We start from the raw sequence: 286519 nt of genomic DNA, 5'->3' as shown, positions 1-286519 counted from the left end.
TTCAACTTCCACAGTTAAACTGATGTGTGTTTGCAGCAGTTCAGAAACCCTTTCTTTGGAGAATGCAGAAACAGTCTTTTCCCGCACTAGAGACGCTTATAAGAGTTAGCAGTAAGAATGCGTTTAAAACACAGAAGACCCGCTTCTTACGAACTCATCTGCTGTGTGTTTGTTCCTTTTAGGAAGTTGCATCTATATTTAGATTCAGCGAGGAAGAAACACGTTTCTTCTAAAAGCTGCGTTTGGACATTCCAGAGTGGATGGGAGAACAGGCTGTAAAGAGAAATACCTTGCTCTAAAACCTAAACGGAGCTATCTAGCAGAATGGTTGTCAGTGTGTGTATTCAACTTCCAGAGTTAAACTGATGTGTGTTTGCAGCAGTTCAGAAACCCTTTCTTTGGAGAATGCAGAAACCGTCATTTCCAGCCCTAAAGACGCATATAAGAGTTAGCAGTAAGAATGCGTTTAAAACACAGAAGACCCGCTTCTTACGAACTCATCTGTTGTCTGTTGGTTCCTTTTAGGAAGTTGCATCTATGTTTAGATTCAGCGAGGTAGAAACACGTTTCTTCTAAAAGCTGCGTTTGGACATTTCAGAGTGGATGGGAGAACAGGCTGTAAAGAGAAATACCTTGCTCTAAAAGCAAAACGGAGCTATCTAGCAGAATGGTTGTCAGTGTGTGTATTCAACTTCCAGAGTTAAACTGATGTGTGTTTGCAGCAGTTCAGAAACCCTTTCTTTGGAGAATGCAGAAACAGTCTTTTCCCGCCCTAGAGACGCTTATAAGAGTTAACAGTAAGAATGCGTTTAAAACACAGAAGACCCGCTTCTTACGAACTCATCTGCTGTGTGTTTGTTGCTTTTAGGAAGTTGCATCTATGTTTAGATTCAGCGAGGTAGAAACACGTTTCTTCTAAAAGCTGCGTTTGGACATTCCAGAGTGGATGGGAGAACAGGCTGTAAAGAGAAATGCCTTGCTCTAAAACCAAAACGGAGCTATCTAGCAGAATGGTTGTCAATGTGTGTATTCAACTTCCAGAGTTAAACTGATGTGTGTTTGCAGCAGTTCAGAAACCCTTTCTTTGGAGAATGCAGAAACAGTCATTTCCAGCCCAAGAGACGCATATAAGAGTTAGCAGTCAGAATCCGTTTAAAACACAGAAGACCCGCTTCTTACGAACTCATCTGCTGTGTGTCGGTTCCTTTTAAAAAATTGCATCTATGTTTAGATTCAGCGAGTTAGAAACACGTTTCTTCTAAAAGCTGCCTTTGGACATTCCAGAGTGGATGGGAGAACAGGCTGTAAAGAGAAATACCTTGCTCTAAAACCAAAACGGTGCTATCTAGCAGAATGGTTGTCAATGTGTGTATTCAACTTCCAGAGTTAAACTGATGTGTGTTTGCAGCAGTTCAGAAACCCCTTCTTTGGAGAATTCAGAAACAGTCTTTTCCCGCCCTAGAGACGCTTATAAGAGTTAGCAGTAAGAATGCGTTTAAAACACTGAAGACCCGCTTCTTACGAACTCATCTGTTGTGTGTTGGTTCCTTTTAGGAAGTTGCATCTATGTTTAGATTCAGCGAGGTAGAAACACGTTTCTTCTAAAAGCTGCGTTTGGACATTCCAGAGTGGATGGCAGAACAGGTTGTAAAGAGAAATACCTTGCTCTAAAACCAAAACGGAGCTATCTAGCAGAATGGTTGTCAGTGTGTGTATTCAACTTCCAGAGTTAAACTGATGTGTGTTTGCAGCAGTTCAGAAACCCTTTCTTTGGAGAATGCAGAAACAGTCATTTCCAGCCCAAGAGACGCATATAAGAGTTAGTAGTAAGAATGCGTTTAAAACACACAAGACCTGCTTCTTACGAACTCATCTGCTGTGTGTTGGTTCCTTTTAGGAAGTTGCATCTATGTTTAGATTCAGCGCGGTAGAAACACGTTTCTTCTAAAAGCTGCGTTTGGACATTCCAGAGTGGATGGGAGAACAGGCTGTAAAGAGAAATACCTTGCTCTAAAACCAAAACGGAGCTATCTAGCAGAATGGTTGTCAATGTGTGTATTCAACTTCCAGAGGTAAACTTATGTGTGTTTACAGCAGTTCAGAAACCCTTTCTTTGGAGAATGCAGAAACAGTCTTTTCCCGCCCTAAAGCCGCTTATAAGATTTAGCAGTAAGAATGCGTTTAAAACACAGAAGACCCGCTTCTTACGAACTCATCTGTTGTGTGTTGGTTCCTTTTAGGAAGTTGCATCTATGTTTAGATTCAGCGAGGTAGAAACACGTTTCTTCTAAAAGCTGCGTTTGGACATTCCAGAGTGGATGGGAGAACAGGCTGTAAAGGGAAATACCTTGCTCTAAAACCAAAACGGAGCTATCTAGCAGAATGGTTGTCAGTGTGTGTATTCAACTTCCAGAGTTAAACTGATGTGTGTTTGCAGCAGTTCAGAAACCCTTTCTTTGGAGAATGCAGAAACCCTCATTTCAAGCCCTAGAGACGCATATAAGGGTTAGCAATAAGAAAGCGTTTAAAACACAGAAGACCCGCTTCTTACGAACTCATCTGCTGTGCGTTAGTTCCTTTTAGGAAGTTGCATCAATGTTTAGATTCAGCGAGGTAGGAACACGTTTCTTCTGAATGCTGCGTTTGGACATTCCAGAGTGGATGGGAGAACAGGCTGTAAAGAGAAATACCTTGCTCTAAAACCAAAACGGAGCTATCTAGCAGAATGGTTGTCAATGTGTGTATTCAACTTCCAGAGCTAAACTGATGTGTGTTTACAGCAGTTCAGAAACCCTTTCTTTGGAGAATGCAGAAACCGTCATTTCCAGCCGTAGAGACGCATATAAGAGTTAGCAGTAAGAATGCGTTTAAAACACAGAAGACCCGCTTCTTACGGACTCATCTGCTGTGCTTTGGTTCCTTTTAGGAAGTTTCATCTATGTTTAGATTCAGCGAGGAAGAAACACGTTTCTTCTAAAAGCTGTGTTTGGACATTCCAGAGTGGATGGGAGAACAGGCTGTAAAGAGAAATACTTTGCTCTAAAACCAAAACGGAGCTATCTAGCAGAATGGTTGTCAATGTGTGTATTCAACTTCCAGAGTTAAACTGATGTGTGTTTGCAGCAGTTCAGAAACCCTTTCTTTGGAGAATGCAGAAACAGTCTTTTCCCGCCCTAGAGACGCATATAAGAGTTAGCAGTAAGAATGCGTTTAAAACACAGAAGACCCGCTTCATACGAACTCATCTGCTGTGCTTTGGTTCCTTTTAGGAAGCTGCATCTATGTTTAGATTCAGCGAAGTAGAAACACGTTTCTTCTAAAAGCTGCGTTTGGACATTCCAGAGTGGATGGGAGAACAGGCTGTAAAGAGAAATACCTTGCTCTAAAACCAAAACGGAGCTATCTAGCAGAATGGTTGTCAGTGTGTGTATTCAACTTCCAGAGTTAAACTGATGTGTGTTTGCAGCAGTTCAGAAACCCTTTCTTTGGAGAATGCAGAAACCCTCATTTCAAGCCCTAGAGACGCATATAAGAGTTAGCAGTAAGAATGCGTTTAAAACACAGAAGACCCGCTTCTTACGAACTCATCTGCTGTGTGTTGGTTCCTTTTAGGAAGTTGCATCTATGTTTAGATTCAGCGAGGTAGAAACACGTTTCTTCTGAAAGCTGCGTTTGGACATTCCAGAGTGGATGGGAGAACAGGCTGTAAAGAGAAATACCTGGCTCTAAAACAAAAACGGTGCTATCTAGCAGAATGGTTGTCAATGTGGGTATTCAACTTCCAGAGGTAAACTGATGTGTGTTTGCAGCAGTTCAGAAACCCTTTCTTTGGAGAATGCAGAAACAGTCTTTTCCCGCCCTAGAGACGCTTATAAGAGTTAGCAGTAAGAATGCGTTTAAAACACAGAAGACCCGATTCTTACGAACTCATCTGTTGTGTGTTGGTTCCTTTTAGGAAGTTGCATCTATGTTTAGATTCAGCGAGGTAGAAACACGTTTCTTCTAAAAGCTGCGTTTGGACATTCCAGAGTGCATGGGAGAACAGGCTGTAAAGAGAAATACCTTGCTCTAAAACCAAAACGGAGCTATCTAGCAGAATGGTTGTCAATGTGTGTATTCAACTTCCAGAGTTAAACTGATGTGTGTTTGCAGCAGTTCAGAAACCCTTTCTTTGGAGAATGCAGAAACAGTCTTTCCAGCCCTAGAGACGCTTATAAGAGTTAGCAGTAAGAATGCGTTTAAAACACAGAAGACCCGAATCTTACGAACTCATCTGTTGTGTGTTGGTTCCTTTTAGGAAGTTGCAACTATGATTAGATTCAGCGAGGTAGAAACACGTTTCTTCTAAAAGCTGCGTTTGGACATTCCAGAGTGGATGGGAGAACAGGCTGTAAAGAGAAATACCTTGCTCTAAAACCAAAACGCAGCTATCTAGCGGAATGGTTGTCAGTGTGTGTATTCAACTTCCAGAGTTAAACTGATGTGTGTTTGCAGTAGTTCAGAAACCCTTTCTTTGGAGAATGCAGAAACAGTCATTTCCAGCCCAAGAGACGCATATAAGAGTTACCAGTAAGAATGCGTTTAAAACATAGAAGACCCGTTTCTTACGAACTCATCTGCTGTGTGTTGGTTCCTTTTAGGAAGTTGCATCTATGTTAAGATTCAGCGACGTAGAAACACGTTTCTTCTAAAAGTTGCGTTTGGACATTCCAGAGTGGATGGGAGAACAGGCTGTAAAGAGAAATACCTTGCTCTAAAACCAAAACGGAGCTATCTAGCAGAATGGTTGTCAATGTGTGTATTCAACTTCCAGAGTTAAACTGATGTGTGTTTGCAGCAGTTCAGAAACCCTTTCTTTGGAGAATGCAGAAACAGTCTTTTCCCGCCTTAGAGAGGCTTAAAAAGTTAGCAGTAAGAATGCGTTTAAAACACAGAAGACCCGCTTCTTACGAACTCATTTGCTGTGTGTTGGTTCCTTTTAGGAAGTTGCATCTATGTTTAGATTCAGCGCGGTAGAAACAAGTTTCTTCTAAAAGCTGCGTTTGGACATTCCAGAGTGGATGGGAGAACAGGCTGTAAAGAGAAATACCTTGCTCTAAAACCAAAACGGAGCTATCTAGCAGAATGGTTGTCAATGTGTGTATTCAACTTCCAGAGGTAAACTGATGTGTGTTTGCAGCAGTTCAGAAACCCTTTCTTTGGAGAATGCAGAAACAGTCTTTTCCCGCCCTAGAGACGCTTATAAGAGTTAGCAGTAAGAATGCGTTTAAAACACAGAAGACCCGCTTCATACGAACTCATCTGTTGTGTGTTGGTTCCTTTTAGGAAGCTGCATCTATGTTTAGATTCAGCGAGGTAGAAACACGTTTCTTCTAAAAGCTGCCTTTGGACATTCCAGAGTGCATGGGAGAACAGGCTGTAAAGAGAAATACCTTGCTCTAAAACCAAAACGGAGCTATCTAGCAGAATGGTTGTCAGTGTGTGTATTCAACTTCCAGAGTTAAACTGATGTGTGTTTGCAGCAGTTCAGAAACCCTTTCTTTGGAGAATGCAGAAACCCTCATTTCAAGCCCTAGAGACGCATATAAGGGTTAGCAGTAAGAATGCATTTAAAACACAGAAGACCCGCTTCTTACGAACTCATCTGCTGTGTGTTGGTTCCTTTTAGGAAGTTGCATCTATGTTTAGATTCAGCGAGGTAGAAACACGTTTCTTCTGAAAGCTGCGTTTGGACATTCCAGAGTGGATGGGAGAACAGGCTGTAAAGAGAAATACCTTGCTCTAAAACCAAAACAGTGCTATCTAGCAGAATGGTTGTCAATGTGGGTATTCAACTTCCAGAGTTAAACTGATGTGTGTTTGCAGCAGTTCAGAAACCCTTTCTTTGGAGAATGCAGAAACAGTCTTTTCCCGCCCTGGAGACGCTTATAAGAGTTAGCAGTAAGAATGCGTTTAAAACACAGAAGACCCGCTTCTTACGAACTCCTCTGCTGTGTGTTGGTTCCTTTTAGGAAGTTGCATCTATATTTAGATTCAGCGAGGCAGAAACACGTTTCTTCTAAAAGCTGCGTTTGGACATTCCAGAGTGGATGGGAGAACAGGCTGTAAAGAGAAATACCTTGCTCTAAAACCAAAACGGAGCTATCTAGCAGAATGGTTGTCAATGTGTGTATTCATCACCCAGAGTTAAACTGATGTGTGTTTGCAGCAGTTCAGAAACCCTTTCTTTCGAGAATGCAGAAACAGTCATTTTCAGCCCTAGGGACACATATAAGAGTTAGCAGTAAGAATGCGTTTAAGACACAGAAAACCCGCTTATTACGAACTCATCTGCTGTGCGTTAGTTCCTTTTAGGAAGTTGCATCTATGTTTAGATTCAGCAAGGTAGAAAAACGTTTCTTCTAAAAGCTGCGTTTGGATATTCCAGAGTGGATGGGAGAACAGGCTGTAAAGAGAAATACCTTGCTCTAAAACCAAAACGGAGCTATGTAGCAGAATGGTTGTCAATGTGTGTATTCATCATCCAGAGTTAAACTGATGTGTGTTTGCAGCAGTTCAGAAACCCTTTCTTTGGAGAATGCAGAAACAGTCTTTTCCCGCCCTAGAGACGCTTATAAGAGTTAGCAGTAAGAATGTGTTTAAAACACAAAAGACCCGCTTCTTACGAACTCATCTGTTGTGTGTTGGTTCCTTTTAGGAAGTTGCATCTATGTTTAGATTCAGCGAGGTAGAAACACGTTTCTTCAAAAAGCTGCGTTTAGACATTCCAGAGTGGATGGGAGAACAGGCTGTAAAGGGAAATACCTTGCTCTAAAACCAAAACGGAGCTATCTAGTAGAATGGTTGTCAATGTGTGTATTCAACTTCTAGAGTTAAACTGATGTGTGTTTGCAGCAGTTCAGAAACCCTTTCTTTGGAGAAAGCAGAAACCGTCATTTCCAGCCGTAGAGACGCATATAAGAGTTAGCAGTAAGAATGCGTTTAAAACACAGAAGACCCGCTTCTTACGAACTCATCTGCTGTGCTTTGGTTCCTTTTAGGAAGTTTCATCTATTTTTAGATTCAGCGAGGAAGAAACACGTTTCTTCTAAAAGCTGTGTTTGGACATTCCAGAGTGGATGGGAGAACAGGCTGTAAAGAGAAATACTTTGCTCTAAAACCAAAACGGAGCTATCTAGCAGAATGGTTGTCAATGTGTGTATTCAACTTCCAGAGTTAAACTGATGTGTGTTTGCAGCAGTTCAGAAACCCTTTCTTTGGAGAATGCAGAAACAGTCTTTTCCCGCCCTAGAGACGCATATAAGAGTTAGCAGTAAGAATGCGTTTAAAACACAGAAGACCCGCTTCATACGAACTCATCTGTTGTGTGTTGGTTCCTTTTAGGAAGCTGCATCTATGTTTAGATTCAGCGAGGTAGAAACACGTTTCTTCTAAAAGCTGCGTTTGGACATTCCAGAGTGGATGGGAGAACAGGCTGTAAAGAGAAATACCTTGCTCTAAAACCAAAACGGAGCTATCTAGCAGAATGGTTGTCAATGTGTGTATTCAACTTCCAGAGTTAAACTGATGTGTGTTTGCAGCAGTTCAGAAACCCTTTCTTTGGAGAATGCAGAAACAGTCTTTTCCCGCCCTAGAGACGCATATAAGTGTTAGCAGTAAGAATGCGTTTAAAACACAGAAGACCCGCTTCATACGAACTCATCTGTTGTGGGTTGGTTCCTTTAAGGAAGCTGCATCTATGTTTAGATTCAGCGAGGTAGAAACTCGTTTCTTCTAAAAGCTGCGTTTGGACATTCCAGAGTGGATGGGATAACAGGCTGTAAAGAGAAATACCTTGCTCTAAAACCAAAACGGAGCTATCTAGCAGAATGGTTGTCAGTGTGTGTATTCAACTTCCAGAGTTAAACTGATGTGTGTTTGCAGCAGTTCAGAAACCCTTTCTTTGGAGAATGCAGAAACAGTCTTTTCCCGCCTTAGAGAGGCTTAAAAAGTTAGCAGTAAGAATGCGTTTAAAACACAGAAGACCCGCTTCTTACGAACTCATTTGCTGTGTGTTGGTTCCTTTTAGGAAGTTGCATCTATGTTTAGATTCAGCGCGGTAGAAACAAGTTTCTTCTAAAAGCTGCGTTTGGACATTCCAGAGTGGATGGGAGAACAGGCTGTAAAGAGAAATACCTTGATCTAAAACAAAAACGGAGCTATCTAGCAGAATGGTTGTCAATGTGTGTATTCAACTTCCAGAGGTAAACTGATGTGTGTTTGCAGCAGTTCAGAAACCCTTTCTCTGGAGAATGCAGAAACAGTCTTTTCCCGCCCTAGAGACGCTTATAAGAGTTAGCAGTAAGAATGCGTTTAAAACACAGAAGACCCGCTTCATACGAACTCATCTGTTGTGTGTTGGTTCCTTTTAGGAAGCTGCATCTATGTTTAGATTCAGCGAGGTAGAAACACGTTTCTTCTAAAAGCTGCCTTTGGACATTCCAGAGTGCATGGGAGAACAGGCTGTAAAGAGAAATACCTTGCTCTAAAACCAAAACGGAGCTATCTAGCAGAATGGTTGTCAGTGTGTGTATTCAACTTCCAGAGTTAAACTGATGTGTGTTTGCAGCAGTTCAGAAACCCTTTCTTTGGAGAATGCAGAAACCCTCATTTCAAGCCCTAGAGACGCATATAAGGGTTAGCAGTAAGAATGCATTTAAAACACAGAAGACCCGCTTCTTACGAACTCATCTGCTGTGTGTTGGTTCCTTTTAGGAAGTTGCATCTATGTTTAGATTCAGCGAGGTAGAAACACGTTTCTTCTGAAAGCTGCGTTTGGACATTCCAGAGTGGATGGGAGAACAGGCTGTAAAGAGAAATACCTTGCTCTAAAACCAAAACGGTGCTATCTAGCAGAATGGTTGTCAATGTGGGTATTCAAATTCCAGAGTTAAACTGATGTGTGTTTGCAGCAGTTCAGAAACCCTTTCTTTGGAGAATGCAGAAACAGTCTTTTCCCGCTCTAGAGACGCTTATAAGAGTTAGCAGTAAGAATGCGTTTAAAACACAGAAGACCCGCTTCCTACGAACTCATCTGCTGTGTGTTTGTTCCTTTTAGGAAGTTGCATCTATGTTTAGATTCAGCGAGGAAGAAACACGTTTCTTCTAAAAGCTGTGTTTGGACATTCCAGAGTGGATGGGAGAACAGGCTGTAAAGAGAAATACCTTGCTCTAAAACCAAAACGGAGCTATCTAGCAGAATGGTTGTCAATGTGTGTATTCAACTTCCAGAGTTAAACTGATGTGTGTTTGCAGCAGTTCAGAAACCCTTTCTTTGGAGAATGCAGAAACAGTCTTTTCCCGCCCTGGAGACGCTTATAAGAGTTAGCAGTAAGAATGCGTTTAAAACACAGAAGACCCGCTTCTTACGAACTCCTCTGCTGTGTGTTGGTTCCTTTTAGGAAGTTGCATCTATGTTTAGATTCAGCGAGGCAGAAACACGTTTCTTCTAAAAGCTGCGTTTGGACATTCCAGAGTGGATGGGAGAACAGGCTGTAAAGAGAAATACCTTGCTCTAAAACCAAAACGGAGCTATCTAGCAGAATGGTTGTCAATGTGTGTATTCATCACCCAGAGTTAAACTGATGTGTGTTTGCAGCAGTTCAGAAACCCTTTCTTTCGAGAATGCAGAAACAGTCATTTTCAGCCCTAGGGACACATATAAGAGTTAGCAGTAAGAATGCGTTTAAGACACAGAAAACCCGCTTATTACGAACTCATCTGCTGTGCGTTAGTTCCTTTTAGGAAGTTGCATCTATATTTAGATTCAGCAAGGTAGAAAAACGTTTCTTCTAAAAGCTGCGTTTGGATATTCCAGAGTGGATGGGAGAACAGGCTGTAAAGAGAAATACCTTGCTCTAAAACCAAAACGGAGCTATGTTACAGAATGGTTGTCAATGTGTGTATTCATCATCCATAGTTAAACTGATGTGTGTTTGCAGCAGTTCGGAAACCATTTCTTTGGAGAATGCAGAAACAGTCTTTTCCCGCCCTAGAGACGCTTATAAGAGTTAGCAGTAAGAATGTGTTTAAAACACAAAAGACCCGCTTCTTACGAACTCATCTGTTGTGTGTTGGTTCCTTTTAGGAAGTTGCATCTATGTTTAGATTCAGCGAGGTAGAAACACGTTTCTTCAAAAAGCTGCGTTTAGACATTCCAGAGTGGATGGGAGAACCGGCTGTAAAGGGAAATACCTTGCTCTAAAACAAAAACGGAGCTATCTAGTAGAATGGTTGTCAATGTGTGTATTCAACTTCTAGAGTTAAACTGATGTGTGTTTGCAGCAGTTCAGAAACCCTTTCTTTGGAGAATGCAGAAACCGTCATTTCCAGCCGTAGAGACGCATATAAGAGTTAGCAGTAAGAATGCGTTTAAAACACAGAAGACCCGCTTCTTACGAACTCATCTGCTGTGCTTTGGTTCCCTTTAGGAAGTTTCATCTATGTTTAGATTCAGCGAGGAAGAAACACGTTTCTTCTAAAAGCTGTGTTTGGACATTCCAGAGTGGATGGGAGAACAGGCTGTAAAGAGAAATACTTTGCTCTAAAACCAAAACGGAGCTATCTAGCAGAATGGTTGTCAATGTGTGTATTCAACTTCCAGAGTTAAACTGATGTGTGTTTGCAGCAGTTCAGAAACCCTTTCTTTATAATGCAGAAACAGTCTTTTCCCGCCCTAGAGACGCATATAAGAGTTAGCAGTAAGAATGCGTTTAAAACACAGAAGACCCGCTTCATACGAACTCATCTGTTGTGTGTTGGTTCCTTTTAGGAAGCTGCATCTATGTTTAGATTCAGCGAGGTAGAAACTCGTTTCTTCTAAAAGCTGCGTTTGGACATTCCAGAGTGGATGGGATAACAGGCTGTAAAGAGAAATACCTTGCTCTAAAACCAAAACGGAGCTATCTAGCAGAATGGTTGTCAGTGTGTGTATTCAACTTCCAGAGTTAAACTGATGTGTGTTTGCAGCAGTTCAGAAACCCTTTCTTTGGAGAATGCAGAAACCCTCATTTCAAGCCCTAGAGACGCATATAAGGGTTAGCAGTAAGAATGCGTTTAAAACACAGAAGACCCGCTTCTTACGAACTCATCTGATGTGTGTTGGTTCCTTTTAGGAAGTTGCATCTATGTTTAGATTCAGCGAGGAAGAAACACGTTTCTTCTAAAAGCTGCGTTTGGACATTCCAGAGTGGATGGGAGAACAGGCTGTAAAGAGAAATACCTTGCTCTAAAACCAAAACGGAGCTATCTAGCAGAATGGTTGTCAGTGTGTGTATTCAACTTCCAGAGTTAAACTGATGTGTGTTTGCAGCTGTTCAGAAACCCTTTCTTTGGAGAATGCAGAAACAGTCTTTTCCCGCACTAGAGACGCTTATAAGAGTTAGCAGTAAGAATGCGTTTAAAACACAGAAGACCCGCTTCATACGAACTCATCTGCTGTGCTTTGGTTTCTTTTAGGAAGCTGCATCTATGTTTAGATTCAGCGAAGTAGAAACACGTTTCTTCTAAAAGCTGCGTTTGGACATTCCAGAGTGGATGGGAGAACAGGCTGTAAAGAGAAATACCTTGCTCTAAAACCAAAACGGAGCTATCTAGCAGAATGGTTGTCAGTGTGTGTATTCAACTTCCAGAGTTAAACTGATGTGTGTTTGCAGCAGTTCAGAAACCCTTTCTTTGGAGAATGCAGAAACCCTCATTTCAAGCCCTAGAGACGCATATAAGAGTTAGCAGTAAGAATGCGTTTAAAACACAGAAGACCCGCTTCTTACGAACTCATCTGCTGTGTGTTGGTTCCTTTTAGGAAGTTGCATCTATGTTTAGATTCAGCGAGGTAGAAACACGTTTCTTCTGAAAGCTGCGTTTGGACATTCCAGAGTGGATGGGAGAACAGGCTGTAAAGAGAAATACCTGGCTCTAAAACAAAAACGGTGCTATCTAGCAGAATGGTTGTCAATGTGGGTATTCAACTTCCAGAGGTAAACTGATGTGTGTTTGCAGCAGTTCAGAAACCCTTTCTTTGGAGAATGCAGAAACAGTCTTTTCCCGCCCTAGAGACGCTTATAAGAGTTAGCAGTAAGAATGCGTTTAAAACACAGAAGACCCGCTTCTTACGAACTCATCTGTTGTGTGTTGGTTCCTTTTAGGAAGTTGCATCTATGTTTAGATTCAGCGAGGTAGAAACACGTTTCTTCTAAAAGCTGCGTTTGGACATTCCAGAGTGCATGGGAGAACAGGCTGTAAAGAGAAATACCTTGCTCTAAAACCAAAACGGAGCTATCTAGCAGAATGGTTGTCAATGTGTGTATTCAACTTCCAGAGTTAAACTGATGTGTGTTTGCAGCAGTTCAGAAACCCTTTCTTTGGATAATGCAGAAACAGTCTTTCCAGCCCTAGAGACGCTTATAAGAGTTAGCAGTAAGAATGCGTTTAAAACACAGAAGACCCGAATCTTACGAACTCATCTGTTGTGTGTTGGTTCCTTTTAGGAAGTTGCAACTATGATTAGATTCAGCGAGGTAGAAACACGTTTCTTCTAAAAGCTGCGTTTGGACATTCCAGAGTGGATGGGAGAACAGGCTGTAAAGAGAAATACCTTGCTCTAAAACCAAAACGCAGCTATCTAGCGGAATGGTTGTCAGTGTGTGTATTCAACTTCCAGAGTTAAACTGATGTGTGTTTGCAGTAGTTCAGAAACCCTTTCTTTGGAGAATGCAGAAACAGTCATTTCCAGCCCAAGAGACGCATATAAGAGTTACCAGTAAGAATGCGTTTAAAACATAGAAGACCCGTTTCTTACGAACTCATCTGCTGTGTGTTGGTTCCTTTTAGGAAGTTGCATCTATGTTAAGATTCATCGACGTAGAAACACGTTTCTTCTAAAAGTTGCGTTTGGACATTCCAGAGTGGATGGGAGAACAGGCTGTAAAGAGAAATACCTTGCTCTAAAACCAAAACGGAGCTATCTAGCAGAATGGTTGTCAATGTGTGTATTCAACTTCCAGAGTTAAACTGATGTGTGTTTGCAGCAGTTCAGAAACCCTTTCTTTGGAGAATGCAGAAACAGTCTTTTCCCGCCTTAGAGAGGCTTAAAAAGTTAGCAGTAAGAATGCGTTTAAAACACAGAAGACCCGCTTCTTACGAACTCATTTGCTGTGTGTTGGTTCCTTTTAGGAAGTTGCATCTATGTTTAGATTCAGCGCGGTAGAAACAAGTTTCTTCTAAAAGCTGCGTTTGGACATTCCAGAGTGGATGGGAGAACAGGCTGTAAAGAGAAATACCTTGCTCTAAAACCAAAACGGAGCTATCTAGCAGAATGGTTGTCAGTGTGTGTATTCAACTTCCAGAGGTAAACTGATGTGTGTTTGCAGCAGTTCAGAAACCCTTTCTTTGGAGAATGCAGAAACAGTCTTTTCCCGCCCTAGAGACGCTTATAAGAGTTAGCAGTAAGAATGCGTTTAAAACACAGAAGACCCGCTTCATACGAACTCATCTGTTGTGTGTTGGTTCCTTTTAGGAAGCTGCATCTATGTTTAGATTCAGCGAGGTAGAAACACGTTTCTTCTAAAAGCTGCCTTTGGACATTCCAGAGTGCATGGGAGAACAGGCTGTAAAGAGAAATACCTTGCTCTAAAACCAAAACGGAGCTATCTAGCAGAATGGTTGTCAGTGTGTGTATTCAACTTCCAGAGTTAAACTGATGTGTGTTTGCAGCAGTTCAGAAACCCTTTCTTTGGAGAATGCAGAAACCCTCATTTCAAGCCCTAGAGACGCATATAAGGGTTAGCAGTAAGAATGCATTTAAAACACAGAAGACCCGCTTCTTACGAACTCATCTGCTGTGTGTTGGTTCCTTTTAGGAAGTTGCATCTATGTTTAGATTCAGCGAGGTAGAAACACGTTTCTTCTGAAAGCTGCGTTTGGACATTCCAGAGTGGATGGGAGAACAGGCTGTAAAGAGAAATACCTTGCTCTAAAACCAAAACGGTGCTATCTAGCAGAATGGTTGTCAATGTGGGTATTCAAATTCCAGAGTTAAACTGATGTGTGTTTGCAGCAGTTCAGAAACCCTTTCTTTGGAGAATGCAGAAACAGTCTTTTCCCGCTCTAGAGACGCTTATAAGAGTTAGCAGTAAGAATGCGTTTAAAACACAGAAGACCCGCTTCCTACGAACTCATCTGCTGTGTGTTTGTTCCTTTTAGGAAGTTGCATCTATGTTTAGATTCAGCGAGGAAGAAACACGTTTCTTCTAAAAGCTGTGTTTGGACATTCCAGAGTGGATGGGAGAACAGGCTGTAAAGAGAAATACCTTGCTCTAAAACCAAAACGGAGCTATCTAGCAGAATGGTTGTCAATGTGTGTATTCAACTTCCAGAGTTAAACTGATGTGTGTTTGCAGCAGTTCAGAAACCCTTTCTTTGGAGAATGCAGAAACAGTCTTTTCCCGCCCTGGAGACGCTTATAAGAGTTAGCAGTAAGAATGCGTTTAAAACACAGAAGACCCGATTCTTACGAACTCCTCTGCTGTGTGTTGGTTCCTTTTAGGAAGTTGCATCTATGTTTAGATTCAGCGAGGCAGAAACACGTTTCTTCTAAAAGCTGCGTTTGGACATTCCAGAGTGGATGGGAGAACAGGCTGTAAAGAGAAATACCTTGCTCTAAAACCAAAACGGAGCTATCTAGCAGAATGGTTGTCAATGTGTGTATTCATCACCCAGAGTTAAACTGATGTGTGTTTGCAGCAGTTCAGAAACCCTTTCTTTCGAGAATGCAGAAACAGTCATTTTCAGCCCTAGGGACACATATAAGAGTTAGCAGTAAGAATGCGTTTAAGACACAGAAAACCCGCTTATTACGAACTCATCTGCTGTGCGTTAGTTCCTTTTAGGAAGTTGCATCTATATTTAGATTCAGCAAGGTAGAAAAACGTTTCTTCTAAAAGCTGCGTTTGGATATTCCAGAGTGGATGGGAGAACAGGCTGTAAAGAGAAATACCTTGCTCTAAAACCAAAACGGAGCTATGTTACAGAATGGTTGTCAATGTGTGTATTCATCATCCATAGTTAAACTGATGTGTGTTTGCAGCAGTTCGGAAACCCTTTCTTTGGAGAATGCAGAAACAGTCTTTTCCCGCCCTAGAGACGCTTATAAGAGTTAGCAGTAAGAATGTGTTTAAAACACAAAAGACCCGCTTCTTACGAACTCATCTGTTGTGTGTTGGTTCCTTTTAGGAAGTTGCATCTATGTTTAGATTCAGCGAGGTAGAAACACGTTTCTTCAAAAAGCTGCGTTTAGACATTCCAGAGTGGATGGGAGAACCGGCTGTAAAGGGAAATACCTTGCTCTAAAACAAAAACGGAGCTATCTAGTAGAATGGTTGTCAATGTGTGTATTCAACTTCTAGAGTTAAACTGATGTGTGTTTGCAGCAGTTCAGAAACCCTTTCTTTGGAGAATGCAGAAACCGTCATTTCCAGCCGTAGAGACACATATAAGAGTTAGCAGTAAGAATGCGTTTAAAACACAGAAGACCCGCTTCTTACGAACTCATCTGCTGTGCTTTGGTTCCCTTTAGGAAGTTTCATCTATGTTTAGATTCAGCGAGGAAGAAACACGTTTCTTCTAAAAGCTGTGTTTGGACATTCCAGAGTGGATGGGAGAACAGGCTGTAAAGAGAAATACTTTGCTCTAAAACCAAAACGGAGCTATCTAGCAGAATGGTTGTCAATGTGTGTATTCAACTTCCAGAGTTAAACTGATGTGTGTTTGCAGCAGTTCAGAAACCCTTTCTTTGGAGAATGCAGAAACAGTCTTTTCCCGCCCTAGAGACGCATATAAGAGTTAGCAGTAAGAATGCGTTTAAAACACAGAAGACCCGCTTCATACGAACTCATCTGTTGTGTGTTGGTTCCTTTTAGGAAGCTGCATCTATGTTTAGATTCAGCGAGGTAGAAACTCGTTTCTTCTAAAAGCTGCGTTTGGACATTCCAGAGTGGATGGGATAACAGGCTGTAAAGAGAAATACCTTGCTCTAAAACCAAAACGGAGCTATCTAGCAGAATGGTTGTCAGTGTGTGTATTCAACTTCCAGAGTTAAACTGATGTGTGTTTGCAGCAGTTCAGAAACCCTTTCTTTGGAGAATGCAGAAACCCTCATTTCAAGCCCTAGAGACGCATATAAGGGTTAGCAGTAAGAATGCGTTTAAAACACAGAAGACCCGCTTCTTACGAACTCATCTGATGTGTGTTGGTTCCTTTTAGGAAGTTGCATCTATGTTTAGATTCAGCGAGGAAGAAACACGTTTCTTCTAAAAGCTGCGTTTGGACATTCCAGAGTGGATGGGAGAACAGGCTGTAAAGAGAAATACCTTGCTCTAAAACCAAAACGGAGCTATCTAGCAGAATGGTTGTCAGTGTGTGTATTCAACTTCCAGAGTTAAACTGATGTGTGTTTGCAGCTGTTCAGAAACCCTTTCTTTGGAGAATGCAGAAACAGTCTTTTCCCGCACTAGAGACGCTTATAAGAGTTAGCAGTAAGAATGCGTTTAAAACACAGAAGACACGCTTCATACGAACTCATCTGCTGTGCTTTGGTTTCTTTTAGGAAGCTGCATCTATGTTTAGATTCAGCGAAGTAGAAACACGTTTCTTCTAAAAGCTGCGTTTGGACATTCCAGAGTGGATGGGAGAACAGGCTGTAAAGAGAAATACCTTGCTCTAAAACCAAAACGGAGCTATCTAGCAGAATGGTTGTCAGTGTGTGTATTCAACTTCCAGAGTTAAACTGATGTGTGTTTGCAGCAGTTCAGAAACCCTTTCTTTGGAGAATGCAGAAACCCTCATTTCAAGCCCTAGAGACGCATATAAGAGTTAGCAGTAAGAATGCGTTTAAAACACAGAAGACCCGCTTCTTACGAACTCATCTGCTGTGTGTTGGTTCCTTTTAGGAAGTTGCATCTATGTTTAGATTCAGCGAGGTAGAAACACGTTTCTTCTGAAAGCTGCGTTTGGACATTCCAGAGTGGATGGGAGAACAGGCTGTAAAGAGAAATACCTGGCTCTAAAACAAAAACGGTGCTATCTAGCAGAATGGTTGTCAATGTGGGTATTCAACTTCCAGAGGTAAACTGATGTGTGTTTGCAGCAGTTCAGAAACCCTTTCTTTGGAGAATGCAGAAACAGTCTTTTCCCGCCCTAGAGACGCTTATAAGAGTTAGCAGTAAGAATGCGTTTAAAACACAGAAGACCCGCTTCTTACGAACTCATCTGTTGTGTGTTGGTTCCTTTTAGGAAGTTGCATCTATGTTTAGATTCAGCGAGGTAGAAACACGTTTCTTCTAAAAGCTGCGTTTGGACATTCCAGAGTGCATGGGAGAACAGGCTGTAAAGAGAAATACCTTGCTCTAAAACCAAAACGGAGCTATCTAGCAGAATGGTTGTCAATGTGTGTATTCAACTTCCAGAGTTAAACTGATGTGTGTTTGCAGCAGTTCAGAAACCCTTTCTTTGGATAATGCAGAAACAGTCTTTCCAGCCCTAGAGACGCTTATAAGAGTTAGCAGTAAGAATGCGTTTAAAACACAGAAGACCCGAATCTTACGAACTCATCTGTTGTGTGTTGGTTCCTTTTAGGAAGTTGCAACTATGATTAGATTCAGCGAGGTAGAAACACGTTTCTTCTAAAAGCTGCGTTTGGACATTCCAGAGTGGATGGGAGAACAGGCTGTAAAGAGAAATACCTTGCTCTAAAACCAAAACGCAGCTATCTAGCGGAATGGTTGTCAGTGTGTGTATTCAACTTCCAGAGTTAAACTGATGTGTGTTTGCAGTAGTTCAGAAACCCTTTCTTTGGAGAATGCAGAAACAGTCATTTCCAGCCCAAGAGACGCATATAAGAGTTACCAGTAAGAATGCGTTTAAAACATAGAAGACCCGTTTCTTACGAACTCATCTGCTGTGTGTTGGTTCCTTTTAGGAAGTTGCATCTATGTTAAGATTCAGCGACGTAGAAACACGTTTCTTCTAAAAGTTGCGTTTGGACATTCCAGAGTGGATGGGAGAACAGGCTGTAAAGAGAAATACCTTGCTCTAAAACCAAAACGGAGCTATCTAGCAGAATGGTTGTCAATGTGTGTATTCAACTTCCAGAGTTAAACTGATGTGTGTTTGCAGCAGTTCAGAAACCCTTTCTTTGGAGAATGCAGAAACAGTCTTTTCCCGCCTTAGAGAGGCTTAAAAAGTTAGCAGTAAGAATGCGTTTAAAACACAGAAGACCCGCTTCTTACGAACTCATTTGCTGTGTGTTGGTTCCTTTTAGGAAGTTGCATCTATGTTTAGATTCAGCGCGGTAGAAACAAGTTTCTTCTAAAAGCTGCGTTTGGACATTCCAGAGTGGATGGGAGAACAGGCTGTAAAGAGAAATACCTTGCTCTAAAACCAAAACGGAGCTATCTAGCAGAATGGTTGTCAGTGTGTGTATTCAACTTCCAGAGGTAAACTGATGTGTGTTTGCAGCAGTTCAGAAACCCTTTCTTTGGAGAATGCAGAAACAGTCTTTTCCCGCCCTAGAGACGCTTATAAGAGTTAGCAGTAAGAATGCGTTTAAAACACAGAAGACCCGCTTCATACGAACTCATCTGTTGTGTGTTGGTTCCTTTTAGGAAGCTGCATCTATGTTTAGATTCAGCGAGGTAGAAACACGTTTCTTCTAAAAGCTGCCTTTGGACATTCCAGAGTGCATGGGAGAACAGGCTGTAAAGAGAAATACCTTGCTCTAAAACCAAAACGGAGCTATCTAGCAGAATGGTTGTCAGTGTGTGTATTCAACTTCCAGAGTTAAACTGATGTATGTTTGCAGCAGTTCAGAAACCCTTTCTTTGGAGAATGCAGAAACCCTCATTTCAAGCCCTAGAGACGCATATAAGGGTTAGCAGTAAGAATGCATTTAAAACACAGAAGACCCGCTTCTTACGAACTCATCTGCTGTGTGTTGGTTCCTTTTAGGAAGTTGCATCTATGTTTAGATTCAGCGAGGTAGAAACACGTTTCTTCTGAAAGCTGCGTTTGGACATTCCAGAGTGGATGGGAGAACAGGCTGTAAAGAGAAATACCTTGCTCTAAAACCAAAACAGTGCTATCTAGCAGAATGGTTGTCAATGTGGGTATTCAACTTCCAGAGTTAAACTGATGTGTGTTTGCAGCAGTTCAGAAACCCTTTCTTTGGAGAATGCAGAAACAGTCTTTTCCCGCTCTAGAGACGCTTATAAGAGTTAGCAGTAAGAATGCGTTTAAAACACAGAAGACCCGCTTCTTACGAACTCATCTGCTGTGTGTTTGTTCCTTTTAGGAAGTTGCATCTATGTTTAGATTCAGCGAGGAAGAAACACGTTTCTTCTAAAAGCTGTGCTTGGACATTCCAGAGTGGATGGGAGAACAGGCTGTAAAGAGAAATACCTTGCTCTAAAACCAAAACGGAGCTATCTAGCAGAATGGTTGTCAATGTGTGTATTCAACTTCCAGAGTTAAACTGATGTTTGTTTGCAGCAGTTCAGAAACCCTTTCTTTGGAGAATGCAGAAACAGTCTTTTCCCGCCCTGGAGACGCTTATAAGAGTTAGCAGTAAGAATGCGTTTAAAACACAGAAGACCCGCTTCTTACGAACTCCTCTGCTGTGTGTTGGTTCCTTTTAGGAAGTTGCATCTATATTTAGATTCAGCGAGGCAGAAACACGTTTCTTCTAAAAGCTGCGTTTGGACATTCCAGAGTGGATGGGAGAACAGGCTGTAAAGAGAAATACCTTGCTCTAAAACCAAAACGGAGCTATCTAGCAGAATGGTTGTCAATGTGTGTATTCATCACCCAGAGTTAAACTGATGTGTGTTTGCAGCAGTTCAGAAACCCTTTCTTTCGAGAATGCAGAAACAGTCATTTTCAGCCCTAGGGACACATATAAGAGTTAGCAGTAAGAATGCGTTTAAGACACAGAAAACCCGCTTATTACGAACTCATCTGCTGTGCGTTAGTTCCTTTTAGGAAGTTGCATCTATGTTTAGATTCAGCAAGGTAGAAAAACGGTTCTTCTAAAAGCTGCGTTTGGATATTCCAGAGTGGATGGGAGAACAGGCTGTAAAGAGAAATACCTTGCTCTAAAACCAAAACGGAGCTATGTAGCAGAATGGTTGTCAATGTGTGTATTCATCATCCAGAGTTAAACTGATGTGTGTTTGCAGCAGTTCAGAAACCCTTTCTTTGGAGAATGCAGAAACAGTCTTTTCCCGCCCTAGAGACGCTTATAAGAGTTAGCAGTAAGAATGTGTTTAAAACACAAAAGACCCGCTTCTTACGAACTCATCTGTTGTGTGTTGGTTCCTTTTAGGAAGTTGCATCTATGTTTAGATTCAGCGAGGTAGAAACACGTTTCTTCAAAAAGCTGCGTTTAGACATTCCAGAGTGGATGGGAGAACAGGCTGTAAAGGGAAATACCTTGCTCTAAAACCAAAACGGAGCTATCTAGTAGAATGGTTGTCAATGTGTGTATTCAACTTCTAGAGTTAAACTGATGTGTGTTTGCAGCAGTTCAGAAACCCTTTCTTTGGAGAAAGCAGAAACCGTCATTTCCAGCCGTAGAGACGCATATAAGAGTTAGCAGTAAGAATGCGTTTAAAACACAGAAGACCCGCTTCTTACGAACTCATCTGCTGTGCTTTGGTTCCTTTTAGGAAGTTTCATCTATTTTTAGATTCAGCGAGGAAGAAACACGTTTCTTCTAAAAGCTGTGTTTGGACATTCCAGAGTGGATGGGAGAACAGGCTGTAAAGAGAAATACTTTGCTCTAAAACCAAAACGGAGCTATCTAGCAGAATGGTTGTCAATGTGTGTATTCAACTTCCAGAGTTAAACTGATGTGTGTTTGCAGCAGTTCAGAAACCCTTTCTTTGGAGAATGCAGAAACAGTCTTTTCCCGCCCTAGAGACGCATATAAGAGTTAGCAGTAAGAATGCGTTTAAAACACAGAAGACCCGCTTCATACGAACTCATCTGTTGTGTGTTGGTTCCTTTTAGGAAGCTGCATCTATGTTTAGATTCAGCGAGGTAGAAACTCGTTTCTTCTAAAAGCTGCGTTTGGACATTCCAGAGTGGATGGGATAACAGGCTGTAAAGAGAAATACCTTGCTCTAAAACCAAAACGGAGCTATCTAGCAGAATGGTTGTCAGTGTGTGTATTCAACTTCCAGAGTTAAACTGATGTGTGTTTGCAGCAGTTCAGCAACCCTTTCTTTGGAGAATGCAGAAACCCTCATTTCAAGCCCTAGAGACGCATATAAGAGTTAGCAGTAAGAATGCGTTTAAAACACAGAAGGCCCGCTTCTTACGAACTCATCTGCTGTGTGTTGGTTCCTTTTAGGAAGTTGCATCTATGTTTAGATTCAGCGAGGTAGAAACACGTTTCTTCTGAAAGCTGCGTTTGGACATTCCAGAGTGGATGGGAGAACAGGCTGTAAAGAGAAATACCTGGCTCTAAAACAAAAACGGTGCTATCTAGCAGAATGGTTGTCAATGTGGGTATTCAACTTCCAGAGGTAAACTGATGTGTGTTTGCAGCAGTTCAGAAACCCTTTCTTTGGAGAATGCAGAAACAGTCTTTTCCCGCCCTAGAGACGCTTATAAGAGTTAGCAGTAAGAATGCGTTTAAAACACAGAAGACCCGCTTCTTACGAACTCATCTGTTGTGTGTTGGTTCCTTTTAGGAAGTTGCATCTATGTTTAGATTCAGCGAGGTAGAAACACGTTTCTTCTAAAAGCTGCGTTTGGACATTCCAGAGTGCATGGGAGAACAGGCTGTAAAGAGAAATACCTTGCTCTAAAACCAAAACGGAGCTATCTAGCAGAATGGTTGTCAATGTGTGTATTCAACTTCCAGAGTTAAACTGATGTGTGTTTGCAGCAGTTCAGAAACCCTTTCTTTGGATAATGCAGAAACAGTCTTTCCAGCCCTAGAGACGCTTATAAGAGTTAGCAGTAAGAATGCGTTTAAAACACAGAAGACCCGAATCTTACGAACTCATCTGTTGTGTGTTGGTTCCTTTTAGGAAGTTGCAACTATGATTAGATTCAGCGAGGTAGAAACACGTTTCTTCTAAAAGCTGCATTTGGACATTCCAGAGTGGATGGGAGAACAGGCTGTAAAGAGAAATACCTTGCTCTAAAACCAAAACGCAGCTATCTAGCGGAATGGTTGTCAGTGTGTGTATTCAACTTCCAGAGTTAAACTGATGTGTGTTTGCAGTAGTTCAGAAACCCTTTCTTTGGAGAATGCAGAAACAGTCATTTCCAGCCCAAGAGACGCATATAAGAGTTACCAGTAAGAATGCGTTTAAAACATAGAAGACCCGTTTCTTACGAACTCATCTGCTGTGTGTTGGTTCCTTTTAGGAAGTTGCATCTATGTTAAGATTCAGAGACGTAGAAACACGTTTCTTCTAAAAGTTGCGTTTGGACATTCCAGAGTGGATGGGAGAACAGGCTGTAAAGAGAAATACCTTGCTCTAAAACCAAAACGGAGCTATCTAGCAGAATGGTTGTCAATGTGTGTATTCAACTTCCAGAGTTAAACTGATGTGTGTTTGCAGCAGTTCAGAAACCCTTTCTTTGGAGAATGCAGAAACAGTCTTTTCCCGCCTTAGAGAGGCTTAAAAAGTTAGCAGTAAGAATGCGTTTAAAACACAGAAGACCCGCTTCTTACGAACTTATTTGCTGTGTGTTGGTTCCTTTTAGGAAGTTGCATCTATGTTTAGATTCAGCGCGGTAGAAACAAGTTTCTTCTAAAAGCTGCGTTTGGACATTCCAGAGTGGATGGGAGAACAGGCTGTAAAGAGAAATACCTTGCTCTAAAACCAAAACGGAGCTATCTAGCAGAATGGTTGTCAATGTGTGTATTCAACTTCCAGAGGTAAACTGATGTGTGTTTGCAGCAGTTCAGAAACCCTTTCTTTGGAGAATGCAGAAACAGTCTTTTCCCGCCCTAGAGACGCTTATAAGAGTTAGCAGTAAGAATGCGTTTAAAACACAGAAGACCCGCTTCATACGAACTCATCTGTTGTGTGTTGGTTCCTTTTAGGAAGCTGCATCTATGTTTAGATTCAGCGAGGTAGAAACACGTTTCTTCTAAAAGCTGCCTTTGGACATTCCAGAGTGCTTGGGAGAACAGGCTGTAAAGAGAAATACCTTGCTCTAAAACCAAAACGGAGCTATCTAGCAGAATGGTTGTCAGTGTGTGTATTCAACTTCCAGAGGTAAACTGATGTGTGTTTGCAGCAGTTCAGAAACCCTTTCTTTGGAGAATGCAGAAACCCTCATTTCAAGCCCTAGAGACGCATATAAGGGTTAGCAGTAAGAATGCATTTAAAACACAGAAGACCCGCTTCTTACGAACTCATCTGCTGTGTGTTGGTTCCTTTTAGGAAGTTGCATCTATGTTTAGATTCAGCGAGGTAGAAACACGTTTCTTCTGAAAGCTGCGTTTGGACATTCCAGAGTGGATGGGAGAACAGGCTGTAAAGAGAAATACCTTGCTCTAAAACCAAAACAGTGCTATCTAGCAGAATGGTTGTCAATGTGGGTATTCAACTTCCAGAGTTAAACTGATGTGTGTTTGCAGCAGTTCAGAAACCCTTTCTTTGGAGAATGCAGAAACAGTCTTTTCCCGCTCTAGAGACGCTTATAAGAGTTAGCAGTAAGAATGCGTTTAAAACACAGAAGACCCGCTTCCTACGAACTCATCTGCTGTGTGTTTGTTCCTTTTAGGAAGTTGCATCTATGTTTAGATTCAGCGAGGAAGAAACACGTTTCTTCTAAAAGCTGTGTTTGGACATTCCAGAGTGGATGGGAGAACAGGCTGTAAAGAGAAATACCTTGCTCTAAAACCAAAACGGAGCTATCTAGCAGAATGGTTGTCAATGTGTGTATTCAACTTCCAGAGTTAAACTGATGTGTGTTTGCAGCAGTTCAGAAACCCTTTCTTTGGAGAATGCAGAAACAGTCTTTTCCCGCCCTGGAGACGCTTATAAGAGTTAGCAGTAAGAATGTGTTTAAAACACAGAAGACCCGCTTCTTACGAACTCCTCTGCTGTGTGTTGGTTCCTTTTAGGAAGTTGCATCTATATTTAGATTCAGCGAGGCAGAAACACGTTTCTTCTAAAAGCTGCGTTTGGACATTCCAGAGTGGATGGCAGAACAGGCTGTAAAGAGAAATACCTTGCTCTAAAACCAAAACGGAGCTATCTAGCAGAATGGTTGTCAATGTGTGTATTCATCACCCAGAGTTAAACTGATGTGTGTTTGCAGCAGTTCAGAAACCCTTTCTTTCTATAATGCAGAAACAGTCATTTTCAGCCCGAGGCACATATATAAGAGTTAGCAGTAAGAATGCGTTTAAGACACAGAAAACCCGCTTATTACGAACTCATCTGCTGTGCGTTAGTTCCTTTTAGGAAGTTGCATCTATGTTTAGATTCAGCAAGGTAGAAAAACGTTTCTTCTAAAAGCTGCGTTTGGATATTCCAGAGTGGATGGGAGAACAGGCTGTAAAGAGAAATACCTTGCTCTAAAACCTAAACGGAGCTATGTAGCAGAATGGTTGTCAATGTGTGTATTCATCATCCAGAGTTAAACTGATGTGTGTTTGCAGCAGTTCAGAAACCCTTTCTTTGGAGAATGCAGAAACAGTCTTTTCCCGCCCTAGAGACGCTTATAAGAGTTAGCAGTAAGAATGTGTTTAAAACACAAAAGACCCGCTTCTTACGAACTCATCTGTTGTGTGTTGGTTCCTTTTAGGAAGTTGCATCTATGTTTAGATTCAGCGAGGTAGAAACACGTTTCTTCAAAAAGCTGCGTTTAGACATTCCAGAGTGGATGGGAGAACAGGCTGTAAAGGGAAATACCTTGCTCTAAAACCAAAACGGAGCTATCTAGTAGAATGGTTGTCAATGTGTGTATTCAACTTCTAGAGTTAAACTGATGTGTGTTTGCAGCAGTTCAGAAACCCTTTCTTTGGAGAAAGCAGAAACCGTCATTTCCAGCCGTAGAGACGCATATAAGAGTTAGCAGTAAGAATGCATTTAAAACACAGAAGACCCGCTTCTTACGAACTCATCTGCTGTGCTTTGGTTCCTTTTAGGAAGTTTCATCTATGTTTAGATTCAGCGAGGAAGAAACACGTTTCTTCTAAAAGCTGTGTTTGGACATTCCAGAGTGGATGGGAGAACAGGCTGTAAAGTGAAATACTTTGCTCTAAAACCAAAACGGAGCTATCTAGCAGAATGGTTGTCAATGTGTGTATTCAACTTCCAGAGTTAAACTGATGTGTGTTTGCAGCAGTTCAGAAACTCTTTCTTTGGAAAATGCAGAAACAGTCTTTTCCCGTCCTAGAGAGGCTTAAAAAAGTTAGCAGTAAGAATGCGTTTAAAACACAGAAGACCGGCTTATTACGAACTCATCTGCTGTGCGTTAGTTCCTTTTAGGAAGTTGCATCTATGTTTAGATTCAGCAAGGTAGTAAAACGTTTCTTCTAAAAGCTGCGTTTGGATATTCCAGAGTGGATGGGAGAACAGGCTGTAAAGAGAAATACCTTGCTCTAAAACCAAAACGGAGCTATCTAGCACAACGGTTGTCAATGTGTGTATTCATCATCCAGAGGTAAACTGATGTGTGTTTGAAGCAGTTCAGAAACCCTTTCTTTGGAGAATGCAGAAACCCTCATTTCAAGCCCTAGAGACGCATATAAGGGTTAGCAGTAAGAATGCATTTAAAACACAGAAGACCCGCTTCTTACGAACTCATCTGCTGTGTGTTGGTTCCTTTTAGGAAGTTGCATCTATGTTTAGATTCAGCGAGGTAGAAACACGTTTCTTCTGAAAGCTGCGTTTGGACATTCCAGAGTGGATGGGAGAACAGGCTGTAAAGAGAAATACCTTGCTCTAAAACCAAAACAGTGCTATCTAGCAGAATGGTTGTCAATGTGGGTATTCAACTTCCAGAGTTAAACTGATGTGTGTTTGCAGCAGTTCAGAAACCCTTTCTTTGGAGAATGCAGAAACAGTCTTTTCCCGCTCTAGAGACGCTTATAAGAGTTAGCAGTAAGAATGCGTTTAAAACACAGAAGACCCGCTTCCTACGAACTCATCTGCTGTGTGTTTGTTCCTTTTAGGAAGTTGCATCTATGTTTAGATTCAGCGAGGAAGAAACACGTTTCTTCTAAAAGCTGTGTTTGGACATTCCAGAGTGGATGGGAGAACAGGCTCTAAAGAGAAATACCTTGCTCTAAAACCAAAACGGAGCTATCTAGCAGAATGGTTGTCAATGTGTGTATTCAACTTCCAGAGTTAAACTGATGTGTGTTTGCAGCAGTTCAGAAACCCTTTCTTTGGAGAATGCAGAAACAGTCTTTTCCCGCCCTGGAGACGCTTATAAGAGTTAGCAGTAAGAATGTGTTTAAAACACAGAAGACCCGCTTCTTACGAACTCCTCTGCTGTGTGTTGGTTCCTTTTAGGAAGTTGCATCTATATTTAGATTCAGCGAGGCAGAAACACGTTTCTTCTAAAAGCTGCGTTTGGACATTCCAGAGTGGATGGGAGAACAGGCTGTAAAGAGAAATACCTTGCTCTAAAACCAAAACGGAGCTATCTAGCAGAATGGTTGTCAATGTGTGTATTCATCACCCAGAGTTAAACTGATGTGTGTTTGCAGCAGTTCAGAAACCCTTTCTTTCTAGAATGCAGAAACAGTCATTTTCAGCCCTAGGGACACATATAAGAGTTAGCAGTAAGAATGCGTTTAAGACACAGAAAACCCGCTTATTACGAACTCATCTGCTGTGCGTTAGTTCCTTTTAGGAAGTTGCATCTATGTTTAGATTCAGCAAGGTAGAAAAACGTTTCTTCTAAAAGCTGCGTTTGGATATTCCAGAGTGGATGGGAGAACAGGCTGTAAAGAGAAATACCTTGCTCTAAAACCAAAACGGAGCTATGTAGCAGAATGGTTGTCAATGTGTGTATTCATCATCCAGAGTAAAACTGATGTGTGTTTGCAGCAGTTCAGAAACCCTTTCTTTGGAGAATGCAGAAACAGTCTTTTCCCGCCCTAGAGACGCTTATAAGAGTTAGCAGTAAGAATGTGTTTAAAACACAAAAGACCCGCTTCTTACGAACTCATCTGTTGTGTGTTGGTTCCTTTTAGGAAGTTGCATCTATGTTTAGATTCAGCGAGGTAGAAACACGTTTCTTCAAAAAGCTGCGTTTAGACATTCCAGAGTGGATGGGAGAACAGGCTGTAAAGGGAAATACCTTGCTCTAAAACCAAAACGGAGCTATCTAGTAGAATGGTTGTCAATGTGTGTATTCAACTTCTAGAGTTAAACTGATGTGTGTTTGCAGCAGTTCAGAAACCCTTTCTTTGGAGAAAGCAGAAACCGTCATTTCCAGCCGTAGAGACGCATATAAGAGTTAGCAGTAAGAATGCGTTTAAAACACAGAAGACCCGCTTCTTACGAACTCATCTGCTGTGCTTTGGTTCCTTTTAGGAAGTTTCATCTATGTTTAGATTCAGCGAGGAAGAAACACGTTTCTTCTAAAAGCTGTGTTTGGACATTCCAGAGTGGATGGGAGAACAGGCTGTAAAGTGAAATACTTTGCTCTAAAACCAAAACGGAGCTATCTAGCAGAATGGTTGTCAATGTGTGTATTCAACTTCCAGAGTTAAACTGATGTGTGTTTGCAGCAGTTCAGAAACTCTTTCTTTGGAGAATGCAGAAACAGTCTTTTCCCGTCCTAGAGAGGCTTAAAAAAGTTAGCAGTAAGAATGCGTTTAAAACACAGAAGACCGGCTTATTACGAACTCATCTGCTGTGCGTTAGTTCCTTATAGGAAGTTGCATCTATGTTTAGATTCAGCAAGGTAGTAAAACGTTTCTTCTAAAAGCTGCGTTTGGATATTCCAGAGTGGATGGGAGAACAGGCTGTAAAGAGAAATATCTTGCTCTAAAACCAAAACGGAGCTATCTAGCACAACGGTTGTCAATGTGTGTATTCATCATCCAGAGGTAAACTGATGTGTGTTTGAAGCAGTTCAGAAACCCTTTCTTTGGAGAATGCAGAAACCCTCATTTCAAGCCCTAGAGACGCATATAAGTGTTAGCAGTAAGAATGCGTTTAAAACACAGAAGACCCGCTTCTTACGAACTCATCTGCTGTGTGTTGGTTCCTTTTAGGAAGTTGCATCTATGTTTAGATTCAGCGAGGTAGAAACACGTTTCTTCTGAAAGCTGCGTTTGGACATTCCAGAGTGGATGGGAGAACAGGCTGTAAAGAGAAATACCTTGCTCTAAAACCAAAACGCAGCTATCTAGCGGAATGGTTGTCAGTGTGTGTATTCAACTTCCAGAGTTAAACTGATGTGTGTTTGCAGTAGTTCAGAAACCCTTTCTTTGGAGAATGCAGAAACAGTCATTTCCAGCCCAAGAGACGCATATAAGAGTTACCAGTAAGAATGCGTTTAAAACATAGAAGACCCGTTTCTTATGAACTCATCTGCTGTGTGTTGGTTCCTTTTAGGAAGTTGCAACTATGTTAAGATTCAGCGACGTAGAAACACGTTTCTTCTAAAAGTTGCGTTTGGACATTCCAGAGTGGATGGGAGAACAGGCTGTAAAGAGAAATACCTTGCTCTAAAACCAAAACGGAGCTATCTAGCAGAATGGTTGTCAATGTGTGTATTCAACTTCCAGAGTTAAACTGATGTGTGTTTGCAGCAGTTCAGAAACCCTTTCTTTGGAGAATGCAGAAACAGTCTTTTCCCGCCTTAGAGAGGCTTAAAAAGTTAGCAGTAAGAATGCGTTTAAAACACAGAAGACCCGCTTCTTACGAACTCATTTGCTGTGTGTTGGTTCCTTTTAGGAAGTTGCATCTATGTTTAGATTCAGCGCGGTAGAAACAAGTTTCTTCTAAAAGCTGCGTTTGGACATTCCAGAGTGGATGGGAGAACAGGCTGTAAAGAGAAATACCTTGCTCTAAAACCAAAACGGAGCTATCTAGCAGAATGGTTGTCAATGTGTGTATTCAACTTCCAGAGGTAAACTGATGTGTGTTTGCAGCAGTTCAGAAACCCTTTCTTTGGAGAATGCAGAAACAGTCTTTTCGCGCCCTAGAGACGCTTATAAGAGTTAGCAGTAAGAATGCGTTTAAAACACAGAAGACCCGCTTCATACGAACTCATCTGTTGTGTGTTGGTTCCTTTTAGGAAGCTGCATCTATGTTTAGATTCAGCGAGGTAGAAACACGTTTCTTCTAAAAGCTGCCTTTGGACATTCCAGAGTGCATTGGAGAACAGGCTGTAAAGAGAAATACCTTGCTCTAAAACCAAAACGGAGCTATCTAGCAGAATGGTTGTCAATGTGTGTATTCAACTTCCAGAGTTAAACTGATGTGTGTTTGCAGCAGTTCAGAAACCCTTTCTTTGGAGAATGCAGAAACCCTCATTTCAAGCCCTAGAGACGCATATAAGGGTTAGCAGTAAGAATGCATTTAAAACACAGAAGACCCGCTTCTTACGAACTCCTCTGCTGTGTGTTGGTTCCTTTTAGGAAGTTGCATCTATATTTAGATTCAGCGAGGCAGAAACACGTTTCTTCTAAAAGCTGCGTTTGGACATTCCAGAGTGGATGGGAGAACAGGCTGTAAAGAGAAATACCTTGCTCTAAAACCAAAACGGAGCTATCTAGCAGAATGGTTGTCAATGTGTGTATTCATCACCCAGAGTTAAACTGATGTGTGTTTGCAGCAGTTCAGAAACCCTTTCTTTCGAGAATGCAGAAACAGTCATTTTCAGCCCTAGGGACACATATAAGAGTTAGCAGTAAGAATGCGTTTAAGACACAGAAAACCCGCTTATTACGAACTCATCTGCTGTGCGTTAGTTCCTTTTAGGAAGTTGCATCTATGTTTAGATTCAGCAAGGTAGAAAAACGTTTCTTCTAAAAGCTGCGTTTGGATATTCCAGAGTGGATGGGAGAACAGGCTGTAAAGAGAAATACCTTGCTCTAAAACCAAAACGGAGCTATGTAGCAGAATGGTTGTCAATGTGTGTATTCATCATCCAGAGTTAAACTGATGTGTGTTTGCAGCAGTTCAGAAACCCTTTCTTTGGAGAATGCAGAAACAGTCTTTTCCCGCCCTAGAGACGCTTATAAGAGTTAGCAGTAAGAATGTGTTTAAAACACAAAAGACCCGCTTCTTACGAACTCATCTGTTGTGTGTTGGTTCCTTTTAGGAAGTTGCATCTATGTTTAGATTCAGCGAGGTAGAAACACGTTTCTTCAAAAAGCTGCGTTTAGACATTCCAGAGTGGATGGGAGAACAGGCTGTAAAGGGAAATACCTTGCTCTAAAACCAAAACGGAGCTATCTAGTAGAATGGTTGTCAATGTGTGTATTCAACTTCTAGAGTTAAACTGATGTGTGTTTGCAGCAGTTCAGAAACCCTTTCTTTGGAGAAAGCAGAAACCGTCATTTCCAGCCGTAGAGACGCATATAAGAGTTAGCAGTAAGAATGCGTTTAAAACACAGAAGACCCGCTTCTTACGAACTCATCTGCTGTGCTTTGGTTCCTTTTAGGAAGTTTCATCTATGTTTAGATTCAGCGAGGAAGAAACACGTTTCTTCTAAAAGCTGTGTTTGGACATTCCAGAGTGGATGGGAGAACAGGCTGTAAAGAGAAATACTTTGCTCTAAAACCAAAACGGAGCTATCTAGCAGAATGGTTGTCAATGTGTGTATTCAACTTCCAGAGTTAAACTGATGTGTGTTTGCAGCAGTTCAGAAACCCTTTCTTTGGAGAATGCAGAAACAGTCTTTTCCCGTCCTAGAGAGGCTTAAAAAAGTTAGCAGTAAGAATGCGTTTAAAACACAGAAGACCCGCTTATTACGAACTCATCTGCTGTGCGTTAGTTCCTTTTAGGAAGTTGCATCTATGTTTAGATTCAGCAAGGTAGTAAAACGTTTCTTCTAAAAGCTGCGTTTGGATATTCCAGAGAGGATGGGAGAACAGGCTGTAAAGAGAAATACCTTGCTCTAAAACCAAAACGGAGCTATCTAGCACAACGGTTGTCAATGTGTGTATTCATCATCCAGAGGTAAACTGATGTGTGTTTGAAGCAGTTCCGAAACCCTTTCTTTGGAGAATGCAGAAACAGTCTTTTACCGCCCTAGAGACGCTTATAAGAGTTAGCAGTAAGAATGTGTTTAAAACACAAAAGACCCGCTTCTTACGAACTCATCTGTTGTGTCTTGGTTCCTTTTAGGAAGTTGCATCTATGTTTAGATTCAGCGAGGTAGAAACACGTTTCTTCTAAAAGCTGCGTTTAGACATTCCAGAGTGGATGGAAGAACAGGCTGTAAAGGGAAAAACCTTGCTCTAAAACCAAAACGGAGCTATCTAGCGGAATGGTTGTCAATGTGTGTATTCATCATCCAGAGTTAAACTGATGTGTGTTTGCAGCAGTTCAGAAACCCTTTCTTTGGAGAATGCAGAAACAGTCATTTTCAGCCCTAGAGACGCATATAAGAGTTAGCAGTAAGAATGCGTTTAAAACACAGAAGACCCGCTTATTACGAACTCATCTGCTGTGCGTTAGTTCCTTTTAGGAAGTTGCATCTCTGTTTAGATTCAGCAAGGTAGAAAAAGGTTTCTTCTAAAAGCTGCGTTTGGATATTCCAGAGTGGATGGGAGAACAGGCTGTAAAGAGAAATACCTTGCTCTAAAACCAAAACGGAGCTATCTAGCAGAATGGTTGTCAATGTGTGTATTCAACTTCCAGAGTTAAACTGATGTGTGTTTGCAGCAGTTCAGAAACCCTTTCTTTGGAGAATGCAGAAACAGTCTTTTCCCGCCCTAGAGACGCTTATAAGAGTTATCAGTAAGAGTGTGTTTAAAACACAAAAGACCCGCTTCTTACGAAGTCATCTGTTGTGTGTTGGTTCCTTATAGGAAGTTGCATCTATGTTTAGATTCAGCGAGGTAGAAACACGTTTCTTCTGAAAGCTGCGTTTGGACATTCCAGAGTGGATGGGAGAACAGGCTGTAAAGAGAAATACCTTGCTCTAAAACCAAAACGGAGCTATCTAGCAGAATGGTTGTCAATGTGTGTATTCAACTTCCAGAGTTAAACTGATGTGTGTTTGCAGCAGTTCACGAACCCTTTCTTTGGAGAATGCAGAAACAGCCTTTTCACGCCCTAGAGACGCTTATAAGAGTTAGCAGTAAGAATGCGTTTAAAACACAGAAGACCCGCTTCTTAGGAACTCATCTGCTGTGTGTTGGTTCCTTTTAGGAAGTTGCATCTATGTTTAGATTCAGCGAGGTAGAAACACGTTTCTTCTAAAAGCTGCGTTTGGACATTCCAGAGTGGATGGGAGAACAGGCTGTAAAGAGAAATACCTTGCTCTAAAACCAAAACGGAGCTATCTAGCAGAATGGTTGTCAATGTGTGTATTCAACTTCCAGAGTTAAACTGATGTGTGTTTGCAGCAGTTCAGAAACCCTTTCTTTGGAGAATGCAGAAACAGCCTTTTCCCGTCCTAGAGAGGCTTAAAAAAGTTAGCAGTAAGAATGCGTTTAAAACACAGAAGACCCGCTTCTTACGAACTCATCTGCTGTGTGTTGGTTCCTTTTAGGAAGTTGCATCTATGTTTAGATTCAGCGCGGTAGAAACACGTTTCTTCTAAAAGCTGCGTTTGGACATTCCAGAATGGATGGGAGAACAGGCTGTAAAGAGAAATACCTTGCTCTAAAACCAAAACGGAGCTATCTAGCAGAATGGTTGTCAATGTGTGTATTCAACTTCCAGAGATAAACTGATGTGTGTTTACAGCAGTTCAGAAACCCTTTCTCTGGAGAATGCAGAAACAGTCTTCTCCCGCTCTAGAGACGCTTATAAGAGTTAGCAGTAAGAAAGCGTTTAAAACACAGAAGACCCGCTTCTTACGAACTCATCTGTTGTGTGTTGGTTCCTTTTAGGAAGTTGCATCTATGTTTAGATTTAGTGAGGTAGAAACACGTTTCTTCTAAAAGCTGCGTTTGGACATTCCAGAGTGGATGGGAGAACAGGGTGTAAAGAGAAATACCTTGCTCTAAAACCAAAACGGAGCTATCTAGCAGAATGGTTGTCAGTGTGTGTATTCAACTTCCAGAGTTAAACTGATGTGTGTTTGCAGCAGTTCAGAAATCCTTTCTTTGGAGAATGCAGAAACAGTCTTTTCCCGCCCTAGAGACTCTTATAAGAGTTAGCAGTAAGAATGCGTTTAAAACACAGAAGACCCGCTTCTTACGAACTCATCTGTTGTGTGTTGGTTCCTTTTAGGAAGCTGCATCTATGTTTAGATTCAGCGAGGTAGAAACACGTTTCTTCTAAAAGCTGCGTTTGGACATTCCAGAGTGGATGGGAGAACAGGCTGTAAAGAGAAATACCTTGCTCTGAAACCAAAACGGAGCTATCTAGCAGAATGGTTGTCAGTGTGTATATTCAACTTCCAGAGTTATACTGATGTGTGTTTGCAGCAGTTCAGAAACCCTTTCTTTGGAGAATGCAGAAACCCTCATTTCAAGCCCTAGAGACGCATATAAGTGTTAGCAGTAAGAATGCGTTTAAAACACAGAAGACCCGCTTCTTACGAACTCATCTGCTGTGTGTTGGTTCCTTTTAGGAAGTTGCATCTATGTTTAGATTCAGTGAGGTAGAAACACGTTTCTTCTAAAAGCTGCATTTGGACATTCCAGAGTGGATGGGAGAACAGGCTGTAAAGAGAAATACCTTGCTCTAAAACCAAAACGGAGCTATCTAGCAGAATGGTTGTCAGTGTGTGTATTCAACTTCCAGAGGTAAACTGTTTTGTGTTTGCAGCAGTTCAGAAACCCTTTCTTTGGAGAATGCAGAAACAGTCTTTTCCCGCCCTAGAGACGCTTATAAGAGTTAGCAGTAAGAATGCGTTTAAAACACAGAAGACCCGCTTCATACGAACTCATCTTTTGTATGTTGGTTCCTTTTAGAAAGCTGCATCTATGTTTAGATTCAGCGAGGTAAAAACACGTTTCTTCTAAAAGCTGCGTTTGGACATTCCAGAGTGGATGGGATAACAGGCTGTAAAGAGAAATACCTTGCTCTAAAACCAGAACGGAGCTATCTAGCAGAATGGTTGTCAGTGTGTGTATTCAACTTCCAGAGTTAAACTGATGTGTGTTTGCAGCAGATCAGAAACCCTTTCTTTGGAGAATGCAGAAGCCCTCATTTCAAGCCCTAGGGACACATATAAGGGTTAGCAGTAAGAATTCGTTTAAAACACAGAAGACCCGCTTCTTACGCACTCATCTGCTGTGTGTTGGTTCCTTTTAGGAAGTTGCATCTATGTTTAGATTCAGCGAGGTAGAAACACGTTTCTACTGAAAGCTGCGTTTGGACATTCCAGAGTGGATGGGAGAACAGGCTGTAAAGAGAAATACCTTGCTCTAAAACCAAAACGGTGCTATCTAGCAGAATGGTTGTCAATGTGGGTATTCAACTTCCAGAGGTAAACTGATGTCTGTTTGCAGCAGTTCAGAAACCCTTTCTTTGGAGAATGCAGAAACAGTCTTTTCCCGCCCTAGAGACGCTTATAAGAGTTAGCAGTAAGAATGCGTTTAAAACACAGAAGACCCGCTTCTTACGAACTCATCTGCCGTGTGTTTGTTCCTTTTAGGAAGTTGCATCTATGTTTAGATTCAGCGAGGAAGAAACACGTTTCTTCTGAAAGCTGCGTTTGGACAATCCAGAGTGGATGGGAGTACAGGCTGTAAAGAGAAATACCTTGCTCTAAAACCAAAACGGAGCTATCTAGCAGAATGGTTGTCAATGTGTGTATTCAACTTCCAGAGTTAAACTGATGTGTGTTTGCAGCAGTTCAGAAACCCTTTCTTTGGATAATGCAGAAACAGTCTTTTCCCGCCCTGGAGACGCTTATAAGAGTTAGCAGTAAGAATGCGTTTAAAACACAGAAGACCCGAATCTTACGAACTCATCTGTTGTGTGTTGGTTCCTCTTAGGAAGTTGCATCTATGTTTAGATTCAGCGAGGTAGAAACACGTTTCTTCTGAAAGCTGCGTTTGGACATTCCAGAGTGGATGGGAGAACAGGCTGTAAAGAGAAATACCTTGCTCTAAAACCAAAACGGAGCTATCTAGCAGAATGGTTGTCAGTGTGTGTATTCAACTTCCAGAGTTAAACTGATGTGTGTTTGCAGCAGTTCAGAAACCCTTTCTTTGGAGAATGCAGAAACAGTCATTTCCAGTCCAAGAGACGCATATAAGAGTTAGCAGTAAGAATGCGTTTAAAACACAGAAGACCCTTTTCTTACGAACTCATCTGCTGTGTGTTGGTTCCTTTTAGGAAGTTGCATCTATGTTTAGATTCAGCGACGTAGAAACACGTTTCTTCTAAAAGTTGCGTTTGGACATTCCAGAGTGGATGGGAGAACAGGCTGTAAAGAGAAATACCTTGCTCTAAAACCAAAACGGAGCTATCTAGCAGAATGGTTGTCAATGTGTGTATTCAACTTCCAGAGTTAAACTGACGTGTGTTTGCAGCAGTTCAGAAACCCTTTCTTTGGAGAATGCAGAAACGGTCATTTGCAGCCCAAGAGACGCATATAAGAGTTAGCAGTAAGAATGCGTTTAAAACACAGAAGACCCGCTTCTTACGAACTCATCTGCTGTGTGTTGGTTCCTGTTAGGAAGTTGCATCTATGTTTCGATTCAGCGCGGTAGAAACAAGTTTCTTCTAAAAGCTGCGTTTGGACATTCCAGAGTGGATGGGAGAACAGGCTGTAAAGAGAAATACCTTGCTCTAAAACCAAAACGGAGCTATCTAGCAGAATGGTTGTCAGTGTGTGTATTCATCTTCCAGAGTTAAACTGATGTGTGTTTGCAGCAGTTCAGAAACCCTTTCTTTGGAGAATGCAGAAACAGTCATTTCCAGCCCAAGAGACGCATATAAGAGTTAGCAGTAAGAATGCGTTTAAAACACACAAGACCCGCTTCTTACGAACTCATCTGCTGTGTGTTGGTTCCTTTTAGGAAGTTGCATCTATGTTTAGATTCAGCGAGGTAGAACCACGTTTCTTCTAAAAGCTGCGTTTGGACATTCCAGATTGGATGGGAGAACAGGCTGTAAAGAGAAATACCTTGCTCTAAAACCAAAATGGAGCTATCTAGCAGAATGGTTGTCAGTGTGTGTATTCAACTTCCCGAGTTTAACTGATGTGTGTTTGCAGCAGTTCAGTAACCCTTTCTTTGGAGAATGCAGAAACAGCCTTTTCCCGCCCTAGAGACGCTTATAAGTGTTAGCAGTAAGAATGCGTTTAAAACACAGAAGACCCGCTTCTTACGAACTCATCTGCTGTGTATTGGTTCCTTTTAGGAAGTTGCATCTATGTTTAGATTCAGCAAGGTAGTAAAACGTTTCTTCTAAAAGCTGCGTTTGGACATTCCAGAGTGGATGGGAGAACAGGCTGTAAAGAGAAATACCTTGCTCTAAAACCAAAACGGAGCTATCTGGCAGAATGGTTGTCAATGTGTGTATTCAACTTCCCGAGTTAAACTGATGAGTGTTTGCAGCAGTTCAGAAACCCTTTCTTTGGAGAATGCAGAAACAGTCTTTTCCCGTCCTAGAGAGGCTTAAAAAAGTTAGCAGTAAGAATGCGTTTAAAACACAGAAGACCCGCTTATTACGAACTCATCTGCTGTGCGTTAGTTCCTTTTAGGAAGTTGCATCTATGTTTAGATTCAGCAAGGTAGTAAAACGTTTCTTCTAAAAGCTGCGTTTGGATATTCCAGAGTGGATGGGAGAACAGGCTGTAAAGAGAAATACCTTGCTCTAAAACCAAAACGGAGCTATCTAGCACAACGGTTGTCAATGTGTGTATTCATCATCCAGAGGTAAACTGATGTGTGTTTGAAGCAGTTCCGAAACCCTTTCTTTGGAGAATGCAGAAACAGTCTTTTACCGCCCTAGAGACGCCTATAAGAGTTAGCAGTAAGAATGTGTTTAAAACACAAAAGACCCGCTTCTTACGAACTCATCTGTTGTGTGTTGGTTCCTTTTAGGAAGTTGCATCTATGTTTAGATTCAGCGAGGTAGAAACACGTTTCTTCTAAAAGCTGCGTTTAGACATTCCAGAGTGGATGGAAGAAAAGGCTGTAAAGGGAAATACATTGCTCTAAAACCAAAACGGAGCTATCTAGCGGAATGGTTGTCAATGTGTGTATTCAACTTCTAGAGTTAAACTGATGTGTGTTTGCAGCAGTTCAGAAACCCTTTCTTTGGAGAATGCATAAACCGTCATTTCCAGCCCTAGAGACGCATATAAGAGTTAGCAGTAAGAATGCGTTTAAAACACAGAAGACCCGCTTCTTACGAACTCATCTGCTGTGCTTTGGTTCCTTTTAGGAAGTTTCATCTATGTTTAGATTCAGCGAGGAAGAAACACGTTTCTTTTAAAAACTGTGTTTTGACATTCCAGAGTGGATGGGAGAACAGGCTGTAAAGAGAAATGCTTTGCTCTAAAACCAAAACGGAGCTGTCTAGCAGAATGGTTGTCAATGTATGTATTCACCTTCCAGAGGTAAACTGATGTGTGTTTGCAGCAGTTCAGAAACCCTTTTTTTGGAGAATGCAGAAACAGTCTTTTTCCGTCCTAGAGACGCTTATAAGAGTTAGCAGTAAGAATGTGTTTAAAACACAGAAGACCCGCTTCTTACGAACTCCTCTGCTGTGTGTTGGTTCCTTTTAGGAAGTTGCATCTATGTTTAGATTCAGCGAGGCAGAAACACGTTTCTTCTAAAAGCTGCGTTTGGACATTCCAGAGTGGATGGGAGAACAGGCTGTAAAGAGAAATACCTTGCTCTAAAACCAAAACGGAGCTCTCTAGCAGAATGGTTGTTAATGTGTGTATTCATCATCCAGAGTTAAACTGATGTGTGTTTGCAGCAGTTCAGAAACCCTTTCTTTGGAGAATGCAGAAACAGTCATTTTCAGCCCTAGAGACGCATATAAGAGTTAGCAGTAAGAATGCGTTTAAAACACAGAAGACCCGCTTATTACGAACTCATCTGCTGTGCGTTAGTTCCTTTTAGGAAGTTGCATCTCTGTTTAGATTCAGCAAGGTAGAAAAACGTTTCTTCTAAAAGCTGCGTTTGGATATTCCAGAGTGGATGGGAGAACAGGCTGTAAAGAGAAATACCTTGCTCTAAAACCAAAACGGAGCTATCTAGCAGAATGGTTGTCAATGTGTGTATTCAACTTCCAGAGTTAAACTGATGTGTGTTTGCAGCAGTTCAGAAACCCTTTCTTTGGAGAATGCAGAAACAGTCTTTTCCCGCCCTAGAGACGCTTATAAGAGTTAGCAGTAAGAGTGTGTTTAAAACACAAAAGACCCGCTTCTTACGAAGTCATCTGTTGTGTGTTGGTTCCTTATAGGAAGTTGCATCTATGTTTAGATTCAGCGAGGTAGAAACACGTTTCTTCTGAAAGCTGCGTTTGGACATTCCAGAGTGGATGGGAGAACAGGCTGTAAAGAGAAATACCTTGCTCTAAAACCAAAACGGAGCTATCTAGCAGAATGGTTGTCAGTGTGTGTATTCAACTTCCAGAGTTAAACTGATGTGTGTTTGCAGCAGTTCAGAAATCCTTTCTTTGGAGAATGCAGAAACAGTCTTTTCCCGCCCTAGAGACTCTTATAAGAGTTAGCAGTAAGAATGCGTTTAAAACACAGAAGACCCGCTTCTTAGGAACTCATCTGCTGTGTGTTGGTTCCTTTTAGGAAGTTGCATCTATGTTTAGATTCAGCGAGGTAGACACGTTTCTTCTAAAAGCTGCGTTTGGACATTCCAGAGTGGATGGGAGAACAGGCTGTAAAGAGAAATACCTTGCTCTAAAACCAAAACGGAGCTATCTAGCAGAATGGTTGTCAATGTGTGTATTCAACTTCCAGAGTTAAACTGATGTGTGTTTGCAGCAGTTCAGGAACCCTTTCTTTGGAGAATGCAGAAACAGCCTTTTCCGCCCTAGAGACGCTTATAAGAGTTAGCAGTAAGAATGCGTTTAAAACACAGAAGACCCGCTTCTTAGGAACTCATCTGCTGTGTGTTGGTTCCTTTTAGGAAGTTGCATCTATGTTTAGATTCAGCGAGGTAGACACGTTTCTTCTAAAAGCTGCGTTTGGACATTCCAGAGTGGATGGGAGAACAGGCTGTAAAGAGAAATACCTTGCTCTAAAACCAAAACGGAGCTATCTAGCAGAATGGTTGTCAATGTGTGTATTCAACTTCCAGAGTTAAACTGATGTGTGTTTGCAGCAGTTCAGAAACCCTTTCTTTGGAGAATGCAGAAACACTCTTTTCCCGTCCTAGAGAGGCTTAAAAAAGTTAGCAGTAAGAATGCGTTTAAAACACAGAAGACCCGCTTCTTACGAACTCATCTGTTGTGCGTTGGTTCCTTTTAGGAAGTTGCATCTATGTTTAGATTCAGCGAGGTAGAAACACGTTTCTTCTAAAAGCTGCGTTTGGACATTCTAGAGTGGATGGGAGTACAGGTTGTAAAGAGAAATACCTTGCTCTAAAACCAAAACGGAGCTATCTAGCAGAATGGTTGTCAGTGTGTGTATTCAACTTCCAGAGTTAAACTGATGTGTGTTTGCAGCAGTTCAGAAACCCTTTCTTTGGAGAATGCAGAAACAGTCTTTTCCCGCCCTAGAGACGCTTATAAGAGTTAGCAGTAAGAATGCGTTTAAAACACAGAAGACCCGCTTCTTACGAACTCATCTACTGTGTGTTGGTTCCTGTTAGGAAGTTGCATCTATGTTTAGATTCAGCGAGGTAGAACCACGTTTCTTCTAAAAGCTGCGTTTGGACATTCCAGAGTGGATGGGAGAACAGGCTGTAAAGAGAAATACCTTGCTCTAAAACCAAAACGGAGCTATCTAGCACAACGGTTGTCAATGTGTGTATTCATCATCCAGAGGTAAACTGATGTGTGTTTGAAGCAGTTCCGAAACCCTTTCTTTGGAGAATGCAGAAACAGTCTTTTACCGCCCTAGAGACGCTTATAAGAGTTAGCAGTAAGAATGTGTTTAAAACACAAAAGACCCGCTTCTTACGAACTCATCTGTTGTGTGTTGGTTCCTTTTAGGAAGTTGCATCTATGTTTAGATTCAGCGAGGTAGAAACACGTTTCTTCTAAAAGCTGCGTTTAGACATTCCAGAGTGGATGGAAGAAAAGGCTGTAAAGGGAAATACATTGCTCTAAAACCAAAACGGAGCTATCTAGCGGAATGGTTGTCAATGTGTGTATTCAACTTCTAGAGTTAAACTGATGTGTGTTTGCAGCAGTTCAGAAACCCTTTCTTTGGAGAATGCATAAACCGTCATTTCCAGCCCTAGAGACGCATATAAGAGTTAGCAGTAAGAATGCGTTTAAAACACAGAAGACCCGCTTCTTACGAACTCATCTGCTGTGCTTTGGTTCCTTTTAGGAAGTTTCATCTATGTTTAGATTCAGCGAGGAAGAAACACGTTTCTTTTAAAAACTGTGTTTGGACATTCCAGAGTGGATGGGAGAACAGGCTGTAAAGAGAAATGCTTTGCTCTAAAACCAAAACGGAGCTGTCTAGCAGAATGGTTGTCAATGTATGTATTCACCTTCCAGAGGTAAACTGATGTGTGTTTGCAGCAGTTCAGAAACCCTTTTTTTGGAGAATGCAGAAACAGTCTTTTTTCGTCCTAGAGACGCTTATAAGAGTTAGCAGTAAGAATGTGTTTAAAACACAGAAGACCCGCTTCTTACGAACTCCTCTGCTGTGTGTTGGTTCCTTTTAGGAAGTTGCATCTATGTTTAGATTCAGCGAGGCAGAAACACGTTTCTTCTAAAAGCTGCGTTTGGACATTCCAGAGTGGATGGGAGAACAGGCTGTAAAGAGAAATACCTTGCTCTAAAACCAAAACGGAGCTCTCTAGCAGAATGGTTGTTAATGTGTGTATTCATCATCCAGAGTTAAACTGATGTGTGTTTGCAGCAGTTCAGAAACCCTTTCTTTGGAGAATGCAGAAACAGTCTTTTCCCGCCCTAGAGACGCTTATAAGAGTTAGCAGTAAGAGTGTGTTTAAAACACAAAAGACCCGCTTCTTACGAAGTCATCTGTTGTGTGTTGGTTCCTTATAGGAAGTTGCATCTATGTTTAGATTCAGCGAGGTAGAAACACGTTTCTTCTGAAAGCTGCGTTTGGACATTCCAGAGTGGATGGGAGAACAGGCTGTAAAGAGAAATACCTTGCTCTAAAACCAAAACGGAGCTATCTAGCAGAATGGTTGTCAGTGTGTGTATTCAACTTCCAGAGTTAAACTGATGTGTGTTTGCAGCAGTTCAGAAATCCTTTCTTTGGAGAATGCAGAAACAGTCTTTTCCCGCCCTAGAGACTCTTATAAGAGTTAGCAGTAAGAATGCGTTTAAAACACAGAAGACCCGCTTCTTACGAACTCATCTGTTGTGTGTTGGTTCCTTTTAGGAAGCTGCATCTATGTTTAGATTCAGCGAGGTAGAAACACGTTTCTTCTAAAAGCTGCGTTTGGACATTCCAGAGTGGATGGGAGAACAGGCTGTAAAGAGAAATACCTTGCTCTGAAACCAAAACGGAGCTATCTAGCAGAATGGTTGTCAGTGTGTATATTCAACTTCCAGAGTTATACTGATGTGTGTTTGCAGCAGTTCAGAAACCCTTTCTTTGGAGAATGCAGAAACCCTCATTTCAAGCCCTAGAGACGCATATAAGTGTTAGCAGTAAGAATGCGTTTAAAACACAGAAGACCCGCTTCTTACGAACTCATCTGCTGTGTGTTGGTTCCTTTTAGGAAGTTGCATCTATGTTTAGATTCAGCGAGGTAGAAACACGTTTCTTCTGAAAGCTGCGTTTGGACATTCCAGAGTGGATGGGAGAACAGGCTGTAAAGAGAAATACCTTGCTCTAAAACCAAAACGGAGCTATCTAGCAGAATGGTTGTCAATGTGTGTATTCAACTTCCAGAGTTAAACTGATGTGTGTTTGCAGCAGTTCAGGAACCCTTTCTTTGGAGAATGCAGAAACAGCCTTTTCCGCCCTAGAGACGCTTATAAGAGTTAGCAGTAAGAATGCGTTTAAAACACAGAAGACCCGCTTCTTAGGAACTCATCTGCTGTGTGTTGGTTCCTTTTAGGAAGTTGCATCTATGTTTAGATTCAGCGAGGTAGACACGTTTCTTCTAAAAGCTGCGTTTGGACATTCCAGAGTGGATGGGAGAACAGGCTGTAAAGAGAAATACCTTGCTCTAAAACCAAAACGGAGCTATCTAGCAGAATGGTTGTCAATGTGTGTATTCAACTTCCAGAGTTAAACTGATGTGTGTTTGCAGCAGTTCAGAAACCCTTTCTTTGGAGAATGCAGAAACACTCTTTTCCCGTCCTAGAGAGGCTTAAAAAAGTTAGCAGTAAGAATGCGTTTAAAACACAGAAGACCCGCTTCTTACGAACTCATCTGTTGTGCGTTGGTTCCTTTTAGGAAGTTGCATCTATGTTTAGATTCAGCGAGGTAGAAACACGTTTCTTCTAAAAGCTGCGTTTGGACATTCTAGAGTGGATGGGAGTACAGGTTGTAAAGAGAAATACCTTGCTCTAAAACCAAAACGGAGCTATCTAGCAGAATGGTTGTCAGTGTGTGTATTCAACTTCCAGAGTTAAACTGATGTGTGTTTGCAGCAGTTCAGAAACCCTTTCTTTGGAGAATGCAGAAACAGTCTTTTCCCGCCCTAGAGACGCTTATAAGAGTTAGCAGTAAGAATGCGTTTAAAACACAGAAGACCCGCTTCTTACGAACTCATCTACTGTGTGTTGGTTCCTGTTAGGAAGTTGCATCTATGTTTAGATTCAGCGAGGTAGAACCACGTTTCTTCTAAAAGCTGCGTTTGGACATTCCAGAGTGGATGGGAGAACAGGCTGTAAAGAGAAATACCTTGCTCTAAAACAAAAACGGAGCTATCTAGCAGAATGGTTGTCAATGTGTGTATTCAACTTCCAGAGTTAAACTGATGTGTGTTTGCAGCAGTTCAGAAACCCATTCTTTGGAGAATGCAGAAACAGCCTTTTCCCGTCCTAGAGACGCTTATAAGAGTTAGCAGTAAGAATGCGTTTAAAACACAGAAGACCCGCTTCTTACGAACTCATCTGCTGTGTGTTGGTTCCTTTTAGGAAGTTGCATCTATGTTTAGATTCAGCGAGGTAGAAACACGTTTCTTCTGAAAGCTGCGTTTGGACATTCCAGAGTGGATGGGAGAACAGGCTGTAAAGAGAAATACCTTGCTCTAAAACCAAAACGGAGCTATCTAGCAGAATGGTTGTCAATGTGTTTATTCAACTTCCAGAGTTAAACTGATGTGTGTTTGCAGCAGTTCAGGAACCCTTTCTTTGGAGAATGCAGAAACAGCCTTTTCCGCCCTAGAGACGCTTATAAGAGTTAGCAGTAAGAATGCGTTTAAAACACAGAAGACCCGCTTCTTAGGAACTCATCTGCTGTGTGTTGGTTCCTTTTAGGAAGTTGCATCTATGTTTAGATTCAGCGAGGTAGAAACACGTTTCTTCTAAAAGCTGTGTTTGGACATTCCAGAGTGGATGGGAGAACAGGCTGTAAAGAGAAATACCTTGCTCTAAAACCAAAACGGAGCTATCTAGCAGAATAGTTGTCAATGTGTGTATTCAACTTCCAGAGTTAAACTGATGTGTGTTTGCAGCAGTTCAGAAACCCTTTCTTTGGAGAATGCAGAAACACTCTTTTCCCGTCCTAGAGAGGCTTAAAAAAGTTAGCAGTAAGAATGCGTTTAAAACACAGAAGACCCGCTTCTTACGAACTCATCTGTTGTGCGTTGGTTCCTTTTAGGAAGTTGCATCTATGTTTAGATTCAGCGAGGTAGAAACACGTTTCTTCTAAAAGCTGCGTTTGGACATTCCAGAGTGGATGGGAGAACAGGTTGTAAAGAGAAATACCTTGCTCTAAAACCAAAACGGAGCTATCTAGCAGAATGGTTGTCAGTGTGTGTATTCAACTTCCAGAGTTAAACTGATGTGTGTTTGCAGCAGTTCAGAAACCCTTTCTTTGGAGAATGCAGAAACAGTCTTTTCCCGCCCTAGAGACGCTTATAAGAGTTAGCAGTAAGAATGCGTTTAAAACACAGAAGACCCGCTTCTTACAAACTCATCTGCTGTGTGTTGGTTCCTTTTAGGAAGTTGCATCTATGTTTAGATTCAGCGAGGTAGAACCACGTTTCTTCTAAAAGCTGCGTTTGGACATTCCAGAGTGGATGGGAGAACAGTCTGTAAAGAGAAATACCTTGCTCTAAAACCAAAACGGAGCTATCTAGCAGAATGGTTGTCAATGTGTGTATTCAACTTCCAGAGTTAAACTGATGTGTGTTTGCAGCAGTTCAGAAACCCATTCTTTGGAGAATGCAGAAACAGCCTTTTCCCGTCCTAGAGACGCTTATAAGAGTTAGCAGTAAGAATGCGTTTAAAACACAGAAGACCCGCTTCTTACGAACTCATCTGCTGTGTGTTGGTTCCTTTTAGGAAGTTGCATCTATGTTTAGATTCAGCGAGGTAGAAACACGTTTCTTCTAAAAGCTGCGTTTGGACATTCCAGAGTGGATGGGAGAACAGGCTGTAAAGAGAAATACCTTGCTCTAAAACCAAAACGGAGCTATCTAGCAGAATGGTTGTCAATGTTTGTATTCAACTTCCAGAGTTAAACTGATGTGTGTTTGCAGCAGTTCAGAAACCCTTACTTTGGAGAATGCAGAAACCGTCATTTCCAGCCCTAAAGACGCATATAAGAGTTAGCAGTAAGAATGCGTTTAAAACACAGAAGACCCGCTTCTTACGAACTCATCTGCTGTGTGTTGGTTCCTTTTAGGAAGTTGCATCTATGTTTAGATTCAGCGATGTAGAAACACGTTTCTTCTAAAAGCTGCGTTTGGACATTCCAGAGTGGATTGGAGAACAGGCTGTAAAGAGAAATACCTTGCTCTAAAACCAAAACGGAGCTATCTAGCAGAATGGTTGTCAATGTGTGTATTCAACTTCCAGAGCTAAACTGATGTGTGTTTGCAGCAGTTCAGAAACCCTTTCTTTGGAGAATGCAGAAACAGCCTTTTCCCGCCCTAGACACGCTTATAAGAGTTAGCAGTAAGAATGCGTTTAAAACACAGAAGACCCGCTTCTTACGAACTCATCTGCTGTGTGTTGGTTCCTGTTAGGAAGTTGCATCTATGTTTAGATTCAGCGCGGTAGAAACAAGTTTCTTCTAAAAGCTGCGTTTGGACATTCCAGAGTGGATGGGAGAACAGGCTGTAAAGAGAAATACCTTGCTCTAAAACCATAACGGAGCTATCTAGCAGAATGGTTGTCAGTGTGTGTATTCATCTTCCAGAGTTAAACTGATGTGTGTTTGCAGCAGTTCAGAAACCCTTTCTTTGGAGAATGCTGAAACAGTCATTTCCAGCCCAAGAGACGCATATAAGAGTTAGCAGTAAGAATGCGTTTAAAACACACAAGACCCGCTTCTTACGAACTCATCTGCTGTGTGTTGGTTCCTTTTAGGAAGTTGAATCTATGTTTAGATTCAGCGAGGTAGAACCACGTTTCTTCTAAAAGCTGCGTTTGGACATTCCAGAGTGGATGGGAGAACAGGCTGTAAAGAGAAATACCTTGCTCTAAAACCAAAACGGAGCTATCTAGCAGAATGGTTGTCAATGTGTGTATTCAACTTACAGAGTTAAACTGATGTGTGTTTACAGCAGTTCAGTAACCCTTTCTTTGGAGAATGCAGAAACAGCCTTTTCCCGCCCTAGAGACGCTTATAAGAGTTAGCAGTAAGAATGCGTTTAAAACACAGAAGACCCGCTTCTTACGAACTCATCTGCTGTGTGTTGGTTCCTTTTAGGAAGTTGCATCTGTGTTTAGATTCAGCGACGTAGAAACACGTTTCTTCTAAAAGCTGCGTTTGGACATTCCAGAGTGGATGGGAGAACAGGCTGTAAAGAGAAATACCTTGCTCTAAAACCAAAACGGAGCTATCTAGCAGAATGGTTGTCAATGTGTGTATTCAACTTCCAGAGCTAAACTGATGTGTGTTTGCAGCAGTTCAGAAACCCTTTCTTTGGAGAATGCAGAAACAGCCTTTTCCCGCCCTAGAGACGCTCTAAGTGTTAGCAGTAAGAATGCGTTTAAAACACAGAAGACCCGCTTCTTACGAACTCATCTGCTGTGTGTTGGTTCCTTTTAGGAAGTTGCATCTATGTTTAGATTCAGCGAGGTAGAAACACGTTTTTTCTGAAAGCTGCGTTTGGACATTCCAGAGTGGATGGGAGAACAGGCTGTAAAGAGAAATACCTTGCTCTAAAACCAAAACGGAGCTATCTAGCAGAATGTTTGTCAATGTGTGTATTCAACTTCCAGAGTTAAACTGATGTGTGTTTGCAGCAGTTCAGAAACCCTTATTTTGGAGAATGCAGAAACCGTCATTTCCAGCCCTAAATACGCATATAAGAATTAGCAGTAAGAATGCGTTTAAAACACAGAAGACCCGCTTCTTACGAACTCATCTGCTGTGTGTTGGTTCCTTTTAGGAAGTTGCATCTATGTTTAGATTCAGCGACGTAGAAACACGTTTCTTCTAAAAGCTGCGTTTGGACATTCCAGAGTGGATGGGAGAACAGGCTGTAAAGAGAAATACCTGGCTCTAAAACCAAAGCGGAGCTATCTAGCAGAATGGTTGTCAATGTGTGTATTCAACTTCCAGAGTTAAACTGACGTGTGTTTGCAGCAGTTCAGAAACCCTTTCTTTGGAGAATGCAGAAACAGTCTTTTCCCGCCCTAGAGAGGCTTAAAAAAGTTAGCAGTAAGAATGCGTTTAAAACACAGAAGATCCGCTTCTTACGAACTCATTTGCAGTGTGTTGGTTCCTTTTAGGAAGTTGCATCTATGTTTAGATTCAGCGCGGTAGAAACACGTTTCTTCTAAATCTGCGTTTGGTCATTCCAGAGTGGATGGGAGAACAGGCTGTAAAGAGAAATACCTTGCTCTAAAACCAAAACGGAGCTATCTAGCAGAATGGTTGTCAATGTGTGTATTCAACTTCCAGAGATAAACTGATGTGTGTTTACAGCAGTTCAGAAACCCTTTCTTTGGAGAATGCAGAAACAGTCTTTTCCCGCCCTAGAGACGCTTATAAGAGTTAGCAGTAAGAATGCGTTTAAAACACAGAAGACCCGCTTCTTACGAACTCATCTGTTGTGTGTTGGTTCCTTTTAGGAAGTTGCATCTATGTTTAGATTCAGTGAGGTAGAAACACGTTTCTTCTAAAAGCTGCATTTGGACATTCCAGAGTGGATGGGAGAACAGGCTGTAAAGAGAAATACCTTGCTCTAAAACCAAAACGGAGCTATCTAGCAGAATGGCTGTCAGTGTGTGTATTCAACTTCCAGAGTTAAACTGTTTTGTGTTTGCAGCAGTTCAGAAACCCTTTCTTTGGTGAATGCAGAAACAGTCTTTTCCCGCCCTAGAGACGCTTATAAGAGTTAGCGGTAAGAATGCGTTTAAAACACAGAAGACCCGCTTCATACGAACTCATCTTTTGTATGTTGGTTCCTTTTAGGAAGCTGCATCTATGTTTAGATTCAGCGAGGTAAAAACACGTTTCTTCTAAAAGCTGCGTTTGGACATTCCAGAGTGGATGGGATAACAGGCTGTAAAGAGAAATACCTTGCTCTAAAACCAGAACGGAGCTATCTAGCAGAATGGTTGTCAGTGTGTGTATTCAACTTCCAGAGTTAAACTGATGTGTGTTTGCAGCAGTTCAGAAACCCTTTCTTTGGAGAATGCAGAAGCCCTCATTTCAAGCCCTAGGGACACATACAAGGGTTAGCAGTAAGAATTCGTTTAAAACACAGAAGACCCGCTTCTTACGAACTCATCTGCTGTGTGTTGGTTCCTTTTAGGAAGTTGCATCTATGTTTAGATTCAGCGAGGTAGAAACACGTTTCTTCTGAAAGCTGCGTTTGGACATTCCAGAGTGGATGGGAGAACAGGCTGTAAAGAGAAATACCTTGCTCTAAAACCAAAACGGAGCTATCTAGCAGAATGTTTGTCAATGTGTGTATTCAACTTCCAGAGTTAAGCGGATGTGTGTTTGCAGCAGTTCAGAAACCCTTTCTTTGGAGAATGCAGAAACCGTCATTTCCAGCCCTAAATACGCATATAAGAATTAGCAGTAAGAATGCGTTTAAAACACAGAAGACCCGCTTCTTACGAACTCATCTGCTGTGTGTTGGTTCCTTTTAGGAAGTTGCATCTATGTTTAGATTCAGCGACGTAGAAACACGTTTCTTCTAAAAGCTGCGTTTGGACATTCCAGAGTGGATGGGAGAACAGGCTGTAAAGAGAAATACCTGGCTCTAAAACCAAAGCGGAGCTATCTAGCAGAATGGTTGTCAATGTGTGTATTCAACTTCCAGAGTTAAACTGATGTGTGTTTGCAGCAGTTCAGAAACCCTTTCTTTGGAGAATGCAGAAACAGTCTTTTCCCGCCCTAGAGAGGCTTAAAAAAGTTAGCAGTAAGAATGCGTTTAAAACACAGAAGACCCGCTTCTTACGAACTCATTTGCAGTGTGTTGGTTCCTTTTAGGAAGTTGCATCTATGTTTAGATTCAGCGCGGTAGAAACACGTTTCTTCTAAATCTGCGTTTGGTCATTCCAGAGTGGATGGGAGAACAGGCTGTAAAGAGAAATACCTTGCTCTAAAACCAAAACGGAGCTATCTAGCAGAATGGTTGTCAATGTGTGTATTCAACTTCCAGAGATAAACTGATGTGTGTTTACAGCAGTTCAGAAACCCTTTCTTTGGAGAATGCAGAAACAGTCTTTTCCCGCCCTAGAGACGCTTATAAGAGTTAGCAGTAAGAATGCGTTTAAAACACAGAAGACCCGCTTCTTACGAACTCATCTGTTGTGTGTTGGTTCCTTTTAGGAAGTTGCATCTATGTTTAGATTCAGTGAGGTAGAAACACGTTTCTTCTAAAAGCTGCATTTGGACATTCCAGAGTGGATGGGAGAACAGGCTGTAAAGAGAAATACCTTGCTCTAAAACCAAAACGGAGCTATCTAGCAGAATGGTTGTCAGTGTGTGTATTCAACTTCCAGAGTTAAACTGATGTGTGTTTGCAGCAGTTCAGAAACCCTTTCTTTGGAGAATGCAGAAGCCCTCATTTCAAGCCCTAGGGACACATATAAGGGTTAGCAGTAAGAATTCGTTTAAAACACAGAAGACCCGCTTCTTACGAACTCATCTGCTGTGTGTTGGTTCCTTTTAGGAAGTTGCATCTATGTTTAGATTCAGCGAGGTAGAAACACGTTTCTACTGAAAGCTGCGTTTGGACATTCCAGAGTGGATGGGAGAACAGGCTGTAAAGAGAAATACCTTGCTCTAAAACCAAAACGGTGCTATCTAGCAGAATGGTTGTGAATGTGGGTATTCAACTTCCAGAGGTAAACTGATGTCTGTTTGCAGCAGTTCAGAAACCCTTTCTTTGGAGAATGCAGAAACAGTCTTTTCCCGCCCTAGAGAAGCTTATAAGAGTTAGCAGTAAGAATGCGTTTAAAACACAGAAGACCCGCTTCTTACGAACTCATCTGCCGTGTGTTTGTTCCTTTTAGGAAGTTGCATCTATGTTTAGATTCAGCTAGGTAGAAACACGTTTCTTCTGAAAGCTGCGTTTGGACAATCCAGAGTGGATGGGAGAACAGGCTGTAAAGAGAAATACCTTGCTCTAAAACCAAAACGGAGCTATCTAGCAGAATGGTTGTCAATGTGTGTATTCAACTTCCAGAGTTAAACTGATGTGTGTTTGCAGCAGTTCAGAAACCCTTTCTTTGGATAATGCAGAAACAGTCTTTTCCCGCCCTGGAGACGCTTATAAGAGTTAGCAGTAAGAATGCGTTTAAAACACAGAAGACCCGAATCTTACGAACTCATCTGTTGTGTGTTGGTTCCTCTTAGGAAGTTGCATCTATGTTTAGATTCAGCGAGGTAGAAACACGTTTCTTCTGAAAGCTGCGTTTGGACATTCCAGAGTGGATGGGAGAACAGGCTGTAAAGAGAAATACCTTGCTCTAAAACCAAAACGGAGCTATCTAGCAGAATGGTTGTCAGTGTGTGTATTCAACTTCCAGAGTTAAACTGATGTGTGTTTGCAGCAGTTCAGAAACCCTTTCTTTGGAGAATGCAGAAACAGTCATTTCCAGCCCAAGAGACGCATATAAGAGTTAGCAGTAAGAATGCGTTTAAAACACAGAAGACCCGTTTCTTACGAACTCATCTGCTGCGTGTTGGTTCCTTTTAGGAAGTTGCATCTATGTTTAGATTCAGCGACGTAGAAACACGTTTCTTCTAAAAGTTGCGTTTGGACATTCCAGAGTGGATGGGAGAACAGGCTGTAAAGAGAAATACCTTGCTCTAAAACCAAAACGGAGCTATCTAGCAGAATGGTTGTCAATGTGTGTATTCAACTTCCAGAGTTAAACTGATGTGTGTTTGCAGCAGTTCAGAAACCCTTTCTTTGGAGAATGCAGAAACGGTCATTTCCAGCCCAAGAGACGCATATAAGAGTTAGCAGTAAGAATGCGTTTAAAACACAGAAGACCCGCTTCTTACGAACTCATCTGCTGTGTGTTGGTTCCTGTTAGGAAGTTGCATCTATGTTTAGATTCAGCACGGTAGAAACAAGTTTCTTCTAAAAGCTGCGTTTGGACATTCCAGAGTGGATGGGAGAACAGGCTGTAAAGAGAAATACCTTGCTCTAAAACCAAAATGGAGCTATCTAGCAGAATGGTTGTCAGTGTGTGTATTCATCTTCCAGAGTTAAACTGATGTGTGTTTGCAGCAGTTCAGAAACCCTTTCTTTGGAGAATGCAGAAACAGTCATTTCCAGCCCAAGAGACGCATATAAGAGTTAGCAGTAAGAATGCGTTTAAAACACACAAGACCCGCTTCTTACGAACTCATCTGCTGTGTGTTGGTTCCTTTTAGGAAGTTGCATCTATGTTTAGATTCAGCGAGGTAGAACCACGTTTCTTCTAAAAGCTGCGTTTGGACATTCCAGAGTGGATGGGAGAACAGGCTGTAAAGAGAAATACCTTGCTCTAAAACCAAAACGGAGCTATCTAGCAGAATGGTTGTCAGTGTGTGTATTCAACTTCCAGAGTTAAACTGATGTGTGTTTGCAGCAGTTCAGAAACCCTTTCTTTGGAGAATGCAGAAACCCTCATTTCAAGCCCTAGAGACGCATATAAGGGTTAGCAGTAAGAATGCGTTTAAAACACAGAAGACCCGCTTCTTACGAACTCATCTGCTGTGTGTTGGTTCCTTTTAGGAAGTTGCATCTATGTTTAGATTCAGCGAGGTAGAAACACGTTTCTTCTGAAAGCTGCGTTTGGACATTCCAGAGTGGATGGGAGTACAGGCTGTAAAGAGAAATACCTGGCTCTAAAACCAAAACGGAGCTATCTAGCAGAATGGTTGTCAATGTGTGTATTCAACTTCCAGAGTTAAACTGATGTGTGTTTGCAGCAGTTCAGAAACCCTTTCTTTGGAGAATGCAGAAACCGTCATTTCCAGCCCTAAAGACGCATATAAGAGTTAGCAGTAAGAATGCGTTTAAAACACAGAAGACCCGCTTCTTACGAAATCATCTGCTGTGTGTTGGTTCCTTTTAGGAAGTTGCATCTGTGTTTAGATTCAGCGACGTAGAAACACGTTTCTTCTAAAAGCTGCGTTTGGACATTCCAGAGTGGATGGGAGAACAGGCTGTAAAGAGAAATACCTTGCTCTAAAACCAAAATGGAGCTATCTAGCAGAATGGTTGTCAATGTGTGTATTCAACTTCCAGAGCTAAACTGATGTGTGTTTGCAGCAGTTCAGAAACCCTTTCTTTGGAGAATGCAGAAACAGCCTTTTCCCGCCCTAGAGACGCTTATAAGAGTTAGCAGTAAGAATGCGTTTAAAACACAGAAGACCCGCTTCTTACGAACTCATCTGCTGTGTGTTTGTTCCTTTTAGGAAGTTGCATCTATGTTTAGATTCAGCGAGGAAGAAACACGTTTCTTCTAAAAGCTGCGTTTGGACATTCCAGAGTGGATGGGAGAACAGGCTGTAAAGAGAAATACCTTGCTCTAAAACCAAAACGGAGCTATCTAGCAGAATTGTTGTCAATGTGTGTATTCAACTTCCAGAGTTAAACTGATGTGTGTTTGCAGCAGTTCAGAAACCCTTTCTTTGGATAATGCAGAAACAGTCTTTTCCCGCCCTGGAGACGCTCATAAGAGTTAGCAGTAAGAATGCCTTTAAAACAGAGAAGACCCGAATCTTACGAACTCATCTGTTGTGTGTTGGTTCCTTTTAGGAAGTTGCATCTATGCTTAGATTCAGCGAGGTAGAAACACATTTCTTCTAAAAGCTGCGTTTGTGCATTCCAGAGTGGATGGCAGAACAGGCTGTAAAGAGAAATACCTTGCTCTAAAACCAAAACGGAGCTATCTATTAGAATGGTTGTCAGTGTGTGTATTCAACTTCCAGAGTTAAACTGATGTGTGTTTGCAGCAGTTCAGAAACCCTTTCTTTGGAGAATGCAGAAACAGTCTTTTCCCGCCCTAGAGAGGCTTATAAAATTTAGCACTCAGAATGCGTTTAAAACACAGAAGACCCGCTTCTTACGAACTCATCTGCTGTGTGTTGGTTCCTTTTAGGAAGTTGCATCTATGTTTAGATTCAGCGAGGTAGAAACACGTTTCTTCTAAAAGCTGCGTTTGGACATTCCAGAGTGGATGGGAGAACAGGCTGTAAAGAGAAATACCTTGCTCTAAAACCAAAACGGAGCTATCTAGCAGAATGGTTGTCAGTGTGTGTATTCAACTTCCAGAGTTAAACTGATGTGTGTTTGCAGCAGTTCAGAAACCCTTTCTTTGGAGAATGCAGAAACAGTCTTTTCCCGCCCTAGAGACGCTTATAAGAGTTAGCAGTAAGAATGCGTTTAAAACACAGAAGACCCGCTTCTTAAGAACTCATCTGTTGTGTGTTGGTTCCTTTTAGGAAGCTGCATCTATGTTTAGATTCAGCGAGGTAGAAACTCGTTTCTTCTAAAAGCTGCGTTTGGACATTCCAGAGTGGGTGGGATAATAGGCTGTAAAGAGAAATACCTTGCTCTAAAACCAAAACGGAGCTATTTAGCAGAATGGTTGTCAGTGTGTGTATTCAACTTCCAGAGTTAAACTGATGTGTGTTTGCAGCAGTTCAGAAACCCTTTCTTTGGAGAATGCAGAAACCCTCATTTCAAGCCCTAGAAACGCATATAAGTGTTAGCAGTAAGAATGCGTTTAAAACACAGAAGACCCGCTTCTTACGAACTCATCTGCTGTGTGTTTGTTCCTTTTAGGAAGTTGTATCTATGTTTAGATTCAGCGAGGAAGAAACACGTTTCCTCTAAAAGCTGCATTTCGACATTCCAGAGTGGATGGGAGAACAGGCTGTAAAGAGAAATACCTTGCTCTGAAACCAAAACGGAGCTATCTAGCAGAATGGTTGTCAATGTGTGTATTCAACTTCCAGAGTTAAACTGATGTGTGTTTGCAGCAGTTCAGAAACCCTTTCTTTGGAGAATGCAGAAACGGTCATTTCCAGCCCAAGAGACGCATATAAGAGTTAGCAGTAAGAATGCGTTTAAAACACAGAAGACCCGCTTCTTACGAACTCATCTGCTGTGTGTTGGTTCCTGTTAGGAAGTTGCATCTATGTTTAGATTCAGCACGGTAGAAACAAGTTTCTTCTAAAAGCTGCGTTTGGACATTCCAGAGTGGATGGGAGAACAGGCTGTAAAGAGAAATACCTTGCTCTAAAACCAAAATGGAGCTATCTAGCAGAATGGTTGTCAGTGTGTGTATTCATCTTCCAGAGTTAAACTGATGTGTGTTTGCAGCAGTTCAGAAACCCTTTCTTTGGAGAATGCAGAAACAGTCATTTCCAGCCCAAGAGACGCATATAAGAGTTAGCAGTAAGAATGCGTTTAAAACACACAAGACCCGCTTCTTACGAACTCATCTGCTGTGTGTTGGTTCCTTTTAGGAAGTTGCATCTATGTTTAGATTCAGCGAGGTAGAACCACGTTTCTTCTAAAAGCTGCGTTTGGACATTCCAGAGTGGATGGGAGAACAGGCTGTAAAGAGAAATACCTTGCTCTAAAACCAAAACGGAGCTATCTAGCAGAATGGTTGTCAATGTGTGTATTCAACTTCCCGAGTTAAACTGATGTGTGTTTGCAGCAGTTCAGTAACCCTTTCTTTGGAGAATGCAGAAACAGCCTTTTCCCGCCCTAGAGACGCTTATAAGAGTTAGCAGTAAGAATGCGTTTAAAACACAGAAGACCCGCTTCTTACGAACTCATCTGCTGTGTGTTGGTTCCTTTTAGGAAGTTGCATCTATGTTTAGATTCAGCGAGGTAGAAACACGTTTCTTCTGAAAGCTGCGTTTGGACATTCCAGAGTGGATGGGAGAACAGGCTGTAAAGAGAAATACCTTGCTCTAAAACCAAAACGGAGCTATCTAGCAGAATGGTTGTCAATGTGTGTATTCAACTTCCAGAGATAAACTGATGTGTGTTTACAGCAGTTCAGAAACCCTTTCTTTGGAGAATGTAGAAACAGTCTTTTCCCGCCCTAGAGACGCTTATAAGAGTTAGCAGTAAGAATGCGTTTAAAACACAGAAGACCCGCTTCTTACGAACTCATCTGCTGTGTGTTGGTTCCTTTTAGGAAGTTGCATCTATGTTTAGATTCAGTGAGGTAGAAACACGTTTCTTCTAAAAGCTGCGTTTGGACATTCCAGAGTGGATGGGAGAACAGGCTGTAAAGAGAAATACTTTGCTCTAAAACCAAAACGGAGGATCTAGCAGAATGGTTGTCAGAGTGTGTTTTCAACTTCCAGAGTTAAACTGATGTGTGTTTGCAGCAGTTCAGAAACCCTTTCTTTGGAGAATGCAGAAACAGTCTTTTCCCGCCCTAGAGACGCTTATAAGAGTTAGCAGTAAGAATGCGTTTAAAACGCAGAAGACCCGCTTCATACGAACTCATCTGTTGTGTGTTGGTTCCTTTTAGGAAGCTGCATCTATGTTTAGATTCAGCGAGGTAGAAACACGTTTCTTCTAAAAGCTGCGTTTGGACATTCCAGAGTGGATGGGAGAACAGGCTGTAAAGAGAAATACCTTGCTCTAAAACCAAAACGGAGCTATCTAGCAGAATGGTTGTCAGTGTGTGTATTCAACTTCCAGAGTTAAACTGATGTGTGTTTGCAGCAGTTCAGAAACCCTTTCTTTGGAGAATGCAGAAACCCTCATTTCAAGCCCTAGAGACGCATATAAGGGTTAGCAGTAAGAATGCGTTTAAAACACAGAAGACCCGCTTCTTACGAACTCATCTGCTGTGTGTTGGTTCCTTTTAGGAAGTTGCATCTATGTTTAGATTCAGCGAGGTAGAAACACGTTTCTTCTGAAAGCTGCGTTTGGACATTCCAGAGTGGATGGGAGTACAGGCTGTAAAGAGAAATACCTGGCTCTAAAACCAAAACGGAGCTATCTAGCAGAATGGTTGTCAATGCGTGTATTCAACTTCCAGAGTTAAACTGATGTGTGTTTGCAGCAGTTCAGAAACCCTTTCTTTGGAGAATGCAGAAACCGTCATTTCCAGCCCTAAAGACGCATATAAGAGTTAGCAGTAAGAATGCGTTTAAAACACAGAAGACCCGCTTCTTACGAAATCATCTGCTGTGTGTTGGTTCCTTTTAGGAAGTTGCATCTGTGTTTAGATTCAGCGACGTAGAAACACGTTTCTTCTAAAAGCTGCGTTTGGACATTCCAGAGTGGATGGGAGAACAGGCTGTAAAGAGAAATACCTTGCTCTAAAACCAAAATGGAGCTATCTAGCAGAATGGTTGTCAATGTGTGTATTCAACTTCCAGAGCTAAACTGATGTGTGTTTGCAGCAGTTCAGAAACCCTTTCTTTGGAGAATGCAGAAACAGCCTTTTCCCGCCCTAGAGACGCTCTAAGTGTTAGCAGTAAGAATGCGTTTAAAACACAGAAGACCCGCTTCTTACGAACTCATCTGCTGTGTGTTGGTTCCTTTTAGGAAGTTGCATCTATGTTTAGATTCAGCGAGGTAGAAACACGTTTCTTCTGAAATCTGCGTTTGGACATTCCAGAGTGGATGGGAGAACAGGCTGTAAAGAGAAATACCTTGCTCTAAAACCAAAACGGAGCTATCTAGCAGAATGTTTGTCAATGTGTGTATTCAACTTCCAGAGTTAAACTGATGTGTGTTTGCAGCAGTTCAGAAACCCTTTCTTTGGAGAATGCAGAAACCGTCATTTCTAGCCCTAAATACGCATATAAGAGTTAGCAGTAAGAATGCGTTTAAAACACAGAAGACCCGCTTCTTACGAACTCATCTGTTGTGTGTTGGTTCCTTTTAGGAAGTTGCATCTATGTTTAGATTCAGCGAAGTAGAAACACGTTTCTTCTAAAAGCTGCGTTTAGACATTCCAGAGTGGATGGGAGAACAGGCTGTAAAGGGAAATACCTTGCTCTAAAACCAAAACGGAGCTATCTAGCTGAATGTTTGTCAATGTGTGTATTCAACTTCTAGAGTTAAACTGATGTGTGTTTGCAGCAGTTCAGAAACCCTTTCTTTGGAGAATGCAGAAACAGCCTTTTCCCGCCCTAGAGACGCTTATAAGAGTTAGCAGTAAGAATGCGTTTAAAACACAGAAGACCCGCTTCTTACGAACTCATCTGCTGTGTGTTTGTTCCTTTTAGGAAGTTGCATCTATGTTTAGATTCAGCGAGGAAGAAACACGTTTCTTCTAAAAGCTGCGTTTGGACATTCCAGAGTGGATGGGAGAACAGGCTGTAAAGAGAAATACCTTGCTCTAAAACCAAAACGGAGCTATCTAGCAGAATTGTTGTCAATGTGTGTATTCAACTTCCAGAGTTAAACTGATGTGTGTTTGCAGCAGTTCAGAAACCCTTTCTTTGGATAATGCAGAAACAGTCTTTTCCCGCCCTGGAGACGCTCATAAGAGTTAGCAGTAAGAATGCCTTTAAAACAGAGAAGACCCGAATCTTACGAACTCATCTGTTGTGTGTTGGTTCCTTTTAGGAAGTTGCATCTATGCTTAGATTCAGCGAGGTAGAAACACATTTCTTCTAAAAGCTGCGTTTGTGCATTCCAGAGTGGATGGCAGAACAGGCTGTAAAGAGAAATACCTTGCTCTAAAACCAAAACGGAGCTATCTATTAGAATGGTTGTCAGTGTGTGTATTCAACTTCCAGAGTTAAACTGATGTGTGTTTGCAGCAGTTCAGAAACCCTTTCTTTGGAGAATGCAGAAACAGTCTTTTCCCGCCCTAGAGAGGCTTATAAAATTTAGCACTCAGAATGCGTTTAAAACACAGAAGACCCGCTTCTTACGAACTCATCTGCTGTGTGTTGGTTCCTTTTAGGAAGTTGCATCTATGTTTAGATTCAGCGCGGTAGAAACACGTTTCTTCTAAAAGCTGCGTTTGGACATTCCAGAGTTGATGGGAGAACAGGCTGTAAAGAGAAATACCTTGCTCTAAAACCAAAACGGAGCTATCTAGCAGAATGGTTGTCAGTGTGTGTATTCAACTTCCAGAGTTAAACTGATGTGTGTTTGCAGCAGTTCAGAAACCCTTTCTTTGGAGAATGCAGAAACAGTCATTTTCAGCCCAAGAGACGCATACAAGAGTTAGCAGTAAGAATGCGTTTAAAACACAGAAGACCCGCTTCTTACGAACTCATCTGCTGTGTGTTGGTTCCTTTTAGGAAGTTGCATCTATGTTTAGATTCAGCGAGGTAGAACCACGTTTCTTCTAAAAGCTGCGTTTGGACATTCCAGAGTGGAGAGGAGAACAGGCTGTAAAGAGAAATACCTTGCTCTAAAAGCAAAACGGAGCTATCTAGCAGAATGGTTGCCAATGTGTGTATTCAACTTCCAGATTTAAACTGATGTGTGTTTGCAGCAGTTCAGAAACCCTTTCTTTGGAGAATGCAGAAACAGCCTTTTCCCGCCCTAGAGACGCTTATAAGAGTTAGCAGTAAGAATGCGTTTAAAACACAGAAGACCCGCTTCTTACGAACTCATCTGCTGTGTGTTGGTTCCTTTTAGGAAGTTACATCTATGTTTAGATTCAACGAGGTAGAAACACGTTTCTTCTGAAAGCTGCGTTTGGACATTCCAGAGTGGATGGGATAACAGGCTGTAAAGAGAAATACCTTGCTCTAAAACCAAAACGGAGCTATCTAGCAGAATGGTTGTCAATGTGTGTATTCAACTTCCAGAGTTAAACTGATGTGTGTTTGCAGCAGTTCAGAAACCCTTTCTTTGGATAATGCAGAAAAAGTCTTTTCCCGCCCTAGAGACGCTTATAAGAGTTAGCAGTAAGAATGCGTTTAAAACACAGAAGACCCGCTTCTTACGAACTCATCTGTTGTGTGTTGGTTCCTTTTAGGAAGCTGCATCTATGTTTAGATTCAGCGAGGTAGAAACTCGTTTCTTCTAAAAGCTGCGTTTGGACATTCCAGAGTGGGTGGGATAACAGGCTGTAAAGAGAAATACCTTGCTCTAAAACCAAAACGGAGCTATTTAGCAGAATGGTTGTCAGTGTGTGTATTCAACTTCCAGAGTTAAACTGATGTGTGTTTGCAGCAGTTCAGAAACCCTTTCTTTGGAGAATGCAGAAACCCTCATTTCAAGCCCTAGAAACGCATATAAGTGTTAGCAGTAAGAATGCGTTTAAAACACAGAAGACCCGCTTCTTACGAACTCATCTGCTGTGTGTTTGTTCCTTTTAGGAAGTTGTATCTATGTTTAGATTCAGCGAGGAAGAAACACGTTTCCTCTAAAAGCTGCATTTCGACATTCCAGAGTGGATGGGAGAACAGGCTGTAAAGAGAAATACCTTGCTCTGAAACCAAAACGGAGCTATCTAGCAGAATGGTTGTCAATGTGTGTATTCAACTTCCAGAGTTAAACTGATGTGTGTTTGCAGCAGTTCAGAAACCCTTTCTTTGGAGAATGCAGAAACGGTCATTTCCAGCCCAGGAGACGCATATAAGGGTTAGCAGTAAGAATGCGTTTAAAACACACAAGACCCGCTTCTTACGAACTCATCTGCTGTGTGTTGGTTCCTTTTAGGAAGTTGCATCTATGTTTAGATTCAGCGAGGTAGAACCACGTTTCTTCTAAAAGCTGCGTTTGGACATTCCAGAGTGGATGGGAGAACAGGCTGTAAAGAGAAATACCTTGCTCTAAAACCAAAACGGAGCTATCTAGCAGAATGGTTGTCAATGTGTGTATTCAACTTCCCGAGTTAAACTGATGTGTGTTTGCAGCAGTTCAGAAACCCTTTCTTTGGAGAATGCAGAAACAGTCATTTCCAGCCCAAGAGACGCATATAAGAGTTACCAGTAAGAATGCGTTTAAAACACAGAAGACCCGTTTCTTACGAACTCATCTGCTGTGTGTTGGTTCCTTTTAGGAAGTTGCATCTGTGTTTAGATTCAGCGACGTAGAAACACGTTTCTTCTAAAAGTTGCGTTTGGACAATCCAGAGTGGATGGGAGAACAGGCTGTAAAGAGAAATACCTTGCTCTAAAACCAAAACGGAGCTATCTAGCAGAATGGTTGTCAATGTGTGTATTCAACTTCCAGAGTTAAACTGATGTGTGTTTGCAGCAGTTCAGAAACCCTTTCTTTGGAGAATGCAGAAACGGTCATTTCCAGCCCAAGAGACGCATATAAGAGTTACCAGTAAGAATGCGTTTAAAACACAGAAGACCCGCTTCTTACGAACTCATCTACTGTGTGTTGGTTCCTTTTAGGAAGTTGCATCTATGTTTAGATTCAGCGAGGTAGAAACACGTTTCTTCTAAAAGCTGCGTTTGGACATTCCAGAGTGGATGGGAGAACAGGCTGTAAAGAGAAATGCCTTGCTCTAAAACCAAAACGGAGCTATCTAGCAGAATGGTTGTCAATGCGTGTATTCAACTTCCAGAGTTAAACTGATGTGTGTTTGCTGCAGTTCAGAAACCCTTTCTTTGGAGAATGCAGAAACAGTCTTTTCCCGCCCTAGAGACGCTTATAAGAGTTAGCAGTAAGAATGTGTTTAAAACACAGAAGACCCGCTTCCTAGAAATCATCTGTTGTGTGTTGGTTCCTTTTAGGAAGTTGCATCTGTGTTTAGATTCACCGAGGTAGAAACACGTTTCTTCTAAAAGCTGCGTTTGGACATTCCAGAGTGGATGGGAGAACAGGTTGTAAAGAGAAATACCTTGCTCTAAAACCAAAATGGAGCTATCTAGCAGAATGGATGTCAGTGTGTCTATTCAACTTCCAGAGTTAAACTGATGTGTGTTTGCAGTAGTTCAGAAACCCTTTCTTTGGAGAATGCAGAAACACTCATTTCCAGCCCAAGAGATGCATATAAGAGTTAGCAGTAAGAATGCGTTTAAAACACAGAAGACCCGCTTCTTACGAACTCATCTGCTGTGTGTTGGTTCCTTTTAGGAAGTTGCATCTATGTTTAGATTCAGCGAGGTAGAAACACGTTTCTTCTAAAAGCTGCATTTGGACATTCCAGAGTGGATGGGAGAACAGGCTCTAAAGAGAAATACCTTGCTCTAAAACCAAAACGGAGCTATCTAGCAGAATGGTTGTCAATGTGTGTATTCAACTTCCAGAGTTAAACTGATGTGTGTTTGCAGCAGTTCAGAAACCCTTTCTTTGGAGAATGCAGAAACCGTCATTTCCAGCCCTAAAGACGCATATAAGAGTTAGCAGTAAGTATGCGTTTAAAACACAGGAGACCCGCTTCTTACGAACTCATCTGCTGTGTGTTGGTTCCTTTTAGGAAGTTGCATCTATGTTTAGATTCAGCGAGGTAGAAACACGTTTCTTCTAAAAGCTGCGTTTGGACATTCCAGAGTGGATGGGAGAACAGGCTGTAAAGAGAAATACCTTGCTCTAAAACAAAAACGGAGCTATCTAGCAGAATGGTTGTCAATGTGTGTATTCAACTTCCAGAGTTAAACTGATGTGTGTTTGCAGTAGTTCAGAAACCCTTTCTTTGGAGAATGCAGAAACAGTCTTTTCCCGCCTTAGAGAGACTTAAAAAGTTAGCAGTAAGAATGCGTTTAAAACACAGAAGACCCGCTTCTTACGAACTCATTTGCTGTGTGTTGGTTCCTTTTAGGAAGTTGCATCTATGTTTAGATTCAGCGCGGTAGAAACAAGTTTCTTCTAAAAGCTGCGTTTGGACATTCCGGAGTGGATGGGAGAACAGGCTGTAAAGAGAAATACCTTGCTCTAAAACCAAAGCGGAGCTATCTAGCAGAATGGTTGTCAATGTGTGTATTCAACTTCCAGAGGTAAACTGATGTGTGTTTGCAGCAGTTCAGAAACCCTTTCTTTGGAGAATGCAGAAACAGTCTTTTCCCGCCCTAGAGACGCTTATAAGAGTTAGCAGTAAGAATGCGTTTAAAACACAGAAGACCCGCTTCATACGAACTCATCTGTTGTGTGTTGGTTCCTTTTAGGAAGCTGCATCTATGTTTAGATTCAGCGAGGTAGAAACACGTTTCTTCTAAAACCTGCCTTTGGACATTCCAGAGTGCATGGGAGAACAGGCTGTAAAGAGAAATACCTTGCTCTAAAACCAAAACGGAGCTATCTAGCAGAATGGTTGTCAGTGTGTGTATTCAACTTCCAGAGTTAAACTGATGTGTGTTTGCAGCAGTTCAGAAACCCTTTCTTTGGAGAATGCAGAAACCCTCATTTCAAGCCCTAGAGACGCATATAAGGGTTAGCAGTAAGAATGCGTTTAAAACACAGAAGACCCGCTTCTTACGAACTCATCTGCTGTGTGTTGGTTCCTTTTAGGAAGTTGCATCTATGTTTAGATTCAGCGAGGTAGAAACACGTTTCTTCTGAAAGCTGCGTTTGGACATTCCAGAGTGGATGGGAGAACAGGCTGTAAAGAGAAATACCTTGCTCTAAAACCAAAACGGTGCTATCTAGCAGAATGGTTGTCAATGCGGGTATTCAACTTCCAGAGTTAAAATGATGTGTGTTTGCAGCAGTTCAGAAACCCTTTCTTTGGAGAATGCAGAAACAGTCTTTTCCCGCCCTAGAGACGCTTATAAGAGTTAGCAGTAAGAATGCGTTTACAACACAGAAGACCCGCTTCTTACGAACTCATCTGCTGTGTGATTGTTCCTTTTAGGAAGTTGCATCTATGTTTAGATTCAGCGAGGAAGAAACACGTTTCTTCTAAAAGCTGTGTTTGGACATTCCAGAGTGGATGGGAGAACAGGCTGTAAAGAGAAATACCTTGCTCTAAAACCAAAACGGAGCTATCTAGCAGAGTGGTTGTCAATGTGTGTATTCAACTTCCAGAGTTAAACTGATGTGTGTTTGCAGCAGTTCAGAAACCCTTTCTTTGGATAATGCAGAAACAGTCTTTTCCCGCCCTGGAGACGCTTATAAGAGTTAGCAGTAAGAATGCGTTTAAAACACAGAAGACCCGCTTCTTACGAACTCCTCTGCTGTGTGTTGGTTCCTTTTAGGAAGTTGCATCTATGTTTAGATTCAGCGAGGCAGAAACACGTTTCTTCTAAAAGCTGCGTTTGGACATTCCAGAGTGGATGGGAGAACAGGCTGTAAAGAGAAATACCTTGCTCTAAAACAGAAACGGAGCTATCTAGCAGAATGGTTGTCAATGTGTGTATTCATCATCCAGAGTTAAACTGATGTGTGTTTGCAGCAGTTCAGAAACCCTTTTTTTGGAGAATGCAGAAACAGTCATTTTCAGCCCTAGAGACGCAAATAAGTGTTAGCAGTAAGAATGCGTTTAAAACACAGAAGACCCGCTTATTACGAACTCATCTGCTGTGCATTAGTTCCTTTTAGGAAGTTGCATCTATGTTTAGATTCAGCAAGGTAGAAAAACGTTTCTTCTAAAAGCTGCGTTTGTGCATTCCAGAGTGGATGGCAGAACAGGCTGTAAAGAGAAATACCTTGCTCTAAAACCAAAACGGAGCTATCTAGCAGAATGGTTGTCAATGTGTGTATTCATCATCCAGAGTTAAACTGATGTGTGTTTGCAGCAGTTCAGAAACCCTTTCTTTGGAGAATGCAGAAACAGTCTTTTCCCGCCCTAGAGACGCTTATAAGAGTTAGCAGTAAGAATGTGTTTAAAACACAAAAGACCCGCTTCTTACGAACTCATCTGCTGTCTGTTGGTTCCTTTTAGGAAGTTGCATCTATGTTTAGATTCAGCGAGGTAGAAACACGTTTCTTCTAAAAGCTGCATTTAGACATTCCAGAGAGGATGGGAGAACAGGCTGTAAAGGGAAATACCTTGCTCTAAAACCAAAACGGAGCTATCTAGCAGAATGGTTGTCAATGTGTGTATTCAACTGCTAGAGTTAAACTGATGTGTGTTTGCAGCAGTTCAGAAATCCTTTCTTTGGAGAACGCAGAAACCGTCATTTCCAGCCCTAGAGACGCATATAAGAGTTAGCAGTAAGAATGCGTTTAAAACACAGAAAACCCGCTTCTTACGAACTCATATGCTGTGCTTTGGTTCCTTTTAGGAAGTTTAATCTATGTTTAGATTCAGCGAGGTAGAAACACGTTTCTTCTAAAAGCTGCATTTGGACATACCAGAGTGGATGGGAGAACAGGCTGTAAAGAAAAATACCTTGCTCTAAAACCAAAACGAAGCTATCTAGCAGAATGGTTGTCAGTGTGTGTATTCAACTTCCAGAGTTAAACTGATGTGTGTTTGCAGCAGTTCAGAAACCCTTTCTTTGGAGAATGCAGAAAGCCTCATTTCAAGCCCTAGAGACGCATATAAGTGTTAGCAGAAAGAATGCGTTTAAAACACAGAAGTCCCGCTTCTTACGAACTCATCTGCTGTGTGTTGGTTCCTTTTAGGAAGTTGCATCTATGTTTAGATTCAGCGAGGTAGAAACACGTTTCTTCTGAAAGCTGCGTTTGGATATTCCAGAGTGGATGGGAGAACAGGCTGTAAAGAGAAATACCTTGCTCTAAAACCAAAACGGAGCTATCTAGCAGAATGGTTGTCAATGTGTGTATTCAACTTCCAGAGTTAAACTGATGTGTGTTTGCAGCAGTTCAGAAACCCTTTCTTTGGAGAATGCAGAAACAGTCTTTTCGCGCCCTAGAGACGCATACAAGAGTTAGCAGTAAGAATGCGTTTAAAACACAGAAGACCCGCTTCTTACGAACTCATCTGCTGTGTGTTGGTTCCTTTTAGGAAGTTGCATCTATGTTTAGATTCAGCGAGGTAGAAACACGTTTCTTCTGAAAGCTGCGTTTGGACATTCCAGAGTGGATGGGAGTACAGGCTGTAAAGAGAAATACCTGGCTCTAAAACCAAAACGGAGCTATCTAGCAGAATGGTTGTCAATGTGTGTATTCAACTTCCAGAGTTAAACTGATGTGTGTTTGCAGCAGTTCAGAAACCCTTTCTTTGGAGAATGCAGAAACCGTCATTTCCAGCCCTAAAGACGCATATAAGAGTTAGCAGTAAGAATGCGTTTAAAACACAGAAGACCCGCTTCTTACGAAATCATCTGCTGTGTGTTGGTTCCTTTTAGGAAGTTGCATCTGTGTTTAGATTCAGCGACGTAGAAACACGTTTCTTCTGAAAGCTGCGTTTGGACATTCCAGAGTGGATGGGAGAACAGGCTGTAAAGAGAAATACCTTGCTCTAAAACCAAAACGGAGCTATCTAGCAGAATGGTTGTCAATGTGTGTATTCAACTTCCAGAGCTAAACTGATGTGTGTTTGCAGCAGTTCAGAAACCCTTTCTTTGGAGAATGCAGAAACAGCCTTTTCCCGCCCTAGAGACGCTCTAAGTGTTAGCAGTAAGAATGCGTTTAAAACACAGAAGACCCGCTTCTTACGAACTCATCTGCTGTGTGTTGGTTCCTTTTAGGAAGTTGCATCTATGTTTAGATTCAGCGAGGTAGAAACACGTTTCTTCTGAAATCTGCGTTTGGACATTCCAGAGTGGATGGGAGAACAGGCTGTAAAGAGAAATACCTTGCTCTAAAACCAAAACGGAGCTATCTAGCAGAATGTTTGTCAATGTGTGTATTCAACTTCCAGAGTTAAACTGATGTGTGTTTGCAGCAGTTCAGAAACCCTTTCTTTGGAGAATGCAGAAACCGTCATTTCCAGCCCTAAATACGCATATAAGAGTTAGCAGTAAGAATGCGTTTAAAACACAGAAGACCCGCTTCTTACGAACTCATCTGTTGTGTGTTGGTTCCTTTTAGGAAGTTGCATCTATGTTTAGATTCAGCGAAGTAGAAACACGTTTCTTCTAAAAGCTGCGTTTAGACATTCCAGAGTGGATGGGAGAACAGGCTGTAAAGGGAAATACCTTGCTCTAAAACCAAAACGGAGCTATCTAGCTGAATGTTTGTCAATGTGTGTATTCAACTTCTAGAGTTAAACTGATGTGTGTTTGCAGCAGTTCAGAAACCCTTTCTTTGGAGAATGCAGAAACAGCCTTTTCCCGCCCTAGAGACGCTTATAAGAGTTAGCAGTAAGAATGCGTTTAAAACACAGAAGACCCGCTTCTTACGAACTCATCTGCTGTGTGTTTGTTCCTTTTAGGAAGTTGCATCTATGTTTAGATTCAGCGAGGAAGAAACACGTTTCTTCTAAAAGCTGCGTTTGGACATTCCAGAGTGGATGGGAGAACAGGCTGTAAAGAGAAATACCTTGCTCTAAAACCAAAACGGAGCTATCTAGCAGAATTGTTGTCAATGTGTGTATTCAACTTCCAGAGTTAAACTGATGTGTGTTTGCAGCAGTTCAGAAACCCTTTCTTTGGATAATGCAGAAACAGTCTTTTCCCGCCCTGGAGACGCTCATAAGAGTTAGCAGTAAGAATGCCTTTAAAACAGAGAAGACCCGAATCTTACGAACTCATCTGTTGTGTGTTGGTTCCTTTTAGGAAGTTGCATCTATGCTTAGATTCAGCGAGGTAGAAACACATTTCTTCTAAAAGCTGCGTTTGTGCATTCCAGAGTGGATGGCAGAACAGGCTGTAAAGAGAAATACCTTGCTCTAAAACCAAAACGGAGCTATCTATTAGAATGTTTGTCAGTGTGTGTATTCAACTTCCAGAGTTAAACTGATGTGTGTTTGCAGCAGTTCAGAAACCCTTTCTTTGGAGAATGCAGAAACAGTCTTTTCCCGCCCTAGAGAGGCTTATAAAATTTAGCACTCAGAATGCGTTTAAAACACAGAAGACCCGCTTCTTACGAACTCATCTGCTGTGTGTTGGTTCCTTTTAGGAAGTTGCATCTATGTTTAGATTCAGCGCGGTAGAAACACGTTTCTTCTAAAAGCTGCGTTTGGACATTCCAGAGTTGATGGGAGAACAGGCTGTAAAGAGAAATACCTTGCTCTAAAACCAAAACGGAGCTATCTAGCAGAATGGTTGTCAGTGTGTGTATTCAACTTCCAGAGTTAAACTGATGTGTGTTTGCAGCAGTTCAGAAACCCTTTCTTTGGAGAATGCAGAAACAGTCATTTTCAGCCCAAGAGACGCATACAAGAGTTAGCAGTAAGAATGCGTTTAAAACACAGAAGACCCGCTTCTTACGAACTCATCTGCTGTGTGTTGGTTCCTTTTAGGAAGTTGCATCTATGTTTAGATTCAGCGAGGTAGAACCACGTTTCTTCTAAAAGCTGCGTTTGGACATTCCAGAGTGGAGAGGAGAACAGGCTGTAAAGAGAAATACCTTGCTCTAAAAGCAAAACGGAGCTATCTAGCAGAATGGTTGTCAATGTGTGTATTCAACTTCCAGATTTAAACTGATGTGTGTTTGCAGCAGTTCAGAAACCCTTTCTTTGGAGAATGCAGAAACAGCCTTTTCCCGCCCTAGAGACGCTTATAAGAGTTAGCAGTAAGAATGCGTTTAAAACACAGAAGACCCGCTTCTTACGAACTCATCTGCTGTGTGTTGGTTCCTTTTAGGAAGTTACATCTATGTTTAGATTCAACGAGGTAGAAACACGTTTCTTCTGAAAGCTGCGTTTGGACATTCCAGAGTGGATGGGATAACAGGCTGTAAAGAGAAATACCTTGCTCTAAAACCAAAACGGAGCTATCTAGCAGAATGGTTGTCAATGTGTGTATTCAACTTCCAGAGTTAAACTGATGTGTGTTTGCAGCAGTTCAGAAACCCTTTCTTTGGAGAATGCAGAAAAAGTCTTTTCCCGCCCTAGAGACGCTTATAAGAGTTAGCAGTAAGAATGCGTTTAAAACACAGAAGACCCGCTTCTTACGAACTCATCTGTTGTGTGTTGGTTCCTTTTAGGAAGCTGCATCTATGTTTAGATTCAGCGAGGTAGAAACTCGTTTCTTCTAAAAGCTGCGTTTGGACATTCCAGAGTGGGTGGGATAACAGGCTGTAAAGAGAAATACCTTGCTCTAAAACCAAAACGGAGCTATTTAGCAGAATGGTTGTCAGTGTGTGTATTCAACTTCCAGAGTTAAACTGATGTGTGTTTGCAGCAGTTCAGAAACCCTTTCTTTGGAGAATGCAGAAACCCTCATTTCAAGCCCTAGAAACGCATATAAGTGTTAGCAGTAAGAATGCGTTTAAAACACAGAAGACCCGCTTCTTACGAACTCATCTGCTGTGTGTTTGTTCCTTTTAGGAAGTTGTATCTATGTTTAGATTCAGCGAGGAAGAAACACGTTTCCTCTAAAAGCTGCATTTCGACATTCCAGAGTGGATGGGAGAACAGGCTGTAAAGAGAAATACCTTGCTCTGAAACCAAAACGGAGCTATCTAGCAGAATGGTTGTCAATGTGTGTATTCAACTTCCAGAGTTAAACTGATGTGTGTTTGCAGCAGTTCAGAAACCCTTTCTTTGGAGAATGCAGAAACGGTCATTTCCAGCCCAGGAGACGCATATAAGGGTTAGCAGTAAGAATGCGTTTAAAACACACAAGACCCGCTTCTTACGAACTCATCTGCTGTGTGTTGGTTCCTTTTAGGAAGTTGCATCTATGTTTAGATTCAGCGAGGTAGAACCACGTTTCTTCTAAAAGCTGCGTTTGGACATTCCAGAGTGGATGGGAGAACAGGCTGTAAAGAGAAATACCTTGCTCTAAAACCAAAACGGAGCTATCTAGCAGAATGGTTGTCAATGTGTGTATTCAACTTCCCGAGTTAAACTGATGTGTGTTTGCAGCAGTTCAGAAACCCTTTCTTTGGAGAATGCAGAAACAGTCATTTCCAGCCCAAGAGACGCATATAAGAGTTACCAGTAAGAATGCGTTTAAAACACAGAAGACCCGTTTCTTACGAACTCATCTGCTGTGTGTTGGTTCCTTTTAGGAAGTTGCATCTGTGTTTAGATTCAGCGACGTAGAAACACGTTTCTTCTAAAAGTTGCGTTTGGACAATCCAGAGTGGATGGGAGAACAGGCTGTAAAGAGAAATACCTTGCTCTAAAACCAAAACGGAGCTATCTAGCAGAATGGTTGTCAATGTGTGTATTCAACTTCCAGAGTTAAACTGATGTGTGTTTGCAGCAGTTCAGAAACCCTTTCTTTGGAGAATGCAGAAACGGTCATTTCCAGCCCAAGAGACGCATATAAGAGTTACCAGTAAGAATGCGTTTAAAACACAGAAGACCCGCTTCTTACGAACTCATCTACTGTGTGTTGGTTCCTTTTAGGAAGTTGCATCTATGTTTAGATTCAGCGAGGTAGAAACACGTTTCTTCTAAAAGCTGCGTTTGGACATTCCAGAGTGGATGGGAGAACAGGCTGTAAAGAGAAATGCCTTGCTCTAAAACCAAAACGGAGCTATCTAGCAGAATGGTTGTCAATGCGTGTATTCAACTTCCAGAGTTAAACTGATGTGTGTTTGCTGCAGTTCAGAAACCCTTTCTTTGGAGAATGCAGAAACAGTCTTTTCCCGCCCTAGAGACGCTTATAAGAGTTAGCAGTAAGAATGTGTTTAAAACACAGAAGACCCGCTTCCTAGAACTCATCTGTTGTGTGTTGGTTCCTTTTAGGAAGTTGCATCTGTGTTTAGATTCACCGAGGTAGAAACACGTTTCTTCTAAAAGCTGCGTTTGGACATTCCAGAGTGGATGGGAGAACAGGTTGTAAAGAGAAATACCTTGCTCTAAAACCAAAACGGAGCTATCTAGCAGAATGGATGTCAGTGTGTCTATTCAACTTCCAGAGTTAAACTGATGTGTGTTTGCAGTAGTTCAGAAACCCTTTCTTTGGAGAATGCAGAAACACTCATTTCCAGCCCAAGAGATGCATATAAGAGTTAGCAGTAAGAATGCGTTTAAAACACAGAAGACCCGCTTCTTACGAACTCATCTGCTGTGTGTTGGTTCCTTTTAGGAAGTTGCATCTATGTTTAGATTCAGCGAGGTAGAAACACGTTTCTTCTAAAAGCTGCATTTGGACATTCCAGAGTGGATGGGAGAACAGGCTCTAAAGAGAAATACCTTGCTCTAAAACCAAAACGGAGCTATCTAGCAGAATGGTTGTCAATGTGTGTATTCAACTTCCAGAGTTAAACTGATGTGTGTTTGCAGCAGTTCAGAAACCCTTTCTTTGGAGAATGCAGAAACCGTCATTTCCAGCCCTAAAGACGCATATAAGAGTTAGCAGTAAGTATGCGTTTAAAACACAGGAGACCCGCTTCTTACGAACTCATCTGCTGTGTGTTGGTTCCTTTTAGGAAGTTGCATCTATGTTTAGATTCAGCGAGGTAGAAACACGTTTCTTCTAAAAGCTGCGTTTGGACATTCCAGAGTGGATGGGAGAACAGGCTGTAAAGAGAAATACCTTGCTCTAAAACAAAAACGGAGCTATCTAGCAGAATGGTTGTCAATGTGTGTATTCAACTTCCAGAGTTAAACTGATGTGTGTTTGCAGCAGTTCAGAAACCCTTTCTTTGGAGAATGCAGAAACAGTCTTTTCCCGCCTTAGAGAGACTTAAAAAGTTAGCAGTAAGAATGCGTTTAAAACACAGAAGACCCGCTTCTTACGAACTCATTTGCTGTGTGTTGGTTCCTTTTAGGAAGTTGCATCTATGTTTAGATTCAGCGCGGTAGAAACAAGTTTCTTCTAAAAGCTGCGTTTGGACATTCCAGAGTGGATGGGAGAACAGGCTGTAAAGAGAAATACCTTGCTCTAAAACCAAAGCGGAGCTATCTAGCAGAATGGTTGTCAATGTGTGTATTCAACTTCCAGAGGTAAACTGATGTGTGTTTGCAGCAGTTCAGAAACCCTTTCTTTGGAGAATGCAGAAACAGTCTTTTCCCGCCCTAGAGACGCTTATAAGAGTTAGCAGTAAGAATGCGTTTAAAACACAGAAGACCCGCTTCATACGAACTCATCTGTTGTGTGTTGGTTCCTTTTAGGAAGCTGCATCTATGTTTAGATTCAGCGAGGTAGAAACACGTTTCTTCTAAAACCTGCCTTTGGACATTCCAGAGTGCATGGGAGAACAGGCTGTAAAGAGAAATACCTTGCTCTAAAACCAAAACGGAGCTATCTAGCAGAATGGTTGTCAGTGTGTGTATTCAACTTCCAGAGTTAAACTGATGTGTGTTTGCAGCAGTTCAGAAACCCTTTCTTTGGAGAATGCAGAAACAGTCTTTTCCCGCCCTAGAGACGCTTATAAGAGTTAGCAGTAAGAATGCGTTTACAACACAGAAGACCCGCTTCTTACGAACTCATCTGCTGTGTGATTGTTCCTTTTAGGAAGTTGCATCTATGTTTAGATTCAGCGAGGAAGAAACACGTTTCTTCTAAAAGCTGTGTTTGGACATTCCAGAGTGGATGGGAGAACAGGCTGTAAAGAGAAATACCTTGCTCTAAAACCAAAACGGAGCTATCTAGCAGAGTGGTTGTCAATGTGTGTATTCAACTTCCAGAGTTAAACTGATGTGTGTTTGCAGCAGTTCAGAAACCCTTTCTTTGGATAATGCAGAAACAGACTTTTCCCGCCCTGGAGACGCTTATAAGAGTTAGCAGTAAGAATGCGTTTAAAACACAGAAGACCCGCTTCTTACGAACTCCTCTGCTGTGTGTTGGTTCCTTTTAGGAAGTTGCATCTATGTTTAGATTCAGCGAGGCAGAAACACGTTTCTTCTAAAAGCTGCGTTTGGACATTCCAGAGTGGATGGGAGAACAGGCTGTAAAGAGAAATACCTTGCTCTAAAACAGAAACGGAGCTATCTAGCAGAATGGTGGTCAATGTGTGTATTCATCATCCAGAGTTAAACTGATGTGTGTTTGCAGCAGTTCAGAAACCCTTTTTTTGGAGAATGCAGAAACAGTCATTTTCAGCCCTAGAGACGCAAATAAGTGTTAGCAGTAAGAATGCGTTTAAAACACAGAAGACCCGCTTATTACGAACTCATCTGCTGTGCATTAGTTCCTTTTAGGAAGTTGCATCTATGTTTAGATTCAGCAAGGTAGAAAAACGTTTCTTCTAAAAGCTGCGTTTGTGCATTCCAGAGTGGATGGCAGAACAGGCTGTAAAGAGAAATACCTTGCTCTAAAACCAAAACGGAGCTATCTAGCAGAATGGTTGTCAATGTGTGTATTCATCATCCAGAGTTAAACTGATGTGTGTTTGCAGCAGTTCAGAAACCCTTTCTTTGGAGAATGCAGAAACAGTCTTTTCCCGCCCTAGAGACGCTTATAAGAGTTAGCAGTAAGAATGTGTTTAAAACACAAAAGACCCGCTTCTTACGAACTCATCTGCTGTCTGTTGGTTCCTTTTAGGAAGTTGCATCTATGTTTAGATTCAGCGAGGTAGAAACACGTTTCTTCTAAAAGCTGCATTTAGACATTCCAGAGAGGATGGGAGAACAGGCTGTAAAGGGAAATACCTTGCTCTAAAACCAAAACGGAGCTATCTAGCAGAATGGTTGTCAATGTGTGTATTCAACTGCTAGAGTTAAACTGATGTGTGTTTGCAGCAGTTCAGAAACCCTTTCTTTGGAGAACGCAGAAACCGTCATTTCCAGCCCTAGAGACGCATATAAGAGTTAGCAGTAAGAATGCGTTTAAAACACAGAAAACCCGCTTCTTACGAACTCATATGCTGTGCTTTGGTTCCTTTTAGGAAGTTTAATCTATGTTTAGATTCAGCGAGGTAGAAACACGTTTCTTCTAAAAGCTGCATTTGGACATACCAGAGTGGATGGGAGAACAGGCTGTAAAGAAAAATACCTTGCTCTAAAACCAAAACGAAGCTATCTAGCAGAATGGTTGTCAGTGTGTGTATTCAACTTCCAGAGTTAAACTGATGTGTGTTTGCAGCAGTTCAGAAACCCTTTCTTTGGAGAATGCAGAAAGCCTCATTTCAAGCCCTAGAGACGCATATAAGTGTTAGCAGAAAGAATGTGTTTAAAACACAGAAGTCCCGCTTCTTACGAACTCATCTGCTGTGTGTTGGTTCCTTTTAGGAAGTTGCATCTATGTTTAGATTCAGCGAGGTAGAAACACGTTTCTTCTGAAAGCTGCGTTTGGATATTCCAGAGTGGATGGGAGAACAGGCTGTAAAGAGAAATACCTTGCTCTAAAACCAAAACGGAGCTATCTAGCAGAATGGTTGTCAATGTGTGTATTCAACTTCCAGAGTTAAACTGATGTGTGTTTGCAGCAGTTCAGAAACCCTTTCTTTGGAGAATGCAGAAACAGTCTTTTCGCGCCCTAGAGACGCATACAAGAGTTAGCAGTAAGAATGCGTTTAAAACACAGAAGACCCGCTTCTTACGAACTCATCTGCTGTGTGTTGGTTCCTTTTAGGAAGTTGCATCTATGTTTAGATTCAGCGAGGTGGAACCAAGTTTCTTCTAAAAGCTGCGTTTGGACATTCCAGAGTGGATAGGAGAACAGGCTGTAAAGAGAAATACCTTGCTCTAAAAGCAAAACGGAGCTATCTAGCAGAATGGTTGTCAATGTGTGTATTCAACTTCCAGATTTAAACTGATGTGTGTTTGCAGCAGTTCAGAAACCCTTTCTTTGGAGAATGCAGAAACAGCCTTTTCCCGCCCTAGAGACACTTATAAGAGTTAGCAGTAAGAATGCGTTTAAAACACAGAAGACCCGCTTCTTACGAACTCATCTGCTGTGTGTTGGTTCCTTTTAGGAAGTTACATCTATGTTTAGATTCAACGAGGTAGAAACACGTTTCTTCTGAATGCTGCGTTTGGACATTCCAGAGTGGATGGGATAACAGGCTGTAAAGAGAAATACCTTGCTCTAAAACCAAAACGGAGCTATCTAGCAGAATGGTTGTCAATGTGTGTATTCAACTTCCAGAGTTAAACTGATGTGTGTTTGCAGCAGTTCAGAAACCCTTTCTTTGGAGAATGCAGAAAAAGTCTTTTCCCGCCCTAGAGACGCTTATAAGAGTTAGCAGTAAGAATGCGTTTAAAACACAGAAGACCCGCTTCTTACGAACTCATCTGTTGTGTGTTGGTTCCTTTTAGGAAGCTGCATCTATGTTTAGATTCAGCGAGGTAGAAACTCGTTTCTTCTAAAAGCTGCGTTTGGACATTCCAGAGTGGGTGGGATAACAGGCTGTAAAGAGAAATACCTTGCTCTAAAACCAAAACGGAGCTATCTAGCAGAATGGTTGTCAGTGTGTGTATTCAACTTCCAGAGTTAAACTGATGTGTGTTTGCAGCAGTTCAGAAACCCTTTCTTTGGAGAATGCAGAAACCCTCATTTCAAGCCCTAGAAACGCATATAAGTGTTAGCAGTAAGAATGCGTTTAAAACACAGAAGACCCGCTTCTTACGAACTCATCTGCTGTGTGTTTGTTCCTTTTAGGAAGTTGTATCTATGTTTAGATTCAGCGAGGAAGAAACACGTTTCCTCTAAAAGCTGCATTTGGACATTCCAGAGTGGATGGGAGAACAGGCTGTAAAGAGAAATACCTTGCTCTGAAACCAAAACGGAGCTATCTAGCAGAATGGTTGTCAATGTGTGTATTCAACTTCCAGAGTTAAACTGATGTGTGTTTGCAGCAGTTCAGAAACCCTTTCTTTGGAGAATGCAGAAACAGTCATTTCCAGCCCAAGAGACGCATATAAGCGTTAGCAGTAAGAATGCGTTTAAAACACAGAAGACCCGTTTCTTACGAACTCATCTGTTGTGTGTTGGTTTCTTTTAGGAAGTTGCATCTATCTTTAGATTCAGCGAGGTAGAAAAACGTTTCTTCTAAAAGCTGCATTTGGACATTCCAGAGTGGATGGGAGAAAAGGCTGTAAAGAGAAATACCTTGCTCTAAAACCAAAATGGAGCTATCTAGCAGAATGTTTGTCAGTGTGTGTATTCAACTTCCAGAGTTAAACTGACGTGTGTTTGCAGCAGTTCAGAAACCCTTTCTTTGGAGAATGCAGAAACAGACATTTCCAGCCCAAGAGACGCATATATGAGTTAGCAGTAAGAATGCGTTTTAAACACACAAGACCCGCTTCTTACGAACTCATCTGCTGTGTGTTGGTTCCTTTTAGGACGTTGCATCTATGTTTAGATTCAGCGCGGTAGAAACACGTTTCTTCTAAAAGCTGCGTTCGGACATTCCAGAGTGGATGGGAGAACAGGCTGTAAAGAGAAATACCTTGCTCTAAAACCAAAACGGAGCTATCTAGCAGAATGGTTGTCAATGTGTGTATTCAACTTCCAGAGCTAAACTGATGTGTGTTTACAGCAGTTCCGAAACCCTTTCTTTGGAGAATGCAGAAACAGTCTTTTCCCGCCCTACAGACGCTTATAAGAGTTAGCAGTAAGAATGCGTTTAAAACACAGAAGACCCGCTTCTTACGAACTCACCTGTTGTGTGTTGGTTCCTTTTAGGAAGTTGCATCTATGTTTAGATTCAGCGAGGTAGAAACACGTTTCTTCTAAAAGCTGCGTTTGGACATTCCAGAGTGGATGGGAGAACAGGCTGTAAAGAGAAATACCTTGCTCTAAAACCAAAACGGAGCTATCTAGCAGAATGGTTGTCAGTGTGTGTATTCAACTTCCAGAGTTAAACTGATGTGTGTTTGCAGAAGTTCAGAAACCCTTTCTTTGGAGAATGCAGAAACACTCATTTCAAGCCCTACAGACGCATATAAGGGTTAGCAGTAAGAATGCGTTCAAAACACAGAAGACCCGCTTCTTACGAACTCATCTGCTGTGTGTTGGTTCCTTTTAGGAAGTTGCATCTATGTTTAGATTCAGCGAGGTAGGAACACGTTTCTTCTGAATGCTGAGTTTGGACATTCCAGAGTGGATGGGAGAACAGGCTGTAAAGAGAAATACCTTGCTCTAAAACCAAAACGGAGCTATCTAGCAGAATGGTTGTCAATGTGTTTATTCAACTTCCGGAGTTAAACTGATGTGTGTTTGCAGCAGTTCAGAAACTCTTTCTTTGGAGAATGCAGAAACCCTCATTTCAAGTCCTAGAGACGCATATAAGAGTTAGCAGTAAGAATGCGTTTAAAACACAGAAGACCCGCTTCTTACGAACTCATCTGCTGTGTGTTGGTTCCTTTTAGGAAGTTGCATCTATGTTTAGATTCAGCGAGGTAGAAACACGTTTCTTCTGAAAGCTGCGTTTGGACATTCCAGAGTGGATGGGAGAACAGGCTGTACAGAGAAATACCTGGCTCTAAAACCAAAACGGTGCTATCTAGCAAAATGGTTGTCAATGTGGGTATTCAACTTCCAGAGGTAAACTGATGTGTGTTTGCAGCAGTTCAGAAACCCTTTCTTTGGAGAATGCAGAAACAGTCTTTTCCCGCCCAAGAGACGCTTATAAGAGTTAGCAGTAAGAATGCGTTTAAAACACAGAAGACCCGCTTCTTACGAACTCCTCTGCTGTGTGTTGGTTCCTTTTAGGAAGTTGCATCTATGTTTAGATTCAGCGAGGCAGAAACACGTTTCTTCTAAAAGCTGCGTTTGGACATTCCAGAGTGGATGGGAGAACAGTCTGTAAAGAGAAATACCTTGCTCTAAAACCAAAACGGAGCTACCTAGCAGAATGCTTGTCAATGTGTGTTTTCATCATCCAGAGATAAACTGATGGGTGTTTGCAGCAGTTCCGAAACCCTTTCTTTGGAGAATGCCGAAACAGTCATTTTCAGCCCTAGAGACGCATATAAGAGTTAGCAGTAAGAATGCGTTTAAAACACAGAAGACCCGCTTATTACGAACTCATCTGCTGTGCGTTAGTTCCTTTTAGGAAGTTGCATATCTGTTTAGATTCAGCAAGGTAGAAAAACGTTTCTTCTAAAAGCTGCGTTTGGATATTCCAGAGTGGATGGGAGAACAGGCTGTAAAGAGAAATACCTTGCTCTAAAACCAAAACGGAGCTATCTAGCAGAATGGTTGTCAATGTGTGTATTCATCATCCAGAGTTAAACTGATGTGTGTTTGCAGCAGTTCAGAAACCCTTTCTTTGGAGAATGTAGAAACAGTCTTTTCCCGCCCTAGAGACGCTTATAAGAGTTAGCAGTAAGAATGTGTTTAAAACACAAAAGACCCGCTTCTTACGAACTCATCTGTTGTGTTTTGGTTCCTTTTAGGAAGTTGCATCTATGTTTAGATTCAGCGAGGTAGAAACACGTTTCTTCTAAAAGCTGCCTTTAGACATTCCAGAGTGGATGGGAGAACAGGCTGTAAAGGGAAATATCTTGCTCTAAAACCAAAACGGAGCTATCTAGCGGAATGGTTGTCAATGTGTGTATTCTACTTCTAGAGTTAAACTGATGTGTGTTTGCAGCAGTTCAGAAACCCTTTCTTTGGAGAATGCAGAAACCGTCATTTCCAGCCCTAAAGACGCATATAAGAGTTAGCAGTAAGAATGCGTTTAAAACACAGAAGACCCGCTTCTTACGAACTCATCTGCTGTGCTTTGGTTCCTTTTAGGAAGTTTCATCTATGTTAAGATTCAGCGAGGAAGAAAAACGTTTCTTCTAAAAGCTTTGTTTGGACATTCCAGAGTGGATGGGAGAACAGGCTGTAAAGAGAAATACTTTGCTCTAAAACCAAAACGGAGCTATCTAGCAGAATGGTTGTCAATGTATGTATTCACCTTCCAGAGTTAAACTGATGTGTGTTTGCAGCAGTTCAGAAACCCTTTTTTTGGAGAATGCAGAAACAGTCTTTTTCCGCCCTAGAGACGCTTATAAGAGTTAGCAGTTAGAATGCGTTTAAAACACAGAAGACCCGCTTCTTACGAACTCCTCTGCTGTGTTTTGGTTCCTTTTAGGAAGTTGCATCTATGTTTAGATTCAGCGAGGCAGAAACACGTTTCTTTTAAAAGCTGCGTTTGGACATTCCAGAGTGGATGGGAGAACAGGCTGTAAAGAGAAATGCCTTGCTCTAAAACCAAAACGGAGCTATCTAGCAGAATGGTTGTCAATGTGTGTATTCAACTGCTAGAGTTAAACTGATGTGTGTTTGCAGCAGTTCAGAAACCCTTTCTTTGGAGAATGCAGAAACCGTCATTTCCAGCCCTAGAGACGCATATAAGAGTTAGCAGTAAGAATGCGTTTAAAACACAGAAGACCCGCTTCTTACGAACTCATCTGCTGTGCTTTGGTTCCTTTTAGGAAGTTTCATCTATGTTTAGACTCAGCGAGGTAGAAACACGTTTCTTCTAAAAGCTGCGTTTGGACATTCCAGAGTGGATGGGAGAACAGGCTGTAAAGAAAAATACCTTGCTCTAAAACCAAAACGGAGCTATCTAGCAGAATGGTTGTCAGTGTGTGTATTCAACTTTCAGAGCTAAACTGATGTGTGTTTGCAGCAGTTCAGAAACCCTTTCTTTGGAGAATGCAGAAACCCACATTTCAAGCCCTAGAGACGCATAAAAGGGTTAGCAGTAAGAATGCGTTTAAAACACAGAAGACCCGCTTCTTACAAACTCATCTGCTGTGTGTTGGTTCCTTTTACGAAGTTGCATCTATGTTTAGATTCAGCGAGGTAGAAACACGTTTCTTCTGAAAGCTGCGTTTCGATATTCCAGAGTGGATGGGAGAACAGGCTGTAAAGAGAAATACCTTGCTCTAAAACCAAAACGGAGCTATCTAGCAGAATGGTTGTCAATGTGTGTATTCAACTTCCAGAGTTAAACTGATGTGTGTTTGCAGCAGTTCAGAAACCCTTTCTTTGGAGAATGCAGAAACAGTCTTTTTGCGCCCTAGAGACTCTTATAAGAGTTAGTGGTAAGAATGCGTTTAAAACACAGAAGACCCGCTTCTTACGAACTCATCTGTTGTGTGTTGGTTCCTTTTAGGAAGTTGCATCTATGTTTAGATTCAGCGAGGTAGAAACACGTTTCTTCTAAAAGCTGCGTTTGGACATTCCAGAGTGGATGGGAGAACAGGCTGTAAAGAGAAATACCTTGCTCTAAATCCAAAATGGAGCTATCTAGCAGAATGTTTGTCAGTGTGTGTATTCAACTTCCAGAGTTAAAGTGATGTGTGTTTGCAGCAGTTCAGAAACCCTTTCTTTGGAAAATGCAGAAACAGTCATTTCCAGCCCAAGAGACGCATATAAGAGTTAGCAGTAAGAATGCGTTTTAAACACACAAGACCCGCTTCTTACGAACTCATCTGCTGTGTGTTGGTTCCTTTTAGGAAGTTGCATCTATGTTTAGATTCAGCGCGGTAGAAACACGTTTCTTCTAAAAGCTGCATTCGGACATTCCAGAGTGGATGGGAGAACAGGCTGTAAAGAGAAATACCTTGCTCTAAAACCAAAACGGAGCTATCTAGCAGAATGGTTGTCAATGTGTGTATTCAACTTCCAGAGCTAAACTGATGTGTGTTTACAGCAGTTCAGAAACCCTTTCTTTGGAGAATGCAGAAACAGTCTTTTCCCGCCCTAGAGACGCTTATAAGAGTTAGCAGTAAGAATGCGTTTAAAACACAGAAAACCCGCTTCCTACGAACTCACCTGTTGTGTGTTGGTTCCTTTTAGGAAGTTGCATCTATGTTTAGATTCAGCGAGGTAGAAACACGTTTCTTCTAAAAGCTGCGTTTGGACATTCCAGAGTGGATGGGAGAACAGGCTGTAAAGAGAAATACCTTGCTCTAAAACCAAAACGGATCTATCTAGCAGAATGGTTGTCAGTGTGTGTATTCAACTTCCAGAGTTAAACTGATGTGTGTTTGCAGCAGTTCAGAAACCCTTTCTTTGGAGAATGCAGAAACCCTCATTTCAAGCCCTAGAGACGCATATAAGGGTTAGCAGTAAGAATGCGTTTAAAACACAGAAGACCCGCTTCTTACGAACTCATCTGCTGTGTGTTGGTTCCTTTTAGGAAGTTGCATCTATGTTTAGATTCAGCGAGGTAGGAACACGTTTCTTCTGAATGCTGCGTTTGGACATTCCAGAGTGGATGGGAGAACAGGCTGTAAAGAGAAATACCTTGCTCTAAAACCAAAACGGAGCTATCTAGCAGAATGGTTGTCAATGTGTATATTCAACTTCCAGAGGTAAACTGATGTGTGTTTGCAGCAGTTCAGAAACCCTTTCTTTGGAGAATGCAGAAACCCTCATTTCAAGTCCTAGAGACGCATATAAGAGTTAGCAGTAAGAATGCGTTTAAAACACAGAAGACCCGCTTCTTACGAACTCATCTGCTGTGTGTTGGTTCCTTTTAGGAAGTTGCATCTATGTTTAGATTCACCGAGGTAGAAACACGTTTCTTCTGAAAGCTGCGTTTTGACATTCCAGTTTGGATGGGATAACAGGCTGTAAAGAGAAATACCTGGCTCTAAAACCAAAACGGTGCTATCTAGCAGAATGGTTGTCAATGTGGGTATTCAACTTCCAGAGGTAAACTGATGTGTGTTTGCAGCAGTTCAGAAACCCTTTCTTTGGAGAATGCAGAAACAGTCTTTTTCCGTCCTAGAGACGCTTATAAGAGTTAGCATTAAGAATGCGTTTAAAACACAGTAGACCCGCTTCTTACGAACTCCTCTGCTGTGTGTTGGTTCCTTTTAGGAAGTTGCATGTATGTTTAGATTCAGCGAGGCAGAAACACGTTTCTTCTAAAAGCTGCGTTTGGACATTCCAGAGTGGATGGGAGAACAGGCTGTAAAGAGAAATACCTTGCTCTAAAACCAAAACGGAGCTATCTAGCAGAATGGTTGTCAATGTGTGTATTCATCATCCAGAGTTAAACTGATGTGTGTTTGCAGCAGTTCAGAAACCCTTTCTTTGGAGAATGCAGAAACAGTCTTTTCCCGCCCTAGAGACGCTTATAAGATTTAGTAGTAAGAGTGTGTTTAAAACACAAAAGACCCGCTTCTTACGAAGTCATCTGTTGTGTGTTGGTTTCTTATAGGAAGTTGCATCTATGTTTAGATTCAGCGAGGTAGAAACACGTTTCTTCTAAAAGCTGCGTTTAGACATTCCAGAGTGGATGGGAGAACAGGCTGTAAAGGGAAATACCTTGCTCTAAAACCAAAACGGAGCTATCTAGCAGAATGTTTGTCAATGAGTGTATTCAACTTCTAGAGTTAAACTGATGTGTGTTTGCAGCAGTTCAGAAACCCTTTCTTTGGAGAATGCAGAAACCGTCATTTCCAGCCCTAGAGACCCATATAAGAGTTAGCAGTAAGAATGCGTTTAAAACACAGAAGACCCGCTTCTTACGAACTCATCTGCTGTGCTTTGGTTCCTTTTAGGAAGTTTCATCTATGTTTAGATTCAGCGAGGCAGAAACACGTTTCTTCTAAAAGCTGCGTTTGGACATTCCAGAGTGGATGGGAGAACAGGCTGTAAAGAGAAATACCTTGCTCTAAAACCAAAACGGAGCTATCTAGCAGAATGTTTGTCAATGTGTGTATTCATCATCCAGAGTAAAACTGATGTGTTTTTGCAGCAGTTCAGAAACCCTTTCTTTGGAGAATGCAGAAACAGTCATTTTCAGCCCTAGAGACGCATATAAGAGTTAGCAGTAAGAATGCGTTCAAAACACAGAAGACCCGCTTATTACGAACTCATCTGCTGTGTGTTAGTTCCTTTTAGGAAGTTGCATCTATGTTTAGATTCAGCAAGGTAGAAAAACGTTTCTTCTAAAAGCTGCGGTTGGATATTCCAGAGTGGATGGGAGAACAGGCTGTAAAGAGAAATACCTTGCTCTAAAACCAAAACGGAGCTATCTAGCAGAATGGTTGTCAATGTGTGTATTCATCATCCAGAGTTAAACTGATGTGTGTTTGCAGCAGTTCAGAAACCCTTTCTTTGGAGAATGCAGAAACAGTCTTTTCCTGCCCTAGAGACGCTAATAAGAGTTAGCAGTAAGAATGTGTTTAAAACACAAAAGATCCGCTTCTTACGAACTCATCTGCTGTGTGTTGGTTCCTTTTAGGAAATTGCATCTATGTTTAGATTCAGCGAGTTAGAAACACGTTTCTTCTAAAAGCTGCGTTTGGACATTCCAGAGTGGATGGGAGAACAGGCTGTAAAGGGAAATAGCTTGCTCTAAAACCAAAACGGAGCTATCTAGCAGAATGGTTGTCAATGTGTGTATTCAACTGCTAGAGTTAAACTGATGTGTGTTTGCAGCAGTTCAGAAACCCTTTCTTTGGAGAATGCAGAAACCGTCATTTCCAGCCCTAGAGACGCATATAAGAGTTAGCAGTAAGAATGCGTTTAAAACACAGAAGACCCGCTTCTTACGAACTCATCTGCTGTGCTTTGGTTCCTTTTAGGAAGTTTCATCTATGTTTAGACTCAGCGAGGTAGAAACACGTTTCTTCTAAAAGCTGCGTTTGGACATTCCAGAGTGGATGGGAGAACAGGCTGTAAAGAAAAATACCTTGCTCTAAAACCAAAATGGAGCTATCTAGCAGAATGGTTGTCAGTGTGTGTATTCAACTTTCAGAGTTAAACTGATGTGTGTTTGCAGCAGTTCAGAAACCCTTTCTTTGGAGAATGCAGAAACCCACATTTCAAGCCCTAGAGACGCATATAAGGGTTAGCAGTAAGAATGCGTTTAAAACACAGAAGACCCGCTTCTTACGAACTCATCTGCTGTGTGTTGGTTCCTTTTACGAAGTTGCATCTATGTTTAGATTCAGCGAGGTAGAAACACGTTTCTTCTGAAAGCTGCGTTTCGATATTCCAGAGTGGATGGGAGAACAGGCTGTAAAGAGAAATACCTTGCTCTAAAACCAAAACGGAGCTATCTAGCAGAATGGTTGTCAATCTGTTTATTCAACTTCCAGAGTTAAACTGATGTGTGTTTGCAGCAGTTCAGAAACCCTTTCTTTGGAGAATGCAGAAACAGTCTTTTTGCGCCCTAGAGACGCTTATAAGAGTTAGTGGTAAGAATGAGTTTAAAACACAGAAGACCCGCTTCTTACGAACTCATCTGTTGTGTGTTGGTTCCTTTTAGGAAGTTGCATCTATGTTTAGATTCAGCGAGGTAGAAACACGTTTCTTCTAAAAGCTGCGTTTGGACATTCCAGAGTGGATGGGAGAACAGGCTGTAAAGAGAAATACCTTGCTCTAAATCCAAAATGGAGCTATCTAGCAGAATGTTTTTCAGTGTGTGTATTCAACTTCCAGAGTTAAACTGATGTGTGTTTGCAGCAGTTCAGAAACCATTTCTTTGGAGAATGCAGAAACAGTCATTTCCAGCCCAAGAGACGCATATAAGAGTTAGCAGTAAGAATGCGTTTTAAACACACAAGACCCGCTTATTACGAACTCATCTGCTGTGTGTTGGTTTTTTTTTAGGAAGTTGCATCTATGTTTAGATTCAGCGCGGTAGAAACACGTTTCTTCTAAAAGCTGCGTTCGGACATTCCAGAGTGGATGGGAGAACAGGCTGTAAAGAGAAATACCTTGCTCTAAAACCAAAACGGAGCTATCTAGCAGAATGGTTGTCAATGTGTGTATTCAACTTCCAGAGCTAAACTGATGTGTGTTTGCAGCAGTTCAGAAACCCTTTCTTTGGAGAATGCAGAAACCGTCATTTCCAGCCCTAGAGACGCATATAAGAGTTAGCAGTAAGAATGCGTTTAAAACACAGAAGACCCGCTTCTTACGAACTCATCTGCTGTGCTTTGGTTCCTTTTAGGAAGTTTCATCTATGTTTAGACTCAGCGAGGTAGAAACACGTTTCTTCTAAAAGCTGCGTTTGGACATTCCAGAGTGGATGGGAGAACAGGCTGTAAAGAAAAATACCTTGCTCTAAAACCAAAATGGAGCTATCTAGCAGAATGGTTGTCAGTGTGTGTATTCAACTTTCAGAGTTAAACTGATGTGTGTTTGCAGCAGTTCAGAAACCCTTTCTTTGGAGAATGCAGAAACCCACATTTCAAGCCCTAGAGACGCATATAAGGGTTAGCAGTAAGAATGCGTTTAAAACACAGAAGACCCGCTTCTTACGAACTCATCTGCTGTGTGTTGGTTCCTTTTACGAAGTTGCATCTATGTTTAGATTCAGCGAGGTAGAAACACGTTTCTTCTGAAAGCTGCGTTTCGATATTCCAGAGTGGATGGGAGAACAGGCTGTAAAGAGAAATACCTTGCTCTAAAACCAAAACGGAGCTATCTAGCAGAATGGTTGTCAATCTGTTTATTCAACTTCCAGAGTTAAACTGATGTGTGTTTGCAGCAGTTCAGAAACCCTTTCTTTGGAGAATGCAGAAACAGTCTTTTTGCGCCCTAGAGACGCTTATAAGAGTTAGTGGTAAGAATGAGTTTAAAACACAGAAGACCCGCTTCTTACGAACTCATCTGTTGTGTGTTGGTTCCTTTTAGGAAGTTGCATCTATGTTTAGATTCAGCGAGGTAGAAACACGTTTCTTCTAAAAGCTGCGTTTGGACATTCCAGAGTGGATGGGAGAACAGGCTGTAAAGAGAAATACCTTGCTCTAAATCCAAAATGGAGCTATCTAGCAGAATGTTTTTCAGTGTGTGTATTCAACTTCCAGAGTTAAACTGATGTGTGTTTGCAGCAGTTCAGAAACCATTTCTTTGGAGAATGCAGAAACAGTCATTTCCAGCCCAAGAGACGCATATAAGAGTTAGAAGTAAGAATGCGTTTTAAACACACAAGACCCGCTTATTACGAACTCATCTGCTGTGTGTTGGTTTTTTTTTAGGAAGTTGCATCTATGTTTAGATTCAGCGCGGTAGAAACACGTTTCTTCTAAAAGCTTCGTTCGGACATTCCAGAGTGGATGGGAGAACAGGCTGTAAAGAGAAATACCTTGCTCTAAAACCAAAACGGAGCTATCTAGCAGAATGGTTGTCAATGTGTGTATTCAACTTCCAGAGCTAAACTGATGTGTGTTTACAGCAGTTCAGAAACCCTTTCTTTGGAGAATGCAGAAACAGTCTTTTCCCGCCCTACAGACGCTTATAAGAGTTAGCAGTAAGAATGCGTTTAAAACAGAGAAGACCGGCTTCTTACGAACTCACCTGTTGTGTGTTGGTTCCTTTTAGGAAGTTGCATCTATGTTTAGATTCAGCGAGGTAGAAACACGTTCCTTCTAAAAGCTGCGTTTGGACATTCCAGAGTGGATGGGAGAACAGGCTGTAAAGAGAAATACCTTGCTCTAAAACCAAAACGGAGCTATCTAGCATAATGGTTGTCAGTGTGTGTATTCAACTTCCAGAGTTAAACTGATGTGTGTTTGCAGCAGTTCAGAAACCCTTTCTTTGGAGAATGCAGAAACCCTCATTTCAAGCCCTAGAGACGCATATAAGTGTTAGCAGTAAGAATGCGTTTAAAACACAGAAGACCCGCTTCTTACGAACTCATCTGCTGTGTGTTGGTTCCTTTTAGGAAGTTGCATCTATGTTTAGATTCAGCGAGGTAGGAACACGTTTCTTCTGAATGCTGCGTTTGGACATTCCAGAGTGGATGGGAGAACAGGCTGTAAAGAGAAATACCTTGCTCTAAAACCAAAACGGAGCTATCTAGCAGAATGGTTGTCAATGTGTTTATTCAACTTCCAGAGGTAAACTGATGTGTGTTTGCAGCAGTTCAGAAACCCTTTCTTTGGAGAATGCAGAAACAGTCTTTTCCCGCCCTAGAGACGCTTATAAGAGTTAGCAGTAAGAATGGGTTTAAAACACAGAAGACCCGCTTCTTACGAACTCCTCTGCTGTGTGTTCGTTCCTTTTAGGAAGTTGCATCTATGTTTAGATTCAGCGAGGCAGAAACACGTTTCTTCTAAAAGCTGCGTTTGGACATTCCAGAGTGGATGGGAGAACAGGCTGTAAAGAGAAATACCTTGCTCTAAAACCAAAACGGAGCTATCTAGCAGAATGGTTGTCAATGTGTGTATTCATCATCCAGAGTTAAACTGATGTGTGTTTGCAGCAGTTCAGAAACCCTTTCTTTGGAGAATGCAGAAACAGTCATTTTCAGCCCTAGAGACGCATATAAGAGTTAGCAGTAAGAATGCGTTTAAAACACAGAAGACCCGTTTATTACGAACTCATCTGCTGTGCGTTAGTTCCTTTTAGGAAGTTGCATCTCTGTTTAGATTCAGCAAGGTAGAAAAACGTTTCTTCTAAAAGCTGCGTTTGGATATACCAGAGAGGCTGGGAGAACAGGCTGTAAAGAGAAATACCTTGCTCTAAAACCAAAACGGAGCTATCTAGCAGAATGGTTGTCAATGTGTGTATTCAACTTCCAGAGTTAAACTGATGTGTGTTTGCAGCAGTTCAGAAACCCTTTCTTTGGAGAATGCAGAAACAGTCTTTTCCCGCCCTAGAGACGCTTATAAGAGTTAGCAGTAAGGATGTGTTTAAAACACAAAGGACCCGCTTCTTACGAACTCATCTGTTGTGTTTTGGTTCCTTTTAGGAAGTTGCATCTATGTTTAGATTCAGCGAGGCAGAAACACGTTTCTTCTAAAAGCTGCGTTTAGACATTCCAGAGTGGATGGGAGAACAGGCTGTAAAGGGAAATACCTTGCTCTAAAACCAGAACGGAGCTATCTAGCGGAATGGTTGTCAATGTGTGTATTCAACTTCTAGAGTTAAACTGATGTGTGTTTGCAGCAGTTCAGAAACCCTTTCTTTGGAGAATGCAGAAACCGTCATTTCCCGCCCTAGAGACGCATATAAGAGTTAGCAGTAAGAATGCGTTTAAAACACAGAAGACCCGCTTCTTACGAACTCATCTGCTGTGCTTTGGTTCCTTTTAGGAAGTTTCATCTATGTTAAGATTCAGCGAGGAAGAAACACGTTTCTTCTAAAAGCTTTGTTTGGACATTCCAGAGTGGATGGGAGAACAGGCTGTAAAGAGAAATACTTTGCTCTAAAACCAAAACGGAGCTATCTAGCAGAATGGTTGTCAATGTGTGTATTCAACTTCCAGAGTTAAACTGATGTGTGTTTTCAGCAGTTCAGAAACCCTTTCTTTGGAGAATGCAGAAACAGTCTTTTCCCGCCCTAGAGAGGCTTAAAAAGTTAGCAGTAAGAATGCGTTTAAAACACAGAAGACCCGCTTCTTACGAACTCCTCTGCTGTGTGTTGGTTCCTTTTAGGAAGTTGCATCTTTGTTTAGATTCAGCGCGGTAGAAACAAGTTTCTTCTAAAAGCTGCGTTTGGACATTCCAGAGTGGATGGGACAACAGGCTGTAAAGAGAAATACCTTGCTCTAAAACCAAAACGGAGCTATCTAGCAGAATGGTTGTCAATGTGTGTATTCAACTTCCAGAGGTAAACTGATGTGTGTTTGCAGCAGTTCAGAAACCCTTTCTTTGGAGAATGCAGAAACGGTCATTTCCAGCCCAAGAGACGCATATAAGAGTTAGCAGTAAGAATGTGTTTAAAACACAGAAGACCCGCTTCTTACGAACTCATCTACTGTGTGTTGGTTCCTTTTAGGAAGTTGCATCTATGTTTAGATTCAGCGAGGTAGAAACACGTTTCTTCTAAAAGCTGCGTTTGGACATTCCAGAGTGGATGGGAGAACAGGCTGTAAAGAGAAATGCCTTGCTCTAAAACCAAAACGGAGCTATCTAGCAGAATGGTTGTCAATGCGTGTATTCAACTTCCAGAGTTAAACTGATGTGTGTTTGCAGCAGTTCAGAAACCCTTTCTTTGGAGAATGCAGAAACAGTCTTTTCCCGCCCTAGAGACGCTTATAAGAGTTAGCAGTAAGAATGCGTTTAAAACACAGAAGACTCGCTTCTTACGAACTAATTTGCTGTGTGTTGGTTCCTTTTAGGAAGTTGCATCTATGTTTAGATTCAGCGAGGTAGAAACACGTTCCTTCTAAAAGCTGCGTTTGGACATTCCAGAGTGTTTGGGAGAACAGGCTGTAAAGAGAAATACCTTGCTCTAAAACCAAAACGGAGCTATCTAGCAGAATGGTTGTCAGTGTGTGTATTCAACTTCCAGAGTTAAACTGATGTGTGTTTGCAGCAGTTCAGAAACCCTTTCTTTGGAGAATGCAGAAACCCTCATTTCAAGCCCTAGAGACGCATATAAGTGTTAGCAGTAAGAATGCGTTTAAAACACAGAAGACCCGCTTCTTACGAACTCATCTGCTGTGTGTTGGTTCCTTTTAGGAAGTTGCATCTATGTTTAGATTCAGCGAGGTAGGAACACGTTTCTTCTGAATGCTGCGTTTGGACATTCCAGAGTGGATGGGAGAACAGGCTGTAAAGAGAAATACCTTGCTCTAAAACCAAAACGGAGCTATCTAGCAGAATGGTTGTCAATGTGTTTATTCAACTTCCAGAGGTAAACTGATGTGTGTTTGCAGCAGTTCAGAAACCCTTTCTTTGGAGAATGCAGAAACAGTCTTTTCCCGCCCTAGAGACGCTTATAAGAGTTAGCAGTAAGAATGGGTTTAAAACACAGAAGACCCGCTTCTTACGAACTCCTCTGCTGTGTGTTCGTTCCTTTTAGGAAGTTGCATCTATGTTTAGATTCAGCGAGGCAGAAACACGTTTCTTCTAAAAGCTGCGTTTGGACATTCCAGAGTGGATGGGAGAACAGGCTGTAAAGAGAAATACCTTCCTCTAAAACCAAAACGGAGCTATCTAGCAGAATGGTTGTCAATGTGTGTATTCATAATCCAGAGTTAAACTGATGTGTGTTTGCAGCAGTTCAGAAACCCTTTCTTTGGAGAATGCAGAAACAGTCATTTTCAGCCCTAGAGACGCATATAAGAGTTAGCAGTAAGAATGCGTTTAAAACACAGAAGACCCGTTTATTACGAACTCATCTGCTGTGCGTTAGTTCCTTTTAGGAAGTTGCATCTCTGTTTAGATTCAGCAAGGTAGAAAAACGTTTCTTCTAAAAGCTGCGTTTGGATATACCAGAGTGGCTGGGAGAACAGGCTGTAAAGAGAAATACCTTGCTCTAAAAACAAAACGGAGCTATCTAGCAGAATGGTTGTCAATGTGTGTATTCATCATCCAGAGTTAAACTGATGTGTGTTTGCAGCAGTTCAGAAACCCTTTCTTTGGAGAATGCAGAAACAGTCTTTTCCCGCCCTAGAGACGCTTATAAGAGTTAGCAGTAAGGATGTGTTTAAAACACAAAAGACCCGCTTCTTACGAACTCATCTGTTGTGTTTTGGTTCCTTTTAGGAAGTTGCATCTATGTTTAGATTCAGCGAGGCAGAAACACGTTTCTTCTAAAAGCTGCGTTTAGACATTCCAGAGTGGATGGGAGAACAGGCTGTAAAGGGAAATACCTTGCTCTAAAACCAGAACGGAGCTATCTAGCGGAATGGTTGTCAATGTGTGTATTCAACTTCTAGAGTTAAACTGATGTGTGTTTGCAGCAGTTCAGAAACCCTTTCTTTGGAGAATGCAGAAACCGTCATTTCCCGCCCTAGAGACGCATATAAGAGTTAGCAGTAAGAATGCGTTTAAAACACAAAAGACCCGCTTCTTACGAACTCATCTGCTGTGCTTTGGTTCCTTTTAGGAAGTTTCATCTATGTTAAGATTCAGCGAGGAAGAAACACGTTTCTTCTAAAAGCTTTGTTTGGACATTCCAGAGTGGATGGGAGAACAGGCTGTAAAGAGAAATACTTTGCTCTAAAACCAAAACGGAGCTATCTAGCAGAATGGTTGTCAATGTGTGTATTCAACTTCCAGAGTTAAACTGATGTGTGTTTTCAGCAGTTCAGAAACCCTTTCTTTGGAGAATGCAGAAACAGTCTTTTCCCGCCCTAGAGAGGCTTAAAAAGTTAGCAGTAAGAATGCGTTTAAAACACAGAAGACCCGCTTCTTACGAACTCCTCTGCTGTGTGTTGGTTCCTTTTAGGAAGTTGCATCTTTGTTTAGATTCAGCGCGGTAGAAACAAGTTTCTTCTAAAAGCTGCGTTTGGACATTCCAGAGTGGATGGGACAACAGGCTGTAAAGAGAAATACCTTGCTCTAAAACCAAAACGGAGCTATCTAGCAGAATGGTTGTCAATGTGTGTATTCAACTTCCAGAGGTAAACTGATGTGTGTTTGCAGCAGTTCAGAAACCCTTTCTTTGGAGAATGCAGAAACAGTCTTTTCCCGCCCTAGAGACGCTTATAAGAGTTAGCAGTAAGAATGCGTTTAAAACACAGAAGACTCGCTTCTTACGAACTCATCTGCTGTGTGTTTGTTCCTTTTAGGAAGTTGCATCTATGTTTAGATTCAGTGAGGTAGAAACACGTTTCTTCTAAAAGCTGCGTTTGGACATTCCAGAGTGGATGGGAGAACAGGCTGTAAAGAGAAATACCTTGCTCTAAAACCAAAACGGAGCTATCTAGCAGAATGGTTGTCAATGTGTGTATTCAACTTCCAGAGTTAAACTGATGTGTGTCTGCAGCATTTCAGAAACCCTTTCTTTGGAGAATGCAGAAACGGTCATTTCCAGCCCAAGAGACGCATATAAGAGTTAGCAGTAAGAATGTGTTTAAAACACAGAAGACCCGCTTCTTACGAACTCATCTACTGTGTGTTGGTTCCTTTTAGGAAGTTGCATCTATGTTTAGATTCAGCGAGGTAGAAACACGTTTCTTCTAAAAGCTGCGTTTGGACATTCCAGAGTGGATGGGAGAACAGGCTGTAAAGAGAAATGCCTTGCTCTAAAACCAAAACGGAGCTATCTAGCAGAATGGTTGTCAATGCGTGTATTCAACTTCCAGAGTTAAACTGATGTGTGTTTGCAGCAGTTCAGAAACCCTTTCTTTGGAGAATGCAGAAACAGTCTTTTCCCGCCCTAGAGACGCTTATAAGAGTTAGCAGTAAGAATGCGTTTAAAACACAGAAGACTCGCTTCTTACGAACTCATTTGCTGTGTGTTGGTTCCTTTTAGGAAGTTGCATCTATGTTTAGATTCAGCGCGGTAGAAACAAGTTTCTTCTAAAAGCTGCGTTTGGACATTCCAGAGTGGATGGGAGAACAGGCTGTAAAGAGAAATACCTTGCTCTAAAACCAAAACGGAGCTATCTAGCAGAATGGTTGTCAATGTGTGTATTCAACTTCCAGAGGTAAACTGATGTGTGTTTGCAGCAGTTCAGAAACCCTTTCTTTGGAGAATGCAGAAACCCTCATTTCAAGTCCTAAAGACGCATATAAGAGTTAGCAGTAAGAATGCGTTTAAAACACAGAAGAACCGCTTCTTCCGAACTCATCTGCTGTGTGTTGGTTCCTTTTAGGAAGTTGCATCTATGTTTAGATTCAGCGAGGTAGAAACACGTTTCTTCTGAGAGCTGCGTTTGGACATTCCAGAGTAGATGGGAGAACAGGCTGTAAAGAGAAATACCTTGCTCTAAAACCAAAACGGAGCTATTTAGCAGAATGGTTGTCAATGTGTGTATTCAACTTCCAGAGGTAAACTGATGTGTGTTTGCAGCAGTTCAGAAACCCTTTCTTTGGAGAATGCAGAAACCCTCATTTCAAGTCCTAGAGTCGCATATAAGAGTTAGCAGTAAGAATGCGTTTAAAACACAGAAGACCCGCTTCTTACGAACTCATCTGCTGTGTGTTGGTTCCTTTTAGGAAGTTGCATCTATGTTTAGATTCAGCGAGGTAGAAACACGTTTCTTCTGAAAGCTGCGTTTGGACATTCCAGAGTGGATGGGATAACAGGCTGTAAAGAGAAATACCTGGCTCTAAAACCAAAACGGTGCTATCTAGCAGAATGGTTGTCAATGTGGGTATTCAACTTCCAGAGGTAAACTGATGTGTGTTTGCAGCAGTTCAGAAACCCTTTCTTTGGAGAATGCAGAAACAGTCTTTTCCCGCCCTAGAGACGCTTATAAGAGTTAGCAGTAAGAATGCGTTTAAAACACAGAAGACCCGCTTCTTACGAACTCCTCTGCTGTGTGTTGGTTACTTTTAGGAAGTTGCATCTATGTTTAGATTCAGCGAGGCAGAAACACGTTTCTTCTAAAAGCTGCGTTTGGACATTCCAGAGTGGATGGGAGAACAGGCTGTAAAGAGAAATACCTTGCTCTAAAACCAAAATGGAGCTATCTAGCAGAATGGTTGTCAATGTGTGTATTCATCATCCAGAGTTAAACTGATGTGTGTTTGCAGTAGTTCAGAATCCCTTTCTTTGGAGAATGCAGAAACAGTCATTTTCAGCCCTAGAGACGCATATAAAAGTTAGCAGTAAGAATGCGTTTAAAACACAGAAGACCCGTTTATTACGAACTCATCTGCTGTGCGTTAGTTCCTTTTAGGAAGTTGCATCTATGTTTAGATTCAGCAAGGTAGAAAAACGTTTCTTCTAAAAGCTGCGTTTGGATATTCCAGAGTGGATGGGAGAACAGGCTGTAAAGAGAAATACCTTGCTCTAAAATCAAAACGGAGCTATCTAGCAGAATGGTTGTCAATGTGTGTATTCATCATCCAGAGTTAAACTGATGTGTGTTTGCAGCAGTTCAGAAACCCTTTCTTTGGAGAATGCAGAAACAGTCTTTTCCCGCCCTAGATACGCTTATAAGAGTTAGCAGTAAGGATGTGTTTAAAACACAAAAGACCCGCTTCTTACGAACTCATCTGTTGTGTTTTGGTTCCTTATAGGAAGTTGCATCTATGTTTAGATTCAGCGAGGTAGAATCACGTTTCTTCTAAAAGCTGCGTTTAGACATTCCAGAGTGGATGGGAGAACAGGCTGTAAAGGGAAATACCTTGCTCTAAAACCAAAATGGAGCTATCTAGCGGAATAGTTGTCAATGTGTGTATTCAACTTCTAGAGTTAAACTGATGTGTGTTTTCAGCAGTTCAGAAACCCTTTCTTTGGAGAATGCAGAAACCGTCATTTCCAGCCCTAGAGACGCATATAAGAGTTTGCAGTAAGAATGCGTTTAAAACACAGAAGACCCGCTTCTTACGAACTCATCTGCTGTGTGTTGGTTCCTTTTAGGAAGTTGCATCTATGTTTAGATTCAGCGCGGTAGAAACACGTTTCTTCTAAAAGCTGCGTTCGGACATTCCAGAGTGGATGGGAGAACAGGCTGTAAAGAGAAATACCTTGCTCTAAAACCAAAACGGGGCTATCTAGCAGAATGGTTGTCAATGTGTGTATTCAACTTCCAGAGCTAAACTGATGTGTGTTTGCAGCAGTTCAGAAACCCTTTCTTTGGAGAATGCAGAAACCCTCATTTCAAGTCCTAGAGATGCATATAAGAGTTAGCAGTAAGAATGCGTTTAAAACACAGAAGACCCGCTTCTTACGAACTCATCTGCTGTGTGTTGGTTCCTTTTAGGAAGTTGCATCTATGTTTAGATTCAGCGAGGTAGAAACACGTTTCTTCTGAAAGCTGCGTTTGGACATTCCAGAGTGGATGGGAGAACAGGCTGTAAAGAGAAATACCTGGCTCTAAAACCAAAACGGTGCTATCTAGCAGAATGGTTGTCAATGTGTTTATTCAACTTCCAGAGGTAAACTGATGTGTGTTTGCAGCAGTTCAGAAACCCTTTCTTTGGAGAATGCAGAAACAGTCTTTTCCCGCCCTAGAGACGCTTATAAGAGTTAGCAGTAAGAATGCGTTTAAAACACAGAAGACCCGCTTCCTAGAACTCATCTGTTGTGTGTTGGTTCCTTTTAGGAAGTTGCATCTGTGTTTAGATTCACCGAGGTAGAAACACGTTTCTTCTAAAATCTGCGTTTGGACATTCCAGAGTGGATGGGAGAACAGGCTGTAAAGAGAAATACCTTGCTCTAAAACCAAAACGGAGCTACCAAGCAGAATGGTTGTCAGTGTGTCTATTCAACGTCCAGAGTTAAACTGATGTGTGTTTGCAGTAGTTCAGAAACCCTTTCTTTGGAGAATGCAGAAACAGTCATTTCCAGCCCAAGAGACGCATATAAGAGTTAGCAGTAAGAATGCGTTTAAAACACAGAAGACCCGCTTCTTACGAACTCATCTGCTGTGTGTTATTTCCTTTTAGGAAGTTGCATCTATGTTTAGATTCAGCGAGGTAGAAACACGTTTCTTCTAAAAGCTGCGTTTGGACATTCCAGAGTGGATGGGAGAACAGGCTGTAAAGAGAAATACCTTGCTCTAAAACCAAAACGGAGCTATCTAGCAGAATGGTTGTCAATGTGTGTATTCAACTTCCAGAGTTAAACTGATGTGTGTTTGCAGCAGTTCAGAAACCCTTTCTTTGGAGAATGCAGAAACAGTCTTTTCCCGCCCTAGAGAGGCTTAAAAAGTTAGCAGTAAGAATGCGTTTAAAACACAGAAGACCCGCTTCTTACGAACTCATTTGCTGTGTGTTGGTTCCTTTTAGGAAGTTGCATCTATGTTTAGATTCAGCGAGGTAGAATCACGTTTCTTCGAAAAGCTGCGTTTGGACATTCCAGAGTGGATGGGAGAACAGGCTGTAAAGAGAAATACCTTGCTCTAAAACCAAAACGGAGCTATCTAGCAGAATGGTTGTCAATGTGTGTATTCAACTTCCAGAGTTTAACTGATGTGTGTTTGCAGCAGTTCAGAAACCCTTTCTTTGGATAATGCAGAAACAGTCTTTTCCCGCCCTGGAGACGCTTATAAGAGTCAGCAGTAAGAATGCGTTTAAAACACAGAAGACCCGAATCTTACGAACTCATCTGTTGTGTGTTGGTTCCTTTTAGGAAGCTGCATCTATGTTTAGATTCAGCGAGGTAGAAACACGTTTCTTCTAAAAGCTGCGTTTGGACATTCCAGAGTGGATGGGAGAACAGGCTGTAAAGAGAAATACCTTGCTCTAAAACCAAAACGGAGCTATCTAGCAGAATGGTTGTCAATGTGTGTATTCATCATCCAGAGTAAAACTGATGTGTGTTTGCAGTAGTTAAGAAACCCTTTCTTTGGAGAATGCAGAAACCCTCATTTCAAGTCCTAGAGACGCACATAAGAGTTAGCAGTAAGAATGCGTTTAAAACACAGAAGACCCGCTTCTTACGAACTCATCTGCTGTGTGTTGGTTCCTTTTAGGAAGTTGCATCTATGTTTAGATTCAGCGAGGTAGAAACACGTTTCTTCTGAAAGCTGCGTTTGGACATTCCAGAGTGGATGGGAGAACAGGCTGTAAAGAGAAATACCTGGCTCTAAAACCATAACGGTGCTATCTAGCAGAATGGTTGTCAATGTGGGTATTCAACTTCCAGAGGTAAACTGATGTGTGTTTGCAGCAGTTCAGAAACCCTTTCTTTGGAGAATGCAGAAACAGTCTTTTCCCGCCCTAGAGACGCTTATAAGAGTTAGCAGTAAGAATGCGTTTAAAACACAGAAGACCCGCTTCCTAGAACTCATCTGTTGTGTGTTGGTTCCTTTTAGGAAGTTTCATCTGTGTTTAGATTCACCGAGGTACAAACACGTTTCTTCTAAAAGCTGCGTTTGGACATTCCAGAGTGGATGGGAGAACAGGCTGTAAAGAGAAATACCTTGCTCTAAAACCAAAACGGAGCTATCTAGCAGAATGGTTGTCAGTGTGTCTATTCAACTTCCAGAGTTAAACTGATGTGTGTTTGCAGTAGTTCAGAAACCCTTTCTTTGGAGAATGCAGAAACTGTCATTTCCAGCCCAAGAGACGCATATAAGAGTTAGCAGTAAGAATGCGTTTAAAACACAGAAGACCCGCTTCTTACGAACTCATCTGCTGTGTGTTATTTCCTTTTAGGAAGTTGCATCTATGTTTAGATTCAGCGAGGTAGAAACACGTTTCTTCTAAAAGCTGCGTTTGGACATTCCAGAGTGGATGGGAGAACAGGCTGTAAAGAGAAATACCTTGCTCTAAAACCAAAACGGAGCTATCTAGCAGAATGGTTGTCAATGTGTGTATTCAACTTCCAGAGTTAAACTGATGTGTGTTTGCAGCAGTTCAGAAACCCTTTCTTTGGAGAATGCAGAAACAGTCTTTTCCCGCCCTGGAGACGCTTATAAGAGTTAGCAGTAAGAATGCGTTTAAAACACAGAAGACCCGAATCTTACGAACTCATCTGTTGTGTGTTTGTTCCTTTTAGGAAGTTGCATCTATGTTTAGATTCAGCGAGGTAGAAACACGTTTCTTCTAAAAGCTGCGTTTGGACATTCCAGAGTGGATGGGAGAACAGGCTGTAAAGAGAAATACCTTGCTCTAAAACAAAAACGGAGCTATCTAGCAGAATGGTTGTCAATGTGTGTATTCAACTTCCAGAGTTAAACTGATGTGTGTTTGCAGCAGTTCAGAAACCCTTTCTTTGGAGAATGCAGAAACGGTCATTTCCAGCCCAAGAGACGCATATAAGAGTTAGCAGTAAGAATGCGTTTAAAACACAGAAGACCCGCTTCTTACGAACTCATCTACTGTGTGTTGGTTCCTTTTAGGAAGTTGCATCTATGTTTAGATTCAGCGACGTAGAAACACGTTTCTTCTAAAAGCTGCGTTTGGACATTCCAGAGTGGATGGGAGAACAGGCTGTAAAGAGAAATGCCTTGCTCTAAAACCAAAACGGAGCTATCTAGCAGAATGGTTGTCAATGCGTGTATTCAACTTCCAGAGTTAAAATGATGTGTGTTTGCAGCAGTTCAGAAACCCTTTCTTTGGAGAATGCAGAAACAGTCTTTTCCCGGCCTAGAGACGCTTATAAGAGTTAGCAGTAAGAATGCGTTTAAAACACAGAAGACCCGCTTCCTAGAACTCATCTGTTGTGTGTTGGTTCCTTTTAGGAAGTTGCATCTGTGTTTAGATTCACCGAGGTAGAAACACGTTTCTTCTAAAAGCTGCGTTTGGACATTCCAGAGTGGATGGGAGAACAGGCTGTAAAGAGAAATACCTTGCTCTAAAACCAAAACGGAGCTATCTAGCAGAATGGTTGTCAGTGTGTCTATTCAACTTCCAGAGTTAAACTGATGTGTGTTTGCAGTAGTTCAGAAACCCTTTCTTTGGAGAATGCAGAAACAGTCATTTCCAGACCAAGAGACGCATATAAGAGTTAGCAGTAAGAATGCGTTTAAAACACAGAAGACCCGCTTCTTACGAACTCTTCTGCTGTGTATTATTTCCTTTTAGGAAGTTGCATCTATGTCTAGATTCAGCGAGGTAGAAACACGTTTCTTCTGAAAGCTGCGTTTGGACATTCCAGAGTGGATGGGAGAACAGGCTGTAAAGAGAAATACCGTGCTCTAAAACCAAAACGGAGCTATCTAGCAGAATGGTTGTCAATGTGTGTATTCAAATTCCAGAGTTAAACTGATGTGTGTTTGCAGCAGTTCAGAAACCCTTTCTTTGGAGAATGCAGAAACAGTCTTTTCCCGCCCTAGAGAGCCTTAAAAAGTTAGCAGTAAGAATGCGTTTAAAACACAAAAGACCCGCTCCTTACGAACTCATTTGCTGTGTGTTGGTTCCTTTTAAAAAGTTGCATCTATGTTTAGATTCAGCGCGGTAGAAACAAGTTTCTTCTAAAAGCTGCGTTTGGACATTCCAGAGTGGATGGGAGAACAGGCTGTAAAGTGAAATACCTTGCTCTAAAACCAAAACGGAGTTATCTAGCAGAATGGTTGTCAATGTGTGTATTCAACTTCCAGAGGTAAACTGATGTGTGTTTGCAGCAGTTCAGAAACCCTTTCTTTGGAGAATGCAGAAACAGTCTTTTCCCGCCCTAGAGGCGCTTATAAAAGTTAGCAGTAAGAATGTGTTTAAAACACAGAAGACCCGCTTCATACGAACTCATTTGTTGTGTGTTCGTTCCTTTTAGGAAGCTGCATCTATGTTTAGATTCAGCGAGGTAGAAACACGTTTCTTCTAAAAGCTGCCTTTGGACATTCCAGAGTGCATGGGAGAACAGGCTGTAAAGAGAAATACCTTGCTCTAAAACCAAAACGGAGCTATCTAGCAGAATGGTTGTCAGTGTGTGTATTCAACTTCCAGAGTTAAACTGATGTGTGTTTGCAGCAGTTCAGAAACCCTTTCTTTGGAGAATGCAGAAACCCTCATTTCAAGCCCTAGAGACGCATATAAGGGTTAGCAGTAAAAATGCGTTTAAAACACAGAAGACCCGCTTCTTACGAACTCATCTGCTGTGTGTTGGTTCCTTTTAGGAAGTTGCATCTATGTTTAGATTCAGCGAGGTAGAAACACGTTTCTTCTGAAAGCTGCGTTTGGACATTCCAGAGTGGATGGGAGAACAGGCTGTAAAGAGAAATACTTTGCTCTAAAACCAAAACGGAGCTATCTAGCAGAATGGTTGTCAATGTATGTATTCACCTTCCAGAGGTAAACTGATGTGTGTTTGCAGCAGTTCAGAAACCCTTTCTTTGGAGAATGCAGAAACAGTCTTTTCCCGTCCTAGAGACGCTTATAAGAGTTAGCAGTAAGAATGCGTTTAAAACACAGAAGACCCGCTTCTTACGAACTCATCTGCTGTGTGTTGTTCCTTTCAGGAAGTTGCATCTATGTTTAGATTCAGTGAGGCAGAAACACGTTTCTTCTAAAAGCTGCGTTTGGACATTCCAGAGGTGATGGGAGAACAGGCTGTAAAGAGAAATACCTTGCTCTAAAACCAAAACGGAGCTATCTAGCACAATGGTTGTCAATGTGTGTATTCATCATCCAGAGTTAAACTGATGTGTGTTTGCAGCAGTTCAGAAACCCTTTCTTTGGAGAATGCAGAAACAGTCTTTTCCCGCCCTAGAGACGCTTATAAGAGTTAGCAGTAAAAATGTGTTTAAAACACAAAGACCCGCTTCTTACGAACTCATCTGGTGTGTGTTGGTTCCTTTTAGGAAGTTGCATCTATGTTTAGATTCAGCGAGGTAGAAACACGTTTCTTCTAAAAGCTGCGTTTAGACATTCCAGAGTGGATGGGAGAACAGGCTGTAAAGGGAAATACCTTGCTCTAAAACCAAAACGGAGCTATCTAGCGGAATGGTTGTCAATGTGTGTATTCAACTTCTAGAGTTAAACTGATGTGTGTTTGCAGCAGTTCAGAAACCCTTTCTTTGGAGAATGCAGAAACCGTCATTTCCAGCCCTAGAGACGCATATAAGAGTTAGCAGTAAGAATGCGTTTAAAACACAGAAGACCCGCTTCTTACGAACTCATCTGCTGTGCTTTGGTTCCTTTTAGGAAGTTTCATCTATGTTTAGATTCAGCGAGGAAGAAACACGTTTCTTCTAAAAGCTTTGTTTGGACATTCCAGAGTGGATGGGAGAACAGGCTGTAAAGAGAAATAATTTGCTCTAAAACCAAAACGGAACTATCTAGCAGAATGGTTGTCAATGTATGTATTCAACTTCCAGAGGTAAACTGATGTGTGTTTGCAGCAGTTCAGAAACCCTTTCTTTGGAGAATGCAGAAACAGTCTTTTCCCGACCTAGAGACGCTTATAAGAGTTAGCAGTAAGAATGCGTTTAAAACACAGAAGACCCGCTTCTTACGAACTCCTCTGCTGTGTGTTGGTTCCTTTTAGGAAGTTGCATCTATGTTTAGATTCAGCGAGGCAGAAACACGTTTCTTCTGAAAGCTGCGTTTGGACATTCCAGAGTGGATGGGAGAACAGGCTGTAAAAAGAAATACCTTGCTCTAAAACCAAAACGGAGCTATCTAGCAGAATGGTTGTCAGTGTGTGTATTCAACTTCCAGAGTTAAACTGATGTGCGTTTGCAGCAGTTCAGAAACGCTTTCTTTGGAGAATGCAGAAACCCTCATTTCAAGCCCTAGAGACGCATATAAGGGTTAGCAGTAAGAATGCGTTTAAAACACAGAAGACCCGCTTCTTACGAACTCGTCTGTTGTGTGTTGGTTCCTTTTAGGAAGTTGCATCTATGTTTAGATTCAGCGAGGTAGAAACACGTTTCTTCTGAAAGCTGCGTTTGGACATTCCAGAGTGGATGGGACAACAGGCTGTAAAGAGAAATACCTTGCTCTAAAACCAAAACGGAGCTATCTAGCAGAATGGTTGTCAAAGTGTGTATTCAACTTCCAGAGTTAAACTGATGTGTGTTTGCAGCAGTTCAGAAACCCTTTCTTTGGAGAATTCAGAAACAGTCTTTTCCCGCCCCAGAGACGCTTAAAGGGTTAGCAGTAAGAATGCGTTTAAAACACTGAAGACCCGCTTCTTACGAACTCATCTGTTGTGTGTTGGTTCCTTTTAGGAAGTTGCATCTATGCTTAGATTCAGCGAGGTAGAAACACGTTTCTTCTAAAAGCTGCGTTTGGACATTCCAGAGTGGATGGGAGAACAGGCTGTAAAGAGAAATACCTTGCTCTAAAACCAAAACGGAGCTATCTAGCAGAATGGTTGTCAGTGTGTGTATTCAACTTCCAGAGTTAAACTGATGTGTGTTTGCAGCAGTTCAGAAACCCTTTCTTTGGAGAACGCAGAAACAGTCATTTCAAGCCCAAGAGACGCATATAAGAGTTAGCAGTAAGAATGCGTTTAAAACACAGAAGACCCGCTTCTTACGAACTCATCTGCTGTGTGTTGGTTCCTTTTAGGAAGTTGCATCTATGTTTAGATTCAGGGAAGTAGAACCACGTTTCTTCTAAAAGCTGCGTTTGGACATTCCAGAGTGGATGGGAGAACAGGCTGTAAAGAGAAATACCTTGCTCTAAAACCAAAACGGAGCTATCTATCACAATGGTTGTCAATGCGTGTATTCAACTTCCAGAGTTAAACTGATGTGTGTTTGCAGCAGTTCAGAAACCCTTTCTTTGGAGAATGCAGAAACAGCCTTTTCCCGCCCTAGAGTCGCTTATAAGAGTTAGCAGTAAGAATGCGTTTAAAACACAGAAGACCCGCTTCTTACGAACTCATCTGCTCTGTGTTGGTTCCTTTTAGGAAATTACATCTATGTTTAGATTCAACGAGTTAGAAACACGTTTCTTCTGAAAGCTGCGTTTGGACATTCCAGAGTGGATGGGAGAACAGGCTGTAAAGAGAAATACCTTGCTCTAAAACCAAAACGGAGCTATCTAGCAGAATGGTTGTCAATGTGTGTATTCAACTTCCAGAGTTAAACTGATGTGTGTTTTCCACAGTTCAGAAACCCTTTCTTTGGAGAATGCAGAAACAGTCTTTTCCCGCCCTAGAGACGCTTATAAGAGTTAGCAGTAAGAATGCGTTTAAAACACAGAAGACACGCTTCATACGAACTCATCTGTTGTGCGTTGGTTCCTTTTAGGAAGCTGCATCTATGTTTAGATTCAGCGAGGTAGAAACTCGTTTCTTCTAAAAGCTGCGTTTGGACATTCCAGAGTGGATGGGATAACAGGCTGTAAAGAGAAATACCTTGCTCTAAAACCAAAACGGAGCTATCTAGCAGAATGGTTGTCAGTGTGTGTATTCAACTTCCAGAGTTAAACTGATGTGTGTTTGCAGCAGTTCAGAAACCCTTTCTTTGGAGAATGCAGAAACCCTCATTTCAAGCCCTAGAGACGCATATAAGGGTTAGCAGTAAGAATGCGTTTAAAACACAGAAGACCCGCTTCTTACGAACTCATCTGCTGTGTGTTCGTTCCTTTTAGGAAGTTGCATCTATGTTTAGATTCAGCGAGGAAGAAACACGTTTCTACTAAAAACTGCGTTTGGACATTCCAGAGTGGATGGGAGAACAGGCTGTAAAGAGAAATACCTTGCTCTAAAACCAAAACGGAGCTATCTAGCAGAATGGTTGTCAATGTGTGTATTCATCATCCAGAGTTAAACTGATGTGTGTTTGCAGCAGTTCAGAAACCCTTTCTTTGGAGAATGCAGAAACAGTCTTTTCCCGCCCTAGAGACGCTTATAAGAGTTAGCAGTAAGAATGTGTTTAAAACACAAAAGACCCGCTTCTTACGAACTCATCTGTTGTGTGTTGGTTCCTTTTAGGAAGTTGCATCTATGTTTACTTTCAGCGAGGTAGAAACACGTTTCTTCTAAAAGCTGCGTTTAGACATTCCAGAGTGGATGGGAGAACAGGCTGTAAAGGGAAATACCTTGCTCTAAAACCAAAACGGAGCTATCTAGCGGAATGGTAGTCAATGTGTGTATTCAACTTCTAGAGTAAAACTGATGTGTGTTTGCAGCAGTTCAGAAACCCTTTCTTTGGAGAATGCAGAAACCGTCATTTCCAGCCCTAGAGACGCATATAAGAGTTAGCAGTAAGAATGCGTTTAAAACAAAGAAGACCCGCTTCTTACGAACTCATCTGCTGTGCTTTGGTTCCTTTTAGGAAGTTTCATCTATGTTTAGATTCAGCGAGGAAGAAACACGTTTCTTCTAAAAGCTTTGTTTGGACATTCCAGAGTGGATGGGAGAACAGGCTGTAAAGAGAAATACCTGGCTGTAAAACCAAAACTTTGCTATCTAGCAGAATGGTTGTCAATGTGGGTATTCAACTTCCAGAGGTAAACTGATGTGTGTTTGCAGCAGTTCAGAAACCCTTTCTTTGGAGAATGCAGAAACAGTCTTTTCCCGCCCTAGAGACGCTTATATGAGTTAGCAGTAAGAATGCGTTTAAAACACAGAAGACCCGCTTCTTACGAACTCATCTGCTGTGTGTTTGTTCCTTTTAGGAAGTTGCATCTATGTTTAGATTCAGCTAGGTAGAAACACGTGTCTTCTAAAAGCTGCGTTTGGACATTCCAGAGTGGATGGGAGAACAGGCTGTAAAGAGAAATACCTTGCTCTAAAATCAAAACGGAGCTATCTAGCAGAATGGTTGTCAATGTGTGTATTCAACTTCCAGAGTTAAACTGATGTGTGTTTGCAGCAGTTCAGAAACCCTTTCTTTGGATAATGCAGAAACAGTCTTTTCCCGCCCTGGAGACGCTTATAAGAGTTAGCAGTAAGAATGCGTTTAAAACACAGAAGACCCGAATCTTACGAACTCATCTGTTGTGTGTTGTTTCCTTTTAGGAAGTTGCATCTATGTTTAGATTCAGCGAAGTAGAAACACGTTTCTTCTAAAAGCTGCGTTTGGACATTCCAGAGTGGATGGGAGAACAGGCTGTAAAGAGAAATACCTTGCTCTAAAACCAAAACGGAGCTATCTAGCAGAATGGTTGTCAATGTGTGTATTCAACTTCCAGAGTTAAACTGATGTGTGTTTGCAGCAGTTCAGAAACCCTTTCTTTGGAGAATGCAGAAACGGTCATTTCCAGCCCAAGAGACGCATATAAGAGTTAGCAGTAAGAATGCGTTTAAAACACAGAAGACCCGCTTCTTACGAACTCATCTACTGTGTGTTGGTTCCTTTTAGGAAGTTGCATCTATGTTTAGGTTCAGCGACGTAGAAACACGTTTCTTCTAAAAGCTGCGTTTGGACATTCCAGAATGGATGGGAGAACAGGCTGTAAAGAGAAATGCCTTGCTCTAAAACCAAAACGAAGCTATCTAGCAGAATGGTTGTCAATGCGTGTATTCAACTTCCAGAGTTAAACTGATGTGTGTTTGCAGCAGTTCCGAAACCCTTTCTTTGGAGAATGCAGAAACAGTCTTTTCCCGCCCTAGAGACGCTTATAAGAGTTAGCAGTAAGAATGCGTTTAAAACACAGAAGACCCGCTTCCTAGAACTCATCTGTTGTGTGTTGGTTCCTTTTAGGAAGTTGCATCTGTGTTTAGATTCACCGAGGTAGAAACACGTTTCTTCTAAAAGCTGCGTTTGGACATTCCAAAGTGGATGGGAGAGCAGGCTGTAAAGAGAAATACCTTGCTCTAAAACCAAAACGGAGCTATCTAGCAGAATGGTTGTCAGTGTGTCTATTCAACTTCCAGAGTTAAACTGATGTGTGTTTGCAGTAGTTCAGAAAACCTTTCTTTGGAGAATGCAGAAACAGTCATTTCCAGCCCAAGAGACGCATATAAGAGTTAGCAGTAATAATGCGTTTAAAACACAGAAGACCCGCTTCTTACGAACTCATCTGCTGTGTGTTGGTTCCTTTTAGGAAGTTGCATCTATGTTTAGATTCAGCGAGGTAGAAACACGTTTCTTCTAAAAGCTGCGTTTGGACATTCCAGAGTGGATGGGAGAACAGGTTGTAAAGAGAAATACCTTGCTCTAAAACCAAAACGGAGCTATCTAGCAGAATGGATGTCAATGTGTGTATTCAACTTCCAGAGTTAAACTGATGTGTGTTTGCAGCAGTTCAGAAACCCTTTCTTTGGAGAATGCAGAAACAGTCTTTTCCCGCCCTACAGAGGCTTAAAAAGTTAGCAGTAAGAATGCGTTTAAAACACAGAACACCCGCTTCTTACGAACTCATTTGCTGTGTGTTGGTTCCTTTTAGGAAGTTGCATGTATGTTTATATTCAGCGAGGTAGAAACACGTTTCTTCTAAAAGCTGCGTTTGGACATTCCAGAGTGGATGGGAGAACAGGCTGTAAAGAGAAATACCTTGCTCTAAAACCAAAACGGAGCTATCTAGCAGAATGGTTGTCAATGTGTGTATTCAACTTCCAGAGGTAAACTGATGTGTGTTTGCAGCAGTTCAGAAACCCTTTCTTTGGAGAATGCAGAAACAGTCTTTTCCCGCCCTAGAGACGCTTATAAGAGTTAGCAGTAAGAATGCGTTTAAAACACAGAAGACCCGCTTCATACGAACTCATCTTTTGTGTGTTGGTTCCTTTTAGGAAGCTGCATCTATGTTTAGATTCAGCGAGGTAGAAACACGTTTCTTCTAAAAGCTGCCTTTGGACATTCCAGAGTGCATGGGAGAACAGGCTGTAAAGAGAAATACCTTGCTCTAAAACCAAAACGGAGCTATCTAGCAGAATGGTTGTCAGTGTGTGTATTCAACTTCCAGAGTTAAACTGATGTGTGTTTGCAGCAGTTCAGAAACCCTTTCTTTGGAGAATGCAGAAACCCTCATTTCAAGCCCTAGAGACGCATATAAGGGTTAGCAGTAAGAATGCGTTTAAAACACAGAAGACCCGCTTCTTACGAACTCATCTGCTGTGTGTTGGTTCCTTTTAGGACGTTGCATCTATGTTTAGATTCAGCGAGGTAGAAACACGTTTCTTCTGAAAGCTGCGTTTGGACATTCCAGAGTGGATGGGAGAACAGGCTGTAAAGAAAAATACCTTGCTCTAAAACCAAAACGGTGCTATCTAGCAGAATAGTTGTCAATGTGGGTATTCAAATTCCAGAGTTAAATTGATGTGTGTTTGCAGCAGTTCAGAAACCCTTTCTTTGGAGAATGCAGAAACAGTCTTTTCCCGCCCTAGAGACGCTTATAAGAGTTAGCAGTAATAATGCGTTTAAAACACAGAAGACCCGCTTCTTACGAACTCATCTGCTGTGTGTTTGTTCCTTTTAGGAAGTTGCATCTATGTTTAGATTCAGCGAGGAAGAAACACGTTTCTTCTAAAAGCTGTGTTTGGACATTCCATAGTGGATGGGAGAACAGGCTGTAAAGAGAAATACCTTGCTCTAAAACCAAAACGGAGCTATCTAGCAGAATGGTTGTCAATGTGTATTCAACTTCCAGAGTTAAACTGATGTGTGTTTGCAGCAGTTCAGAAACCCTTTCTTTGGATAATGCAGAAACAGTCTTTTTTCGCCCTGGAGACGCTTATAAGAGTTAGCAGTAAGAATGCGTTTAAAACACAGAAGACCCGCTTCTTACGAACTCCTCTGCTGTGTGTTGGTTCCTTTTAGGAAGTTGCATCTATGTTTAGATTCAGCGAGGCAGAAACACGTTTCTACTAAAAACTGCGTTTGGACATTCCAGAGTGGATGGGAGAACAGGCTGTAAAGAGAAATACCTTGCTCTAAAACCAAAACGGAGCTATATAGCAGAATGGTTGTCATTGTGTGTATTCATCATCCAGAGTTAAACTGATGTGTGTTTGCAGCAGTTCAGAAACCCTTTCTTTCGAGAATGCAGAAACAGTAATTTTCAGCCCTAGGGACGCATATAAGAGTTAGCAGTAAGAATGCGTTTAAGACACAGAAGACCCGCTTATTACGAACTCATCTGCTGTGTGTTAGTTCCTTTTAGGAAGTTGCATCTAAGTTTAGATTCAGCAAGGTAGAAAAACGTTTCTTCTAAAAGCTGCGTTTGGATATTCCAGAGTGGATGGGAGAACAGGCTGTAAAGAGAAATACTGTGCTCTAAAACCAAAACGGAGCTATCTAGCAGAATGGTTGTCAATGTATGTATTCACCTTCCAGAGGTAAACTGATGTGTGTTTGCAGCAGTTCAGAAACCCTTTCTTTGGAGAATGCAGAAACAGTCTTTTTCCGTCCTAGAGACGCTTATAAGAGTTAGCAGTAAGAATGCGTTTAAAACACAGAGGACCCGCTTCTTATGAACTCCTCTGCTGTGTGTTGGTTCCTTTTAGGAAGTTGCATCTATGTTTAGATTCAGCGAGGCAGAAACACGTTTCTTCTAAAAGCTGCGTTTGGACATTCCAGAGTGGATGGGAGAACAGGCTGTAAAGAGAAATACCTTGCTCTAAAACCAAAATGGAGCTATCTAGCAGAATGGTTGTCAATGTGTGTATTCATCATCCAGAGTTAAACTGATGTGTGTTTGCAGCAGTTCAGAAACCCTTTCTTTGGAGAATGCGGAAACAGTCATTTTCAGCCCTAGAGACGCATATAAGTGTTAGCAGTAAGAATGCGTTTAAAACACAGAAGACCCGCTTATTACGAACTCATCTGCTGTGCGTTAGTTCCTTTTAGGAAGTTGCATCGATGTTTAGATTCAGCAAGGTAGAAAAACGTTTCTTCTAAAAGCTGCGTTTGGATATTCCAGAGTGGATGGGAGAACAGGCTGTAAAGAGAAATACCTTGCTCTAAAACCAAAATGGAGCTATCTAGCAGAATGGTTGTCAATGTGTGTATTCATCATCCAGAGTTAAACTGATGTGTGTTTGCAGCAGTTCAGAAACCCATTCTTTGGAGAATGCAGAAACAGTCTTTTCCCGCCCTAGAGACGCTTATAAGAGTTAGCAGTAAGAATGTGTTTAAAACACAAAAGACCCGCTTCTTACGAACTCATCTGCTGTGTGTTGGTTCCTTTTAGGAAGTTGCATCTATGTTTAGATTCAGCGAGGCAGAAACACGTTTCTTCTAAAAGCTGCGTTTGGACATTCCAGAGTGGATGGGAGAACAGGCTGTAAAGAGAAATACCTTGCTCTAAAACCAAAACGGATCTATCTAGCAGAATGGCTGTCAATGTGTGTATTCATCATCCAGAGTTAAACTGATGTGTGTTTGCAGCAGTTCAGAAACCCTTTCTTTTGAGAATGCAGAAACAGTCATTTTCAGCCCTAGAGACGCATATAAGAGTTAGCAGTAAGAATGCGTTTAAAACACAGAAGACCCGCTTATTACGAACTCATCTGCTGTGCGTTAGTTCCTTTTAGGAAGTTGCATCTATGTTTAGATTCAGCGAGGTAGAAAAACGTTTCTTCTAAAAGCTGCGTTTGGTTATTCCAGAGTGGATGGGAGAACAGGCTGTAAAGAGAAACACCTTGCTCTAAAACCAAAACGGAGCTATCTAGCACAATGGTTGTCAATGTGTGTATTCATCATCCAGAGTTAAACTGATGTGTGTTTGCAGCAGTTCCGAAACCCTTTCTTTGGAGAATGCAGAAACAGTCTTTTCCCGCCCTAGAGACGCTTATAAGAGTTAGCAGTAAGAATGTGTTTAAAACACAAAAGACCCGCTTCTTACGAACTCATCTGCTGTGTGTTGGTTCCTTTTAGGAAGTTGCATCTATGTTTAGATTCAGCGAGGTACAAACACGTTTCTTCTAAAAGCTGCGTTTAGACATTCCAGAGTGGATGGAAGAACAGGCTGTAAAGGGAAATACCTTGCTCTAAATCGAAAACGGAGCTATCTAGCGGAATGGTTGTCAATGTGTGTATTCAACTTCTAGAGTTAAACTGATGTGTGTTTGCAGCAGTTCAGAAACCCTTTCTTTGGAGAATGCATAAACCGTCATTTCCAGCCCTAGAGACGCATATAAGAGTTAGCAGTAAGAATGCGTTTAAAACACAGAAGACCCGCTTCTTACGAACTCATCTGCTGTGCTTTGGTTCCTTTTAGGAAGTTTCATCTATGTTTAGATTCAGCGAGGAAGAAACACGTTTCTTCTAAAAGCTTTGTTTGGACATTGCAGAGTGGATGGGAGAACAGGCTGTAAAGAGAAATACTTTGCTCTAAAACCAAAACAGAGCTATCTAGCAGAATGGTTGTCAATGTGTGTATTCATCATCCAGAGTTAAACTGATGTGTGTTTGCAGCAGTTCAGAAACCCTTTCTTTGGAGAATGCAGAAACAGTCTTTTCCCGCCCTAGAGACGCTTATAAGAGTTAGCAGTAAGAATGTGTTTAAAACACAGAAGACCCGCTTCTTACGAACTCATCTGCTGTGTGTTGGTTCCTTTTAGGAAGTTGCATCTATGTTTAGATTCAGCGAGGTAGAAACACGTTTCTTCTAAAAGCTGCGTTTAGACATTCCAGAGTGGATGGGAGAACAGGCTGTAAAGGGAAATACCTTGCTCTAAAACCAAAACGGAGCTATCTAGCAGAATGGCTTTCAATGTGTGTATTCAACTTCTAGAGTTAAACTGATGTGTGTTTGCAGCAGTTCAGAAACCCTTTCTTTGGAGAATGCAGAAACGGTCATTTCCAGCCCAAGAGATGCATATAAGAGTCAGCAGAAAGAATGCGTTTAAAACACAGAAGACCCGCTTCTTACGAACTCATCTGCTGTGCTTTGGTTCCTTTTAGGAAGTTTCATCTATGTTTAGATTCAGCGAGGAAGAAATACGTTTCTTTTAAAAACTGTGTTTGGACATTCCAGAGTGGATGGGAGAACAGGCTGTAAAGAGAAATACTTTGCTCTGAAACCAAAACGGAGCTATCTAGCAGAATGGTTGTCAATGTGTGTATTCATCATCCAGAGTTAAACTGATGTGTGTTTGCAGCAGTTCAGGAACCCATTCTTTGGAGAATGCAGAAACAGTCTTTTCCCGCCCTAGAGACGCTTATAAGAGTTAGCAGTAAGAATGTGTTTAAAACACAAAAGACCCGCTTCTTACGAACTCATCTGCTGTGTGTTGTTTCCTTTTAGAAAGTTGCATCTATGTTTAGATTCAGCGAGGTAGAAACACGTTACTTCTAAAAGCTGCGATTAGACATTCCAGAGTGGATGGGAGAACAGGCTGTAAATGGAAATACCTTGCTCTAAAACCAAAACGGAGCTATCTAGCAGAATGGTTGTCAATGTGTGTATTCAACTTCTAGAGTTAAACTGATGTGTGTTTGCAGCAGTTCAGAAACCCTTTCTTTGGAGAATGCAGAAACCGTCATTTCCAGCCCTAGAGACGCATATAAGAGTTAGCAGTAAGAATGCGTTTAAAACACAGAAGACCCGCTTCTTACGAACTCATCTGCTGTGCTTTGGTTCCTTTTAGGAAGTTTCATCTATGTTTAGATTCAGCGAGGAAGAAACACGTTTCTTCTAAAAGCTGTGTTTGGACATTCCAGAGTGGATGGGAGAACAGGCTGTAAAGAGAAATACTTTGCTCTAAAACCAAAACGGAGCTATCTAGCAGAATGGTTGTCAATGTATGCATTCACCTTCCAGAGGTAAACTGATGTGTGTTTGCAGCAGTTCAGAAACCCTTTCTTTGGAGAATGCAGAAACAGTCTTTTCCCGTCCTTGAGACGCTTATAAGAGTTAGCAGTAAGAATGCGTTTAAAACACAGAAGATCCGCTTCCTACGAAGTCCTCTGCTGTGTGTTGGTTCCTTTTAGGAAGTTGCATCTATGTTTAGATTCAGCGAGGCAGAAACACGTTTCTTCTAAAAGCTGCGTTTGGACATTCCAGAGTGGATGGGAGAACAGGCTGTAAAGAGAAATACCTTGCTCTAAAACCAAAACGGAGCTATCTAGCAGAATGGCTGTCAATATGTGTATTCATCATCCAGAGTTAAACTGATGTGTGTTTGCAGCAGTTCAGAAACCCTTTCTTTGGAGAATGCAGAAACAGTCTTTTCCCGCCCTAGAGACGCTTATAAGAGTTAGCAGTAAGAATGTGTTTAAAACACAAAAGACCCGCTTCTTACGAACTCATCTGCTGTGTGTTGGTTCCTTTTAGGAAGTTGCATCTATGTTTAGATTCAGCGAGGTAGAAACACGTTTCTTCTAAAAGCTGCGTTTAGAGATTCCAGAGTGGATGGGAGAACAGGCTGTAAAGGGAAATACCTTGCTCTAAAACCAAAACGGAGCTATCTAGCAGAATGGTTGTCAATGTGTGTATTCAACTTCTAGAGTTAAACTGATGTGTGTTTGCAGCAGTTCAGAAACCCTTTCTTTGGAGAATGCAGAAACCGTCATTTCCAGCCCTAGAGACGCATATAAGAGTTAGCAGTAAGAATGCGTTTAAAACACAGAAGACCCGCTTCTTACGAACTCCTCTGCTGTGCTTTGGTTCCTTTTAGGAAGTTTCATCTACGTTTAGATTCAGCGAGGAAGAAACACGTTTCTTCTAAAAGCTGTGTTTGGACATTCCAGAGTGGATGGGAGAACAGGCTGTAAAGAGAAATACTTTGCTCTAAAACCAAAACGGAGCTATCTAGCAGAATGGTTGTCAATGTATGCATTCACCTTCCAGAGGTAAACTGATGTGTGTTTGCAGCAGTTCAGAAACCCTTTCTTTGGAGAATGCAGAAACAGTCTTTTCCCGTCCTAGAGACGCTTATAAGAGTTAGCAGTAAGAATGCGTTTAAAACACAGAAGATCCGATTCCTACGAAGTCCTCTGCTGTGTGTTGGTTCCTTTTAGGAAGTTGCATCTATGTTTAGATTCAGCGAGGCAGAAACACGTTTCTTCTAAAAGCTGCGTTTGGACATTCCAGAGTGGATGGGAGAACAGGCTGTAAAGAGAAATACCTTGCTCTAAAACCAAAACGGAGCTATCTTGCAGAATGGCTGTCAATGTGTGTATTCATCATCCAGAGTTAAACTGATGTGTGTTTGCAGCAGTTCAGAAACCCTTTCTTTTGAGAATGCAGAAACAGTCATTTTCAGCCCTAGAGACGCATATAAGATTTAGCAGTAAGAATGCGTTTAAAACACAGAAGACCCGCTTATTACGAACTCATCTGCTGTGCGTTAGTTCCTTTTAGGAAGTTGCATCTATGTTTAGATTCAGCAAGGTAGAAAAACGTTTCTTCTAAAAGCTGCGTTTGGATATTCCAGAGTGGATGGGAGAACAGGCTGTAAAGAGAAATACCATGCTCTAAAACCAAAACGGAGCTATCTAGCACAATGGTTGTCAATGTGTGTATTCATCATCCAGAGTTAAACTGATGTGTGTTTGCAGCAGTTCCGAAACCCTTTCTTTGGAGAATGCAGAAACAGTCTTTTCCCGCCCTAGAGACGCTTATAAGAGTTAGCAGTAAGAATGTGTTTAAAACACAAAAGACCCGCTTCTTACGAACTCATCTGCTGTGTGTTGGTTCCTTTTAGGAAGTTGCATCCATATTTAGATTCAGCGAGGTACAAACACGTTTCTTCTAAAAGCTGCGTTTAGACATTCCAGAGTGGATGGAAGAACAGGCTGTAAAGGGAAATACCTTGCTCTAAATCGAAAACGGAGCTATCCAGCGGAATGGTTGTCAATGTGTGTATTCAACTTCTAGAGTTAAACTGATGTGTGTTTGCAGCAGTTCAGAAACACTTTCTTTGGAGAATGCATAAACCGTCATTTCCAGCCCTAGAGACGCATATAAGAGTTAGCAGTAAGAATGCGTTTAAAACACAGAAGACCCGCTTCTTACGAACTCATCTGCTGTGCTTTGGTTCCTTTTAGGAAGTTTCATCTATGTTTAGATTCAGCGAGGAAGAAACACGTTTCTTTTAAAAACTGTGTTTGGACATTCCAGAGTGGATTGGAGAAAAGGCTGTAAAGAGAAATACTTTGCTCTAAAACCAAAACGGAGCTATCTAGCAGAATGGTTGTCAATGTGTGTGTTCATCATCCAGAGTTAAACTGATGTGTGTTTGCAGCAGTTCAGAAACCCATTCTTTGGAGAATGCAGAAACAGTCTTTTCCCGCCCTAGAGACGCTTATAAGAGTTAGCAGTAAGAATGTGTTTAAAACACAAAAGACCCGCTTCTTACGAACTCATCTGCTGTGTGTTGGTTCCTTTTAGGAAGTTGCATCTATGTTTAGATTCAGCGAGGTAGAAACACGTTTCTTCTAAAAGCTGCGTTTAGAGATTCCAGAGTGGATGGGAGAACAGGCTGTAAAGGGAAATACCTTGCTCTAAAACCAAAACGGAGCTATCTAGCAGAATGGTTGTCAACGTGTGTATTCAACTTCTAGAGTTAAACTGATGTGTGTTTGCAGCAGTTCAGAAACCCTTTCTTTGGAGAATGCAGAAACCGTCATTTCCAGCCCTAGAGACGCATATAAGAGTTAGCAGTAAGAATGCGTTTAAAACACAGAAGACCCGCTTCTTACGAACTCATCTGCTGTGCTTTGGTTCCTTTTAGGAAGTTTCATCTATGTTTAGATTCAGCGAGGAAGAAACACGTTTCTTCTAAAAGCTGTGTTTGGACATTCCAGAGTGGATGGGAGAACAGGCTGTAAAGAGAAATACCTTGCTCTAAAACCAAAACGGAGCTATCTAGCAGAATGGCTGTAAATGTGTGTATTCATCATCCAGAGTTAAACTGATGTGTGTTTGCAGCAGTTCAGAAACCCTTTCTTTGGAGAATGCAGAAACAGTCTGTTCCCGCCCTAGAGACGCTTATAAGAGTTAGGAGTAAGAATGTGTTTAAAACACAAAAGACCCGCTTCTTACGAACTCATCTGTTGTGTGTTGGTTCCTTTTAGGAAGTTGCATCTATGTTTAGATTCAGCGAGGTACGAACACGTTTCTTCTAAAAGCTGCGTTTAGACATTCCAGAGTGGATGGAAGAACAGGCTGTAAAGGGAAATACCTTGCTCTAAATCCAAAACGGAGCTATCTAGCGGAATGGTTGTCAATGTGTGTATTCAACTTCTAGAGTTAAACTGATGTGTGTTTGCAGCAGTTCAGAAACCCTTTCTTTGGAGAATGCATAAACCGTCATTTCCAGCCCTAGAGACGCATATAAGAGTTAGCAGTAAGAATGCGTTTAAAACACAGAAGACCCGCTTCTTACGAACTCATCTGCTGTGCTTTGGTTCCTCTTAGGAAGTTTCATCTATGTTTAGATTCAGCGAGGAAGAAACACGTTTCTTCTAAAAGCTTTGTTTGGACATTGCAGAGTGGATGGGAGAACAGGCTGTAAAGAGAAATACTTTGCTCTAAAACCAAAACGGAGCTATCTAGCAGAATGGTTGTCAATGTGTGTATTCATCATCCAGAGTTAAACTGATGTGTGTTTGCAGCAGTTCAGAAACCCTTTCTTTGGAGAATGCAGAAACAGTCTTTTCCCGCCCTAGAGACGCTTATAAGAGTTAGCAGTAAGAATGTGTTTAAAAAAAAAAGACCCGCTTCTTACGAACTCATCTGCTGTGTGTTGGTTCCTTTTAGGAAGTTGCATCTATGTTTTGATTCAGCGAGGTAGAAACACGTTTCTTCTAAAAGCTGCGTTTAGACATTCCAGAGTGGAAGGGAGAACAGGCTGTAAAGGGAAATACCTTGCTCTAAAACCAAAACGGAGCTATCTAGCAGAATGGTTTTCAATGTGTGTATTCAACTTCTAGAGTTAAACTGATGTGTGTTTGCAGCAGTTCAGAAACCCTTTCTTTGGAGAATGCAGACCGTCATTTCCAGCCCTAGAGACGCATATAAGAGTTAGCAGTACGAATGCGTTTAAAACACAGAAGACCCGTTTATTACGAACTCATCTGCTCTGCGTTAGTTCCTTTTAGGAAGTTTCATCTATGTTTAGATTCAGTAAGGTAGAAAAACGTTTCTTCTAAAAGCTGCGTTTGGATATTCCAGAGTGGATGGGAGAACAGGCTGTAAAGAGAAATACCTTGCTCTAAAACCAAAACGGAGCTATCTAGCAGAATGGTTGTCAATGTGTGTATTCATCATCCAGAGTTAAACTGATGTGTGTTTGCAGCAGTTCAGAAACCCTTTCTTTGGAGAATGCAGAAACAGTCTTTTCCCGCCCTAGAGACGCTTATAAGAGTTAGCAGTAAGAATGTGTTTAAAACACAAAAGACCCGCTTCTTACGAACTCATCTGTTGTGTGTTGGTTCCTTTTAGGAAGTTGCATGTATGTTTATATTCAGCGAGGTAGAAACACGTTTCTTCTAAAAGCTGCCTTTAGACATTCCAGAGTGGATGGGAGAACAGGCTGTAAAGGGAAATAACTTGCTCTAAAACCAAAACGGAGCTATCTAGCGGAATGGTTGTCAATATGTGTATTCAGCTTCTAGAGTTAAACTGATGTGTGTTTGCAGCAGTTCAGAAACCCTTTCTTTGGATAATGCAGAAACCGTCATTTCCAGCCCTAGAGACGCATATAAGAGTTAGCAGTAAGAATGCGTTTAAAACACAGAAGACCCGTTTCTTACGAACTTATCTGCTGTGCTTTGGTTCCATTTAGGAAGTTTCATCCATGTTTAGATTCAGCGAGGAAGAAACACGTTTCTTCTAAAAGCTTTGTTTGGACATTCCAGAGTGGATGGGAGAACAGGCTGTAAAGAGAAACACTTTGCTCTAAAACCAAAACGGAGCTATCTAGCAGAATGGTTGTCAATGTATGTATTCACCTTCCAGAGGTAAACTGATGTGTGTTTGCAGCAGTTCAGAAACCCTTTTTTTGGAGAATGCAGAAACAGTCTTTTTCCATCCTAGAGATGCTTATAAGAGTTAGCAGTAAGAATGCGTTTAAAACACAGAAGACCCGCTTATTACGAACTCCTCTGCTGTGTGTTGGTTCCTTTTAGGAAGTTGCATCTATGTTTAGAATCAGCGAGGCAGAAACACGTTTCTTCTAAAAGCTGCGTTTGGACATTCCAGAGTGGATGGGAGAACAGGCTGTAAAGAGAAATACCTTGCTCTAAAACCAAAACGGAGCTATCTAGCAGAATGGTTGTCAATGTGTGTATTCATCATCCAGAGTTAAACTGATGTGTGTTTGCAGCAGTTCAGAAACCCTTTCTTTGGAGAATGCAGAAACAGTCATTTTCAGCCCTAGAGACGCGTATAAGAGTTAGCAGTAAGAATGCGTTTAAAACACAGAAGACCCGCTTCTTACGAACTCATCTGCTGTGCGTTAGTTCCTTTTAGGAAGTTGCATCTCTGTTTAGATTCAGCAAGGTAGAAAAACGTTTCTTCTAAAAGCTGCGTTTGGATATTCCAGAGTGGATGGGAGAACAGGCTGTAAAGAGAAATACCTTGCTCTAAAACCAAAACGGAGCTATCTAGCAGAATGGTTGTCAATGTGTGTATTCATCATCCAGAGTTAAACTGATGTGTGTTTGCAGCAGTTCAGAAACCCTTTCTTTGGAGAATGCAGAAACAGTCTTTTCCCGCCCTAGAGACGCTTATAAGAGTTAGCAGTAAGAATGCGTTTAAAACACAGAAGACCCGCTTCTTACGAACTCATCTGCTGTGTGTTGGTTTCTTTTAGGAAGCTGCATCTATGTTTAGATTCAGCGAGGTAGAAAAACGTTTCTTCTAAAAGCTGCGTTTGGATATTCCAGAGTGGATGGGAGAACAGGCTGTAAAGAGAAATACCTTGCTCTAAAACCAAAACGGAGCTATCTAGCAGAATGGTTGTCAATGTGTTTATTCAACTTCCAGAGTTAAACTGATGTGTGTTTGCAGCAGTTCAGAAACCCTTTCTTTGGAGAATGCAGAAACAGTCTTTTCGCGCCCTAGAGACGCTTATAAGAGTTAGTGGTAAGAATGCGTTTAAAACACAGAAGCCCCGCGTCTTACGAACTCATCTGTTGTGTGTTGGTTTCTTTTAGGAAGTTGCATCTATGTTTAGATTCAGCGAGGTAGAAACACGTTTCTTCTAAAAGCTGCGTTTGGACATTCCAGAGTGGATGGGAGAACAGGCTGTAAAGAGAAATACCTTGCTCTAAAACCAAAACGGAGCTATCTAGCAGAATGTTTGTCAGTGTGTGTATTCAACTTCCAGAGTTAAACTGATGTGTGTTTGCAGCAGTTCAGAAAACCTTTCTTTGGAGAATGCAGAAACAGTCTTTTCCCGCCCTAGAGACGCTTATAAGAGTTAGCAGTAAGAATGCGTTTAAAACACAGAAGACCCGCTTCATACGAACTCATCTGTTGTGTGTTGGTTCCTTTTAGGAAGCTGCATCTATGTTTAGATTCAGCGAGGTAGAAACACGTTTCTTCTAAAAGCTGCGTTTGGACATTCCAGAGTGGATGGGAGAACAGGCTGTAAAGAGAAATACCTTGCTCTAAAACCAAAACGGAGCTATCTAGCAGAATGGTTGTCAGTGTGTGTATTCAACTTCCAGAGTTAAACTGATGTGTGTTTGCAGCAGTTCAGAAACCCTTTCTTTGGAGAATGCAGAAACCCTCATTTCAAGCCCTAGAGACGCATATAAGGGTTAGCAGTAAGAATACGTTTAAAACACAGAAGACCCGCTTCTTACGAACTAATTTGCTGTGTGTTGGTTCCTTTTAGGAAGTTGCATCTATGTTTAGATTCAGCGAGGTAGGAACACGTTTCTTCTGAAAGCTGCGTTTGGACATTCCAGAGTGGATGGGAGAAAAGGCTGTAAAGAGAAATACCTTGCTCTAAAACCAAAACGGAGCTATCTAGCAGAATGGTTGTCAATGTGTGTATTCAACTTCCAGAGTTAAACTGATGTGTGTTTGCAGCAGTTCAGAAACCCTTTCTTTGGAGAATGCAGAAAGAGTCTTTTCCCGCCCTAGAGACGCTTATAAGAGTTAGCAGTAAGAATGCGTTTAAAACACAGAAGACCCGCTTCTTACGAACTCATCTGCTGTGTGTTTGTTCCTTTTAGGAAGTTGCATCTATGTTTAGATTCAGCGAGGAAGAAACACGTTTCTTCTAAAAGCTGCGTTTGGACATTCCAGAGTGGATGGGAGAACAGGCTGTAAAGAGAAATACCTTGCTCTAAAACCAAAACGGAGCTATCTAGCAGAATGGTTGTCAGTGTGTGTATTCATCTTCCAGAGTTAAACTGATGTGTGTTTGCAGCAGTTTAGAAACCCTTTCTTTGGAGAATGGAGAAACCGTCATTTCCAGCCCTAAAGACGCATATAAGAGTTAGCAGTAAGAATGCGTTTAAAACACAGAAGACCCGCTTCTTACGAACTCATCTGTTGTGTGTTGGTTACTTATAGGAAGTTGCATATATGTTTAGATTCAGCGAGGTAGAAACACGTTTCTTCTAAAAGCTGCGTTTGGACATTTCAGAGTGGATGGGAGAACAGGCTGTAAAGAGAAATACCTTGCTCTAAAACCAAAACGGAGCTGTCTAGCAGAATGGTTGTCAGTTTGTGTATTCAACTTCCAGAGTTAAACTGATGTGTGTTTGCAGCAGTTCAGAAACCCTTTCTTTGGAGAATGCAGAAACAGTCTTTTCCCGCCCTAGAGACGCTTATAAGAGTTAGCAGTAAGAATGCGTTTAAAACACAGAAGACCCGCTTCTTACGAACTCATCTGCTGTGTGTTTGTTCCTTTTAGGAAGTTGCATCTATGTTTAGATTCAGCGAGGTAGAAACACTTTTCTTCTAAAAGCTGCGTTTGGACATTTCAGAGTGGATGGGAGAACAGGCTGTAAAGAGAAATACCTTGCTCTAAAACCAAAACGGAGCTATCTAGCAGAATGGTTGTCAGTGTGTGTATTCAACTTCCAGACTTAAACTGATGTGTGTTTGCAGCAGTTCAGAAACCCTTTCTTTGGAGAATGCAGAAACAGTCTTTTCCCGCCCTAGAGACGCTTATAAGAGTTAGCAGTAAGAATGCATTTAAAACACAGAAGACCCGCTTCTTACGAACTCATCTGCTGTGTGTTTGTTCCTTTTAGGAAGTTGCATCTATGTTTAGATTCAGCGAGGAAGAAACACGTTTCTTCTAAAAGCTGCGTTTGGACATTCCAGAGTGGATGGGAGAACAGGCTGTAAAGAGAAATACCTTGCTCTAAAACCAAAACGGAGCTATCTAGCAGAATGGTTGTCAATGTGTGTATTCAACTTCCAGAGTTAAACTGATGTGTGTTTGCAGCAGTTCAGAAACCCTTTCTTTGGAGAATGCAGAAACAGTCTTTTCCCGCCCTGGAGACGCTTATAAGAGTTAGCGGTAAGAATGCGTTTAAAACACAGAAGACCCGAATTTTACGAACTCATCTGTTGTGTGTTGGTTCCTTTTAGGAAGTTTCATCTATGTTTAGATTCAGCGAGGTAGAAACACGTTTCTTCTAAAAGCTGCATTTCGACATTCCAGAGTGGATGGGAGAACAGGCTGTAAAGAGAAATACCTTGCTCTAAAACCAAAATGGAGCAATCTAGAAGAATGTTTGTCAGTGTGTGTATTCAACTTCCAGAGTTAAACTGATGTGTGTTTGCAGCAGTTCAGAAACCCTTTCTTTGGAGAATGCAGAAACCGTCATTTCCAGCCCTAAAGACGCATATAAGAGTTAGCAGTAAGAATGCGTTTAAAACACAGAAGACCCGCTTCTTACGACCTCATCTGCTGTGCTTTGGTTCCTTTTAGGAAGTTTCATCTATGTTTAGATTCAGCGAGGAAGAAACACGTTTCTTCTAAAAGCTGTGTTTGGACATTCCAGAGTGGATGGGAGAACAGGCTGTAAAGAGAAATACTTTGCTCTAAAACCAAAACGGAGCTATCTAGCAGAATGGTTGTCAATGTATGTATTCACCTTCCAGAGGTAAACTGATGTGTGTTTGCAGCAGTTCAGAAACCCTTTCTTTGGAAAATGCAGAAACAGTCTTTTCCCGTCCTAGAGACGCTTATAAGAGTTAGCAGTAAGAATGCGTTTAAAACACAGAAGACCCGCTTCTTACGAACTCCTCTGCTGTGTGTTGGTTCCTTTTAGGAAGTTGCATCTATGTTTAGATTCAGCGAGGCACAAACACGTTTCTTCTAAAAGCTGCGTTTGGACATTCCAGAATGGATGGGAGAACAGGCTGTAAAGAGAAATACTTTGCTCTAAAACCAAAACGGAGCTATCTAGCAGAATGGTTGTCAATGTATGTATTCACCTTCCAGAGGTAAACTGATGTGTGTTTGCAGTAGTTCAGAAACCCTTTCTTTGGAGAATGCAGAAACAGTCTTTTTCCGTCCTAGAGACGCTTATAAGAGTTAGCAGTAAGAATGCGTTTAAAACACGGAAGACCCGCTTCTTACGAACTCCTCTGCTGTGTGTTGGTTCCTTTTAGGAAGTTGCATCTATGTTTAGATTCAGCGAGGCAGAAACACGTTTCTTCTAAAAGCTGCGTTTGGACATTCCAGAGTGGATGGGAGAACAGGCTGTAAAGAGAAATACCTTGCTCTAAAACCAAAACGGAGCTATCTAGCAGAATGGTTGTCAATGTGTGTATTCATCATCCAGAGTTAAACTGATGTGTGTTTGCAGCATTTCAGAAACCCTTTCTTTGGAGAATGCAGAAACAGTCATTTTCAGCCCTAGAGACGCATATAAGAGTTAGCAGTAGGAATGCGTTTAAAACACAAAAGACCCGCTTATTACGAACTCATCTGCTGTGCGTTAGTTCCGTTTAGGAAGTTGCATCTATGTTTAGATTCAGCAAGGGAGAAAAACGTTTCTTCTAAAAGCTGCGTTTGGATATTCCAGAGTGGATGGGAGAACAGGCTGTAAAGAGAAATACCTTGCTCTAAAACCAAAACGGAGCTATCTAGGAGAATGATTGTCAATGTGTGTATTCATCATCAAGAGTTAAACCGATGTGTGTTTGCAGCAGTTCAGAAACCCTTTCTTTGGAGAATGCAGAAACCGTCATTTCCAGCCCTAGAGACGCATATAAGAGTTAGCAGTAAGAATGCGTTTAAAACACAGAAGACCCGCTTCTTACGAACTCATCTGCTGTGCTTTGGTTCCTTTTAGGAAGTTTCATCTATGTTTAGATTCAGCGAGGAAGAAACACGTTTCTTCTAAAAGCTGTGTTTGGACATTCCAGAGTGGATGGGAGAACAGGCTGTAAAGAGAAATACCTTGCTCTAAAACCAAAACGGAGCTATCTAGCAGAATGGCTGTAAATGTGTGTATTCATCATCCAGAGTTAAACTGATGTGTGTTTGCAGCAGTTCAGAAACCCTTTCTTTGGAGAATGCAGAAACAGTCTTTTCCCGTCCTTGAGACGCTTATAAGAGTTAGCAGTAAGAATGCGTTTAAAACACAGAAGATCCGCTTCCTACGAAGTCCTCTGCTGTGTGTTGGTTCCTTTTAGGAAGTTGCATCTATGTTTAGATTCAGCGAGGCAGAAACACGTTTCTTCTAAAAGCTGCGTTTGGACATTCCAGAGTGGATGGGAGAACAGGCTGTAAAGAGAAATACCTTGCTCTAAAACCAAAACGGAGCTATCTAGCAGAATGGCTGTCAATATGTGTATTCATCATCCAGAGTTAAACTGATGTGTGTTTGCAGCAGTTCAGAAACCCTTTCTTTGGAGAATGCAGAAACAGTCTTTTCCCGCCCTAGAGACGCTTATAAGAGTTAGCAGTAAGAATGTGTTTAAAACACAAAAGACCCGCTTCTTACGAACTCATCTGCTGTGTGTTGGTTCCTTTTAGGAAGTTGCATCTATGTTTAGATTCAGCGAGGTAGAAACACGTTTCTTCTAAAAGCTGCGTTTAGAGATTCCAGAGTGGATGGGAGAACAGGCTGTAAAGGGAAATACCTTGCTCTAAAACCAAAACGGAGCTATCTAGCAGAATGGTTGTCAATGTGTGTATTCAACTTCTAGAGTTAAACTGATGTGTGTTTGCAGCAGTTCAGAAACCCTTTCTTTGGAGAATGCAGAAACCGTCATTTCCAGCCCTAGAGACGCATATAAGAGTTAGCAGTAAGAATGCGTTTAAAACACAGAAGACCCGCTTCTTACGAACTCCTCTGCTGTGCTTTGGTTCCTTTTAGGAAGTTTCATCTACGTTTAGATTCAGCGAGGAAGAAACACGTTTCTTCTAAAAGCTGTGTTTGGACATTCCAGAGTGGATGGGAGAACAGGCTGTAAAGAGAAATACTTTGCTCTAAAACCAAAACGGAGCTATCTAGCAGAATGGTTGTCAATGTATGCATTCACCTTCCAGAGGTAAACTGATGTGTGTTTGCAGCAGTTCAGAAACCCTTTCTTTGGAGAATGCAGAAACAGTCTTTTCCCGTCCTAGAGACGCTTATAAGAGTTAGCAGTAAGAATGCGTTTAAACCACAGAAGATCCGCTTCCTACGAAGTCCTCTGCTGTGTGTTGGTTCCTTTTAGGAAGTTGCATCTATGTTTAGATTCAGCGAGGCAGAAACACGTTTCTTCTAAAAGCTGCGTTTGGACATTCCAGAGTGGATGGGAGAACAGGCTGTAAAGAGAAATACCTTGCTCTAAAACCAAAACGGAGCTATCTTGCAGAATGGCTGTCAATGTGTGTATTCATCATCCAGAGTTAAACTGATGTGTGTTTGCAGCAGTTCAGAAACCCTTTCTTTTGAGAATGCAGAAACAGTCATTTTCAGCCCTAGAGACGCATATAAGATTTAGCAGTAAGAATGCGTTTAAAACACAGAAGACCCGCTTATTACGAACTCATCTGCTGTGCGTTAGTTCCTTTTAGGAAGTTGCATCTATGTTTAGATTCAGCAAGGTAGAAAAACGTTTCTTCTAAAAGCTGCGTTTGGATATTCCAGAGTGGATGGGAGAACAGGCTGTAAAGAGAAATACCATGCTCTAAAACCAAAACGGAGCTATCTAGCACAATGGTTGTCAATGTGTGTATTCATCATCCAGAGTTAAACTGATGTGTGTTTGCAGCAGTTCCGAAACCCTTTCTTTGGAGAATGCAGAAACAGTCTTTTCCCGCCCTAGAGACGCTTATAAGAGTTAGCAGTAAGAATGTGTTTAAAACACAAAAGACCCGCTTCTTACGAACTCATCTGCTGTGTGTTGGTTCCTTTTAGGAAGTTGCATCCATATTTAGATTCAGCGAGGTACAAACACGTTTCTTCTAAAAGCTGCGTTTAGACATTCCAGAGTGGATGGAAGAACAGGCTGTAAAGGGAAATACCTTGCTCTAAATCGAAAACGGAGCTATCCAGCGGAATGGTTGTCAATGTGTGTATTCAACTTCTAGAGTTAAACTGATGTGTGTTTGCAGCAGTTCAGAAACACTTTCTTTGGAGAATGCATAAACCGTCATTTCCAGCCCTAGAGACGCATATAAGAGTTAGCAGTAAGAATGCGTTTAAAACACAGAAGACCCGCTTCTTACGAACTCATCTGCTGTGCTTTGGTTCCTTTTAGGAAGTTTCATCTATGTTTAGATTCAGCGAGGAAGAAACACGTTTCTTTTAAAAACTGTGTTTGGACATTCCAGAGTGGATTGGAGAAAAGGCTGTAAAGAGAAATACTTTGCTCTAAAACCAAAACGGAGCTATCTAGCAGAATGGTTGTCAATGTGTGTGTTCATCATCCAGAGTTAAACTGATGTGTGTTTGCAGCAGTTCAGAAACCCATTCTTTGGAGAATGCAGAAACAGTCTTTTCCCGCCCTAGAGACGCTTATAAGAGTTAGCAGTAAGAATGTGTTTAAAACACAAAAGACCCGCTTCTTACGAACTCATCTGCTGTGTGTTGGTTCCTTTTAGGAAGTTGCATCTATGTTTAGATTCAGCGAGGTAGAAACACGTTTCTTCTAAAAGCTGCGTTTAGAGATTCCAGAGTGGATGGGAGAACAGGCTGTAAAGGGAAATACCTTGCTCTAAAACCAAAACGGAGCTATCTAGCAGAATGGTTGTCAACGTGTGTATTCAACTTCTAGAGTTAAACTGATGTGTGTTTGCAGCAGTTCAGAAACCCTTTCTTTGGAGAATGCAGAAACCGTCATTTCCAGCCCTAGAGACGCATATAAGAGTTAGCAGTAAGAATGCGTTTAAAACACAGAAGACCCGCTTCTTACGAACTCATCTGCTGTGCTTTGGTTCCTTTTAGGAAGTTTCATCTATGTTTAGATTCAGCGAGGAAGAAACACGTTTCTTCTAAAAGCTGTGTTTGGACATTCCAGAGTGGATGGGAGAACAGGCTGTAAAGAGAAATACCTTGCTCTAAAACCAAAACGGAGCTATCTAGCAGAATGGCTGTAAATGTGTGTATTCATCATCCAGAGTTAAACTGATGTGTGTTTGCAGCAGTTCAGAAACCCTTTCTTTGGAGAATGCAGAAACAGTCTGTTCCCGCCCTAGAGACGCTTATAAGAGTTAGGAGTAAGAATGTGTTTAAAACACAAAAGACCCGCTTCTTACGAACTCATCTGTTGTGTGTTGGTTCCTTTTAGGAAGTTGCATCTATGTTTAGATTCAGCGAGGTACGAACACGTTTCTTCTAAAAGCTGCGTTTAGACATTCCAGAGTGGATGGAAGAACAGGCTGTAAAGGGAAATACCTTGCTCTAAATCCAAAACGGAGCTATCTAGCGGAATGGTTGTCAATGTGTGTATTCAACTTCTAGAGTTAAACTGATGTGTGTTTGCAGCAGTTCAGAAACCCTTTCTTTGGAGAATGCATAAACCGTCATTTCCAGCCCTAGAGACGCATATAAGAGTTAGCAGTAAGAATGCGTTTAAAACACAGAAGACCCGCTTCTTACGAACTCATCTGCTGTGCTTTGGTTCCTCTTAGGAAGTTTCATCTATGTTTAGATTCAGCGAGGAAGAAACACGTTTCTTCTAAAAGCTTTGTTTGGACATTGCAGAGTGGATGGGAGAACAGGCTGTAAAGAGAAATACTTTGCTCTAAAACCAAAACGGAGCTATCTAGCAGAATGGTTGTCAATGTGTGTATTCATCATCCAGAGTTAAACTGATGTGTGTTTGCAGCAGTTCAGAAACCCTATCTTTGGAGAATGCAGAAACAGTCTTTTCCCGCCCTAGAGACGCTTATAAGAGTTAGCAGTAAGAATGTGTTTAAAAAAAAAAGACCCGCTTCTTACGAACTCATCTGCTGTGTGTTGGTTCCTTTTAGGAAGTTGCATCTATGTTTTGATTCAGCGAGGTAGAAACACGTTTCTTCTAAAAGCTGCGTTTAGACATTCCAGAGTGGATGGGAGAACAGGCTGTAAAGGGAAATACCTTGCTCTAAAACCAAAACGGAGCTATCTAGCAGAATGGTTTTCAATGTGTGTATTCAACTTCTAGAGTTAAACTGATGTGTGTTTGCAGCAGTTCAGAAACCCTTTCTTTGGAGAATGCAGACCGTCATTTCCAGCCCTAGAGACGCATATAAGAGTTAGCAGTACGAATGCGTTTAAAACACAGAAGACCCGCTTCTTACGAACTCATCTGCTGTGCGTTAGTTCCTTTTAGGAAGTTGCATCTCTGTTTAGATTCAGCAAGGTAGAAAAACGTTTCTTCTAAAAGCTGCGTTTGGATATTCCAGAGTGGATGGGAGAACAGGCTGTAAAGAGAAATACCTTGCTCTAAAACCAAAACGGAGCTATCTAGCAGAATGGTTGTCAATGTGTGTATTCATCATCCAGAGTTAAACTGATGTGTGTTTGCAGCAGTTCAGAAACCCTTTCTTTGGAGAATGCAGAAACAGTCTTTTCCCGCCCTAGAGACGCTTATAAGAGTTAGCAGTAAGAATGCGTTTAAAACACAGAAGACCCGCTTCTTACGAACTCATCTGCTGTGTGTTGGTTTCTTTTAGGAAGCTGCATCTATGTTTAGATTCAGCGAGGTAGAAAAACGTTTCTTCTAAAAGCTGCGTTTGGATATTCCAGAGTGGATGGGAGAACAGGCTGTAAAGAGAAATACCTTGCTCTAAAACCAAAACGGAGCTATCTAGCAGAATGGTTGTCAATGTGTTTATTCAACTTCCAGAGTTAAACTGATGTGTGTTTGCAGCAGTTCAGAAACCCTTTCTTTGGAGAATGCAGAAACAGTCTTTTCGCGCCCTAGAGACGCTTATAAGAGTTAGTGGTAAGAATGCGTTTAAAACACAGAAGACCCGCGTCTTACGAACTCATCTGTTGTGTGTTGGTTTCTTTTAGGAAGTTGCATCTATGTTTAGATTCAGCGAGGTAGAAACACGTTTCTTCTAAAAGCTGCGTTTGGACATTCCAGAGTGGATGGGAGAACAGGCTGTAAAGAGAAATACCTTGCTCTAAAACCAAAACGAAGCTATCTAGCAGAATGTTTGTCAGTGTGTGTATTCAACTTCCAGAGTTAAACTGATGTGTGTTTGCAGCAGTTCAGAAAACCTTTCTTTGGAGAATGCAGAAACAGTCTTTTCCCGCCCTAGAGACGCTTATAAGAGTTAGCAGTAAGAATGCGTTTAAAACACAGAAGACCCGCTTCATACGAACTCATCTGTTGTGTGTTGGTTCCTTTTAGGAAGCTGCATCTATGTTTAGATTCAGCGAGGTAGAAACACGTTTCTTCTAAAAGCTGCGTTTGGACATTCCAGAGTGGATGGGAGAACAGGCTGTAAAGAGAAATACCTTGCTCTAAAACCAAAACGGAGCTATCTAGCAGAATGGTTGTCAGTGTGTGTATTCAACTTCCAGAGTTAAACTGATGTGTGTTTGCAGCAGTTCAGAAACCCTTTCTTTGGAGAATGCAGAAACCCTCATTTCAAGCCCTAGAGACGCATATAAGGGTTAGCAGTAAGAATACGTTTAAAACACAGAAGACCCGCTTCTTACGAACTCATTTGCTGTGTGTTGGTTCCTTTTAGGAAGTTGCATCTATGTTTAGATTCAGCGAGGTAGGAACACGTTTCTTCTGAAAGCTGCGTTTGGACATTCCAGAGTGGATGGGAGAAAAGGCTGTAAAGAGAAATACCTTGCTCTAAAACCAAAACGGAGCTATCTAGCAGAATGGTTGTCAATGTGTGTATTCAACTTCCAGAGTTAAACTGATGTGTGTTTGCAGCAGTTCAGAAACCCTTTCTTTGGAGAATGCAGAAACAGTCTTTTCCCGCCCTAGAGACGCTTATAAGAGTTAGCAGTAAGAATGCGTTTAAAACACAGAAGACCCGCTTCTTACGAACTCATCTGCTGTGTGTTTGTTCCTTTTAGGAAGTTGCATCTATGTTTAGATTCAGCGAGGAAGAAACACGTTTCTTCTAAAAGCTGCGTTTGGACATTCCAGAGTGGATGGGAGAACAGGCTGTAAAGAGAAATACCTTGCTCTAAAACCAAAACGGAGCTATCTAGCAGAATGGTTGTCAGTGTGTGTATTCAACTTCCAGAGTTAAACTGATGTGTGTTTGCAGCAGTTTAGAAACCCTTTCTTTGGAGAATGGAGAAACCGTCATTTCCAGCCCTAAAGACGCATATAAGAGTTAGCAGTAAGAATGCGTTTAAAACACAGAAGACCCGCTTCTTACGAACTCATCTGTTGTGTGTTGGTTACTTATAGGAAGTTGCATATATGTTTAGATTCAGCGAGGTAGAAACACGTTTCTTCTAAAAGCTGCGTTTGGACATTTCAGAGTGGATGGGAGAACAGGCTGTAAAGAGAAATACCTTGCTCTAAAACCAAAACGGAGCTGTCTAGCAGAATGGTTGTCAGTTTGTGTATTCAACTTCCAGAGTTAAACTGATGTGTGTTTGCAGCAGTTCAGAAACCCTTTCTTTGGAGAATGCAGAAACAGTCTTTTCCCGCCCTAGAGACGCTTATAAGAGTTAGCAGTAAGAATGCGTTTAAAACACAGAAGACCCGCTTCTTACGAACTCATCTGCTGTGTGTTTGTTCCTTTTAGGAAGTTGCATCTATGTTTAGATTCAGCGAGGTAGAAACACTTTTCTTCTAAAAGCTGCGTTTGGACATTTCAGAGTGGATGGGAGAACAGGCTGTAAAGAGAAATACCTTGCTCTAAAACCAAAACGGAGCTATCTAGCAGAATGGTTGTCAGTGTGTGTATTCAACTTCCAGACTTAAACTGATGTGTGTTTGCAGCAGTTCAGAAACCCTTTCTTTGGAGAATGCAGAAACAGTCTTTTCCCGCCCTAGAGACGCTTATAAGAGTTAGCAGTAAGAATGCATTTAAAACACAGAAGACCCGCTTCTTACGAACTCATCTGCTGTGTGTTTGTTCCTTTTAGGAAGTTGCATCTATGTTTAGATTCAGCGAGGAAGAAACACGTTTCTTCTAAAAGCTGCGTTTGGACATTCCAGAGTGGATGGGAGAACAGGCTGTAAAGAGAAATACCTTGCTCTAAAACCAAAACGGAGCTATCTAGCAGAATGGTTGTCAATGTGTGTATTCAACTTCCAGAGTTAAACTGATGTGTGTTTGCAGCAGTTCAGAAACCCTTTCTTTGGAGAATGCAGAAACAGTCTTTTCCCGCCCTGGAGACGCTTATAAGAGTTAGCGGTAAGAATGCGTTTAAAACACAGAAGACCCGAATTTTACGAACTCATCTGTTGTGTGTTGGTTCCTTTTAGGAAGTTTCATCTATGTTTAGATTCAGCGAGGTAGAAACACGTTTCTTCTAAAAGCTGCATTTCGACATTCCAGAGTGGATGGGAGAACAGGCTGTAAAGAGAAATACCTTGCTCTAAAACCAAAATGGAGCAATCTAGAAGAATGTTTGTCAGTGTGTGTATTCAACTTCCAGAGTTAAACTGATGTGTGTTTGCAGCAGTTCAGAAACCCTTTCTTTGGAAAATGCAGAAACAGTCTTTTCCCGTCCTAGAGACGCTTATAAGAGTTAGCAGTAAGAATGCGTTTAAAACACAGAAGACCCGCTTCTTACGAACTCCTCTGCTGTGTGTTGGTTCCTTTTAGGAAGTTGCATCTATGTTTAGATTCAGCGAGGCACAAACACGTTTCTTCTAAAAGCTGCGTTTGGACATTCCAGAATGGATGGGAGAACAGGCTGTAAAGAGAAATACTTTGCTCTAAAACCAAAACGGAGCTATCTAGCAGAATGGTTGTCAATGTATGTATTCACCTTCCAGAGGTAAACTGATGTGTGTTTGCAGTAGTTCAGAAACCCTTTCTTTGGAGAATGCAGAAACAGTCTTTTTCCGTCCTAGAGACGCTTATAAGAGTTAGCAGAAAGAATGCGTTTAAAACACGGAAGACCCGCTTCTTACGAACTCCTCTGCTGTGTGTTGGTTCCTTTTAGGAAGTTGCATCTATGTTTAGATTCAGCGAGGCAGAAACAAGTTTCTTCTAAAAGCTGCGTTTGGACATTCCAGAGTGGATGGGAGAACAGGCTGTAAAGAGAAATACCTTGCTCTAAAACCAAAACGGAGCTATCTAGCAGAATGGTTGTCAATGTGTGTATTCATCATCCAGAGTTAAACTGATGTGTGTTTGCAGCATTTCAGAAACCCTTTCTTTGGAGAATGCAGAAACAGTCATTTTCAGCCCTAGAGACGCATATAAGAGTTAGCAGTAGGAATGCGTTTAAAACACAGAAGACCCGCTTATTACGAACTCATCTGCTGTGCGTTAGTTCCGTTTAGGAAGTTGCATCTATGTTTAGATTCAGCAAGGGAGAAAAACGTTTCTTCTAAAAGCTGCGTTTGGATATTCCAGAGTGGATGGGAGAACAGGCTGTAAAGAGAAATACCTTGCTCTAAAACCAAAACGGAGCTATCTAGGAGAATGATTGTCAATGTGTGTATTCATCATCAAGAGTTAAACCGATGTGTGTTTGCAGCAGTTCAGAAACCCTTTCTTTGGAGAATGCAGAAACCGTCATTTCCAGCCCTAGAGAACCATATAAGAGTTAGCAGTAAGAATGCGTTTAAAACACAGAAGACCCGCTTCTTACGAACTCATCTGCTGTGCTTTGGTTCCTTTTAGGAAGTTTCATCTATGTTTAGATTCAGCGAGGCAGAAACACGTTTCTTCTAAAAGCTGCGTTTGGACATTCCAGAGTGGATGGGAGAACAGGCTGTAAAGAGAAATACCTTGCTCTAAAACCAAAACGGAGCTATCTAGCAGAATGGTTGTCAATGTGTGTATTCATCATCCAGAGTTAAACTGATGTGTGTTTGCAGCAGTTCAGAAACCCTTCCTTTGGAGAATGCAGAAACAGTCTTTTCCCGTCCTAGAGACGCTTATAAGAGTTAGCAGTAAGAATGCGTTTAAAACACAGAAGATCCGCTTCCTACGAAGTCCTCTGCTGTGTGTTGGTTCCTTTTAGGAAGTTGCATCTATGTTTAGATTCAGCGAGGTAGAAACACGTTTCTTCTAAAAGCTGCGTTTGGACATTCCAGAGTGGATGGGAGAACAGGCTGTAAAGAGAAATACCTTGCTCTAAAACCAAAACGGAGCTATCTAGCAGAATGGTTGTCAGTGTGTGTATTCAACTTCCAGAGTTAAACTGATGTGTATTAGCAGCAGTTCAGAAACCCTCTCTTTGGAGAATGCAGAAACAGTCATTTCCAGCCCAAGAGACGAATATAAGAGTTAGCAGTAAGAATGCGTTTAAAACACAGAAGACCCGCTTCTTACGAACTCATCTGCTGTGTGTTGGTTCCTTTTAGGAAGTTGCATCTATGTTTAGATTCAGCGAGGTAGAAACACGTTTCTTCTAAAAGCTGCCTTTGGACATTACAGAGTGCATGGGAGAACAGGCTGTAAAGAGAAATACCTTGCTCTAAAACCAAAACGGAGCTATCTAGCATAATGGTTGTCAGTGTGTGTATTCAACTTCCAGAGTTAAACTGATGTGTGTTTGCAGCAGTTCAGAAACCCTTTCTTTGGAGAATGCAGAAACCCTCATTTCAAGCCCTAGAGACGCATATAAGGGTTGGCAGTAAGAATGCGTTTAAAACACAGAAGACCCGCTTCTTACGAACTCCTCTGCTGTGTGTTGGTTCCTTTTAGGAAGTTGCATCTATGTTTAGATTCAGCGAGGCAGAAACACGTTTCTTCTAAAAGCTGCGTTTGGACATTCCAGAGTGGATGGGAGAACAGGCTGTAAAGAGAAATACCTTGCTCTAAAACCAAAACGGAGCTATCTAGCAGAATGGTTGTCAATGTGTGTATTCATCATCCAGAGTTAAACTGATGTGTGTTTGCAGCAGTTCAGAAACCCTTTCTTTGGAGAATGCAGAAACAGTCATTTTCAGCCCTAGAGACGCATATATGAGTTAGCAGTAAGAATGCGTTTAAAACACAGAAGACCCGTTTATTACGAACTCATTTGCTGTGCGTTAGTTCCTTTTAGGAAGTTGCATCTATGTTTAGATTCAGCAAGGTAGAAAAACGTTTCTTCTAAAAGCTGCGTTTGGATATTCCAGAGTGGATGGGAGAACAGGCTGTAAAGAGAAATACCTTGCTCTAAAACCAAAACGGAGCTATCTAGCAGAATGGTTGTCAATGTGTGTATTCATCATCCAGAGTTAAACTGATGTGTGTTTGCAGCAGTTCAGAAACCCTTTCTTTGGAGAATGCAGAAACAGTCTTTTCCCGCCCTAGAGACGCTTATAAGAGTTAGCAGTAAGAATGTGTTTAAAACACAAAAGACCCGCTTCTTACGAACTCATCTGTTGTGTGTTGGTTCCTTTTAGGAAGTTGCATCTATGTTTAGATTCAGCGAGGTAGAAACACGTTTCTTCTAAAAGCTGCGTTTCGACATTCCAGAGTGGATGGGAGAACAGGCTGTAAAGGGAAATACCTTGCTCTAAAACCAAAACGGAGCTATCTAGCGGAATGGTTGTCAATGTGTGTATTCAACTTCTAGAGTTAAACTGATGTGTGTTTGCAGCAGTTCAGAAACCCTTTCTTTGGAGAATGCAGAAACCGTCATTTCCAGCCCTAGAGACGCATAAAAGATTTAGCAGTAAGAATGCGTTTAAACACAGAAGACCCGCTTCTTACGAACTCATCTGCTGTTCTTAGGTTCCTTTTAGGAAGTTTCATCTATGTTTAGATTCAGCGAGGAAGAAACACTTTTCTTCTAAAAGCTGTGTTTGGACATTCCAGAGTGGATGGGAGAACAGGCTGTAAAGAGAAATACTTTGCTCTAAAACCAAAACGGAGCTATCTAGCAGAATGGTTGTCAATGTATGTATTCACCTTCCAGAGGTAAACTGATGTGTGTTTGCAGCAGTTCAGAAACCCTTTCTTTGGAGAATGCAGAAACAGTCGTTTCCCGTCCTAGAGACGCTTATAAGAGTTAGCAGTAAGAATGCGTTTAAAACACAGAAGACCCGCTTCTTACGAACTCCTCTGCTGTGTGTTGGTTCCTTTTAGGAAGTTGCATCTATGTTTAGATTCAGCTAGACAGAAACACGTTTCTTCTAAAAGCTGCGTTTGGACATTCCAGAGTGGATGGGAGAACAGGCTGTAAAGAGAATTACCTTGCTCTAAAACCAAAATGGAGCAATCTAGCAGAATGTTTGTCAGTGTGTGTATTCAACTTCCATAGTTAAACTGATGTGTGTTTGCAGCAGTTCAGAAACCCTTTCTTTGGAGAATGCAGAAACCGTCATTTCCAGCTCTAAAGACGCATATAAGAGTTAGCAGTAAGTTTGCGTTTAAAACACAGGAGACCCGCTTCTTACGAACTCATCTGCGGTGTGTTGGTTCCTTTTATGAAGTTGCATCTATGTTTAGATTCAGCGACGTAGAAACACGTTTCTTCTAAAAGCTGCGTTTGGACATTCCAGAGTGGATGGGAGAACAGGCTGTAAAGAGAAATACCTTGCTCTAAAACCAAAACGGAGCTATCTAGCAGAATGGTTGTCAATGTGGGTATTCAACTTCCAGAGTTAAACTGATGTGTGTTTGCAGCAGTTCAGAAACCCTTTCTTTGGAGAATGCAGAAACAGTCTTTTCCCGCCCTAGAGAGGCTTAAAAAGTTAGCAGTAAGAATGCGTTTAAAACACAGAAGACCCGCTTCTTACGAACTCCTCTGCTGTGTGTTGGTTCCTTTTAGGATGTTGCATCTATGTTTAGATTCAGCGAGGCAGAAACAGGTTTCTTCTAAAAGCTGCGTTTGGACATTCCAGAGTGGATGGGAGAACAGGCTGTAAAGAGAAATACCTTGCTCTAAAACCAAAACGGAGCTATCTAGCAGAATGGTTGTCAATGTGTGTATTCATCATCCAGAGTTAAACTGATGTGTGTTTGCAGCAGTTCAGAAACCCTTTCTTTGGAGAATGCAGAAACAGTCATTTTCAGCCCTAGAGACGCATATAAGAGTTAGCAGTAAGAATGCGTTTAAAACACAGAAGACCCGCTTATTACGAACTCATCTGCTGTGCGTTAGTTCCTTTTAGGAAGTTGCATCTATGTTTAGATTCAGCAAGGTAGAAACACGTTTCTTCGAAAAGCTGCGTTTGGATATTCCATAGTGGATGGGAGAACAGGCTGTAAAGAGAAATACCTTGCTCTAAAACCAAAACGGAGCTATCTAGCAGAATGGTTGTCAATGTGTGTATTCATCATCCAGAGTTAAACCAATGTGTGTTTGCAGCAGTTCAGAAACCCTTTCTTTGGAGAATGCAGAAACCGTCATTTCCAGCCCTAGAGAACCATATAAGAGTTAGCAGTAAGAATGCGTTTAAACACAGAAGACCCGCTTCTTACGAACTCATCTGCTGTGCTTTGGTTCCTTTTAGGAAGTTTCATCTATGTTTAGATTCAGCGAGGTAGAAACACGTTTCTCCTAAAAGCTGCGTTTGGACATTTCAGAGTGGATGGGAGAACAGGCTGTAAAGAGAAATACCTTGCTCTAAAACCAAAACGGAGCTATCTAGCAGAATGGTTGTCAGTGTGTGTATTCAACTTCCAGAGTTAAACTGATGTGTGTTTGCAGCAGTTCAGAAACCCTTTCTTTGGAGAATGCAGAAACAGTCTTTTCCCGCCCTAGAGACGCTTATAAGAGTTAGCAGTAAGAATGCGTTTAAAACACAGAAGACCCGCTTCATACGAACTCATTTGTTGTGTGTTGGTTCCTTTTAGGAAGCTGCATCTATGTTTAGATTCAGCGAGGTAGAAACACGTTTCTTCTAAAAGCTGCGTTTGGACATTCCAGAGTGGATGGGAGAACAGGCTGTAAAGAGAAATACCTTGCTCTAAAACCAAAACGGAGCTATCTAGCAGAATGGTTGTCAGTGTGTGTATTCAACTTCCATAGTTAAACTGATGTGTGTTTGCAGGAGTTCAGAAACCCTTTCTTTGGAGAATGCAGAAACCCTCATTTCAAGCCCTAGAGACGCATATAAGGGTTAGCAGTAAGAATGCGTTTAAAACACAGAAGACCCGAATCTTACGAACTCATCTGTTGTGTGTTGGTTCCTTTTAGGAAGTTGCATCTATGTTTAGATTCAGCGAGGTAGAAACACGTTTCTTCTAAAAGCTGCGTTTGGACATTCCAGAGTGGATGGGAGAACAGGCTGTAAAGAGAAATACCTTGCTCTAAAACCAAAACGGAGCTATCTAGCAGAATGGTTGTCAGTGTGTGTATTCAACTTCCAGAGTTAAACAGATGTGTGTTTGCAGCAGTTCAGAAACCCTTTCTTTGGAGAATGCAGAAACAGTCATTTCCAGCCCAAGAGACGCATATAAGAGTTAGCAGTAAGAATGCGTTTAAAACACAGAAGACCCGCTTCTTACGAACTCATCTGCTGTGGGTTGGTTCCTTTTAGGAAGTTGCATCTATGTTTAGATTCAGCGAGGTAGAAACACTTTTCTTCTAAAAGCTGCGTTTGGACATTCCAGAGTGGATGGGAGAACAGGCTGTAAAGAGAAATACCTTGCTCTAAAACCAAAACGGAGCTATCTAGCAGAATGGTTGTCAATGTGTGTATTCAACCTCCAGAGTTAAACTGATGTGTGTTTGCAGCAGTTCAGAAACCCTTTCTTTGGAGAATGCAGAAACAGCCTTTTCCCGTCCTAGAGAGGCTTAAAAAAGTTAGCAGTAAGAATGCGTTTAAAACACAGAAGACCCGCTTCTTACGAACTCATCTGTTGTGTGTTGGTTCCTTTTAGGAAGCTGCATCTATGTTTAGATTCAGCGAGGTAGAAACACGTTTCTTCTAAAAGCTGCGTTTGGACATTCCAGAGTGGATGGGAGAACAGGCTGTAAAGAGAAATACCTTGCTCTAAAACCAAAACGGAGCTATCTAGCAGAATGGTTGTCAGTGTGTATATTCAACTTCCAGAGTTAAACTGATGTGTGTTTGCAGCAGTTCAGAAACTCTTTCTTTGGAGAATGCAGAAACCCTCATTTCAAGCCCTAGAGACGCATATAAGGGTTAGCAGTAAGAATGCGTTTAAAACACAGAAGACCCGCTTCTTACGAACTCATCTGCTGTGTGTTGGTTCCTTTTAGGAAGTTGCATCTATGTTTAGATTCAGCGAGGTAGAAACACGTTTCTTCTGAAAGCTGCGTTTGGACATTCCAGAGTGGATGGGAGAACAGGCTGTAAAGAGAAATACCTTGCTCTAAAACCAAAACGGTGCTATCTAGCAGAATGGTTGTCAATGTGGGTATTCAACTTCCAGAGGTAAACTGATGTGTGTTTGCAGCAGTTCAGAAACCCTTTCTTTGGAGAATGCAGAAACAGTCTTTTCCCGCCCTAGAGACGCTTATAAGAGTTAGCAGTAAGAATGCGTTTAAAACACAGAAGACCCGCTTCTTACGAACTCATCTGCTGTGTGTTTGTTCCTTATAGGAAGTTGCATCTGTGTTTAGATTCAGCGAGGTAGAACACGTTTCTTCTAAAAGCTGCGTTTGGACATTCCAGAGTGGATGGGAGAACAGGCTGTAAAGAGAAATACCTTGCTCTAAAACCAAAACGGAGCTATCTAGCAGAATGGTTGTCAATGTGTGTATTCAACTTCCAGAGTTAAACTGATGTGTGTTTGCCGCAGTTCAGAAACCCTTTCTTTGGAGAATGCAGAAACCGTCATTTCCAGCCCTAAAGACGCATATAAGAGTTAGCAGTAAGAATGCGTTTAAAACACAGAAGACCGCTTCTTACGAACTCATCTGCTGTGTGTTGGTTCCTTTTAGGAAGTTGCATCTATGTTTTGATTCAGCGACGTAGAAACACATTTCTTCTAAAAGCTGCGTTTGGACATTCCAGAGTGGATGGGAGAACAGGCTGTAAAGAGAAATACCTTGCTCTAAAACCAAAACGGAGCTATCTAGCAGAATGGTTGTCAGTGTGTGTATTCAACTTCCAGAGATAAACTGATGTGTGTTTACAGCAGTTCAGAAACCCTATCTTTGGAGAATGCAGAAACAGTCTTTTCCCGCCCTAGAGACGCTTATAAGAGTTAGCAGTAAGAATGCGTTTAAAACACAGAAGACCCGCTTCTTACGAACTCATCTGTTGTGCGTTGGTTCCTTTTAGGAAGCTGCATCTATGTTTAGATTCAGCGAGGTAGAAACACGTTTCTTCTAAAAGCTGCGTTTGGACATTCCAGAGTGGATGGGAGAACAGGTTGTAAAGAGAAATACCTTGCTCTAAAACAAAAACGGAGCTATCTAGCAGAATGGTTGTCAGTGTGTGTATTCAACTTCTAGAGTTAAACTGATGTGTGTTTGCAGCAGTTCAGAAACCCTTTCTTTGGAGAATGCAGAAACCGTCATTTCCAGCCCTAGAGACGCATAAAAGAGTTAGCAGTAAGAATGCGTTTAAACACAGAAGACCCGCTTCTTACGAACTCATCTGCTGGGCTTAGGTTCCTTTTAGGAAGTTTCATCTATGTTTAGATTCAGCGAGGAAGAAACACTTTTCTTCTAAAAGCTGTGTTTGGACATTCCAGAGTGGATGGGAGAACAGGCTGTAAAGAGAAATACTTTGCTCTAAAACCAAAACGGAGCTATCTAGCAGAATGGTTGTCAATGTATGTATTCACCTTCCAGAGGTAAACTGATGTGTGTTTGCAGCAGTTCAGAAACCCTTTCTTTGGAGAATGCAGAAACAGTCGTTTCCCGTCCTAGAGACGCTTATAAGAGTTAGCAGTAAGAATGCGTTTAAAACACAGAAGACCCGCTTCTTACGAACTCCTCTGCTGTGTGTTGGTTCCTTTTAGGAAGTTGCATCTATGTTTAGATTCAGCTAGACAGAAACACGTTTCTTCTAAAAGCTGCGTTTGGACATTCCAGAGTGGATGGGAGAACAGGCTGTAAAGAGAATTACCTTGCTCTAAAACCAAAATGGAGCAATCTAGCAGAATGTTTGTCAGTGTGTGTATTCAACTTCCATAGTTAAACTGATGTGTGTTTGCAGCAGTTCAGAAACCCTTTCTTTGGAGAATGCAGAAACCGTCATTTCCAGCTCTAAAGGCGCATATAAGAGTTAGCAGTAAGTTTGCGTTTAAAACACAGGAGACCCGCTTCTTACGAACTCATCTGCTGTGTGTTGGTTCCTTTTATGAAGTTGCATCTATGTTTAGATTCAGCGACGTAGAAACACGTTTCTTCTAAAAGCTGCGTTTGGACATTCCAGAGTGGATGGGAGAACAGGCTGTAAAGAGAAATACCTTGCTCTAAAACCAAAACGGAGCTATCTAGCAGAATGGTTGTCAATGTGTGTATTCAACTTCCAGAGTTAAACTGATGTGTGTTTGCAGCAGTTCAGAAACCCTTTCTTTGGAGAATGCAGAAACAGTCTTTTCCCGCCCTAGAGACGCTTATAAGAGTTAGCAGTAAGAATGCGTTTAAAACACAGAAGACCCGCTTCTTACGAACTCATCTGTTGTGTGTTGGTTCCTTTTAGGAAGTTGCATCTATGTTTATATTCAGCGAGGTAGAAACACGTTTCTTCTAAAAGCTGCGTTTGGACATTCCAGAGTGGATGGGAGAACAGGCTGTAAAGAGAAATACCTTGCTCTAAAACCAAAACGGAGCTATCTAGCAGAATGGTTGTCAATGTGTGTATTCAACTTCCAGAGTTAAACTGATGTGTGTTTGCAGCAGTTCAGAAACCCTTTCTTTGGAGAATGCAGAAACAGTCTTTTCCCGCCCTAGAGAGGCTTAAAAAGTTAGCAGTAAGAATGCGTTTAAAACACAGAAGACCCGCTTCTTACGAACTCCTCTGCTGTGTGTTGGTTCCTTTTAGGATGTTGCATCTATGTTTAGATTCAGCGAGGCAGAAACAGGTTTCTTCTAAAAGCTGCGTTTGGACATTCCAGAGTGGATGGGAGAACAGGCTGTAAAGAGAAATACCTTGCTCTAAAACCAAAACGGAGCTATCTAGCAGAATGGTTGTCAATGTGTGTATTCATCATCCAGAGTTAAACTGATGTGTGTTTGCAGCAGTTCAGAAACCCTTTCTTTGGAGAATGCAGAAACAGTCATTTTCAGCCCTAGAGACGCATATAAGAGTTAGCAGTAAGAATGCGTTTAAAACACAGAAGACCCGCTTATTACGAACTCATCTGCTGTGCGTTAGTTCCTTTTAGGAAGTTGCATCTATGTTTAGATTCAGCAAGGTAGAAACACGTTTCTTCGAAAAGCTGCGTTTGGATATTCCATAGTGGATGGGAGAACAGGCTGTAAAGAGAAATACCTTGCTCTAAAACCAAAACGGAGCTATCTAGCAGAATGGTTGTCAATGTGTGTATTCATCATCCAGAGTTAAACCAATGTGTGTTTGCAGCAGTTCAGAAACCCTTTCTTTGGAGAATGCAGAAACCGTCATTTCCAGCCCTAGAGAACCATATAAGAGTTAGCAGTAAGAATGCGTTTAAACACAGAAGACCCGCTTCTTACGAACTCATCTGCTGTGCTTTGGTTCCTTTTATGAAGTTTCATCTATGTTTAGATTCAGCGAGGTAGAAACACGTTTCTCCTAAAAGCTGCGTTTGGACATTTCAGAGTGGATGGGAGAACAGGCTGTAAAGAGAAATACCTTGCTCTAAAACCAAAACGGAGCTATCTAGCAGAATGGTTGTCAGTGTGTGTATTCAACTTCCAGAGTTAAACTGATGTGTGTTTGCAGCAGTTCAGAAACCCTTTCTTTGGAGAATGCAGAAACAGTCTTTTCCCGCCCTAGAGACGCTTATAAGAGTTAGCAGTAAGAATGCGTTTAAAACACAGAAGACCCGCTTCATACGAACTCATTTGTTGTGTGTTGGTTCCTTTTAGGAAGCTGCATCTATGTTTAGATTCAGCGAGGTAGAAACACGTTTCTTCTAAAAGCTGCGTTTGGACATTCCAGAGTGGATGGGAGAACAGGCTGTAAAGAGAAATACCTTGCTCTAAAACCAAAACGGAGCTATCTAGCAGAATGGTTGTCAGTGTGTGTATTCAACTTCCAGAGTTAAACGGATGTGTGTTTGCAGCAGTTCAGAAACCCTTTCTTTGGAGAATGCAGAAACAGTCATTTCCAGCCCAAGAGACGCATATAAGAGTTAGCAGTAAGAATGCGTTTAAAACACAGAAGACCCGCTTCTTACGAACTCATCTGCTGTGGGTTGGTTCCTTTTAGGAAGTTGCATCTATGTTTAGATTCAGCGAGGTAGAAACACTTTTCTTCTAAAAGCTGCGTTTGGACATTCCAGAGTGGATGGGAGAACAGGCTGTAAAGAGAAATACCTTGCTCTAAAACCAAAACGGAGCTATCTAGCAGAATGGTTGTCAATGTGTGTATTCAACCTCCAGAGTTAAACTGATGTGTGTTTGCAGCAGTTCAGAAACCCTTTCTTTGGAGAATGCAGAAACAGCCTTTTCCCGTCCTAGAGAGGCTTAAAAAAGTTAGCAGTAAGAATGCGTTTAAAACACAGAAGACCCGCTTCTTACGAACTCATCTGTTGTGTGTTGGTTCCTTTTAGGAAGCTGCATCTATGTTTAGATTCAGCGAGGTAGAAACACGTTTCTTCTAAAAGCTGCGTTTGGACATTCCAGAGTGGATGGGAGAACAGGCTGTAAAGAGAAATACCTTGCTCTAAAACCAAAACGGAGCTATCTAGCAGAATGGTTGTCAGTGTGTATATTCAACTTCCAGAGTTAAACTGATGTGTGTTTGCAGCAGTTCAGAAACTCTTTCTTTGGAGAATGCAGAAACCCTCATTTCAAGCCCTAGAGACGCATATAAGGGTTAGCAGTAAGAATGCGTTTAAAACACAGAAGACCCGCTTCTTACGAACTCATCTGCTGTGTGTTGGTTCCTTTTAGGAAGTTGCATCTATGTTTAGATTCAGCGAGGTAGAAACACGTTTCTTCTGAAAGCTGCGTTTGGACATTCCAGAGTGGATGGGAGAACAGGCTGTAAAGAGAAATACCTTGCTCTAAAACCAAAACGGTGCTATCTAGCAGAATGGTTGTCAATGTGGGTATTCAACTTCCAGAGGTAAACTGATGTGTGTTTGCAGCAGTTCAGAAACCCTTTCTTTGGAGAATGCAGAAACAGTCATTTCCCGCCCTAGAGACGCTTATAAGAGTTAGCAGTAAGAATGCGTTTAAAACACAGAAGACCCGCTTCTTACGAACTCATCTGCTGTGTGTTTGTTCCTTATAGGAAGTTGCATCTGTGTTTAGATTCAGCGAGGTAGAACACGTTTCTTCTAAAAGCTGCGTTTGGACATTCCAGAGTGGATGGGAGAACAGGCTGTAAAGAGAAATACCTTGCTCTAAAACCAAAACGGAGCTATCTAGCAGAATGGTTGTCAATGTGTGTATTCAACTTCCAGAGTTAAACTGATGTGTGTTTGCCGCAGTTCAGAAACCCTTTCTTTGGAGAATGCAGAAACCGTCATTTCCAGCCCTAAAGACGCATATAAGAGTTAGCAGTAAGAATGCGTTTAAAACACAGAAGACCCGCTTCTTACGAACTCATCTGCTGTGTGTTGGTGCCTTTTAGGAAGTTGCATCTATGTTTTGATTCAGCGACGTAGAAACACGTTTCTTCTAAAAGCTGCGTTTGGACATTCCAGAGTGGATGGGAGAACAGGCTGTAAAGAGAAATACCTTGCTCTAAAACCAAAACGGAGCTATCTAGCAGAATGGTTGTCAGTGTGTGTATTCAACTTCCAGAGATAAACTGATGTGTGTTTACAGCAGTTCAGAAACCCTATCTTTGGAGAATGCAGAAACAGTCTTTTCCCGCCCTAGAGACGCTTATAAGAGTTAGCAGTAAGAATGCGTTTAAAACACAGAAGACCCGCTTCTTACGAACTCATCTGTTGTGCGTTGGTTCCTTTTAGGAAGCTGCATCTATGTTTAGATTCAGCGAGGTAGAAACACGTTTCTTCTAAAAGCTGCGTTTGGACATTCCAGAGTGGATGGGAGAACAGGTTGTAAAGAGAAATACCTTGCTCTAAAACAAAAACGGAGCTATCTAGCAGAATGGTTGTCAGTGTGTGTATTCAACTTCTAGAGTTAAACTGATGTGTGTTTGCAGCAGTTCAGAAACCCTTTCTTTGGAGAATGCAGAAACCGTCATTTCCAGCCCTAGAGACGCATAAAAGAGTTAGCAGTAAGAATGCGTTTAAACACAGAAGACCCGCTTCTTACGAACTCATCTGCTGTGCTTAGGTTCCTTTTAGGAAGTTTCATCTATGTTTAGATTCAGCGAGGAAGAAACACTTTTCTTCTAAAAGCTGTGTTTGGACATTCCAGAGTGGATGGGAGAACAGGCTGTAAAGAGAAATACTTTGCTCTAAAACCAAAACGGAGCTATCTAGCAGAATGGTTGTCAATGTATGTATTCACCTTCCAGAGGTAAACTGATGTGTGTTTGCAGCAGTTCAGAAACCCTTTCTTTGGAGAATGCAGAAACAGTCGTTTCCCGTCCTAGAGACGCTTATAAGAGTTAGCAGTAAGAATGCGTTTAAAACACAGAAGACCCGCTTCTTACGAACTCCTCTGCTGTGTGTTGGTTCCTTTTAGGAAGTTGCATCTATGTTTAGATTCAGCTAGACAGAAACGCGTTTCTTCTAAAAGCTGCGTTTGGACATTCCAGAGTGGATGGGAGAACAGGCTGTAAAGAGAATTACCTTGCTCTAAAACCAAAATGGAGCAATCTAGCAGAATGTTTGTCAGTGTGTGTATTCAACTTCCATAGTTAAACTGATGTGTGTTTGCAGCAGTTCAGAAACCCTTTCTTTGGAGAATGCAGAAACCGTCATTTCCAGCTCTAAAGACGCATATAAGAGTAAGCAATAAGTTTGCGTTTAAAACACAGGAGACCCGCTTCTTACGAACTCATCTGCTGTGTGTTGGTTCCTTTTATGAAGTTGCATCTATGTTTAGATTCAGCGACGTAGAAACACGTTTCTTCTAAAAGCTGCATTTGGACATTCCAGAGTGGATGGGAGAACAGGCTGTAAAGAGAAATAACTTGCTCTAAAACCAAAACGGAGCTATCTAGCAGAATGGTTGTCAATGTGTGTATTCAACTTCCAGAGTTAAACTGATGTGTGTTTGCAGCAGTTCAGAAACCCTTTCTTTGGAGAATGCAGAAACAGTCTTTTCCCGCCCTAGAGAGGCTTAAAAAGTTAGCAGTAAGAATGCGTTTAAAACACAGAAGACCCGCTTCTTACGAACTCCTCTGCTGTGTGTTGGTTCCTTTTAGGATGTTGCATCTATGTTTAGATTCAGCGAGGCAGAAACAGGTTTCTTCTAAAAGCTGCGTTTGGACATTCCAGAGTGGATGGGAGAACAGGCTGTAAAGAGAAATACCTTGCTCTAAAACCAAAACGGAGCTATCTAGCAGAATGGTTGTCAATGTGTGTATTCATCATCCAGAGTTAAACTGATGTGTGTTTGCAGCAGTTCAGAAACCCTTTCTTTGGAGAATGCAGAAACAGTCATTTTCAGCCCTAGAGACGCATATAAGAGTTAGCAGTAAGAATGCGTTTAAAACACAGAAGACCCGCTTATTACGAACTCATCTGCTGTGCGTTAGTTCCTTTTAGGAAGTTGCATCTATGTTTAGATTCAGCAAGGTAGAAACACGTTTCTTCGAAAAGCTGCGTTTGGATATTCCATAGTGGATGGGAGAACAGGCTGTAAAGAGAAATACCTTGCTCTAAAACCAAAACGGAGCTATCTAGCAGAATGGTTGTCAATGTGTGTATTCATCATCCAGAGTTAAACCAATGTGTGTTTGCAGCAGTTCAGAAACCCTTTCTTTGGAGAATGCAGAAACAGTCTTTTCCCGCCCTAGAGACGCTTATAAGAGTTAGCAGTAAGAATGCGTTTAAAACACAGAAGACCCGCTTCATACGAACTCATTTGTTGTGTGTTGGTTCCTTTTAGGAAGCTGCATCTATGTTTAGATTCAGCGAGGTAGAAACACGTTTCTTCTAAAAGCTGCGTTTGGACATTCCAGAGTGGATGGGAGAACAGGCTGTAAAGAGAAATACCTTCCTCTAAAACCAAAACGGAGCTATCTAGCAGAATGGTTGTCAGTGTGTGTATTCAACTTCCATAGTTAAACTGATGTGTGTTTGCAGGAGTTCAGAAACCCTTTCTTTGGAGAATGCAGAAACCCTCATTTCAAGCCCTAGAGACGCATATAAGGGTTAGCAGTAAGAATGCGTTTAAAACACAGAAGACCCGAATCTTACGAACTCATCTGTTGTGTGTTGGTTCCTTTTAGGAAGTTGCATCTATGTTTAGATTCAGCGAGGTAGAAACACGTTTCTTCTAAAAGCTGCGTTTGGACATTCCAGAGTGGATGGGAGAACAGGCTGTAAAGAGAAATACCTTGCTCTAAAACCAAAACGGAGCTATCTAGCAGAATGGTTGTCAGTGTGTGTATTCAACTTCCAGAGTTAAACGGATGTGTGTTTGCAGCAGTTCAGAAACCCTTTCTTTGGAGAATGCAGAAACAGTCATTTCCAGCCCAAGAGACGCATATAAGAGTTAGCAGTAAGAATGCGTTTAAAACACAGAAGACCCGCTTCTTACGAACTCATCTGCTGTGGGTTGGTTCCTTTTAGGAAGTTGCATCTATGTTTAGATTCAGCGAGGTAGAAACACTTTTCTTCTAAAAGCTGCGTTTGGACATTCCAGAGTGGATGGGAGAACAGGCTGTAAAGAGAAATACCTTGCTCTAAAACCAAAACGGAGCTATCTAGCAGAATGGTTGTCAATGTGTGTATTCAACCTCCAGAGTTAAACTGATGTGTGTTTGCAGCAGTTCAGAAACCCTTTCTTTGGAGAATGCAGAAACAGCCTTTTCCCGTCCTAGAGAGGCTTAAAAAAGTTAGCAGTAAGAATGCGTTTAAAACACAGAAGACCCGCTTCTTACGAACTCATCTGTTTTGTGTTGGTTCCTTTTAGGAAGCTGCATCTATGTTTAGATTCAGCGAGGTAGAAACACGTTTCTTCTAAAAGCTGCGTTTGGACATTCCAGAGTGGATGGGAGAACAGGCTGTAAAGAGAAATACCTTGCTCTAAAACCAAAACGGAGCTATCTAGCAGAATGGTTGTCAATGTGTGTATTCAACTTCCAGAGTTAAACTGATGTGTGTTTGCCGCAGTTCAGAAACCCTTTCTTTGGAGAATGCAGAAACCGTCATTTCCAGCCCTAAAGACGCATATAAGAGTTAGCAGTAAGAATGCGTTTAAAACACAGAAGACCCGCTTCTTACGAACTCATCTGCTGTGTGTTGGTTCCTTTTAGGAAGTTGCATCTATGTTTTGATTCAGCGACGTAGAAACACGTTTCTTCTAAAAGCTGCGTTTGGACATTCCAGAGTGGATGGGAGAACAGGCTGTAAAGAGAAATACCTTGCTCTAAAACCAAAACGGAGCTATCTAGCAGAATGGTTGTCACTGTGTGTATTCAACTTCCAGAGATAAACTGATGTGTGTTTACAGCAGTTCAGAAACCCTATCTTTGGAGAATGCAGAAACAGTCTTTTCCCGCCCTAGAGACGCTTATAAGAGTTAGCAGTAAGAATGCGTTTAAAACACAGAAGACCCGCTTCTTACGAACTCATCTGTTGTGCGTTGGTTCCTTTTAGGAAGCTGCATCTATGTTTAGATTCAGCGAGGTAGAAACACGTTTCTTCTAAAAGCTACGTTTGGACATTCCAGAGTGGATGGGAGAACAGGTTGTAAAGAGAAATACCTTGCTCTAAAACAAAAACGGAGCTATCTAGCAGAATGGTTGTCATTGTGTGTATTCAACTTCCAGAGTTAAAATGATGTGTGTTTGCAGCAGTTCAGAAACCCTTTCTTTGGAGAATGCAGAAACAGTCTTTTCCCGCCCTAGAGACGCTTATAAGAGTTAGCAGTAAGAATGCGTTTAAAACACAGAAGACCCGCTTCTTACGAACTCATCTGCTGTGTGTTTGTTCCTTTTAGGAAGATGCATCTGTGTTTAGATTCAGCGAGGTAGAAACACGTTTCTTCTAAAAGCTGCGTTTGGACATTCCAGAGTGGATGGGAGAACAGGCTGTAAAGAGAAATACCTTGCTCTAAAACCAAAACGGAGCTATCTAGCAGAATGGTTGTCAATGTGTGTATTCAACTTCCAGAGTTAAACTGATGTGTGTTTGCCGCAGTTCAGAAACCCTTTCTTTGGAGAATGCAGAAACCGTCATTTCCAGCCCTAAAGACGCATATAAGAGTTAGCAGTAAGAATGCGTTTAAAACACAGAAGACCCGCTTCTTACGAACTCATCTGCTGTGTGTTGGTTCCTTTTAGGAAGTTGCATCTATGTTTAGATTCAGCGACGTAGAAACACGTTTCTTCTAAAAGCTGCGTTTGGACATTCCAGAGTGGATGGGAGAACAGGCTGTAAAGAGAAATACCTTGCTCTAAAACCAAAACGGAGCTATCTAGCAGAATGGTTGTCAATGTGTGTATTCAACTTCCAGAGTTAAACTGATGTGTGTTTGCAACAGTTCAGAAACCCTTTCTTTGGAGAATGCAGAAACCGTCATTTCCAGCCCTAAAGACGCATATAAGAGTTAGCAGTAAGAATGCGTTTAAAACACAGAAGACCCGCTTCTTACGAACTCATCTGCTGTGTGTTTGTTCCTTTTAGGAAGTTGCATCTATGTTTAGATTCAGCGAGGAAGAAACATGTTTCTTCTAAAAGCTGCGTTTGGACACTCCAGAGTGGATGGGAGAACAGGCTGTAAAGAGAAATACCTTGCTCTAAAACCAAAACGGGGCTATCTAGCAGAATGGTTGTCAATGTGTGTATTCAACTTCCAGAGTTAAACTGATGTGTGTTTGCAGCAGTTCAGAAACCCTTTCTTGGAGAATGCAGAAACAGTCTTTTCCCGCCCTGGAGACGCTTATAAGAGTTAGCAGTAAGAATGCGTTTAAAACACAGAAGACCCGAATCTTACGAACTCATCTGTTGTGTGTTGGTTCCTTTTAGGAAGTTGCATCTATGTTTAGATTCAGCGAGGTAGAAACTCGTTTCTTCGAAAAGCTGCGTTTGGACATTCCAGAGTGGATGGGAGAACAGGCTGTAAAGAGAAATACCTTGCTCTAAAACCAAAATGGAGCTATCTAGCAGAATGTTTGTCAGTGTGTGTATTCAACTTCCAGAGTTAAACTGATGTGTGTTGGCAGCATTTCAGAAACCCTTTCTTTGGAGAATGCAGAAACAGTCTTTTCCCGCCCTAGAGTCGCTTTTAAGAGTTAGCAGTAAGAATGAGTTTAAAACACAGAAGACCCGCTTCTTAATAACTCATCTGTTGTGTGTTGCTTCCTTTTAGTAAGCTGAATCTATGTTTAGATTAAGCGAGGTAGAAACACGTCTCTTCTAAAAGCTGCGTTTGGACATTCCAGAGTGGATGGGAGAACAGGCTGTAAAGAGAAATACCTTGCTCTAAAACCAAAATGGAGCTATCTAGCAGAATGTTTGTCAGTGTGTGTATTCAACTTCCAGAGTTAAACTGATGTGTGTTTGCAGCAGTTCAGAAACCCTTTCTTTGGAGAATGCAGAAACAGTCATTTCCAGCCCAAGAGACGCATATAAGAGTTAGCAGTAAGAATGCGTTTAAAACACCCAAGACCAGCTTCTTAGGAACTCATCTGCTGTGTGTTGGTTCCTTTTAGGAAGTTGCATCTATGTTTAGATTCAGCGCAGTAGTAACACGTTTCTTCTAAAAGCTGCGTTCGGACATTCCAGAGTGGATGGGAGAACAGGCTGTAAAGACAAATACCTTGCTCTAAAACAAAAACGGAGCTATCTAGCAGAATGGTTGTCAATGTGTGAATTCAACTTCCAGAGTTAAACTGACGTGTGTTTACAGCAGTTCAGAAACCCTTTCTTTGGAGAATGCAGAAACAGTCTTTTCCCGCCCTAGAGACGCTTATAAGAGTTAGCAGTAAGAATGCGTTTAAAACACAGAAGACCCGCTTCTTACGAACTCATCTGTTGTGTGTTGGTTCCTTTTAGGAAGTTGCATCTATGTTTAGATTCAGCGAGGTAGAAACACGTTACTTCTAACAGCTGCATTTGGACATTCCACAGTGGATGGGAGAACAGGCTGTAAAGAGAAATACCTTGCTCTAAAACCAAAACGGAGCTATCTAGCAGAATGGTTGTCAGTGTGTGTATTCAACTTCCAGAGTTAAACTGATGTGTGTTTGCAGCAGTTCAGAAACCCTTTCTTTGGAGAATGCAGAAACAGTCTTTTCCCGCCCTAGAGTCGCTTTTAAGAGTTAGCAGTAAGAATGCGTTTAAAACACAGAAGACCCGCTTCATACGAACTCATCTGTTGTGTGTTGGTTCCATTTAGGATGCTGCATCTATGTTTAGATTCAGTGAGGTAGAAACACGTTTCTTCTAAAAGCTGCGTTTGGACATTCCAGAGTGGATGGGATAACAGGCTGTAAAGAGAAATACCTTGCTCTAAAACCAAAATGGAGCTATCTAGCAGAATGGTTGTCAGTGTGTGTATTCAACTTCCATAGTTAAACTGATGTGTGTTTGCAGCAGTTCAGAAACCCTTTCTTTGGAGAATGCAGAAATAGTCTTTTCCCGCCCTAGAGTCGCTTTTAAGAGTTAGCAGTAAGAATGCGTTTAAAACACAGAAGACCCGCTTCATACGAACTCATCTGTTGTGTGTTTGTTCCTTTTAGGAAGCTGCATCTATGTTTAGGTTAATCGAGGTAGAAACACGTCTCTTCTAAAAGCTGCGTTTGGACATTCCAGAGTGGATGGGAGAACAGGCTGTAAAGAGAAATACCTTGCTCTAAAACCAAAACGGAGCTATCTAGCAGAATGGTTGTCAGTGTGTGTATTCAACTTCCAGAGTTAAACTGATGTGTGTTTGCAGCAGTTCAGAATCCCTTTCTTTGGAGAATGCAGAAACAGTCTTTTCCCGCCCTAGAGTCGCTTTTAAGAGTTAGCAGTAAGAATGCGTTTAAAACACAGAAGACCCGCTTCATTCGAACTCATCTGTTGTGTGTTGGTTCCTTTTAGGATTCTGCATCTATGTTTAGATTCAGTGAGGTAGAAACACGTTTCTTCTAAAAGCTGCCTTTGGACATTCCAGAGTGGATGGGATAACAGGCTGTAAAGAGAAATACCTTGCTCTAAAACCAAAACGGAGCTATCTAGCAGAATGGTTGTCAGTGTGTGTATTCAACTTCCAGAGTTAAACTGATGTGTGTTTGCAGCAGTTCAGAAACCCTTTCTTTGGAGAATGCAGAAACAGTCTTTCCCCGCCCTAGAGAGGCTTAAAAAAGTTAGCAGTAAGAATGCGTTTAAAACACAGAAGACCCGCTTCTTACGAACTCATTTGCTGTGTGTTCGTTCATTTTAGGAAGTTGCATCTATGTTTAGATTCAGCGCGGTAGAAACACGTTTCTTCTAAAAGCTGCGTTTGGACATTCCAGAGTGGATGGGAGAACAGACTGTAAAGAGAAATACCTTGCTCTAAAACCAAAACGGAGCTATCTAGCAGAATGGTTGTCAATGTGTGTATTCAACTTCCAGAGATAAACTGATGTGTGTTTACAGCAGTTCAGAAACCCTTTCTTTGGAGAATGCAGAAACAGTCTTTTCCCGCCCTAGAGACGCTTATAAGAGTTAGCAGTAAGAATGCGTTTAAAACACAGAAGACCCGCTTCTTACGAACTCATCTGTTGTGTGTTGGTTCCTTTTAGGAAGTTGCATCTATGTTTAGATTCAGTGAGGTAGAAACACGTTTCTTCTAAAAGCTGCGTTTGTACATTCCAGAGTGGATGGGAGAACAGGCTGTAAAGAGAAATACCTTGCTCTAAAACCAAAACGGAGCTATCTAGCAGAATGGTTGTCAATGTGTGTATTCAACTTACAGAGTTAAACTGATGTGTGTTTGCAGCAGTTCAGAAACCCTTTCTTTGGGAATGCAGAAACCCTCATTTCAAGCCCTAGAGACGCATATAAGGGTTAGCAGTAAGAATGCGTTTAAAACACAGAAGACCCGCTTCTTACGAACTCATCTGCTGTGTGTTGGTTCCTTTTAGGAAGTTGCATCTATGTTTAGATTCAGCGAGGTAGAAACACGTTTCTTCTGAAAGCTGCGTTTGGACATTCCAGAGTGGATGGGAGAACAGGCTGTAAAGAGAAATACCTTGCTCTAAAACCAAAACGGAGCTATCTAGCAGAATGGTTGTCAATGTGTGTATTCAACTTCCAGAGTTAAACTGATGTGTGTTTGCACCAGTTCAGAAACCCTTTATTTGGAGAATGCAGAAACAGCCTTTTCCGCCCTATAGACGCTTATAAGAGTTAGCAGTAAGAATGCTTTTAAAACACAGAAGACCCGCTTCTTAGGAACTCAACTGCTGTGTGTTGGTTCCTTTTAGGAAGTTGCATCTATGTTTAGATTCAGCGAGGTAGAAACACGTTTCTTCTAAAAGCTGCGTTTGGACAATCCAGAGTAGATGGGAGAAAAGGCTGTAAAGAGAAATACCTTGCTCTAAAACCAAAACGGAGCTATCTAGCAGAATGGTTGTCAATGTGTGTATTCAACTTCCAGAGTTAAACTGATGTGTGTTTGCAGCAGTTCAGAAACCCTTTCTTTGGAGAATGCAGAAACAGTCTTTTCCCGTCCTAGAGAGGCTTAAAAAAGTTAGCAGTAAGAATGCGTTTAAAACACAGAAGACCCGCTTCTTACGAACTCATCTGTTGTGTGTTGGTTCCTTTTAGGAAGTTGCATCTATGTTTAGATTCAGCGAGGTAGAAACACGTTTCTTCTGAAAGCTGCGTTTGGACATTCCAGAGTGGATGGGAGAACAGGTTGTAAAGAGAAATACCTTGCTATAAAACCAAAACGGAGCTATCTAGCAGCATGGTTGTCAGTGTGTGTATTCAACTTCCAGAGTTAAACTGATGTGTGTTTGCAGCAGTTCAGAAACCCTTTCTTTGGAGAATGCAGAAACAGTCTTTTCCCGCCCTAGAGACGCTTATAAGAGTTAGCAGTAAGAATGCGTTTAAAACACAGAAGACCCGCTTTCTACGAACTCATCTGTTGTGTGTTGGTTCCTTTTAGGAAGCTGCATCTATGTTTAGATTCAGCGAGGTAGAAACACGTTTCTTCTAAAAGCTGCCTTTGGACATTCCAGAGTGGATGGGAGAACAGGCTGTAAAGAGAAATACCTTGCTCTAAAACCAAAACGGAGCTATCTAGCAGAATGGTTGTCAATGTGTGTATTCAACTTCCAGAGTTAAACTGATGTGTGTTTGCAGCAGTTCAGAAACCTTTCTCTGGAGAATGGAGAAACAGCCTTTTCCCGCCCTAGAGACGCTTATAAGAGTTAGCAGTAAGAATGCGTTTAAAACACAGAAGACCCGCTTCTTACGAACTCATCTGCTGTGTGTTGGTTCCTTTTAGGAAGTTGCATCTATGTTTAGATTCAGCGAGGTAGAAACACGTTTCTTCTGAAAGCTGCGTTTGGACATTCCAGAGTGGATGGGAGAACAGGCTGTAAAGAGAAATACCTTGCTCTAAAACCAAAACGGAGCTATCTAGCAGAATGGTTGTCAATGTGTGTATTCAACTTCCAGAGTTAAACTGATGTGTGTTTGCAGCAGTTCAGAAACCCTTTCTTTGGAGAATGCAGAAACAGTCTTTTCCCGCCCTAGAGAGGCTTATAAAAGTTAGCACTCAGAATGCGTTTAAAACACAGAAGACCCGCTTCTTACGAACTCATCTGCTGTGTGTTGGTTCCTTTTAGGAAGTTGCATCTATGTTTAGATTCAGCGAGGTAGAAACACGTTTCTTCTGAAAGCTGCGTTTGGACATTCCAGAGTGGATGGGAGAACAGGCTGTAAAGAGAAATACCTGGCTCTAAAACCAAAACGGTGCTATCTAGCAGAATGGTTGTTAATGTGGGCATTCAACTTCCAGAGGTAAACTGATGTGTGTTTGCAGCAGTTCAGAAACCCTTTCTTTGGAGAATGCAGAAAAAGTCTTTTCCCGCCCTAGAGACGCTTATAAGAGTTAGCAGTAAGAATGCGTTTAAAACACAGAAGACCCGCTTCTTACGAACTCATCTGCTGTGTGTTTGTTCCTTTTAGGAAGTTGCATCTATGTTTAGATTCAGCGAGGAAGAAACACGTTTCTTCTAAAAGCTGCGTTTGGACATTCCAGAGTGGATGGGAGAACAGGCTGTAAAGAGAAATACCTTGCTCTAAAACCAAAACGGAGCTATCTAGCAGAATGGTTGTCAATGTGTGTATTCAACTTCCAGAGTTAAACTGATGTGTGTTTGCAGCAGTTCAGAAACCCTTTCTTTGGATAATGCAGAAACAGTCTTTTCCCGCCCTGGAGACGCTCATAAGAGTTAGCAGTAAGAATGCCTTTAAAACAGAGAAGACCCGAATTTACGAACTCATCTTTTGTGTGTTGGTTCCTTTTAGGAAGTTTCATCTATGTTTAGATTCAGCGAGGTAGAAACACGTTTCTTCTAAAAGCTGCGTTTGGACATTCCAGAGTGGATGGGAGAACAGGCTGTAAAGAGAAATACCTTGCTCTAAAACCAAAACGGAGCTATCTAGCAGTATGGTTGTCAGTGTGTGTATTCAAATTCCAGAGTTAAACTGATGTGTGTTTGCAGCAGTTCAGAAACCCTTTCTTTGGAGAATGCAGAAACCCTCATTTCAAGCCCTAGAGACGCATATAAGAGTTAGCAGTAAGAATGCGTTTAAAACACAGAAGACCCGCTTCTTACGAACTCATCTGCTGTGTGTTGGTTCCTTTTAGGAAGTTGCATCTATGTTTAGATTCAGCGAGGTAGAAACACGTTTCTTCTGAAAGCTGCGTTTGGACATTCCAGAGTGGATGGGAGAACAGGCTGTAAAGAGAAACACCTTGCTCTAAAACCAAAACGGAGCTATCTAGCAGAATGGTTGTCAATGTGTGTATTCAACTTCCAGAGTTAAACTGATGTGTGTTTGCAGCAGTTCAGAAACCCTTTCTTTGGAGAATGCAGCAACAGTCATTTCCAGCCCAAGAGACGCATATAAGAGTTAGCAGTAAGAATGCGTTTAAAACACAGAAGACCCGCTTTTTACGAACTCATCTGTTGTGTGTTGGTTCCTTTTAGGAAGTTGCATCTATGTTTAGATTCAGCGAGGTAGAAACACGTTTCTTCTAAAAGCTGCGTTTGGACATTCCAGAGTGGATGGCAGAACAGGCTGTAAAGAGAAACACCTTGCTCTAAAACCAAAACGGAGCTATCTAGCAGAATGGTTGTCAGTGTGTGTATTCAACTTCCAGAGTTAAACTGATGTGTGTTTGCAGCAGTTCAGAAACCCTTTCTTTGGAGAATGCAGAAGCAGTCTTTTCCCGCCCTAGAGAGGCTTATAAAAGTTAGCATTCAGAATGCGTTTAAAACACAGAAGACCCGCTTCTTTCGAACTCATCTGCTGTGTGTTGGTTCTTTTTAGGAAGGTGCATCTATGTTTAGATTCAGCGAGGTAGAAACACGTTTCTTCTAAAAGCTGCGTTTGGACATTCCAGAGTGGAATGGAGAACAGGCTGTAAAGAGAAATGCCTTGCTCTAAAACCAAAATGGAGCTATCTAGCAGAATGGTTGTCAATGCGTGTATTCAACTTCCAGAGTTAAACTGATATGTGTTTGCATCTGTTCGGAAACCCTTTCTTTGGAGAATGCAGAAACAGTCTTTTCCCGCCCTAGAGACGCTTATAAGAGTTAGCAGTAAGAATGCGTTTAAAACACAGAAGACCCGCTTCTTAGAACTCATCTGTTGTGTGTTGGTTACTTTTAGGAAGTTGCATCTGTGTTTAGATTCAGCGAGGTAGAAACACGTTTCTTCTAAAAGCTGCGTTTGGACATTCCAGAGTGGATGGGAGAACAGGCTGTAAAGAGAAATACCTTGCTCTAAAACCAAAACGGAGCTATCTAGCAGAATGGTTGTCAACGTGTGTATTCAACTTCCAGAGTTAAACTGATGTGTGTTTGCAGCAGTTCAGAAACCCTTTCTTTGGAGAATGCAGAAACAGCCTTTTCCCGCCCTAGAGACGCTTATAAGAGTTAGCAGTAAGAATGCGTTTAAAACACAGAAGACCCGCTTCTTACGAACTCATCTGCTGTGTGTTGGTTCCTTTTAGGAAGTTGCATCTATGTTTAGATTCAGCGAGGTAGAAACACGTTTCTTCTGAAAGCTGCGTTTGGACATTCCAGAGTGCATGGGAGAACAGGCTGTAAAGAGAAATACCTGGCTCTAAAACCAAAACGGTGCTATCTAGCAGAATGGTTGTCAATGTGGGTATTCAACTTACAGAGGTAAACTGATGTGTGTTTGCAGCAGTTCAGAAACCCTTTCTTTGGATAATGCAGAAACAGTCTTTTCCCGCACTGGAGACGCTTATAAGAGTTAGCAGTAAGAATGCGTTTAAAACACAGAAGACCCGAATCTTACGAATTCATCTGTTGTGTGTTTGTTCCTTTTAGGAAGTTGCATCTATGATTAGATTCAGCGAGGTAGAAACACGTTTCTTCTAAAAGCTGCGTTTGGACATTCCAGACTGGATGGGAGAACAGGCTGTAAAGAGAAATACCTTGCTCTAAAACCAAAACGGAGCTATCTAGCAGAATGGTTGTCAGTGTGTGTATTCAACTTCCAGAGTTAAACTGATGTGTGTTTGCAGCAGTTCAGAAACCCTTTCTTTGGAGAATGCAGAAACGGTCATTTCCAGCCCAAGAGACGCATATAAGGGTTAGCAGTAAGAATGCGTTTAAAACACAGAAGACCCGCTTCTTACGAACTCATCTACTGTGTGTTGGTTCCTTTTAGGAAGTTGCATCTATGTTTAGATTCAGCGAGGTAGAAACACGTTTCTTCTAAAAGCTGCGTTTGGACATTCCAGAGTGGATGGGAGAACAGGCTGTAAAGAGAAATGCCTTGCTCTAAAACCAAAACGGAGCTATCTAGCAGAATGGTTGTCAATGCGTGTATTCAACTTCCAGAGTTAAACTGATGTGTGTTTGCAGCAGTTCAGAAACCCTTTCTTTGGAGAATGCAGAAACAGTCTTTTCCCGCCCTAGAGACGCTTATAAGAGTTAGCAGTAAGAGTGTGTTTAAAACACAAAAGACCCGCTTCTTACGAAGTCATCAGTTGTGTGTTGGTTCCTTATAGGAAGTTGCATCTATGTTTAGATTCAGCGAGGTAGAAACACGTTTCTTCTAAAAGCTGCGTTTAGACATTCCAGAGTGGATGGGAGAACAGGCTGTTAAGGGAAATACCTTGCTCTAAAACCAAAACGGAGCTATCTAGCAGAATGTTTGTCAATGTGTGTATTCAACTTCTAGAGTTAAACTGATGTGTGTTTGCAGCAGTTCAGAAACCCTTTCTTTGGAGAATGCAGAAACCGTCATTTCCAGCCCTAGAGACCCATATAAGAGTTAGCAGTAAGAATGCGTTTAAAACACAGAAGACCCGCTTCTTACGAACTCATCTGCTGTGCTTTGGTTCCTTTTAGGAAGTTTCATCTATGTTTAGATTCAGCGAGGCAGAAACACGTTTCTTCTAAAAGCTGCGTTTGGACATTCCAGAGTGGATGGGAGAACAGGCTGTAAAGAGAAATACCTCGCTCTAAAACCAAAACGGAGCTATCTAGCAGAATGGTTGTCAATGTGTGTATTCATCATCCAGAGTTAAACTGATGTGTGTTTGCAGCAGTTCAGAAACCCTTTCTTTGGAGAATGCAGAAACAGTCTTTTCCCGCCCTAGAGACGCTTATAAGAGTTAGCAGTAAGAATGTGTTTAAAACACAAAAGACCCGCTTCTTACGAACTCATCGGCTGTGTGTTGGTTCCTTTTAGGAAGTTGCATCTATGTTTAGATTCAGCGAGGTAGAAACACGTTTCTTCTAAAAGCTGCGTTTAGACATTCCAGAGTGGATGGGAGAACAGGCTGTAAAGGGAAATACCTTGCTCTAAAACCAAAACGGAGCTATCTAGCAGAATGGTTGTCAATGTGTGTATTCAACTGCTAGAGTTAAACTGATGTGTGTTTGCAGCAGTTCAGAAACCCTTTCTTTGGAGAACGCAGAAACCGTCATTTCCAGCCCAAGAGACGCATATAAGATTTAGCAGTAAGAATGTGTTTAAAACACAGAAGACCCGCTTCTTACGAACTCATCTGCTGTGCTTTGGTTCCTTTTAGGAAGTTTCATCTATGTTTAGATTCAGCGAGGTAGAAACACGTTTCTTCTAAAAGCTGCGTTTGGACATTCCAGAGTGGATGGGAGAACAGGCTGTAAAGAAAAATACCTTGCTCTAAAACCAAAACGGAGCTATCTAGCAGAATGGTTGTCAGTGTGTGTATTCAACTTCCAGAGTTAAACTGATGTGTGTTTGCAGCAGTTCAGAAACCCTTTCTTTGGAGAATGCAGAAACCCTCATTTCAAGCCCTAGAGACGCATATAAGGGTTAGCAGTAAGAATGCGTTTAAAACACAGAAGACCCGCTTCTTACGAACTCATCTGTTGTGTATTGGTTTCTTTTAGGAAGTTGCATCTATGTTTAGATTCAGCGAGGTAGAAACACGTTTCTTCTAAAAGCTGCGTTTGGACATTCCAGAGTGGATGGGCGAACAGGCTGTAAAGAGAAATACCTTGCTCTAAAACCAAAATGGAGCTATCTAGCAGAATGTTTGTGCGTGTGTGTATTCAACTTCCAGAGTTAAACTGATGTGTGTTTGCAGCAGTTCAGAAACCCTTTCTTTGGAGAATGCAGAAACAGTCATTTCCAGCCCAAGAGACGCATATAAGAGTTAGCAGTAAGAATGCGTTTTAAACACACAAGACCTGCTTCTTACGAACTCATCTGCTGTGTGTTGATTCCTTTTAGGAAGTTGCATCTATGTTTAGATTCAGCGCGGTAGAAACACGTTTCTTCTAAAAGCTGCGTTCGGACATTCCAGAGTGGATGGGAGAACAGGCTGTAAAGAGAAATTCCTTGCTCTAAAACCAAAACGGAGCTATCTAGCAGAATGGTTGTCAGTGTGTGTATTCAACTTCCAGAGTTAAACTGATGTGTGTTTGCAGCAATTCAGAAACCCTTTCTTTGGAGAATGCAGAAACCCTCATTTCAAGCCCTAGAGACGCATATAAGGGTTAGCAGTAAGAATGCGTTTAAAACACAGAAGACCCGCTTCTTACGAACTCATCTGCTGTGTGTTGGTTCCTTTTAGGAAGTTGCATCTATGTTTAGATTCAGCGAGGTAGGAACACGTTTCTTCTGAATGCTGCGTTTGGACATTCCAGAGTGGATGGGAGAACAGGCTGTAAAGAGAAATACCTTGCTCTAAAACCAAAACGGAGCTATCTAGCAAAATGGTTGTCAATGTGTTTATTCAACTTCCAGAGTTAAACTGATGTGTGTTTGCAGTAGTTCAGAAACTCTTTCTTTGGAGAATGCAGAAACCCTCATTTCAAGTCCTAGAGACGCATATAAGAGTTAGCAGTAAGAATGCGTTTAAAACACAGAAGACCCGCTTCTTACGAACTCATCTGCTGTGTGTTGGTTCCTTTTAGGAAGTTGCATCTATGTTTAGATTCAGCGAGGTAGAAACACGTTTCTTCTGAAAGCTGCGTTTGGACATTCCAGAGTGGATGGGAGAACAGGCTGTAAAGAGAAATACCTGGCTCTAAAACCAAAACGGTGCTATCTAGCAGAATGGTTGTCAATGTGGGTATTCAACTTCCAGAGGTAAACTGATGTGTGTTTGCAGCAGTTCAGAAACCCTTTCTTTGGAGAATGCAGAAACAGTCTTTTCCCGCCCAAGAGACGCTTATAAGAGTTAGCAGTAAGAATGCGTTTAAAACACAGAAGACCCGCTTCTTACGAACTCATCTGCTGTGTGTTGGTTCCTTTTAGGAAGTTGCATCTATGTTTAGATTCAGCGAGGTAGAAACACGTTTCTTCTAAAAGCTGCGTTTGGACATTCCAGAGTGGATGGGAGAACAGGCTGTAAAGAGAAATACCTTGCTCTAAAACCAAAACGGAGCTATCTAGCAGAATGGTTGTCAATGTGTGTATTCAACTTCCAGAGTTAAACTGATGTGTGTTTGCAGCAGTTCAGAAACCCTTTCTTTGGAGAATGCAGAAACAGCCTTTTCCCGCCCTAGAGACGCTTATAAGAGTTAGCCGTAAGAATGCGTTTAAAACACAGAAGACCCGCTTCTTATGAACTCATCTGCTGTGTGTTGGTTCCTTTTAGGAAGTTACATCTATGTTTAGATTCAAGGAGGTAGAAACACGTTTCTTCTGAAAGCTGCGTTTGGACATTCCAGAGTGGATGGGAGAACAGGCTGTAAAGAGAAATACCTTGCTCTAAAACCAAAACGGAGCTATCTAGCAGAATGGTTGTCAATGTGTGTATTCAACTTCCAGAGTTAAACTGATGTGTGTTTGCAGCAGTTCAGAAACCCTTTCTTTGGAGAATGCAGAAACAGTCTTTTCCCGCCCTAGAGATGCTTATAAGAGTTAGCAGTAAGAATGCGTTTAAAACACAGAAGACCCGCTTCATACGAACTCATCTGTTGTGTGTTGGTTCCTTTTAGGAAGCTGCATCTATGTTTAGATTCAGCGAGGTAGAAACTCATTTCTTCTAAAAGCTGAGTTTGGACATTCCAGAGTGGATGGGATAACAGGCTGTAAAGAGAAATACCTTGCTCTAAAACCAAAACGGAGCTATCTAGCAGAATGGTTGTCAGTGTGTGTATTCAACTTCCAGAGTTAAACTGATGTGTGTTTGCAGCAGTTCAGAAACCCTTTCTTTGGAGAATGCAGAAACCCTCATTTCAAGCCCTAGAGACGCATATAAGGGTTAGCAGTAAGAATGCGTTTAAAACACAGAAGACCCGCTTCTTAGGAACTCATCTGCTGTGTGTTTGTTCCTTTTAGGAAGTTGCATCTATGTTTAGATTCAGAGAGGAAGAAACACGTTTCCTCTAAAAGCTGCATTTGGACATTCCAGAGTGGAATGGAGAACAGGCTGTAAAGAGAAATACCTTGCTATAAAACCAAAACGGAGCTATCTAGCAGAATGGTTGTCAATGTGTGTATTCAACTTCCAGAGTTAAACTGATGTGTGTTTGCAGCAGTTCAGAAACCCTTTCTTTGGAGAATGCAGAAACGGTCATTTCCAGCCCAAGAGACGCATATAAGAGTTAGCAGTAAGAATGCGTTTAAAACACACAAGACCCGCTTCTTACGAACTCATCTGCTGTGTGTTGGTTCCTTTTAGGAAGTTGCATCTATGTTTAGATTCAGCGAGGTAGAACCACGTTTCTTCTAAAAGCTGCGTTTGGACATTCCAGAGTGGATGGGAGAACAGGCTGTAAAGAGAAATACCTTGCTCTAAAACCAAAACGGAGCTATCTAGCAGAATGGTTGTCAATGTGTGTATTCAACTTCCAGAGTTAAACTGATGTGTGTTTGCAGCAGTTCAGAAACCCTTTCTTTGGAGAATGCAGAAACGGTCATTTCCAGCCCAAGAGACGCATATAAGAGTTAGCAGTAAGAATGCGTTTAAAACACACAAGACCCGCTTCTTACAAACTCATCTGCTGTGTGTTGGTTCCTTTAAGGAAGTTGCATCTATGTTTAGATTCAGCGAGGTAGAACCACGTTTCTTCTAAAAGCTGCGTTTGGACATTCCAGAGTGGATGGGAGAACAGGCTGTAAAGAGAAATACCTTGCTCTAAAACCAAAACAAAGCTATCTAGCAGAATGGTTGTCAATGTGTGTATTCAACTTCCAGAGTTAAACTGATGAGTGTTTGCAGCAGTTCAGAACCCCTTTCTTTGGAGAATGCAGAAACAGTCTTTTCCCACCCTAGAGAGGCTTAAAAAAGTTAGCAGTAAGAATGCGTTTAAAACACAGAGGACCCGCTTCTTACGAACTCATTTGCTGTGTGTTGGTTCCTTTTAGGAAGTTGCATCTATGTTTAGATTCAGCGCGGTAGAAACACGTTTCTTCTAAAAGCTGCGTTTGGACAATCCAGAGTGGATGGGAGAACAGGCTGTAAAGAGAAATACCTTGCTATAAAACCAAAACGGAGCTATCTAGCAGAATGGTTGTCAATGTGGGTATTCAACTTCCAGAGGTAAACTGATGTGTGTTTGCAGCAGTTCAGAAACCCTTTCTTTGGATAATGCAGAAACAGTCTTTTCCCGCACTGGAGACGCTTATAAGAGTTAGCAGTAAGAATGCGTTTAAAACACAGAAGACCCGAATCTTACGAACTCATCTGCTGTGTGTTGGTTCCTTTTAGGAAGTTGCATCTATTTTTAGATTCAGTGACGTAGAAACACGTTTCTTCTAAAAGTTGCGTTTGGACATTCCAGAGTGGATGGGAGAACAGGCTGTAAAGAGAAATACCTTGCTGTAAAACCAAAACGGAGCTATCTAGCAGAATGGTTGTCAATGTGTGTATTCAACTTCCAGAGTTAAACTGATATGTGTTTGCAGCAGTTCAGAAACCCTTTCTTTGGAGAATGCAGAAACGGTCATTTCCAGCCCAAGAGACGCATATAAGAGTTAGCAGTAAGAATGCGTTTAAAACACAGAAGACCCGCTTCTTACGAACTCCTCTACTGTGTGTTGGTTCCTTTTAGGAAGTTGCATCTATGTTTAGATTCAGCGAGGTAGAAACACGTTTCTTCTAAAAGCTGCGTTTGGACATTCCAGCGTGGATGGGAGAACAGGCTGTAAAGAGAAATGCCTTGCTCTAAAACCAAAACGGAGCTATCTAGCAGAATGGTTGTCAATGCGTGTATTCAACTTCCAGAGTTAAACTGATGTGTGTTTGCAGCAGTTCAGAAACCCTTTCTTTGAAGAATGCAGAAACAGTCTTTTCCCGCCCTAGAGACGCTTATAAGAGTTAGCAGTAAGAATGCGTTTAAAACACAGAAGACCCGCTTCTTACGAACTCATCTGCTGTGTGTTGGTTCCTTTTAGGAAGTTGCATCTGTGTTTAGATTCAGCGAGGAGAAACACGTTTCTTCTAAAAGCTGCGTTTGGACATTCCAGAGTGGATGGGAGAACAGGCTGTAAAGAGAAATACCTTGCTCTAAAACCAAAACGGAGCTATCTAGCACAATGGTTGTCAATGTGTGTATTCATCATCCAGAGTTAAACTGATGTGTGTTTGCAGCAGTTCAGAAACCCTTTCTTTGGAGAATGCAGAAACAGTCTTTTCCCGCCCTAGAGACACTTATAGGATTTAGCAGAAAGAATGTGTTTAAAACACAAAAGACCCGCTTCTTACGAACTCATATGCTGTGTGTTGGTTCCTTTTAGGACGATGCATCTATGTTTAGATTCAGCGAGGTAGAAACACGTTTCTTCTAAAAGCTGCGTTTAGACATTCCAGAGTGGATGGGAGAACAGGCTGTAAAGGGAAATACCTTGCTCTAAAACCAAAACGGAGCTATCTAGCAGAATGGTTGTCAATGTGTGTATTCAACTTCTAGAGTTAAACTGATGTGTGTTTGCAGCATTTCAGAAACCCTTTCTTTGGAGAATGCAGAAACCGTCATTTCCAGCCCTAGAGACGCATATGAGTTAGCAGTAAGAATGCGTTTAAAACACAGAAGACCCGCTTCTTACGAACTCATCTGCTGTGCTTTGGTTCCTTTTAGGAAGTTTCATCTATGTTTAGATTCAGCGAGGAAGAAACACGTTTCTTCTAAAAGCTGTGTTTGGACATTCCAGAGTGGATGGGAGAACAGGCTGTAAAGAGAAATACTTTGCTCTAAAACCAAAACGGAGCTATCTAGCAGAATGGTTGTCAATGTATGTATTCACCTTCCAGAGGTAAACTGATGTGTGTTTGCAGAAGTTCAGAAACCCTTTCTTTGGAGAATGCAGAAACAGTCTTTTCCCGTCCTAGAGACGCTTATAAGAGTTAGCAGTAAGAATGCGTTTAAAACACAGGAGACCTGCTTCCTACGAACTCCTATGCTGTGTGTTGGTTCCTTTTAGGAAGTTGCATCTATGTTTAGATTCAGCGAGGCAGAAACACGTTTCTTCTAAAAGCTGCGTTTGGACATTCCAGAGTGGATGGGAGAACAGGCTGTAAAGAGAAATACCTTGCTCTAAAACCAAAACGGAACTATCTAGCAGAATGGTTGTCAATGTGTGTATTCATCATCCAGAGTTAAACTTATGTGTGTTTGCAGCAGTTCAGAAACCCTTTCTTTGGAGAATGCAGAAACAGTCATTTTCAGCCCTAGAGACGCATATAAGGGTTAGCAGTAAGAATGCGTTTAAAACACAGAAGACCCGCTTCTTTCGAACTCATCTGCTGTGCGTTAGTTCCTTTTAGGAAGTTGCATCTATGTTTAGATTCAGCAAGGTAGAAAAACGTTTCTTCGAAAAGCTGCGTTTGGATATTCCAGAGTGGATGGGAGAACAGGCTGTAAAGAGAAATACCTTGCTCTAAAACCAAAACGGAGCTATCTAGCAGAATGGTTGTCAATGTGTATATTCATCATCCAGAGTTAAACTGATGTGTGTTTGCAGCAGTTCAGAAACCCTTTATTTGGAGAATGCAGAAACAGTCTTTTCCCACCCTAGAGACGCTTATAACAGTTAGCAGTAAGAATGTGTTTAAAACACAAAAGACCCGCTTCTTACGAACTCATCTGTTGTGTGTTGGTTCCTTTTAGGAAGTTGCATCTATGTTTAGATTCAGCGAAGCAGAAACACGTTTCTTCTAAAAGCTGCGTTTGGACATTCCAGAGTGGATTGGAGAACAGGCTGTAAAGGGAAATACCTTGCTCTAAAACCAAAACGGAGCTATCTAGCAGAATGGTTGTCAATGTGTGTATTCATCATCCAGAGTTAAACTGATGTGTGTTTGCAGCAGTTCAGAAACCCTTTCTTTGGAGAATGCAGAAACAGTCATTTCCCGCCCTAGAGACGCATATAAGGGTTAGCAGTAAGAATGCATTTAAAACACAGAAGACCCGCTTCTTACGAACTCCTCTGCTGTGTGTTGGTTCCTTTTAGGAAGTTGCATCTATGTTTAGATTCAGCGAGATAGAAACACGTTTCTTCTAAAAGCTGCGTTTAGACATTCCAGAGTGGATGGGAGAACAGGCTGTAAAGGGAAATACCTTGCTCTAAAACCAAAACGGAGCTATCTAGCAGAATGGTTGTCAGTGTGTGTATTCAACTTCCAGAGTTAAACTGATGTGTGTTTGCAGCAGTTCAGAAACCCTTTCTTTGGAGAATGCAGAAACCCTCATTTCAAGCCCTAGAGACGCATATAAGGGTTAGCAGTAAGAAAGCGTTTAAAACACAGAAGACCCGCTTCTTACGAACTCATCTGCTGTGCGTTAGTTCCTTTTAGGAAGTTGCATCAATGTTTAGATTCAGCGAGGTAGGAACACGTTTCTTCTGAATGCTGCGTTTGGACATTCCAGAGTGGATGGGAGAACAGGCTGTAAAGAGAAATACCTTGCTCTAAAACCAAAACGGAGCTATCTAGCAGAATGGTTGTCAATGTGTGTATTCAACTTCCAGAGCTAAACTGATGTGTGTTTACAGCAGTTCAGAAACCCTTTCTTTGGAGAATGCAGAAACAGTCTTTTCCCGCCCTAGAGACGCTTATAAGGGTTAGCAGTAAGAATGCGTTTAAAACACAGAAGACCCGCTTCTTACGAACTCATCTGTTGTGTGTTGGTTCCTTTTAGGAAGTTGCATCTATGTTTAGATTCAGCGAGGTAGAAACACGTTTCTTCTAAAAGCTGCGTTTGGACATTCCAGAGTGGATGGGAGAACAGGCTGTAAAGGGAAATACCTTGCTCTAAAACCAAAACGGAGCTATCTAGCAGAATGGTTGTCAGTGTGTGTATTCAACTTCCAGAGTTAAACTGATGTGTGTTTGCAGCAGTTCAGAAACCCTTTCTTTGGAGAATGCAGAAACCCTCATTTCAAGCCCTAGAGACGCATATAAGGGTTAGCAGTAAGAAAGCGTTTAAAACACAGAAGACCCGCTTCTTACGAACTCATCTGCTGTGCGTTAGTTCCTTTTAGGAAGTTGCATCAATGTTTAGATTCAGCGAGGTAGGAACACGTTTCTTCTGAATGCTGCGTTTGGACATTCCAGAGTGGATGGGAGAACAGGCTGTAAAGAGAAATACCTTGCTCTAAAACCAAAACGGAGCTATCTAGCAGAATGGTTGTCAATGTGTGTATTCAACTTCCAGAGCTAAACTGATGTGTGTTTACAGCAGTTCAGAAACCCTTTCTTTGGAGAATGCAGAAACAGTCTTTTCCCGCCCTAGAGACGCTTATAAGGGTTAGCAGTAAGAATGCGTTTAAAACACAGAAGACCCGCTTCTTACGAACTCATCTGTTGTGTGTTGGTTCCTTTTAGGAAGTTGCATCTATGTTTAGATTCAGCGAGGTAGAAACACGTTTCTTCTAAAAGCTGCGTTTGGACATTCCAGAGTGGATGGGAGAACAGGCTGTAAAGGGAAATACCTTGCTCTAAAACCAAAACGGAGCTATCTAGCAGAATGGTTGTCAGTGTGTGTATTCAACTTCCAGAGTTAAACTGATGTGTGTTTGCAGCAGTTCAGAAACCCTTTCTTTGGAAAATGCAGAAACCCTAATTTCAAGCCCTAGAGACGCATATAAGGGTTAGCAGTAAGAAAGCGTTTAAAACACAGAAGACCCGCTTCTTACGAACTCATCTGCTGTGCGCTAGTTCCTTTTAGGAAGTTGCATCAATGTTTAGATTCAGCGAGGTAGGAACACGTTTCTTCTGAATGCTGCGTTTGGACATTCCAGAGTGGATGGGAGAACAGGCTGTAAAGAGAAATACCTTGCTCTAAAACCAAAACGGAGCTATCTAGCAGAATGGTTGTCAATGTGTGTATTCAACTTCCAGAGTTAAACTGATGTGTGTTTGCAGCAGTTCAGAAACTCTTTCTTTGGAGAATGCAGAAACCCTCATTTCAAGTCCTAGAGACGCATATAAGAGTTAGCAGTAAGAATGCGTTTAAAACACAGAAGACCCGCTTCTTACGAACTCATCTGCTGTGTGTTGGTTCCTTTTAGGAAGTTGCATCTATGTTTAGATTCAGCGAGGTAGAAACACGTTTCTTCTGAAAGCTGCGTTTGGACATTCCAGAGTGGATGGGAGAACAGGCTGTAAAGAGAAATACCTGGCTCTAAAACCAAAACGGTGCTATCTAGCAGAATGGTTGTCAATGTGGGTATTCAACTTCCAGAGGTAAACTGATGTGTGTTTGCAGCAGTTCAGAAACCCTTTCTTTGGAGAATGCAGAAACAGTCTTTTCCCGCCCAAGAGACGCTTATAAGAGTTAGCAGTAAGAATGCGTTTAAAACACAGAAGACCCGCTTCTTACGAACTCATCTGCTGTGTGTTGGTTCCTTTTAGGAAGTTGCATCTATGTTTAGATTCAGCGAGGTAGAAACACGTTTCTTCTAAAAGCTGCGTTTGGACATTCCAGAGTGGATGGGAGAACAGGCTGTAAAGAGAAATACCTTGCTCTAAAACCAAAACGGAGCTATCTAGCAGAATGGTTGTCAATGTGTGTATTCAACTTCCAGAGTTAAACTGATGTGTGTTTGCAGCAGTTCAGAAACCCTTTCTTTGGAGAATGCAGAAACAGCCTTTTCCCGCCCTAGAGACGCTTATAAGAGTTAGCAGTAAGAATGCGTTTAAAACACAGAAGACCCGCTTCTTATGAACTCATCTGCTGTGTGTTGGTTCCTTTTAGGAAGTTACATCTATGTTTAGATTCAAGGAGGTAGAAACACGTTTCTTCTGAAAGCTGCGTTTGGACATTCCAGAGTGGATGGGAGAACAGGCTGTAAAGAGAAATACCTTGCTCTAAAACCAAAACGGAGCTATCTAGCAGAATGGTTGTCAATGTGTGTATTCAACTTCCAGAGTTAAACTGATGTGTGTTTGCAGCAGTTCAGAAACCCTTTCTTTGGAGAATGCAGAAACAGTCTTTTCCCGCCCTAGAGATGCTTATAAGAGTTAGCAGTAAGAATGCGTTTAAAACACAGAAGACCCGCTTCATACGAACTCATCTGTTGTGTGTTGGTTCCTTTTAGGAAGCTGCATCTATGTTTAGATTCAGCGAGGTAGAAACTCATTTCTTCTAAAAGCTGAGTTTGGACATTCCAGAGTGGATGGGATAACAGGCTGTAAAGAGAAATACCTTGCTCTAAAACCAAAACGGAGCTATCTAGCAGAATGGTTGTCAGTGTGTGTATTCAACTTCCAGAGTTAAACTGATGTGTGTTTGCAGCAGTTCAGAAACCCTTTCTTTGGAGAATGCAGAAACCCTCATTTCAAGCCCTAGAGACGCATATAAGGGTTAGCAGTAAGAATGCGTTTAAAACACAGAAGACCCGCTTCTTAGGAACTCATCTGCTGTGTGTTTGTTCCTTTTAGGAAGTTGCATCTATGTTTAGATTCAGAGAGGAAGAAACACGTTTCCTCTAAAAGCTGCATTTGGACATTCCAGAGTGGAATGGAGAACAGGCTGTAAAGAGAAATACCTTGCTATAAAACCAAAACGGAGCTATCTAGCAGAATGGTTGTCAATGTGTGTATTCAACTTCCAGAGTTAAACTGATGTGTGTTTGCAGCAGTTCAGAAACCCTTTCTTTGGAGAATGCAGAAACGGTCATTTCCAGCCCAAGAGACGCATATAAGAGTTAGCAGTAAGAATGCGTTTAAAACACACAAGACCCGCTTCTTACGAACTCATCTGCTGTGTGTTGGTTCCTTTTAGGAAGTTGCATCTATGTTTAGATTCAGCGAGGTAGAACCACGTTTCTTCTAAAAGCTGCGTTTGGACATTCCAGAGTGGATGGGAGAACAGGCTGTAAAGAGAAATACCTTGCTCTAAAACCAAAACGGAGCTATCTAGCAGAATGGTTGTCAATGTGTGTATTCAACTTCCAGAGTTAAACTGATGTGTGTTTGCAGCAGTTCAGAAACCCTTTCTTTGGAGAATGCAGAAACGGTCATTTCCAGCCCAAGAGACGCATATAAGAGTTAGCAGTAAGAATGCGTTTAAAACACACAAGACCCGCTTCTTACAAACTCATCTGCTGTGTGTTGGTTCCTTTAAGGAAGTTGCATCTATGTTTAGATTCAGCGAGGTAGAACCACGTTTCTTCTAAAAGCTGCGTTTGGACATTCCAGAGTGGATGGGAGAACAGGCTGTAAAGAGAAATACCTTGCTCTAAAACCAAAACAAAGCTATCTAGCAGAATGGTTGTCAGTGTGTGTATTCAACTTCCAGAGTTAAACTGATGAGTGTTTGCAGCAGTTCAGAACCCCTTTCTTTGGAGAATGCAGAAACAGTCTTTTCCCGTCCTAGAGACGCTTATAAGAGTTAGCAGTAAGAATGCGTTTAAAACACAGGAGACCTGCTTCCTACGAACTCCTATGCTGTGTGTTGGTTCCTTTTAGGAAGTTGCATCTATGTTTAGATTCAGCGAGGCAGAAACACGTTTCTTCTAAAAGCTGCGTTTGGACATTCCAGAGTGGATGGGAGAACAGGCTGTAAAGAGAAATACCTTGCTCTAAAACCAAAACGGAACTATCTAGCAGAATGGTTGTCAATGTGTGTATTCATCATCCAGAGTTAAACTTATGTGTGTTTGCAGCAGTTCAGAAACCCTTTCTTTGGAGAATGCAGAAACAGTCATTTTCAGCCCTAGAGACGCATATAAGGGTTAGCAGTAAGAATGCGTTTAAAACACAGAAGACCCGCTTCTTTCGAACTCATCTGCTGTGCGTTAGTTCCTTTTAGGAAGTTGCATCTATGTTTAGATTCAGCAAGGTAGAAAAACGTTTCTTCGAAAAGCTGCGTTTGGATATTCCAGAGTGGATGGGAGAACAGGCTGTAAAGAGAAATACCTTGCTCTAAAACCAAAACGGAGCTATCTAGCAGAATGGTTGTCAATGTGTATATTCATCATCCAGAGTTAAACTGATGTGTGTTTGCAGCAGTTCAGAAACCCTTTCTTTGGAGAATGCAGAAACAGTCTTTTCCCACCCTAGAGACGCTTATAACAGTTAGCAGTAAGAATGTGTTTAAAACACAAAAGACCCGCTTCTTACGAACTCATCTGTTGTGTGTTGGTTCCTTTTAGGAAGTTGCATCTATGTTTAGATTCAGCGAAGCAGAAACACGTTTCTTCTAAAAGCTGCGTTTGGACATTCCAGAGTGGATTGGAGAACAGGCTGTAAAGGGAAATACCTTGCTCTAAAACCAAAACGGAGCTATCTAGCAGAATGGTTGTCAATGTGTGTATTCATCATCCAGAGTTAAACTGATGTGTGTTTGCAGCAGTTCAGAAACCCTTTCTTTGGAGAATGCAGAAACAGTCATTTCCCGCCCTAGAGACGCATATAAGGGTTAGCAGTAAGAATGCATTTAAAACACAGAAGACCCGCTTCTTACGAACTCCTCTGCTGTGTGTTGGTTCCTTTTAGGAAGTTGCATCTATGTTTAGATTCAGCGAGATAGAAACACGTTTCTTCTAAAAGCTGCGTTTAGACATTCCAGAGTGGATGGGAGAACAGGCTGTAAAGGGAAATACCTTGCTCTAAAACCAAAACGGAGCTATCTAGCAGAATGGTTGTCAGTGTGTGTATTCAACTTCCAGAGTTAAACTGATGTGTGTTTGCAGCAGTTCAGAAACCCTTTCTTTGGAGAATGCAGAAACCCTCATTTCAAGCCCTAGAGACGCATATAAGGGTTAGCAGTAAGAAAGCGTTTAAAACACAGAAGACCCGCTTCTTACGAACTCATCTGCTGTGCGTTAGTTCCTTTTAGGAAGTTGCATCAATGTTTAGATTCAGCGAGGTAGGAACACGTTTCTTCTGAATGCTGCGTTTGGACATTCCAGAGTGGATGGGAGAACAGGCTGTAAAGAGAAATACCTTGCTCTAAAACCAAAACGGAGCTATCTAGCAGAATGGTTGTCAATGTGTGTATTCAACTTCCAGAGCTAAACTGATGTGTGTTTACAGCAGTTCAGAAACCCTTTCTTTGGAGAATGCAGAAACAGTCTTTTCCCGCCCTAGAGACGCTTATAAGGGTTAGCAGTAAGAATGCGTTTAAAACACAGAAGACCCGCTTCTTACGAACTCATCTGTTGTGTGTTGGTTCCTTTTAGGAAGTTGCATCTATGTTTAGATTCAGCGAGGTAGAAACACGTTTCTTCTAAAAGCTGCGTTTGGACATTCCAGAGTGGATGGGAGAACAGGCTGTAAAGGGAAATACCTTGCTCTAAAACCAAAACGGAGCTATCTAGCAGAATGGTTGTCAGTGTGTGTATTCAACTTCCAGAGTTAAACTGATGTGTGTTTGCAGCAGTTCAGAAACCCTTTCTTTGGAGAATGCAGAAACCCTCATTTCAAGCCCTAGAGACGCATATAAGGGTTAGCAGTAAGAAAGCGTTTAAAACACAGAAGACCCGCTTCTTACGAACTCATCTGCTGTGCGTTAGTTCCTTTTAGGAAGTTGCATCAATGTTTAGATTCAGCGAGGTAGGAACACGTTTCTTCTGAATGCTGCGTTTGGACATTCCAGAGTGGATGGGAGAACAGGCTGTAAAGAGAAATACCTTGCTCTAAAACCAAAACGGAGCTATCTAGCAGAATGGTTGTCAATGTGTGTATTCAACTTCCAGAGCTAAACTGATGTGTGTTTACAGCAGTTCAGAAACCCTTTCTTTGGAGAATGCAGAAACAGTCTTTTCCCGCCCTAGAGACCCTTATAAGGGTTAGCAGTAAGAATGCGTTTAAAACACAGAAGACCCGCTTCTTACGAACTCATCTGTTGTGTGTTGGTTCCTTTTAGGAAGTTGCATCTATGTTTAGATTCAGCGAGGTAGAAACACGTTTCTTCTAAAAGCTGCGTTTGGACATTCCAGAGTGGATGGGAGAACAGGCTGTAAAGGGAAATACCTTGCTCTAAAACCAAAACGGAGCTATCTAGCAGAATGGTTGTCAGTGTGTGTATTCAACTTCCAGAGTTAAACTGATGTGTGTTTGCAGCAGTTCAGAAACCCTTTCTTTGGAAAATGCAGAAACCCTAATTTCAAGCCCTAGAGACGCATATAAGGGTTAGCAGTAAGAAAGCGTTTAAAACACAGAAGACCCGCTTCTTACGAACTCATCTGCTGTGCGCTAGTTCCTTTTAGGAAGTTGCATCAATGTTTAGATTCAGCGAGGTAGGAACACGTTTCTTCTGAATGCTGCGTTTGGACATTCCAGAGTGGATGGGAGAACAGGCTGTAAAGAGAAATACCTTGCTCTAAAACCAAAACGGAGCTATCTAGCAGAATGGTTGTCAATGTGTGTATTCAACTTCCAGAGTTAAACTGATGTGTGTTTGCAGCAGTTCAGAAACTCTTTCTTTGGAGAATGCAGAAACCCTCATTTCAAGTCCTAGAGACGCATATAAGAGTTAGCAGTAAGAATGCGTTTAAAACACAGAAGACCCGCTTCTTACGAACTCATCTGCTGTGTGTTGGTTCCTTTTAGGAAGTTGCATCTATGTTTAGATTCAGCGAGGTAGAAACACGTTTCTTCTGAAAGCTGCGTTTGGACATTCCAGAGTGGATGGGAGAACAGGCTGTAAAGAGAAATACCTGGCTCTAAAACCAAAACGGTGCTATCTAGCAGAATGGTTGTCAATGTGGGTATTCAACTTCCAGAGGTAAACTGATGTGTGTTTGCAGCAGTTCAGAAACCCTTTCTTTGGAGAATGCAGAAACAGTCTTTTCCCGCCCAAGAGACGCTTATAAGAGTTAGCAGTAAGAATGCGTTTAAAACACAGAAGACCCGCTTCTTACGAACTCATCTGCTGTGTGTTGGTTCCTTTTAGGAAGTTGCATCTATGTTTAGATTCAGCGAGGTAGAAACACGTTTCTTCTAAAAGCTGCGTTTGGACATTCCAGAGTGGATGGGAGAACAGGCTGTAAAGAGAAATACCTTGCTCTAAAACCAAAACGGAGCTATCTAGCAGAATGGTTGTCAATGTGTGTATTCAACTTCCAGAGTTAAACTGATGTGTGTTTGCAGCAGTTCAGAAACCCTTTCTTTGGAGAATGCAGAAACAGCCTTTTCCCGCCCTAGAGACGCTTATAAGAGTTAGCAGTAAGAATGCGTTTAAAACACAGAAGACCCGCTTCTTATGAACTCATCTGCTGTGTGTTGGTTCCTTTTAGGAAGTTACATCTATGTTTAGATTCAAGGAGGTAGAAACACGTTTCTTCTGAAAGCTGCGTTTGGACATTCCAGAGTGGATGGGAGAACAGGCTGTAAAGAGAAATACCTTGCTCTAAAACCAAAACGGAGCTATCTAGCAGAATGGTTGTCAATGTGTGTATTCAACTTCCAGAGTTAAACTGATGTGTGTTTGCAGCAGTTCAGAAACCCTTTCTTTGGAGAATGCAGAAACAGTCTTTTCCCGCCCTAGAGATGCTTATAAGAGTTAGCAGTAAGAATGCGTTTAAAACACAGAAGACCCGCTTCATACGAACTCATCTGTTGTGTGTTGGTTCCTTTTAGGAAGCTGCATCTATGTTTAGATTCAGCGAGGTAGAAACTCATTTCTTCTAAAAGCTGAGTTTGGACATTCCAGAGTGGATGGGATAACAGGCTGTAAAGAGAAATACCTTGCTCTAAAACCAAAACGGAGCTATCTAGCAGAATGGTTGTCAGTGTGTGTATTCAACTTCCAGAGTTAAACTGATGTGTGTTTGCAGCAGTTCAGAAACCCTTTCTTTGGAGAATGCAGAAACCCTCATTTCAAGCCCTAGAGACGCATATAAGGGTTAGCAGTAAGAATGCGTTTAAAACACAGAAGACCCGCTTCTTAGGAACTCATCTGCTGTGTGTTTGTTCCTTTTAGGAAGTTGCATCTATGTTTAGATTCAGAGAGGAAGAAACACGTTTCCTCTAAAAGCTGCATTTGGACATTCCAGAGTGGAATGGAGAACAGGCTGTAAAGAGAAATACCTTGCTATAAAACCAAAACGGAGCTATCTAGCAGAATGGTTGTCAATGTGTGTATTCAACTTCCAGAGTTAAACTGATGTGTGTTTGCAGCAGTTCAGAAACCCTTTCTTTGGAGAATGCAGAAACGGTCATTTCCAGCCCAAGAGACGCATATAAGAGTTAGCAGTAAGAATGCGTTTAAAACACACAAGACCCGCTTCTTACGAACTCATCTGCTGTGTGTTGGTTCCTTTTAGGAAGTTGCATCTATGTTTAGATTCAGCGAGGTAGAACCACGTTTCTTCTAAAAGCTGCGTTTGGACATTCCAGAGTGGATGGGAGAACAGGCTGTAAAGAGAAATACCTTGCTCTAAAACCAAAACGGAGCTATCTAGCAGAATGGTTGTCAATGTGTGTATTCAACTTCCAGAGTTAAACTGATGTGTGTTTGCAGCAGTTCAGAAACCCTTTCTTTGGAGAATGCAGAAACGGTCATTTCCAGCCCAAGAGACGCATATAAGAGTTAGCAGTAAGAATGCGTTTAAAACACACAAGACCCGCTTCTTACAAACTCATCTGCTGTGTGTTGGTTCCTTTAAGGAAGTTGCATCTATGTTTAGATTCAGCGAGGTAGAACCACGTTTCTTCTAAAAGCTGCGTTTGGACATTCCAGAGTGGATGGGAGAACAGGCTGTAAAGAGAAATACCTTGCTCTAAAACCAAAACAAAGCTATCTAGCAGAATGGTTGTCAGTGTGTGTATTCAACTTCCAGAGTTAAACTGATGAGTGTTTGCAGCAGTTCAGAACCCCTTTCTTTGGAGAATGCAGAAACAGTCTTTTCCCACCCTAGAGAGGCTTAAAAAAGTTAGCAGTAAGAATGCGTTTAAAACACAGAGGACCCGCTTCTTACGAACTCATTTGCTGTGTGTTGGTTCCTTTTAGGAAGTTGCATCTATGTTTAGATTCAGCGCGGTAGAAACACGTTTCTTCTAAAAGCTGCGTTTGGACAATCCAGAGTGGATGGGAGAACAGGCTGTAAAGAGAAATACCTTGCTATAAAACCAAAACGGAGCTATCTAGCAGAATGGTTGTCAATGTGGGTATTCAACTTCCAGAGGTAAACTGATGTGTGTTTGCAGCAGTTCAGAAACCCTTTCTTTGGATAATGCAGAAACAGTCTTTTCCCGCACTGGAGACGCTTATAAGAGTTAGCAGTAAGAATGCGTTTAAAACACAGAAGACCCGAATCTTACGAACTCATCTGCTGTGTGTTGGTTCCTTTTAGGAAGTTGCATCTATTTTTAGATTCAGTGACGTAGAAACACGTTTCTTCTAAAAGTTGCGTTTGGACATTCCAGAGTGGATGGGAGAACAGGCTGTAAAGAGAAATACCTTGCTCTAAAACCAAAACGGAGCTATCTAGCAGAATGGTTGTCAATGTGTGTATTCAACTTCCAGAGTTAAACTGATATGTGTTTGCAGCAGTTCAGAAACCCTTTCTTTGGAGAATGCAGAAACGGTCATTTCCAGCCCAAGAGACGCATATAAGAGTTAGCAGTAAGAATGCGTTTAAAACACAGAAGACCCGCTTCTTACGAACTCCTCTACTGTGTGTTGGTTCCTTTTAGGAAGTTGCATCTATGTTTAGATTCAGCGAGGTAGAAACACGTTTCTTCTAAAAGCTGCGTTTGGACATTCCAGCGTGGATGGGAGAACAGGCTGTAAAGAGAAATGCCTTGCTCTAAAACCAAAACGGAGCTATCTAGCAGAATGGTTGTCAATGCGTGTATTCAACTTCCAGAGTTAAACTGATGTGTGTTTGCAGCAGTTCAGAAACCCTTTCTTTGAAGAATGCAGAAACAGTCTTTTCCCGCCCTAGAGACGCTTATAAGAGTTAGCAGTAAGAATGCGTTTAAAACACAGAAGACCCGCTTCTTACGAACTCATCTGCTGTGTGTTGGTTCCTTTTAGGAAGTTGCATCTGTGTTTAGATTCAGCGAGGAGAAACACGTTTCTTCTAAAAGCTGCGTTTGGACATTCCAGAGTGGATGGGAGAACAGGCTGTAAAGAGAAATACCTTGCTCTAAAACCAAAACGGAGCTATCTAGCACAATGGTTGTCAATGTGTGTATTCATCATCCAGAGTTAAACTGATGTGTGTTTGCAGCAGTTCAGAAACCCTTTCTTTGGAGAATGCAGAAACAGTCTTTTCCCGCCCTAGAGACACTTATAGGATTTAGCAGAAAGAATGTGTTTAAAACACAAAAGACCCGCTTCTTACGAACTCATATGCTGTGTGTTGGTTCCTTTTAGGACGATGCATCTATGTTTAGATTCAGCGAGGTAGAAACACGTTTCTTCTAAAAGCTGCGTTTAGACATTCCAGAGTGGATGGGAGAACAGGCTGTAAAGGGAAATACCTTGCTCTAAAACCAAAACGGAGCTATCTAGCAGAATGGTTGTCAATGTGTGTATTCAACTTCTAGAGTTAAACTGATGTGTGTTTGCAGCATTTCAGAAACCCTTTCTTTGGAGAATGCAGAAACCGTCATTTCCAGCCCTAGAGACGCATATGAGTTAGCAGTAAGAATGCGTTTAAAACACAGAAGACCCGCTTCTTACGAACTCATCTGCTGTGCTTTGGTTCCTTTTAGGAAGTTTCATCTATGTTTAGATTCAGCGAGGAAGAAACACGTTTCTTCTAAAAGCTGTGTTTGGACATTCCAGAGTGGATGGGAGAACAGGCTGTAAAGAGAAATACTTTGCTCTAAAACCAAAACGGAGCTATCTAGCAGAATGGTTGTCAATGTATGTATTCACCTTCCAGAGGTAAACTGATGTGTGTTTGCAGAAGTTCAGAAACCCTTTCTTTGGAGAATGCAGAAACAGTCTTTTCCCGTCCTAGAGACGCTTATAAGAGTTAGCAGTAAGAATGCGTTTAAAACACAGGAGACCTGCTTCCTACGAACTCCTATGCTGTGTGTTGGTTCCTTTTAGGAAGTTGCATCTATGTTTAGATTCAGCGAGGCAGAAACACGTTTCTTCTAAAAGCTGCGTTTGGACATTCCAGAGTGGATGGGAGAACAGGCTGTAAAGAGAAATACCTTGCTCTAAAACCAAAACGGAACTATCTAGCAGAATGGTTGTCAATGTGTGTATTCATCATCCAGAGTTAAACTTATGTGTGTTTGCAGCAGTTCAGAAACCCTTTCTTTGGAGAATGCAGAAACAGTCATTTTCAGCCCTAGAGACGCATATAAGGGTTAGCAGTAAGAATGCGTTTAAAACACAGAAGACCCGCTTCTTTCGAACTCATCTGCTGTGCGTTAGTTCCTTTTAGGAAGTTGCATCTATGTTTAGATTCAGCAAGGTAGAAAAACGTTTCTTCGAAAAGCTGCGTTTGGATATTCCAGAGTGGATGGGAGAACAGGCTGTAAAGAGAAATACCTTGCTCTAAAACCAAAACGGAGCTATCTAGCAGAATGGTTGTCAATGTGTATATTCATCATCCAGAGTTAAACTGATGTGTGTTTGCAGCAGTTCAGAAACCCTTTCTTTGGAGAATGCAGAAACAGTCTTTTCCCACCCTAGAGACGCTTATAACAGTTAGCAGTAAGAATGTGTTTAAAACACAAAAGACCCGCTTCTTACGAACTCATCTGTTGTGTGTTGGTTCCTTTTAGGAAGTTGCATCTATGTTTAGATTCAGCGAGGCAGAAACACGTTTCTTCTAAAAGCTGCGTTTGGACATTCCAGAGTGGATTGGAGAACAGGCTGTAAAGGGAAATACCTTGCTCTAAAACCAAAACGGAGCTATCTAGCAGAATGGTTGTCAATGTGTGTATTCATCATCCAGAGTTAAACTGATGTGTGTTTGCAGCAGTTCAGAAACCCTTTCTTTGGAGAATGCAGAAACAGTCATTTCCCGCCCTAGAGACGCATATAAGGGTTAGCAGTAAGAATGCATTTAAAACACAGAAGACCCGCTTCTTACGAACTCCTCTGCTGTGTGTTGGTTCCTTTTAGGAAGTTGCATCTATGTTTAGATTCAGCGAGATAGAAACACGTTTCTTCTAAAAGCTGCGTTTAGACATTCCAGAGTGGATGGGAGAACAGGCTGTAAAGGGAAATACCTTGCTCTAAAACCAAAACGGAGCTATCTAGCAGAATGGTTGTCAGTGTGTGTATTCAACTTCCAGAGTTAAACTGATGTGTGTTTGCAGCAGTTCAGAAACCCTTTCTTTGGAGAATGCAGAAACCCTCATTTCAAGCCCTAGAGACGCATATAAGGGTTAGCAGTAAGAAAGCGTTTAAAACACAGAAGACCCGCTTCTTACGAACTCATCTGCTGTGCGTTAGTTCCTTTTAGGAAGTTGCATCAATGTTTAGATTCAGCGAGGTAGGAACACGTTTCTTCTGAATGCTGCGTTTGGACATTCCAGAGTGGATGGGAGAACAGGCTGTAAAGAGAAATACCTTGCTCTAAAACCAAAACGGAGCTATCTAGCAGAATGGTTGTCAATGTGTGTATTCAACTTCCAGAGCTAAACTGATGTGTGTTTACAGCAGTTCAGAAACCCTTTCTTTGGAGAATGCAGAAACAGTCTTTTCCCGCCCTAGAGACGCTTATAAGGGTTAGCAGTAAGAATGCGTTTAAAACACAGAAGACCCGCTTCTTACGAACTCATCTGTTGTGTGTTGGTTCCTTTTAGGAAGTTGCATCTATGTTTAGATTCAGCGAGGTAGAAACACGTTTCTTCTAAAAGCTGCGTTTGGACATTCCAGAGTGGATGGGAGAACAGGCTGTAAAGGGAAATACCTTGCTCTAAAACCAAAACGGAGCTATCTAGCAGAATGGTTGTCAGTGTGTGTATTCAACTTCCAGAGTTAAACTGATGTGTGTTTGCAGCAGTTCAGAAACCCTTTCATTGGAGAATGCAGAAACCCTCATTTCAAGCCCTAGAGACGCATATAAGGGTTAGCAGTAAGAAAGCGTTTAAAACACAGAAGACCCGCTTCTTACGAACTCATCTGCTGTGCGTTAGTTCCTTTTAGGAAGTTGCATCAATGTTTAGATTCAGCGAGGTAGGAACACGTTTCTTCTGAATGCTGCGTTTGGACATTCCAGAGTGGATGGGAGAACAGGCTGTAAAGAGAAATACCTTGCTCTAAAACCAAAACGGAGCTATCTAGCAGAATGGTTGTCAATGTGTGTATTCAACTTCCAGAGCTAAACTGATGTGTGTTTACAGCAGTTCAGAAACCCTTTCTTTGGAGAATGCAGAAACAGTCTTTTCCCGCCCTAGAGACGCTTATAAGGGTTAGCAGTAAGAATGCGTTTAAAACACAGAAGACCCGCTTCTTACGAACTCATCTGTTGTGTGTTGGTTCCTTTTAGGAAGTTGCATCTATGTTTAGATTCAGCGAGGTAGAAACACGTTTCTTCTAAAAGCTGCGTTTGGACATTCCAGAGTGGATGGGAGAACAGGCTGTAAAGGGAAATACCTTGCTCTAAAACCAAAACGGAGCTATCTAGCAGAATGGTTGTCAGTGTGTGTATTCAACTTCCAGAGTTAAACTGATGTGTGTTTGCAGCAGTTCAGAAACCCTTTCTTTGGAAAATGCAGAAACCCTCATTTCAAGCCCTAGAGACGCATATAAGGGTTAGCAGTAAGAAAGCGTTTAAAACACAGAAGACCCGCTTCTTACGAACTCATCTGCTGTGCTCTAGTTCCTTTTAGGAAGTTGCATCAATGTTTAGATTCAGCGAGGTAGGAACACGTTTCTTCTGAATGCTGCGTTTGGACATTCCAGAGTGGATGGGAGAACAGGCTGTAAAGAGAAATACCTTGCTCTAAAACCAAAACGGAGCTATCTAGCAGAATGGTTGTCAATGTGTGTATTCAACTTCCAGAGTTAAACTGATGTGTGTTTGCAGCAGTTCAGAAACCCTTTCTTTGGAGAATGCAGAAACAGTCTTTTCCCGCCCTAGAGAGGCTTATAAAAGTTAGCACTCAGAATGCGTTTAAAACACAGAAGACCCGCTTCTTACGAACTCATCTGCTGTGTGTTTGTTCCTTTTAGGAAGTTGCATCTATGTTTAGATTCAGCGAGGTAGAAACACGTTTCTTCTAAAAGCTGCGTTTGGACATTCCAGAGTGGATGGAAGAACAGGCTGTAAAGAGAAATGCCTTGCTCTAAAACCAAAACGGAGCTATCTAGCAGATTGGTTGTCAATGCGTGTATTCAACTTCCAGAGTTAAACTGATGTTTGTTTGCAGCAGTTCAGAAACCCTTTCTTTGGAGAATGCAGAAACAGTCTTTTCCCGCCCTAGAGACGCTTATAAGAGTTAGCAGTAAGAATGCGTTTAAAAAACAGAAGACCCGCTTCTTAGAACTCATCTGTTGTGTGTTGGTTCCTTTTAGGAAGTTGCATCTGTGTTTAGATTCAGCGAGGTAGAAACACGTTTCTTCTAAAAGCTGCGTTTGGACATTCCAGAGTGGATGGGAGAACAGGCTGTAAAGAGAAATACCTTGCTCTAAAACCAAAACGGAGCTATCTAGCAGAATGGTTGTCAATGTGTATATTCAACTTCCAGAGTTAAACTGATGTGTGTTTGCAGCAGTTCAGAAACCCTTTCTTTGGAGAATGCAGAAACCCTCATTTCAAGCCCTAGAGACGCACATAAGGGTTACCAGTAAGAATATGTTTAAAACACAGAAGACCCGCTTCTTACCAACTCATCTGCTGTGTGTTGGTTCCTTTTAGGAAGTTGCATCTATGTTTAGATTCAGCGAGGTATGAACACGTTTCTTCTGAAAGCTGCGTTTGGACTTTCCAGAGTGGATGGGAGAAAAGGGTGTAAAGAGAAATACCTTGCTCTAAAACCAAAACGGAGCTATCTAGCAGAATGGTTGTCAATGTGTGTATTCAACTTCCAGAGTTAAACTGATGTGTGTTTGCAGCAGTTCAGAAACCCTTTCTTTGGAGAATGCAGAAACAGTCTTTTCCCGCCCTAGAGACGCTTATAAGAGTTAGCAGTAAGAATGCGTTTAAAACACAGAAGACCCCCTTCTTACGAACTCATCTGCTGTGTGTTTGTTCCTTTTAGGAAGTTGCATCTATGTTTAGATTCAGCGAGGAAGAAACACGTTTCTTCTAAAAGCTGCGTTTGGACATTCCAGAGTGGATGGGATAACAGGCTGTAAAGAGAAATGCCTTGCTCTAAAATCAAAAAGGGGCTATCTAGCAGAATGGTTGTCAATGCGTGTATTCAACTTCCAGAGTTAAACTGATGTGTGTTTGCAGCAGTTCAGAAACCCTTTCTTTGGAGAATGCAGAAACAGTCTTTTCCCGCCCTAGAGACGCTTATAAGAGTTAGCAGTAAGAATGCGTTTAAAACACAGAAGACCCGCTTCTTAAAACTCATCTGTTGTGTGCTGGTTCCTTTTAGGAAGTTGCTTCTGTGTTTAGATTCAGCGAGGAGAAACACGTTTCTTCTAAAAGCTGCGTTTGGACATTCCAGAGTGGATGGGAGAACAGGCTGTAAAGAGAAATACCTTGCTCTAAAACCAAAACGGAGCTATCTAGCAGAATGGTTGTCAATGTGTGTATTCATCATCCAGAGTTAAACTGATGTGTGTTTGCAGCAGTTCAGAAACCCTTTCTTTGGAGAATGCAGAAACAGTCTTTTCCCGCACTAGAGACGCTTATACGATTTAGCAGAAAGAATGTGTTTAAAACACAAAAGACCCGCTACTTACGAACTCATATGCTGTGTGTTGGTTCCTTTTAGGACGATGCATCTATGTTTAGATTCAGCGAGGTAAAAACACGTTTCTTCTAAAAGCTGCGTTTAGACATTCCAGAGTGGATGGGAGAACAGGCTGTAAAGGGAAATACCTTGCTCTAAAACCAAAACGGAGCTATCTAGCAGAATGTTTGTCAATGTGTGTATTCAACTTCTAGAGTTAAACTGATGTGTGTTTGCAGCATTTCAGAAACCCTTTCTTTGGAGAATGCAGAAACCGTCATTTCCAGCCCTAGAGACGCATATGAGTTAGCAGTAAGAATGCGTTTAAAACAGAGAAGACCCGCTTCTTACGAACTCATCTGCTGTGCTTTGGTTCCTTTTAGGAAGTTTCATCTATGTTTAGATTCAGCGAGGAAGAAACACGTTTCTTCTAAAAGCTGTGTTTGGACATTCCAGAGTGGATGGGAGAACAGGCTGTAAAGAGAAATACTTTGCTCTAAAACCAAAACGGAGCTATCTAGCAGAATGGTTGTCAATGTATGTATTCACCTTCCAGAGGTAAACTGATGTGTGTTTGCAGAAGTTCAGAAACCCTTTCTTTGGAGAATGCAGAAACAGTCTTTTCCCGTCCTAGAGACGCTTATAAGAGTTAGCAGTAAGAATGCGTTTAAAACACAGAAGACCCGCTTCTTACGAACTCCTATGCTGTATGTTTGTTCCTTTTAGGAAGTTGCATCTATGTTTAGATTCAGCGCGGTAGAAACACGTTTCTTCTAAAAGCTGCGTTTGGACATTCCAGAGTGGATGGGAGAACAGGCTGTAAAGAGAAATACCTTGCTCTAAAACCAAAACGGAGCTATCTAGCAGAATGGTTGTCAATGTGTGTATTCAACTTCCAGAGCTAAACTGATGTGTGTTTACAGCAGTTCAGAAACCCTTTCTTTGGAGAATGCAGAAACAGTCTTTTCCTGCCCTAGAGCCGCTTATAAGATTTAGCAGTAAGAATGCGTTTAAAACACAGAAGACCCGCTTCTTACGAACTCATCTGTTGTGTGTTGGTTCCTTTTAGGAAGTTGCATCTATGTTTAGATTCAGCGAGGTAGAAACACGTTTCTTCTAAAAGCTGCGTTTGGACATTCCAGAGTGGATGGGAGAACAGGCTGTAAAGGGAAATACCTTGCTCTAAAACCAAAACGGAGCTATCTAGCAGAATGGTTGTCAGTGTGTGTATTCAACTTCCAGAGTTAAACTGATGTGTGTTTGCAGCAGTTCAGAAACCCTTTCTTTGGAGAATGCAGAAACCCTCATTTCAAGCCCTAGAGACGCATAGAAGGGTTAGCAGTAAGAAAGCGTTTAAAACACAGAAGACCCGCTTCTTAGGAACTCATCTGCTGTGCGTTAGTTCCTTTTAGGAAGTTGCATCAATGTTTAGATTCAGCGAGGTAGGAACACGTTTCTTCTGAATGCTGCGTTTGGACATTCCAGAGTGGATGGGAGAACAGGCTGTAAAGAGAAATACCTTGCTCTAAAACCAAAACGGAGCTATCTAGCAGAATGGTTGTCAATGTGTGTATTCAACTTCCAGAGCTAAACTGATGTGTGTTTACAGCAGTTCAGAAACCCTTTCTTTGGAGAATGCAGAAACAGTCTTTTCCCGCCCTAGAGACGCTTATAAGAGTTAGCAGTAAGAATGCGTTTAAAACACAGAAGACCCGCTTCTTAAAACTCATCTGTTGTGTGTTGGTTCCTTTTAGGAAGTTGCATCTGTGTTTAGATTCAGCGAGGAGAAACACGTTTCTTCTAAAAGCTGCGTTTGGACATTCCAGAGTGGATGGGAGAACAGGCTGTAAAGAGAAATAACTTGCTCTAAAACCAAAACGGAGCTATCTAGCAGAATGGTTGTCAATGTGTGTATTCAACTTCCAGAGTTAAACTGATGTGTGTTTGCAGCAGTTCAGAAACCCTTTCTTTGGAGAATGCAGAAACCGTCATTTCCAGCCCTAAATACGCATATAAGAGTTAGCAGTAAGAATTCGTTTAAAACACTGAAGACCCGCTTCTTACGAACTCATCTACTGTGTGTTGGTTCCTTTTAGGAAGTTGCATCTATGTTTAGATTCAGCGAGTTAGAAACACGTTTCTTCTAAAAGCAGCGTTTGGACATTCCAGAGTGGAAGGGAGAACAGGCTGTAAAGAGAAATGCCTTGCTCTAAAACCAAAACGGAGCTATCTAGCAGAATGGTTGTCAATGTGTGTATTCAACTTCCAGAGTTAAACTGATGTGTGTTTGCAGCAGTTCAGAAACCCTTTCTTTGGAGAATGCAGAAACAGTCATTTCCAGCCCAAGAGACGCATATAAGAGTTAGCAGTAAGAATCCGTTTAAAACACAGAAGACCCGCTTCTTACGAACTCATCTGCTGTGTGTCGGTTCCTTTTAAAAAATTGCATCTATGTTTAGATTCAGCGAGTTAGAAACACGTTTCTTCTAAAAGCTGCCTTTGGACATTCCAGAGTGGATGGGAGAACAGGCTGTAAAGAGAAATGCCTTGCTCTAAAACCAAAACGGAGCTATCTAGCAGAATGGTTGTCAATGTGTGTATTCAACTTCCAGAGTTAAACTGATGTGTGTTTGCAGCAGTTCAGAAACCCTTTCTTTGGAGAATGCAGAAACAGTCTTTTCCCGCCCTAGAGACGCTTATAAGAGTTAGCAGTAAGAATGCGTTTAAAACACAGAAGACCCGCTTCTTACGAACTCATCTGCTGTGTGTTTGTTCCTTTTAGGAAGTTGCATCTATGTTTAGATTCAGCGAGGAAGAAACACGGTTCTTCTAAAAGCTGCGTTTGGACATTCCAGAGTGGATGGGAGAACAGGCTGTAAAGAGAAATACCTTGCTCTAAAACCTAAACGGAGCTATCTAGCAGAATGGTTGTCAGTGTGTGTATTCAACTTCCAGAGTTAAACTGATGTGTGTTTGCAGCAGTTCAGAAACCCTTTCTTTGGAGAATGCAGAAACCGTCATTTCCAGCCCTAAAGACGCATATAAGAGTTAGCAGTAAGAATGCGTTTAAAACACAGAAGACCCGCTTCTTACGAACTCATCTGTTGTCTGTTGGTTCCTTTTAGGAAGTTGCATCTATGTTTAGATTCAGCGAGGTAGAAACACGTTTCTTCTAAAAGCTGCGTTTAGACATTCCAGAGTGGATGGGAGAACAGGCTGTAAAGAGAAATACCTTGCTCTAAAACCAAAATGGAGCTATCTAGCAGAATGGTTGTCAGTGTGTGTATTCAACTTCCAGAGTTAAACTGATGTGTGTTTGCAGCAGTTCAGAAACCCTTTCTTTGGAGAATGCAGAAACAGTCATTTCCAGCCCAAGAGACGCATATAAGAGTTAGCAGTAAGAATGCGTTTAAAACACACAAGACCCGCTTCTTACGAACTCATCTGCTGTGTGTTGGTTCCTTTTAGGAAGTTGCATCTATGTTTAGATTCAGCGCGGTAGAAACACGTTTCTTCTAAAAGCTGCGTTTGGACATTCCAGAGTGGATGGGAGAACAGGCTGTAAAGAGAAATACCTTGCTCTAAAACCAAAACGGAGCTATCTAGCAGAATGGTTGTCAATGTGTGTATTCAACTTCCAGAGCTAAACTGATGTGTGTTTACAGCAGTTCAGAAACCCTTTCTTTGGAGAATGCAGAAACAGTCTTTTCCCGCCCTAGAGCCGCTTATAAGATTTAGCAGTAAGAATGCGTTTAAAACACAGAAGACCCGCTTCTTACGAACTCATCTGTTGTGTGTTGGTTCCTTTTAGGAAGTTGCATCTATGTTTAGATTCAGCGAGGTAGAAACACGTTTCTTCTAAAGGCTGCGTTTGGACATTCCAGAGTGGATGGGAGAACAGGCTGTAAAGGGAAATACCTTGCTCTAAAACCAAAACGGAGCTATCTAGCAGAATGGTTGTCAGTGTGTGTATTCAACTTCCAGAGTTAAACTGATGTGTGTTTGCAGCAGTTCAGAAACCCTTTCTTTGGATAATGCAGAAACCCTCATTTCAAGCCCTAGAGACGCATATAAGGGTTAGCAGTAAGAAAGCGTTTAAAACACAGAAGACCCGCTTCTTACGAACTCATCTGCTGTGCGTTAGTTCTTTTTAGGAAGTTGCATCAATGTTTAGATTCAGCGAGGTAGGAACACGTTTCTTCTGAATGCTGCGTTTGGACATTCCAGAGTGGATGGGAGAACAGGCTGTAAAGAGAAATACCTTGCTCTAAAACCAAAACGGAGCTATCTAGCATAATGGTTGTCAATGTGTTTATTCAACTTCCAGAGGTAAACTGATGTGTGTTTGCAGCAGTTCAGAAACCCTTTCTTTGGAGAATGCAGAAACAGTCTTTTCCCGCCCTAGAGACGCTTATAAGAGTTAGCAGTAAGAATGCGTTTAAAACACAGAAGACCCGCTTCTTAAAACTCATCTGTTGTGTGTTGGTTCCTTTTAGGAAGTTGCATCTGTGTTTAGATTCAGCGAGGAGAAACACGTTTCTTCTAAAAGCTGCGTTTGGACATTCCAGAGTGGATGGGAGAACAGGCTGTAAAGAGAAATACCTTGCTCTAAAACCAAAACGGAGCTATCTAGCAGAATGGTTGTCAATGTGTGTATTCAACTTCCAGAGTTAAACTGATGTGTGTTTGCAGCAGTTCAGAAACCCTTTCTTTGGAGAATGCAGAAACCGTCATTTCCAGCCCTAAATACGCATATAAGAGTTAGCAGTAAGAATGCGTTTAAAACACTGAAGACCCGCTTCTTACGAACTCATCTACTGTGTGTTGGTTCCTTTTAGGAAGTTGCATCTATGTTTAGATTCAGCGAGTTAGAAACACGTTTCTTCTAAAAGCTGCGTTTGGACATTCCAGAGTGGAAGGGAGAACAGGCTGTAAAGAGAAATACCTTGCTCTAAAACCAAAACGGTGCTATCTAGCAGAATATTTGTCAATGTGTGCATTCAACTTCGACAGTTAAACTGATGTGTGTTTGCAGCAGTTCAGAAACCCTTTCTTTGGAGAATTCAGAAACAGTCATTTCCCGCCCTAGAGACGCTTATAAGAGTTAGCAGTAAGAATGCGTTTAAAACACTGAAGACCCGCTTGTTACGAACTCCTCTGTTGTGTGTTGGTTCCTTTTAGGAAGTTGCATCTATGTTTAGATTCAGCGAGGTAGAAACACGTTTCTTCTAAAAGCTGCGTTTGGACATTCCAGAGTGGATGGCAGAACAGGCTATAAAGAGATATACCTTGCTCTAAAACCAAAACGGAGCTATCTAGCAGAATGGTTGTCAGTGTGTGTATTCAACATCCAGAGTTAAACTGATGTGTGTTTGCAGCAGTTCAGAAACCCTTTCTTTGGAGAATGCAGAAACAGTCTTTTCCCGCCCTAGAGAGGCTTATAAAAGTTAGCACTCAGAATGCGTTTAAAACACAGAAGACCCGCTTCTTACGAACTCATCTGCTGTGTGTTTGTTCCTTTTAGGAAGTTGCATCTATGTTTAGATTCAGCGCGGTAGAAACACGTTTCTTCTAAAAACTGCGTTTGGACATTCCAGAGTGGATGGGAGAACAGGCTGTAAAGAGAAATGCCTTGCTCTAAAACCAAAACGGAGCTATCTAGCAGAATGGTTGTCAATGTGTGTATTCAACTTCCAGAGTTAAACTGATGTTTGTTTGCAGCAGTTCAGAAACCGTTTCTTTGGAGAATGCAGAAACAGTCTTTTCCCGCCCTAGAGACGCTTATAAGAGTTAGCAGTAAGAATGCGTTTAAAACACAGAAGACCCGCTTCTTAGAACTCATCTGTTGTGTGTTGGTTCCTTTTAGGAAGTTGCATCTGTGTTTAGATTCAGCGAGGTAGAAACACGTTTCTTCTAAAAGCTGCGTTTGGACATTCCAGAGTGGATGGGAGAACAGGCTGTAAAGAGAAATACCTTGCTCTAAAACCAAAACGGAGCTATCTAGCAGAATGGTTGTCAGTGTGTGTATTCAACTTCCAGAGTTAAACTGATGTGTGTTTGCAGCAGTTCAGAAACCCTTTCTTTGGAGAATGCAGAAACCCTCATTTCAAGCCCTAGAGACGCATATAAGGGTTAGCAGTAAGAATGCGTTTAAAACACAGAAGACCCGCTTCTTACGAACTCATCTGCTGTGTGTTGGTTCCTTTTAGGAAGTTGCATCTATGTTTAGATTCAGCGAGGTAGGAACACGTTTCTTCTGAAAGCTGCGTTTGGACTTTCCAGAGTGGATGGGAGAAAAGGCTGTAAAGAGAAATACCTTGCTCTAAAACCAAAACGGAGCTATCTAGCAGAATGGTTGTCAATGTGTGTATTCAACTTCCAGAGTTAAACTGATGTGTGTTTGCAGCAGTTCAGAAACCCTTTCTTTGGAGAATGCAGAAACAGTCTTTTCCCGCCCTAGAGACGCTTATAAGAGTTAGCAGTAAGAATGCGTTTAAAACACAGAAGACCCGCTTCTTACGAACTCCTCTGCTGTGTGTTTGTTCCTTTTAGGAAGTTGCATCTATGTTTAGATTCAGCGAGGAAGAAACACGTTTCTTCTAAAAGCTGCATTTGGACATTCCAGAGTGGATGGGAGAACAGGCTGTAAAGAGAAATACCTTGCTCTAAAACCAAAACGGAGCTATCTAGCAGAATGTTTGTCAGTGTGTGTATTCAACGTCCAGAGTTAAACTGATGTGTGTTTGTAGCAGTTCAGAAACCCTTTCTTTGGAGAATGCAGAAAACCTCATTTCAAGCCCTAGAGACGTATATAAGGGTTAGCAGTAAGAATGCGTTTAAAACACAGAAGACCCGAATCTTACGAACTCATCTGTTGTGTGTTGGTTCCTTTTAGGAAGTTGCATCTATGTTTAGATTCAGCGAGGTAGAAACACGTTTCTTCTAAAAGCTGCGTTTGGACATTCCAGAGTGGATGAAAGAACAGGCAGTAAAGAGAAATACCTTGCTCTAAAACCAAAACGGATCTATCTAGCAGAATGGTTGTCAGTGTGTGTATTCAACTTCCAGAGTTAAACTGATGTGTATTTGCAGCAGTTCAGAAACCCTTTCTTTGGAGAATGCAGAAACAGTCATTTCCAGCCCAAGAGACGCATATAAGAGTTAGCAGTAAGAATGCGTTTAAAACACAGAAGACCCGCTTCTTACGAACTCGTCTGCTGTGTGTTGGTTCCTTTTAGGAAGTTGCATCTATGTTTAGATTCAGCGAGGTAGAAACACTTTTCTTCTAAAAGCTGCGTTTGGACATTCCAGAGTGGATGGGAGAACAGGCTGTAAAGAGAAATGCCTTGCTCTAAAACCAAAACGGTGCTATCTAGCAGAATGGTTGTCAATGTGGGTATTCAACTTCCAGAGGTAAACTGATGTGTGTTTGCAGCAGTTCAGAAACCCTTTCTTTGGAGAATGCAGAAACAGTCTTTTCCCGCCCTAGAGACGCTTATAAGAGTTAGCAGTAAGAATGCGTTTAAAACACAGAAGACCGCTTCTTAGAACTCATCTGTTGTGTGTTGGTTCCTTTTAGGAAGTTGCATCTATGTTTAGATTCAGCGAGGTAGAAACACGTTTCTTCTAAAAGCTGCGTTTGGACATTCCAGAGTGGATGGGAGAACAGGCTGTAAAGAGAAATGCCTTGCTCTAAAACCAAAACGGAGCTATCTAGCAGAATGGTTGTCAATGTGTGTATTCAACTTCCAGAGTTAAACTGATGTGTGTTTGCAGCAGTTCAGAAACCCTTTCTTTGGAGAATGCAGAAACAGTCATTTCCAGCCCAAGAGACGCATATAAGAGTTAGCAGTAAGAATCCGTTTAAAACACAGAAGACCCGCTTCTTACGAACTCATCTGCTGTGTGTCGGTTCCTTTTAAAAAATTGCATCTATGTTTAGATTCAGCGAGTTAGAAACACGTTTCTTCTAAAAGCTGCCTTTGGACATTCCAGAGTGGATGGGAGAACAGGCTGTAAAGAGAAATACCTTGCTCTAAAACCAAAACGGTGCTATCTAGCAGAATGGTTGTCAATGTGTGTATTCAACTTCCAGAGTTAAACTGATGTGTGTTTGCAGCAGTTCAGAAACCCCTTCTTTGGAGAATTCAGAAACAGTCTTTTCCCGCCCTAGAGACGCTTATAAGAGTTAGCAGTAAGAATGCGTTTAAAACACTGAAGACCCGCTTCTTACAAACTCATCTGTTGTGTGTTGGTTCCTTTTAGGAAGTTGCATCTATGCTTAGATTCAGCGAGTTAGAAACACGTTTCTTCTAAAAGCTGCGTTTGGACATTCCAGAGTGGATGGGAGAACAGGCTGTAAAGAGAAATACCTTGCTCTAAAACCAAAACGGAGCTATCTAGCAGAATGGTTGTCAATGTGTGTATTCAACTTCCAGAGCTAAACTGATGTGTGTTTACAGCAGTTCAGAAACCCTTTCTTTGGAGAATGCAGAAACAGTCTTTTCCCGCCCTAAAGCCGCTTATAAGATTTAGCAGTAAGAATGCGTTTAAAACACAGAAGACCCGCTTCTTACGAACTCATCTGTTGTGTGTTGGTTCCTTTTAGGAAGTTGCATCTATGTTTAGATTCAGCGAGGTAGAAACACGTTTCTTCTAAAAGCTGCGTTTGGACATTCCAGAGTGGATGGGAGAACAGGCTGTAAAGGGAAATACCTTGCTCTAAAACCAAAACGGAGCTATCTAGCAGAATGGTTGTCAGTGTGTGTATTCAACTTCCAGAGTTAAACTGATGTGTGTTTGCAGCAGTTCAGAAACCCTTTCTTTGGAGAATGCAGAAACCCTCATTTCAAGCCCTAGAGACGCATATAAGGGTTAGCAGTAAGAAAGCGTTTAAAACACAGAAGACCCGCTTCTTACGAACTCATCTGCTGTGCGTTAGTTCCTTTTAGGAAGTTGCATCAATGTTTAGATTCAGCGAGGTAGGAACACGTTTCTTCTGAATGCTGCGTTTGGACATTCCAGAGTGGATGGGAGAACAGGCTGTAAAGAGAAATACCTTGCTCTAAAACCAAAACGGAGCTATCTAGCAGAATGGTTGTCAATGTGTGTATTCAACTTCCAGAGCTAAACTGATGTGTGTTTACAGCAGTTCAGAAACCCTTTCTTTGGAGAATGCAGAAACAGTCTTTTCCCGCCCTAGAGACGCTTATAAGAGTTAGCAGTAAGAATGCGTTTAAAACACAGAAGACCCGCTTCTTAAAACTCATCTGTTGTGTGTTGGTTCCTTTTAGGAAGTTGCATCTGTGTTTAGATTCAGCGAGGAGAAACACGTTTCTTCTAAAAGCTGCGTTTGGACATTCCAGAGTGGATGGGAGGACAGGCTGTAAAGAGAAATACCTTGCTCTAAAACCAAAACGGAGCTATCTAGCAGAATGGTTGTCAATGTGTGTATTCAACTTCCAGAGTTAAACTGATGTGTGTTTGCAGCAGTTCAGAAACCCTTTCTTTGGAGAATGCAGAAACCGTCATTTCCAGCCCTAAATACGCATATAAGAGTTAGCAGAAAGAATGCGTTTAAAACACTGAAGACCCGCTTCTTACGAACTCATCTACTGTGTGTTGGTTCCTTTTAGGAAGTTGCATCTATGTTTAGATTCAGCGAGTTAGAAACACGTTTCTTCTAAAAGCTGCGTTTGGACATTCCAGAGTGGAAGGGAGAACAGGCTGTGAAGAGAAATACCTTGCTCTAAAACCAAAACGGTGCTATCTAGCAGAATATTTGTCAATGTGTGCATTCAACTTCGACAGTTAAACTGATGTGTGTTTGCAGCAGTTCAGAAACCCTTTCTTTGGAGAATTCAGAAACAGTCATTTCCCGCCCTAGAGACGCTTATAAGAGTTAGCAGTAAGAATGCGTTTAAAACACTGAAGACCCGCTTGTTACGAACTCCTCTGTTGTGTGTTGGTTCCTTTTAGGAAGTTGCATCTATGTTTAGATTCAGCGAGGTAGAAACACGTTTCTTCTAAAAGCTGCGTTTGGACATTCCAGAGTGGATGGCAGAACAGGCTATAAAGAGATATACCTTGCTCTAAAACCAAAACGGAGCTATCTAGCAGAATGGTTGTCAGTGTGTGTATTCAACATCGAGAGTTAAACTGATGTGTGTTTGCAGCAGTTCAGAAACCCTTTCTTTGGAGAATGCAGAAACAGTCTTTTCCCGCCCTAGAGAGGCTTATAAAAGTTAGCACTCAGAATGCGTTTAAAACACAGAAGACCCGCTTCTTACGAACTCATCTGCTGTGTGTTTGTTCCTTTTAGGAAGTTGCATCTATGTTTAGATTCAGCGCGGTAGAAACACGTTTCTTCTAAAAACTGCGTTTGGACATTCCAGAGTGGATGGGAGAACAGGCTGTAAAGAGAAATGCCTTGCTCTAAAACCAAAACGGAGCTATCTAGCAGAATGGTTGTCAATGTGTGTATTCAACTTCCAGAGTTAAACTGATGTTTGTTTGCAGCAGTTCAGAAACCGTTTCTTTGGAGAATGCAGAAACAGTCTTTTCCCGCCCTAGAGACGCTTATAAGAGTTTGCAGTAAGAATGCGTTTAAAACACAGAAGACCCGCTTCTTAGAACTCATCTGTTGTGTGTTGGTTCCTTTTAGGAAGTTGCATCTATGTTTAGATTCAGCGAGGTAGAAACACGTTTCTTCTAAAAGCTGCGTTTGGACATTCCAGAGTGGATGGGAGAACAGGCTGTAAAGAGAAATACCTTGCTCTAAAACCAAAACGGAGCTATCTAGCAGAATGGTTGTCAGTGTGTGTATTCAACTTCCAGAGTTAAACTGATGTGTGTTTGCAGCAGTTCAGAAACCCTTTCTTTGGAGAATGCAGAAACCCTCATTTCAAGCCCTAGAGACGCATATAAGGGTTAGCAGTAAGAATGCGTTTAAAACACAGAAGACCCGAATCTTACGAACTCATCTGTTGTGTGTTGGTTCCTTTTATTAAGTTGCATCTATGTTTAGATTCAGCGAGGTAGAAACACGTTTCTTCTAAAAGCTGCGTTTGGACATTCCAGAGTGGATGGGAGAACAGGCTGTAAAGAGAAATACCTTGCTCTAAAACCAAAACGGAGCTATCTAGCAGAATGGTTGTCAGTGTGTGTATTCAACTTCCAGAGTTAAACGGATGTGTGTTTGCAGCAGTTCAGAAACCCTTTTTTCGGATAATGCAGAAACAGTCATTTCCAGCCCAAGAGACGCATATAAGAGTTAGCAGTAAGAATGCGTTTAAAACACAGAAGACCCGCTTCTTACGAACTCATCTGCTGTGGGTTGGTTCCTTTTAGGAAGTTGCATCTATGTTTAGATTCAGCGAGGTAGAAACACTTTTCTTCTAAAAGCTGCGTTTGGACATTCCAGAGTGGATGGGAGAACAGGCTGTAAAGAGAAATACCTTGCTCTAAAACCAAAACGGAGCTATCTAGCAGAATGGTTGTCAATGTGTGTATTCAACCTCCAGAGTTAAACTGATGTGTGTTTGCAGCAGTTCAGAAACCCTTTCTTTGGAGAATGCAGAAACAGCCTTTTCCCGTCCTAGAGAGGCTTAAAAAAGTTAGCAGTAAGAATGCGTTTAAAACACAGAAGACCCGCTTCTTACGAACTCATCTGTTGTGTGTTGGTTCCTTTTAGGAAGCTGCATCTATGTTTAGATTCAGCGAGGTAGAAACACGTTTCTTCTAAAAGCTGCGTTTGGACATTCCAGAGTGGATGGGAGAACAGGCTGTAAAGAGAAATACCTTGCTCTAAAACCAAAACGGAGCTATCTAGCAGAATGGTTGTCAGTGTGTATATTCAACTTCCAGAGTTAAACTGATGTGTGTTTGCAGCAGTTCAGAAACTCTTTCTTTGGAGAATGCAGAAACCCTCATTTCAAGCCCTAGAGACGCATATAAGGGTTAGCAGTAAGAATGCGTTTAAAACACAGAAGACCCGCTTCTTACGAACTCATCTGCTGTGTGTTGGTTCCTTTTAGGAAGTTGCATCTATGTTTAGATTCAGCGAGGTAGAAACACGTTTCTTCTGAAAGCTGCGTTTGGACATTCCAGAGTGGATGGGAGAACAGGCTGTAAAGAGAAATACCTTGCTCTAAAACCAAAACGGTGCTATCTAGCAGAATGGTTGTCAATGTGGGTATTCAACTTCCAGAGGTAAACTGATGTGTGTTTGCAGCAGTTCAGAAACCCTTTCTTTGGAGAATGCAGAAACAGTCATTTCCCGCCCTAGAGACGCATATAAGAGTTAGCAGTAAGAATGCGTTTAAAACACAGAAGACACGCTTCTTACGAACTCATCTGCTGTGTGTTTGTTCCTTATAGGAAGTTGCATCTGTGTTTAGATTCAGCGAGGTAGAACACGTTTCTTCTAAAAGCTGCGTTTGGACATTCCAGAGTGGATGGGAGAACAGGCTGTAAAGAGAAATACCTTGCTCTAAAACCAAAACGGAGCTATCTAGCAGAATGGTTGTCAATGTGTGTATTCAACTTCCAGAGTTAAACTGATGTGTGTTTGCCGCAGTTCAGAAACCCTTTCTTTGGAGAATGCAGAAACCGTCATTTCCAGCCCTAAAGACGCATATAAGAGTTAGCAGTAAGAATGCGTTTAAAACACAGAAGACCCGCTTCTTACGAACTCATCTGCTGTGTGTTGGTGCCTTTTAGGAAGTTGCATCTATGTTTTGATTCAGCGACGTAGAAACACGTTTCTTCTAAAAGCTGCGTTTGGACATTCCAGAGTGGATGGGAGAACAGGCTGTAAAGAGAAATACCTTGCTCTAAAACCAAAACGGAGCTATCTAGCAGAATGGTTGTCAGTGTGTGTATTCAACTTCCAGAGATAAACTGATGTGTGTTTACAGCAGTTCAGAAACCCTATCTTTGGAGAATGCAGAAACAGTCTTTTCCCGCCCTAGAGACGCTTATAAGAGTTAGCAGTAAGAATGCGTTTAAAACACAGAAGACCCGCTTCTTACGAACTCATCTGTTGTGCGTTGGTTCCTTTTAGGAAGCTGCATCTATGTTTAGATTCAGCGAGGTAGAAACACGTTTCTTCTAAAAGCTGCGTTTGGACATTCCAGAGTGGATGGGAGAACAGGTTGTAAAGAGAAATACCTTGCTCTAAAACAAAAACGGAGCTATCTAGCAGAATGGTTGTCAGTGTGTGTATTCAACTTCTAGAGTTAAACTGATGTGTGTTTGCAGCAGTTCAGAAACCCTTTCTTTGGAGAATGCAGAAACCGTCATTTCCAGCCCTAGAGACGCATAAAAGAGTTAGCAGTATGAATGCGTTTAAACACAGAAGACCCGCTTCTTACGAACTCATCTGCTGTGCTTAGGTTCCTTTTAGGAAGTTTCATCTATGTTTAGATTCAGCGAGGAAGAAACACTTTTCTTCTAAAAGCTGTGTTTGGACATTCCAGAGTGGATGGGAGAACAGGCTGTAAAGAGAAATACTTTGCTCTAAAACCAAAACGGAGCTATCTAGCAGAATGGTTGTCAATGTATGTATTCACCTTCCAGAGGTAAACTGATGTGTGTTTGCAGCAGTTCAGAAACCCTTTCTTTGGAGAATGCAGAAACAGTCGTTTCCCGTCCTAGAGACGCTTATAAGAGTTAGCAGTAAGAATGCGTTTAAAACACAGAAGACCCGCTTCTTACGAACTCCTCTGCTGTGTGTTGGTTCCTTTTAGGAAGTTGCATCTATGTTTAGATTCAGCTAGACAGAAACGCGTTTCTTCTAAAAGCTGCGTTTGGACATTCCAGAGTGGATGGGAGAACAGGCTGTAAAGAGAATTACCTTGCTCTAAAACCAAAATGGAGCAATCTAGCAGAATGTTTGTCAGTGTGTGTATTCAACTTCCATAGTTAAACTGATGTGTGTTTGCAGCAGTTCAGAAACCCTTTCTTTGGAGAATGCAGAAACCGTCATTTCCAGCTCTAAAGACGCATATAAGATTTAGCAGTAAGTTTGCGTTTAAAACACAGGAGACCCGCTTCTTACGAACTCATCTGCTGTGTGTTGGTTCCTTTTATGAAGTTGCATCTATGTTTAGATTCAGCGACGTAGAAACACGTTTCTTCTAAAAGCTGCGTTTGGACATTCCAGAGTGGATGGGAGAACAGGCTGTAAAGAGAAATACCTTGCTCTAAAACCAAAACGGAGCTATCTAGCAGAATGGTTGTCAATGTGTGTATTCAACTTCCAGAGTTAAACTGATGTGTGTTTGCAGCAGTTCAGAAACCCTTTCTTTGGAGAATGCAGAAACAGTCTTTTCCCGCCCTAGAGAGGCTTAAAAAGTTAGCAGTAAGAATGCGTTTAAAACACAGAAGACCCGCTTCTTACGAACTCCTCTGCTGTGTGTTGGTTCCTTTTAGGATGTTGCATCTATGTTTAGATTCAGCGAGGCAGAAACAGGTTTCTTCTAAAAGCTGCGTTTGGACATTCCAGAGTGGATGGGAGAACAGGCTGTAAAGAGAAATACCTTGCTCTAAAACCAAAACGGAGCTATCTAGCAGAATGGTTGTCAATGTGTGTATTCATCATCCAGAGTTAAACTGATGTGTGTTTGCAGCAGTTCAGAAACCCTTTCTTTGGAGAATGCAGAAACAGTCATTTTCAGCCCTAGAGACGCATATAAGAGTTAGCAGTAAGAATGTGTTTAAAACACAGAAGACCCGCTTATTACGAACTCATCTGCTGTGCGTTACTTCCTTTTAGGAAGTTTCATCTATGTTTAGATTCAGCAAGGTAGAAACACGTTTCTTCGAAAAGCTGCGTTTGGATATTCCATAGTGGATGGGAGAACAGGCTGTAAAGAGAAATACCTTGCTCTAAAACCAAAACGGAGCTATCTAGCAGAATGGTTGTCAATGTGTGTATTCATCATCCAGAGTTAAACCAATGTGTGTTTGCAGCAGTTCAGAAACCCTTTCTTTGGAGAATGCAGAAACCGTCATTTCCAGCCCTAGAGAACCATATAAGAGTTAGCAGTAAGAATGCGTTTAAACACAGAAGACCCGCTTCTTACGAACTCATCTGCTGTGCTTTGGTTCCTTTTAGGAAGTTTCATCTATGTTTAGATTCAGCGAGGTAGAAACACGTTTCTCCTAAAAGCTGCGTTTGGACATTTCAGAGTGGATGGGAGAACAGGCTGTAAAGAGAAATACCTTGCTCTAAAACCAAAACGGAGCTATCTAGCAGAATGGTTGTCAGTGTGTGTATTCAACTTCCAGAGTTAAACTGATGTGTGTTTGCAGCAGTTCAGAAACCCTTTCTTTGGAGAATGCAGAAACAGTCTTTTCCCGCCCTAGAGACGCTTATAAGAGTTAGCAGTAAGAATGCGTTTAAAACACAGAAGACCCGCTTCATACGAACTCATTTGTTGTGTGTTGGTTCCTTTTAGGAAGCTGCATCTATGTTTAGATTCAGCGAGGTAGAAACACGTTTCTTCTAAAAGCTGCGTTTGGACATTCCAGAGTGGATGGGAGAACAGGCTGTAAAGAGAAATACCTTGCTCTAAAACCAAAACGGAGCTATCTAGCAGAATGGTTGTCAGTGTGTGTATTCAACTTCCATAGTTAAACTGATGTGTGTTTGCAGGAGTTCAGAAACCCTTTCTTTGGAGAATGCAGAAACCCTCATTTCAAGCCCTAGAGACGCATATAAGGGTTAGCAGTAAGAATGCGTTTAAAACACAGAAGACCCGAATCTTACGAACTCATCTGTTGTGTGTTGGTTCCTTTTAGGAAGTTGCATCTATGTTTAGATTCAGCGAGGTAGAAACACGTTTCTTCTAAAAGCTGCGTTTGGACATTCCAGAGTGGATGGGAGAACAGGCTGTAAAGAGAAATACCTTGCTCTAAAACCAAAACGGAGCTATCTAGCAGAATGGTTGTCAGTGTGTGTATTCAACTTCCAGAGTTAAACGGATGTGTGTTTGCAGCAGTTCAGAAACCCTTTCTTTGGAGAATGCAGAAACAGTCATTTCCAGCCCAAGAGACGCATATAAGAGTTAGCAGTAAGAATGCGTTTAAAACACAGAAGACCCGCTTCTTACGAACTCATCTGCTGTGGGTTGGTTCCTTTTAGGAAGTTGCATCTATGTTTAGATTCAGCGAGGTAGAAACACTTTTCTTCTAAAAGCTGCGTTTGGACATTCCAGAGTGGATGGGAGAACAGGCTGTAAAGAGAAATACCTTGCTCTAAAACCAAAACGGAGCTATCTAGCAGAATGGTTGTCAATGTGTGTATTCAACCTCCAGAGTTAAACTGATGTGTGTTTGCAGCAGTTCAGAAACCCTTTCTTTGGAGAATGCAGAAACAGCCTTTTCCCGTCCTAGAGAGGCTTAAAAAAGTTAGCAGTAAGAATGCGTTTAAAACACAGAAGACCCGCTTCTTACGAACTCATCTGTTTTGTGTTGGTTCCTTTTAGGAAGCTGCATCTATGTTTAGATTCAGCGAGGTAGAAACACGTTTCTTCTAAAAGCTGCGTTTGGACATTCCAGAGTGGATGGGAGAACAGGCTGTAAAGAGAAATACCTTGCTCTAAAACCAAAACGGAGCTATCTAGCAGAATGGTTGTCAATGTGTGTATTCAACTTCCAGAGTTAAACTGATGTGTGTTTGCCGCAGTTCAGAAACCCTTTCTTTGGAGAATGCAGAAACCGTCATTTCCAGCCCTAAAGACGCATATAAGAGTTAGCAGTAAGAATGCGTTTAAAACACAGAAGACCCGCTTCTTACGAACTCATCTGCTGTGTGTTGGTTCCTTTTAGGAAGTTGCATCTGTTTTGATTCAGCGACGTAGAAACACGTTTCTTCTAAAAGCTGCGTTTGGACATTCCAGAGTGGATGGGAGAACAGGCTGTAAAGAGAAATACCTTGCTCTAAAACCAAAACGGAGCTATCTAGCAGAATGGTTGTCAGTGTGTGTATTCAACTTCCAGAGATAAACTGATGTGTGTTTACAGCAGTTCAGAAACCCTATCTTTGGAGAATGCAGAAAAAGTCTTTTCCCGCCCTAGAGACGCTTATAAGAGTTAGCAGTAAGAATGCGTTTAAAACACAGAAGACCCGCTTCTTACGAACTCATCTGTTGTGCGTTGGTTCCTTTTAGGAAGCTGCATCTATGTTTAGATTCAGCGAGGTAGAAACACGTTTCTTCTAAAAGCTGCGTTTGGACATTCCAGAGTGGATGGGAGAACAGGTTGTAAAGAGAAATACCTTGCTCTAAAACAAAAACGGAGCTATCTAGCAGAATGGTTGTCATTGTGTGTATTCAACTTCCAGAGTTAAAATGATGTGTGTTTGCAGCAGTTCAGAAACCCTTTCTTTGGAGAATGCAGAAACAGTCTTTTCCCGCCCTAGAGACGCTTATAAGACTTAGCAGTAAGAATGCGTTTAAAACACAGAAGACCCGCTTCTTACGAACTCATTTGCTGTGTGTTTGTTCCTTTTAGGAAGTTGCATCTGTGTTTAGATTCAGCGAGGTAGAAACACGTTTCTTCTAAAAGCTGCGTTTGGACATTCCAGAGTGGATGGGAGAACAGGCTGTAAAGAGAAATACCTTGCTCTAAAACCAAAACGGAGCTATCTAGCAGAATGGTTGTCAATGTGTGTATTCAACTTCCAGAGTTAAACTGATGTGTGTTTGCCGCAGTTCAGAAACCCTTTCTTTGGAGAATGCAGAAACCGTCATTTCCAGCCCTAAAGACGCATATAAGAGTTAGCAGTAAGAATGCGTTTAAAACACAGAAGACCCGCTTCTTACGAACTCATCTGCTGTGTGTTGGTTCCTTTTAGGAAGTTGCATCTATGTTTAGATTCAGCGACGTAGAAACACGTTTCTTCTAAAAGCTGCGTTTGGACATTCCAGAGTGGATGGGAGAACAGGCTTTAAAGAGAAATACCTTGCTCTAAAACCAAAACGGAGCTATCTAGCAGAATGGTTGTCAATGTGTGTATTCAACTTCCAGAGTTAAACTGATGTGTGTTTGCAACAGTTCAGAAACCCTTTCTTTGGAGAATGCAGAAACCGTCATTTCCAGCCCTAAAGACGCATATAAGAGTTAGCAGTAAGAATGCGTTTAAAACACAGAAGACCCGCTTCTTACGAACTCATCTGCTGTGTGTTTGTTCCTTTTAGGAAGTTGCATCTATGTTTAGATTCAGCGAGGAAGAAACATGTTTCTTCTAAAAGCTGCGTTTGGACACTCCAGAGTGGATGGGAGAACAGGCTGTAAAGAGAAATACCTTGCTCTAAAACCAAAACGGGGCTATCTAGCAGAATGGTTGTCAATGTGTGTATTCAACTTCCAGAGTTAAACTGATGTGTGTTTGCAGCAGTTCAGAAACCCTTTCTTGGAGAATGCAGAAACAGTCTTTTCCCGCCCTGGAGACGCTTATAAGAGTTAGCAGTAAGAATGCGTTTAAAACACAGAAGACCCGAATCTTACGAACTCATCTGTTGTGTGTTGGTTCCTTTTAGGAAGTTGCATCTATGTTTAGATTCAGCGAGGTAGAAACTCGTTTCTTCGAAAAGCTGCGTTTGGACATTCCAGAGTGGATGGGAGAACAGGCTGTAAAGAGAAATACCTTGCTCTAAAACCAAAATGGAGCTATCTAGCAGAATGTTTGTCAGTGTGTGTATTCAACTTCCAGAGTTAAACTGATGTGTGTTGGCAGCATTTCAGAAACCCTTTCTTTGGAGAATGCAGAAACAGTCTTTTCCCGCCCTAGAGTCGCTTTTAAGAGTTAGCAGTAAGAATGAGTTTAAAACACAGAAGACCCGCTTCTTAATAACTCATCTGTTGTGTGTTGCTTCCTTTTAGTAAGCTGAATCTATGTTTAGATTAAGCGAGGTAGAAACACGTCTCTTCTAAAAGCTGCGTTTGGACATTCCAGAGTGGATGGGAGAACAGGCTGTAAAGAGAAATACCTTGCTCTAAAACCAAAATGGAGCTATCTAGCAGAATGTTTGTCAGTGTGTGTATTCAACTTCCAGAGTTAAACTGATGTGTGTTTGCAGCAGTTCAGAAACCCTTTCTTTGGAGAATGCAGAAACAGTCATTTCCAGCCCAAGAGACGCATATAAGAGGTAGCAGTAAGAATGCGTTTAAAACACCCAAGACCAGCTTCTTAGGAACTCATCTGCTGTGTGTTGGTTCCTTTTAGGAAGTTGCATCTATGTTTAGATTCAGCGCAGTAGTAACACGTTTCTTCTAAAAGCTGCGTTCGGACATTCCAGAGTGGATGGGAGAACAGGCTGTAAAGAGAAATACCTTGCTCTAAAACCAAAACGGAGCTATCTAGCAGAATGGTTGTCAGTGTGTGTATTCAACTTCCAGAGTTAAACTGATGTGTGTTTGCAGCAGTTCAGAAACCCTTTCTTTGGAGAATGCAGAAACAGTCTTTTCCCGCCCTAGAGTCGCTTTTAAGAGTTAGCAGTAAGAATGCGTTTAAAACACAGAAGACCCGCTTCATACGAACTCATCTGTTGTGTGTTGGTTCCTTTTAGGATGCTGCATCTATGTTTAGATTCAGTGAGGTAGAAACACGTTTCTTCTAAAAGCTGCGTTTGGACATTCCAGAGTGGATGGGATAACAGGCTGTAAAGAGAAATACCTTGCTCTAAAACCAAAATGGAGCTATCTAGCAGAATGGTTGTCAGTGTGTGTATTCAACTTCCATAGTTAAACTGATGTGTGTTTGCAGCAGTTCAGAAACCCTTTCTTTGGAGAATGCAGAAATAGTCTTTTCCCGCCCTAGAGTCGCTTTTAAGAGTTAGCAGTAAGAATGCGTTTAAAACACAGAAGACCCGCTTCATACGAACTCATCTGTTGTGTGTTTGTTCCTTTTAGGAAGCTGCATCTATGTTTAGATTCAGCGATGTAGAAACACGTTTCTTCTAAAACCTGCGTTTGGACATTCCAGAGTGGATGGGAGAACAGGCTGTAAAGAGAAATACCTTGCTCTAAAACCAAAACGGAGCTATCTAGCAGAATGGTTGTCAGTGTGTGTATTCAACTTCCAGAGTCAAACTGATGTGTGTTTGCAGCAGTTCAGAAACCCTTTCTATGGAGAATGCAGAAACCCTCATTTCAAGCCCTAGAGACGCATATAAGGGTTAGCAGTAAGAATGCGTTTAAAACACAGAAGACCCGGTTCCTACGAACTCATCTGCTGTGTTTTGGTTCCTTTTAGGAAGTTGCATCTATGTTTAGATTCAGCGAGGTAGGAACACGTTTCTTCTGAAAGCTGCGTTTGGACATTCCAGAGTGGATGGGAGAACAGGCTGTAAAGAGAAATACCTTGCTCTAAAACCAAAACGGAGCTATCTAGCAGAATGGTTGTCAATGTGTGTATTCAACTTCCAGAGTTAAACTGATGTGTGTTTGCAGCAGTTCAGAAACCCTTTCTTTGGAGAATGCAGAAACAGTCTTTTCCCGCCCTTGAGACGCTTATAAGAGTTAGCAGTAAGAATGCGTTTAAAACACAGAAGACCCGCTTCTTACGAACTCATCTGTTGTGTGTTGGTTCCATTTAGGAAGCTGCATCTATGTTTAGATTCAGCGAGGTAGAAACACGTTTCTTCTAAAAGCTGCGTTTGGACATTCCAGAGTGGATGGCAGAACAGGCTGTAAAGAGAAATACCTTGCTCTAAAACCAAAACGGAGCTATCTAGCAGAATGGTTGTCAGTGTGTGTATTCAACTTCCAGAGTTAAACTGATGTGTGTTTGCAGCAGTTCAGAAACCCTTTCTTTGGAGAATGCAGAAACAGCCTTTTCCGCCCTAGAGACGCTTATAAGAGTTAGCAGTAAGAATGCGTTTAAAACACAGAAGACCCGCTTCTTAGGAACTCATCTGCTGTGTGTTGGTTCCTTTTAGGAAGTTGCATCTATGTTTAGATTCAGCGAGGTAGAAACACGTTTCTTCTAAAAGCTGCGTTTGGACATTCCAGAGTGGATGGGAGAACAGGCTGTAAAGAGAAATACCTTGCTCTAAAACCAAAACGGAGCTATCTAGCAGAATGGTTGTCAATGTGTGTATTCAACTTCCAGAGTTAAACTGATGTGTGTTTGCAGCAGTTCAGAAACCCTTTCTTTGGAGAATGCAGAAACAGTCTTTTCCCGTCCTAGAGAGGCTTAAAAAAGTTAGCAGTAAGAATGCGTTTAAAACACAGAAGACCCGCTTCTTACGAACTCATCTGCTGTGTGTTGGTTCCTTTTAGGAAGTTGCATCTATGTTTAGATTCAGCGAGGTAGAAACACGTTTCTTCTAAAAGCTGCTTTTGGACATTCCACAGTGGATGGGAGAACAGGCTGTAAAGAGAAATACCTTGCTCTAAAACTAAAACGGAGCTATCTAGCAGAATGGTTGTCAATGTGTGTATCCAACTTCCAGAGTTAAACTGATGTGTGTTTGCACCAGTTCAGAAACCCTTTCTTTGGAGAATGCAGAAACAGCCTTTTCCGCCCTATAGACGCTTATAAGAGTTAGCAGTAAGAATGCGTTTAAAACACAGAAGACCCGCTTCTTAGGAACTCAACTGCTGTGTGTTGGTTCCTTTTAGGAAGTTGCATCTATGTTTAGATTCAGCTAGGTAGAAACACGTTTCTTCTAAAAGCTGCGTTTGGACATTCCAGAGTGGATGGGAGAACAGGCTGTAAAGAGAAATACCTTGCTCTAAAAACAAAACGGAGCTATCTAGCAGAATGGTTGTCAATGTGTGTATTCAACTTCCAGAGTTAAACTGATGTGTGTTTGCAGCAGTTCAGAAACCCTTTCTTTGGAGAATGCAGAAACAGTCTTTTCCCGTCCTAGAGAGGCTTAAAAAAGTTAGCAGTAAGAATGCGTTTAAAACACAGAAGACCCGCTTCTTACGAACTCATCTGTTGTGCGTTGGTTCCTTTTAGGAAGTTGCATCTATGTTTAGATTCAGCGAAGTAGAAACACGTTTCTTCTGAAAGCTGCGTTTGGACATTCCAGAGTGGATGGGAGAACAGGTTGTAAAGAGAAATACCTTGCTCTAAAACCAAAACGGAGCTATCTAGCAGAATGGTTGTCAGTGTGTGTATTCAACTTCCAGAGTTAAACTGATGTGTGTTTGCAGCAGTTCAGAAACCCTTTCTTTGGAGAATGCAGAAACAGTCTTTTCCCGCCCTAGAGACGCTTATAAGAGTTAGCAGTAAGAATGCGTTTAAAACCCAGAAGACCCGCTTCATACGAACTCATCTGTTGTGTGTTGGTTCCTTTTAGGAAGCTGCATCTATGTTTATATTCAGCGAGGTAGAAACACGTTTCTTCTAAAAGCTGCGTTTGGACATTCCAGAGTGAATGGGAGAACAGGCTGTAAAGAGAAATACCTTGCTCTAAAACCAAAACGGAGCTATCTAGCAGAATGGTTGTCAGTGTGTGTATTCAACTTCCAGAGTTAAACTGATGTGTGTTTGCAGCAGTTCAGAAACCTTTTCTTTGGAGAATGCAGAAACAGTCTTTTCCCGCCCTAGAGTCGCTTTTAAGAGTTAGCAGTAAGAACGCGTTTAAAACACAGAAGACCCGCTTCTTACGAACTCATCTGTTGTGTGTTGGTTCCTTTTAGGATGCTGCATCTATGTTTAGATTCAGTGAGGTAGAAACACGTTTCTTCTAAAAGCTGCGTTTGGACATTCCAGAGTGGATGGGATAACAGGCTGTAAAGAGAAATACCTTGCTCTAAAACCAAAACGGAGCTATCTAGCAGAATGGTTGTCCGTGTGTGTATTCAACTTCCAGAGTTAAACTGATGTGTGTTTGCAGCAGTTCAGAAACCCTTTCGTTGGAGAATGCAGAAACAGCCTTTTCCGCCCTAGAGACGCTTATAAGAGTTAGCAGTAAGAATGCGTTTAAAACACAGAAGACCCGCTTCTTAGGAACTCATCTGCTGTGTGTTGGTTCCTTTTAGGAAGTTGCATCTATGTTTAGATTCAGCGAGGTAGAAACACGTTTCTTCTAAAAGCTGCGTTTGGACATTCCAGAGTGGATGGGAGAACAGGCTGTAAAGAGAAATACCTTGCTCTAAAACCAAAACGGAGCTATCTAGCAGAATGGTTGTCAATGTGTGTATTCAACTTCCAGAGTTAAACTGATGTGTGTTTGCAGCAGTTCAGAAACCCTTTCTTTGGAGAATGCAGAAACAGTCTTTTCCCGTCCTAGAGAGGCTTAAAAAAGTTAGCAGTAAGAATGCGTTTAAAACACAGAAGACCCGTTTTTAGGAACTCATTTGCTGTGTGTTGGTTCCTTTTAGGAAGTTGCATCTATGTTTAGATTCAGCACGGTAGAAACACGTTTCTTCTAAAAGCTGCTTTTGGACATTCCAGAGTGGATGGGAGAACAGGCTGTAAAGAGAAATACCTTGCTCTAAAACTAAAACGGAGCTATCTAGCAGAATGGTTGTCAATGTGTGTATTCAACTTCCAGAGATAAACTGATGTGTGTTTACAGCAGTTCAGAAACTCTTTCTCTGGAGAATGCAGAAACAGTCTTTTCCAGCTCTAGAGACGCTTATAAGAGTTAGCAGTAAGAATGCGTTTAAAACACAGAAGACCCGCTTATTACGAACTCATCGGCTGTGTGTTGGTTCCTTTTATGAAGTTGCATCTATGTTTAGATTCAGCGAGGTAGAAACACGTTTCTTCTGAAAGCTGCGTTTGGACATTCCAGAGTGGATGGGAGAAAAGGCTGTAAGAGAAATACCTTGCACTAAAACCAAAACGGAGCTATCTAGCAGAATGGTTGTCAATGTGTGTATTCAACTTCCAGAGTTAAACTGATGTGTGTTTGCAGCAGTTCAGAAACCCTTTCTTTGGAGAATGCAGAAACCGTCATTTCCAGCCCTAAAGACGCATATAAGAGTTTGCAGTAAGAATGCGTTTAAAACACAGAAGACCCGCTTCTTACGAACTCATCTGCTGTGTGTTGGTTCCTTTTAGGAAGTTGCATCTATGTTTAGATTCAGCGACGTAGAAACACGTTTCTTCTAAAAGCTGCGTTTGGACATTCCAGAGTGGATGGGAGAACAGGCTGTAAAGAGAAATACCTTGCTCTAAAACCAAAACGGAGCTATCTAGCAGAATGGTTGTCAATGTGTGTATTCAACTTCCAGAGCTAAAATGATGTGTGTTTGCAGCAGTTCAGAAACCCTTTCTTTGGAGAATGCAGAAACAGTCTTTCCCCGCCCTAGAGAGGCTTAAAAAAGTTAGCAGTAAGAATGCGTTTAAAACACAGAAGACCCGCTTCTTACGAACTCATTTGCTGTGTGTTGGTTCCTTTTAGGAAGTTGCATCTATGTTTAGATTCAGCGCGGTAGAAACACGTTTCTTCTAAAAGCTGCGTTTGGACATTCCAGAGTGGATGGGAGAACAGACTGTAAAGAGAAATACCTTGCTCTAAAACCAAAACGGAGCTATCTAGCAGAATGGTTGTCAATGTGTGTATTCAACTTCCAGAGATAAACTGATGTGTGTTTACAGCAGTTCAGAAACCCTTTCTTTGGAGAATGCAGAAACAGTCTTTTCCCGCCCTAGAGACGCTTATAAGAGTTAGCAGTAAGAATGCGTTTAAAACACAGAAGACCCGCTTCTTACGAACTCATCTGTTGTGTGTTGGTTCCTTTTAGGAAGTTGCATCTATGTTTAGATTCAGTGAGGTTAAAACACGTTTCTTCTAAAAGCTGCGTTTGTACATTCCAGAGTGGATGGGAGAACAGGCTGTAAAGAGAAATACCTTGCTCTAAAACCAAAACGGAGCTATCTAGCAGAATGGTTGTCAATGTGTGTATTCAACTTACAGAGTTAAACAGATGTGTGTTTGCAGCAGTTCAGAAACCCTTTCTTTGGGAATGCAGAAACCCTCATTTCAAGCCCTAGAGACGCATATAAGGGTTAGCAGTAAGAATGCGTTTAAAACACAGAAGACCCGCTTCTTACGAACTCATCTGCTGTGTGTTGGTTCCTTTTAGGAATTTGCATCTATGTTTAGATTCAGCGAGGTAGAAACACGTTTCTTCTGAAAGCTGCGTTTGGACATTCCAGAGTGGATGGGATAACAGGCTGTAAAGAGAAATACCTTGCTCTAAAACCAAAACGGAGCTATCTAGCAGAATGGTTGTCAATGTGTGTATTCAACTTCCAGAGTTAAACTGATGTGTGTTTGCAGCAGTTCAGAAACCCTTTCTTTGGAGAATGCAGAAACAGCCTTTTCCGCCCTATAGACGCTTATAAGAGTTAGCAGTAAGAATGCTTTTAAAACACAGAAGACCCGCTTCTTAGGAACTCAACTGCTGTGTGTTGGTTCCTTTTAGGAAGTTGCATCTATGTTTAGATTCAGCGAGGTAGAAACACGTTTCTTCTAAAAGCTGCGTTTGGACAATCCAGAGTGGATGGGAGAACAGGCTGTAAAGAGAAATACCTTGCTCTAAAACCAAAACGGAGCTATCTAGCAGAATGGTTGTCAATGTGTGTATTCAACTTCCAGAGTTAAACTGATGTGTGTTTGCAGCAGTTCAGAAACCCTTTCTTTGGAGAATGCAGAAACAGTCTTTTCCCGTCCTAGAGAGGCTTAAAAAAGTTAGCAGTAAGAATGCGTTTAAAACACAGAAGACCCGCTTCTTACGAACTCATCTGTTGTGCGTTGGTTCCTTTTAGGAAGTTGCATCTATGTTTAGATGCAGCGAGGTAGAAACACGTTTCTTCTGAAAGCTGCGTTTGGACATTCCAGAGTGGATGGGAGAACAGGTTGTAAAGAGAAATACCTTGCTCTAAAACCAAAACGGAGCTATCTAGCAGCATGGTTGTCAGTGTGTGTATTCAACTTCCAGAGTTAAACTGATGTGTGTTTGCAGCAGTTCAGAAACCCTTTCTTTGGAGAATGCAGAAACAGTCTTTTCCTGCCCTAGAGACGCTTATAAGAGTTAGCAGTAAGAATGCGTTTAAAACACAGAAGACCCGCTTTCTACGAACTCATCTGTTGTGTGTTGGTTCCTCTTAGGAAGCTGCATCTATGTTTAGATTCAGCGAGGTAGAAACACGTTTCTTCTAAAAGCTGCGTTTGAACATTCCAGAGTGGATGGGAGAACAGGCTGTAAAGAGAAATACCTTGCTCTAAAACCAAAACGGAGCTATCTAGCAGAATGGTTGTCAGTGTGTGTATTCAACTTCCAGAGTTAAACTGATGTGTGTTTGCAGCAGTTCAGAACCCCTTTCTTTGGAGAATGCAGAAACAGTCTTTTCCCGCCCTAGAGTCGCTTTTAAGAGATAGCAGTAAGAATGAGTTTAAAACACAGAAGAGCCGCTTCTTACTAACTCATCTGTTGTGTGTTGCTTCCTTTTAGGAAGCTGCATCTATGTTTAGGTTAATCGAGGTAGAAACACGTCTCTTCTAAAAGCTGCGTTTGGACATTCCAGAGTGGATGGGAGAACAGGCTGTAAAGAGAAATACCTTGCTCTAAAACCAAAACGGAGCTTTCTAGCAGAATGGTTGTCAATGTGTGTATTCAACTTCCAGAGTTAAACTGATGTGTGTTTGCAGCAGTTCAGAAACCCTTTCTTTGGAGAATGCAGAAACAGTCTTATCCCGCCCTAGAGACGCTTATAAGAGTTAGCGGTAAGAATGCGTTTAAAACCCAGAAGACCCGCTTCTTACGAACTCATCTGTTGTGTGTTGGTTTCTTTTAGGAAGTTGCATCTATGTTTAGATTCAGCGAGGTAGAAACACGTTTCTTCTAAAAGCTGCGTTTGGACATTCCAGAGTGGATGGGAGAACAGGCTGTAAAGAGAAATACCTTGCTCTAAAACCAAAATGGAGCTATCTAGCAGAATGTTTGTCAGTGTGTGTATTCAACTTCCAGAGTTAAACTGATGTGTGTTTGCAGCAGTTCAGAAACCCTTTCTTTGGAGAATGCAGAAACAGTCATTTCCAGCCCAAGAGACGCATATAAGAGTTAGCAGTAAGAATGCGTTTAAAACACACAAGACCCGCTTCTTAGGAACTCATCTGCTGTGTGTTGGTTCCTTTTAGGAAGTTGCATCTATGTTTAGATTCAGCGCGGTAGAAACACGTTTCTTCTAAAAGCTGCGTTCGGACATTCCAGAGTGGATGGAAGAACAGGCTGTAAAGACAAATACCTTGCTCTAAAACAAAAACGGAGCTATCTAGCAGAATGGTTGTCAATGTGTGAATTCAACTTCCAGAGTTAAACTGATGTGTGTTTACGGCAGTTCAGAAACCCTTTCTTTGGAGAATGCAGAAACAGTCTTTTCCCGCCCTAGAGACGCTTATAAGAGTTAGCAGTAAGAATGCGTTTAAAACACAGAAGACCCGCTTCTTACGAACTCATCTGTTGTGTGTTGGTTCCTTTTAGGAAGTTGCATCTATGCTTAGATTCAGCGAGGTAGAAACACGTTTCTTCTAAAAGCTGCGTTTGGACATTCCAGAGTGGATGGGAGAACAGGCTGTAAAGAGAAATACCTTGCTCTAAAACCAAAACGGAGCTATCTAGCAGAATGGTTGTCAGTGTGTGTATTCAACTTCCAGAGTTAAACTGATGTGTGTTTGCAGCAGTTCAGAATCCCTTTCTTTGGAGAATGCAGAAACAGTCTTTTCCCGCCCTAGAGTCGCTTTTAAGAGTTAGCAGTAAGAATGCGTTTAAAACACAGAAGACCCGCTTCATTCGAACTCATCTGTTGTGTGTTGGTTCCTTTTAGGATTCTGCATCTATGTTTAGATTCAGTGAGGTAGAAACACTTTTCTTCTAAAAGCTGCCTTTGGACATTCCAGAGTGGATGGGATAACAGGCTGTAAAGAGAAATACCTTGCTCTAAAAATAAAACGGAGCTATCTAGCAGAATGGTTGTCAGTGTGTGTATTCAACTTCCAGAGTTAAACTGATGTGTGTTTGCAGCAGTTCAGAAACCCTTTCTTTGGAGAATGCAGAAACAGCCTTTTCCGCCCTAGAGACGCTTATAAGAGTTAGCAGTAAGAATGCGTTTAAAACACAGAAGACCCGCTTCTTAGGAACTCATCTGCTGTGTGTTGGTTCCTTTTAGGAAGTTGCATCTATGTTTAGATTCAGCGAGGTAGAAACACGTTTCTTCTAAAAGCTGCGTTTGGACATTCCAGAGTGGATGGGAGAACAGGCTGTAAAGAGAAATACCTTGCTCTAAAACCAAAACGGAGCTATCTAGCAGAATGGTTGTCAGTGTGTATATTCAACTTCCAGAGTTAAACTGATGTGTGTTTGCAGCAGTTCAGAAACCCTTTCTTTGGAGAATGCAGAAACAGCCTTTTCCGCCCTATAGACGCTTATAAGAGTTAGCAGTAAGAATGCGTTTAAAACACAGAAGACCCGCTTCTTAGGAACTCAACTGCTGTGTGTTGGTTCCTTTTAGGAAGTTGCATCTATGTTTAGATTCAGCGAGGTAGAAACACGTTTCTTCTAAAAGCTGCGTTTGGGCATTCCAGAGTGGATGGGAGAACAGGCTGTAAAGAGAAATACCTTGCTCTAAAACCAAAACGGAGCTATCTAGCAGAATGGTTGTCAATGTGTGTATTCAAAGTCCAGAGTTAAACTGATGTGTGTTTGCAGCAGTTCAGAAATCCTTTCTTTGGAGAATGCAGAAACTGTCTTTTCCCGCCCTAGAGACGCTTATAAGAGTTAGCAGTAAGAATGTGTTTAAAACACAGAAGACCCGCTTCTTACGAACTCATCTGTTGTGTGTTGGTTCCTTTTAGGAAGCTGCATCTATGTTTAGATTCAGCGAGGTAGAAACACGTTTCTTCTAAAATCTGCGTTTGGACATTCCAGAGTGGATGGGAGAACAGGCTGTAAAGAGAAATACCTTGCTCTAAAACCAAAACGGAGCTATCTAGCAGAATGGTTGTCAATGTGTATATTCAACTTCCAGAGATAAACTGATGTGTGTTTGCAGCAGTTCAGAAACCCTTTCTTTGGAGAATGCAGAAACCCTCATTTCAAGCCCTAGAGACGCATATAAGGGTTAGCAGTAATAATGCGTTTAAAACACAGAAGACCCGCTTCTTACGAACTCATCTGCTGTGTGTTGGTTCCTTTTAGGAAGTTGCATCTATGTTTAGATTCAGCGAGGTAGAAACACGTTTCTTCTGAAAGCTGCGTTTGGACATTCCAGAGTGGATGGGAGAACAGGCTGTAAAGAGAAATACCTGGCTCTAAAACCAAAACGGAGCTATCTAGCAGAATGGTTGTCAATGTGTGTATTCAACTTCCAGAGTTAAACTGATGTGTGTTTGCACCAGTTCAGAAACCCTTTCTTTGGAGAATGCAGAAACAGCCTTTTCCGCCCTATAGACGCTTATAAGAGTTAGCAGTAAGAATGCGTTTAAAACACAGAAGACCCGCTTCTTAGGAACTCAACTGCTGTGTGTTGGTTCCTTTTAGGAAGTTGCATCTATGTTTAGATTCAGCTAGGTAGAAACACGTTTCTTCTAAAAGCTGCGTTTAGACATTCCAGAGTGGATGGGAGAACAGGCTGTAAAGAGAAATACCTTGCTCTAAAAACAAAACGGAGCTATCTAGCAGAATTGTTGTCAATGTGTGTATTCAACTTCCAGAGTTAAACTGATGTGTGTTTGCAGCAGTTCAGAAACCCTTTCTTTGGAGAATGCAGAAACAGTCTTTTCCCGTCCTAGAGAGGCTTAAAAAAGTTAGCAGTAAGAATGCGTTTAAAACACAGAAGACCCGCTTCTTACGAACTCATCTGTTGTGCGTTGGTTCCTTTTAGGAAGTTGCATCTATGTTTAGATTCAGCGAAGTAGAAACACGTTTCTTCTGAAAGCTGCGTTTGGACATTCCAGAGTGGATGGGAGAACAGGTTGTAAAGAGAAATACCTTGCTCTAAAACCAAAACGGAGGTATCTAGCAGAATGGTTGTCAGTGTGTGTATTCAACTTCCAGAGTTAAACTGATGTGTGTTTGCAGCAGTTCAGAAACCCTTTCTTTGGAGAATGCAGAAACAGTCTTTTCCCGCCCTAGAGACGCTTATAAGAGTTAGCAGTAAGAATGCGTTTAAAACACAGAAGACCCGCTTCATACGAACTCATCTGTTGTGTGTTGGTTCCTTTTAGGAAGCTGCATCTATGTTTAAATTCAGCGAGGTAGAAACACGTTTCTTCTAAAAGCTGCGTTTGGACATTCCAGAGTGAATGGGAGAACAGGCTGTAAAGAGAAATACCTTGCTCTAAAACCAAAACGGAGCTATCTAGCAGAATGGTTGTCAGTGTGTGTATTCAACTTCCAGAGTTAAACTGATGTGTGTTTGCAGCAGTTCAGAAACCTTTTCTTTGGAGAATGCAGAAACAGTCTTTTCCCGCCCTAGAGTCGCTTTTAAGAGTTAGCAGTAAGAGCGCGTTTAAAACACAGAAGACCCGCTTCTTACGAACTCATCTGTTGTGTGTTGGTTCCTTTTAGGATGCTGCATCTATGTTTAGATTCAGTGAGGTAGAAACACGTTTCTTCTAAAAGCTGCGTTTGGACATTCCAGAGTGGATGGGATAACAGGCTGTAAAGAGAAATACCTTGCTCTAAAACCAAAACGGAGCTATCTAGCAGAATGGTTGTCCGTGTGTGTATTCAACTTCCAGAGTTAAACTGATGTGTGTTTGCAGCAGTTCAGAAACCCTTTCGTTGGAGAATGCAGAAACAGCCTTTTCCGCCCTAGAGACGCTTATAAGAGTTAGCAGTAAGAATGCGTTTAAAACACAGAAGACCCGCTTCTTAGGAACTCATCTGCTCTGTGTTGGTTCCTTTTAGGAAGTTGCATCTATGTTTAGATTCAGCGAGGTAGAAACACGTTTCTTCTAAAAGCTGCGTTTGAACATTCCAGAGTGGATGGGAGAACAGGCTGTAAAGAGAAATACCTTGCTCTAAAACCAAAACGGAGCTATCTAGCAGAATGGTTGTCAATGTGTGTATTCAACTTCCAGAGTTAAACTGATGTGTGTTTGCAGCAGTTCAGAAACCCTTTCTTTGGAGAATGCAGAAACAGTCTTTTCCCGTCCTAGAGAGGCTTAAAAAAGTTAGCAGTAAGAATGCGTTTAAAACACAGAAGACCCGTTTTTACGAACTCATTTGCTGTGTGTTGGTTCCTTTTAGGAAGTTGCATCTATGTTTAGATTCAGCGCGGTAGAAACACGTTTCTTCTAAAAGCTGCTTTTGGACATTCCAGAGTGGATGGGAGAACAGGCTGTAAAGAGAAATACCTTGCTCTAAAACTAAAACGGAGCTATCTAGCAGAATGGTTGTCAATGTGTGTATTCAACTTCCAGAGATAAACTGATGTGTGTTTACAGCAGTTCAGAAACTCTTTCTCTGGAGAATGCAGAAACAGTCTTTTCCCGCTCTAGAGACGCTTATAAGAGTTAGCAGTAAGAATGCGTTTAAAACACAGAAGACCCGCTTATTACGAACTCATCGGCTGTGTGTTGGTTCCTTTTATGAAGTTGCATCTATGTTTAGATTCAGCGAGGTAGAAACACGTTTCTTCTGAAAGCTGCGTTTGGACATTCCAGAGTGGATGGGAGAAAAGGCTGTAAGAGAAATACCTTGCACTAAAACCAAAACGGAGCTATCTAGCAGAATGGTTGTCAAGGTGTGTATTCAACTTCCAGAGTTAAACTGATGTGTGTTTGCAGCAGTTCAGAAACCCTTTCTTTGGAGAATGCAGAAACCGTCATTTCCAGCCCTAAAGACGCATATAAGAGTTTGCAGTAAGAATGCGTTTAAAACACAGAAGACCCGCTTCTTACGAACTCATCTGCTGTGTGTTGGTTCCTTTTAGGAAGCTGCATCTATGTTTAGATTCAGCGACGTAGAAACACGTTTCTTCTAAAAGCTGCGTTTGGACATTCCAGAGTGGATGGGAGAACAGGCTGTAAAGAGAAATACCTTGCTCTAAAACCAAAACGGAGCTATCTAGCAGAATGGTTGTCAATGTGTGTATTCAACTTCCAGAGCTAAAATGATGTGTGTTTGCAGCAGTTCAGAAACCCTTTCTTTGGAGAATGCAGAAACAGTCTTTCCCCGCCCTAGAGAGGCTTAAAAAAGTTAGCAGTAAGAATGCGTTTAAAACACAGAAGACCCGCTTCTTACGAACTCATTTGCTGTGTGTTGGTTCATTTTAGGAAGTTGCATCTATGTTTAGATTCAGCGCGGTAGAAACACGTTTCTTCTAAAAGCTGCGTTTGGACATTCCAGAGTGGATGGGAGAACAGACTGTAAAGAGAAATACCTTGCTCTAAAACCAAAACGGAGCTATCTAGCAGAATGGTTGTCAATGTGTGTATTCAACTTCCAGAGATAAACTGATGTGTGTTTACAGCAGTTCAGAAACCCTTTCTTTGGAGAATGCAGAAACAGTCTTTTCCCGCCCTAGAGACGCTTATAAGAGTTAGCAGTAAGAATGCGTTTAAAACACAGAAGACCCGCTTCTTACGAACTCATCTGTTGTGTGTTGGTTCCTTTTAGGAAGTTGCATCTATGTTTAGATTCAGTGAGGTAGAAACACGTTTCTTCTAAAAGCTGCGTTTGTACATTCCAGAGTGGATGGGAGAACAGGCTGTAAAGAGAAATACCTTGCTCTAAAACCAAAACGGAGCTATCTAGCAGAATGGTTGTCAACGTGTGTATTCAACTTACAGAGTTAAACTGATGTGTGTTTGCAGCAGTTCAGAAACCCTTTCTTTGGGAATGCAGAAACCCTCATTTCAAGCCCTAGAGACGCATATAAGGGTTAGCAGTAAGAATGCGTTTAAAACACAGAAGACCCGCTTCTTACGAACTCATCTGCTGTGTGTTGGTTCCTTTTAGGAAGTTGCATCTATGTTTAGATTCAGCGAGGTAGAAACACGTTTCTTCTGAAAGCTGCGTTTGGACATTCCAGAGTGGATGGGAGAACAGGCTGTAAAGAGAAATACCTTGCTCTAAAACCAAAACGGAGCTATCTAGCAGAATGGTTGTCAATGTGTGTATTCAACTTCCAGAGTTAAACTGATGTGTGTTTGCACCAGTTCAGAAACCCTTTATTTGGAGAATGCAGAAACAGCCTTTTCCGCCCTATAGACGCTTATAAGAGTTAGCAGTAAGAATGCTTTTAAAACACAGAAGACCCGCTTCTTAGGAACTCAACTGCTGTGTGTTGGTTCCTTTTAGGAAGTTGCATCTATGTTTAGATTCAGCGAGGTAGAAACACGTTTCTTCTAAAAGCTGCGTTTGGACAATCCAGAGTAGATGGGAGAAAAGGCTGTAAAGAGAAATACCTTGCTCTAAAACCAAAACGGAGCTATCTAGCAGAATGGTTGTCAATGTGTGTATTCAACTTCCAGAGTTAAACTGATGTGTGTTTGCAGCAGTTCAGAAACCCTTTCTTTGGAGAATGCAGAAACAGTCTTTTCCCGTCCTAGAGAGGCTTAAAAAAGTTAGCAGTAAGAATGCGTTTAAAACACAGAAGACCCGCTTCTTACGAACTCATCTGTTGTGTGTTGGTTCCTTTTAGGAAGTTGCATCTATGTTTAGATTCAGCGAGGTAGAAACACGTTTCTTCTGAAAGCTGCGTTTGGACATTCCAGAGTGGATGGGAGAACAGGTTGTAAAGAGAAATACCTTGCTATAAAACCAAAACGGAGCTATCTAGCAGCATGGTTGTCAGTGTGTGTATTCAACTTCCAGAGTTAAACTGATGTGTGTTTGCAGCAGTTCAAAAACCCTTTCTTTGGAGAATGCAGAAACAGTCTTTTCCCGCCCTAGAGACGCTTATAAGAGTTAGCAGTAAGAATGCGTTTAAAACACAGAAGACCCGCTTTCTACGAACTCATCTGTTGTGTGTTGGTTCCTTTTAGGAAGCTGCATCTATGTTTAGATTCAGCGAGGTAGAAACACGTTTCTTCTAAAAGCTGCCTTTGGACATTCCAGAGTGGATGGGAGAACAGGCTGTAAAGAGAAATACCTTGCTCTAAAACCAAAACGGAGCTATCTAGCAGAATGGTTGTCAATGTGTGTATTCAACTTCCAGAGTTAAACTGATGTGTGTTTGCAGCAGTTCAGAAACCTTTCTCTGGAGAATGCAGAAACAGCCTTTTCCCGCCCTAGAGACGCTTATAAGAGTTAGCAGTAAGAATGCGTTTAAAACACAGAAGACCCGCTTCTTACTAACTCATCTGCTGTGTGTTGGTTCCTTTTAGGAAGTTGCATCTATGTTTAGATTCAGCGAGGTAGAAACACGTTTCTTCTGAAAGCTGCGTTTGGACATTCCAGAGTGGATGGGAGAACAGGCTGTAAAGAGAAATACCTTGCTCTAAAACCAAAACGGAGCTATCTAGCAGAATGGTTGTCAATGTGTGTATTCAACTTCCAGAGTTAAACTGATGTGTGTTTGCAGCAGTTCAGAAACCCTTTCTTTGGAGAATGCAGAAACAGTCTTTTCCCGCCCTAGAGAGGCTTATAAAAGTTAGCACTCAGAATGCGTTTAAAACACAGAAGACCCGCTTCTTACGAACTCATCTGCTGTGTGTTGGTTCCTTTTAGGAAGTTGCATCTATGTTTAGATTCAGCGAGGTAGAAACACGTTTCTTCTGAAAGCTGCGTTTGGACATTCCAGAGTGGATGGGAGAACAGGCTGTAAAGAGAAATACCTGGCTCTAAAACCAAAACGGTGCTATCTAGCAGAATGGTTGTTAATGTGGGCATTCAACTTCCAGAGGTAAACTGATGTGTGTTTGCAGCAGTTCAGAAACCCTTTCTTTGGAGAATGCAGAAAAAGTCTTTTCCCGCCCTAGAGACGCTTATAAGAGTTAGCAGTAAGAATGCGTTTAAAACACAGAAGACCCGCTTCTTACGAACTCATCTGCTGTGTGTTTGTTCCTTTTAGGAAGTTGCATCTATGTTTAGATTCAGCGAGGAAGAAACACGTTTCTTCTAAAAGCTGCGTTTGGACATTCCAGAGTGGATGGGAGAACAGGCTGTAAAGAGAAATACCTTGCTCTAAAACCAAAACGGAGCTATCTAGCAGAATGGTTGTCAATGTGTGTATTCAACTTCCAGAGTTAAACTGATGTGTGTTTGCAGCAGTTCAGAAACCCTTTCTTTGGATAATGCAGAAACAGTCTTTTCCCGCCCTGGAGACGCTCATAAGAGTTAGCAGTAAGAATGCCTTTAAAACAGAGAAGACCCGAATTTACGAACTCATCTTTTGTGTGTTGGTTCCTTTTAGGAAATTTCATCTATGTTTAGATTCAGCGAGGTAGAAACACGTTTCTTCTAAAAGCTGCGTTTGGACATTCAAGAGTGGATGGCAGAACAGGCTGTAAAGAGAAATACCTTGCTCTAAAACCAAAACGGAGCTATCTAGCAGAATGGTTGTCAATGTGTGTATTCAACTTCCAGAGTTAAACTGATGTGTGTTTGCAGCAGTTCAGAAACCCTTTCTTTGGAGAATGCAGAAACCCTCATTTCAAGCCCTAGAGACGCATATAAGAGTTAGCAGTAAGAATGCGTTTAAAACACAGAAGACCCGCTTCTTACGAACTCATCTGCTGTGTGTTGGTTCCTTTTAGGAAGTTGCATCTATGTTTAGATTCAGCGAGGTAGAAACACGTTTCTTCTGAAAGCTGCGTTTGGACATTCCAGAGTGGATGGGAGAACAGGCTGTAAAGAGAAACACCTTGCTCTAAAACCAAAACGGAGCTATCTAGCAGAATGGTTGTCAATGTGTGTATTCAACTTCCAGAGTTAAACTGATGTGTGTTTGCAGCAGTTCAGAAACCCTTTCTTTGGAGAATGCAGCAACAGTCATTTCCAGCCCAAGAGACGCATATAAGAGTTAGCAGTAAGAATTCGTTTAAAACACAGAAGACCCGCTTTTTACGAACTCATCTGTTGTGTGTTGGTTCCTTTTAGGAAGTTGCATCTATGTTTAGATTCAGCGAGGTAGAAACACGTTTCTTCTAAAAGCTGCGTTTGGACATTCCAGAGTGGATGGCAGAACAGGCTGTAAAGAGAAACACCTTGCTCTAAAACCAAAACGGAGCTATCTAGCAGAATGATTGTCAGTGTGTGTATTCAACTTCCAGAGTTAAACTGATGTGTGTTTGCAGCAGTTCAGAAACCCTTTCTTTGGAGAATGCAGAAGCAGTCTTTTCCCGCCCTAGAGAGGCTTATAAAAGTTAGCATTCAGAATGCGTTTAAAACACAGAAGACCCGCTTCTTTCGAACTCATCTGCTGTGTGTTGGTTCTTTTTAGGAAGGTGCATCTATGTTTAGATTCAGCGAGGTAGAAACACGTTTCTTCTAAAAGCTGCGTTTGGACATTCCAGAGTGGAATGGAGAACAGGTTGTAAAGAGAAATGCCTTGCTCTAAAACCAAAATGGAGCTATCTAGCAGAATGGTTGTCAATGCGTGTATTCAACTTCCAGAGTTAAACTGATATGTGTTTGCATCTGTTCGGAAACCCTTTCTTTGGAGAATGCAGAAACAGTCTTTTCCCGCCCTAGAGACGCTTATAAGAGTTAGCAGTAAGAATGCGTTTAAAACACAGAAGACCCGCTTCTTAGAACTCATCTGTTGTGTGTTGGTTACTTTTAGGAAGTTGCATCTGTGTTTAGATTCAGCGAGGTAGAAACACGTTTCTTCTAAAAGCTGCGTTTGGACATTCCAGAGTGGATGGGAGAACAGGCTGTAAAGAGAAATACCTTGCTCTAAAACCAAAACGGAGCTATCTAGCAGAATGGTTGTCAACGTGTGTATTCAACTTCCAGAGTTAAACTGATGTGTGTTTGCAGCAGTTCAGAAACCCTTTCTTTGGAGAATGCAGAAACAGCCTTTTCCCGCCCTAGAGACGCTTATAAGAGTTAGCAGTAAGAATGCGTTTAAAACACAGAAGACCCGCTTCTTACGAACTCATCTGCTGTGTGTTGGTTCCTTTTAGGAAGTTGCATCTATGTTTAGATTCAGCGAGGTAGAAACACGTTTCTTCTGAAAGCTGCGTTTGGACATTCCAGAGTGCATGGGAGAACAGGCTGTAAAGAGAAATACCTGGCTCTAAAACCAAAACGGTGCTATCTAGCAGAATGGTTGTCAATGTGGGTATTCAACTTACAGAGGTAAACTGATGTGTGTTTGCAGCAGTTCAGAAACCCTTTCTTTGGATAATGCAGAAACAGTCTTTTCCCGCACTGGAGACGCTTATAAGAGTTAGCAGTAAGAATGCGTTTAAAACACAGAAGACCCGAATCTTACGAACTCATCTGTTGTGTGTTTGTTCCTTTTAGGAAGTTGCATCTATGATTAGATTCAGCGAGGTAGAAACACGTTTCTTCTAAAAGCTGCGTTTGGACATTCCAGACTGGATGGGAGAACAGGCTGTAAAGAGAAATACCTTGCTCTAAAACCAAAACGGAGCTATCTAGCAGAATGGTTGTCAGTGTGTGTATTCAACTTCCAGAGTTAAACTGATGTGTGTTTGCAGCAGTTCAGAAACCCTTTCTTTGGAGAATGCAGAAACGGTCATTTCCAGCCCAAGAGACGCATATAAGGGTTAGCAGTAAGAATGCGTTTAAAACACAGAAGACCCGCTTCTTACGAACTCATCTACTGTGTGTTGGTTCCTTTTAGGAAGTTGCATCTATGTTTAGATTCAGCGAGGTAGAAACACGTTTCTTCTAAAAGCTGCGTTTGGACATTCCAGAGTGGATGGGAGAACAGGCTGTAAAGAGAAATGCCTTGCTCTAAAACCAAAACGGAGCTATCTAGCAGAATGGTTGTCAATGCGTGTATTCAACTTCCAGAGTTAAACTGATGTGTGTTTGCAGCAGTTCAGAAACCCTTTCTTTGGAGAATGCAGAAACAGTCTTTTCCAGCCCTAGAGACGCTTATAAGAGTTAGCAGTAAGAGTGTGTTTAAAACACAAAAGACCCGCTTCTTACGAAGTCATCTGTTGTGTGTTGGTTCCTTATAGGAAGTTGCATCTATGTTTAGATTCAGCGAGGTAGAAACACGTTTCTTCTAAAAGCTGCGTTTAGACATTCCAGAGTGGATGGGAGAACAGGCTGTTAAGGGAAATACCTTGCTCTAAAACCAAAACGGAGCTATCTAGCAGAATGTTTGTCAATGTGTGTATTCAACTTCTAGAGTTAAACTGATGTGTGTTTGCAGCAGTTCAGAAACCCTTTCTTTGGAGAATGCAGAAACCGTCATTTCCAGCCCTAGAGACCCATATAAGAGTTAGCAGTAAGAATGCGTTTAAAACACAGAAGACCCGCTTCTTACGAACTCATCTGCTGTGCTTTGGTTCCTTTTAGGAAGTTTCATCTATGTTTAGATTCAGCGAGGCAGAAACACGTTTCTTCTAAAAGCTGCGTTTGGACATTCCAGAGTGGATGGGAGAACAGGCTGTAAAGAGAAATACCTCGCTCTAAAACCAAAACGGAGCTATCTAGCAGAATGGTTGTCAATGTGTGTATTCATCATCCAGAGTTAAACTGATGTGTGTTTGCAGCAGTTCAGAAACCCTTTCTTTGGAGAATGCAGAAACAGTCTTTTCCCGCCCTAGAGACGCTTATAAGAGTTAGCAGTAAGAATGTGTTTAAAACACAAAAGACCCGCTTCTTACGAACTCATCGGCTGTGTGTTGGTTCCTTTTAGGAAGTTGCATCTATGTTTAGATTCAGCGAGGTAGAAACACGTTTCTTCTAAAAGCTGCGTTTAGACATTCCAGAGTGGATGGGAGAACAGGCTGTAAAGGGAAATACCTTGCTCTAAAACCAAAACGGAGCTATCTAGCAGAATGGTTGTCAATGTGTGTATTCAACTGCTAGAGTTAAACTGATGTGTGTTTGCAGCAGTTCAGAAACCCTTTCTTTGGAGAACGCAGAAACCGTCATTTCCAGCCCAAGAGACGCATATAAGATTTAGCAGTAAGAATGTGTTTAAAACACAGAAGACCCGCTTCTTACGAACTCATCTGCTGTGCTTTGGTTCCTTTTAGGAAGTTTCATCTATGTTTAGATTCAGCGAGGTAGAAACACGTTTCTTCTAAAAGCTGCGTTTGGACATTCCAGAGTGGATGGGAGAACAGGCTGTAAAGAAAAATACCTTGCTCTAAAACCAAAACGGAGCTATCTAGCAGAATGGTTGTCAGTGTGTGTATTCAACTTCCAGAGTTAAACTGATGTGTGTTTGCAGCAGTTCAGAAACCCTTTCTTTGGAGAATGCAGAAACCCTCATTTCAAGCCCTAGAGACGCATATAAGGGTTAGCAGTAAGAATGCGTTTAAAACACAGAAGACCCGCTTCTTACGAACTCATCTGTTGTGTATTGGTTTCTTTTAGGAAGTTGCATCTATGTTTAGATTCAGCGAGGTAGAAACACGTTTCTTCTAAAAGCTGCGTTTGGACATTCCAGAGTGGATGGGCGAACAGGCTGTAAAGAGAAATACCTTGCTCTAAAACCAAAATGGAGCTATCTAGCAGAATGTTTGTGCGTGTGTGTATTCAACTTCCAGAGTTAAACTGATGTGTGTTTGCAGCAGTTCAGAAACCCTTTCTTTGGAGAATGCAGAAACAGTCATTTCCAGCCCAAGAGACGCATATAAGAGTTAGCAGTAAGAATGCGTTTTAAACACACAAGACCTGCTTCTTACGAACTCATCTGCTGTGTGTTGGTTCCTTTTAGGAAGTTGCATCTATGTTTAGATTCAGCGCGGTAGAAACACGTTTCTTCTAAAAGCTGCGTTCGGACATTCCAGAGTGGATGGGAGAACAGGCTGTAAAGAGAAATTCCTTGCTCTAAAACCAAAACGGAGCTATCTAGCAGAATGGTTGTCAGTGTGTGTATTCAACTTCCAGAGTTAAACTGATGTGTGTTTGCAGCAGTTCAGAAACCCTTTCTTTGGAGAATGCAGAAACCCTCATTTCAAGCCCTAGAGACGCATATAAGGGTTAGCAGTAAGAATGCGTTTAAAACACAGAAGACCCGCTTCTTACGAACTCATCTGCTGTGTGTTGGTTCCTTTTAGGAAGTTGCATCTATGTTTAGATTCAGCGAGGTAGGAACACGTTTCTTCTGAATGCTGCGTTTGGACATTCCAGAGTGGATGGGAGAACAGGCTGTAAAGAGAAATACCTTGCTCTAAAACCAAAACGGAGCTATCTAGCAAAATGGTTGTCAATGTGTTTATTCAACTTCCAGAGTTAAACTGATGTGTGTTTGCAGCAGTTCAGAAACTCTTTCTTTGGAGAATGCAGAAACCCTCATTTCAAGTCCTAGAGACGCATATAAGAGTTAGCAGTAAGAATGCGTTTAAAACACAGAAGACCCGCTTCTTACGAACTCATCTGCTGTGTGTTGGTTCCTTTTAGGAAGTTGCATCTATGTTTAGATTCAGCGAGGTAGAAACACGTTTCTTCTGAAAGCTGCGTTTGGACATTCCAGAGTGGATGGGAGAACAGGCTGTAAAGAGAAATACCTGGCTCTAAAACCAAAACGGTGCTATCTAGCAGAATGGTTGTCAATGTGGGTATTCAACTTCCAGAGGTAAACTGATGTGTGTTTGCAGCAGTTCAGAAACCCTTTCTTTGGAGAATGCAGAAACAGTCTTTTCCCGCCCAAGAGACGCTTATAAGAGTTAGCAGTAAGAATGCGTTTAAAACACAGAAGACCCGCTTCTTACGAACTCATCTGCTGTGTGTTGGTTCCTTTTAGGAAGTTGCATCTATGTTTAGATTCAGCGAGGTAGAAACACGTTTCTTCTAAAAGCTGCGTTTGGACATTCCAGAGTGGATGGGAGAACAGGCTGTAAAGAGAAATACCTTGCTCTAAAACCAAAACGGAGCTATCTAGCAGAATGGTTGTCAATGTGTGTATTCAACTTCCAGAGTTAAACTGATGTGTGTTTGCAGCAGTTCAGAAACCCTTTCTTTGGAGAATGCAGAAACAGCCTTTTCCCGCCCTAGAGACGCTTATAAGAGTTAGCAGTAAGAATGCGTTTAAAACACAGAAGACCCGCTTCTTATGAACTCATCTGCTGTGTGTTGGTTCCTTTTAGGAAGTTACATCTATGTTTAGATTCAAGGAGGTAGAAACACGTTTCTTCTGAAAGCTGCGTTTGGACATTCCAGAGTGGATGGGAGAACAGGCTGTAAAGAGAAATACCTTGCTCTAAAACCAAAACGGAGCTATCTAGCAGAATGTTTGTCAATGTGTGTATTCAACTTCCAGAGTTAAACTGATGTGTGTTTGCAGCAGTTCAGAAACCCTTTCTTTGGAGAATGCAGAAACAGTCTTTTCCCGCCCTAGAGATGCTTATAAGAGTTAGCAGTAAGAATGCGTTTAAAACACAGAAGACCCGCTTCATACGAACTCATCTGTTGTGTGTTGGTTCCTTTTAGGAAGCTGCATCTATGTTTAGATTCAGCGAGGTAGAAACTCATTTCTTCTAAAAGCTGAGTTTGGACATTCCAGAGTGGATGGGATAACAGGCTGTAAAGAGAAATACCTTGCTCTAAAACCAAAACGGAGCTATCTAGCAGAATGGTTGTCAGTGTGTGTATTCAACTTCCAGAGTTAAACTGATGTGTGTTTGCAGCAGTTCAGAAACCCTTTCTTTGGAGAATGCAGAAACCCTCATTTCAAGCCCTAGAGACGCATATAAGGGTTAGCAGTAAGAATGCGTTTAAAACACAGAAGACCCGCTTCTTAGGAACTCATCTTCTGTGTGTTTGTTCCTTTTAGGAAGTTGCATCTATGTTTAGATTCAGCGAGGAAGAAACACGTTTCCTCTAAAAGCTGCATTTGGACATTCCAGAGTGGAATGGAGAACAGGCTGTAAAGAGAAATACCTTGCTATAAAACCAAAACGGAGCTATCTAGCAGAATGGTTGTCAATGTGTGTATTCAACTTCCAGAGTTAAACTGATGTGTGTTTGCAGCAGTTCAGAAACCCTTTCTTTGGAGAATGCAGAAACGGTCATTTCCAGCCCAAGAGACGCATATAAGAGTTAGCAGTAAGAATGCGTTTAAAACACAGAAGACCCGCTTCTTAGGAACTCATCTGCTGTGTGTTGGTTCCTTTTAGGAAGTTGCATCTATGTTTAGATTCAGCGAGGTAGGAACACGTTTCTTCTGAAAGCTGCGTTTGGACTTTCCAGAGTGGATGGGAGAAAAGGGTGTAAAGAGAAATACCTTGCTCTAAAACCAAAACGGAGCTATCTAGCAGAATGGTTGTCAATGTGTGTATTCAACTTCCAGAGTTAAACTGATGTGTGTTTGCAGCAGTTCAGAAACCCTTTCTTTGGAGAATGCAGAAACAGTCTTTTCCCGCCCTAGAGACGCTTATAAGAGTTAGCAGTAAGAATGCGTTTAAAACACAGAAGACCCCCTTCTTACGAACTCATCTGCTGTGTGTTTGTTCCTTTTAGGAAGTTGCATCTATGTTTAGATTCAGCGAGGAAGAAACACGTTTCTTCTAAAAGCTGCGTTTGGACATTCCAGAGTGGATGGGATAACAGGCTGTAAAGAGAAATGCCTTGCTCTAAAATCAAAAAGGGGCTATCTAGCAGAATGGTTGTCAATGCGTGTATTCAACTTCCAGAGTTAAACTGATGTGTGTTTGCAGCAGTTCAGAAACCCTTTCTTTGGAGAATGCAGAAACAGTCTTTTCCCGCCCTAGAGACGCTTATAAGAGTTAGCAGTAAGAATGCGTTTAAAACACAGAAGACCCGCTTCTTAAAACTCATCTGTTGTGTGTTGGTTCCTTTTAGGAAGTTGCATCTGTGTTTAGATTCAGCGAGGAGAAACACGTTTCTTCTAAAAGCTGCGTTTGGACATTCCAGAGTGGATGGGAGAACAGGCTGTAAAGAGAAATACCTTGCTCTAAAACCAAAACGGAGCTATCTAGCAGAATGGTTGTCAATGTGTGTATTCATCATCCAGAGTTAAACTGATGTGTGTTTGCAGCAGTTCAGAAACCCTTTCTTTGGAGAATGCAGAAACAGTCTTTTCCCGCTCTAGAGACGCTTATACGATTTAGCAGAAAGAATGTGTTTAAAACACAAAAGACCCGCTACTTACGAACTCATATGCTGTGTGTTGGTTCCTTTTAGGACGATGCATCTATGTTTAGATTCAGCGAGGTAAAAACACGTTTCTTCTAAAAGCTGCGTTTAGACATTCCAGAGTGGATGGGAGAACAGGCTGTAAAGGGAAATACCTTGCTCTAAAACCAAAACGGAGCTATCTAGCAGAATGGTTGTCAATGTGTGTATTCAACTTCTAGAGTTAAACTGATGTGTGTTTGCAGCAGTTCAGAAACCCTTTCTTTGGAGAATGCAGAAACCGTCATTTCCAGCCCTAAAGACGCATATAAGAGTTAGCAGTAAGAATGCGTTTAAAACACAGAAGACCCGCTTCTTACGAACTCATCTGTTGTCTGTTGGTTCCTTTTAGGAAGTTGCATCTATGTTTAGATTCAGCGAGGTAGAAACACGTTTCTTCTAAAAGCTGCGTTTAGACATTCCAGAGTGGATGGGAGAACAGGCTGTAAAGAGAAATACCTTGCTCTAAAACCAAAATGGAGCTATCTAGCAGAATGGTTGTCAGTGTGTGTATTCAACTTCCAGAGTTAAACTGATGTGTGTTTGCAGCAGTTCAGAAACCCTTTCTTTGGAGAATGCAGAAACAGTCATTTCCAGCCCAAGAGACGCATATAAGAGTTAGCAGTAAGAATGCGTTTAAAACACACAAGACCCGCTTCTTACGAACTCATCTGCTGTGTGTTGGTTCCTTTTAGGAAGTTGCATCTATGTTTAGATTCAGCGCGGTAGAAACACGTTTCTTCTAAAAGCTGCGTTTGGACATTCCAGAGTGGATGGGAGAACAGGCTGTAAAGAGAAATACCTTGCTCTAAAACCAAAACGGAGCTATCTAGCAGAATGGTTGTCAATGTGTGTATTCAACTTCCAGAGCTAAACTGATGTGTGTTTACAGCAGTTCAGAAACCCTTTCTTTGGAGAATGCAGAAACAGTCTTTTCCCGCCCTAGAGCCGCTTATAAGATTTAGCAGTAAGAATGCGTTTAAAACACAGAAGACCCGCTTCTTACGAACTCATCTGTTGTGTGTTGGTTCCTTTTAGGAAGTTGCATCTATGTTTAGATTCAGCGAGGTAGAAACACGTTTCTTCTAAAGGCTGCGTTTGGACATTCCAGAGTGGATGGGAGAACAGGCTGTAAAGGGAAATACCTTGCTCTAAAACCAAAACGGAGCTATCTAGCAGAATGGTTGTCAGTGTGTGTATTCAACTTCCAGAGTTAAACTGATGTGTGTTTGCAGCAGTTCAGAAACCCTTTCTTTGGAGAATGCAGAAACCCTCATTTCAAGCCCTAGAGACGCATATAAGGGTTAGCAGTAAGAAAGCGTTTAAAACACAGAAGACCCGCTTCTTACGAACTCATCTGCTGTGCGTTAGTTCTTTTTAGGAAGTTGCATCAATGTTTAGATTCAGCGAGGTAGGAACACGTTTCTTCTGAATGCTGCGTTTGGACATTCCAGAGTGGATGGGAGAACAGGCTGTAAAGAGAAATACCTTGCTCTAAAACCAAAACGGAGCTATCTAGCAGAATGGTTGTCAATGTGTTTATTCAACTTCCAGAGGTAAACTGATGTGTGTTTGCAGCAGTTCAGAAACCCTTTCTTTGGAGAATGCAGAAACAGTCTTTTCCCGCCCTAGAGACGCTTATAAGAGTTAGCAGTAAGAATGCGTTTAAAACACAGAAGACCCGCTTCTTAAAACTCATCTGTTGTGTGTTGGTTCCTTTTAGGAAGTTGCATCTGTGTTTAGATTCAGCGAGGAGAAACACGTTTCTTCTAAAAGCTGCGTTTGGACATTCCAGAGTGGATGGGAGAACAGGCTGTAAAGAGAAATACCTTGCTCTAAAACCAAAACGGAGCTATCTAGCAGAATGGTTGTCAATGTGTGTATTCAACTTCCAGAGTTAAACTGATGTGTGTTTGCAGCAGTTCAGAAACCCTTTCTTTGGAGAATGCAGAAACCGTCATTTCCAGCCTTAAATACGCATATAAGAGTTAGCAGTAAGAATGCGTTTAAAACACTGAAGACCCGCTTCTTACGAACTCATCTACTGTGTGTTGGTTCCTTTTAGGAAGTTGCATCTATGTTTAGATTCAGCGAGTTAGAAACACGTTTCTTCTAAAAGCTGCGTTTGGACATTCCAGAGTGGAAGGGAGAACAGGCTGTAAAGAGAAATACCTTGCTCTAAAACCAAAACGGTGCTATCTAGCAGAATATTTGTCAATGTGTGCATTCAACTTCGACAGTTAAACTGATGTGTGTTTGCAGCAGTTCAGAAACCCTTTCTTTGGAGAATTCAGAAACAGTCATTTCCCGCCCTAGAGACGCTTATAAGAGTTAGCAGTAAGAATGCGTTTAAAACACTGAAGACCCGCTTGTTACGAACTCCTCTGTTGTGTGTTGGTTCCTTTTAGGAAGTTGCATCTATGTTTAGATTCAGCGAGGTAGAAACACGTTTCTTCTAAAAGCTGCGTTTGGACATTCCAGAGTGGATGGCAGAACAGGCTATAAAGAGATATACCTTGCTCTAAAACCAAAACGGAGCTATCTAGCAGAATGGTTGTCAGTGTGTGTATTCAACATCCAGAGTTAAACTGATGTGTGTTTGCAGCAGTTCAGAAACCCTTTCTTTGGAGAATGCAGAAACAGTCTTTTCCCGCCCTAGAGAGGCTTATAAAAGTTAGCACTCAGAATGCGTTTAAAACACAGAAGACCCGCTTCTTACGAACTCATCTGCTGTGTGTTTGTTCCTTTTAGGAAGTTGCATCTATGTTTAGATTCAGCGCGGTAGAAACACGTTTCTTCTAAAAACTGCGTTTGGACATTCCAGAGTGGATGGGAGAACAGGCTGTAAAGAGAAATGCCTTGCTCTAAAACCAAAACGGAGCTATCTAGCAGAATGGTTGTCAATGTGTGTATTCAACTTCCAGAGTTAAACTGATGTTTGTTTGCAGCAGTTCAGAAACCGTTTCTTTGGAGAATGCAGAAACAGTCTTTTCCCGCCCTAGAGACGCTTTTAAGAGTTAGCAGTAAGAATGCGTTTAAAACACAGAAGACCCGCTTCTTAGAACTCATCTGTTGTGTGTTGGTTCCTTTTAGGAAGTTGCATCTGTGTTTAGATTCAGCGAGGTAGAAACACGTTTCTTCTAAAAGCTGCGTTTGGACATTCCAGAGTGGATGGGAGAACAGGCTGTAAAGAGAAATACCTTGCTCTAAAACCAAAACGGAGCTATCTAGCAGAATGGTTGTCAGTGTGTGTATTCAACTTCCAGAGTTAAACTGATGTGTGTTTGCAGCAGTTCAGAAACCCTTTCTTTGGAGAATGCAGAAACCCTCATTTCAAGCCCTAGAGACGCATATAAGGGTTAGCAGTAAGAATGCGTTTAAAACACAGAAGACCCGCTTCTTACGAACTCATCTGCTGTGTGTTGGTTCCTTTTAGGAAGTTGCATCTATGTTTAGATTCAGCGAGGTAGGAACACGTTTCTTCTGAAAGCTGCGTTTGGACTTTCCAGAGTGGATGGGAGAAAAGGCTGTAAAGAGAAATACCTTGCTCTAAAACCAAAACGGAGCTATCTAGCAGAATGGTTGTCAATGTGTGTATTCAACTTCCAGAGTTAAACTGATGTGTGTTTGCAGCAGTTCAGAAACCCTTTCTTTGGAGAATGCAGAAACAGTCTTTTCCCGCCCTAGAGACGCTTATAAGAGTTAGCAGTAAGAATGCGTTTAAAACACAGAAGACCCGCTTCTTACGAACTCCTCTGCTGTGTGTTTGTTCCTTTTAGGAAGTTGCATCTATGTTTAGATTCAGCGAGGAAGAAACACGTTTCTTCTAAAAGCTGCATTTGGACATTCCAGAGTGGATGGGAGAACAGGCTGTAAAGAGAAATACCTTGCTCTAAAACCAAAACGGAGCTATCTAGCAGAATGTTTGTCAGTGTGTGTATTCAACGTCCAGAGTTAAACTGATGTGTGTTTGTAGCAGTTCAGAAACCCTTTCTTTGGAGAATGCAGAAAACCTCATTTCAAGCCCTAGAGACGTATATAAGGGTTAGCAGTAAGAATGCGTTTAAAACACAGAAGACCCGAATCTTACGAACTCATCTGTTGTGTGTTGATTCCTTTTAGGAAGTTGCATCTATGTTTAGATTCAGCGAGGTAGAAACACGTTTTTTCTAAAAGCTGCGTTTGGACATTCCAGAGTGGATGGGAGAACAGGCAGTAAAGAGAAATACCTTGCTCTAAAACCAAAACGGATCTATCTAGCAGAATGGTTGTCAGTGTGTGTATTCAACTTCCAGAGTTAAACTGATGTGTATTTGCAGCAGTTCAGAAACCCTTTCTTTGGAGAATGCAGAAACAGTCATTTCCAGCCCAAGAGACGCATATAAGAGTTAGCAGTAAGAATGCGTTTAAAACACAGAAGACCCGCTTCTTACGAACTCGTCTGCTGTGTGTTGGTTCCTTTTAGGAAGTTGCATCTATGTTTAGATTCAGCGAGGTAGAAACACTTTTCTTCTAAAAGCTGCGTTTGGACATTCCAGAGTGGATGGGAGAACAGGCTGTAAAGAGAAATGCCTTGCTCTAAAACCAAAACGGTGCTATCTAGCAGAATGGTTGTCAATGTGGGTATTCAACTTCCAGAGGTAAACTGATGTGTGTTTGCAGCAGTTCAGAAACCCTTTCTTTGGAGAATGCAGAAACAGTCTTTTCCCGCCCTAGAGACGCTTATAAGAGTTAGCAGTAAGAATGCGTTTAAAACACAGAAGACCGCTTCTTAGAACTCATCTGTTGTGTGCTGGTTCCTTTTAGGAAGTTGCATCTGTGTTTAGATTCAGCGAGGTAGAAACACGTTTCTTCTAAAAGCTGCGTTTGGACATTCCAGAGTGGATGGGAGAACAGGCTGTAAAGAGAAATACCTTGCTCTAAAACCAAAACGGAGCTATCTAGCAGAATGGTTGTCAGTGTGTGTATTCAACTTCCAGAGTTAAACTGATGTGTGTTTGCAGCAGTTCAGAAACCCTTTCTTTGGAGAATGCAGAAACAGTCATTTCCAGCCCAAGAGACGCATATAAGAGTTAGCAGTAAGAATGCGTTTAAAACACAGAAGACACGCTTATTACGAACTCATCTGCTGTGTGTTGGTTCCTTTTAGGAAGTTGCATCTATGTTTAGATTCAGCGAGGTAGAAACACGTTTCTTCTAAAAGCTGCGTTTGGACATTTCAGAGTGGATGGGAGAACAGGCTGTAAAGAGAAATACCTTGCTCTAAAAGCAAAACGGAGCTATCTAGCAGAATGGTTGTCAGTGTGTGTATTCAACTTCCAGAGTTAAACTGATGTGTGTTTGCAGCAGTTCAGAAACCCTTTCTTTGGAGAATGCAGAAACAGTCTTTTCCCGCCCTAGAGACGCTTATAAGAGTTAACAGTAAGAATGCGTTTAAAACACAGAAGACCCGCTTCTTACGAACTCATCTGCTGTGTGTTTGTTCCTTTTAGGAAGTTGCATCTATGTTTAGATTCAGCGAGGTAGAAACACGTTTCTTCTAAAAGCTGCGTTTGGACATTCCAGAGTGGATGGGAGAACAGGCTGTAAAGAGAAATGCCTTGCTCTAAAACCAAAGCGGAGCTATCTAGCACAATGGTTGTCAATGCGTGTATTCAACTTCCAGAGTTAAACTGATGTGTGTTTGCAGCAGTTCAGAAACCCTTTCTTTGGAGAATGCAGAAACAGTCTTTTCCCGCCCTAGAGACGCTTATAAGAGTTAGCAGTAAGAATGCGTTTAAAACACAGAAGACCGCTTCTTAGAACTCATCTGTTGTGTGTTGGTTCCTTTTAGGAAGTTGCATCTGTGTTTAGATTCAGCGAGGTAGAAACACGTTTCTTCTAAAAGCTGCGTTTGGACATTCCAGAGTGGATGGGAGAACAGGCTGTAAAGAGAAATACCTTGCTCAAAAACCAAAACGGAGCTATCTAGCAGAATGGTTGTCAGTGTGTGTATTCAACTTCCAGAGTTAAACTGATGTGTGTTTGCAGCAGTTCAGAAACCCTTTCTTTGGAGAATGCAGAAACAGTCTTTTCCCGCCCTAGAGTCGCTTTTAAGATTTAGCAGTAAGAATGCGTTTAAAACACAGAAGACCCGCTTCATACGAACTCATCTGCTGTGTTTTGGTTCCTTTTAGGAAGCTGCATCTATGTTTAGACTCAGCGAGGTAGAAACACGTTTCTTCTAAAAGCTGTGTTTGGACATTCCAGAGTGGATGGGAGAACAGGCTGTAAAGAGAAATACCTTGCTCTAAAACCAAAACGGAGCTATCTAGCAGATTGGTTGTCAGTGTGTGTATTCAACTTCCAGAGTTAAACTGATGTGTGTTTGCAGCAGTTCAGAAACCCTTTCTTTGGAGAATGCAAAAACCCTCATTTCAAGCCCTAGAGACGCATATAAGGGTTAGCAGTAAGAATGCGTTTAAAACACAGAAGACCCGCTTCTTACGAACTCATCTGCTGTGTGTTGGTTCCTTTAAGGAAGTTGCATCTATGTTTAGATTCAGCGAGGTAGGAACACGTTTCTTCTGAAAGCTGCGTTTGGACATTCCAGAGTGGATGGGAGAAAAGGCTGTAAAGAGAAATACCTTGCTCTAAAACCAAAATGGAGCTATCTAGCAGAATGGTTGTCAATGTGTGTATTCAACTTCCAGAGTTAAACTGATGTGTGTTTGCAGCAGTTCAGAAACCCTTTTTTTGGAGAATGCAGAAACAGTCTTTTCCCGCCCTAGAGACGCTTATAAGAGTTAGCAGTAAGAATGCGTTTAAAACACAGAAGACCCGCTTCTTACGATCTCATCTGTTGTGTGTTGGTTTCTTTTAGGAAGTTGCATCTATGTTTAGATTCAGCGAGGTAGAAACACGTTTCTTCTAAAAGCTGCGTTTGGACATTTCAGAGTGGATGGGAGAACAGGCTGTAAAGAGAAATAGCTTGCTCTAAAACCAAAACGGAGCTATCTAGCAGAATGGTTGTCAGTGTGTGTATTCAACTTCCAGAGTTAAACTGATGTGTGTTTGCAGCAGTTCAGAAACCCTTTCTTTGGAGAATGCAGAAACAGTCATTTCCAGCCCAAGAGACGCATATAAGAGTTAGCAGTAAGAATGCGTTTAAAACACAGAAGACTCGCTTCTTACGAACTCATCTGCTGTGTGTTAGTTCCTTTTAGGAAGCTGCATCTATGTTTAGATTCAGCGAGGTAGAAACACGTTTCTTCTAAAAGCTGCGTTTGGACATTCCAGAGTGGATGGGAGAACAGGCTGTAAAGAGAAATACCTTGCTCTAAAACCTAAACTGAGCTATCTAGCAGAATGGTTGCAATGTGTGTATTCATCATCCAGAGTTAAACTGATGTGTGTTTGCAGCAGTTCAGAAACCGTTTCTTTGGAGAATGCAGAAACAGTCATTTTCAGCCCTAGAGACGCATATAAGAGTTAGCAGTAAGAATGCGTTTAAAACACAGAAGACCCGCTTCTTACGAACTCCTCTGCTGTGTGTTGGTTCCTTTTAGGAAGTTGCATCTATGTTTAGATTCAGCGAGGCAGAAACACGTTTCTTCTAAAAGCTGCGTTTGGACATTCCAGAGTGGATGGGAGAACAGGCTGTAAAGAGAAATACCTTGCTCTAAAACCAAAACGGAGCTATCTAGCAGAATGGTTGTCAATGTGTGTATTCAACTTCCAGAGTTAAACTGATGTGTGTTTGCAGCAGTTCAGAAATCCTTTCTTTGGAGAATGCAGAAATCGTCATTTCCAGCCCTAGAGACCCATATAAGAGTTAGCAGTAAGAATGCGTTTAAAACACAGAAGACCCGCTTCTTACGAACTCATCTGCTGTGCTTTGGTTCCTTTTAGGAAATTTCATCTATGTTTAGATTCAGCGAGGCAGAAACACGTTTCTTCTAAAAGCTGCGTTTGGACATTCCAGAGTGAATGGGAGAACAGGCTGTAAAGAGAAATACCTTGCTCTAAAACCAAAACGGAGCTATCTAGCAGAATGGTTGTCAATGTGTGTATTCATCATCCAGAGTTAAACTGATCTGTGTTTGCAGCAGTTCAGAAACCCTTTCTTTGGAGAATGCAGAAACAGTCTTTTCCCGCCCTAGAGACGCTTATAGGATTTAGCAGAAAGAATGTGTTTAAAACACAAAAGACCCGCTTCTTACGAACTCATATGCTGTGTGTTGGTTCCTTTTAGGACGATGCATCTATGTTTAGATTCAGCGAGGTACAAACACGTTTCTCCTAAAAGCTGCGTTTAGACGTTCCAGAGTGGATGGGAGAACAGGCTGTAAAGGGAAATACCTTGCTCTAAAACCAAAACGGAGCTATCTAGCAGAATGGTTGTCAATGTGTGTATTCAACTTCTAGAGTTAAACTGATGTGTGTTTGCAGCATTTCAGAAACCCTTTCTTTGGAGAATGCAGAAACCGTCATTTCCAGCCCTAGAGACGCATATGAGTTAGCAGTAAGAATTCGTTTAAAACACAGAAGACCCGCTTCTTACGAACTCATCTGCTGTGCTTTGGTTCCTTTTAGGAAGTTTCATCTATGTTTAGATTCAGCGAGGAAGAAACACGTTTCTTCTAAAAGCTGTGTTTGGACATTCCAGAGTGGATGGGAGAACAGGCTGTAAAGAGAAATACTTTGCTCTAAAACCAAAACGGAGCTATCTAGCAGAATGGTTGTCAATGTATTTATTCACCTTCCAGAGGTAAACTGATGTGTGTTTGCAGCAGTTCAGAAACCCTTTCTTTGGAGAATGCAGAAACAGTCTTTTCCCACCCTAGAGACGCTTATAAGAGTTAGCAGTAAGAATGTGTTTAAAACACAAAAGACCCGCTTCTTACGAACTCATCTGTTGTGTGTTGGTTCCTTTTAGGAAGTTGCATCTATGTTTAGATTCAGCGAGGCAGAAACACGTTTCTTCTAAAAGCTGCATTTGGACATTCCAGAGTGGATGGGAGAACAGGCTGTAAAGAGAAATACCTTGCTCTAAAACCAAAACGGAACTATCTAGCAGAATGGTTGTCAATGTGTGTATTCAACTTCTAGAGTTAACCTGATGTGTGTTTGCAGCAGTTCAGAAACCCTTTCTTTGGAGAATGCAGAAACAGTCATTTCCAGCCCTAGAGACGCATATAAGAGTTAGCAGTAAGAATGCGTTTAAAACACAGAAGACCCGCTTCTTACGAACTCCTCTGCTGTGTGTTGGTTCCTTTTAGGAAGTTGCATCTATGTTTAGATTCAGCGAGGTAGAAACACGTTTCTTCTAAAAGCTGCGTTTGGACATTTCAGAGTGGATGGGAGAACAGGCTGTAAAGAGAAATACCTTGCTCTAAAAGCAAAACGGAGCTATCTAGCAGAATGGTTGTCAGTGTGTGTATTCAACTTCCAGAGTTAAACTGATGTGTGTTTGCAGCAGTTCAGAAACCCTTTCTTTGGAGAATGCAGAAACAGTCTTTTCCCGCCCTAGAGACGCTTATAAGAGTTAACAGTAAGAATGCGTTTAAAACACAGAAGACCCGCTTCTTACGAACTCATCTGCTGTGTGTTTGTTCCTTTTAGGAAGTTGCATCTATGTTTAGATTCAGCGAGGTAGAAACACGTTTCTTCTAAAAGCTGCGTTTGGACATTCCAGAGTGGATGGGAGAACAGGCTGTAAAGAGAAATGCCTTGCTCTAAAACCAAAACGGAGCTATCTAGCACAATGGTTGTCAATGCGTGTATTCAACTTCCAGAGTTAAACTGATGTGTGTTTGCAGCAGTTCAGAAACCCTTTCTTTGGAGAATGCAGAAACAGTCTTTTCCCGCCCTAGAGACGCTTATAAGAGTTAGCAGTAAGAATGCGTTTAAAACACAGAAGACCGCTTCTTAGAACTCATCTGTTGTGTGTTGGTTCCTTTTAGGAAGTTGCATCTGTGTTTAGATTCAGCGAGGTAGAAACACGTTTCTTCTAAAAGCTGCGTTTGGACATTCCAGAGTGGATGGGAGAACAGGCTGTAAAGAGAAATACCTTGCTCAAAAACCAAAACGGAGCTATCTAGCAGAATGGTTGTCAGTGTGTGTATTCAACTTCCAGAGTTAAACTGATGTGTGTTTGCAGCAGTTCAGAAACCCTTTCTTTGGAGAATGCAGAAACAGTCTTTTCCCGCCCTAGAGTCGCTTTTAAGATTTAGCAGTAAGAATGCGTTTAAAACACAGAAGACCCGCTTCATACGAACTCATCTGCTGTGTTTTGGTTCCTTTTAGGAAGCTGCATCTATGTTTAGACTCAGCGAGGTAGAAACACGTTTCTTCTAAAAGCTGTGTTTGGACATTCCAGAGTGGATGGGAGAACAGGCTGTAAAGAGAAATACCTTGCTCTAAAACCAAAACGGAGCTATCTAGCAGATTGGTTGTCAGTGTGTGTATTCAACTTCCAGAGTTAAACTGATGTGTGTTTGCAGCAGTTCAGAAACCCTTTCTTTGGAGAATGCAGAAACCCTCATTTCAAGCCCTAGAGACGCATATAAGGGTTAGCAGTAAGAATGCGTTTAAAACACAGAAGACCCGCTTCTTACGAACTCATCTGCTGTGTGTTGGTTCCTTTAAGGAAGTTGCATCTATGTTTAGATTCAGCGAGGTAGGAACACGTTTCTTCTGAAAGCTGCGTTTGGACATTCCAGAGTGGATGCAAGAAAAGGCTGTAAAGAGAAATACCTTGCTCTAAAACCAAAATGGAGCTATCTAGCAGAATGGTTGTCAATGTGTGTATTCAACTTCCAGAGTTAAACTGATGTGTGTTTGCAGCAGTTCAGAAACCCTTTTTTTGGAGAATGCAGAAACAGTCTTTTCCCGCCCTAGAGACGCTTATAAGAGTTAGCAGTAAGAATGCGTTTAAAACACAGAAGACCCGCTTCTTACGATCTCATCTGTTGTGTGTTGGTTTCTTTTAGGAAGTTGCATCTATGTTTAGATTCAGCGAGGTAGAAACACGTTTCTTCTAAAAGCTGCGTTTGGACATTTCAGAGTGGATGGGAGAACAGGCTGTAAAGAGAAATAGCTTGCTCTAAAACCAAAACGGAGCTATCTAGCAGAATGGTTGTCAGTGTGTGTATTCAACTTCCAGAGTTAAACTGATGTGTGTTTGCAGCAGTTCAGAAACCCTTTCTTTGGAGAATGCAGAAACAGTCATTTCCAGCCCAAGAGACGCATATAAGAGTTAGCAGTAAGAATGCGTTTAAAACACAGAAGACTCGCTTCTTACGAACTCATCTGCTGTGTGTTAGTTCCTTTTAGGAAGCTGCATCTATGTTTAGATTCAGCGAGGTAGAAACACGTTTCTTCTAAAAGCTGCGTTTGGACATTCCAGAGTGGATGGGAGAACAGGCTGTAAAGAGAAATACCTTGCTCTAAAACCTAAACTGAGCTATCTAGCAGAATGGTTGCAATGTGTGTATTCATCATCCAGAGTTAAACTGATGTGTGTTTGCAGCAGTTCAGAAACCGTTTCTTTGGAGAATGCAGAAACAGTCATTTTCAGCCCTAGAGACGCATATAAGAGTTAGCAGTAAGAATGCGTTTAAAACACAGAAGACCCGCTTCTTACGAACTCCTCTGCTGTGTGTTGGTTCCTTTTAGGAAGTTGCATCTATGTTTAGATTCAGCGAGGCAGAAACACGTTTCTTCTAAAAGCTGCGTTTGGACATTCCAGAGTGGATGGGAGAACAGGCTGTAAAGAGAAATACCTTGCTCTAAAACCAAAACGGAGCTATCTAGCAGAATGGTTGTCAATGTGTGTATTCAACTTCCAGAGTTAAACTGATGTGTGTTTGCAGCAGTTCAGAAATCCTTTCTTTGGAGAATGCAGAAATCGTCATTTCCAGCCCTAGAGACCCATATAAGAGTTAGCAGTAAGAATGCGTTTAAAACACAGAAGACCCGCTTCTTACGAACTCATCTGCTGTGCTTTGGTTCCTTTTAGGAAATTTCATCTATGTTTAGATTCAGCGAGGCAGAAACACGTTTCTTCTAAAAGCTGCGTTTGGACATTCCAGAGTGAATGGGAGAACAGGCTGTAAAGAGAAATACCTTGCTCTAAAACCAAAACGGAGCTATCTAGCAGAATGGTTGTCAATGTGTGTATTCATCATCCAGAGTTAAACTGATCTGTGTTTGCAGCAGTTCAGAAACCCTTTCTTTGGAGAATGCAGAAACAGTCTTTTCCCGCCCTAGAGACGCTTATAGGATTTAGCAGAAAGAATGTGTTTAAAACACAAAAGACCCGCTTCTTACGAACTCATATGCTGTGTGTTGGTTCCTTTTAGGACGATGCATCTATGTTTAGATTCAGCGAGGTACAAACACGTTTCTTCTAAAAGCTGCGTTTAGACGTTCCAGAGTGGATGGGAGAACAGGCTGTAAAGGGAAATACCTTGCTCTAAAACCAAAACGGAGCTATCTAGCAGAATGGTTGTCAATGTGTGTATTCAACTTCTAGAGTTAAACTGATGTGTGTTTGCAGCATTTCAGAAACCCTTTCTTTGGAGAATGCAGAAACCGTCATTTCCAGCCCTAGAGACGCATATGAGTTAGCAGTAAGAATTCGTTTAAAACACAGAAGACCCGCTTCTTACGAACTCATCTGCTGTGCTTTGGTTCCTTTTAGGAAGTTTCATCTATGTTTAGATTCAGCGAGGAAGAAACACGTTTCTTCTAAAAGCTGTGTTTGGACATTCCAGAGTGGATGGGAGAACAGGCTGTAAAGAGAAATACTTTGCTCTAAAACCAAAACGGAGCTATCTAGCAGAATGGTTGTCAATGTATTTATTCACCTTCCAGAGGTAAACTGATGTGTGTTTGCAGCAGTTCAGAAACCCTTTCTTTGGAGAATGCAGAAACAGTCTTTTCCCACCCTAGAGACGCTTATAAGAGTTAGCAGTAAGAATGTGTTTAAAACACAAAAGACCCGCTTCTTACGAACTCATCTGTTGTGTGTTGGTTCCTTTTAGGAAGTTGCATCTATGTTTAGATTCAGCGAGGCAGAAACACGTTTCTTCTAAAAGCTGCGTTTGGACATTCCAGAGTGGATGGGAGAACAGGCTGTAAAGAGAAATACCTTGCTCTAAAACCAAAACGGAGCTATCTAGCAGAATGGTTGTCAATGTGTGTATTCAACTTCCAGAGCTAAACTGATGTGTGTTTACAGCAGTTCAGAAACCCTTTCTTTGGAGAATGCAGAAACAGTCTTTTCCCGCCCTAGAGACGCTTATAAGGGTTAGCAGTAAGAATGCGTTTAAAACACAGAAGACCCGCTTGTTACGAACTCATCTGTTGTGTGTTGGTTCCTTTTAGGAAGTTGCATCTATGTTTAGATTCAGCGAGGTAGAAACACGTTTCTTCTAAAAGCTGCGTTTGGACATTCCAGAGTGGATGGGAGAACAGGCTGTAAAGGGAAATACCTTGCTCTAAAACCAAAACGGAGCTATCTAGCAGAATGGTTGTCAGTGTGTGTATTCAACTTCCAGAGTTAAACTGATGTGTGTTTGCAGCAGTTCAGAAACCCTTTCTTTGGAGAATGCAGAAACCCTCATTTCAAGCCCTAGAGACGCATATAAGGGTTAGCAGTAAGAAAGCGTTTAAAACACAGAAGACCCGCTTCTTACGAACTCATCTGCTGTGCGTTAGTTCCTTTTAGGAAGTTGCATCAATGTTTAGATTCAGCGAGGTAGGAACACGTTTCTTCTGAATGCTGCGTTTGGACATTCCAGAGTGGATGGGAGAACAGGCTGTAAAGAGAAATACCTTGCTCTAAAACCAAAACGGAGCTATCTAGCAGAATGGTTGTCAATGTGTGTATTCAACTTCCAGAGTTAAACTGATGTGTGTTTGCAGCAGTTCAGAAATCCTTTCTTTGGAGAATGCAGAAACAGTCTTTTCCCGCCCTAGAGAGCCTTATAAAAGTTAGCACTCAGAATGCGTTTAAAACACAGAAGACCCGCTTCTTACGAACTCATCTGCTGTGTGTTTCTTCCTTTTAGGAAGTTGCATCTATGTTTAGATTCAGCGAGGTAGAAACACGTTTCTTCTAAAAGCTGCGTTTGGACATTCCAGAGTGGATGGGAGAACAGGCTGTAAAGAGAAATGCCTTGCTCTAAAACCAAAACGGAGCTATCTAGCAGATTGGTTGTCAATGCGTGTATTCAACTTCCAGAGTTAAACTGATGTTTGTTTGCAGCAGTTCAGAAACCCTTTCTTTGGAGAATGCAGAAACAGTCTTTTCCCGCCCTAGAGACGCTTATAAGAGTTAGCAGTAAGAATGCGTTTAAAAAACAGAAGACCCGCTTCTTAGAACTCATCTGTTGTGTGTTGGTTCCTTTTAGGAAGTTGCATCTGTGTTTAGATTCAGCGAGGTAGAAACACGTTTCTTCTAAAAGCTGCGTTTGGACATTCCAGAGTGGATGGGAGAACAGGCTGTAAAGAGAAATACCTTGCTCTAAAACCAAAACGGAGCTATCTAGCAGAATGGTTGTCAATGTGTATATTCAACTTCCAGAGTTAAACTGATGTGTGTTTGCAGCAGTTCAGAAACCCTTTCTTTGGAGAATGCAGAAACCCTCATTTCAAGCCCTAGAGACGCACATAAGGGTTACCAGTAAGAATGCGTTTGAAACACAGAAGACCCGCTTCTTACCAACTCATCTGCTGTGTGTTGGTTCCTTTTAGGAAGTTGCATCTATGTTTAGATTCAGCGAGTTAGGAACACGTTTCTTCTGAAAGCTGCGTTTGGACTTTCCAGAGTGGATGGGAGAAAAGGGTGTAAAGAGAAATACCTTGCTCTAAAACCAAAACGGAGCTATCTAGCAGAATGGTTGTCAATGTGTGTATTCAACTTCCAGAGTTAAACTGATGTGTGTTTGCAGCAGTTCAGAAACCCTTTCTTTGGAGAATGCAGAAAGTCTTTTCCCGCCCTAGAGACGCTTATAAGAGTTAGCAGTAAGAATGCGTTTAAAACACAGAAGACCCCCTTCTTACGAACTCATCTGCTGTGTGTTTGTTCCTTTTAGGAAGTTGCATCTATGTTTAGATTCAGCGAGGAAGAAACACGTTTCTTCTAAAAGCTGCGTTTGGACATTCCAGAGTGGATGGGATAACAGGCTGTAAAGAGAAATGCCTTGCTCTAAAATCAAAAAGGGGCTATCTAGCAGAATGGTTGTCAATGCGTGTATTCAACTTCCAGAGTTAAACTGATGTGTGTTTGCAGCAGTTCAGAAACCCTTTTTTGGAGAATGCAGAAACAGTCTTTTCCCGCCCTAGAGACGCTTATAAGAGTTAGCAGTAAGAATGCGTTTAAAACACAGAAGACCCGCTTCTTAAAACTCATCTGTTGTGTGTTGGTTCCTTTTAGGAAGTTGCATCTGTGTTTAGATTCAGCGAGGAGAAACACGTTTCTTCTAAAAGCTGCGTTTGGACATTCCAGAGTGGATGGGAGAACAGGCTGTAAAGAGAAATACCTTGCTCTAAAACCAAAACGGAGCTATCTAGCAGAATGGTTGTCAATGTGTGTATTCATCATCCAGAGTTAAACTGATGTGTGTTTGCAGCAGTTCCGAAACCCTTTCTTTGGAGAATGCAGAAACAGTCTTTTCCCGCACTAGAGACGCTTATAGGATTTAGCAGAAAGAATGTGTTTAAAACACAAAAGACCCGCTTCTTACGAACTCATATGCTGTGTGTTGGTTCCTTTTAGGACGATGCATCTATGTTTAGATTCAGCGAGGTAGAAACACGTTTCTTCTAAAAGCTGCGTTTAGACATTCCAGAGTGGATGGGAGAACAGGCTGTAAAGGGAAATACCTTGCTCTAAAACCAAAACGGAGCTATCTAGCAGAATGGTTGTCAATGTGTGTATTCAACTTCTAGAGTTAAACTGATGTGTGTTTGCAGCATTTCAGAAACCCTTTCTTTGGAGAATGCAGAAACCGTCATTTCCAGCCCTAGAGACGCATATGAGTTAGCAGTAAGAATGCGTTTAAAACACAGAAGACCCGCTTCTTACGAACTCATCTGCTGTGCTTTGGTTCCTTTTAGGAAGTTTCATCTATGTTTAGATTCAGCGAGGAAGAAACACGTTTCTTCTAAAAGCTGTGTTTGGACATTCCAGAGTGGATGGGAGAACAGGCTGTAAAGAGAAATACTTTGCTCTAAAACCAAAACGGAGCTATCTAGCAGAATGGTTGTCAATGTATGTATTCACCTTCCAGAGGTAAACTGATGTGTGTTTGCAGAAGTTCAGAAACCCTTTCTTTGGAGAATGCAGAAACAGTCTTTTCCCGTGCTAGAGACGCTTATAAGAGTTAGCAGTAAGAATGCGTTTAAAACACAGAAGACCTGCTTCCTACGAACTCCTATGCTGTGTGTTGGTTCCTTTTAGGAAGTTGCATCTATGTTTAGATTCAGCGAGGCAGAAACACGTTTCTTCTAAAAGCTGCGTTTGGACATTCCAGAGTGGATGGGAGAACAGGCTGTAAAGAGAAATACCTTGCTCTAAAACCAAAACGGAGCTATCTAGCAGAATGGTTGTCAATGTGTGTATTCATCATCCAGAGGTAAACTTATGTGTGTTTGCAGCAGTTCAGAAACCCTTTCTTTGGAGAATGCAGAAACAGTCATTTTCAGCCCTAGAGACGCATATAAGAGTTAGCAGTAAGAATGCGTTTAAAACACAGAAGACCCGCTTCTTACGAACTCATCTGCTGTGCGTTAGTTCCTTTTAGGAAGTTGCATCTATGTTTAGATTCAGCAAGGTAGAAAAACGTTTCTTCGAAAAGCTGCGTTTGGATATTCCAGAGTGGATGGGAGAACAGGCTGTAAAGAGAAATACCTTGCTCTAAAACCAAAACGGAGCTATCTAGCAGAATGGTTGTCAATGTGTATATTCATCATCCAGAGTTAAACTGATGTGTGTTTGCAGCAGTTCAGAAACCCTTTCTTTGGAGAATGCAGAAACAGTCTTTTCCCACCCTAGAGACGCTTATAAGAGTTAGCAGTAAGAATGTGTTTAAAACACAAAAGACCCGCTTCTTACGAACTCATCTGTTGTGTGTTGGTTCCTTTTAGGAAGTTGCATCTATGTTTAGATTCAGCGAGGCAGAAACACGTTTCTTCTAAAAGCTGCGTTTGGACATTCCAGAGTGGATGGGAGAACAGGCTGTAAAGAGAAATACCTTGCTCTAAAACCAAAACGGAGCTATCTAGCAGAATGGTTGTCAATGTGTGTATTCATCATCCAGAGTTAAACTGATGTGTGTTTGCAGCAGTTCAGAAACCCTTTCTTTGGAGAATGCAGAAACAGTCATTTCCAGCCCTAGAGACGCATATAAGAGTTAGCAGTAAGAATGCGTTTAAAACACAGAAGACCCGCTTCTTACGAACTCCTCTGCTGTGTGTTGGTTCCTTTTAGGAAGTTGCATCTATGTTTAGATTCAGCGAGGTAGAAACACGTTTCTTCTAAAAGCTGCGTATGGACATTCTAGAGTGGATGGCAGAACAGGCTGTAAAGAGAAATACCTTGCTCTAAAACCAAAATGGAGCTATCTAGCAGAATGGTTGTCAGTGTGTGTATTCAACTTCCAGAGTTAAACTGATGTGTGTTTGCAGCAGTTCAGAAACCCTTTCTTTGGAGAATGCAGAAACAGTCATTTCCAGCCCAAGAGACGCATATAAGAGTTAGCAGTAAGAATGCGTTTAAAACACACAAGACCCGCTTCTTACGAACTCATCTGCTGTGTGTTGGTTCCTTTTAGGAAGTTGCATCTATGTTTAGATTCAGCGCGGTAGAAACACGTTTCTTCTAAAAGCTGCGTTTGGACATTCCAGAGTGGATGGGAGAACAGGCTGTAAAGAGAAATACCTTGCTCTAAAACCAAAACGGAGCTATCTAGCAGAATGGTTGTCAATGTGTGTATTCAACTTCCAGAGCTAAACTGATGTGTGTTTACAGCAGTTCAGAAACCCTTTCTTTGGAGAATGCAGAAACAGTCTTTTCCCGCCCTAGAGCCGCTTATAAGATTTAGCAGTAAGAATGCGTTTAAAACACAGAAGACCCGCTTCTTACGAACTCATCTGTTGTGTGTTCGTTCCTTTTAGGAAGTTGCATCTATGTTTAGATTCAGCGAGGTAGAAACACGTTTCTTCTAAAAGCTGCGTTTGGACATTCCAGAGTTGATGGGAGAACAGGCTGTAAAGGGAAATACCTTGCTCTAAAACCAAAACGGAGCTATCTAGCAGAATGGTTGTCAGTGTGTGTATTCAACTTCCAGAGTTAAACTGATGTGTGTTTGCAGCAGTTCAGAAACCCTTTCTTTGGAGAATGCAGAAACCCTCATTTCAAGCCCTAGAGACGCATATAAGGGTTAGCAGTAAGAAAGCGTTTAAAACACAGAAGACCCGCTTCTTACGAACTCATCTGCTGTGCGTTAGTTCCTTTTAGGAAGTTGCATCAATGTTTAGATTCAGCGAGGTAGGAACACGTTTCTTCTGAATGCTGCGTTTGGACATTCCAGAGTGGATGGGAGAACAGTCTGTAAAGAGAGATACCTTGCTCTAAAACCAAAACGGAGCTATCTAGCAGAATGGTTGTCAATGTGTGTATTCAACTTCCAGAGCTAAACTGATGTGTGTTTACAGCAGTTCAGAAACCCTTTCTTTGGAGAATGCAGAAACAGTCTTTTCCCGCCCTAGAGACGCTTATAAGAGTTAGCAGTAAGAATGCGTTTAAAACACAGAAGACCCGCTTCTTAAAACTCATCTGTTGTGTGTTGGTTCCTTTTAGGAAGTTGCATCTGTGTTTAGATTCAGCGAGGAGAAACACGTTTCTTCTAAAAGCTGCGTTTGGACATTCCAGAGTGGATGGGAGAACAGGCTGTAAAGAGAAATACCTTGCTCTAAAACCAAAACGGAGCTATCTAGCAGAATGGTTGTCAATGTGTGTATTCAACTTCCAGAGTTAAACGGATGTGTGTTTGCAGCAGTTCAGAAACCCTTTCTTTGGAGAATGCAGAAACCGTCATTTCCAGCCCTAAATACGCATATAAGAGTTAGCAGTAAGAATTCGTTTAAAACACTGAAGACCCGCTTCTTACGAACTCATCTACTGTGTGTTGGTTCCTTTTAGGAAGTTGCATCTATGTTTAGATTCAGCGAGTTAGAAACACGTTTCTTCTAAAAGCTGCGTTTGGACATTCCAGAGTGGAAGGGAGAACAGGCTGTAAAGAGAAATACCTTGCTCTAAAACCAAAACGGTGCTATCTAGCAGAATATTTGTCAATGTGTGCATTCAACTTCGACAGTTAAACTGATGTGTGTTTTCAGCAGTTCAGAAACCCTTTCTTTGGAGAATGCAGAAACAGTCTTTTCCCACCCTAGAGACGCTTATAAGAGTTAGCAGTAATAATGTGTTTAAAACACAAAAGACCCGCTTCTTACGAACTCATCTGTTGTGTGTTGGTTCCTTTTAGGAAGTTGCATCTATGTTTAGATTCAGCGAGGCAGAAACACGTTTCTTCTAAAAGCTGCGTTTGGACATTCCAGAGTGGATGGGAGAACAGGCTGTAAAGAGAAATACCTTGCTCTAAAACCAAAATGGAGCTATCTAGCAGAATGGTTGTCAATGTGTGTATTCATCATCCAGAGTTAAACTGATGTGTGTTTGCAGCAGTTCAGAAACCCTTTCTTTGGAGAATGCAGAAACAGTCATTTCCAGCCCTAGAGACGCATATAAGAGTTAGCAGTAAGAATGCGTTTAAAACACACAAGACCCGCTTCTTACGAACTCCTCTGCTGTGTGTTGGTTCCTTTTAGGAAGTTGCATCTATGTTTAGATTCAGCGAGGTAGAAACACGTTTCTTCTAAAAGCTGCGTATGGACATTCCAGAGTGGATGGGAGAACAGGCTGTAAAGAGAAATACCTTGCTCTAAAACCAAAATGGAGCTATCTAGCAGAATGGTTGTCAGTGTGTGTATTCAACTTCCAGAGTTAAACTGATGTGTGTTTGCAGCAGTTCAGAAACCCTTTCTTTGGAGAATGCAGAAACAGTCATTTCCAGCCCAAGAGACGCATATAAGAGTTAGCAGTAAGAATGCGTTTAAAACACACAAGACCCGCTTCTTACGAACTCATCTGCTGTGTGTTGGTTCCTTTTAGGAAGTTGCATCTATGTTTAGATTCAGCGCGGTAGAAACACGTTTCTTCTAAAAGCTGCGTTTGGACATTCCAGAGTGGATGGGAGAACAGGCTGTAAAGAGAAATACCTTGCTCTAAAACCAAAACGGAGCTATCTAGCAGAATGGTTGTCAATGTGTGTATTCAACTTCCAGAGCTAAACTGATGTGTGTTTACAGCAGTTCAGAAACCCTTTCTTTGGAGAATGCAGAAACAGTCTTTTCCCGCCCTAGAGCCGCTTATAAGATTTAGCAGTAAGAATGCGTTTAAAACACAGAAGACCCGCTTCTTACGAACTCATATGTTGTGTGTTGGTTCCTTTTAGGAAGTTGCATCTATGTTTAGATTCAGCGAGGTAGAAACACGTTTCTTCTAAAAGCTGCGTTTGGACATTCCAGAGTGGATGGGAGAACAGGCTGTAAAGGGAAATACCTTGCTCTAAAACCAAAACGGAGCTATCTAGCAGAATGGTTGTCAGTGTGTGTATTCAACTTCCAGAGTTAAACTGATGTGTGTTTGCAGCAGTTCAGAAACCCTTTCTTTGGAGAATGCAGAAACCCTCATTTCAAGCCCTAGAGACGCATATAAGGGTTAGCAGTAAGAAAGCGTTTAAAACACAGAAGACCCGCTTCTTACGTACTCATCTGCTGTGCGTTAGTTCCTTTTAGGAAGTTGCATCAATGTTTAGATTCAGCGAGGTAGGAACACGTTTCTTCTGAATGCTGCGTTTGGACATTCCAGAGTGGATGGGAGAACAGGCTGTAAAGAGAAATACCTTGCTCTAAAACCAAAACGGAGCTATCTAGCAGAATGGTTGTCAATGTGTGTATTCAACTTCCAGAGCTAAACTGATGTGTGTTTACAGCAGTTCAGAAACCCTTTCTTTGGAGAATGCAGAAACAGTCTTTTCCCGCCCTAGAGACGCTTATAAGAGTTAGCAGTAAGAATGCGTTTAAAACACAGAAGACCCGCTTCTTAAAACTCATCTGTTGTGTGTTGGTTCCTTTTAGGAAGTTGCATCTGTGTTTAGATTCAGCGAGGAGAAACACGTTTCTTCTAAAAGCTGCGTTTGGACATTCCAGAGTGGATGGGAGAACAGGCTGTAAAGAGAAATACCTTGCTCTAAAACGAAAAAGGAGATATCTAGCAGAATGGTTGTCAATGTGTGTATTCAACTTCCAGAGTTAAACTGATGTGTGTTTGCAGCAGTTCAGAAACCCTTTCTTTGGAGAATGCAGAAACCGTCATTTCCAGCCCTAAATACGCATATAAGAGTTAGCAGTAAGAATTCGTTTAAAACACTGAAGACCCGCTTCTTACGAACTCATCTACTGTGTGTTGGTTCCTTTTAGGAAGTTGCATCTATGTTTAGATTCAGCGAGTTAGAAACACGTTTCTTCTAAAAGCTGCGTTTGGACATTCCAGAGTGGAAGGGAGAACAGGCTGTAAAGAGAAATACCTTGCTCTAAAACCAAAACGGTGCTATCTAGCAGAATATTTGTCAATGTGTGCATTCAACTTCGACATTTAAACTGATGTGTGTTTGCAGCAGTTCAGAAACCCTTTCTTTGGAGAATTCAGAAACAGTCATTTCCCGCCCTAGAGACGCTTATAAGAGTTAGCAGTAAGAATGCGTTTAAAACACTGAAGACCCGCTTGTTACGAACTCCTCTGTTGTGTGTTGGTTCCTTTTAGGAAGTTGCATCTATGTTTAGATTCAGCGAGGTAGAAACACGTTTCTTCTAAAAGCTGCGTTTGGACATTCCAGAGTGGATGGCAGAACAGGCTATAAAGAGATATACCTTGCTCTAAAACCAAAACGGAGCTATCTAGCAGAATGGTTGTCAGTGTGTGTATTCAACATCCAGAGTTAAACTGATGTGTGTTTGCAGCAGTTCAGAAACCCTTTCTTTGGAGAATGCAGAAACAGTCTTTTCCCGCCCTAGAGAGGCTTATAAAAGTTAGCACTCAGAATGCGTTTAAAACACAGAAGACCCGCTTCTTACGAACTCATCTGCTGTGTGTTTGTTCCTTTTAGGAAGTTGCATCTATGTTTAGATTCAGCGAGGTAGAAACACGTTTCTTCTAAAAACTGCGTTTGGACATTCCAGAGTGGATGGGAGAACAGGCTGTAAAGAGAAATGCCTTGCTCTAAAACCAAAACGGAGCTATCTAGCAGAATGGTTGTCAATGTGTGTATTCAACTTCCAGAGTTAAACTGATGTTTGTTTGCAGCAGTTCAGAAACCCTTTCTTTGGAGAATGCAGAAACAGTCTTTTCCCGCCCTAGAGACGCTTATAAGAGTTAGCAGTAAGAATGCGTTTAAAACACAGAAGACCCGCTTCTTAGAACTCATCTGTTGTGTGTTGGTTCCTTTTAGGAAGTTGCATCTGTGTTTAGATTCAGCGATGTAGAAACACGTTTCTTCTAAAAGCTGCGTTTGGACATTCCAGAGTGGATGGGAGAACAGGCTGTAAAGAGAAATACCTTGCTCTAAAACCAAAACGGAGCTATCTAGCAGAATGGTTGTCAGTGTGTGTATTCAACTTCCAGAGTTAAACTGATGTGTGTTTGCAGCAGTTCAGAAACCCTTTCTTTGGAGAATGCAGAAACCCTCATTTCAAGCCCTAGAGACGCATATAAGGGTTAGCAGTAAGAATGCGTTTAAAACACAGAAGACCCGCTTCTTACGAACTCATCTGCTGTGTGTTGGTTCCTTTTAGGAAGTTGCATCTATGTTTAGATTCAGCGAGGTAGGAACACGTTTCTTCTGAAAGCTGCGTTTGGACTTTCCAGAGTGGATGGGAGAACAGGCTGTAAAGGGAAATACCTTGCTCTAAAACCAAAACGGAGCTATCTAGCAGAATGGTTGTCAGTGTGTGTATTCAACTTCCAGAGTTAAACTGATGTGTGTTTGCAGCAGTTCAGAAACCCTTTCTTTGGAGAATGCAGAAACCCTCATTTCAAGCCCTAGAGACGCATATAAGGGTTAGCAGTAAGAAAGCGTTTAAAACACAGAAGACCCGCTTCCTACGAACTCATCTGCTGTGCGTTAGTTCCTTTTAGGAAGTTGCATCAATGTTTAGATTCAGCGAGGTAGGAACACGTTTCTTCTGAATGCTGCGTTTGGACATTCCAGAGTGGATGGGAGAACAGGCTGTAAAGAGAAATACCTTGCTCTAAAACCAAAATGGAGCTATCTAGCAGAATGGTTGTCAATGTGTGTATTCAACTTCCAGAGCTAAACTGATGTGTGTTTACAGCAGTTCAGAAACCCTTTCTTTGGAGAATGCAGAAACAGTCTTTTCCCGCCCTAGAGACGCTTATAAGAGTTAGCAGTAAGAATGCGTTTAAAACACAGAAGACCCGCTTCTTAAAACTCATCTGTTGTGTGTTGGTTCCTTTTAGGAAGTTGCATCTGTGTTTAGATTCAGCGAGGAGAAACACGTTTCTTCTAAAAGCTGCGTTTGGACATTCCAGAGTGGATGGGAGAACAGGCTGTAAAGAGAAATACCTTGCTCTAAAACCAAAACGGAGCTATCTAGCAGAATGGTTGTCAATGTGTGTATTCAACTTCCAGAGTTAAACTGATCTGTGTTTGCAGCAGTTCAGAAACCCTTTCTTTGGAGAATGCAGAAACCGTCATTTCCAGCCCTAAATACGCATATAAGAGTTAGCAGTAAGAATGCGTTTAAAACACTGAAGACCCGCTTCTTACGAACTCATCTACTGTGTGTTGGTTCCTTTTAGGAAGTTGCATCTATGTTTAGATTCAGCGAGTTAGAAACACGTTTCTTCTAAAAGCTGCGTTTGGACATTCCAGAGTGGAAGGGAGAACAGGCTGTAAAGAGAAATACCTTGCTCTAAAACCAAAACGGTGCTATCTAGCAGAATATTTGTCAATGTGTGCATTCAACTTCGACAGTTTAACTGATGTGTGTTTGCAGCAGTTCAGAAACCCTTTCTTTGGAGAATTCAGAAACAGTCATTTCCCGCCCTAGAGACGCTTATAAGAGTTAGCAGTAAGAATGCGTTTAAAACACTGAAGACCCGCTTGTTACGAACTCCTCTGTTGTGTGTTGGTTCCTTTTAGGAAGTTGCATCTATGTTTAGATTCAGCGAGGTAGAAACACGTTTCTTCTAAAAGCTGCGTTTGGACATTCCAGAGTGGATGGCAGAACAGGCTATAAAGAGATATACCTTGCTCTAAAACCAAAACGGAGCTATCTAGCAGAATGGTTGTCAGTGTGTGTATTCAACATCCAGAGTTAAACTGATGTGTGTTTGCAGCAGTTCAGAAACCCTTTCTTTGGAGAATGCAGAGACAGTCTTTTCCCGCTCTAGAGAGGCTTATAAAAGTTAGCACTCAGAATGCGTTTAAAACACAGAAGACCCGCTTCTTACGAACTCATCTGCTGTGTGTTTGTTCCTTTTAGGAAGTTGCATCTATGTTTAGATTCAGCGAGGTAGAAACACGTTTCTTCTAAAAACTGCGTTTGGACATTCCAGAGTGGATGGGAGAACAGGCTGTAAAGAGAAATGCCTTGCTCTAAAACCAAAACGGAGCTATCTAGCAGAATGGTTGTCAATGTGTGTATTCAACTTCCAGAGTTAAACTGATGTTTGTTTGCAGCAGTTCAGAAACCCTTTCTTTGGAGAATGCAGAAACAGTCTTTTCCCGCCCTAGAGACGCTTATAAGAGTTAGCAGTAAGAATGCGTTTAAAACACAGAAGAACCGCTTCTTAGAACTCATCTGTTGTGTGTTGGTTCCTTTTAGGAAGTTGCATCTGTGTTTAGATTCAGCGAGGTAGAAACACGTTTTTTCTAAAAGCTGTGTTTGGACATTCCAGAGTGGATGGGAGAACAGGCTGTAAAGAGAAATACCTTGCTCTAAAACCAAAACGGAGCTATCTAGCAGAATGGTTATCAGTGTGTGTATTCAACTTCCAGAGTTAAACTGATGTGTGTTTGCAGCAGTTCAGAAACCCTTTCTTTGGAGAATGTAGAAACCCTCATTTCAAGCCCTAGAGACGCATATAAGGGTTAGCAGTAAGAATGCGTTTAAAACACAGAAGACCCGCTTCTTACGAACTCATCTGCTGTGTGTTTGTTCCTTTTAGGAAGTTGCATCTATGTTTAGATTCAGCGAGGTAGGAACACGTTTCTTCTGAAAGCTGCGTTTGGACTTTCCAGAGTGGATGGGAGAAAAGGCTGTAAAGAGAAATACCTTGCTCTAAAACCAAAACGGTGCTATCTAGCAGAATGGTTGTCAATGTGTGCATTCAACTTCCACAGTTAAACTGATGTGTGTTTGCAGCAGTTCAGAAACCCTTTCTTTGGAGAATTCAGAAGCAGTCATTTCCCGCCCTAGAGACGCTTATAAGAGTTAGCAGTAAGAATGTGTTTAAAACACTGAAGACCCGCTTCTTACGAACTCCTCTGTTGTGTGTTGGTTCCTTTTAGGAAGTTGCATCTATGTTTAGATTCAGCGAGGTAGAAACACGTTTCTTCTAAAAGCTGCGTTTGGACATTCCAGAGTGGATGGGAGAACAGGCTGTAAAGAGAAATGCCTTGCTCTAAAACCAAAACGGAGCTATCTAGCAAAATGGTTGTCAATGTGTGTATTCAACTTCCAGAGTTAAACTGATGTGTGTTTGCAGCAGTTCAGAAACCCTTTCTTTGGAGAATGCAGAAACAGTCATTTCCAGCCCAAGAGACGCATATAAGAGTTAGCAGTAAGAATCCGTTTAAAACACAGAAGACCCGCTTCTTATGAACTCATCTGCTGTGTGTCGGTTCCTTTTAAAAAATTGCATCTATGTTTAGATTCAGCGAGTTAGAAACACGTTTCTTCTAAAAGCTGCCTTTGGACATTCCAGAGTGGATGGGAGAACAGGCTGTAAAGAGAAATACCTTGCTCTAAAACCAAAACGGTGCTATCTAGCAGAATGGTTGTCAATGTGTGTATTCAACTTCCACAGTTAAACTGATGTGTGTTTGCAGCAGTTCAGAAACCCCTTCTTTGGAGAATTCAGAAACAGTCTTTTCCCGCCCTAGAGACGCTTATAAGAGTTAGCAGTAAGAATGCGTTTAAAACACTGAAGACCCGCTTCTTACGAACTCATCTGTTGTGTGTTGGTTCCTTTTAGGAAGTTGCATCTATGTTTAGATTCAGCGAGGTAGAAACACGTTTCTTCTAAAAGCTGCGTTTGGACATTCCAGAGTGGATGCAGAACAGGTTGTAAAGAGAAATACCTTGCTCTAAAACCAAAACGGAGCTATCTAGCAGAATGGTTGTCAGTGTGTGTATTCAACTTCCAGAGTTAAACTGATGTGTGTTTGCAGCAGTTCAGAAACCATTCCTTTGGAGAATGCAGAAACAGTCTTTTCCCGCCCTAGAGCGACTTATAAAAGTTAGCACTCAGAATGCGTTTAAAACACATAAGACCCGCTTCTGACGAACTCATCTGCTGTGTGTTTGTTCCTTTTAGGAAGTTGAATCTATGTTTAGATTCAGCGAGGTAGAAACACGTTTCTTCTAAAAGCTGCGTTTGGACATTCCAGAGTGGATGGGAGAACAGGCTGTAAAGAGAAATGCCTTGCTCTAAAACCAAAACGGAGCTATCTAGCAGAATGGTTGTCAATGCGTGTATTCAACTTCCAGAGTTAAACTGATGTGTGTTTGCAGCAGTTCAGAAACCCTTTCTTTGGAGAATGCAGAAACAGTCTTTTCCCGCCCTAGAGACGCTTATAAGAGTTAGCAGTAAGAATGCGTTTAAAACACAGAAGACCCGCTTCTTAGAACTCATCTGTTGTGTGTTGGTTCCTTTTAGGAAGTTGCATCTGTGTTTAGATTCAGCGAGGTAGAAACACGTTTCTTCTAAAAGCTGCGTTTGGACATTCCAGAGTGGATGGGAGAAGAGGCTGTAAAGAGAAATACCTTGCTCTAAAACCAAAACGGAGCTATCTAGCAGAATGGTTGTCAGTGTGTGTATTCAACTTCCAGAGTTAAACTGATGTGTGTTTGCAGCAGTTCAGAAACCCTTTCCTTGGAGAATGCAGAAACCCTCATTTCAAGCCCTAGAGACGCATATAAGGGTTAGCAGTAAGAATGCGTTTAAAACACAGAAGACCCGCTTCTTACGAACTCATCTGCTGTGTGTTGGTTCCTTTTAGGAAGTTGCATCTATGTTTAGATTCAGCGAGGTAGGAACACGTTTCTTCTGAAAGCTGCGTTTGGACTTTCCAGAGTGGATGGGAGAAAAGGCTGTAAAGAGAAATACCTTGCTCTAAAACCAAAACGGAGCTATCTTGCAGAATGGTTGTCAATGTGTGTATTCAACTTCCAGAGTTAAACTGATGTGTGTTTGCAGCAGTTCAGAAAACCTTTCTTTGGAGAATGCAGAAACAGTCTTTTCCCGCCCTAGAGACGCTTATAAGAGTTAGCAGTAAGAATGCGTTTAAAACACAGAAGACCGCTTCTTAGAACTCATCTGTTGTGTGTTGGTTCCTTTTAGGAAGTTGCATCAGTGTTTAGATTCAGCGAGGTAGAAACACGTTTCTTCTAAAAGCTGCGTTTGGACATTCCAGAGTGGATGGGAGAACAGGCTGTAAAGAGAAATACCTTGCTCTAAAACCAAAACGGAGCTATCTAGCAGAATGGTTGTCAGTGTGTGTATTCAACTTCCAGAGTTAAACTGATGTGTGTTTGCAGCAGTTCCGAAACCCTTTCTTTGGAGAATGCAGAAACAGTCTTTTCCCGCCCTAGAGACGCTTATAAAAGTTAGCACTCAGAATGCGTTTAAAACACATAAGACCCGCTTCTTACGAACTCATCTGCTGTGTGTTGGTTCCTTTTAGGAAGTTGCATCTATGTTTAGATTCAGCGAGGTAGAAACACGTTTCTTCTAAAAGCTGCGTTTGGACATTCCAGAGTGGATGGGAGAACAGGCTGTAAAGAGAAATGCCTTGCTCTAAAACCAAAACGGAGCTATCTAGCAGAATGGTTGTCAATGCGTGTATTCAACTTCCAGAGTTAAACTGATGTGTGTTTGCAGCAGTTCAGAAACCCTTTCTTTGGAGAATGCAGAAACAGTCTTTTCCCGCCCTAGAGACGCTTATAAGAGTTAGCAGTAAGAATGCGTTTAAAACACAGAAGACCGCTTCTTAGAACTCATCTGTTGTGTGTTGGTTCCTTTTAGGAAGTTGCATCTCTGTTTAGATTCAGCGAGGTAGAAACACGTTTCTTCTAAAAGCTGCGTTTGGACATTCCAGAGTGGATGGGAGAACAGGCTGTAAAGAGAAATACCTTGCTCTAAAACCAAAACGGAGCTATCTAGCAGAATGGTTGTCAGTGTGTGTATTCAACTTCCAGAGTTAAACTGATTTGTGTTTGCAGCAGTTCAGAAACCCTTTCTTTGGAGAATGCAGAAACAGTCATTTCCAGCCCAAGAGACGCATATAAGAGTTAGCAGTAAGAATGCGTTTAAAACACAGAAGACCCGCTTCTTACGAACTCATCTGCTGTGTGTTGGTTCCTTTTAGGAAGTTGCATCTATGTTTAGATTCAGCGAGGTAGAAACACGTTTCTTCTAAAAGCTGCGTTTGGACATTCCAGAGTGAATGGGAGAACAGGCTGTAAAGAGAAATACCTTGCTCTAAAACCAAAACGGTGCTATCTAGCAGAATGGTTGTCAATGTGTTCATTCAACTTCCACAGTTTAACTGATGTGTGTTTGCAGCTGTTCAGAAACCCTTTCTTTGGAGAATTCAGAAACAGTCATTTCCCGCCCTAGAGACGCTTATAAGAGTTATCAGTAAGAATGCGTTTAAAACACTGAAGACCCGCTTCTTACGAACTCCTCTGTTGTGTGTTGGTTCCTTTTAAGAAGTTGCATCTATGTTTAGATTCAGCGAGGTAGAAACACGTTTCTTCTAAAAGCTGCGTTTGGACATTCCAGAGTGGATGGCAGAACAGGCTGTAAAGAGAAATACCTTGCTCTAAAACCAAAACGGAGCTATCTAGCAGAATGGTTGTCAATGTGTGTATTCAACTTCCAGAGTTAAACTGATGTGTGTTTGCAGCAGTTCAGAAACCCTTTCTTGGGAGAATGCAGAAACAGTCTTTTCCCTCCCTAGAGAGGCTTATAAAAGTTAGCACTCAGAATACGTTTAAAACACAGAAGACCCGCTTCTTACGAACTCATCTGCTGTGTGTTTGTTCCTTTTAGGAAGTTGCATCTATGTTTAGATTCAGCGAGGTAGAAACACGTTTCTTCTAAAAGCTGCGTTTGGACATTCCAGAGTGGATGGGATAACAGGCTGTAAAGAGAAATGCCTTGCTCTAAAACCAAAACGGAGCTATCTAGCAGAATGGTTGTCAATGCGTGTATTCAACTTCCAGAGTTAAACTGATGTGTGTTTGCAGCAGTTCAGAATCCCTTTCTTTGGAGAATGCAGAAACAGTCTTTTCCCGCCCTAGAGACGCTTCTAAGAGTTAGCAGTAAGAATGCGTTTAAAACACAGAAGACCCGCTTCTTAAAACTCATCTGTTGTGTGTTGGTTCCTTTTAGGAAGTTGAATCTGTGTTTAGATTCAGCGAGGTAGAAACACGTTTCTTCTAAAAGCTGCGTTTGGACATTCCAGAGTGGATGGGAGAACAGGCTGTAAAGAGAAATACCTTGCTCTAAAACCAAAACGGAGCTATCTAGCAGAATGGTTGTCAATGTGCGTATTCAACTTCCAGAGTTAAACTGATGTGTGTTTGCAGCAGTTCAGAAACCCTTTCTTTGGAGAATGCAGAAACCGTCATTTCCAGCCCTAAATACGCATATAAGAGTTAGCAGTAAGAATGCGTTTAAATCACAGAAGACCCGCTTCTTACGAACTCATCTGTTGTGTGTTGGTTCCTTTTAGGAAGTTGCATCTATGTTTAGATTCAGCGAGGTAGAAACACGTTTCTTCTAAAAGCTGCGTTTGGACATTCCAGAGTGGATGGGAGAACAGGCTGTAAAGAGAAATGCCTTGCTCTAAAACCAAAACGGAGCTATCTAGCAGAATGGTTGTCAATGCGTGTATTCAACTTCCTGAGTTAAACTGATGTGTGTTTGCAGCAGTTCAGAAACCCTTTCTTTGGAGAATGCAGAAACAGTCTTTTCCCGCCCTAGAGACGCTTATAAGAGTTAGCAGTAAGAATGCGTTTAAAACACAGAAGACCGCTTCTTAGAACTCATCTGTTGTGTGTTGGTTCCTTTTAGGAAGTTGCATCTCTGTTTAGATTCCGCGAGGTAGAAACACGTTTCTTCTAAAAGCTGCGTTTGGACATTCCAGAGTGGATGGGAGAACAGGCTGTAAAGAGAAATACCTTGCTCTAAACACAAAACGGAGCTATCTAGCAGAATGGTTGTCAGTGTGTGTATTCAACTTCCAGAGTTAAACTGATGTGTGTTTGCAGCAGTTCAGAAACCCTTTCTTTGGAGAATGCAGAAACAGTCATTTCCAGCCCAAGAGACGTATATAAGAGTTAGCAGTAAGAATGCGTTTAAAACACAGAAGACCCGCTTCTTACGAACTCATCTGCTGTGTGTTGGTTCCTTTTAGGAAGTTGCATCTATGTTTAGATTCAGCGAGGTAGAAACACGTTTCTTCTAAAAGCTGCGTTTGGACATTCCAGAGTGGATGGGAGAACAGGCTGTAAAGAGAAATACCTTGCTCTAAAACCAAAACGGTGCTATCTAGCAGAATGGTTGTCAACGTGTGTATTCAACTTCCAGAGTTAAACTGATGTGTGTTTGCAGCAGTTCAGAAACCCTTTCTTTGGAGAATGCAGAAACAGTCTTTTCCCGCCCTAGAGAGGCTTATAAAAGTTAGCACTCAGAATGCGTTTAAAACACAGAAGACCCGCTTCTTACGAACTCATCTGTTGTGTGTTGGTTCCTTTCAGGAAGTTGCATCTGTGTTTAGATTCAGCGAGGTAGAAACACGTTTCTTCTAAAAGCTGCGTTTGGACATTCCAGAGTGGATGGGAGAACAGGCTGTAAAGAGAAATACCTTGCTCTAAAACCAAAACGGAGCTATCTAGCAGAATGTTTGTCAGTGTGTGTATTCAACTTCCAGAGTTAAACTGATGTGTGTTTGCAGCAGTTCAGAAACCCTTTCTTTGGAGAATGCAGAAACAGTCTTTTCCCGCCCTAGAGACGCTTATAAGAGTTAGCAGTAAGAATGCGTTTAAAACACAGAAGACCTGCTTCATACGAACTCATCTGTTGTGTGTTGGTTCCTTTTAGGAAGCTGCATCTATGTTTAGATTCAGCGAGGTAGAAACAAGTTTCTTCTAAAAGCTGCGTTTGGACATTCCAGAGTGGATGGGAGAACAGGCTGTAAAGAGAAATACCTTGCTCTAAAACCAAAACGGAGCTATCTAGCAGAATGGTTGTCAGTGTGTGTATTCAACTTCCAGATTTAAACTGATGTGTGTTTGCAGCAGTTCAGAAACCCTTTCTTTGGAGAATCCAGAAACCCTCATTTCAAGCCCTAGAGACGCATATATGGGTTAGCAGTAAGAATGCGTTTAAAACACAGTAGACCCGCTTCTTACGAACTCATCTGTTGTGTGTTGGTTCCTTTTAGGAAGTTGCATCTATGTTTAGATTCAGCGAGGTAGAAACACGTTTCTTCTAAAAGCTGCGTTTGGACATTCCAGAGTGGATGGGAGAACAGGCTGTAAAGAGAAATACCTTGCTCTAAAACCAAAACGGATCTATCTAGCAGAATGGTTGTCAGTGTGTGTATTCAACTTCCAGAGTTAAACTGATGTGTATTTGCATCAGTTCAGAAACCCTTTCTTTGGAGAATGCAGAAACAGTCATTTCCAGCCCAAGAGACGCATATAAGAGTTAGCAGTAAGAATGCGTTTAAAACACAGAAGACCCGCTTCTTACGAACTCATCTGCTGTGTGTTGGTTCCTTTTAGGAAGTTGCATCTATGTTTAGATTCAGCGAGGTAGAAACACGTTTCTTCTAAAAGCTGCGTTTGGACATTCCAGAGTGGATGGGAGAACAGGCTGTAAAGAGAAATACCTTGCTCTAAAACCAAAACGGAGCTATCTAGCAGAATGGTTGTCAATGTGTGTATTCAACTTCCAGAGTTAAACTGATGTGTGTTTGCAGCAGTTCAGAAACCCTTTCTTTGGAGAATGCAGAAACGGTCATTTCCAGCCCAAGAGACGCATATAAGAGTTAGCAGTAAGAATGCGTTTAAAACACTGAAGACCCGCTTCTTACGAACTCATCTACTGTGTGTTGGTTCCTTTTAGGAAGTTGCATCTATGTTTAGATTCAGCGAGGTAGAAACACGTTTCTTCTAAAAGCTGCGTTTGGACATTCCAGAGTGGATGGGAGAACAGGCTGTAAAGAGAAATACCTTGCTCTAAAACCAAAACGGAGCTATCTAGCAGAATGGTTGTCAATGTGTGTATTCAACTTCCAGAGTTAAACTGATGTGTGTTTGCAGCAGTTCAGAAACCCTTTCTTTGGAGAATGCAGAAACAGTCATTTCCAGCCCAAGAGACGCATATAAGAGTTAGCAGTAAGAATGCGTTTAAAACACAGAAGACCCGCTTCTTACGAACTCATCTGCTGTGTGTTGGTTCCTTTTAGGAAGTTGCATCTATGTTTAGATTCAGCGAGGTAGAAACACGTTTCTTCTAAAAGCTGCGTTTGGACATTCCAGAGTGGATGGGAGAAAAGGCTGTAAAGAGAAATACCTTGCTCTAAAACCAAAACGGAGCTATCTAGCAGAATGGTTGTCAATGTGTGTATTCAACTTCCAGAGTTAAACTGATGTGTGTTTGCAGCAGTTCAGAAACCCTTTCTTTGGAGAATGCAGAAACGGTCATTTACAGCCCAAGAGACACATATAAGAGTTAGCAGTAAGAATGCGTTTAAAACACTGAAGACCCGCTTCTTGCAAACTCATCTGCTGTGTGTCGGTTCCTTTTAGGAAGTTGCATCTATGTTTAGATTCAGCGAGGTAGAAACACGTTTCTTCTAAAAGCTGCGTTTGGACATTCCAGAGTGGATGGGAGAACAGGCTGTAAAGAGAAATACCTTGCTCTAAAACCAAAACGGTGCTATCTAGCAGAATGGTTGTCAATGTGTGCATTCAACTTCCAGAGTTAAACTGATGTTTGTTTGCAGCAGTTCAGAAACCCTTTCTTTGGAGAATGCAGAAACAGTCTTTTCCCGCCCTAGAGACGCTTATAAGAGTTAGCAGTAAGAATGCGTTTAAAACACAGAAGACCCGCTTCTTAGAACTCATCTGTTGTGTGTTGGTTCCTTTTAGGAAGTTGCATCTGTGTTTAGATTCAGCGAGGTAGAAACACGTTTCTTCTAAAAACTGCGTTTGGACATTCCAGAGTGGATGGGAGAACAGGCTGTAAAGAGAAATACCTTGCTCTAAAACCAAAACGGAGCTATCTAGCAGAATGTTTGTCAGTGTGTGTATTCAACTTCCAGAGTTAAACTGATGTGTGTTTGCAGCAGTTCAGAAACCCTTTCTTTGGAGAATCCAGAAACCCTCATTTCAAGCCCTAGAGACGCATATATGGGTTAGCAGTAAGAATGCGTTTAAAACACAGAAGACCCGCTTCTTACGAACTCATCTGTTGTGTGTTGGTTCCTTTTAGGAAGTTGCATCTATGTTTAGATTCAGCGAGGTAGAAACACGTTTCTTCTAAAAGCTGCGTTTGGACATTCCAGAGTGGATGGGAGAACAGGCTGTAAAGAGAAATTCCTTGCTCTAAAACCAAAACGGATCTATCTAGCAGAATGGTTGTCAGTGTGTGTATTCAACTTCCAGAGTTAAACTGATGTGTATTTGCATCAGTTCAGAAACCCTTTCTTTGGAGAATGCAGAAACAGTCATTTCCAGCCCAAGAGACACATATAAGAGTTAGCAGTAAGAATGCGTTTAAAACACTGAAGACCCGCTTCTTGCAAACTCATCTGCTGTGTGTCGGTTCCTTTTAGGAAGTTGCATCTATGTTTAGATTCAGCGAGGTAGAAACACGTTTCTTCTAAAAGCTGCGTTTGGACATTCCAGAGTGGATGGGAGATCAGGCTGTAAAGAAAAATACCTTGCTCTAAAACCAAAACGGTGCTATCTAGCAGAATGGTTGTCAATGAGTGCATTAAACTTCCACAGTTAAACTGATGTTTGTTTGCAGCAGTTCAGAAACCCTTTCTTTGGAGAATGCAGAAACAGTCTTTTCCCGCCCTAGAGACGCTTATAAGAGTTAGCAGTAAGAATGCGTTTAAAACACAGAAGACCCGCTTCTTAGAACTCATCTGTTGTGTGTTGGTTCCTTTTAGGAAGTTGCATCTGTGTTTAGATTCAGCGAGGTAGAAACACGTTTCTTCTAAAAACTGCGTTTGGACATTCCAGAGTGGATGGGAGAACAGGCTGTAAAGAGAAATACCTTGCTCTAAAACCAAAACCGAGCTATCTAGCAGAATGGTTGTCAGTGTGTGTATTCAACTTCCAGAGTTAAACTGATGTGTGTTTGCAGCAGTTCAGAAACCCTTTCTTTGGAGAATCCAGAAACCCTCATTTCAAGCCCTAGAGACGCATATATGGGTTAGCAGTAAGAATGCGTTTAAAACACAGAAGACCCGCTTCTTACGAACTCATCTGTTGTGTGTTGGTTCCTTTTAGGAAGTTGCATCTATGTTTAGATTCAGCGAGGTAGAAACACGTTTCTTCTAAAAGCTGCGTTTGGACATTCCAGAGTGGATGGGAGAACAGGCTGTAAAGAGAAATTCCTTGCTCTAAAACCAAAACGGATCTATCTAGCAGAATGGTTGTCAGTGTGTGTATTCAACTTCCAGAGTTAAACTGATGTGTATTTGCATCAGTTCAGAAACCCTTTCTTTGGAGAATGCAGAAACAGTCATTTCCAGCCCAAGAGACACATATAAGAGTTAGCAGTAAGAATGCGTTTAAAACACTGAAGACCCGCTTCTTGCAAACTCATCTGCTGTGTGTCGGTTCCTTTTAGGAAGTTGCATCTATGTTTAGATTCAGCGAGGTAGAAACACGTTTCTTCTAAAAGCTGCGTTTGGACATTCCAGAGTGGATGGGAGAACAGGCTGTAAAGAAAAATACCTTGCTCTAAAACCAAAACGGTGCTATCTAGCAGAATGGTTGTCAATGAGTGCATTAAACTTCCACAGTTAAACTGATGTTTGTTTGCAGCAGTTCAGAAACCCTTTCTTTGGAGAATGCAGAAACAGTCTTTTCCCGCCCTAGAGACGCTTATAAGAGTTAGCACTAAGAATGCGTTTAAAACACAGAAGACCCGCTTCTTAGAACTCATCTGTTGTGTGTTGGTTCCTTTTAGGAAGTTGCATCTGTGTTTAGATTCAGCGAGGTAGAAACACGTTTCTTCTAAAAACTGCGTTTGGACATTCCAGAGTGGATGGGAGAACAGGCTGTAAAGAGAAATACCTTGCTCTAAAACCAAAACCGAGCTATCTAGCAGAATGGTTGTCAGTGTGTGTATTCAACTTCCAGAGTTAAACTGATGTGTGTTTGCAGCAGTTCAGAAACCCTTTCTTTGGAGAATCCAGAAACCCTCATTTCAAGCCCTAGAGACGCATATATGGGTTAGCAGTAAGAATGCGTTTAAAACACAGAAGACCCGCTTCTTACGAACTCATCTGTTGTGTGTTGGTTCCTTTTAGGAAGTTGCATCTATGTTTAGATTCAGCGAGGTAGAAACACGTTTCTTCTAAAAGCTGCGTTTGGACATTCCAGAGTGGATGGGAGAACAGGCTGTAAAGAGAAATACCTTGCTCTAAAACCAAAACGGATCTATCTAGCAGAATGGTTGTCAGTGTGTGTATTCAACTTCCAGAGTTAAACTGATGTGTATTTGCATCAGTTCAGAGACCCTTTCTTTGGAGAATGCAGAAACAGTCATTTCCAGCCCAAGAGACGCATATAAGAGTTAGCAGTAAGAATGCGTTTAAAACACAGAAGACCCGCTTCTTACGAACTCATCTGCTGTGTGTTGGTTCCTTTTAGGAAGTTGCATCTATGTTTAGATTCAGCGAGGTAGAAACACGTTTCTTCTAAAAGCTGCGTTTGGACATTCCAGAGTGGATGGGAGAACAGGCTGTAAAGAGAAATACCTTGCTCTAAAACCAAAACGGAGCTATCTAGCAGAATGGTTGTCAATGTGTGTATTCAACTTCCAGAGTTAAACTGATGTGTGTTTGCAGCAGTTCAGAAACCCTTTCTTTGGAGAATGCAGAAACGGTCATTTCCAGCCCAAGAGACGCATATAAGAGTTAGCAGTAAGAATGCGTTTAAAACACTGAAGACCCGCTTCTTACGAACTCATCTACTGTGTGTTGGTTCCTTTTAGGAAGTTGCATCTATGTTTAGATTCAGCGAGGTAGAAACACGTTACTTCTAAAAGCTGCGTTTGGACATTCCAGAGTGGATGGGAGAACAGGCTGTAAAGAGAAATACCTTGCTCTAAAACCAAAACGGAGCTATCTAGCAGAATGGTTGTCAATGTGTGTATTCAACTTCCAGAGTTAAACTGATGTGTGTTTGCAGCAGTTCAGAAACCCTTTCTTTGGAGAATGCAGAAACAGTCATTTCCAGCCCAAGAGACGCATATAAGAGTTAGCAGTAAGAATGCGTTTAAAACACAGAAGACCCGCTTCTTACGAACTCATCTGCTGTGTGTTGGTTCCTTTTAGGAAGTTGCATCTATGTTTAGATTCAGCGAGGTAGAAACACGTTTCTTCTAAAAGCTGCGTTTGGACATTCCAGAGTGGATGGGAGAAAAGGCTGTAAAGAGAAATACCTTGCTCTAAAACCAAAACGGAGCTATCTAGCAGAATGGTTGTCAATGTGTGTATTCAACTTCCAGAGTTAAACTGATGTGTGTTTGCAGCAGTTCAGAAACCCTTTCTTTGGAGAATGCAGAAACGGTCATTTACAGCCCAAGAGACACATATAAGAGTTAGCACTAAGAATGCGTTTAAAACACTGAAGACCCGCTTCTTGCAAACTCATCTGCTGTGTGTCGGTTCCTTTTAGGAAGTTGCATCTATGTTTAGATTCAGCGAGGTAGAAACACGTTTCTTCTAAAAGCTGCGTTTGGACATTCCAGAGTGGATGGGAGAACAGGCTGTAAAGAGAAATACCTTGCTCTAAAACCAAAACGGTGCTATCTAGCAGAATGGTTGTCAATGTGTGCATTCAACTTCCACAGTTAAACTGATGTTTGTTTGCAGCAGTTCAGAAACCCTTTCTTTGGAGAATGCAGAAACAGTCTTTTCCCGCCCTAGAGACGCTTATAAGAGTTAGCAGTAAGAATGCGTTTAAAACACAGAAGACCCGCTTCTTAGAACTCATCTGTTGTGTGTTGGTTCCTTTTAGGAAGTTGCATCTGTGTTTAGATTCAGCGAGGTAGAAACACGTTTCTTCTAAAAACTGCGTTTGGACATTCCAGAGTGGATGGGAGAACAGGCTGTAAAGAGAAATACCTTGCTCTAAAACCAAAACGGAGCTATCTAGCAGAATGGTTGTCAGTGTGTGTATTCAACTTCCAGAGTTAAACTGATGTGTGTTTGCAGCAGTTCAGAAACCCTTTCTTTGGAGAATGCAGAAACCCTCATTTCAAGCCCTAGAGACGCATATAAGGGTTAGCAGTAAGAATGCGTTTAAAACACAGAAGACCCGCTTCTTACGAACTCATCTGCTGTGTGTTGGTTCCTTTTAGGAAGTTGCATCTATGTTGAGATTCAGCGTGGTAGGAACACGTTTCTTCTGAAAGCTGCGTTTGGACTTTCCAGAGTGGATGGGAGAACAGGCTGTAAAGAGAAATACCTTGCTCTAAAACCAAAACGGAGCTATCTAGCACAATGGTTGTCAATGTGTGTATTCAACTTCCAGAGTTAAACTGATGTGTGTTTGCAGCAGTTCAGAAACACTTTCTTTGGAGAATGCAGAAACCGTCATTTCCAGCCCTAAAGACGCATATAAGAGTTAGCAGTAAGAATGCGGTTAAAACACAGAAGACCCGCTTCTTACGAACTCATCTGTTGTGTGTTGGTTCCTTTTAGGAAGTTGCATATATGTTTAGATTCAGCGAGGTAGAAACACGTTTCTTCAAAAAGCTGCGTTTGGACATTTCAGAGTGGATAGGAGAACAGGCTGTAAAGAGAAATACCTTGCTCTAAAACCAAAACGGAGCTATCTAGCAGAATGTTTGTCAGTGTGTGTATTCAACTTCCATAGTTAAACTGATGTGTGTTTGCAGCAGTTCAGAAACCCTTTCTTTGTAGAATGCAGAAACAGTCTTTCCCGCCCTAGAGACGCTTATAAGAGTTAGTAGTAAGAATTCGTTTTAAACACAGAAGACCCGCTTTATACGAACTCATCTGTTGTGCGTTGGTTCCTTTTAGGAAGTTGCATATATGTTTAGATTCAGCGAGGTAGAAACAGGTTTCTTCTAAAAGCTGCGTTTGGACATTCCAGAGTGGATGGGAGAACAGGCTGTAAAGAGAAATACCTTGCTCTAAAACCAAAACGGAGCTATCTAGCAGAATGTTTGTCAGTGTGTGTATTCAACATCCAGAGTTAAACTAATGTGTGTTTGCAGCAGTTCAGAAACCCTTTCTTTGGAGAATGCAGAAACAGTCTTTTCCCGACCTAGAAACGCTTATAAGAGTTAGCAGTAAGAATGCGTTTAAAACACAGAAGACCCGCTTCATACGAACTCATCTGTTGTGTGTTGGTTCCTTTTAGGAAGCTGCATCTATGTTTAGATTCAGCGAGGTAGAAACACGTTTCTTCTAAAAGCTGCATTTGGACATTCCAGAGTGGATGGGAGAACAGGCTGTAAAGAGAAATACCTTGCTCTAAAACCAAAACGGAGCTATCTAGCAGAATGTTTGTCAGTGTGTGTATTCAACTTCCAGAGTTAAACTGATGTGTGTTTGCAGCAGTTCAGAAACCCTTTCTTTGGAGAATGCAGAAACAGTCTTTCCCGCCCTAGAGACGCTTATAAGAGTTAGCAGTAAGAATGTGTTTTAAACACAGAAGACCCGCTTCATACGAACTCATCTGTTGTGTGTTGGTTCCTTTTAGGAAGTTGCATCTGTGTTTAGATTCAGTGAGGTAGAAACACGTTTCTTCTAAAAGCTGCGTTTGGACATTCCAGAGTGGATGGGAGAACAGGCTGTAAAGAGAAATACCTTGCTATAAAACCAAAACGGAGCTATCTAGCAGAATGTTTGTCAGTGTGTGTATTCAACATCCAGAGTTAAACTAATGTGTGTTTGCAGCAGTTCAGAAACCCTTTCTTTGGAGAATGCAGAAACAGTCTTTTCCCGCCCTAGAAACGCTTATAAGAGTTAGCAGTAAGAATGCGTTTAAAACACAGAAGACCCGCTTCATACGAACTCATCTGTTGTGTGTTGGTTCCTTTTAGGAAGCTGCATCTATGTTTAGATTCAGCGAGGTAGAAACACGTTTCTTCTAAAAGCTGCATTTGGACATTCCAGAGTGGATGGGAGAACAGGCTGTAAAGAGAAATACCTTGCTCTAAAACCAAAACGGAGCTATCTAGCAGAATGGTTGTCAGTGTGTGTATTCAACTTCCAGATTTAAACTGATGTGTGTTTGCAGCAGTTCAGAAACCCTTTCTTTGGAGAATCCAGAAACCCTCATTTCAAGCCCTAGAGACGCATATATGGGTTAGCAGTAAGAATGCGTTTAAAACACAGAAGACCCGCTTCTTACGAACTCATCTGTTGTGTGTTGGTTCCTTTTAGGAAGTTGCATCTATGTTTAGATTCAGCGAGGTAGAAACACGTTTCTTCTAAAAGCTGCGTTTGGACATTCCAGAGTGGATGGGAGAACAGGCTGTAAAGAGAAATACCTTGCTCTAAAACCAAAACGCAGCTATCTAGCAGAATGGTTGTCAATGTGTGTATTCAACTTCCAGAGTTAAACTGATGTGTGTTTGCAGCAGTTCAGAAACCCTTTCTTTGGAGAATGCAGAAACGGTCATTTCCAGCCCAAGAGACGCATATAAGAGTTAGCAATAAGAATGCGTTTAAAACACTGAAGACCCGCTTCTTACGAACTCATCTACTGTGTGTTGGTTCCTTTTAGGAAGTTGCATCTATGTTTAGATTCAGCGAGGTAGAAACACGTTTCTTCTAAAAGCTGCGTTTGGACATTCCAGAGTGGATGGGAGAACAGGCTGTAAAGAGAAATACCTTGCTCTAAAACCAAAACGGAGCTATCTAGCAGAATGGTTGTCAATGTGTGTATTCAACTTCCAGAGTTAAACTGATGTGTGTTTGCAGCAGTTCAGAAACCCTTTCTTTGGAGAATGCAGAAACAGTCATTTCCAGCCCAAGAGACGCATATAAGAGTTAGCAGTAAGAATGCGTTTAAAACACAGAAGACCCGCTTCTTACGAACTCATCTGCTGTGTGTTGGTTCCTTTTAGAAAGTTGCATCTATGTTTAGATTCAGCGAGGTAGAGACACGTTTCTTCTAAAAGCTGCGTTTGGACATTCCAGAGTGGATGGGAGAACAGGCTGTAAAGAGAAATACCTTGCTCTAAAACCAAAACGGAGCTATCTAGCAGAATGGTTGTCAGTGTGTGTATTCAACTTCCAGAGTTAAACTGATGTGTGTTTGCAGCAGTTCAGAAACCCTTTCTTTGGAGAATGCAGAAACCCTCATTTCAATCCCTAGAGACGCATATAAGGGTTAGCAGTAAGAATGCGTTTTAAACACAGAAGACCCGCTTCTTACGAACTCATCTGCTGTGTGTTGGTTCCTTTTAGGAAGTTGCATCTATGTTTAGATTCAGCGAGGTAGAAACACGTTTCTTCTGAAAGCTGCGTTTGGACATTCCAGAGTGGATGGGAGAACAGGCTGTAAAGAGAAATACCTTGCTCTAAAACCAAAACGGTGCTATCTAGCAGAATGGTTGTCAATGTGGGTATTCAACTTCCAGAGGTAAACTGATGTGTGTTTGCAGCAGTTCAGAAACACTTTCTTTGGAGAATGCAGAAACAGTCTTTTCCCGCCCTAGAGACGCTTATAAGAGTTAGCAGTAAGAATGCGTTTAAAACACAGAAGACCCGCTTCTTACGAACTCATCTGCTGTGTGTTTGTTCCTTTTAGGAAGTTACATCTATGTTTAGATTCAGCGAGGAAGAAACACGTTTCTTCTAAAAGCTGCGTTTGGACATTCCAGAGTGGATGGGAGAACAGGCTGTAAAGAGAAATACCTTGCTCTAAAACCAAAATGGAGCTATCTAGCAGAATGGTTGTCAATGTGTGTATTCAACTTCCAGAGTTAAACTGATGTGTGTTTGCAGCAGTTTAGAAACCCTTTCTTTGGATAATACAGAAACAGTCTTTTCCCACCCTAGAGACGCGTATAAGAGTTAGCAGTAAGAATGCGTTTAAAACACAGAAGACTCGAATCTTACGAACTCATCGGTTGTGTGTTGGTTCCTTTTAGGAAGTTGCATCTATGTTTAGATTCAGCGAGGTAGAAACACGTTTCTTCTAAAAGCTGCGTTTGGACATTCCAGAGTGGATGGGAGAACAGGCTGTAAAGAGAAATACCTTGCTCTAAAACCAAAACGGAGCTATCTAGCAGAATGGTTGTCAGTGTGTGTATTCAACTTCCAGAGTTAAACTGATGTGTGTTTGCAGCAGTTCAGAAACCCTTTCTTTGGAGAATGCAGAAACCCTCATTTCAAGCCCTAGAGACGCATATAAGGGTTAGCAGTAAGAATGCGTTTAAAACACAGAAGACCCGCTTCTTACGAACTCATCTGCTGTGTGTTGGTTCCTTTTAGGAAGTTGCATCTATGTTTAGATTCAGCGAGGTAGGAACACGTTTCTTCTGAAAGCTGCGTTTGGACTTTCCAGAGTGGATGGGAGAACAGGCTGTAAAGAGAAATACCTTGCTCTAAAACCAAAACGGAGCTATCTAGCACAATGGTTGTCAATGTGTGTATTCAACTTCCAGAGTTAAACTGATGTGTGTTTGCAGCAGTTCAGAAACACTTTCTTTGGAGAATGCAGAAACCGTCATTTCCAGCCCTAAAGACGCATATAAGAGTTAGCAGTAAGAATGCGGTTAAAACACAGAAGACCCGCTTCTTACGAACTCATCTGTTGTGTGTTGGTTCCTTTTAGGAAGTTGCATATATGTTTAGATTCAGCGAGGTAGAAACACGTTTCTTCTAAAAGCTGCGTTTGGACATTTCAGAGTGGATAGGAAAACAGGCTGTAAAGAGAAATACCTTGCTCTAAAACCAAAACGGAGCTATCTAGCAGAATGTTTGTCAGTGTGTGTATTCAACTTCCAGAGTTAAACTGATGTGTGTTTGCAACAGTTCAGAAACCCTTTCTTTGGAGAATGCAGAAACAGTCTTTCCCGCCCTAGAGACGCTTATAAGAGTTAGCAGTAAGAATTCGTTTTAAACACAGAAGACCCGCTTCATACGAACTCATCTGTTGTGCGTTGGTTCCTTTTAGGAAGTTGCATATATGTTTAGATTCAGCGAGGTAGAAACAGGTTTCTTCTAAAAGCTGCGTTTGGACATTCCAGAGTGGATGGGAGAACAGGCTGTAAAGAGAAATACCTTGCTCTAAAACCAAAACGGAGCTATCTAGCAGAATGTTTGTCAGTGTGTGTATTCAACATCCAGAGTTAAACTAATGTGTGTTTGCAGCAGTTCAGAAACCCTTTCTTTGGAGAATGCAGAAACAGTCTTTTCCCGCCCTAGAAACGCTTATAAGAGTTAGCAGTAAGAATGCGTTTAAAACACAGAAGACCCGCTTCATACGAACTCATCTGTTGTGTGTTGGTTCCTTTTAGGAAGCTGCATCTATGTTTAGATTCAGCGAGGTAGAAACACGTTTCTTCTAAAAGCTGCATTTGGACATTCCAGAGTGGATGGGAGAACAGGCTGTAAAGAGAAATACCTTGCTCTAAAACCAAAACGGAGCTATCTAGCAGAATGTTTGTCAGTGTGTGTATTCAACTTCCAGAGTTAAACTGATGTGTGTTTGCAGCAGTTCAGAAACCCTTTCTTTGGAGAATGCAGAAACAGTCTTTCCCGCCCTAGAGACGCTTATAAGAGTTAGCAGTAAGAATGTGTTTTAAACACAGAAGACCCGCTTCATACGAACTCATCTGTTGTGTGTTGGTTCCTTTTAGGAAGTTGCATCTGTGTTTAGATTCAGTGAGGTAGAAACACGTTTCTTCTAAAAGCTGCGTTTGGACATTCCAGAGTGGATGGGAGAACAGGCTGTAAAGAGAAATACCTTGCTATAAAACCAAAACGGAGCTATCTAGCAGAATGTTTGTCAGTGTGTGTATTCAACATCCAGAGTTAAACTAATGTGTGTTTGCAGCAGTTCAGAAACCCTTTCTTTGGAGAATGCAGAAACAGTCTTTTCCCGCCCTAGAAACGCTTATAAGAGTTAGCAGTAAGAATGCGTTTAAAACACAGAAGACCCGCTTCATACGAACTCATCTGTTGTGTGTTGGTTCCTTTTAGGAAGCTGCATCTATGTTTAGATTCAGCGAGGTAGAAACACGTTTCTTCTAAAAGCTGCATTTGGACATTCCAGAGTGGATGGGAGAACAGGCTGTAAAGAGAAATACCTTGCTCTAAAACCAAAACGGAGCTATCTAGCAGAATGGTTGTCAGTGTGTGTATTCAACTTCCAGATTTAAACTGATGTGTGTTTGCAGCAGTTCAGAAACCCTTTCTTTGGAGAATCCAGAAACCCTCATTTCAAGCCCTAGAGACGCATATATGGGTTAGCAGTAAGAATGCGTTTAAAACACAGAAGTCCCGCTTCTTACGAACTCATCTGTTGTGTGTTGGTTCCTTTTAGGAAGTTGCATCTATGTTTAGATTCAGCGAGGTAGAAACACGTTTCTTCTAAAAGCTGCGTTTGGACATTCCAGAGTGGATGGGAGAACAGGCTGTAAAGAGAAATACCTTGCTCTAAAACCAAAACTGATCTATCTAGCAGAATGGTTGTCAGTGTGTGTATTCAACTTCCAGAGTTAAACTGATGTGTATTTGCATCAGTTCAGAAACCCTTTCTTTGGAGAATGCAGAAACAGTCATTTCCAGCCCAAGAGACGCATATAAGAGTTAGCAGTAAGAATGCGTTTAAAACACAGTAGACCCGCTTCTTACGAACTCATCTGCTGTGTGTTGGTTCCTTTTAGGAAGTTGTATCTATGTTTAGATTCAGCGAGGTAGAAACACGTTTCTTCTAAAAGCTGCGTTTGGACATTCCAGAGTGGATGGGAGAACAGGCTGTAAAGAGAAATACCTTGCTCTAAAACCAAAACGGAGCTATCTAGCAGAATGGTTGTCAATGTGTGTATTCAACTTCCAGAGTTAAACTGATGTGTGTTTGCAGCAGTTCAGAAACCCTTTCTTTGGAGAATGCAGAAACGGTCATTTCCAGCCCAAGAGACGCATATAAGAGTTAGCAATAAGAATGCGTTTAAAACACTGAAGACCCGCTTCTTACGAACTCATCTACTGTGTGTTGGTTCCTTTTAGGAAGTTGCATCTATGTTTAGATTCAGCGAGGTAGAAACACGTTTCTTCTAAAAGCTGCGTTTGGACATTCCAGAGTGGATGGGAGAACAGGCTGTAAAGAGAAATACCTTGCTCTAAAACCAAAACGGAGCTATCTAGCAGAATGGTTGTCAATGTGTGTATTCAACTTCCAGAGTTAAACTGATGTGTGTTTGCAGCAGTTCAGAAACCCTTTCTTTGGAGAATGCAGAAACAGTCATTTCCAGCCCAAGAGACGCATATAAGAGTTAGCAGTAAGAATGCGTTTAAAACACAGAAGACCCGCTTCTTACGAACTCATCTGCTGTGTGTTGGTTCCTTTTAGAAAGTTGCATCTATGTTTAGATTCAGCGAGGTAGAGACACGTTTCTTCTAAAAGCTGCGTTTGGACATTCCAGAGTGGATGGGAGAACAGGCTGTAAAGAGAAATACCTTGCTCTAAAACCAAAACGGAGCTATCTAGCAGAATGGTTGTCAGTGTGTGTATTCAACTTCCAGAGTTAAACTGATGTGTGTTTGCAGCAGTTCAGAAACCCTTTCTTTGGAGAATGCGGAAACCCTCATTTCAATCCCTAGAGACGCATATAAGGGTTAGCAGTAAGAATGCGTTTTAAACACAGAAGACCCGTTTCTTACGAACTCATCTGCTGTGTGTTGGTTCCTTTTAGGAAGTTGCATCTATGTTTAGATTCAGCGAGGTAGAAACACGTTTCTTCTGAAAGCTGCGTTTGGACATTCCAGAGTGGATGGGAGAACAGGCTGTAAAGAGAAATACCTTGCTCTAAAACCAAAACGGTGCTATCTAGCAGAATGGTTGTCAATGTGGGTATTCAACTTCCAGAGGTAAACTGATGTGTGTTTGCAGCAGTTCAGAAACACTTTCTTTGGAGAATGCAGAAACAGTCTTTTCCCGCCCTAGAGACGCTTATAAGAGTTAGCAGTAAGAATGCGTTTAAAACACAGAAGACCCGCTTCTTACGAACTCATCTGCTGTGTGTTTGTTCCTTTTAGGAAGTTGCATCTATGTTTAGATTCAGCGAGGAAGAAACACGTTTCTTCTAAAAGCTGCGTTTGGACATTCCAGAGTGGATGGGAGAACAGGCTGTAAAGAGAAATACCTTGCTCTAAAACCAAAATGGAGCTATCTAGCAGAATGGTTGTCAATGTGTGTATTCAACTTCCAGAGTTAAACTGATGTGTGTTTGCAGCAGTTTAGAAACCCTTTCTTTGGATAATACAGAAACAGTCTTTTCCCACCCTAGAGACGCGTATAAGAGTTAGCAGTAAGAATGCGTTTAAAACACAGAAGATTCGAATCTTACGAACTCATCGGTTGTGTGTTGGTTCCTTTTAGGAAGTTGCATCTATGTTTAGATTCAGCGAGGTAGAAACACGTTTCTTCTAAAAGCTGCGTTTGGACATTCCAGAGTGGATGGGAGAACAGGCTGTAAAGAGAAATACCTTGCTCTAAAACCAAAACGGAGCTATCTAGCAGAATGGTTGTCAGTGTGTGTATTCAACTTCCAGAGTTAAACTGATGTGTGTTTGCAGCAGTTCAGAAACCCTTTCTTTGGAGAATGCAGAAACCCTCATTTCAAGCCCTAGAGATGCATATAAGGGTTAGCAGTAAGAATGCGTTTAAAACACAGAAGACCCGCTTCTTACGAACTCATCTGCTGTGTGTTGGTTCCTTTTAGGAAGCTGCATCTATGTTTAGATTCAGCGAGGTAGAAACACGTTTCTTCTAAAAGCTGCGTTTGTACATTCCAGAGTGGATGGGAGAACAGGCTGTAAAGAGAAATACCTTGCTCTAAAACCAAAACGGAGCTATCTAGCAGAATGGTTGTCAGTGTGTGTATTCAACTTCCAGAGTTAAACTGATGTGTGTTTGCAGCAGTTCAGAAACCCTTTCTTTGGAGAATGCAGAAACCCTCATTTCAATCCCTAGAGACGAATATAAGGGTTAGCAGTAAGAATGCGTTTAAAACACAGAAGACCCGCTTCTTACGAACTCATCTGCTGTGTGTTGGTTCCTTTTAGGAAGTTGCATCTATGTTTAGATTCAGCGAGGTAGAAACACGTTTCTTCTGAAAGCTGCGTTTGGACATTCCAGAGTGGATGGGAGAACAGGCTGTAAAGAGAAATACCTTGCTCTAAAACCAAAACGGTGCTATCTAGCTGAATGGTTGTCAATGTCGGTATTCAACTTCCAGAGGTAAACTGATGTGTGTTTGCAGCAGTTCAGAAACCCTTTCTTTGGAGAATGCAGAAACAGTCTTTTCCCGCCCTAGAGACGCTTATAAGAGTTAGCAGTAAGAATGCGTTTAAAACACAGAAGACCCGCTTCTTACGAACTCATCTGCTGTGTGTTTGTTCCTTTTAGGAAGTTGCATCTATGTTTAGATTCAGCGAGGAAGAAACACGTTTCTTCTAAATGCTGCGTTTGGACATTCTAGAGTGGATGGGAGAACAGGCTGTAAAGAGAAATACCTTGCTCTAAAACCAAAACGGACCTATCTAGCAGAATGGTTGTCAATGTGTGTATTCAACTTCCAGAGTTAAACTGATGTGTGATTGCAGCAGTTTAGAAACCCTTTCTTTGGATAATACAGAAACAGTCTTTTCCCACCCTAGAGACGCTTATAAGAGTTAGCAGTAAGAATGCGTTTAAAACACAGAAGATTCGAATCTTACGAACTCATCTGTTGTGTGTTGGTTCCTTTTAGGAAGTTGCATCTATGTTTAGATTCAGCGAGGTAGAAACACGTTTCTTCTAAAAGCTGCGTTTGGACATTCCAGAGTGGATGGGAGAACAGGCTGTAAAGAGAAATACCTTGCTCTAAAACCAAAACGGAGCTATCTAGCAGAATGGTTGTCAGTGTGTGTATTCAACTTCCAGAGTTAAACTGATGTGTGTTTGCAGCAGTTCAGAAACCCTTTCTTTGGAGAATGCAGAAACAGTCTTTTCCCGCCCTAGAGACGCTTGTAAGAATTAGCAGTAAGAGTGCGTTTAAAACACAGAAGACCCGCTTCATACGAACTCATCTGTTGTGTGTTGGTTCCTTTTAGGAAGCTGCATCTATGTTTAGATTCAGCGAGGTAGAAACACGTTTCTTCTAAAAGCTGCGTTTGGACATTCCAGAGTGGATGGGACAACAGGCTGTAAAGAGAAATACCTTGCTCTAAAACCAAAACGGAGCTATCTAGCAGAATGGTTGTCAGTGTGTGTATTCAACTTCCAGAGTTAAACTGATGTGTGTTTGCAGCAGTTCAGAAACCCTTTCTTTGGAGAATGCAAAAACCCTCATTTCAATCCCTAGAGACGCATATAAGGGTTAGCAGTAAGAATGCGTTTAAAACACAGAAGACCCGAATCTTACGAACTCATCTGTTGTGTGTTGGTTCCTTTTCGGAAGTTGCATCTATGTTTAGATTCAGCGAGGTAGAAACACGTTTCTTCTAAAAGCTGCGTTTGGACATTCCAGAGTGGATGGGAGAACAGGCTGTAAAGAGAAATACCTTGCTCTAAAACCAAAACGGATCTATCTAGCAGAATGGTTGTCAGTGTGTGTATTCAACTTCCAGAGTTAAACTGATGTGTATTTTCAGCAGTTCAGAAATCCTTTCTTTGGAGAATGCAGAAACAGTCATTTCCAGCCCAGGAGACGCATATAGGAGTTAGCAGTAAGAATGCATTTAAAACACAGAAGACCCGCTTCTTACGAACTCATCTGCTGTGTGTTGGTTCCTTTTAGGAAGTTGCATCTATGTTTAGATTCAGCGAGGTAGAAACACGTTTCTTCTAAAAGATGCGTTTGGACATTCCAGAGTGGATGGGAGAACAGGCTGTAAAGAGAAATACTTTGCTCTAAAACCAAAACGGAGCTATCTAGCAGAATGGTTGTCAATGTGTGTATTCAACTTCCAGAGTTAAACTGATGTGTGTTTGCAGCAGTTCAGAAACCCTTTCTTTGGAGAATGCAGAAACCCTCATTTCAAGCCCTAGAGACGCATATAAGGGTTAGCAGTAAGAATGGGTTTAAAACACAGAAGACCCGCTTCATACGAACTCATCTGTTGTGTGTTGGTTCCTTTTAGGAAGCTGCATCTATGTTTAGATTCAGCGAGGTAGAAACACGTTTCCTCTAAAAGCTGCGTTTGGACATTCCAGAGTGGATGGGAGAACAGGCTGTAAAGAGAAATACCTTGCTCTAAAACCAAAACGGTGCTATCTAGCAGAATGGTTTTCAATGTGTGTATTCAACTTCCACAGTTAAACTGATGTGTGTTTGCAGCAGTTCAGAAACCCTTTCTTTGGAGAATTCAGAAACAGTCTTTTCCCGCCCTAGAGACGCTTATAAGAGTTAGCAGTAAGAATGCGTTTAAAACACTGAAGACCCGCTTCTTACGAACTCATCTGTTGTGTGTTGGTTTCTTTTAGGAAGTTGCATCTATGTTTAGATTCAGCGAGGTAGAAACACGTTTCTTCTAAAAGCTGCGTTTGGACATTCCAGAGTGGATGGCAGAACAGGCTGTAAAGAGAAATACCTTGCTCTAAAACCAAAACGGAGCTATCTAGCAGAATGGTTGTCAGTGTGTGTATTCAACTTCCGGAGTTAAACTGATGTGTGTTTGCAGCAGTTCAGAAACCCTTTCTTTGGAGAATGCAGAAACAGTCTTTTCCCGCCCTAGAGAGGCTTATAAAAGTTAGCACTCAGAATGCGTTTAAAACACAGAAGACCCGCTTCTTACGAACTCATCTGCTGTGTGTTTGTTCCTTTTAGGAAGTTGCATCTATGTTTAGATTCAGCGAGGTAGAAACACGTTTCTTCTAAAAGCTGCGTTTGGATATTCCAGAGTGGAATGGAGAACAGGCTGTAAAGAGAAATGCCTTGCTCTAAAACCAAAACGGAGCTATCTAGCAGAATGGTTGTCAATGCGTGTATTCAACTTCCAGAGTTAAACTGATGTGTGTTTGCAGCAGTCCAGAAACCCTTTCTTTGGAGAATGCAGAAACAGTCTTCTCCCGCCTTAGAGACGCTTATAAAAGTTAGCAGTAAGAATGCGTTTTAAACACAGAAGACCGCTTCTTAGAACTCATCTGTTGTGTGTTGGTTCCTTTTAGGAAGTTGCATCTGTGTTTAGATTCAGCGAGGTAGAAACACGTTTCTTCTAAAAGCTGCGTTTGGACATTCCAGAGTGGAATGGAGAACAGGCTGTAAAGAGAAATACCTTGCTCTAAAACCAAAACGAAGCTATGTAGCAGAATGGTTGTCAATGTGTGTATTCAACTTCCAGAGTTAAACTGATGTGTGTTTGCAGCAGTTCAGAAACCCTTTCTTTGGAGAATTCAGAAACAGTCTTTTCCTGCCCTGGAGAGGCTTAAAAAAGTTAGCAGTATGAATGCGTTTAAAACACAGAAGACCCGCTTCTTACGAACTCATTTGCTGTGTGTTGGTTCCTTTTAGGAAGTTGCATCTATGTTAAGATTCAGCGCGGTAGAAACACGTTTCTTCTAAAAGCTGCGTTTGGACATTCCAGAGTGGATGGGAGAACAGGCTGTAAAGAGAAATACCTTGCTCTAAAACCAAAACGGAGCTATCTAGCAGAATGGTTGTCAATGTGTGTATTCAACTTCCAGAGATAAACTGATGTGAGTTTACAGCAGTTCAGAAACCCTTTCTTTGGAGAATGCAGAAACAGTCTTTTCCCGCCCTAGAGACGCTTATAAGAGTTAGCAGTAAGAATGCGTTTAAAACACAGAAGACCCGCTTCATACGAACTCATCTGTTGTGTGTTGGTTCCTTTTAGGAAGCTGCATCTATGTTTAGATTCAGCGAGGAAGAAACACGTTTCTTCTAAAAGCTGCGTTTGGACATTCCAGAGTGGATGGGAGAACAGGCTGTAAAGAGAAATACCTTGCTCTAAAACCAAAACGGAGCTATCTAGCAGAATGGTTGTCAGTGTGTGTATTCAACTTCCAGAGTTAAACTGATGTGTGTTTGCAGCAGTTGAGAAACCCTTTCTTTGGAGAATGCAGAAACCCTCATTTCAAGCCCTAGAGACGCATATAAGGGTTAGCAGTAAGAATGCGTTTAAAACACAGAAGACCCGCTTCTGACGAACTCATCTGCTGTGTGTTGCTTCCTTTTAGGAAGTTGCATCTATGTTTAGATTCAGCGAGGTAGAAACACGTTTCTTCTGAAAGCTGCGTTTGGACATTCCAGAGTGGATGGGAGAACAGGCTGTAAAGAGAAATACCTTGCTCTAAAACCAAAACGGTGCTATCAAGCAGAATGGTTGTCAATGTGGGTATTCAACTTCCAGAAGTAAACTGATGTGTGTTTGCAGCAGTTCAGAAACCCTTTCTTTGGAGAATGCAGAAACAGTCTTTTCCCGCCCTAGAGACGCTTATAAGAGTTAGAAGTAAGAATGCGTTTAAAACACAGAAGACCCGCTTCTTACGAACTCATCTGCTGTGTGTTTGTTCCTTTTAGGAAGTTGCATCTATGTTTAGATTCAGCGAGGAAGAAACACGTTTCTTCTAAAAGCTGCGTTTGGACATTCCAGAGTGGATGGGAGAACAGGCTGTAAAGAGAAATACCTTGCTCTAAAACCAAAACGGAGCTATCTAGCAGAATGGTTGTCAGTGTGTGTATTCAACTTCCAGAGTTAAACTGATGTGTGTTTGCAGCAGTTCAGAAACCCTTTCTTTGGATAATGCAGAAACAGTCTTTTCCCGCCCTGGAGACGCTTATAAGAGTTAGCAGTAAGAATGCGTTTAAAACACAGAAGACCTGAATCTTACGAACTCATCTGTTGTGTGTTGGTTCCTTTTAGGAAGTTGCATCTATGTTTAGATTCAGCGAGGTAGAAACACGTTTCTTCTAAAAGCTGCGTTTGGACATTCCAGAGTGGATGGGAGAACAGGCTGTAAAGAGAAATACCTTGCTCTAAAACCAAAACGGAGCTATCTAGCTGAATGGTTGTCAATGTGTGTATTCAACTTCCAGAGTTAAACTGATGTGTGTTTGCAGCAGTTCAGAAACCCTTTCTTTGGAGAATGCAGAAACCCTCATTTCAAGCCCTATAGACGCATATAAGGGTTAGCAGTAAGAATGCGTTTAAAACACAGAAGACCCGCTTCATACGAACTCATCTGCTGTGTGTTGGTTCCTTTTAGGAAGCTGCATCTATGTTTAGATTCAGCGAGGTAGAAACACGTTTCTTCTAAAAGCTGCGTTTGGACATTCCAGAGTGGATGGGAGAACAGGCTGTAAAGAGAAATACCTTGCTCTAAAACCAAAACGGCGCTATCTAGCAGAATGGTTGTCAGTGTGTGTATTCAACTTCCAGAGTTAAACTGATGTGTGTTTGCAGCAGTTCAGAAACCCTTTCTTTGGAGAATGCAGAAACAGTATTTTCCCGCCCTAGAGAGGCTTAAAAAAGTTAGCAGTAAGAATGCGTTTAAAACACAGAAGACCCGCTTCTTACGAACTCATTTGCTGTGTGTTGGTTCCTTTTAGGAAGTTGCATCTATGTTTAGATACAGCGCGGTAGAAACACGTTTCTTCTAAAAGCTGCGTTTGGACATTCCAGAGTGGATGGGAGAACAGGCTGTAAAGAGAAATACCTTGCTCTAAAACCAAAACGGAGCTATCTAGCAGAATGGTTGTCAATGCGTGTATTCAACTTCCAGAGTTAAACTGATGTGTGTTTGCAGCAGTCCAGAAACCCTTTCTTTGGAGAATGCAGAAACAGTCTTTTCCCACCCTAGAGACGCTTATAAGAGTTAGCAGTAAGAATGCGTTTAAAACACAGAAGACCGCTTCTTAGAACTCATCTGTTGTGTGTTGGTTCCTTTTAGGAAGTTGCATCTGTGTTTAGATTCAGCGAGGTAGAAACACGTTTCTTCTAAAAGCTGAGTTTGGACATTTCAGAGTGGATGGGAGAACAGGCTGTAAAGAGAAATACCTTGCTCTAAAACCAAAACGGAGCTATCTAGCAGAATGGTTGTCAGTGTGTGTATTCAACTTCCAGAGTTAAACTGATGTGTTTTTGCAGCAGTTCAGAAACCCTTTCTTTGGAGAATGCAGAAACAGTCATTTCCAGCCCAAGAGACGCATATAAGAGTTAGCAGTAAGAATGCGTTTAAAACACAGAAGACCCGCTTCTTACGAACTCATCTGCTGTGTGTTGGTTCCTTTTAGGAAGTTGCATCTATGTTTAGATTCAGCGCGGTAGAAACACGTTTCTTCTAAAAGCTGCGTTTGGACATTCCAGAGTGGATGGGAGAACAGGCTGTAAAGAGAAATACCTTGCTCTAAAACCAAAACGGAGCTATCTAGCAGAATGGTTGTCAATGTGTGTATTCAACTTCCAGAGTTAAACTGATGTGTGTTTGCAGCAGTTCAGAAAGCCTTTCTTTGGAGAATGCAGAAACAGTCTTTTCCCGCCCTGGAGAGGCTTAAAAAAGTTAGCAGTAAGAATGCGTTTAAAACACAGAAGACCCGCTTCTTACGAACTCATTTGCTGTGTGTTGGTTCCTTTTAGGAAGCTGCATCTATGTTTAGATTCAGCGCGGTAGAAACACGTTTCTTCTAAAAGCTGCGTTTGGACATTCCAGAGTGGATGGGAGAACAGGCTGTAAAGAGAAATACCTTGCTCTAAAACCAAAACGGAGCTATCTAGCAGAATGGTTGTCAATGTGTGTATTCAACTTCCAGAGATAAACTGATGTGAGTTTACAGCAGTTCAGAAACCCTTTCTTTGGAGAATGCAGAAACAGTCTTTTCCCGCCCTAGAGACGCTTATAAGAGTTAGCAGTAAGAATGCGTTTAAAACACAGAAGACCCGCTTCATACGAACTCATCTGTTGTGTGTTGGTTCCTTTTAGGAAGCTGCATCTATGTTTAGATTCAGTGAGGTAGAAACACGTTTCTTCTAAAAGCTGCGTTTGGACATTCCAGAGTGGATGGGAGAACAGGCTATAAAGAGAAATACCTTGCTCTAAAACCAAAACGGAGCTATCTAGCAGAATGTTTGTCAGTGTGTGTATTCAACTTCCAGGGTTAAACTGATGTGTGTTTGCAGCAGTTGAGAAACCCTTTCTTTGGAGAATGCAGAAACCCTCATTTCAAGCCCTAGAGACGCATATAAGGGTTAGCAGTAAGAATGCGTTTAAAACACAGAAGACCCGCTTCTTACGAACTCATCTGCTGTGTGTTGGTTCCTTTTAGGAAGTTGCATCTATGTTTAGATTCAGCGAGGTAGAAACACGTTTCTTCTGAAAGCTGCGTTTGGACATTCCAGAGTGGATGGGAGAACAGGCTGTAAAGAGAAATACCTTGCTCTAAAACCAAAACGGTGCTATCTAGCAGAATGGTTGTCAATGTGGGTATTCAACTTCCAGAGGTAAACTGATGTGTGTTTGCAGCAGTTCAGAAACCCTTTCTTTGGAGAATGCAGAAACAGTCTTTTCCCGCCCTAGAGACGCTTATAAGAGTTAGCAGTAAGAATGCGTTTAAAACACAGAAGACCCGCTTCTTACGAACTCATCTGCTGTGTGTTAGTTCCTTTTAGGAAGTTGCATCTATGTTTAGATTCAGCGAGGTAGAAACACGTTTCTTCTGAAAGCTGCGTTTGGACATTCCAGAGTGGATGGGAGAACAGGCTGTAAAGAGAAATACCTTGCTCTAAAACCAAAACGGAGCTATCTAGCAGAATGGTTGTCAGTGTGTGTATTCAACTTCCAGAGTTAAACTGATGTGTGTTTGCAGCAGTTCAGAAACCCTTTCTTTGGAGAATGCAGAAACCCTCATTTCAAGCCCTAGAGACGCATATAAGGGTTAGCAGTAAGAATGCGTTTAAAACACAGAAGACCAGCTTCTTACGAACTCATCTGCTGTGTGTTGGTTCCTTTTAGGAAGCTGCATCTATGTTTAGATTCAGCGAGTTAGAAACACGTTTCTTCTAAAAGCTGGGTTTGGACATTCCAGAGTGGATGGGAGAACAGTCTGTAAAGAGAAATACCTTGCTCTAAAACCAAAACGGAGCTATCAAGCAGAATGGTTGTCAGTGTGTGTATTCAACTTCCAGAGTTAAACTGATGTGTGTTTGCAGCAGTTCAGAAACCCTTTCTTTGGAGAATGCAGAAACCCTCATTTCAATCCCTAGAGACGCATATAAGGGTTAGCAGTAAGAATGTGTTTAAAACACAGAAGACCCGCTTCTTACGAACTCATCTGCTGTGTGTTGGTTCCTTTTAGGAAGTTGCATCTATGTTTAGATTCAGCGAGGTAGAAACACGTTTCTTCTGAAAGCTGCGTTTGGACATTCCAGAGTGGATGGGAGAACAGGCTGTAAAGAGAAATACCTTGCTCTAAAACCAAAACGGTGCTATCTAGCTGAATGGTTGTCAATGTGGGTATTCAACTTCCAGAGGTAAACTGATGTGTGTTTGCAGCAGTTCAGAAACCCTTTCTTTGGAGAATGCAGAAACAGTCTTTTCCCGCCCTAGAGACGCTTATAAGAGTTAGCAGTAAGAATGCGTTTAAAACACAGAAGATCCGCTTCTTACGAACTCATCTGCTGTGTGTTTGTTCCTTTTAGGAAGTTGCATCTATGTTTAGATTCAGCGAGGAAGAAACACGTTTCTTCTAAAAGCTGCGTTTGGACATTCCAGAGTGAATGGGAGAACAGGCTGTAAAGAGAAATACCTTGCTCTAAAACCAAAACGGAGCTATCTAGCAGAATGGTTGTCAATGTGTGTATTCAACTTCCAGAGTTAAACTGATGTGTGTTTGCAGCAGTTTAGAAACCCTTTCCTTGGATAATACAGAAACAGTCTTTTCCCACCCTAGAGACGCTTATAAGAGTTAGCAGTAAGAATGCGTTTAAAACACAGAAGATTCGAATCTTACGAACTCATCTGTTGTGTGTTGGTTCCTTTTAGGAAGTTGCATCTATGTTTAGATTCAGCGAGGTAGAAACACGTTTCTTCTAAAAGCTGCGTTTGGACATTCCAGAGTGGATGGGAGAACAGGCTGTAAAGAGAAATACCTTGCTCTAAAACCAAAACGGAGCTATCTAGCAGAATGGTTGTCAGTGTGTGTAATCAACTTCCAGAGTTAAACTGATGTGTGTTTGCAGCAGTTCAGAAACCCTTTCTTTGGAGAATGCAGAAACAGTCTTTTCCCGCCCTAGAGACGGTTGTAAGAGTTAGCAGTAAGAATGCGTTTAAAACACAGAAGACCCGCTTCATACGAACTCATCTGTTTTGTGTTGGTTCCTTTTAGGAAGCTGCATCTATGTTTAGATTCAGCGAGGTAGAAACACGTTTCTTCTAAAAGCTGCGTTTGGACATTCCAGAGTGGATGGGAGAACATGCTGTAAAGAGAAATACCTTGCTCTAAAACCAAAACGGAGCTATCTAGCAGAATGGTTGTCAGTGTGTGTATTCAACTTCCAGAGTTAAACTGATGTGTGTTTGCAGCAGTTCAGAAACCCTTTCTTTGGAGAATGCAGAAACAGTCTTTTCCAGCCCTAGAGAGGCTTATAAAAGTTAGCACTCAGAATGCGTTTAAAACACAGAAGACCCGCTTCTTACGAACTCATCTGCTGTGTGTTTGTTCCTTTTAGGAAGTTGCATCTATGTTTAGATTCAGCGAGGTAGAAACATGTTTCTTCTAAAAGCTGCGTTTGGACATTCCAGAGTGGAATGGAGAACAGGCTGTAAAGAGAAATGCCTGGCTCTAAAACCAAAACGGAGCTATCTAGCAGAATGGTTGTCAATGCGTGTATTCAACTTCCAGAGTTAAACTGATGTGTGTTTGCAGCAGTCCAGAAACCCTTTCTTTGGAGAATGCAGAAACAGTCTTTCCCGCCCTAGAGACGCTTATAAGAGTTAGCAGTAAGAATGCGTTTAAAACACAGAAGACCCGCTTCTTACGAACTCATCTGCTGTGTGTTTGTTCCTTTTAGGAAGTTGCATCTATGTTTAGATTCAGCGAGGTAGAAACACGTTTCTTCTAAAAGCTGCGTTTGGACATTCCAGAGTGGATGGGAGAACAGGCTGTAAAGAGAAATACCTTGCTCTAAAACCAAAACGGAGCTATCTAGCAGAATGGTTGTCAATGTGTGTATTCAACTTCCAGAGTTAAACTGATGTGTGTTTGCAGCAGTTCAGAAACCCTTTCTTTGGAGAATGCAGAAACCCTCATTTCAAGCCCTATAGACGCATATAATGGTTAGCAGTAAGAATGCGTTTAAAACACAGAAGACCCGCTTCATACGAACTCATCTGCTGTGTGTTGGTTCCTTTTAGGAAGCTGCATCTATGTTTAGATTCAGCGAGGTAGAAACACGTTTCTTCTAAAAGCTGCGTTTGGACATTCCAGAGTGGATGGGAGAACAGGCTGTAAAGAGAAATACCTTGCTCTAAATCCAAAACGGAGCTATCTAGCAGAATGGTTGTCAGTGTGTGTATTCAACTTCCAGAGTTAAACTGATGTGTGTTTGCAGCAGTTCAGAAACCCTTTCTTTGGAGAATGCAGAAACCCTCATTTCAAGCCCTAGAGACGCATATAAGGGTTAGCAGTAAGAATGCGTTTAAAACACAGAAGACCCGCTTCTTACGAACTCATCTGCTGTGTGTTGGTTCCTTTTAGGAAGTTGCATCTAAGTTTAGATTCAGCGAGGTAGAAACACGTTTCTTCTAAAAGCTGCGTTTGGACATTCCAGAGTGGATGGGAGAACAGGCTGTAAAGAGAAATACCTTGCTCTAAAACCAAAACGGCGCTATCTAGCAGAATGGTTGTCAGTGTGTGTATTCAACTTCCAGAGTTAAACTGATGTGTGTTTGCAGCAGTTCAGAAACCCTTTCTTTGGAGAATGCAGAAACAGTATTTTCCCGCCCTAGAGAGGCTTAAAAAAGTTAGCAGTAAGAATGCGTTTAAAACACAGAAGACCCGCTTCATACGAACTCATCTGTTGTGTGTTGGTTCCTTTTAGGAAGCTGCATCTATGTTTAGATTCAGCGAGGTAGAAACACGTTTCTTCTAAAAGCTGCGTTTGGACATTCCAGAGTGGATGGGAGAACAGGCTATAAAGAGAAATACCTTGCTCTAAAACCAAAACGGAGCTATCTAGCAGAATGTTTGTCAGTGTGTGTATTCAACTTCCAGAGTTAAACTGATGTGTGTTTGCAGCAGTTGAGAAACCCTTTCTTTGGAGAATGCAGAAACCCTCATTTCAAGCCCTAGAGACGCATATAAGGGTTAGCAGTAAGAATGCGTTTAAAACACAGAAGACCCGCTTCTTACGAACTCATCTGCTGTGTGTTGGTTCCTTTTAGGAAGTTGCATCTATGTTTAGATTCAGCGAGGTAGAAACACGTTTCTTCTGAAAGCTGCGTTTGGACATTCCAGAGTGGATGGGAGAACAGGCTGTAAAGAGAAATACCTTGCTCTAAAACCAAAACGGTGCTATCTAGCAGAATGGTTGTCAATGTGGGTATTCAACTTCCAGAGGTAAACTGATGTGTGTTTGCAGCAGTTCAGAAACCCTTTCTTTGGAGAATGCAGAAACAGTCTTTTCCCGCCCTAGAGACGCTTATAAGAGTTAGCAGTAAGAATGCGTTTAAAACACAGAAGACCCGCTTCTTACGAACTCATCTGCTGTGTGTTGGTTCCTTTTAGGAAGTTGCATCTATGTTTAGATTCAGCGAGGTAGAAACACGTTTCTTCTGAAAGCTGCGTTTGGACATTCCAGAGTGGATGGGAGAACAGGCTGTAAAGAGAAATACCTTGCTCTAAAACCAAAACGGAGCTATCTAGCAGAATGGTTGTCAGTGTGTGTATTCAACTTCCAGAGTTAAACTGATGTGTGTTTGCAGCAGTTCAGAAACCCTTTCTTTGGAGAATGCAGAAACCCTCATTTCAAGCCCTAGAGACGCATATAAGGGTTAGCAGTAAGAATGCGTTTAAAACACAGAAGACCAGCTTCTTACGAACTCATCTGCTGTGTGTTGGTTCCTTTTAGGAAGCTGCATCTATGTTTAGATTCAGCGAGTTAGAAACACGTTTCTTCTAAAAGCTGCGTTTGGACATTCCAGAGTGGATGGGAGAACAGGCTGTAAAGAGAAATACCTTGCTCTAAAACCAAAACGGAGCTATCAAGCAGAATGGTTGTCAGTGTGTGTATTCAACTTCCAGAGTTAAACTGATGTGTGTTTGCAGCAGTTCAGAAACCCTTTCTTTGGAGAATGCAGAAACCCTCATTTCAATCCCTAGAGACGCATATAAGGGTTAGCAGTAAGAATGCGTTTAAAACACAGAAGACCCGCTTCTTACGAACTCATCTGCTGTGTGTTGGTTCCTTTTAGGAAGTTGCATCTATGTTTAGATTCAGCGAGGTAGAAACACGTTTCTTCTGAAAGCTGCGTTTGGACATTCCAGAGTGGATGGGAGAACAGGCTGTAAAGAGAAATACCTTGCTCTAAAACCAAAACGGTGCTATCTAGCTGAATGGTTGTCAATGTGGGTATTCAACTTCCAGAGGTAAACTGATGTGTGTTTGCAGCAGTTCAGAAACCCTTTCTTTGGAGAATGCAGAAACAGTCTTTTCCCGCCCTAGAGACGCTTATAAGAGTTAGCAGTAAGAATGCGTTTAAAACACAGAAGACCCGCTTCTTACGAACTCATCTGCTGTGTGTTTGTTCCTTTTAGGAAGTTGCATCTATGTTTAGATTCAGCGAGGAAGAAACACGTTTCTTCTAAAAGCTGCGTTTGGACATTCCAGAGTGAATGGGAGAACAGGCTGTAAAGAGAAATACCTTGCTCTAAAACCAAAACGGAGCTATCTAGCAGAATGGTTGTCAATGTGTGTATTCAACTTCCAGAGTTAAACTGATGTGTGTTTGCAGCAGTTTAGAAACCCTTTCTTTGGATAATACAGAAACAGTCTTTTCCCACCCTAGAGACGCTTATAAGAGTTAGCAGTAAGAATGCGTTTAAAACACAGAAGATTCGAATCTTACGAACTCATCTGTTGTGTGTTGGTTCCTTTTAGGAAGTTGCATCTATGTTTAGATTCAGCGAGGTAGAAACACGTTTCTTCTAAAAGCTGCGTTTGGACATTCCAGAGTGGATGGGAGAACAGGCTGTAAAGAGAAATACCTTGCTCTAAAACCAAAACGGAGCTATCTAGCAGAATGGTTGTCAGTTTGTGTATTCAACTTTCAGAGTTAAACTGATGTTTGTTTGCAGCAGTTCAGAAACCCTTTCTTTGGAGAATGCAGAAACAGTCTTTTCCCGCCCTAGAGACGGTTGTAAGAGTTAGCAGTAAGAATGCGTTTAAAACACAGAAGACCCGCTTCATACGAACTCATCTGTTGTGTGTTGGTTCCTTTTAGGAAGCTGCATCTATGTTTAGATTCAGCGAGGTAGAAACACGTTTCTTCTAAAAGCTGCGTTTGGACATTCCAGAGTGGATGGGAGAACATGCTGTAAAGAGAAATACCTTGCTCTAAAACCAAAACGGAGCTATCTAGCAGAATGGTTGTCAGTGTGTGTATTCAACTTCCAGAGTTAAACTGAGGTGTGTTTGCAGCAGTTCAGAAACCCTTTCTTTGGAGAATGCAGAAACAGTCTTTTCCAGCCCTAGAGAGGCTTATAAAAGTTAGCACTCAGAATGCGTTTAAAACACAGAAGACCCGCTTCTTACTAACTCATCTGCTGTGTGTTTGTTCCTTTTAGGAAGTTGCATCTATGTTTAGATTCAGCGAGGTAGAAACACGTTTCTTCTAAAAGCTGCGTTTGGACATTCCAGAGTGGTATGGAGAACAGGCTGTAAAGAGAAATGCCTTGCTCTAAAACCAAAACGGAGCTATCTAGCAGAATGGTTGTCAATGCGTGTATTCAACTTCCAGAGTTAAACTGATGTGTGTTTGCAGCAGTCCAGAAACCCTTTCTTTGGAGAATGCAGAAACAGTCTTTCCCGCCCTAGAGACGCTTATAAGAGTTAGCAGTAAGAATGCGTTTAAAACACAGAAGACCGCTTCTTAGAACTCATCTGTTGTGTGTTGGTTCCATTTAGGAAGTTGCATCTGAGTTTAGATTCAGCGAGGTAGAAACACGTTTCTTCTAAAAGCTGCGTTTGGACATTCCAGAGTGGATGGGAGAACAGGCTGTAAAGAGAAATACTTTGCTCTAAAACCAAAACGGAGCTATCTAGCAGAATGGTTGTCAATGTGTGTATTCAACTTCCAGAGTTAAACTGATGTGTGTTTGCAGCAGTTCAGAAACCCTTTCTTTGGATAATGCAGAAACAGTCTTTTCCCGCCCTGGAGACGCTTATAAGAGTTAGCAGTAAGAATGAGTTTAAAACACAGAAGACCTGAATCTTACGAACTCATCTGTTGTGTGTTGGTTCCTTTTAGGAAGTTGCATCTATGTTTAGATTCAGCGAGGTAGAAACACGTTTCTTCTAAAAGCTGCGTTTGGACATTCCAGAGTGGATGGGAGAACAGGCTGTAAAGAGAAATACCTTGCTCTAAAACCAAAACGGAGCTATCTAGCAGAATGGTTGTCAATGTGTGTATTCAACTTCCAGAGTTAAACTGATGTGTGTTTGCAGCAGTTCAGAAACCCTTTCTTTGGAGAATGCAGAAACCCTCATTTCAAGCCCTATAGACGCATATAAGGGTTAGCAGTAAGAATGCGTTTAAAACACAGAAGACCCGCTTCATACGAACTCATCTGCTGTGTGTTGGTTCCTTTTAGGAAGCTGCATCTATGTTTAGATTCAGCGAGGTAGAAACACGTTTCTTCTAAAAGCTGCGTTTGGACATTCCAGAGTGGATGGGAGAACAGGCTGTAAAGAGAAATACCTTGCTCTAAAACCAAAACGGAGCTATCTAGCAGAATGGTTGTCAGTGTGTGTATTCAACTTCCAGAGTTAAACTGATGTGTGTTTGCAGCAGTTCAGAAACCCTTTCTTTGGAGAATGCAGAAACCCTCATTTCAAGCCCTAGAGACGCATATAAGGGTTAGCAGTAAGAATGCGTTTAAAACACAGAAGACCCGCTTCTTACGAACTCATCTGCTGTGTGTTGGTTCCTTTTTGGAAGTTGCATCTATGTTTAGATTCAGCGAGGTAGAGACACGTTTCTTCTAAAAGCTGCGTTTGGACATTCCAGAGTGGATGGGAGAACAGGCTGTAAAGAGAAATACCTTGCTCTGAAACCAAAACGGCGCTATCTAGCAGAATGGTTGTCAGTGTGTGTATTCAACTTCCAGAGTTAAACTGATGTGTGTTTGCAGCAGTTCAGAAACCCTTTCTTTGGAGAATGCAGAAACAGTATTTTCCCGCCCTAGAGAGGCTTAAAAAAGTTAGCAGTAAGAATGCGTTTAAAACACAGAAGACCCGCTTCTTACGAACTCATTTGCTGTGTGTTGGTTCCTTTTAGGAAGTTGCATCTATGTTTAGATACAGCGCGGTAGAAACACGTTTCTTCTAAAAGCTGCGTTTGGACATTCCAGAGTGGATGGGAGAACAGGCTGTAAAGAGAAATACCTTGCTCTAAAACCAAAACGGAGCTATCTAGCAGAATGGTTGTCAATGCGTGTATTCAACTTCCAGAGTTAAACTGATGTGTGTTTGCAGCAGTCCAGAAACCCTTTCTTTGGAGAATGCAGAAACAGTCTTTTCCCACCCTAGAGACGCTTATAAGAGTTAGCAGTAAGAATGCGTTTAAAACACAGAAGACCGCTTCTTAGAACTCATCTGTTGTGTGTTGGTTCCTTTTAGGAAGTTGCATCTGTGTTTAGATTCAGCGAGGTAGAAACACGTTTCTTCTAAAAGCTGAGTTTGGACATTTCAGAGTGGATGGGAGAACAGGCTGTAAAGAGAAATACCTTGCTCTAAAACCAAAACGGAGCTATCTAGCAGAATGGTTGTCAGTGTGTGTATTCAACTTCCAGAGTTAAACTGATGTGTTTTTGCAGCAGTTCAGAAACCCTTTCTTTGGAGAATGCAGAAACAGTCATTTCCAGCCCAAGAGACGCATATAAGAGTTAGCAGTAAGTATGCGTTTAAAACACAGAAGACCCGCTTCTTACGAACTCATCTGCTGTGTGTTGGTTCCTTTTAGGAAGTTGCATCTATGTTTAGATTCAGCGAGGTAGAAACACGTTTCTTCTAAAAGCTGCGTTTGGACATTCCAGAGTGGATGGGAGAACAGGCTGTAAAGAGAAATACCTTGCTCTAAAACCAAAACGGAGCTATCTAGCAGAATGGTTGTCAATGTGTGTATTCAACTTCCAGAGTTAAACTGATGTGTGTTTGCAGCAGTTCAGAAAGCCTTTCCTTATAGAATGCAGAAACAGTCTTTTCCCGCCCTGGAGAGGCTTAAAAAAGTTAGCAGTAAGAATGCGTTTAAAACACAGAAGACCCGCTTCATACGAACTCATCTGTTGTGTGTTGGTTCCTTTTAGGAAGCTGCATCTATGTTTAGATTCAGCGAGGTAGAAACACGTTTCTTCTAAAAGCTGCGTTTGGACATTCCAGAGTGGATGGGAGAACAGGCTATAAAGAGAAATACCTTGCTCTAAAACCAAAACGGAGCTATCTAGCAGAATGTTTGTCAGTGTGTGTATTCAACTTCCAGAGTTAAACTGATGTGTGTTTGCAGCAGTTGAGAAACCCTTTCTTTGGAGAATGCAGAAACCCTCATTTCAAGCCCTAGAGACGCATATAAGGGTTAGCAGTAAGAATGCGTTTAAAACACAGAAGACCCGCTTCTTACGAACTCATCTGCTGTGTGTTGGTTCCTTTTAGGAAGTTGCATCTATGTTTAGATTCAGCGAGGTAGAAACACGTTTCTTCTGAAAGCTGCGTTTGGACATTCCAGAGTGGATGGGAGAACAGGCTGTAAAGAGAAATACCTTGCTCTAAAACCAAAACGGTGCTATCTAGCAGAATGGTTGTCAATGTGGGTATTCAACTTCCAGAGGTAAACTGATGTGTGTTTGCAGCAGTTCAGAAACCCTTTCTTTGGAGAATGCAGAAACAGTCTTTTCCGCCCTAGAGACGCTAATAAGAGTTAGCAGTAAGAATGCGTTTAAAACACAGAAGACCCGCTTCTTACGAACTCATCTGCTGTGTGTTGGTTCCTTTTAGGAAGTTCTATCTATGTTTAGATTCAGCGAGGTAGAAACACGTTTCTTCTGAAAGCTGCGTTTGGACATTCCAGAGTGGATGGGAGAACAGGCTGTAAAGAGAAATACCTTGCTCTAAAACCAAAACGGAGCTATCTAGCAGAATGGTTGTCAGTGTGTGTATTCAACTTCCAGAGTTAAACTGATGTGTGTTTGCAGCAGTTCAGAAACCCTTTCTTTGGAGAATGCAGAAACCCTCATTTCAAGCCCTAGAGACGCATATAAGGGTTAGCAGTAAGAATGCGTTTAAAACACAGAAGACCAGCTTCTTACGAACTCATCTGCTGTGTGTTGGTTCCTTTTACGAAGCTGCATCTATGTTTAGATTCAGCGAGTTAGAAACACGTTTCTTCTAAAAGCTGCGTTTGGACATTCCAGAGTGGATGGGAGAACAGGCTGTAAAGAGAAATACCTTGCTCTAAAACCAAAACGGAGCTATCAAGCAGAATGGTTGTCAGTGTGTATATTCAACTTCCAGAGTTAAACTGATGTGTGTTTGCAGCAGTTCAGAAACCCTTTCTTTGGAGAATGCAGAAACCCTCATTTCAATCCCTAGAGACACATATAAGGGTTAGCAGTAAGAATGCGTTTAAAACACAGAAGACCCGCTTCTTACGAACTCATCTGCTGTGTGTTGGTTCCTTTTAGGAAGTTGCATCTATGTTTAGATTCAGCGAGGTAGAAACACGTTTCTTCTGAAAGCTGCGTTTGGACATTCCAGAGTGGATGGGAGAACAGGCTGTAAAGAGAAATACCTTGCTCTAAAACCAAAACGGTGCTATCTAGCTGAATGGTTGTCAATGTGGGTATTCAACTTCCAGAGGTAAACTGATGTGTGTTTGCAGCAGTTCAGAAACCCTTTCTTTGGAGAATGCAGAAACAGTCTTTTCCCGCCCTAGAGACGCTTATAAGAGTTAGCAGTAAGAATGCGTTTAAAACACAGAAGACCCGCTTCTTACGAACTCATCTGCTGTGTGTTTGTTCCTTTTAGGAAGTTGCATCTATGTTTAGATTCAGCGAGGAAGAAACACGTTTCTTCTAAAAGCTGCGTTTGGACATTCCAGAGTGAATGGGAGAACAGTCTGTAAAGAGAAAT

Source organism: Saimiri boliviensis, chromosome 20, assembly GCF_048565385.1.
Source record: "Saimiri boliviensis isolate mSaiBol1 chromosome 20, mSaiBol1.pri, whole genome shotgun sequence".
NCBI classification, from domain to species: Eukaryota; Metazoa; Chordata; class Mammalia; order Primates; family Cebidae; genus Saimiri; species Saimiri boliviensis.
The sequence above is the reverse complement of the archived record's forward strand: the minus strand, read 5'-3'. Positions refer to the sequence as shown.